This window comes from Pteronotus mesoamericanus, unplaced genomic scaffold, assembly GCF_021234165.1.
Source record: "Pteronotus mesoamericanus isolate MK-2021 breed Mesoamerican mustached bat unplaced genomic scaffold, CSHL_Meso_final scaffold_118, whole genome shotgun sequence".
In the NCBI taxonomy this organism is placed as follows: Eukaryota; Metazoa; Chordata; class Mammalia; order Chiroptera; family Mormoopidae; genus Pteronotus; species Pteronotus mesoamericanus.
In genome coordinates this window covers 11,744,533-12,032,890 of record NW_026555301.1, presented here as the reverse complement: position 1 = coordinate 12,032,890, position 288,358 = coordinate 11,744,533, and the positions used below count along the sequence as shown (strand labels likewise).

The following is a 288,358-nucleotide window of genomic DNA, read 5'->3' as shown; positions in this document are numbered from 1 at the left end:
GTCACACTCCATGACACATGGAAAACTTTCCTAAAACTCCCATTTTGGCATAACTTTTCCCCCAAAGTCCCACTTCCTGCTTCAGCTACTCAAATTTACCTCCAATATCTCCAGTCTCTCCAAACCCTCCCCCACTCAGACTTCCTCACACTGAACTAGAAACTTCTCTCACTTTCCTCTCCCTTCTCTTGCTATCCTTTTATTATACAAATCTCTCATTGGAACTACCGCTTCCTTCCCCCACTCCAAGAAAGATCTGCTATATCCAAACAAAAGATCACTTCTCCATAAGAGAGAGGACAGAAGGCTTTTTGACAAGAATCACGATTCAGGTAGAAATCATTTAACACTATTCTTACTTTTGTTATTATCCATCTGCACCTCCTTACCCCATTTTACCTTGAGACCAATGACATGTGTTCGAAAGAGGGCCGGCAAGGTCTAGTGGGACAGTCTGCAGCCTTGAGACAGTGTACACCCAGCTAACACACACACTGAGTGGCAGGCCCCGTGCGCCCAGCAGCCAGCCCCCGGAGCCCAAGGGGCCCTGTTCAGCGGTAACTCTTTCCCAGCTACTGTCCTTCTCGGCCCAGGTCTCATCACCTGTACAGAGCGATGTCTGGTTTCCTCTGCACCCATCTCACAGGGTCACCTATACCTCAGAGAGGTAGGAAGTGACTAGAGCACCCAATGCAATGGACATGAGGCACACTTCCTGCTCAGATGACAGATATAGCCGGAAGCCCCAGTCACTATGAGCTGGCTATGACTCAGCCAGGCCAGCAGGGCCCCTTGTGAAGCGCTTGAAGGCTGACCCTGGCTTGACTTGTTACTCAGCATAGGATGTGCCTTGCTCGTTATCTGCCGAAAACAGGCAGTCTCCTGTTAGACTGCTTCTCTTAAACAATAAGCAATCTTTTTCCTCCTCAAAGCCCAGCTTCCCTCTGACACAATGAAAGATAAAAACATAACGTGCTCCTGCTCAGGGAAGGAGGTGGGAGCTGCCTCTGGGGTGTCAGGCATGTCTCCATGAAAGGACCAGCCACAAAGAGAAAAACTTCCAAATCACATGTGGCCAGAACAGCTGCACTGCTCTATGAAGTTGGCACTCTGAGTTTTTCCCCGACTGCCTTCTCTCTCTCAGTTTCCCTCAGAAATGAGCTGTGAGCCTCTGAACTGGACACATTACAGTGCAATCCTGAGCACGTGGCCTTGGTAGATGGTCCTCAGTGGACGTTTTTTCTTCTGGGCTTGGTGAGTCAGGGCTGGCTCAAGCTCAAACACCACACAGCAGCCCCAGGGGCTAAAGTGCTTCAAGGGACATGAGGAACCATCCCCTCCCCTCCTGTCTCAGTGGGGCCCACAGTTCCTAAAAGCTGAGCCAGTGAAGGTCATTTCACAGTGAGAGAGAAAGCTTTAAATACAAACTGTCTGGCAAAGGTGAGTGCACAGGCAAAGACCAAGGCCTGATTACATATCGTCATAAAATCCATGAGACCAAAAGCAAACGTCCTCACACAGAAAGAGGCAAGGTGGCTGGCTCACACCAAACACCCAGGCTGGACCAGAACTACCCCTTTAGTCTCATTGCTTCTCACCATTCCTTAGCGAGAATGAACTGAAGTTAGATTTTGGAACTTGTTGTATAGTGCACTGCCTGTAAGTAAGCTACTCATGTAATTCTGATTCTGTAGAATTGATTCAGCCATTTTAGAAAAAGTATGCTTTTATTTCCAGAAAGTTTGCAGTTTACAATAGGTATCCCTAGCTAGGAGTACCCAAAACTCAACAGGCTCTACCTTTTAAATAGTTATTATTTAATATTTAAATATTTAATATTATTTTGAATAGATAATCCATTCAGTAATCATAGATATCAAATCCATATAAATTATCTACATTAAGAATTCTAGCCTCTACCCTGTTCACATTCCCCACTAACCCCAAAGGTAACCATTTTTGTTACTTTCTTATACATACATTCTTTTGGTGTTTCTTTATACAAATACAAACAAAAATTAATATATTTATGTGGTAGGCTGAGTTATGCGCCACCAACGAAGTTCATGTACTAATCCTTAGAACCTGTTACTATGCTACCTTACACAACAAAAGGAGCTTTGCAGGTGTAATTAAGTGAAGGATCTTGAGATGGGTAGGTTAGCCTAGGTTATCCAGGTGAGCTCAATCTAATCACAAGGGTCCTTACTGGAGGGAGGAAAGAGGGTCAAAGTCAGAAAAGAGAGAGATTGAAGGATACTACGTTGCTGGTTTTGAAGATGGAGCATGGGCCTACAAGCCACGGAATGCAGACAGCATCCAGAATCTGGAAAAGGTAAAGAAATGGATTCTTTACTACAGCCTCCAGAAGGAACACAGCACGCTGATCCATTTTAGACTTCTGACCTTCGGAACTAGCAGAAAAGAAATCCGTATTGTTTTATACAACTAAGTTTGTGGTAATTCAGTAGAGAAAAAACTGGAAACTAACATGACTTATTTTTACCCTTTTCTTAAACAAAAGTTAGCACACTCTGCATAGGATGTCCCAAAAGTCTTGGTACAAATTTAGGATTTAAGTCTCAGAACTATAAATGCTACTAACTTACAAACAACATCATTTGATAGTTTTATTATTTGAATCTCTTTTACATTTATTTAGTTATGTAAATTTTAACTAATACCTTTTCCTTTAACTTTGTTTCAGTATTTCTGGTTGAAGATAAATGCCAAATGAATCAAAAGCATTAAAGTAAAATTTATTATTCAAAATTCTTCAGTCTAAATAAGTGAATACGAGATGGACACAATTATGTTTTCAAATAATTTTTTTTAGGTCTATAATATTTCTACTTCTGACATTACTACAATTTAAAATAGCACTAAGACATTTGGGACATGGTGCACATTTTTAGCACTTTGATTTTTGTCCATCAACAATATATTCTAGAGATATTTCTGTGTCAATACATAAGAGCTTCCTAATTCTTCTTTTACCTGCATCCTGTCCTGTCATGTTGGTGTACCAGTCTCCAACTAATGGATATCATTATTGGGTTGTTTCTAATCCTTAGGAGTGCTGTAGTGGATAACCAGAGCAGCTGGATCTGCGAGGCACATTATCAGAAGTGGGGATATAGGGTCAAGCCTTACTTTTAAGCAACAATAGTAGGCTGTGGAGACTGTTGGCAAAGGTGATCAAGAGACTTCCTCCCACCTCTGTGTGCACATTCTTTTTCAATGTGTATGTAACAAAAGGCAACTGATGCCTCAGGGAAGTAGTTTCTCTTAACAAGACTTATTTTATAAAATGTTAGCCACAGCAAGACAAAAACTAACTTTTAGAGCAGTTTGTGGCCTCTCTAAAGTTTTCTAAGCAAGTCCAGTTTGGCTAGTCTCATGGTTAGTGGTAGGTGTTGTAACTATTCAGATACACTTCAACCCTGAGCATGCCAAAAAATTGGCTGGACCACCAAACTAGCTCATGTTCAGAAAGAGACAACAGAAGGTTATGCATGTGTCAGAGTAGTGGCTAGATTAGGACAATTTTCTCCAGGAGGCATTACATTTCACTGTTGGGCAATTTCCATAGTTAAAGGGAAAAACTCTGCTATGTCATCCTTTCTGGCACATACGAAGGCTCTTCTCAGTTAATGAAAGGAAAATAAGGAGTCCAAGTGTGCCCTGGTTAGCTTAATCTGGCTCAAGGAAAGAGTACATTTGATTTCAATTTGTGAACTAACACACCAATGTTTTTCAAGGTCAAGAAAGTCAATTTAATGTGTTGGAAATAGCATTTTTTAAAAATGATACTTACACACCCTGTCCACAGCAGCATTATCCTCAATAACGAAAAGGTGGAAGCAACCCAAGTGTCCAAGTTGATAAGCAAAATTTGGTAAATACACACAGTGGAATATTATTCAGCCTTAAAAAAGAAGGAAATTCTGACACATGCTGTGACATGGATAAACCAAAGAGAAATTATGCCAAATGAAATAAACCAGAAACAAAGGACAAATACTGTATGATTCCACTTATATGAGGTGTCTAGAGCAGTCAAATTCATAGAGACAGAAAGTAGAATGGTGGTTGCCAGAAGCTAGGGGAAAAGGGGGATGGGAGGTTATTGTTTAAGAGGTACAGAAGGTCAGTTGGGGATGATGGAAAAAGTTCTAGAGATGGATGGATGGTGGTGATGGTTACACAACAATGAGAATGTAGTTAATGCCACAGAATTGTATGCTTAAAAACAGATAAAATTATAAATTTTATATCTATTTTACCACAATAAAACATAATTATAATAAGATTAAATAAAATAGAATTAAATGTGTTCACTATGCAAAAATACATCAGGCTCTACATTTACAATCATGTGTTTTTCTATGTATTTGCTGTACTTAAATAAAAGAATTAGTTATTAAAAATTAGAATAAGAAATGTTAGAGTACATTACCCATAATAAGGGTAAGTGTTGTTTTGTGAAACTTTACTTACAGTTAAGTGTGCATGTGTGTGTATATTGAATCATAGTGTAAAATGCATTTCTGATTGTGGTTTTAAAAAATTGAAAAAAACATATGCCAGTGACTAGTGTCCATTTCTCATTGCTGTGGCTCCTTCTTTTTTAAATTTGGTACACTTTTCTTAGTAGAGGTAATTTAATTTTGACATTCATTTATTCAAGCAGAAAAAATCCTTTCCCTAAGGTCTTCTCTTCATTATAACCATTTTTCTCCACCTGACTGCTCATGGTTACTAGATTTCATATGCTAGATTAGCCAGTAAATTCATGTACAAGCATTTGATCATCATGCTCCATGAACTATTAACAAAAACATTAGCATATATTGTGATGAGAGATTATGACATAGGCTTTATACTTCAATCAAGAAACACTCAAGTTCCTTTCAGTCATACAGTGTTTGAATTTTAAAAATCCTTGGTGATTATGGCTTCTAAACCTCTTCTGCTCATAGACATCTTCACTATAACATCCAAAATCAGGGGATTGTTCATCTTGTGCCTGAACATTCCCAATGACAATTAAGCACCCCAACACATTGTTGAGTAGCTTTCATTGTAGGAAGTGTGTAAGAGAGTAGTTTCATGGCAGAATTGGGTGGCAAGTCACTCTGGGATCTGTAGAGACATCTTCTGTTATCCAACAAACAGGTTCTTGAACATTTCATTACACACATTTCAAAGGCACCCTTCATGGGGAATATATATTGGCTTATAAGGGTGCACTTTATTCTTTTCCATGTGGCTGTCCACTTTTCCCAAAATCATTTATTAAAGCAACTGTCCTTTCCCCAGTTGTATATTCTTCACCCCATTGAATTAGTTGACCATATATGCATGGGTTTATTCTTGGTTCTCTATGCTGTTCCATTATCTGTGTCTGTTTATGTTCTAGTACTATACTGTCTTAATTATTATAGCTTTGTAATAATTATAAAAATTATAGTCAGTTCAATTCCCAGTCATCCATTTTCTTTGGGATTCTCTGTGCTTCCTGGACTTGGATGTCTATTTCCCTCACCAAATTAGGAAAGTTTTCTTTCATTATTTTTTCAAATAGACTTCCAATTTCTTGCTCTTTGTCATCTCTTTCTGGCACCCCTATGATACGAATGTTGGAATGCTTGAAGTTGTGCCACAGGCTCCTTACACTATTACATTTCTTTTTAAATTTTTTTTGCATTCTTTTTTCTTCTTCTTCTGATCAGTTGTTGTTTGCTTCCTTGTGTTCCAAACCACTGACTTGAGTCTAGGCTTCATCCACTCTACTGTTGTTTTCCTGTAAATTGTTCTTTATTTCAATTGTGTATCCTTCATTTCTGACTGGATCTTTTTTATGTTGGTGAGGTCCTCACAAAGTTCCTTGAGCATCCTTACAACCAGTGTTTTGAACTCTGCATCTGATAGATTGCTTATCTCCATTTTATTTAGTTGTTTATTTGGAGTTTTGATCTGTTCTTTCATTTGGGTCATGTTTCTTTGTTTCCTCATTTTGGCAGCCTCCTTGTGTTTGCTTCTATGTCTTAGGTAGACCTGCTATGACTCCCTGTCTTGGTAGCATGGCCTAATGTAGTAGGTATCCTGCATGGTCCAGTGGCACAGCCTCCCCTATCACCCAAGCTGGGTACTTCAGGTGCACCATTCATGTGGGCTGAGTACACTCTCCTCTTGTGGTTGAGCCTTGATTGCTGTTGGCAGGTCAATGGGAGGAATTAACCCAGGCCAGTCAGCTGTAAGGACTGGCTGTGACCACTGACCTTCAACATCCATCTTCCATGGAGGATCAGCTGTGCAGGGGCAGGGGGGTAGTATTCTGACACGGTCTGTAGCTGTCTACTGGGTACACAGGCTCTGGGGTTTCTCAGATGGTGCAGGCCAAGGTCAGCCCCCAACTGTGTTCATTCCAGGGCCACTCTCCATGAGCTACAAAGCAATCTGCAGGTGGCTGCTACTTTTGCTATGTTTGGAGGTTCCCAGGTGAAGCTGAACTGTGAGCCTAGGCTGGCAGCTGCTTGTGCTGGGCCTGGGGCCACTTAGTAAGAGGTACGTGGCTGTGGGCTCACTGAGGCTGGCTGTTCCTTATTTGAGAGGATTGAGGAAGTTGTGAAGCACGAGCCAAGACCAGCCATTCATATGAAAAAACCCACTGCTAACAGCTTGGGTGGGCCTGTAAGTTGGGTGGGATGGAGCCTCAGGGGATCTCCAGGGCAGGGAAAACAGTGGGTTAGCCAGGTTGATGGAGTCTCAGATATGGCACCTGCCAGCTGGCTCTGGGGCTCTGTGGTGGAGGGTTCAGCAAAGGAGCAATGGCCTCTGCCCGCCTTTCTGCTTGGGAGAAAACTGTCCCCCAGCTCTCCCCTTGTTGCCAGACACTTCGGTTCCTCTCTGTATGCAACTGGTGCCTCTCAAGCTGCTACCTCAGTGCTGGAGCCCACAGAGAGTGAGTGAGAGTGAATCTGAGTAAGTCTGTGTGTGGGTTCTTTAAGAGGAACTGGTTGAGATTCTAGAAGTTTCTTCCATTGACTCAATCCCCGCTGGTTTTTTCAAACAAAATTTTGGGAACTTATCTTCCTGGCACTGGAACCCCAGGCTAGGGGTGTCTGGTGTGAGGCTGGGACCCCTTGCTTCCGAGATTCCCTCCTGAATTTTTTCTGCCACAGGTGGGTATGCAACCAGCCTGTTCAGTATCTCCACCCTTCTAACCCATCTGGATGGATGCAGTTTCTTTAATTCTGTAGTTGTTGGACTTCCATTGAACTCGATTTCTGATGGTTCTGAGTGATGGTTGTTCTATAGTTTAGTTGTAATTTTGATATGTTGTGCAAGGATGTGAGTCATGTTTACTTACACCTACATGGAGTTATCTGCTTTTTATACTAATTAGAAAAACTATTTAAAGCTTAATTTATTACATATATTAAAATACATTTTGTTTTCATATTCCATAAGTTAAAATGCATTTGCACTTTTTTATCCTTAGCTGAGGATGTTTATTGATTTGAGAGAGAGATGGATAAACAGAGAAGAAACATCAATTGTGAGAGAGAAGCACCAATTGTTTGGTTCCTAGACACACCCTGACCATGATCGGGATCACACCCACAACCTAGGTATGTGCCCTGACTGAGGATTGAACGTGCAACCTTTTTGGTGTATAGGACAATGCTCTAACCAACTGAGACACCTGGCAGGGCTGTATTTTCTTTTTAAATTAAGATCATTTATAGCAGAGAAGCACAGCAGGGGACAAAGGTAAGGCAAGGGAAATGAAAGAAGCAAGGATTCACACACTTCTGTCAAGGAAAGTACAAGGATCACACATACAGAAAAGAGACCCAGAAAACAATAGGGAGTTTAGATTTTCAGGGAACAATAGCCTTTCCCCCCTCATCTGGATATTTTCCCCAAGAATTTATTAAATCGTTGTTTCACTTACTACAGACCTCAGCATAAATATCAATATCACCAGAATCCAAAAAAACTTGAGTGTGAACATGAGCCTGTTTACTGGAGCTATGAAATTTCAACCTATAAAACTGCTCACTCACTCACCAGAGTTTTAAACTATCTTTAAAATTAATTTTTCAAGATTTGGTAAATCAATAAATCTAAAAGCAGCCAAGACTCCAAATCAAGTCCTGGGCAAAATTAAGGGAGTCAAGGAAAGTCTCCGGGGCTTTCCTCTTTACTTTGGACATGTAGCCTAGGAGGGATAGAGGTACAGCCCCAGTGCCCTAAAAGATAGTATGCCTAGAGGGTAAGATCAGAACTCTTAACCTCCTCAACGTAGATGGGAGAGAAAATAAGCTCCACAATTTAGTCAGTGACTTTTAGAAACAGCTTCAGCTATAAAGGGGGTTGTGGGGGAGGTAATAATAATAGCACTGTGCTTACTGAGATTTGTTGCATTAAAAGAAATAAACTTGCCCTGGCTGGTGTGGCTCAGTGGACTGAGCACCAGACTGCAAAGCAAAGGGTTGCTGGTTTGTTATCCAGTCAGGGCACATGCCTGTGTTGTGGGCCAGGCCTCCAGTAGGTGGCGCATAAGAGGCAACCACACATTGATGTTTCTCTCCTCTTTCTCCCTCCCTTCCCCCACTAAAAATAAATAAATAAAATCTTTAAAAAGTTTTGCTAAAAGAAATAAACTATAATGCTTAGCACAATTCTTGACATTGAATAAGCACTCATTAGATATTAGCTGTTACCTTAACTAAGCCTACCTTCCTTTTTTGTGGCATTCATTCTTGTCCCAGAAATAGTCCTGGTCCATGTTGTCTAGACAACAGAACTAGAGTTATAAGGAAACACCATTTCAGCTCAAATAAATGTCCAAGGCCTGTAAAGGGGAAGCATGTCTTTGTGAAAAATGTCACATGGAGAGAATCTGGATGAGCTGGTCCCTAAGGTTGCCTGCAACTGAATACCTATAAGACTCTTTGAAATTTAAGATCCTTAGTAAGAGACGTGGAGAAGCAGCCATCTGTACCCTCATGTAATCATATCTATCTCTACTCTCCTACACTTTTTTGCTTCCCCCTGCCTCTAGCACATATCTGGGCTCAAAGAAAACATTTAATAAATATCATTGACTTGCTTATCAAGTCAAACAAATATGGGTGAGAGTCTATTGTGGTTCCTTTTTTGAAGGATATAGAATTAAATCCTCAGTTTCCAGTTCTGCATGGAAGGAGCTTGGAAGTCAACACTCCATCTTAACAAGTAAAAAAGGAGAACAAACTGAAAAAAAAAAAAACACCAAACTTTTCTCAGATCCATACAAGAGAAGGGCAGAATACGAACCACTGCCTGGAAGACTGGAGACATGGACAGGCAAATACAGAGAATCACAACTAGTGGAGCAGAGACTCATGATCAGTAACCACCATGAAAACCAGCATCTGGGTAGGACAACCTGAACTGTAATTGACGGTTGCTGGAGGCTTAGTGTGGACAACTCAGAGTTAAAAACTTCAGGGGACCCAATCATAGGAGAGCCCCAAAACATTGTGAGATTTGCTTCCAAGAACTCAAACAGGTTCACACAGTGAATATCAGACAAATCCCCTCATGCTTCCACCAGGAGGAAGGAAAAAGGAACCATTTTGAAATATGCCAGAGTGCCTCAGTCTTCTTAACAAGGCCCACCAGCAGGAGAAACTAATTAACCAAAGCCTAACCTGCAAAGGTGTTCCCAACTCCTGCCAGCACTAACCATCCTGTCCTGTCTAATGTGGGGAGAAAACTTGAGAAACACTTGTAAAGTTAACAACCGGAAGTCACAGGCTCCCTAAAAAACTGAGACTTGATCGTAGGACTATAGTACACTTTACCCACCCACCCCCACAACACGTCACACCACTGCATTACTAGAGGCCTCAGAGCAGTACCTTTACTCAGTACGTGATGTCCAGTTAACAGCAACAAAAATGACAAGGCATCCTAAGAGGCAAAAAATAATATAAAGAGACAGAGCTAGCATCAAAACTAGACAGAGCAGGGATGTTGGAATTATTAGACCAGAAATTTAAAATAACTGTGATTAATATACTAAGGGCTATAATAGATAAAATAGAGAGCATGCAAGAACAAATAGACAATGTAATCAGAGAGACAGAAATCCTAAAAAAGAGCCAAAAATAAATGCTAGAAATTAAAATCACAGTAACAGAAATGAAAAATGCCTTTAATGAATTTATAGCAGACTGGACATGGTTGAGGAAAAATTCTCTGAGCTATAGGCTGTCTCACTGGAACTTCCAAAACTGAAATGAAAAAAAAAAATTAAAAAACCCCAGAACATCCAACTACAGAAGATGTAACATATGCACACTGGGAATACCAGAAAGAAAGGAAAAAGTGAACAGAACAGAAAAAACATTTGAAACACTATTGGCCTAATGACCAAGATTTTCTCCATATTCATATCAGACATCAAATCAAAGTCCAAGAGGATCAGAGAACACCAAGCAAATTTAAAAAATAATAACAATTTTAAAACTAACATTGAGGTATATCATTTTCTAACTAAGAAAATTAAAGATAAAGAAAAAAATCCTAAAAGAAACCAAAGGAAAAAAAACAGCTAAACTATAGAGAAGCAAAGATAAGAAACCACACAAGCAAGAAGGAAAAGGAGTAAAATTTAGTGTTGAGAGAGAAAACATCCCAACAACCTAGAATTTAATACCCTGAAAAAAAATTTCTGTCAGAAATGAAGGGGAGCCAAAGACTTTCTCAGACACAGAAAAATTGAGGGAGTTTGTTGCCAGTGGACCTGTCTTGTAAAAAAATGTCGAAGGAATTTTTTTAGAAATAAAGAAAATGCTATAGGGCAGAAACTCAGATCTGCACAAAGAAAGGAAGACCATTGAAGAAAGAATAGTGAAGGTAAAATAAAAACTTAATTTTTCTCATTCTTAATTGGTCTAACAGATCACAGTTTGTTCAAAATAATAATAACAATACATAAGTATAGTCAACTGATCTTTGATAAATGAGAAAAGGCAGTACAATGTAGCAAAGATAGTCTTTTCAATAAATGGTGCCAGAACAACTAGATATCTACATGCAAAAAAAAAAAAAAATGCAGCTAGACACAGACTTTACATCCCTCTCAAAAATTAACTCAAAATGGATCACAGACCTAAATGTAAAATATAAACTATTAAACTTCTAGATGATAACAGAAGGAAACTTATGACGTTGGATATGGTGATGACTTTTTAGCTACAACACTAAAGGTGTGGTCCATCAAAGAAATAATTGATAAGCTGGACAAGGTCAAGAGAATGAGAAGAAAAGGCACAGAGTGGTAGAAAAATATTTGCAGAATATGATCTTTTCAAAGGCTGTTATCCAAAATATGCAAACAACTCTTAAATTTCAGCAATAAGTAAACAAACAACCTAACTTAAAAGTGGGACAAAGACCTTAACAGACATCTCACCAAAGATGACACACAGATGGCAAATAAGCATATGAAAAATATTCCACATCATATGTTATTAGGGAAATACAAATTAAAACAGCAATGAATTACCATGGCCCACCTATTAGAGTGCCCCAAATCCAGGATAGGGACAACATCAAATGCTGACAATGATGTGAAGTAACAGGAACTCTTACTTATTAGTGGTGGGAATGAAAAATAGTACAGCCACTTTAGAGGACAGTTTGGCAGTTCCTTACAAAAGTAAACATACTCTTACCATATAATCCAGCAGTTGTGCTCCTTGGTACTTACCCAAATGAGTTACAAACATATGACTGCACAGAAACCTGTGCACAGATGACTATTTTTTTAAACTGTGAAATAATTGGCATAAAAAGACAATGAGGCAAAAAAATAAGTCAAAGATATGACTGATACAAACTTTACATTATATCATCTAATGCATTTTTAAAAATGGGCATACACATTTACATCTAATTTCTATAGGCAGAAAAAAGAAAATATTATGATTAATTACTAAATTTACCATATTACAGAGGGGACATCCAGCCTTGTTTGGCTTTGGATAAGCTTCCAACTCTTGAACTAGAACTCACTGTTTTTCAGTATGGAAAGGAGACCAAGGCATTGTCTTTGGATGGAGTACCTGGATGTGATTTCAAGTTGCTAGTCCATTGAGAAAGGGATGAACATGTTTTCACTAAACACAAGAAAGTGTACACTGTCAGGAAAGAGCATCCTTGGAGGTGTTCAGTAAAGGTGTTGTATGACCTAGAAGGTCAAAGGTAGAATATGCACTGGACAAGAAGCCTCAAAAAAATCATGCATACAAGGTTATATGTGTGCAGAGATGTTTAGAGAAGTTTTATTCACAATTGCTCAAACTTAGAAGCAACCAAGATGTCCTTCAGTGAGTGAATGGATAAACTATAGTACACATTCAGCATTATAAAGAAATGAGGTATCAAGCTACCAAGAGACATGGAGGAATCTTAAAAGCATACTACTAAGAGAAAGAAGCGAATGTGAAAAGGCTACTTTCCACATTGTATGATTCCAACTATATGACATTCTAGAAGGCAAAATGGTGGAGACAGTAAAGAGATCAGTGGTTAACAAAGGCTGGAGGCAGCTGGGGTAGGTAGAGGAAATGAATAAGAGGAGCACAGAATTATTTAGGAAAGTGAAAATACTCTGTGTAATACTATAATGATGGTTACATGTAATTATATACTTGTTCAAAACCACAGAATGTGCAATGCCAAGAGTGAACCCTAATGTACACTATGGACTTTGGATGACAGTGATGTGCTCTGGGATGGGAGGACTCCCTATTGTATAGAAGGGTGCCTGGGAAAGCAGATCTTAAGAGGTATACTGGTTATGTCTATTTTTAGAGGTTGTGTTAGTCTGACTGGGCTACCTTAACATAATGTCACAGACTGGGTGGCTTAAGCTCAGTCTGTGGTATTGTGTTAATGGAAATTTATTTTCTCACGGTTTTGGAGGCGTAAAGCCCAAGATCAAGGCACTATCAGTGTTGGTTTTGGGTGAGGCTCTCTCCTTAGCTTACAGAAGGCACCTTGTCTCTGGATCCTCACACAATCTTTTCTTTGTCCACACACAAGAGGAAGACTGAGTTCTAGCATCTCTTCCTCTGCCTCTTAGGACACCAGTCCTCTCAGATCAGGGCTTTCCCATACGACCTCATTTTACCTTAAATACCTCTTTAAAATGCTCTATCTCTGAATACAGTCACAATGGGGATAAGGGCTTCAATATATGAATTTTAGGGACAAGTCAGTCCATAAAAGACTAAAAGACTCACTCTGCAGAAAATTTTTATTACTGTATTGAGGGTGGGAGGTTGGGGTGGGTGGGACAGGGGAAAGGAGTAGGAAAATGGAGACAAATGTATTTGAACAATAAAAAAAAAAAAAAAAAAAAAAAGCCCTGGCTGGTGTGGCTCAGTGGATTGAGTGCCGGACTGCAAAGCAAAGAGTCACTGGTTCGATTTCCAGGCAGGGCATATGCCTGGGTTGTAGGCCAGGTCCCAAGTAGGGGGTGCGCAAGAGGCAACCATACATTGATGTTTCTATCACTCTCTTCCTCCCTTCCCCTCTCTCTAAAAATAAGATAAATAAAATCTTTTTTAAAAACTTTAAAAAATAATAAATTAAAAAATAAAGTTTTTATTCAAGAAAAAGAAAAGAAAATTTTTATTCTTATAGATAGAATCACTATAAGGTGTATTCTTATAGATAGAAAACACCGTCTTTTGCATTAAACTAACTTGTTTCCAAAGTTGGTCATTGAGGAGGCATTAGTAAATTTGCATAGAAACCATGGTGTCTTCTAAGAAAAAAGATTAACACTTTCCCTTTTGAGATTCAATGTTAGAACAAGTCTAATATGTTGAAGGATTCCAAATAGTTAACGCTAGCAAGTAAGAACACTAAGGACCCTAATGCGAAACTCAACCTGAGAGAGTGGGTAATCTAGACAGGTTTCCTAGGCTTAGGTGAGGAGGCTGGCTCCATCAAGACACAGAAGCAGAAGTTGGAATGCCTTTCTGATCAGCTACACTCAGACAGGGGGTCATATTTGTGGAATGATTGTGGCATGTGTGAATTAAAAGAGCAGTAACATTGGGACTCTGCCAAAGAATTCTCTTGATCAAGCTGGACCATAGGAATGTCACTGTGAGGAAGTATAAGAATACTTCAAACTCACATAGTGAATGGAACTCAAACCAGCCAAAACAATCTTGAAAAAGAACAAAGTTGGAGGATTTGCACTTCCTTGTTTCAAAACTTACTACAGAGCAATTGCAGCCATGAAAGTGTGGTATTGGCATAAAGATAGACTTATAGACAATGAGATAGAATTGAGATTCCAGAAATAAACTCAAACATTTATAGTTAATTGATTTTTGACAAGAGTGCCCTTATATTGTCAACAAATGATCATGAGACAACTGGATGACCAGAAGCAAATGAATGAAGTTGGACACTTATTTCACACTATATACAAGAATTAATTCAAGATGTATCAAGTTACTAAACATAAGGGCTAAAACTATACAATTCTTAGAAGATAATGGGAAGAGTTTCATGATATGGGGTTTGACATAGATTTGGATATGACACAAAAGCACAGGCAACAAAAGAAAAAATAGATAAATTGGATTACATTAATTGCAAACTTTAGTGCATCAAAGAACACAATCAATGGAATGAAAAAGCAACCCAAATATCCAATTATAGAAATATGGGTAAACAAAATATGCCATACTCATATTATTAGACCATAAAAAGAAATGAAATAACGATACAACCTACAACATGAACAAAACCTTGAAAACATCGTGCTAAGTGAAGGAAACCAGTCATAAAAGACTACATATTATATAATCCCATGTATATGAAATGCCCAAAGCAGGCAAATCTATAAAGACACAAAGTAGATATATGGTTGCTTCCAGTTGGGGGTAGATAGATTGTCAGGAGGGTGATAGGTAATAGGTATTAGAATTCTTTTTGGAGTGATAAAACTGTTCTAAAATTGACTGTGGTGAATATATTAAAAGTCATTTGATTGTATACTTTATATGGATGAATTGTATGGCTTGTGAATTATAGCTCAATAAAGGTGCTTAAAAAAAAATAAACAGGCCTTTGAAGACCAGAGCAGGGTACTTAAAGCACCATCTCAAGGTTGTATTGTATCACTATGCCTGTCAGCATTGTGGGTGCTGAATAAGTGTCTGCTGAATCACATTCACTTCCATTTCAAAGAAACAAGCATCTGGCACACCTATATTTAAAGAAAAATCAGGAGACAGCAGCCAGGTCAGAGAGGACACATGGCAAGGCAGCAGCTGGTAGACCTGGCAGTCCCATATCTGCATGTGGATAAATCAGAGGAACAGCTGGAGAGCGAGGCAGACCATGCAATACTGTGTTCCAGTGCAGGAAAAGAAAGCCTCAAAACCTCTGGCTCTAAAAATCTGTGGGGATTGTGGTGGCAGGAGAAGCTCCCAGCCTCACAGGAGAGTCTGTTGGAGAGACCCATGGGGTACTAGAACATACACAAACCCACCCACCCAAGAATCAGCTCCAGAGGGCCCAATTTGCTTGTGGGTAGCGGGTAAAGGAACTGAAAGCCTGCCTAGAGCCCAGAAAGCAACCTTGCTCCCTCTTGGACCCCTCCCCCACACACAGTGTCACAACTCAGCAACCTGGGTTGCCCCACCCTGGCCAATACCTAAGGTTCTTCCCCTTACAACGTAACAGGCGCACTGAGACAAAGAAATATGGCCCAAATGAAAGAACAGATCAAAGCTCCAAAAGTAGAACTAAGCAATGAACAGATAGCCAACCTATCAGATGCACAGTTCAAAACACTGGTAACCTGGATGCTCACTGAATTGGTTGAGTATGGTCACAAAATGGAGGAAAAAGTAAAGGCTGTGCAAAGTAAAATAAAGAAAAATATACAAGAAACCAACAGTAAAGGGAAGGAAACCGGGACTCAAATCAACAATTGGGAGCAGAAGGAAGAGATAAACATTCAACCAGAACAGAATGAAGAAACAAGAATTCAAAAAAATGAGGAGAGGCTTAGGAACCTCTGAGACAACTTCAAATGTTCCAACATTTGAACCATAGAGGTGCCAGAAGGAGAAGAGGAAGAGCAAGAAATTGAAAACTTATTTGAAAAAATATTGAAGGAGCCAATCTCACCAAGGAAGTAGAATTCCAGGAGATCCAGGAAACTCAGAGAGTCCCAAAGAAGTTGGATCCAAAGAAGCACACACCAAGACACATCATGATTACATTACCCAAGATTAACTATCAGCTGATTTCTCAAAAGAAACCTTGCAGGCAAGAAGGGACTGGCAAGTTTTCAAAGTCATGAAAAGGAAGGCCCTACAGCAAAGATTACTCTATCCAGCAAAGCTATCATTTAGAATGGAAGAGCAGATAAAGTGCTTCCCAGGTAAGGTCAAGTTAAAGGTGTTCATCATCACCAAGACCTTATTATATGAAATGCTAAAGGGACTTTTCTAAAAAAAAAAAAAAGAAGTTAAAAAATTATGAACAGTGAAATGGAGGGGGAAAGGGAAGAATGAGGGAAAAGGTACAGACAATAAGCAGCATAAATAGTAGGTACAAAATAGGTAGGGGAAGGTTAAGAATAGTATAGGAAATGGAGAAACCAAAGAACTTCTATGTACAACCTGTGGACATGAACTAATGGGGGGTAGGGAATGCTGAGGGGTGGGGTGGTGCAGGGTGGAGGGGAATAAGTGGGAGGAAAAAAATTGGACAACTATAATAGCGTAATCAATAAACATATATATATATAAATAAAAAATAAAAATCATCAATCTGAATCCTAAACACATTCTCCCTCTTCACAGATCTGGTGCTTAAAAATGTCAAACCTTTGTAGTTTATTTTCTCACCAGAGAAGCTGAGCCCAAAGGTATAGCGTTGATAGTAAACTGGGTAGACACTGTATTACATAAACACTTTAGTCACCCCACCAAAGGTGTCTTATCTGCCAAACTTACATCTGTAAAATGCCAATTTAACACCTGTCTGATAAAAATGTAAATAAAATTATGTATGAAAGTGCTTAGCAAAGTACCTGAAACAGAGTAAGTCCTCCATAAATGGTAATTATAACTAGTATTATCCTCTACAAGAAAACTCTTAAAAGAATCTTTATTTACGGATCTGCCTATCCAAACAAGAACCAGATATCAAACTGTATTGATGTATACTCATTTCAATTCCTTCCACTTTCTGATTTTAAATGAATTATTTAAGCAAAATATTTAATAAGAAATCAATTATCTAGACAGCTAAGCAGCTGTTTAATATTTGTGACACAGTCACATTCACCTAATTGTTTGGCCACAACTATGTAAAACCCTCTTTTTAAAATTCTACACAAATTGCAAGTATTAAAGTATTGATTTTCTATATGTAGGAGGGATAAAAGAAGGAAAAGGCATTCCTTTACTGCATACCAAACGAAGGCTACCAGCCCAAATATTTTAGTTCAAAAGCACATTTCAAAATACAAGGGGAGAAAAAAGAATGAAATTCAGAGAAGCGCTTTTTATTTAGGGTCTGCAGTGGAGCACAACTACTGCTGCATAGCAACCAGGTCACTAGATGGCTTTTCAAAGGAAGCACCGCTCCAGATCCTTCCTAGTGTTAAGGACAGCAAATACATTGTTATTCTGCTCCCATTTGCATCTCCCTAGTCAAGTTGCTTCCAAAGTGTTTCTAGAACAATGATCTCAATTTCATGAAACTTCAGTTATGACCTCCTCTCTGTTCCTGTCTATGCCACAACCAACTTCCTTGTTCAAGAAAGTTCAAAACTTAGTTCTCCTCCCCACCCAGCCTATGTAGAAAATGGTGATGCATCGTGTGATGAACCAAAGACAGCCAATAGACCTAGAGTCAGCCCTTTGTATCGTAAAATATAATATTGGGCAGAGACCCACCTGAGGTTTTAGTTTTGAAGCACTGCTCCCAATTATTGAAACTAAAACCAGTACTTGAAAAATGGAAATAGTGAAAATAGTGATTCGGGATCTAGACACAACAGTTACATACAACAAACATCACGGGTCAAGTTCTTCCTGTTCCATCTCTCCCTTAAACCCCTCTCCCTGAAAAAACAAACAAACAAACAAAAAACCCACCCTGAAGCAGGGATTTTATGCAGAAGTCTATTGGGAACTATCACCAGTAAGAGGAAAAGATAAGCAGGATTGGACAGAAGGAGACGTTCAATCGAAATTCATTTTCAATAGAGGCCTCTGCTGGTTCATCAAGGGGGAGCAATGGAGCTGTCACAGCCCTTTAAAGTGGGCTTAACTTTGCCTCTCTTTGCCAGGTATTCGAATTGGTAAAATCAATGCATCAAGAGATTGGCTTCTCAAAGAGGTGATTAGGATTGTAGGTCCTCTGAGGTGCCACACATTTCATAGCAGGTGCTAGGAAACAAACTTTTACCTGGCAGATAGATAGATACAGGTAGAACGGGATTATGTGCTGACACTCAAAACAGTCATTCTCAAATGAGGTCTACTTGTTCAATATCTTCAACGAGGACACCTGCCCACCTTGCTAGTAGCTCCAGAAATAATCCCAGACTTTTGTCAAGAATTTAAGAGCCTGATGCTAAAGTCTTAAAAAATATTTAAAGGTGTTCTTCCAGAGGGTGAACCCCTAAAGCCTGGATCTCCCCATGCCTACTTCATGATTGGGAATTCACTTAATAATTTATATAGATGTGATTTTTGTGTGCCATACACATTAGTCTTTTTAACAGTGCTTTGAGTTTACTGAAGTAGATGTATTGAGATTTTTTTTTTTCAGAAATGGTTATAAATTTTCCTAAGTACAAGTATGTGACAACCAGACAAATTGCTTATATACTGACTCATTATTCTATATAAAAATGCTGTTTAAAAATACCACAAAATTATCTTACTACCTTAGTTCTTTTTTTATTTGAAACATTAAGCCAAGTTCTTTATGAAGACCATAGCAGTGAAAACCGGGCACTTAAAAAAAATCACTGAATATAAAATGTTTGAGAAATTTAATTTTCTTTCACATTATGCAGACAGAAAGTTTGGGGGTATTCAACAATCAAAAATAATTTTTATGGATGCTCATTACATTTATTTACATTGTTTCTACATGGGTATTATACAAAAGAAAAATGTTTCATATATTAATTAATTTATAAGTAGGTGCCAGTGTTTTACAACTTTTTAAAAGATTTTATTTATTTACTTTTAGAGAGAGGAGAAGGGAGAAAGAAAGAGAGGGAGAGAAACATCAATGTGTGGTTGTCCCTCCCACAGCCCCTACTGGGGACCTGGCTTATAACCCAGGCATGTGCCCTGACTCGGAATCAAACCAGCAACCCTTTGGTTTGCAGGCCAGCACTCAATCCACTGAGCCACACCAACCAGGGCTATAATTTTTATTTTAAAAATTAATTTTATATAATGACATTTCTTTTTTAAAAAGTTGCTGGAACCCTGGCTGGTGTGGCTCAACAGATTGAGTCTGGGCCTGCGACTCAATCTGGCCAGGTCCCCAGTAGGGGGCACAAAAGAGGCAACCACACACTGATATTTCTCTCCCTCTCTTTTTCCTTCCTTTCCCCTCTCTCTAAAAATAAATAAATTAAAAAAAATTTTTTTAATTTGCTGGAAAGTTTCTAATGCAGTAAGTCAGCTTGGACCCTTTGCAGAATGCTAATTTGTGGGTTAGTTTTCTATTGCTGGAGAACAAATAACCACAAATTTAGTGGCTTAAAATAGTACCCATTTATTAGCTCATTGTTCTGTAGAGCAGAAGGTTCGCTGAGCTTAACTAGGTTCTCTGCTTAGGGTTTGTTTCACATGGCTAAAATCAAGGTGAGAGCGAGCCTAGGCTCTCATCTGGAGTTTGTTTAGTAGTATGACTGATGTCCCCATTCCTTCACTGGCTATTGGCTGGGGGTCATTCTCAGTTTTAGAAGCCAGTCTCCAATTGTTGTATGTTTCCTTCTCCATCTTCATGGCCAGCAAATGGCATCAAATTCTTCTGCTTCTGCTGTTTCTGGCTTCCTCTTCTGCTACCAGCTGATGAAATCTCAATGCTTTAGTAAGGCCTCATTTTAGGTTATGTCCTCCTGGATAATTACCCTATATTAAGTTCAATAGATTAATAACCTTAATTACATCTGAGAAATATCTCTTGCCATGTAACATAATATCATCATGAGACTAAAACCAGGGGCAGGAGATCACGAGGTTCTCTTAGAACTCTGACTACCACTGCCCACTTAAAGGACCAAGCAGAGTGCCAAAGTGAGATATACTATCTCCAACAGACTAGCCTTCTTTTTGGTGCCTTACGCGCCAAATAGACAATAATTTTTCCTTGATCAATAGAGGGATTGATCATTGTGAATCCATAGTCTCAAGAAATTTTTCTTGGTGAGTAGAACCTAAATTTTGCTGGGATTTATCAGACACTCCTGCAGATTTAGGGGTGATAACATGGCAGTCAGGGCCATTGAGACTGAGTCTTCCAACTTGTCAACCAACAAGACATTTATTTATTTAGTGAACACTTTGGATATCAGAGGGTAGAAGCACTTGTACTAAATCTTGATTCACTCATTGGTGCCAAATCATGGGGATGGGAGTGCGGGGGGGTGGAATTTGCCTTACCACCACTTCTTCCCAATGGCTCATCTAGATCAGGAGGATCCCTCATGATATTTATGGGATGGGTAAGTACAAGCATGTAACACATAGATTCTCCCTATATATTCAAATGTAGATGTGACAGTGGAAGAGTGACTTCGCCTAAAGGTACTACCCACAAGTTCATGCTAGTTTCCTTTTCCTGGTGAGATCCTTGTCCAAACCCCATGAGTTGAATCGTGCCCTTTTCCCTAAAGGACCAGGTATGATGATCAATTGCGTACCTGTATTCAACAGAGCCATTAAAATTTGAGGCACTGACCTGGCCGGCGTAGCTCAGTTGATTGGAGCATCATCCTATAACTGAAAGGTTGTAGGTTCAATTCCCAGTCAGGGCACATACGTAGGTTACAAATACCTGGCGGGCGTGGATGAACTCCAGTCTGACAACCAATCAATTCTTCTCTCGCACATCAATGTTTCTCTTTCTCTTTCTCTCTCTCTAAAAGTGACGGGGAAAAAATGTCCTCAAGTGAGGATTAAAAAAAAAGTTTGAGGCACTCCCCACCCTGCCACCAAGTTCCCCAGAATACTTACATGGGTGTATATGACCTCTGTCCACCTCTGCTCTCCTTAAGGACATGGGGACCTTGGCGCTACCTCTAAAATTTTTTTCCTTAAAGCAGCCAAGAGCCAAGGAGAGGGAGATGGGGAGATCAGAGGGACACAAAAGGAGAGAGCTGATCAATGACAGTAAGCAAGGCACATTTATTTTCAGTTTCAACTGGCTGCCTTCTCAGGCTTACCCAAGCAACTTTTGATTTTTGCCCACCAAAACTCTATGTTCTTATTGATGACACCATTTATTTTAGCATTGGAAACCCTTTGGCTCAGCACCCAACTCACATTACCTTACCTATTGGCTGGGATTATAGGGCACAATAACATCTTTCTCCTTCTGCCTGGAGGAGAGGAAGAAATAACCAAAGCACCATTGGTAAGGCCTGTTTCAGTTCTTGCTACTAAGCCTCCAAACATTAAGAGCTAGGGCAGTGGGAGACTCTTACTCTAGTCCCCACCCAGCATCATTTGGGCAAAAGCATTCACTACCAAACCCCAGGAGGTCATCTTATTTTGTAACCCAGCTGATGGGATGATGGGATTTTTCCATTCTTATTCTAGAAAACCATAGCTATCAAAATCCTATCTTTACCACCAAAATGTAAACACAGAGCCAGCTCAAAATGGTATTATTCCAATTAACAAAATACTGAGTTGCTTTTCAGAGAAAACAGACCAAAACCACAAGTCATGCAGCTGAAGCATGCAGAGAGGAACTTTGACCTCCAGCTGCACCCAGGACCGAAATCCCCCCATCAACTTACACACAGACACACAACCAAAAGACTGGGACGTAACCAGAACTTGAACACTGGAACCCTTTAAGAAGCAAAGGGTCCATTGTCCAAGAAGACCTGGTGCTGACCACCTTGCCATAAATGGCCAAGCTTCAAGGTCTTCCAGTTAAAACTTGCCCTGCCAGCACATTCACATATCTTTTCCCCCCTAACCCCTTAACAACCTGCCCCAATCTTGCATCAGGGAATTTGGGTGTTTGAACTATAGCTTTCCTGTTCTCCCTGCTTAGTGCTCTGCAGACAAAGTGACTTGAATTTCTCCACTGTGGTTCCCACTGTTTAGTGTCTGGCTCTGCTAGCACCATGTGAACAAACTCTTACTGTTCAGTAACAAAAACTGTCAAGAACTGGGAAGAATCTGAAATTTTACCCTGATTATAAGCCAGAATGTTATCCTGTTACTGTGTCATGGACGTTGGCAAAAAACACAAAACTCCTGAGTCACAGACAAAGGACTTCATTACTCACGGTACAGCAGGCAGCTAGAGCTTTGTGTCTGAGTCAGTTATCCTTTCCCACCAAGTCCCACAGAGGCGATGTGAAGAGACTCAAGTGGAGGCTACACAGGCGAGTAGGTTTGCATCACAGATGAAGAACTCAGAGCTACAAACAAACCTACCTGACCTTTGCCACAGAGTGAGACATTATCTTTATTAGACTGGATTGCAGACAAACCTGCCCTCTGCTCTGGCTTTCAAAAGCTGTCAGTGCTTGTGCTCACAAGACATTCAGAAGTGTGACAAGGGGATTTATCTCCCCATCAGGACAACCACTCTACCTCTAGGTAGGAAAATGGGAAGTTTCTGGAATAGTACCTGTGATGGAAAATATTGTTCCAGTCATTTCTGAAAAATACAAGTTGCTACAGCGATGTTGGGCAATTAATCTTTCAGTGACTTCTTTCCCCTATCCTTAAAATTGAGGATTTAATAATATGTACCACTTAGGGTTGTTGGAAAGATTCTTTAATGTAAAGAATTTGAATAGTGTATTCCATGTCGTAAGGGCTAAGTAAATACCGCTGGTTTTATGATTAATTACATATAGCTAATATGTGCATCTTAGTATTTGTAAAGGAGAGTTTCTATGAAGTGAGAATACTTAGTCATGGGATATATGTGTGTTCAGTTTCTGATTAGATAATGCTAACTTACCCTCCTAAATTGTAGTTGTAGTCTACATTCCCATCAACAGCAAACAAAAATGCAGGTCTTTTAAAAAGAATCTTGGATAAAGTTGGCCAAAGTTTTGTAAATTTATACAGCATAGCATGTAAGAATCAAAACATATGGATTTGTGTTCAAAATCCACAGATTATGAGTGACTTTGTTCTATGTGCTTTACTTCCCCAAACTTTAATTTCTTTATCTATAAAATGGAGACAAAGCTGCCTATATCTACCTTATGAGACCACAGTGAGATTCAAGTGAGTAAATATATATGATGGCATGTTATAAACAGTAAAGATATTATTCATAAGTAGGTCTACATCTTCATATAGCCATATGAACATTTAGACCTATTAGAAAAACATTAGTAGGTATTTAAGTACTTACATGGCAGCTTCAAGTAGCTATTGCAAATTTCACAATTCTTGTCTCTGTTGGCTCTAAAACCACCCAGCCACCCATTGTGAGAAAAAAGAAAAAACAATTCTAGAACAAGGGTAACAAGATTTTCAAAGTGGTCTACCAACTTCTTAAGCATAAAAACAGTGTGGAAAAACTTAGAAAATAATTCATTACATTGGACTAAACATTTTTCAATTTTACAAAATATTAAAAGTCAAATGACAGGGTGGCAGTTTACAATGAAATCAGGATTCTAGCAAGCACTGTGGAAAGCGCTGGGAGGGAGGTCTCCAACAGGAGGAACTCAGGGGGAAGGCACAGCAGCGAAGAGATGGGGCAACAAAGGGAATGAAAGATGAGGAAAATCAGCATTTTGGACAACAGTGACAGACCATGATGAGACATAGTATGCTGCATCCCCCCAAAGTTGGTAATAAAACTGGTAGAGCAATGACCTGTGGCCATGAAAACTAGAACCCCAAGTAATGTTTTAGGCCTAAGCAATCTTGGAAGTCTACAGCCTTTCCTAGTTTTAACTCAGAGTTAGAAATAAAATGTTGAACGGGGTTATTATCTCATACCTGAAAAGTTGGTTCCTTGGCTGGACGGCAGGAAGATACTCATTTGCCATGAAGATTGCCACCTTTTGGTGGAAATAATAACTGCTCACAGAAAAATGGGGCATTGAGGCTTTTGAAGAATTCTAAATGCCTTACAAGATCTCAATGAACAAAGATATGTATCTAAAGTCACTCACAGTCTCAGGATGGGTGATCTCCCAATACTGGAATTCTCAACATGTCTGACATAATTTTTGGCTGCCCTCACCATTTTTAAACATGCTCTTGTTTGCCCACTCCCCCTTTTTCTCTACTAGGTCAATGTCTCAACAATCAAGTTCATATCATGGCTCTTCCTAAACATATTCTCCTTAGGAAATAACTTTGTGTTTCTCTCTGAGCCTAGAGGTTTCTATGAGAAGAACTAGCACTATTGCTGAATTTTATTTTTATTCAATATTTTCTTATCATGTTTAGGCATGAACTACCATTCATTGAAACCTACCAATTCTCTGTCATTTGGAATGAATTATGGAGAGTTTTTGAAGGCACTGTTTTAAATGTTCAGAAATAGAAGTGACCATCCAGTTTTAGAAAAGTAAATCAAGCCAAGAAAAGTCTTGTATTCTTTGCTATAAAAGTATCTGTATCAAATTACCAATGTACTAAAGAAGTTTAGGACATATTTTATTTATTTGCCTATGTAACTTTTACTCCTTATTTTCATTTTGTGGTGAGTAAAGGACAAATAGAATAAGAACAAGATGACCTTTCCATTTTGTCCTAAAAGAGAAAACAGGAAGAGTGAGTACTGCCATCTTTTGGTTGCACAATATAATAATTTTATACTGTTAAACTGAATAGCCGGAAGAATGCTGTTAGTCATCAAGTGAACACAAACATTTATCTGGCATGAGTCAATTCTTTAAAGTATTTTCTCATATCTTTCCTCTCTAAAGTAATCAGAGATTTCAAAATCTAATTTTTCTTTTAATAGTAGACATAGAGAGAAAGAGCTGGTGGCTTGTTCAGATTCATTTAAAGACTACTAATAGTTCTAATTATATTTATTAATTCTAAAGGATTCTGAGTGGGAAAAGAGGAGAAATGGAGCTTTTTTGTTTGGTCCTTAAAGCCTGTTTCACAATAGCAGGGGCCGAGAACTTGAGCGAAAGGCTGGACTTCCTAAGACAAGGAAATGTTATGGCAGAAGCTGCCGGATGGATACTCATTACAGAGTTTCATCTGCACCAAGCATGGGAAAAAGTATAGGAAGTCTGGGTGCAGAATAGGCACATTCCAGGAATGTCCTATTTTTTAAGGAAACACTGTACTACCGTAGAAGAAGACTCTTAGTTTACCAGAGCGCACTATCTGGGGCCAGCCGTTTGGTTAGCTGTGTTAGCTTCAGGGAAGCCATAGACACTGTTGCTACGTGACACATTTTACTACCAGGAGTCCTGAAGAAAAAGCTTGGAGTAAGTAGGTAGAGAGTATATATTTTTAAGAGGAAACTTGTAAATTTGAAGAAGAGAGAATTCTGGATAGGAAATAAAATGCCCTTAACTTGCGTGTATGAATCCAAAAAGGAAGATATCAAAATGAGCTTTTTAAAAGGCTCATCATGGCATAAAATAGAATATAAAATCCAAATGAGGGTTTTAGGGATAAAAGGGGAAATATGGAAATGTCATAGCAGTTGAGTGAAGGAAGTGAACTGAACTTGAAATTTATTTGAATATCCTCAAGCCTATCCTGATATTCTCTTTTTGCTGTAGAGACACATGTCACTTTTCCACATATACTGACATGTAGTCTTTCCACATATACTGGCATGCAGTTTTTGGCGACAGAAGAGTGAAATTTACTTTTTGTTATATAAAACATACATGTGCACACACACTGCCATAGTGTACCAGAGAGCAGACTGGGTAGGCTGGACCCAGTTTCCAGTCATACATCTCCACCAACTAGCCAGGTGCCCTGAAGTCAAGTAGTCCCCCTGAGCCTTGCCTTCCCTAATCTGCAAAACAAGTTTGTTGGATTCTCACACTGGGGTCTGGGGCCATCTTGCATCTATGGATCATTTTCAAAAGTCCCTAAGTTCTCTAGTTTGAGAAATATCTGGCTAGATTATTTCTAATGGCCTTGCTAGTTCTCAAATTCTAAGACAAAAGATTTTTTCTTCACTAAATCCTTCCAGACCTAGAGGAGGAAAAAAGTGAACATGCTTGGTTTTTTCCTCTATTCTTCTTTCTTTCTGACATGCAGTTATTCCATTGTTCTGAATTTCTAGAGCAGTGCTTTCCAGTAGATATATATTTAATTTAAAATTTTCTCATGGCCACATTTTAAAAAAATAAAACAAAACACGTGAAGTGAATTTTAATAACATATTTTATTTAACCCAATATATCCCAAATATTATTTCAACATGTCATCATTGTAAATATCAATGAGATAGTTTATAGTCTTATTTAGTACGAAAGTCTTTGAACATCCAGTGTATTTTACACTTACTATACATTTCAATTCTAACTACCCACATTGAGAATGCTCAATAGTTACACACGGCTAATTTCTGAAGAACCCATGTCCAGGAGTGGACAGGGCACAAATAGAGCCCCATTGACGAGAGCTGACTCTCTGCCGTCCAGGTTCCCTGAACAATAGCCCCGTTGAGTAAGCCAATCCCAGAGAAGGTATAGAACCCACAGAAAAGGTTCAGAACCTGAAGGAAAATCTCTCTACTCCAAACTCCCCTGTGCAGATGTTTCCTTTCTCAAGCCAGCAGTCCATCCCTTATCAGAACATTTTGTAAAAATACAATTGAAAAGTGGTATTTCTCTCCTTTCTTATCCTAATGCTGCTTCTCTACAACACACCTAATAGTATTTTTCTCAACAAACAATTCCCTGGGGAAGAATGTAATTATCTTCCTGTCTTTAGATTCAGACAGATAGTGATTACCCACAAAATCCCTGCTACAGAAACAAAAACATCTGTATTAGTGTTCTTCATTTTGTAAACAATGGTAATTCCATTCATTCACCAATTCTATTGCAGGAGACCTGATTCAAAGACTGTTTGCAATTAATGTTTTTGGGGTTTTTTTGTTTGTTTGTTCATCTGTTTGTTTGTTTTGCTGTTATTGTATGTCATGATGGCAAAAAGAACATGGAATAATTAAAATCTAGTTTGGACAGCAGTAATCTAGATTTCACTTTGAGATGTTATGCCTGTCCTTTTATTTAAATACCTGAAACAGTGAGTAACTGAAGTAGATAAGAAATTTTGCAAATTGAAATGAGGTAGACTATTTCACATGGGAGAAGATAAAATTTTTTTAATTCAGTCAACACATATAAAACAAAAGTGCTAAGTTTAGAGAGGTGAAGAGAAGCCCTGGATTCAAGTATTTCCTACTTTCTTAGGGACAAAAACATGATCATAGACTATCTAGATCAACGCCAGCTAGTTTAGAACAGTTTATTACAGCGTGCCTCTCCAACTCTTTCCTTCATCCCTCTAAGCATGGGCTTCAGCCAACCAAAAGGGCCGTAGAAGCCGGGGGATGGAGGAGGGTGGGGGCGGGACTTCAGCATCAGATAAACCACCAAGGAAATTATTGGTGAGAAAATGAAATCTCATTATACCTCAATCAAACCCATTGCTGTGATATTTATTAATCTATGTACTCATGATGTTGATGGTTCCACAGAAGCAACATCATGCTTTCCCTCCTTTTGTCATCATCGATATCAATTTAAAAAGATGAGTTCCAATAAAAGGAAGAGAGATTACAGTGCACATAAAGACTGGATTTGAAATACTGCATGAATTCATGCAGTAGATTAGTACTGTGCATTTTTGAAAGGTTGACACTTGCTGAAATGATGTCTCATTTTGCTATTTCCTCAGACAGTTAGTAACTCTCCTTGGCCTTTGAACTTTTCCCAACAATTGCCATGGGTGCCTGGACATCACTTCAACAGAGGAGGGAGGTGAACTCTGCAATAATGAATATGAATGGGGAAGGTTAAGCAGTCCAGTGGCCTAGCCAGTCTTAAATTTCTTAAAAATAAATGCAAATGGATTCTCTTTGTAAGAATAAACATCCTGCATTTTTTTTGTGGCCTGACTGTCTATCTCGAGGCAAAAAGTGGACTAGGATTTTCTTCATTTCAGCAGTCATTATCTTCTACCTTTACATGAAAATGACCTTTCCTCCTATCACCATTCTTTACTCAATCCTAAAGAATTATAGAAAGGACTCACATTTACTACTATATGGTGAGTAAAGGAGTATAAACAATCTGAAAATTAGCTTAAGCCCTTCAGATTCATATAATCGGTTTTCTTTATTTTTGCCCCATCAAGCACTTCATTCAGAAATAAAGTCCCCAAGAAGAAATAGAGACCTTCCTCTCTGGTCTTCGGCATCTGACCTGAACCCCTTTACATTCCACACAACTACTTCTCTATCCCAGAATGGGGGTTTAGACAACTCCTGTGAGAGAGATGAGGTCTGTCAAGAAATGTGGATGGTCTGAAATTTTACCTCACGTATACTCTAACAAGTTATCCATTACTGTTGTGTGGATGCTGGCAGAAGACACAAGACTCCAAGGTCAGAGACAAAAAACTTTGTTACTAACAACGCAACCAACAACATCAGCACATTTGCGTCAGTTTCCCTGGCCTGCACATAGCACAGTGTTGATGTGTTGGTCGGAGGTGACACCTGCACATATAGTAGGTTGCCTTACAGGACAGGAACCCAAGGTCAAGGGCCTGCACTTAAGCAGGCATCAAAGAAGCCTCTTCCCCTCCACTGTGACCTACTTAATAACCTATGTGACTAACTAGAGAAACTGCTCTGTATGAGAAGATAGATCAAGCTTAACATGCGCAGGCTCCCAGCAAGAACATACTGGGACACTCAGGGCCCATGGTGGACTGCCTCTCCCAACAGGGCTTGCATACACTTTATAATTCAAAGTTCCCATTCCAAATTACCTTAATCCAAAATCCCACAACACCAAGTGCTGATAGCCCTGGGCTGGCTGTTGAAGGTGCATTGCGTTGTATTCATTGCTGAAGGAAAATGAGATTGTAAGATATAAATCTGTCTCCCTATGTTTGAACAAAAACATTCAAACATACCCCCCAATCCTTCCACACTTTCAGTTCCTGCCAGACTGTTATATAAACTTTCAGTTCCTATTAGATTGTGATACTGAACAAGAAATATCACCTACTCTCCAGTTTGGATGGAGAATTCAACATAAAAAAATATGTATGTCCCATTAGCAACTCAAACGTCATTAAGTTCAAAACCAAGCTTCTGTTCTTCCCCATACTTCACACCTGCTCTCCCTGTTGTCGCCTGCACAGAAGAGAGCAATTCCATCCTCCTGGAAGCTCAAGCCAACTGTTTAGAGTCATGCTTGCCATTATCTATCATCTCTCTCTCTCTCTCTCTCTCTCTCTCTCTCTCTCTTTCTCTACCTATCTATTCATCCATCCATCTATCTATCTCTCATTTCACAGCCTGCTCAGTGAATCCAGACCCTAACCCATGTGCTCCCTCCATGGTAAATCCACCATAATTCCTTGCCTGGATTATTAAAATTGCCTGCAAGCTATTTTGCAACTTAAGTCTTTGCTTTCTTCTGTTAATTCTAAATCCAGCACCCAAAGTGATCCTTTCAACATGAAAAACCAGATCATATCATTCCTCTGCTCAAAACCTTCCATTGACTCCCAACTCATTCAGAATTTCAAAAAGTCCTAACAGTGACCTGCCAGATTCTATACAATCTGTAATGCCTGCTTACTTCTCTGATCTGATACCAGACTATGCTCCTAACTTCCCCGCTCCAATCACTCTCGCGTCCTGCCTGCCCCCAGCACACACCAAGTGCACCCCAGCTGGGGCACTTGCACTGCTATCCCCTCTGCCCTGATCCTCCCCTAAATGCCCATAGGTGTCTGCTCACCCCCTACCCAACACCCCCCACACCTCTCCTCTACTTATATCCATGACACTTACCACCATTTGACACACTACAGATGTTTATTTTCTTGTTATTATCTGTTTCCTTCCATTAGAATGAAAGCTCTGTGAAGTCAGGGACTCTTTCTCCACTATGCTCATTGCTATATCCTCAATGCCTAGAACAGTCCCCGCCAAACTGGGCATCCAATAAATGATTGTTGATTTCATTAATTCAACAAGTATTTATCATCTGCCTTTTCAGTTTGCAGTCCAAGAGCAAGAGAAAGTCAAATTAACAGGATATTAAAATACAGTGGGCTTAGGGCCACATTGAGAGAAGTGTAAAGTATTCCACAGTTATAAAGAAGAACTAGATTGAGGAGAGCCAGAAGGGAATCATTTTAAAAATAAGGATTATCAGAGAAGTCCCTCTAATACCCTGCATGTCCTGGTTTGGTATACCCAGCGTCCTGTCCCACCCAAGGGGTTCTGGTGGTTTTGTTTTAGTTGTGATTATAAATGTGTCAGTCATTACCTTTATAGGGAATAGCAAAATGAAGGAACACTTATTTATCAAAAGTGATAGCCCGGGAGTCAACTAAAACAATGCTAAATCAATGAAAACTATTCTTAAATAATTTTAAATTAACTCATAGTGCTTTGTATACTTTTTACGTTGAATTTAAGTATCTTTAAAACTTTACTGAACAATATTTCAATTATGCCAAATTATTTTTTCATTATTATTAATATGGGTATACGTTTCACACAATTATAATTGTATGGACCTATATGTTTTTTAAAAATCTGTACCTTTCATGGAATGTCACTTCATTTGCACATATACTCCATTGCATGGTCTGTGTGGCTTTCTCACACCCCTTCAGTTGCCCTATTTTTCAGCTTTTTTAGGTGATTCATCCTTCTTTAATCAACATGGCCTCAAATAAGCCATCAAATGGAAGCTTTCTCTATAGGCCGAGGGTTACAAAATCAACTTTTTTATCATTTTCTTTTTGTCTTACATTCCTAGAGGTTAGTGTGTTTTGTTGGTTTTTGTTGAGTATTTTGGTGGGGGGGGGCGGTGTCTTTACTTTTTTTGCAGGAGAATATAGGTGGCACAGGAAATACCATTTCTTTTCCCACAGGCCCAGGAGCTTTGCCTGTGTGCCTCTCCCACTGACCCTACACACTTTTTGGCCTGACTTTCTCTTCTCCCGACCCCATGGGAAACAGGAATCCCCCCCTCCACTAAAAAATCCCCTTCAGATTATAAAACTCTACAGTGAACAGTTAATATGTGGTAAGTACTGTCAATGTGCCAAACACTCTGTACACACTCTGCCACTGATCCTCACAGCACAGCCACGAAGGCAGCACAAACGTGAAGCTCAGGCTCAGGCAGGGCAAGCACCTTGTCTGAGATGACCTGAGTATTGTGTGGTGGAACACATTTTCTTTTTCTTTTAAGGGTAAAAATTTTATTTTTGAGGAACTTCATACTGCACATTTTCAAAGAGAGTCCTGTGATAAAGAAAAAGTCATCTTCCCCTCAACCTAGAAATAAACAAGAAGGACATAAAATTTCTTTTTAAATTACAACACTTAGAAGTCTAGTGTCAGCATCTAAATGAACAAAAATGGAGGGAAAAATTCATTTTGTATATATTTTAGATTTCTTTGGTTGGGGTTCCATCTATGTGGTATTGATATTTCTTCTTTTAATTCATATAACCAGAACAGTAAAAAAACAGGGGAAAAAAATAAACCTAGTGGTTGCTGAAACCAAAGAGGTTGCTCTCTGGTTGCCTGTGCTGGCATTTCCAGGATCTTTGCTGGCTAGAAAAATTTGCTGACATTTTACCTTTGTAATTGTTTGTTTTGTAAGAATAACAGTAAACATTCTAATGTCCACATATTGGTTAGGCTTCTACTTTATTGCTTCAGTGCTTCTTTGGTTTTGATCAGGCCATGATCTGATTTTTGCTTTGTTTTTTGTTGCTGTTGTTTTTTGAATGGACATCAATTCTTTAGGTCACCTGGTGATTATAAAGGTGACTAGGGAGGCTGGTGTTACTAAACCAATCAACATTGGATTGGGAAGCTGACAAGGAGTAACAAAGCAGTGAGCAAAATTGCAGCTGTCACAAGAAATCATTAGGAATTGTTGACTTGTAGAACACTGGCAATATTTTATCCTCACCTTTGAGGAAAGGTAATAGGGTTGCTTTTTAGAAAGCCTCCATGCCTAGTTCTGGTTTTGCTCCAGAGTGAGGACCACCTAATTTGGTTTGAGTAGAATGGTGGAATCCTCAGATTTAGGTCCAAGGATAATTCAAGTTGACATCGCTAATGAGCACAATAATGAGATTCTCAGCAACTTGCAGGACCTAGCTTCTCATGCCTACTCCCTTCCCACCCTGCCATCTTTCTAATCAAGGACCAAGTTTTATTTTGTGTCTTGAAGACAGCAAATCCTGCAGGACCCTGCCCTGGTATCCGGGTTTTCTAAGAAAATACCCTCTATATTTGGCTCAGAAGGTTCCTCTCATCAAATTCAAACTAGCTTTGGTCTGAATTGATTGGTATGTGTTCCCCTTCCCCTATAACAACCCCAGCCTGGAAGTTGCTATGGCTCTGGCTCCTAGAAAACCAGAAACGGCTCTTGCTTTTTTTTCTATCCTTTTCAATTATCCAAAATATTCACCACCAAACCTTTATGGCTGGTTTACCTTTAAAAAAGTCTTGGCCCCTCTTTATTATACTGTTCAGATGGCATCTGGGGCCATGGATCCTGGTGACCACAGTGGCAGGTGCAACTACTGGGGAAACCATCTGCCTTGCACAGGATCTTCCAATAGCAGCTGCAGCTTCCTGTTTGAAAGCTCAAGCCCCAACAGACCCACCCCTAAGTCAGAGTTTCCAGCCTGGGGGACTTTTCTATTCTTTAGCTCATTTGCACAACAGAGATGACACTGAACCCAGGGGCTCCCCTGTCCCTCCCAACCCAGGTGACCAGCTCTTGCCAACCCACTCTCTTCCCTTGGCTCTCTCTGATTATTCATATGTGAATTACACATCTTCCCCATCGAGAGGACTGTCCTCCAGTCTAGTCTCTACTACGACATTCTCAGTATTGAACAGTACTGAACAGTATTTTTCACACTGCAATCTTCCATATAATGTAGACACAGTTTTTGTCACGGTTGAGTACCACTTAGAGCATTCATTGTTTTTCTTTGAATCAGCTCAGCTTTTAACTTTAAACTTAATTTACTCTCATGTGGTCCTAAAAATATCATTTTCAAGATTAGTAGTTTGAGGTGCTACTGATATATTTTTAAGTACACATTAACTAAACACATAATTATGAGAATTGAGCCCATCTGTGTCAACATGATACAACTGTTTGTTTCAGGAAATTCTTACCAAGAAGATAAGATCATACACCAATAAATAACTTCACTGTTTGTTTCAGGAAATTTCTGCAAATGACTTTATTCAGTTTGCTTAGCTGAGCCAATTGTTATTAGATAGCTGTTTACCTCCCCCCACCCCCAGAACGTCACCTTGCTGTGTCCTCCAGTCCCGAACCATTGTATCATAAACTGTGCCCAACCCCAATCCATTCTCTGCCTTGAAAGACCCACCCTCAAGCATTTGAGTCCAAACCTCAAAACCCTATAAATGTTCTTCCTTGAACTTTCTTCCTGAGGCACAACTAACTAAAACTGTTAAAACAATGATCACTTTTTGCAGTAAGTCTAATAAACAGCTTTGCTTCCTCTATGGGTTTTTCTGATGGTCTTTGGGAGCTGACAGTCAGCAACTATGAAATTTTAAAATGTTCGACTGTGTACCAGCTAAAATTACCTCATACACTATGGATGGCACGCATAGTACAGGTAGACAAACATTCCTTTAAAAACAAACACTAAGAGGAAAGTGGCTCTCGAGCACTCTGTTCTCTCCCGCTCCCTGCTCTTTTCCTCCTCTCCCCTGTTTTCTTCTCCTCCCCCGTCCTCACCACCAGGCCCCTTTTTTGCACCTAATCTCTCCCTGCCTTCTATGACTCTGAAGGCAGCTACAAAATAAGGGGGAAAGGTGATTACTGGCAGTCAAACAGATAATATTATCTTGAGAGTTAGAAATATAATAACCAACCCCTGTGATCTGAAACGATTGTTAACCTAAAAAAGAAAAATGGACCATGGAGCCACTCTCATTACATCCACTATGCTGCAGCCAAATTTCAAGTAAATGTGAAAATTTAGCACTCTGCTACCGAACAGTAGCAAGCCCAGGTATGATTTGAGAGCATTGAGAAGGTTCCTCTGTCCCAAATTCCTTGCTTTTCTCCCATTTCCTCCACAATGCACAGATTTCATAGGATATGAAATTTTAACTTTAACTTAAGGAAAACATTAACTTTAACTTAAGAACTCCCTTTCTTGTACTTTGAAGACACAAAATTTGGTAATAACCCTTGTTACTTATTGATGACTGTCTTAGTTTGAGCATTGATTGGGTGGCTTAAACAACAAATATTGATTCTTGCAGTTCTGGAGGCTTAAAGTTCAAAATCAAGGTGCTGGCAGATCTGTGTTTAGTGAGGACCCCCTTTCTGGTTTGCAGATGGCTGTCTTCTCGCTGTGCCCTCCCATTGCAGAGAAAAAGAGAACAATCTCATGTCTCTTCTTATAAGGTCACTAATCCCCATTCATAAGGGCTCCACCCTTATGATTTACCTCCCAAAGGCCCGACCTCCAAATACAATCACATTGGGCTTCAATATATGAATTTTGGGGGACAGAAACATTCAGCTCATAGCAATCATTAACTACTGCTAGGATCTGTTTAAAGGTATCTACGTGCATGGTGTGTGTAGATTCTTAAAGAACCCTGTGAACAGAAGATACTATTTTCCCCACTTTAGAGATGAGGACACTGAGACTTCTAAATGTTCGATAACTTGAGCAAGTTCACACAGCTGGTACGAGGCAGATCCAGGCAGTCTCATCACATTATTGCTTCCCTAACACTATGGGGAATGGATTAATAATATTAAAACAACATCTGACATTGGTACGATCCTCATTGTTCTTACAGCTAGCTTATACATTTATTTTTTTTTTTATTTCCTCACCGGGACAGCCCCTTGAGGAGGAAAAACTTGCTACCTTTAGCAATAGTTTGTCAGTTCAGTTTCCTCTTTCCTCTGGGATATGGCTGCAGCAGGCTGGGGAAGGAAGAAGGAAGAAGCCAAAGGGACTGAGGAGAGACCAAACCAAAGGGAAAGGGTACAAAATGGAGTTGACACAGATACAGAGAACAGATTGATGGTTGCCAGAGGCCGGGGTTGGAAGGTGAAACAGGTGAAGGGGTTCAAAAGTTACAAACTCCCAGTTATAAAATAAAAAAGTTCTGGGGATATAAGGTACAACATGATCACTATAGCCAATAATACTATATTGCATGTTTGAAAGTTTCTAAGAAAGTAGATCTTTAAAGTTCTCATCACAAATAAAAATTGTAACTGTGTGGTGATGGATTTGAACTAGATTTATTGTGGTGATCATTAGCAATATATAAAAACATCAAACCATTATGTTATACACCTGAAACTAATACAATGTTATATGTCAATTTATATGTCACTCTTTTCCTGGGACTTGCTCTGCTCACACAAAATACTGTTATGTTTTGGCAGTAGTCCCCTAGGACAGTGCCCTCCCTTGAGAAGGAAAAACCATAAGAGATCCAGGTTCTCTGAAATATAGAACGCATTACAGAAGCAAGGAACACACTTCCACTGAGATTTACCATAAATGAAACAGTCATAAGCAGAATAACTGAGTGTAGAGTTAAGGCTCTCACTGTGCTGCCCTGAAAAAGAAAAAATCCTTATTGGGGTTCAAGCTAGTTCATAGGTTTTAAGTTGTTTTAGCAATACTTGCAATTCCAAGAATGAGAAATCTAGGGCAATGCAGGAAGACAAGGCCTATTTAAAATGATATTAGTGAACTGGTGACTCTTGCTGTTTCTAATAGCTACTTAGATTGTGCACCTTAGATGTGATGGGCACCTCATCTACTTACCCATTTGTTTCTGACAACAACTCCAGGCAGTAAGAATCATTAGCTTCATTTTCAGTTTAGGATGCTGAGGCTCAGAAAGACAAATGTACAGCTAAAAGTTTCTGTGTCGAGATTCAAAACCAGGACTGTCCTGCTCCAAAGCTGTGCCTTCTCTGATAAAGCTTCTGGAACAGTCCTACTTTATCCTCACATTAAATAGAAATGAATAGACTTGCCTGGCAAACAGAGAGATCCCACTTATGTACCTCTAATGCTGTCCCATTTACTCCTTCAGGGCATCTTAAATGGCCTTTTATAAAGAAGCATGTTTACATACAAGGAAACCTAATTCATTTGAAATACAACATAGATTTTTAGCTTCCATTTAATTTTTTAAGAACAATAGAGTGTTTTTAATTTTTTTTTAACTTGACTCACAGAATGAAAAGCCCTTACATCATGTCCTAGTACACACAAATACAGACATGTGTAACAGAAGTTTCACAGAACAATGCCCACTCCACGCTTGAGAGCACTTGGACATTTTAGATTCTAGTCTGGTCTTTTCTGTTGTTCATCCTCTTCTTTAAAAATAAGGACAATGATCCTTTATTTTTATTATTGTGGTAAGAATACTTAACATGAGATCTACCCTCTTAACAAAATTTTAAGTGTACAATACAGTGTTGTTAACTATAGGCACAATGTGGTTCAGCGGACCTCTAGAGCTTATTCATCTTGTGTAACTGAAACCTTACACCCACTGAACATCTCCCTATTTCTCCCTCCCCTCAGGTTCTAGCAACCAGCAGGAGCTTTTGTGTATCTGACTATTTTTATATCTCCTATAAATGGTATTCTGCAGTGAAAAACAGTATAAAGACTCCTCAAAAAAATGCAAAAAATATCTTTTCTTACAGTCACGACCCTGCATGTATTTGAAATACATTCATTGCAAATGAACTTTGTTTTTTGTTGGTTTTTTTTGTTTGTTTTTTTTGCTCTAAATTACACAATACAGTAAAGGCGGTATTGAAGACATGTGAAGTAGGTAGGAAGAGGCTGAGGGGGGACAAAAACAGAGATTTTCAAAATTAATTATTGACAGCTACTCAGTGAAAACATTAACAACCTTATGCATTTTTAATTCTTAAAAAGAGGAAGAGATGCTACTTACAAGTGCTATTTACTTTTTCCTGCAGGTTGATTAAAGATAATGAAATACCAGATTTGCACTCTGACAGGCTGGGCATCATCCGGCAAAGCAAAAGGCTGCGGGTTCAATTCCCAGTCAGGGCACATGCTTGGGTTGAGGATTCTCTCCCTGGTTAGGTCAATGTGTAGGGGAGGCAACAGATCGGTGTTTCTCTCCCATCGGTGTTTCTCTCCCTCTCTTTCTCTTCTCCCTAAAAATAAGTAAAGTATTTTTTAAAAAGAAATACCAGATTTTCTACACTAAATAGACATTTTAAAGCACAAATGAAACTAAAACTCAAAGATTAGTTCATCTTCCGAGTCTCAAATAATATTCATCAGCTCACTTGCTACTAACTAGTGCCGTCTCTCTAAAGCAAATGCACCAACGCGGATAGATATCATTGTCCACTAGATGGCAATACAGAACAGAAGTAGCCCTGTCCTTATCCATGTTTACAGACAGGTTTATCTGTGCTGCAGAAGAATTTAGAAAGCCAGGGTTACCCCGTGGTTCACATGAATTTAGCCTGAAAATTTACTCAACGCTTCTGGCATGTTTCTACCTTTTCTTAGACCATCCCAGAATTTTCAGCTTTATTCTTGTTGACTGGTTGACATTTAAAAATAGTAATATTCTTGGCTATTTCCTTGTGGCAGTACAGATGAACTGATGCAGTATAAAGTCGAAGCCATCATAATGTCTATATTTATTAATAATCAGAAAATTTAGCATATGCCATTAAGCTTTTATTTCTTGCCTCTTCCATGTAATATTTAAGAAATACCATGGGTCCTTTTGTTATTTCTCATTGCTAACAATTTTTATCTTTCTTAGTTGTTCTACATATTGTAAAGTTGCTGGAAATTTTTAATGGACATTTTAGTTCTTATTGTTTAACTGAAAAAAAAAACCCAGTTTTCTCAAATATACATTGGCAAGCCATTTCCCCTGAAAGACCCAATAGCTGATAGTTGGAAATGTATCATAAACAAAAATGTATGCTTTTTGCAATATGGAGACAGTCTTTTGAAATAATCCTATGTGTGAGATATTTTTAAAATTCTCATCAAGTGCTCTGGCTGGTGTGGTTCAGTGGACTGATCACTGGCCTGCAGACCAAAGAGGTGCCAGTTTGATTCCAGGTCAGGGTGCATGCCTGGGTTGTGAGCCAGATTCCCCTTTAGGGGCATATAAGAAACAACCTATCAATGTATCTTTTGCACATTGGTGTTTCTCTCCCCCACATCTCTCTCCCTCCTCTCTAAAAATAAATAAAAAAATATATTAAAAAATTCTCACCAAGCGATACCTGTTCGTAAGACTTACTTATATTTATCAATACTTGCAAGTCTTACTTATTTTTTAATGTAGGTAAAGAGAAGATATTTATGAATGATTGTTGTTTGCTAATTATTATAATTATATATCATTTGAATTTTTATGAGTAAATACTTTTACAAACATGATAATAAAAATATTTTGTTATAAAATAATATGTAATTATGACGGAAAATGTGGATTTAGTACAGCATAATCTAGAAAGTTATTACAGGTCAGTTGAATGCTCACACTATTTAAATGCTGCATAGGTTAATTTTACCTATGAATTGCTGATTTAGGAAATAATATTTCTTAACTTAAGTAGTTTCTACTGCGTTCTTATCTATTAATGACTATTCTTCTTAAAGTGGAAAGAGTATCAAGCTGTTCATTATTCTTATTGTAAAACAATTAGACAACTGGCAGTAGCACCTTTATTTGTTAAAAACAGCAAAATTGATATATATCTAATATTTTACTATTCTTGTAGCTGCACAGTAATCCACATTCATGTGGTGGTCTGTAGGTTTAAAGTATAAGAATCACTTTCACTTACATTAGCTCATTTTATACTTTTAGTAGGTATATGACACAAGAGGGGCATAGCAAGGTTCTAAGAGAAAATTTTCTCCTTAAGGTCATACATCTTGTTACAGAACCAGGGAAGGACAAACCATGTGATTCTGACTCCAGGCTATTTGCCTTTCATTTTTGGTGCTTGAAGACTGTGCCCACGGATGTTCCCTGCAGGTAAATGAAGAAAAGGAAGTCTTTTTAGCAGACATTTAAAATATTGGGTACTCCTTCTTTTTTTCTTTTTTTTTTCTTTTTTTCCCACTTACATGTGGAAGGTGAGCCAGAGAAGGTACAGGGATGATTCCTAATAGGCTGCGTGTGCCCGTGATGCTCACACCCAATGCTGATTGGCTCTTCCTGATCTCTGTGGGGTAGATTACACAGGTCTTAATGATGTTCAATCTTGATGCCATATTGATTTGTGACACTGTCCATTACCTTTCAAACTGCAACTCCCTGAGGCAAAGCCATGTGTTCATTCAACTGATAGGTGTGTATTGACCACCCCTGAAGTGCCAGGGACTTGTTTCAGGTGCTGCATATGCAGAGGTGAGCACAGCAGACAGGATCCTGGCCCACATGGAGTTTGAAGTCTAGCAGGGTAGACAGATACTGACAAAATAAGCACACAGATAGATATGTAATCACTAATTCCAGTGTGAGACAGGTGTAAAGACTATATAACAGTCAACAACAGAGGGAAATGTAATTTAGAGGGAAAGGTGTGCCAGGAAGTTTCTCTCAAGAAGCATTATTTGAGTGAGTAGGAATTTACCAGGAAGGATTATAGGAATGTTCCAAGAAGGACTGTGCTATACAAAGACTCTGAGGTAGGAAAAAGTTTTGCCTCACTTGTTGGAGAAACTGAAGCTCCCCCATAGAGTGAGCAAAGAGAGGTGATAGGAGATAGGACAGAGAGGCAAGCAGGGGCCCCAGAACTGGACCTTGTTGTCCATACTAAGAATTGTGTCTTTTATCCTAACAACAGTGGTAAGCCATTGATGAAGTTTAAGTAAAGACTATATGGAATCTTTATGTTTTTAAAAGATGACATCAGCAGTTTTGATTGGTTAGAGTGGAGTAAGAGTCCCAGGGAGACACTTGTTCAGAGGTGCCTACTGTAACCTGGGAACAGAGGGCCACTGCAATAGGGTGGTGGCAGAGAGGTGAAGGGAAAAAGAAACATCCAACTTCGGGTTGAATAGCATATAAGGAGTGAGTGGAAAGGACACAAGGCTGTCATGTACTGAAATTTGGAAAAGGAGAGAAGCAGGCCTGGTGCCTGGAGGGGGTGTGCTCAGGAAGTCTGGTGTGGGCTTAGTAGGGAAGAGAAGCATGGGAGACATTCAAGTGGAGATGCAGAGAAAGCATTTGGATTTAAGAGTTCATTGTTGAAAAAAGAGGATTAGGCTGGAGCCACAGCTTTGGGAAAGGTCATCGCAGAAATGGAAATAAAATCCAACGAAACCGATGAGACTACCTCAGGAGAATGGAAAAGAAAAAAGAAAAGAAAAGAAAAACAGAACACAACCCAAAGGAACTTCAACATTTAAAAGTAGGTAAATGAGAAGGAAACAGTAAAAAAAGCTTGAGAAGGAAGCACCGAAAAGGTAGGAGGCAAACCGGGAGAGTTTGGTGTCTCATCAGGCACAGAAGAGAAGCTTCCTGAGGAGGAAGTGGCCAAGAATGCAAATGCTGCTAAGAGGTCAGTAAGGCAAGGACCATACCCTGTGTTTTAGAAAAGCACTTGGCAGTAGTTCAAAGAGGAGAGCACAACATACTACAAATGCAACTTCAACTAGAAGCAGGTGGCATCCTTATTTATTTTCAAGTAGGAACTTTTACCCTCATAGCTGTAAAACTGGCCTTACTGGAACACTGGATTTTGGAGCACTCAAATACGGGCTTTCTTTCACAGCCGGATTAACAGAAGCCCATTATATCACTTTTTCTCGTAATACCTGATTACGAAAAATTTCAAATATACAGAAATGTTGAAAGAATTATATGATGAATACTGTGTATCTATATCTAGATTCTACAGTTAACATCGTGCTATACCTATTTCACCACATAGCAATCCATCTAATCATTCCTCTATTCCACCAATCCATTTTGGTTTTTGGATGCATTTCAAAATAAGTTTAGACATAAGAATATTTTACAACTAAACACTCTAGCATTTATATCATTAACAGGAGTTCAGTATCTGTGGTTCTTTTTGTTTCGGGGTAAAAGTTAAAAAGAATGAAATGCCTGATCTTCAGTATACCAATTCATGCCTTTTGACAAATGCATAACCTTTTACAACCATCCTATTAAGTTATAGAACACTACATCACCCCAGAAATTTTGTCATTTCTGTTTTAACTTTAAGCAAGTGCAGATAAGGTAGGTAAGAAGTCCTAGTGCTGGACTCATGGTGAGAACACAGCAAGTATTAATTCCTTTCTCCTTCTGCCAACGGACTCTACCACCACTCTTACAGATTCACCCACATTTTCACCGAGATAGAAATAGACATTGAACTCTTCCTAAAAGTGCTATTGTAAACATTTTACAATAAACCCTTTGTAGAGGAGGACAATGGTGTTCAGTGAACCAACCCCAACTCGGGAAATATAATTCCTCAAGCAGAATTCCGCTCTGCTAGTGCTGAGCAAGCTTATGTCAAAGTCCTCTTATTTGTAAAACCAGAACAATAACCATCCTTATCATAGAAGTACAAAATTAACTGTTTTTTTAAATATATTAAATAATATAGCCCTGGGCAAAGAAGGTAAAAAGATATTAATATTGGGTTGTGAATATTTCAATTAACCTGATGTATTTTCAGTTTGCCTCTTTGATGTTCTATCCTCCCACATTGTTACAGAGAGGGCTGGAGGGCACAGGCCTGAACCAGGGACGTTCTGTGCACCTGCTCAGATTTGGCACCAGAATCAGGACTAAAGTTTCTAATGTGCTCTCCCAGTTCAAATGTCTTATTAACTCTGGGATTCAAGAAGATCATACACAAGAGTGAGTTATTGGATTGAAAAGAGGGTTTCTCTATCACTCACCCTAAGCTTGGCTTTAAGGAACCCAGAGACATAACTTGAGATAGCAGGACATTTTAAGATTTAATTAAAATTTGCTTAAGCCTTTTTCCAATCTCTGTGAAAAGTCTAATGATCTCACCAGATTTACTTATTAATCTTGAAATTTTAAAGACTCGTATTTCCTTCTAGTTCCAAAACTCTGTTCTTGCTGAACTCATGTCTCTCTTGGGGTCCATTTCCACTGTTGTTGTCTTTCTTTTGGGCTAACCCAGACAGGGAATTCAGCCTCTTTTTCTTTGATTTCTCCCAAAACAACTTTCCCAAGCAAAGTGTTATGGAATTCCTTTTTTTTGAATTTTCTTTTAATTTATTTTTTCAAATACATTTGTCTCTGCCTACCCCCCACCACTTTCCCTTGCCCTCTCCCTTCTTCCCTCCCTCAGCTCTTCCCCTTTGGTTTTGTCCATGAGTCCTTGCTATATGTTCCTTGACTTTCCCCTTCCCTTCCCTTGCCCTGCTCCCCCCGCCCTCCTTCCCTCTTGTCTCTGCTGATTTCTTTTCCTTTCAGTGTTGCTGGTCTTATTTTCCTTGCATCTTTGTATTGTTGGTTAGGTTCCGCTTATAGATGAGATCATATGGTATTTGTCTTTTGCCCCTTGGCTTATTTCGCTTAGCATGATGCTCTCCAGTTCCATCCATGCTGTTGCAAAGTAGAGTACTTCTTTTTTTCTTTCTGCTGCGTAGTACTCCATTGTGTATATGTACCATTATTTTTTGATCCAATCATCTACTGATGGTTTTTGCTTCCAAGACTTGGCTATTGTCAATTGTGCAGCTATGAACATTGGGGTGCATAGGTTCTTTTGGATTGGCGTTTTGGTGTTCTTAGGGTATAGTCCCAGCAGGGGAATCGCTGGATCAAAAGGCAGTTCCATTTTCAGCTTTTTGAGGAAATTCCACACTGCTTTCCATAGTGGCTGCACCAGTATGCATTCCCACCAACAGTGGACTAGGGTTCCCTTTTCTCCACAGCCTCGCCAGCACCTGTTGTTTGTGGATCTGTTTATGATGGCCATTCTGACCGGTGTGAGGTGGTACCTCATGGTGGTTTTGATCTGCATTTCTCTGATGGCTAGTGATGCTGAGCATCCTTTCAAATGCCTCTGGGCCCTCTGTATCTCCTCCTTAGAAAATCATCTGCCCAGGTCCTTTGCCCATTTTTTGATTGGATCGTTTGTTGTCTTCAAGTGGATTCGAGTGAGTTGTTTATATATCTTGGAGATCAAGCCTCTATCTCATGTATCATTAGCGAATATATTTTCCCATATGGTTGGCTCCCTTTTCATTTTGCTGATGTTTTCTTTTGCCATGCAGAAGCTTCTTATTTTGATGAGGTCCCACTTGTTTATTCTTTCCTTTATGTCCCTTGCATTAGGAGACATATCAGTGAAAAAATTGCTGCGTGGGATATCTGAGAGTTTCCTGCCAATGTTCTCCTCTAGGACTTTGATGGTGTTGCGACTTATATTTAAGTCTTTTATCCATCTTGAGTTTATTTTTGTGTATGGTGTCAGCTGACAATCCAATTTCAATTTTTTGCATATAGCCGTCCAGCTCTCCCAACACCATTTGTTGAAGAGGCTATTATTGCTCCATTTTATACTTCTGCCCCCTTTGTCAAATATTAGATGCCCCTAGAGACCTGGGCTTATTTCTGGGCTTTCTATTCTGTTCCACTGGTCGATGGGTCTGTTCTTGTGCCAGTACCAGATTGTTTTGACTATAGTGGCTTTGTAGTAGTGTTTGATGTCCAGTATTGTGAACCCTCCTACTTTGTGTTTCTTTCTCAAAATTGCTGCAGCTATTCGGGGTTGTTTATGGTTCCATATAAATTTTTGAAATGTCTGTTCTATTTCTGTGAAATACGTCATTGGTATCTTAATAGGGATTGCGTTGAATCTATAAATTGCTTTGGGTAGTATGGACATTTTGATGATATTAATTCTTCCAATCCATGAGCACGGTATATGCTTCCATTTATTTGTGTCTTCCTTAATTTCTTTTTTCAATGTTGTATAGTTTTGTGCATACAGGTCTTTTATGTCTTTGGTTAAATTTATGCCTAGATACTTTATTTTTCTTCTTGCTATATCGAATGGTATTTTTTCTCTGATTTCTTCTTCTTCTATTGCATTGCTGGTGTACAAAAATGCCTTTGATTTCTGAATGTTGACTTTGTATCCTGCTGTTTTGCCAAATTCACTTATTAGGTTGAGGAGTTTTTGATAGAGTCTACAGGGTTTTCTATGTACACTATCATGTCATCTGCAAACAATGATAGTTTTACTTCCTCCTTTCCTATTTGGATGCCTTTTATCTCTTTCTCTTGTCTGACCGCTGTGGCTAGGACTTCCAATACGATGTTGAAAAGAAGCGGTGAAAGTGGACATCCTTGTCGTGTTCCCGATCTTAGTGGGAAAGCTTTCAGTTTTTGCCCGTTGAGTATGATGTTGGCTGTAGGTTTTTCATATATGGCCTTTATTACGTTGAGGAATGCCCCATTTATTCCCTTTTTGCTGAGTGTTTTGATCATAAATGGGTGCTGTACCTTATCGAATGCTTTTTCTGCATCTATCAAGATGATCATGTAGTTTTTGTCTTTTCTTTTATTTATGTGATGTATCACGTTTACTGATTTGCATATATTGAACCATCCCTGCATGCCTGGGATGAATCCCACTTGATCGTGGTGGATAATCTTTTTAATGTATTGCTGGATGCAGTGGAATTCCATTTACCTCTTTTTAATCTCTCTCCCTTCGACTCTCTTGACTTGTGTAACCCTAGTCTCAAATTTCTGTTGATGTTCATATTCACATTGGTTTAGCTATGACTTTACTTCCTTGTATTTCCCATCCATGGCCCATGGCCTTACTTTCCATCCACAATGGATAATCAAGGTATTTTTCTAAACAAAGATAGTTCCCTTAACAGTAATTTTGTCCCTGGCTTGTGTGGCTCAGTGGCTTGAGCACCAGCCTGCAAACCAAAAGGTTGCCAGTTCAATTCCCAGTCAGGGCACATGCTTGAGTTGTGGGCCAGGTCCCCAGGTGGGGACAGGCAATAGGCAACTAAGCAATGTTTCTCTCCCTCTTTCTCCCTCTCCTCACCTCTCTCCAAAAATAAATAAGTAAATATTTAAAAAAGGTAACTTTGCTGCAAACTAAAATAAATATATATGTACACACATATAGAAACACAGAAACATACATATATGCATATATGTATTATATAGTACATTGAAATATATAATTACATAAATATGTATATAACATATATACATATTATCTATACATACACACACACCTACATATATATCCTACTACATACATTCATCTACATAACCTAAACCACTATAGGACTGTGACCTCCAGCTCCTGCCTCATTTTGGGGGGTTCTAATTCTCATCTTTTTAATTGTGCATTGCTGCAGATTCTCCTCTGTGATTGAAATGGATCCCATCCAATTTTCATTGTTTAGTTTGGAAAACTGGAGATTGGAAATATTTGTTCAGTCATTCATTTATTCAACCACACATTTACTCAACATACAGTAATCGAGCACCTACAATAGACTGCCATATTGAATCCTATGGAAAAGAAAAAAATGGATAAAGGAGGCAGGGGTTCATATCTTTAGAAACTTAAAAATCCAGCTGGATGTACACTTAACATGTGAAACAAAGCATCCTCAAGTGCACAATTCTCATCAGAAGAATAGCAAGTTAGAGCAGAAAGCTAAAGCCTTTCAGTGTACACCAATGCTGCTGTTTCAGCAGATTGAGCAGGAGGAAAAAAACCACTGTGGTCAAAAGAAACTGCTGGCTTATGGATTTTTTTAAAATTACAATTTGCATGCTTTTCTAACAGTGTTAGTTCTGCTTAGACGGCAGAGTGGCTTTCATGAAAATATGAGCTCAGCCTTGTCTTATGCCTGTTTGTAAAAAGAGGTCATGTAAAATGACTGTAGTAACTACACCAGGCTAGTTGAAAACCACAGTGTCTTTCAGATGAGACAAAAAAAACCACACATTGGAAATTTTTTGCCTGTTAAAAACCCCTTGAAGTTGTCTCAGAAACATATGTATAGGCAATTTCCTCTTTTCTCTTTAGGAGTGTCCTCAAGGGAAACAGTTCTACAAATCTGGGGTGTTAGACCAGTGGAATAGTTTAGGAGCCTGGGTTAATTTCAAATTGAGCAGCAAATGCTCCTGGAGTATTAAAGTAGCATGGTCAGGAAGAACCTGGGCTTGTCAGTGTCTGGCTAAATTGCACATGTCTTGAACAGAAGTTGTTCTGATTCACATGGGTCTACACAAACTCCTAAGCCATGAACACTAAGAATCCCATCCCACTAACACACAAACTATGCTTTGGGTTGTTGCTTTCTGCCAATTTGGTTTTAGATTGTGGCAAAAAAGAGAAGAAGCAGAACTGAGACAAGACAAAGTAATAAGAGACTTTTTAAACTCTCTAACGTGGTTGTATTTGGGATCAGGGACTTAATGCTTACACAGCTCTTCCAAGTCTCTTCATAGAGAGCTGTAATTTATAACTGAAATCTACACTGAATATTCTAATCATTTAAAACATTTTAAACCACTTTAGAACAGAAATTAGTAATGACTGAATAACCCACTTGTAAAAACCCATGCCACATATATTATTAGAATGTCTACATAAAAGCTGAGAACTTCATCAGTGTTCATTTGACATCAGGTAAGAACAGAAAACAGAAAGGCTCTTTCTATCCTATAGGTTGATAAACATGCCCTATATGTGGTATTAATGATTTTTTAATCCATAAATCAAAGGTATATTTAGTATACCCAGGAGGAATTTATATATGAATTTCATGAAGAATAGCAAGTATTAAGATAATGATGGGATAATATCGGTGTCTGTAAAGGAGAGACATAATCACCTGTTTCTTGGAGGCAGTAAAACATGATAAATGACTTTTTTCCATAAAATCTTAAAAATACAGTGGTGCAGGTACAGTAGTCCCCAGTTACTCACAGAGGATATGTTCCAAACCCCCTGTGGATGCCTGAAACTTTAGATAGTACTGAACCCAGTATATATAGTTCTTTCCTAAACATACATACCTATGATAAAGTTTAATTTATAAATTAGGCATAGGAAGAAATTAACAATAATAATAAAATAGAACAATTATAACAATACTATAAGAAAAGTTATGTGAATGTTGCCTTGTCTCTCAAAATATTTTATTGTACTCTAGTCACCCTTCCACTTAAAGGAAGCACTTATAGCTTCTTGTTAGTATATCCGAATTGCCTGCATCATTACTCTTGCTCTTTGGGCCATTTTTAAGATAAAATAAGGGTTACCTGGACACAAGCTCTATGATATAGTGACAGTTGGTCTGATAACCAAGATGGCTACTAAGTGAATAATGGCAAGGAGTGTACACAATGCAGAGACAAAAGACGTGGGAATCAAGTCACGATCTGGCCTGTGTGAATGACACTTGCTGATTTCATCACCATACTCAGAATGGCACATAATTGAAAACTTATGACTTGTTTATTTCTGGAATTTTCCATTTATTTTCAAATGTAGTTGACTGTTTTTCTTTGCATACTTCTGTGACAAAATTAAAGATAAGTTATTTGTTAGAGGAAATGCTAATTGCTTTAATTTGAAAACATTTAGCAAGATGAACCTGGCATGCTGGATGTGATCCTAAGAGAACTATGCCTGTTTCATAAGTTTGTAGCACTTAGTTCTCATACTTCCCAAACTGTAAAAGAACTGGTCATTTCTGGGAGGTCCTGACTTCTCACATAATGCTCTATTTTATTATTTTACTTATATACACTGCTTAATGAAATCAGGCAAACACATGATGTACTCTAACTTGAAAATCCTTTAAGTTGATACTTTAAATTCTATTAATTATAACCAGATTTTATATTCTCTAAGTTGCGTGAATGCTAGAAAAGTACTCTCCTTGTATTAAAGAGGTGATACTATAAACAGTGGGAAAAAGGCAGGCTATCAACAAATGATGTTCCAAGTATCAGAGGTACCTATCTCAGGGCCATAGGATTTCGGGTGACATTTAATGTATTTCTTTTTGTTTGTTTTTTGCTTTTACTTTATTTTTTTATTTTTAAATCATGTTTATTCTATTACAGTTGTCTCAATTTTCCCCCTTTACCACCCTCCACCCATCCCACCCCCACCCCCTGCTCCCACAGTCAATTCCCACTCTGTTGTCCATGTCTTTGGGTCATTCATACATGTTCTTTGTCTAGTCCCTTCTCCTTCTTTCCACCATTGTCCTCTTTCCCCATCCCCTCTGGTCCCTTTCAGTCTGCTCCATGTTTCCATGCCTGTGGTTTATTTTGTTTGTTAGTTTATTTTGTTGAATAGAGTCCACTTAAAGGTGAGATCTCGTGGTATTTGTCTTTCACTGACTGGCTTATTTCAATTAGCATAGTATTCTCCAGTTCCATCCATGTTGTCACAAAAGGTAGGAGTTTCTTCCTTTTTCTTTTTTTTTATTTTTAATGCAGATTGATTTTATTTAGTTAGTTATTTTAATTGTCAAAATCAATTATAAAATATTTAAAAATTTAAATCCATTATGAAGTCTCAGCAATTAAAACAACATGACACCAGCACAGAAATAATCAAGTAGATCAATGAAATAAAATGAGCATTCTAGAAACAAATGTATATATCTGTCTAACAATGTAATGTATGATTAAATTGATATTTCAAGTCAATGGGAAAATAAGGCTTATTCAACAAATAAAGTTCATGAACTACTATGACTTGAAATAAAACAAATATAGAGACCTATTTCAAACATTATACAAAAATTTTAACAATGACCATGAATTGTTTATATAAGAAAGTTATTTCCATTGTAAAACTTACGGTATTAAAAAAATTGGCACCTTATACATAAGTAAATAAAATGATATTCTTACCTAACATTATTCACAGATAAGTTATACAAAGAATAATGACCAAAATATGTAAAGCAAAACTTTTACACTATTAGAAGGAAATACACAGATTATCTTCATGACCTTGAGTTAAGCAGAATTTCTTAAAACAAAGCAGAAAAAGAATGAGCCATAAATGGCAAGATTTATAAATTTCCTTATAATTTTTAAGTGACACCAAAATTAAAGCCTAACTTGAAAATTTCATTAAAAAAACAAGTCACAGATGAGAAATACTTGTAATATGTATATCTAAAGTACACAAGAATTTACACTAATAAACAATAAAACAAAACCTCTAATTTTCAGAAGAGGGCAAAAATATGAACAGAAAAGGAAAACAAAATAGCTAAAATTCACAAAATTATGCTCTTTACTGTACTTAGAGAAATACAAATTAAATTAGATACCATTTTATATCTCTCTGATTATCTATAAAATGTTTAACCTGACAATATGCAATGTTGGAATAGATGGCAGAAACTAGGGACTGGCATAGAGTGAAAATAAATACAACTATTTTGATATCAAATTAACAATACAGTAAAACAAAAAATTTACATTCCCTGTGACCTAGAAAATCCTCTTCTAGAGAAACTTGTGAATATGTGCTCAGGAGACAGCTACAAAAAGTTGGGAATGCTCTAAAATCCATCAGAGGGGGAATGAAAAATATAGGATATTATATTCCCAAGGACATTAACATAGCAGTTTTCAAAACTGAGCTAGCTCTCTATGTATCTTAAATTATTAACATAGATCACACGCACACAAAAAAAGATATCATTGGGAGGAAAAAAATAGTTTACAAAAATATTTAAACTGTATGATACAAATTATTTTAAATATAAATATATATAAATATATATAAAAATATATATGATACCTATATACATAATAAATAGAATCATGTACTGGAGGATACTACCAAGGGTTGTCTCCTGGGAGAAAGGTAGAGGAAGGCAATTGAGGAGAGGAAGAAAATGAACCTGAATTTTATCTGAATATTATATTACTGTTATTGAAAATAATTATAAAGCATATTGCAAAATACAAAAGTAATGTACTGAGATTCTCATTCCCATTGGTCACAGACCTGGTCGGCTGGTTTGCTCGATCTGCAGGGGGAGGGCCTGCACACCCTTGGATGGGACTGCGGTTCCGCACTAATGGGATGAAGCTGTGCTCCAGCCTCAATTTCTATTTATAATCATGATGTGGATAAAACACTACTGGATGGTCACATGATTCTAGGTGATGTCACCCAAAGACTGCCCACCGCGACCCACTTCACCTATAAACACCACAAGATACTAAGATGTTCTGAAATAGAAACCCATAGCATTGGAGGAAAAAACAGCTCTGAGACTGATGAAAATTATACTGAGAAAAGAAATTGAAAGCATTTTGAAGAAAAACTCAGATTGGATATGGGATTGGTTAAGTCAGTCTGAAAATATCTCCCCTCCCCCTCAGCAAAAAAACACCTGCCCCTGAACATCTGTACACAGCCAAAAGTACGCAAGGTTCTCTCAACATGAGGAATACACATTATGAAGAAAAATGATATTGTCTTGAGGCATCTGCTCAGTCTGTTTCAGATGCTTCATCAGTGTATGTTGCTCTATTTAACCCTATCCTTTGTGTTGAACTTTTGGAGACTCTTAGAATATCAGCTTTAGCTAAGCAAATCTGTAGCTATGTTATAAAATTGGAAATAGAAAGAACTTTGCTAAATCCTTCAGAAATTACTATATTTGTATATGGTTTAAAATTAAACTTTATTAAAGCATTTTGATTAAACCAGAAAAAAATGTAGTTTATTTAAAAATAAACATTTGTACTTCCACCAATGGAGACCTTTCTGGCTGGTTTGGGTGATCAAAGCTGGACCCCGTTTCAGGAACGGGAGCCATTGTATTTTTGGCTTTTACCATGCAAGACCTGGAAGGACTTAGAAGGTCGAGAGGCTAAAGCAAGAGCGCAACCACCCGTCTGGGACCTTGCTGGGTTGCTTAGGCAGAGGTAGGGCTTGATGGGATGACGAGCCTTCCCCCCAGCTTTGCTGAAGGAAGCCAAGGTTTGTGTTGATTTATACCTGTTAGCAACTATTTTTATGTCAATATTCTAAAAAATTACTGGGAAGTCTGAATCATTAAAAAAATTATCAATCAACCCAAAGATAAGGCAAGCAGTTTTCTTTTGAGTAAAGTACAAACTCTTTCGAGTTTGATATTTTTCCCATACAGATGTCTAGGTCAGTATAAGGATAAACTGTTTGATGTTTGATACAAGCATTGCAAGTGTTGTGATTTAAATAGCTGCATTTCTCAGAAGACTCCTATTTTGTTTGTAACCTCCCCTCCTTTTCAACAGGCCTAATTAATACAAATTTAGTCTGATAAGTATGTCTTGACAATAGAACATTCCTCAAATTCTATGTATTAATTACTACCTGGGGCACTTATAGTATGCACTCAACACTACTATTAGACAGACCCTGGAGACGAGGCTGATAATCAGCAGGCACTGATGCCATTCTGGCACACTGGCCAGTGTCCATTTTAATTAGTTCGTACCTGAGCCTCGCCGAAAGTTCAACACTTGCCTATCACCCTGGCCCAGACGATCACTATGGCTCCAGATGCATGGCTTTTGGCAGATTAGGTATCTCAGAACTGAAATCTGGTCAAGCCCTTCCTGATGCATTGCTTTTCCAGTCTTCCAGTCCCCACTGCTGGAGCACAATCTGGACTTCATCACCACCCTCAACCTTGACCAGTTCCTAGGACCTTAGGCAGGAAGCAGCTGAACCTCTCTAATTCATCACCCTGGATTTAGTGCTGAGTCCCTTGTAGGGAATACATGGTCTGACACCCTGAAGGCCTCTACAGCTTTTCTTCTGTCCTTCCTTCTCTGCTCCCACCTCTACACACAAACACACACACACACAGTTGTTCTCAGGATGTGCCAGTCTGTTTAACAAACCCAGTCCTGACCTCAGTCAAGCTGCTTCCTCTTTTCTCTGCCTGGAATGCATCATTTTCAGCAAAAGTGGCTGGCTGATGTGACAGAGCTCCTTGATCACTCATGCTTCTTAGAACACCATTACCTTCTTTCTGTTTCAAAAGCAAGCTCTGGTTCCAGTGGAAAGCGTGGCCTCCCAGGGCTGCCCCTCGCTTCCTCAGTCACAGATATCATACACTTACCTTGTACTCCCACTTCACATGTTATCATTAAAATCCTTGCACAGCCTTTGTGAGGGAACAACCATTATCCCCCTTCTACTGATGAGAAAACCGAACTCAGAAAGGCTGAACAACTTCCCCAAAGTCACCATTCTGGAAAGTTAGGAAGTTGAGATTCAAACCAAAAATTCTTAGATTCCAAAGCCCATGCTTTTCATACTATTTCCATGGCCCAGCTTTAGACTCACTTCTTTTTTTGTTCCTGTTGCCTGAGTCCATGTGTTGTTTCATGGTCAGTACCAAATCCTCTAGGGCTGAGACCCTGCTTTTTTCTGGCAGCTCATCCTCCATGAATGGAAGGCTCCCTCTGACCCTCACTGGGCCCCAGCATCTAGCTCTGTGTTGACACTGTTCCCTTTCACTGCCTGGCTGCCTGGCTATCCAAACACAACCTGAACCTGCCATCACTAGGCTCCCTTCTCTGAGAGAATACCAGATTCCTGTGGGCCAGATCTCAGAAGGCAACTGCTGACAGAAACTGCAACCTGTTGTTCCACGCCCATTGCATCGTAACCTGGAACCTAATTTTCGTTCAGCATGAGCAGCTGGATCTGAGGCCCCATAGTTCACCCTGCCCCAGTGAACAAGTTTACCGACAAATCTTGCCCTTCCTCCCCAGCCTTCTCTATTGGATCCCATTTCAACAAGCTATATCTAGTTTTTTCCTGAGGCACCAAGCAGGACAGCTTCAGCAGAACTAATTCAACAAGGCTCTGACTTAAGCCTCCTTCTCATCTTTGGTTATTTGTTCACCAGCATCGTAAGTTGGGTTTCTCCAGAAACCAGCTTAGAGATAAAGATTAGAGTGCAAGAAGTTTATTTTGGGGGTGACCCAAGGAAATATTGAATGAGTTTCTTCTGTAAGCAGCTGGGGTTCAGTGTCACTGAGGAACTATGGATGACAGCATAGAACATGTCTGAGTCATCCCACTGAAGGAAGGAAAGGAAACTTGGGGATTTTTCCTCCCATTCTTATGGTCACTGGCTAAGGGCTGCACCCTGTACTTCGGGCTGAAGCCCTCAAGTGGAGAGTTGTAGCTGTTTACAATTGGTTGCTCTGGCATATACTGTCATGGTGAATGCCTAGGGGTTTTAGGCAGAGCACAGACAGCCTCGGATACAGAGAGTCAAAATAACACTTTAAGTTGTTATTTTAGTGATTCTGGAAAGCGTCCAGAGGATCTATGCAGTGTCACAGTGAATGTTGCCTGTCTTCCAAGTCTTCTTATGTTTGGCTCATGAATTATACATCAGAGCCCAAGTAGGACTGTTTAGAGCTCCCTCCCCACCCCATCTCCAGTACATGCACCAGAATTCTCAGGTCTTTCAGGAAACTCTGAGGTGTTTCCTGTGTATTTTGCTCTTTTACTGATTGTGAGAATATAGTTCATCGTTCATATTTAGTTCAGTCCTCTCCTCATATGAAAGGGCGTGAACTTGGGGCTCTGAAAGAGCACTAATGGAATACTCTTCTTACCCTTGAGGAAGATGCAATCTAGTTGTGCAATTACAATATGTATCATTATTCTTCTCTGAAGGAGGAATACAGGGCAAGAACTAAAGGGATGAGTTGCTTAAGAACCTTTCCAGCTGGGAAATCTATAAGGACAGGAATGAAGTTGGCTTGAGACTAGAATTAAAATGCCAGCATCACAGATTTGTGTCCCTTATTTAAACCTCTTCCAAGTTACTGAAGATGACACCACTTTTAATGCGAAGCTGTAGTTAGTATTCTGTCTGACTCCAGCTATACCGTTAACTCCTTAAGAAGAAGGATAATTTCCATATTAGTTATCTATTGCTATATAACAAATTACCTCAAAACTTAATAGCTTAAAACAAAATACTTTATTATCTCACCATTTCTGTGAGTCAGGAACTTTGGCACAGTTTAATTAGGTCCTCTCTCAGAGTCTTTTACAAGGAGGAAATCAAGATCTGGGCCAAGACTTGAACCTCTTCCGAAGGATATGCTTCCAAGCTCTCATGGTCATTGGCAGGATTAAGTTCCTCATGGACAGGTAAGCTAAGGGCCTCAGTTCCTAGACTGCTGTTGGCTAGAGGCCACCCTCCTGCTAGGTGGACCTCTACAACAGGGCAGTTTGCTTCACCAAAGCATGTAAGCCAAGAAGTCAACAGAGACAGAAGTCACAGTCTTTTCTAACCTACTGTATTTCGCGATGTATAATTTGCACTTTTTTGCCCAAATTTTTGAGGGAAAAATAAGGATGCACATTATACAATAATGATTACATGCCATGGGTATAATAATCCCATACATAATGGGCACAAAACCACAGGAGCACATTATGCATGGGAGTGTATTATATACGGCAAAATACTGTGATCACAGAGGCGACATCTCTTCACCTCTGCCATATTCTATTGGTTAGGGGCAAGTCACTAGGTCCAGCCCAAGCTTAGAAGGAGAAGACTACATAAGGCCATGAATACAAGGAAGCAGGGATCATTAAGCGCCATCTTACTAGTGTGCCTGCTACAATGTTCTTAACACCTGATTATAGTAGGTGCCAATAATGTTTGTTATTTTGAAGCTTAAATATTCCTAAGACAACAGAACAAGTTGCAAAACTGCATCACAACAAAAAGAACAATAGATTTCACAGGGGGAAGATCATATAATAAGAGAGTTTGAGGTTGTACATTCCATTCTTGTTTTTAGATGAATCCACCTAAGAACCCAGTCATGTACTAAGAGCTAGACTGTGAGTTCCCTGAGGACAGGACTGCATCCTTTATTGGACATTTCAACACTTGGTGCCCTATCCTGGATACACAAAAGGAACTTGGCAAGCGTTTAGTGGATTGAGGAATGGTTTAGTGAATGAAAAATTCTATCCCTTATAGGACTTTTTTCCTCTTAGCTTACACATTTAACAAAATATTATGCCAATTTAGAAAGTGGTCATGAAAAGGGAAAGTTTTGCTATTGCAGGAATATCAAACAAAAGTCTAAAAGGCTTTTGAAGACTTTTCTTAAGATTCCCATATTGGCTCTGTATCTTCATTTTTCAATACCTTTGAAAATGCTAACCTGAGAAAATGTGTAAATGGACAAAAGAAACTGTACCCAGTAAAGTCATTATTGTCAGGATGAATTGTATAGCACAGGCATTGCCAAGTAGAATTTAGAATGTAGATTTATCTAGAGAGGTTGACTAGCGAGGATTTAGGTGCTTCATATATTCTGGTAAGGGGCATCTCACAGAGATTTTGAGTCGAAGTTCAGCAGATAAGTGAATCTCTTTGAAAACTAGTGCAAATCCTTCTCTACGTAAGATTAGCTATAGATTTTTCTAAGCCCTTATAAGTCTAGGATTCAAGTAGGTTTTAAGAATGTGTCATTATCTCAGATTAAATGCTGGTTAGGAAAGAAATTTTTTTATTCAGAGAAATTAATCCTTGGTCTCAGAACTGAAATACATCCTCTTAGTTCTTCTCTCTTTACTCCCCACCCTCTTGCTCGCTCTCCCTCTCCTTTTCTTCCTCTCTCCATTTCCACTTCTATCATTTCCTCTATTTCAAGGAAGAGTGATTTCCTGATTCCACACACGTAAGATATTTGTAAGAGTCACAAATATTGCTGGCCAACTCAGTCGTTTTGTTCTGTTTTGGGTGATTTAATCATGCATATTAATACTGACATTTCGTAGTTGTTGATAGATGAGTAAGAATCAGATTGTGTACTTCGTAAGAACAACGGGGGGGTTCCCAGGAGCTACCAATTCTGCAAAAACAGATCTCTTAAGTAAATAATGGAAAAATGATAGTTTATTTTAAGTCCTTTGAAAACTTGAAAAATGATGCAAATGGAAAGAGCTCATCTGTTCTTAGTCAGCTTTTGACCTTTAACTATATAAACACAAGAAACACATGAGCTAGATAGAGCTAGGAAACAGTATTACTTCTCCACTATCCAGAATAATAAAATGTATCTTCCTATTGAGTTTTACAGACATATACTAGAGCACTATTACACAGAGTATTTAATTTAATAATGTATTATTAAAGAAGGCAGTTATTGAGATCTTGGTGATCTCAACTTTTAAAAAAAATCTGTTAAGTGAGTAAATTGGACCAGATCTTTAAAAATTTTTCTTGCTCTAAAACGTTGGTACCAGAACTTGTCTAATCAGACTACCTCAGAATTCTTACAATGATTCTTGTTCTTCTACCTTCCTAATACTACAGCCACTTCTAAGCTGGCTTAAAAATTCTATTACATGTCTTCTCAACCCAAACACACAACAGTTAACACACAATAGTGTGCAAGTTACTGCCAGAAGCTTTTTGTTTCTACAAAGGACAAGGAAGGCCCCAGCACCAATAACAAGTGCCCATGTTACTATGCACTGAAATTACCTGGTAGGAAGTGGGCCCCAGAGGAATGGGGAAAATGTCTTCTCTAACCATTTAAAAAACTTTTTATTTATTGATTTCAGAGAGAGAGCAAGAGTGAGTTGTTGTTTCACTTATACATTCACTGATTGTGTCTTGTGTGTGCACTGACCAGGGATTGAACCTGCAACCTTGGTGTATCAAGGTGATGTTCTAACCAACTGTGCTACCTGGCCAGGGCCTCTGACCTTTTATTTTAGAAGAATTAGTTTAGGAGGGATTTATTTTCCACCTCAACCTTTTAGTTGCTTTCTAACAGTACTTATCTTTCACTTCAGGTGAAAATTTATCTCCTAGAAACTCTATTTATGTAGCCTTCAAGTGGCTGCCTAACACTATGCTCCCAATAAGACTTTAGCTCCTTCCTCTAAGTTCCAATTTCACCTTGCATATAACATCTTGTATTATAATTGTTCCTTTGCAGCGTGTAAGGCCTTCCCAAGAAGCTGTTACTATCTCTTGGAGGCACTCTATTAAAGAACATGTCGTCGTTACAGGTAGTTGTATTTACCTGTAGCAAGAAAAGGAGACAGGCTCTTGTCTCTCTGAAGGGAGTCTTACTTATTGTTTATACACACTGTTTGGTCAGTTACATGGTGATTTCTTCTTTGCAAGAGGCTACATTTATCCTATTGAGTTCCCGTCAAGGTCATCCTGTTTATAAGTGGTCTACAGAACACTCTGCATTTTAACATTTAGCAAGAATAACATTTAATAATAACAGAACTGCCCAGACCTTGAGATCCTTGTCCTAACAAAGGCACTTCTCCCTTTGTCTCTCCAGTGCCCTATTGCCTAGCACATAATAGGGGCTGGAAATATATTTGTACAGTATATGAAGGAATGAAAGTCTTTTCTGACCAATTTCACCCTGCTCTGATCATTCTTTCGTAATACAGTGTGGGCTATTTATACCATACCACACAAGTATATGAAGCAAATGAGCTACTGAGATGCAATGTAATTTTCTTAGTCAAGGAATATTTTATATAAGAAAGGAGAATTGTCTATTTAAAGAAATTCTACATGAGTCTTTTATAATTGGTAAGGGAAGACATGAATTCAGATATGCACAGAAATTTTAGGAGCAACTTTGTGACAGGGAGTCCTGAGCTGTTTCTTCTGCCTAGAATTAAAACTGCCCAAAATGCCTAAGAACTGGCCCACTTCCCTCCTCCCAGCCCACACTCACTGATGTCCTAAATTAAAACTCAAAATGAAAATCAATAGCAGTGAAAGGAAGTACACTCTGAAGAGGTTTTAATCTACTAAAAATAAGTCAGTTTAGAAGAGAATTACATATTAATTTCTCACTTTTATTTTTCCTTTGTTAGACTATTCCTCAAAATAAACACAGCTTTTTTTTCCTTGTAATAAAAATAACACAAGTCAATTGAAATAAATTCAGACAATACAAAAGAGGTGGAGAAAGAAAACAAAAATTACCTTTGATCCCATCATCCGGAAAGAACTCTTATTAACATTTTGATGTGTACCTTCCCATATTTTTTTCTATGCACACACAAAAAGTGTGGTCATATTATACATGCTATTTTGTAAAATTTTTTAAATTAAATTTAACATATCATGGGCATTTTTCCTTTATGATAAATACCAGTCTTCATGACTATTAAATCTGCAGAGCAGCATCCCATTGTATGGCTATACTGTAATTCATTTAATCATTTCTCTATGGATGATGATCATATACAGGGTTTCCAGGATTTCAGGATGAATAACATAACACTGCAATGAACACATTCATACACACAACTTTGAATTTTTCCAGTTATTTCCTTGGGATAAACTCACAGAAGTAAAACTGTTGGGTAAAATGGCATGCCTTATTACCAAACTGAATACATACTGCTAAATTAACCTCTGGAGCGGTAAATCTTACTTACATTACTATGATCACCAATATTAGCGCAATTAGAAATATTAAAATGTTGCCAACCTGGTAGGCAAAAATTATATTCATTGTTGTTTAATTACTTTGGTTACTTGATAGGAAAGCGTTGATCAAATTGTGAGAGAAAAGTTCACTTGAGCCATGGCAGCCACTAGAACTTAGGTCCACAGTAGTTAAGTCACAAGTGACCTGAATCTGATAATGGCTTATCAGATTCTGCTTATCACTTTTTTAAAGTTTGTTCTCAAAGTCTGTGCAGTTAAATTACTGGCCTTTTGATTTTCATTTCCCCTTTTTATTCCACATAGCCAAGATGAACTTGAGAAGAATTTGGAAGGATTATGAAGTTATTCACTATCCTTATATCGCCCCTCATTTCAGTGTGAAATAACATGAAACAGATCTAATACTTCAGTGTGCCATTATCACTCTTCTTTGCATCTTGTTTGAAGTATTTCTCCCCCCTCAAAAAAACTTTCTCTTACTCATCCAGCAGTAACCTTATCCCTTTTACTCCTTACTTTGAGTTTTGATTTTATAACTACTGGCTCTTAGTTCCTTTTATTCCCTCAAAGCATGCGTTTCATGCTGCTGATTAGAAAACTCGGCAATGCAGGCCAGTCAGTATTGTTAGGACAAGCATAGAAGAGACAGAACACACCGTGATCCACCTGAGGCTGCTTTCATAAGTAGGATGTGGCCTAGGACATAATTATAATTAAGAATAAGTGATTAAAATGTTCCATAGATGAAGCAGGTCACCTTGTTAGATGCTGGAAATAACTGTGTAGGAACCATGCTAATCATTTCCCATAAATTAAATGATTTAATGTTTTAATTGTACTTTCAGAAATTGAGGACCAAACTTCACAGAACCTAGCAAGTAATGAGGTCAGAATTCAAATCCAACTCCCTCTTACCATAAACCTCATGGTTTTCATTATACCATGTTCTCAATAGTGCCTATTTGTGATGCTTTAAATGGAAAAGAAATGAGGCATAGCAGAGCCAAAATTCCCACATTAGGTCATTATTCTAGCTCCTGTAGCTCCCAGTCCTCACCCCGCCCACCCCAATACACACATTGTTATAATTAAGGCTGATTTCTCTGGGCTTATGTTAGCGGCACTCATTTAGAACAGTGAAATGTACCTATCAGGCAGCCATAATGTTCATTACATGTATAGAATCAAGCAAATTTCAATCAAGCCTCTAGGGTGAATGGAATCACTGATATCCATGTTGGTCTGTGCCTAGAAACAATGGATTTGAGAGTGGGAGCAAGAACAGGAATTTTCCAACAGTCCCCACAATTCTATCCTAAGGACTCTGGGAAGAATAGCTGATTGTGCATTATGTTATTTATAAGTGGGGTACTTCTAGAAATGAACTCATATTACTGGGTGTGAGAGAGATTTATTCTGATATTTTCACTTGAAATAATTATTAGGTAAGCCAAAGTCATGGTAGACATTATTAAATCTTTTGGACCTATAAAGAGAGTGGTGTCACAATTACTGGCAGTTGAATGACTGTTGAACTAAAAGCATTTTATTACATTGGCGAAAAAGTCTGTTTAGTTTTATGTATGAAGTAGAAGGCACATTTTTCATTTTCATCAGTAACTTGCTTCATTTGGATATTTTGAGTGTGTCAGCTATCTCCTGCTATTGGCTTCTAGTGGGTAGAGGCCAGGGGTGCTGTTAAACATCTTTCAATGCATAAGACAGCCCCACAGCAAAGAATTATTTGGCCAAAATGTCAATAGTACCAAGAAACTTTTGGTACTTGCAAACCACTTTTGACATAGTCAATCAGTAACAGCACCTTCTCCATACACTGCACAATCTTCTTTTTTTTTTAAGTTTCACTTGCATTTTCACCTTTCTTGAAAAAATAAAACATAATATGCAAAAAATGTTGCATATTTTCTTTCACCTTCAATATTAAAATGGCCGCACAAAAATTCACCGATTTCAATTTTTTTAAAATGCATGCTAATATGACAGCTGTCACAATTCAATCTAACAAAATAGTTTTGAATGAAGTTCAAGACAACTAAGCATTTCTAGAGCCATCATATGGAAAAAACTAACTGAACTTTTTGGCCAACCCAATACTTCCTGTATCATATTCAAAAAAGTATAAATGGGCTATTTAGACATTACTCTTTGCACCCTATGTTTCTGCTCCTAGGTAATAGAAATTGGGGACACCTGGGAAGTTCGTTTTTTTCTTTGGGCATTGAGATATGTACCTTGTTTATGTACTGAGAACTTAATGTTAGTCTACTGTGGAAGACTCCAAGCTAATGTTTACTGACCACTGACTTTGCTACGTGCTTTTAAAAGAACTTTACAGGTGTTAACTCATTTCATTCCCATAATAAAGCTATGCAGAGGGTATGTACTATTAGTAAACAGAAGCCCAGAAAAACTAACTTGCCTAAAGTCACATAGGTAGAAAGCAGGAGAGCTAGAATCTGAACCAGCAGTCTGATTCTAGAGCTTCTTCTCTTAACTATCATGATAGAGATGCCAGTAAGACAAAGAAATCTGCTGAAGGAACATCTGGAACCCCTGAGAAGTAGTAATTTCTTTTCTTCTTGGAAAGTTGTCATCTACATATAATACTTGGAACGGCTGCTATCTTGTGAGTCACAGCTGAGAGCGGTAGAGTAGAAAGATGGAAGGCGCTCAGGTTTTTGAGAACATCCTTGAGCAACTGAATTATCTAATCCTGGAACTGCTCTACCTCTGGAATTCTTTTCATGTGAGGTAATGAATCCAATACTGTTTAATCTACTTTAGTTAGGTCTCCTGTTACTTGCACCAAAAAGCATTCATTGATACACATACATATAAGCATAAATGCAACCTAAGACTCATGACCCCTTTAGAGATGCTAAATACTTGCACCATGTACAAGTTTTTGATTCAGTCAATAAATATTGAGTGCCTTCCATATGCAAGGTACATTGCAAATTTTGAACTGAACAGGTTGGGAAGCGCAGGTTTCTACATCTCTGGAGGTTATAATCATGAGGTAAATGTGGTAATGAAAGTTGGGGCAGGCATATTTAGGGAAGCTGTCATGAAGACTACTCTAGACTAGGAGGTTAGCTAAGGCTGTAATAAAATAAAACAGGAACATGCATACCAGATTAAAAGAATTTATGCCACATCAGTTAGAATCACCCACTTTGTAGGTTTGTATGTATTTAATTGGTGATATGTTTTGGTTTTTGTCATATAAGAACTGTAAATACAGTGTTGTATCTATAATAGTGGTTTATATATATTTAGGTAACTTCATAATAAAATAATTTAAATCAATATTGAATATCAGAATATTTTTCCTTTTAAAAGGAAATACTGCAGCCAATTTTGGAGAAGCAAACTAATATAAAAAATAAAGCAAACGAAAGGAAACCAAGGTATTTGATGCCTATTTCTAGCTGTTTGGCAGCCCTCTGTGACAGGAATTCCATAATTTGTAAAATATGATTCATAAGGAGTTGCAATGGAATATTTGAGTGTTTAAATTAACGAGGAATAAATTTTAAGAATCCCCGTAATGCTGTAAAAGTTCCAGAAATTATTCACAAGTTTTCTATAACAAAGAAAATGGGCAAAATAGAGGGGGTGGTTACAGGACAAGCCACACAAGAAAAGAAAGCTGAGAAGGAAAAAAATCAAGAGGCAGTAAGTGCCTAGCAAATTCTCCGCAGCAGGAAACATTGCTGTGCATATTACAGCTGTTACTGAGTAAGTACTTGCTGAAATTTCCAGAGATGACCAAACATCCAGAAGGAATACAATTTTTTTTATTATGGTAAATTTCTAACATGTACAAAAGTACTGAGAATAGTACGGAGAACTATCGCACGGTCTCAACAGTCGACCACTCTTGGTCAATACTGTTTCATTGATAGCTCTCACTCTTCATTATTCTGAAGCAAACTCCAGATACATTATTTCACCCCTATATAAGTCGGCACATATTTTTAAAGCCAAATAACGGGAACCAAAGCATTCTGGGGTCTATGCATAGCTCAGTCGGTGGCAGCCTTCCGTATCTTCAATTCCATAATCTGTAAAATATGATTTATAAGGGGTTGAAATAAAGTATTTTTTAGAGTAATCACAATAAAAAAGGAAATGATTAAATCCTTACAAGGCTCTCTAGAAGGGAACCTCACCCCATAAATCCAGGTCCGTGTGTCAATCCCCAAGAGCCGAAGACGCAGCTCAAGGCCGCTTCCTTTCAAGGCTGCGACCCCAGCGAAACCCTCAAGACCTGACCTTTTTAGGGCCCCAGTTCGTCCTCACTCCTCCCCTCTCCCGGGAAATATCCGCCCCCTGGGCCCCAGCATCCTTCGCGCGCCCTCGCGCGCCCCCGCTGCCTCTGCGTAGGGAGCGGCTTGCGGCTCCTGAGGCGTCAGGCCTGGCTCGGGGGCGCGCACGCTGTGCGTCCCGGACTCCGGGGATCCTCGCCAGGCGCTGCTGGGAACACCACAGTTTTGCCCGCCATGTTCTTCTCCGCAGCTCTCCGGGCCCGGGCGGCTGGCCTCACCGCCCAGTGGGTAAGGAGGCTCGGAATGAGCCCCGGCATTGCCGTCCCCTTTCTCCCTCTTTCCTTGCCTCCTTTCATTGTGAGCACACGAGAGTCCCAGGCTTTGGCACAGGCTTGCAGACGGCGACAAGGACACTGCGGCCTTCGTCCTCTTCCCCAGAGAGATTGCTGCAGCTCCACCGCCAGCTAGGAGCTCCGAGGGAGGGTCCGTGGCCTCACGCACAGGGCTGGGAAGTTTGCACCTGATTTTGCAAAGCAGAGGCTGAAGAAGGGGCTGCTCGGTCTTCTGTTTTATCCTGTTTCACTCTAGCGCCTGGGTCGGCCAGATCTCTTTCCAAAAGCCCCGCTCCCGAAAGAGGCAACTTTCCTGTCAAGCCCAGTGACCTTGTTGCAGTCTGGTTGCAGCGTTTTGGAGAGAACTCTGGAATTGTGGGTTCTGGCTTGATTGTTTTATGAGCGTTTCCTTAGGCCAAGGAAAGGGTGACTACAGTGTTTCATTTACTGCATTTGTACCTTGCATATCGGAAAAGTTCGGTAAATAATCGTAACGAACGGGGCAAGAGAAGAGCACTACAACAACTGCACAGCAGGATTTTAGCGCTTGAATGGCTTTTTTGAGATCCAGGTACATCTCATACTAGGCAAGGAAGTTGAATCTCAGGCTGAAACACTCAAGTTGACTTCAAAATGCAGATTCCAGAAATTATTATAACAGGGCATTTACTGGAAAGAAAGCCTTTTTGTCCTTGCAGTAAAATAGGGTGAGGCAGTTCTCAGGAGAAAGGGATAGAAATAGTTCCTAGTAGTATAGAATAAGTTCAGGCCTTCAGAGTTACACCTGAGTGTGGATGGAACTTCACTGCCTTTTCTCTCTTTGTGACCAGCTATTCTTCTCACTTGAATGTTCTCAGTTGTAAAAAGGAAACATTTCCATTTTGCACAAGTCAGTCTTCTAATAAACGTTTGAGGTCATATTGTGGGTCGTGCACATGTTATCCACATAACAATGTGGATAATAACTACAGGTAACCTTTGGTGACTGTATGCCAAGCACTAGGTTAAATATTTAAATTCTAAATCTCGTTTATGAGATTGGTACTTTTATTTCCTTATATTATTACATAATCAGACTTAGACCATCCCTGTTCCTGTGGAGTTGATAGTTTCAGAGGAATTTTGGATTAAGGTCAATATACAGTATAAAAGTACAGTGTTAGGGCGTGAATAAGGTCATTAAATTTGGTCTGAAGGTGGTGTAAGATTTTTTCATGCAGGCGATAGTAACAGATTGGGGAATGGGGTCAGATGGATGGAGGGTATTCTAGGTCGGAAAAATAACGTAAGAGACTTAATAAATAGTTCGCGAGAAAAAGCTTGATGGTGTGAGAAGCCACAGTGTTCCTCCACTCCATTGTCGGAGATAAAGAGTTCCAAGATGAAGTGAGAGAGGTGGGCTGGGCCCAGATCTTAGAACTCTGTTGCGTGCCATACCAAAAAATTTAAATTTATTTTAGAGGCAGTGGTGAGTCAGTGAAAGATTTTAGAGGAACGGAGGGATATGGTCAGGTTTCTGTTTGGGGTAGATCACAGGATGGAACTGAAGGTGGAATAGTTTGATAGGAGACAGAGGCAGGGAGACTAAATAGATGAGAGGCTCTTGCAGAGCCCCAGGTGAGGGCTGAGGAGGATCAGGCCTTGTCTACCAGTAGAAATGGTAGAATTAGAGTGCAAATAGATTTTAGTTTCTAATGTTTCTGAGGGAAAAGAGGGTATAAATTGAAAGGCAGTGTTAACAGTGAAAAAGAACAGTAATAGATAGCAGAAGAACATTTTTACAAGTTTATGCAACTTTCTTTTTCCTTTTAACAATCATCACCTGGTATGTAGTATATGCCCAATAAGTATTTGTTGAGTTGACGAATACATTTAATTTTTTATTTATTTTTTCCAATTTTTTTGAGAAATATTGGACATCACTGTAGAATTTTAAGTCGTACAACATAATGGTTTGATTTGTAAGTTTTTCCACAAATAATGCATTGTAGGAAAAACACAATGTTAAGAATGACAAATAAAATAAGCTCAAAAAATGAAAATCACCCTTAGTCTCATTAACTTGGAAATTACCAAAATGTTTAACATTTTGAAGTGCAATTAATAGACCTTACAGAGTTTTTTAAAATCCGATGATATTTTTCACACTGTTTTGTAACCTGTTTTTTTCCCATAGTACATTTTGATCAGCTTTCCTTATCAGTAAACATTTCTACAGTCATTTTCAATGCTGCATAACATTCCATTGTATGTTCTGTTACTTCTTTAACTGGGCCCTTCTAACTTTTACAAATGGGGTGTCAGACCTAGGAAAAATCAGGAAAAGTGTGAATAAAGAGGTCCCTGATAAAATTGCTTTCCTAAATGAGAAACCTGTAAAGGAACCATTTACATTTTCAAAGAAATTGCTTATTTTCTTGTAATTTCTGCTTTATTAGCTAGCTGCAGTTGGCATTTCAGCTCACCATTGCTTAAAAATTATCAAGAACTTAGTACTGTATCTAGAAGTGCTTAGAAAACACTAGTTGTGACCTCGAACATATTTCTTAATCTCTTTGATCCCCATTTTTCTTTCTGTAAAGTGCAATAATACTTTATTGATTGTCAAGAATTGCCTAAAAATTGTGAATTATGGATCAGTAGATACTCAGAATGGACTTACTTTCTCCTTTCCTTCATTAACTGCCTATGACTTTCTGTAATGTTGACATCACTGTACAGCTAGTCACTGCCTCTCTCCTAAGCCACTGCTTAGTGTAGTAGGCATGAGAGGGTTGTGGTGGCATTTTCAAGGATTGTGTTTTCAGTTTTAAAATTTTTATGTTTCATTTTTATATTTTCTTTTTATCATTTCAGTCATTGATATTTTCCTTTATGTCCTTAAGCATGGTTGTAGCAGCTTTGAAATTGTTTGGCAATTTCTATTGATTGTCCTTTTTCTTGGAAATGGGTTGTTTTTCTTTGTTTTTGTTTTCTTTTCTGTGTGTTGAGTAATTTTGGATTATATCCTGGATGTTGTGAATAGTATGTCATAGAGGCTTGAGATTTTGTTAATTCTTTCGAAGGGTTGTTGTAGGCAGTTAACATAATTGAACTCAAGCTGCAATCCGGCTCCCTTGTGGGTAGCAACTCAAATATTGGTTTAGTTCTTTGAGCAGAGCTGCGTGGAGTCTGCATCATGTGCATGCATGATTTGGGGCCATCCACAACATTTGGGGCTTCTCCTCGCTTGCTCTTCCTTTTCTGGGATTTCCCACTTTCCCATGCCTGCGATTGTATCAAACTCATCTATGGTTCTTCAGGCCATTAAGGTTGCAGGTTTTCTCTTAGGGTTTTAACTGCCTAGCACCCGATTGACTGGGGTCTGCCTTCAGGCTAAAAGATGTAAGGAACCTCTGCGGGGCCCCCCCCCCCCCCCCCCGCTGCAAAAACACTTTGTTGCCTGCTTCAAAGTATAGGCTCCTCTCCTGTGCCTGCATGCACTTGGTTTTTCTCCAGTGCCTTCAGAAATTTTTTTGTTCTTTTATTTATTAAAGTATTTTTTCCAGAGTTTATAGTTGTTACTCAGTGGTTTGGATGGATAATATCTACTCAAGTCAGCTACACCAGAAGTAGAAACTTCTTTTGTAGAATGAAATGTTTTCTCATTCCATTAGAGATTTTTAAACCTGATTTTGCAATGTCCCAGGATATCTACATTTTGCCTTAAAGACTCTAAAGGAGTTCTTAAAATTAAAAAAAAAGAAAAAGGCATTTTTATTAGTTTTCTATTGCTATAACAAATTACCACAAGTTCGGTGACATGACACAACACACATTTACTGTCTTATGATTCTGTAGGTTAAAAGTCTGGCATGGGTCCAGCTGGTCTAAAATTAAGGTGTTGACAAAGCTACATTTCTCTCTGGAGGCTGTAGGGGAGAATCTGTTTCTTGGCTTTTCCAGCTTCTAGAAGCTGTCCTTATCTGGTGGGTCATGGCCTCCTTCTTTTCTCTTCAAAGCCAGAAAGGGCCAGTCAGGCTCTCACAGCACATCACACGGCGTCATGTCACGTCACGTTACTCTGACCCTGCTTCCATCTGCTGGCACACATCCTTCTCTGACTGTGCTCCCTCTTCCACAGTTTAAGGGTCTTGAGATTACTTTGGGCTCTGATAATGCAGAGTAATCTCACTATTTTAAATTCTACTGATTAGCAACCTTAATTTCACCCGCAGCTATACTTCTCTTTGGTTGTCTATACTAACATTTTCACAGCTTCCCAGAATTAGGACATGGGTATCTTTGGGGCATCATTATTCTGCCTGCAACAGCCTTAAACAGTTTAGTAAAAAGAGACAATGAACAAATTTTTAAGTCTATTCAGTGAGTGTTGGCAGGCCATCAGCACATTACAAATTCAGATCTTTATATTGGAGGTGTGAACTCAGTCCCCATTTCAAAGATACAAACAGTAGAACTTCCCTTCTCTTTGGGCACTATTTAGTACTAGGACAATACATTGTATAATAAATTATAGGTTCATTGACAATGTCAGTCTGGTTTTCCATTGTGAAACTTTGATTTACTATTTTTGGAGTCAGGTCAGGAAGCATGTTACACATCAGTGGTAGGAAATTTCTTTCATTCAATAAATATTAAGGACCGTGTTTACACACTCCAATCCCTATTCCCTCCACCAATCCCCCCATTAGTTCATGTCCATGGGTTATACATAAACGTTCTTTAGCTACTCCATTTCCTATACTATTAACATCCCCCAGTCTATTTTGTAACTACCAATTTGTACTTCTTAATCCCTGCACTTTTTCCGCCCATCCTCCCTCTTCCCCTTCCCAGTTGATAACCCTCCAAATGATCTCCATGTGTATGATTCTGTTTCTGTTCTGCTAGTTTGCTTAGTTTATTTTTTAGATTCAGTTGTTGATAGTTCTGAATTTATTGCCATTTTAATGTTCATTGTTTTGATCTTCTTTTTCTTATATAATTCCCTTTAACATTTCATATAATAATGGTTTGGTGATGCTGAACTCCTTTAGTTTCACGTTGTCTGGGAAGCGCTTTATCTGCCCTTCCATTTTAGATGATAACTTTGCTGGAAAGAATAATCTCGGTAATAGGTCCCTGCTTTTCATGACTTTGAATACTTCTTGCCAGTCCCTTCTAGCCCGCCAAGTTTTTTGAGAAATCAGTTGACAGCCTTATGAGAATAGCGTTTTAATTATGATGTGTCTTGGTGTGTTCCTCTTTTTGTCCATCTTGTTTGTGCTTCCTGGACTTGTAAGTCTATTTCCTTCACTGAATTAGGGAAGTTTTCTTTCATTATTTGTTCAGATAAGTTTTCAGTTTCTTGCTCTTCCTTTTTTCCTTCTGGAACTCCTATGATTCAGATGTTGGTACATTTGAAGATGTCCCAGAGACTCGACTCTATCTTCATTTTTTTAAATTCTTTTTTCTTCCTGCTGTTCTAATTGAATGCTTCTTTCTTCCTTATGTTTGAAATCGTTGATTTGATTCTCTGCTTTATCCCCTCCACTGTTGGTTCCTTATAGGTTTTTCTTTATTTCACCTACTGTAACCTTTATTTCTGCCTGGGTCTTTTTTGTGCTGTTGAAGTACCCAATGATTTCCTTGAGCATGCTGATAACAGTGTTTTGAACTCTGCATCTGATAGGTTGCTTATCTCCATTTTATTTAGTTCTTTTTCTGGGGTTTGTTCTGTTCTTTAATTTGGGTCATATTTCTTTGTCTACTCATTTTGGCAGCCTCCCTGTGGTTTGTTTCTGTGTATTGGGTAGAGCTGCTTTGACTCCTTAGTCATGTGGCCTATTGTAGAAAAGTGCACCTGTAAGTTAGAGAGGGCAGAGCCTTAGGTAATTGCCAGGGCAGGCAACCTATGTCACTGCTCTGTGGCTCTGTGTGGGGGAGGGCTCTGAGAGGCAACAGTGTTGCTGCCTGGCCCGGGGAGTTTTGCCAGAGAGGAAGCTGTCTCCAAGTACTTACCCTGCTGTCAGTCACTTCAATTTTCCATATATGCCACTGGTGCCCTCCGTGCTGTTGCCCTGGTGCTGAATTCCAGAGGGGATGGATCTGTTTAAGTCCTAAGTCTGTTGTGAACCCTTTAAGAGGAGTCTCCTGAGAATCCCTCAGTGTCTTCTGCCGCCCCAACCCCGACTGGTTTTTATAGACAGAGGGTATGGGAACCTACCTTCCTGGAGAACCCTCCACTGGATGGGCTGGGTGAGCTGGGTGGTCTCGAGGGCCTGGATCCCTCGCTCTGAGATATCCCTCCCAATTTTTATCTACCACACAGGGATGTGGGACTGCCCTTTCTGTGTCCCTACGCCTATCCATGCCACTCTACCTCTCTGGGCATCTCTGCCCCTGCTATCCTTCTAGATGAATGTGGTTCTTTAAATCCTTGGTTATTGGACTTCCATACAACTTGATTTTTTGACAGTTCTGGGTAATACTTGTTTTGTATTCTAGTTGTAATTTTTGCAGTAGTTGTGCAAGGAGGAGAGGCATCTTTACCTATGCTTCTATCTTGACCGGAAGTGTGATATTTTATTTCTTTATTGAAAGTGTCTGACATCGATATTATAATGAATGTAAAGTAGGTGAAGTTCCTAAAAATAACCCAAAACAAGGGAACTTTGAAATGGTCATGTGCTAACTTCATAAAAATGAGGGCTAATATTTATCAGTTGACCCTCATTTTGATTGCTTCCTTTGTTATACAGTGTCTGGCACAAATAACAGCCCTTTTGTATTATAAAATCATAAAAATGTTATTCTGTAACATAACAGTATCACAGTCAAGCACACTATATCACATTTTCAGTGAAATGTTCAAATTAAAACTATAAATTATTACACCCATATTATTACCCTACCAACCACACTGAAGCAGGCTTTATTTCTGCTGGCTTGTGTATAAGCAAAATTTTTTAGCCCTTTTTCTATTATTTTGAAGAAGTCAACTTCAGTCATTGAAATTCAGTTGCTCAAATGCTGTACAATTTCCTAGATTTAGATTTTCTATAGGAACAGAAGAGTGGCATTTACTGTATAGTTTTTAAAAAACAGTAAATAGCTTGATTTATATAGAGCATATACATGCATCCTTCTCTGTCTAAGTAGAACATAGAGAGCCAAAGGAGTCAGGCATTTTCATTTCTAACCTGTTTGCTTATATATGCGTGCCTGGTTTTCTTCATTAAACTCCTTGGTTTCCTAGATCTACTCTGTCCTTCTAAAGCAGTGATTTTTAACCGTTTTCATCTTGTGGCACACATAAACTAATTACTAAAATACTGTGGCACACCAAAAAATACATTTTTTGTTTATCTGACAAAAATAGGTATACATTTTATTGATTTACAAAAAATAATAGTAATTATCTACCATTTTTGCTCCAAAGTGACTTTTTAAAAAAACCAAGCGCCTATACTTGTATTAAAGGATTTCTGGTGCCAAAATTAACCAATCAGACACAACCTTATTTTGCAGTGTGACCAATAAGATACAACTCTATTTTGACCTACACATTTATGTCTCAAGACAGGGCATTTACTCTGGATGGCTATTGTTATTGTGTTGGCTATTGTCCTTTTTTTTTATTTTTTTATTTTTTTAATTTGACAGTCTTAGGGGAAAGAGGTCAGTGCCCTTGACTAAATAGGTATTGCATGTTTTAAAAATTATGGCAGCACACTAGTTGAAAATCACTGTTCTAAAACTCTAGTAACTTCAAATAATTACATTCAAGTGGCTAATAATAAGGTCATGACCTTTGTTGTCGTTAGTACAACAGATCTAATGTGACTTCTGCCATTAATTAGTGATGTGACCTTTGTTAAGTGTTCAGAACCTGTTTAAATGTATTTTTTGGATATAATACATTTTATGAAAGTTATAAGGATTAAATAGTATCTACAGAGCTTAGTGTCTGACGCATAGTACTTCTAATAGTAAATAATAGGTAACAGTAATATAGTACGTACTATTTGCCAGGTAGCACTGTTAAGCACTTTACATGGATTCTCTCTTTTAATCCTCACAACAGTCCTGTGAAGTATGTACTGTTATTTTTCCAGTTTCACAAATGAGGAAAGTGGCTCTGGAGCTGGGCTTTTAACTTCTTTGCTGAATTGTCTCTATGCACATAGGGTATTTATGGAATCTTAGATACGTGATACATACCAATTTCCGAGGTATTAGAATGTGAAAATGTGGTTTTCAGAAACAGTGAAATTGACTGTTCTATTTGGTATTGGTCCTTTTCAACATCATATGCACCATCAATAGGATGGTATTTTAAAGGTTAGTTTGGTGACATTAGGGTGATTTGGATTGGGGAAGGGTCAACTAGAAAACTTTTAGAATAATGCACAGACCTGAAATAATGTCTGAAATACAGTGATGATAGTAAGAGAGGAAGAGGATCAAGGACTTTTCGTTTTTAAAAGTTGAAATGTGATACACATACATGGCAAATAATTCCAACAGTATGCAAGGATATATATTATAGTAAATATAAAATATATGCTATACATTAGGAGTAAAGGATAAAGATAAAGGCAAATTTATTAATATATGTTGCATATATTATGAGTAAATTTCTCTCCAACTCCAGATCCTTCGTCCCCCTCTCTAGAGATAGCTACTGTTAATTGTTTTCTTTTATAATATCTCTATATTCATATTATTTATTCCTTTATTCTTTATATACTATTCTCTGTATTATAATACTTTCTATATTTTGAAAAATCAGTACAACATGGAGACTGGGGTATTTGTAGATTTGACCTTCTTGTCAAGAACTGTGAAGGCTCTGAGAATGTACTCTACTTGTAAGCAAACAAGTTAACTAGCCTCATCTTCATGGATGCTGGCTGAGACTCTTGGGTCAGAGACAGAGGACTTTATTACTTGGAGCACAGCAGACGTCATGAGCTTCATGTTCATGTTGGTTCCCCTTGACCTTCAGAGCCCATGGGAGTGACATGGAGCAGCCCAGGTGAACACTGTACATCACCACAGAGGAGTCCAACCACAGCTGCAAGAATATCTGCCCAACTTTTGCCCCAGAGGGATACATTCTCTACAAAAATCCTTGATGAGATAGTCTGAAACAAAAACTTTTAGTTTTTAGTACCTCTGATCAGAAGATGTGCAGAAACCTGAGACCCTTGGGAAATTGTCTATCAGCATTACTTCCTCCTTTCCCACTTTAAGTAAAAAGAGAAATTTATATGTTAATTTCAGTAGGGAGGAAGGAGATGGCATTTTTCAACTATTTAAAATACACTTTCATGAGAAAAATCAGCTGTCTTATGTGGATATAAATAAAAAATAAAAATAATGTGCATCGTTCTTCTCTCTTTTGCGAGAGTAGGACGGAGGAGTGCTGAGTGGTAAAAGGAAAAAAAATGAGGTGCAAAAGCAAGAAACTCAGTAATCTCTTCCTTTTTGTGTCAGTGGAGAGTGACTCATTGTTAGAGTTAACTAACAAAGCCTGGTATTTTTTAGTGGGGGGCTTATAAATAAATACAGTTTATTCTTTTTTAACTTTTATTTATTTATTTTTTTACTGTTATTCTATTAAAGTTGTCCCAGTTTTCCCCGTTTGCCCTCCTCCACCTATCCCTCCCCACCCCCCTCTCCCACAGTCAATCCCCACACTGTTGTCCATGTCCATGGGTCATTCATACACGTTCTTGACTAGTCCCTTCCCCTTTTTTTCACTTACTAGTTTATTTTATTCATTAGATTCCTCTTATAAGTGAAATCATGTGGTATTTGTCTTTAAGCAACTGGCGTATTTCACTATTTAACTTAATAAGTGAATTTGGCAAAGTAGTGGAATATAAATTCAGAAATTGATGGCATTTTTGTACACCAACAATGAACTATCAGAAAGAGAAACTAGGGGGGAAAATCCCACTTACTATAGCAACAAGAAAAATGTGTACATACACACAAAATGAAGTACCTAGGAATAAATTTAACGAAGGAGGTAAAAGACCTGTACTAGGAAAACTGTAGAACACTGAAGAAAAAAATGGAAGATGATGCAAATAAATGGAAGTATATACCATGTCCATGGATTAGAAGAAATAGCATCATTAAAATTACCATACTTCCCAAAGCAATCTATAGATTCAATGCAATCCCTATTAAAATACCAATGGCATATTTTACTGATCTAGAACAAAGTGTAATTTTAAATTGTTTAATTCTTTAAAATGCAGTTGTTTAAATCTTCCACTTTTCATTTTTTAAATACTTTATCCACATGTCAGCTAAGCAGATAGGGTAATGTTTTAACAGGTTATATAGTACTTTCAGGGAGACTTCATTATTTAAACCTCAAAACACTCCAATAAATAAATATCCCTGTTTTATAGGTGCAGAAATTGAGGCTTAAAAAGTTACGACTTGTGCAGGGTTATATGTTAGTAAGTGGCATAATGATGGGCTACATACAGATCTCAAAAAAGAAATCTGAAACTCTGTTGTTTTTTATTTTTCTATAACTTAGATGCTTTTTTCTAACTGTTCGCAAACAGTAATAGTCTGTCTTCAGTGGTTTGGACTTTAAAACACTTTATTTTAGATAGAAGTGTCTCTGTGTATGTAAGTTCACGTACATGTACTAAATTACAGTTTGGCCAGAAAGTGCCTCAATAGATTTTCCAATATGTAGCTACGTAGCCCTGAAGATCAATTTTCAAAACTGTCTTTTTTTCTTTTAATTTTAAATAAAGGTATGTGACAGAATAGGAAGGAAAGGATCAAATATTGAAGTTGTTTTAACTTTGAGATTGGTGGTATTTTATTTCATGTAAAGGCAAATTGGAAGGAAAAATAGGATTAACGGTAGAGGTGATAATTTTTGTAACTGAATAATTATTTTATGTCATTATTTTTAGGAAATAGGATTTTTTTGTTGAAATTATTAATACTTAAAACCTCCCTATGTTGGGCTTTTTAGTTGCTTGTTTTTTGCTATAACAAATTAGAGAAGACATTTTTATGTAAATCATTATACTCATTTTCTACTATTCTTTTTTTTAAAGATTTTATTTATTTATTCCTAAAGGGATTAGGGAGGAGAAATGGAGAGAATCATTGATCAGTCACCTCTTTCATGCTCCCAACTGGGACCTGGCCTGCAACCCAGGCATGTGCCCTGACCAGGAATCTAATGGTTCGTTGCCCGATCGCTTTGCAGAATGATGCCCAACTGAGCCATAATAGTCAGGGCTTTTTTTCTACTACTCTTTAGGATAAATTTCTAAAAGTTAAATTAAGTTAAAAGGTGGAAACTTTCTTTGATGTGTCCATACATGATGCCCATTTACTTTGTTAAAAGTCTATCAATTTTTACCTAATACACAAACATGCCCATCTCTCCATACACACAACAGAATTAAATGTTATCTTTTAAAATAACTCTTTGCTAATTTGATCCTGGAAATGTTAACTCATTTAAAGTTGCATGTTCTTAATTACTGGTACGTTTATTTGAATTTTGTGACATTTTTGTTCATATTTACTCATTTTTCTCATTGATTTATATGCATTCATAACCTCAAGCTGTTAACTTTTTGTCATCAAACGTGTATAAGATTCTAGAGTCATCAGCATAGAGTTAATAGATGAAAACAGGTAAGTTCTCAGTGGCAAAAGGTCTGTAAAGAACATAGAGCAGAACTGAGCTGTGAAGACACCTACCCTGAGGGAGTGGATAAAAAGCCAGCAAAGTACGCAGAAAATGTTGGGTTCAGAAGTTAAGAAAAGAGTGGGTTGGATACTTTCCCTACTTGTAAATTAATCCTTCCTTCCTTTATTATGAAATCTTGTTTTCTCTTAGAATTTAGTTGAGTAACTCACTGTTATTCAGTAAAAATTGTTCTTTGATTTAAAATATGTATGTATATATGTCTTCTCAGATAAGGTAGTTGTAAGTACTGTCTTCTAAATGGTAGTTTTAATTTTTCAAAGCTTTATGCTGATGTTATTATAATGTTATTTGGGCATTATCGCCTTCGTTTTATGTTTATTTCAGTCCAGGTTCTGGACAGGCAAATCAGGGATATAGGCATAACCGTATATTTAATTCACAGATTAACCCTGCAGCGATTTGAGAGAAACTGAATAAAAATACAAGAACATAAAATGTCTTCTCAATATGTTGCATTTTTTTTAATTGTCATATATTTCAGACACAAAAAAATATAATAAACACTTTGTATCCACTTGCTGCCTAAGAGAGAAACAAAACCTAGATAGCTGAATTCCCCTTGTGTACCACTGGTCAACTGAATTCTCTTCCTGATTATCCTAACACTGTTGCTTATTAATCTCGTGTTTTATACCTATATCTCCCATTCTGTATCTGGGGTCTTGTCTTGTTAATTAGAGCAAATGCTCTATGTAAACTTAATTCTTTAACTGAAGTATTATTTGGACCTAGAGAACAGGAAAATACGATTGTATTATATCACTGCCTTTACTTCTCTGTTATGTTTGCCTTCTTTGAATTGACTAATTCTTTACCAGTTCCATGTTTGGTTTAATCCAGTGTTGTACCGTCTGTGATTAGTATAACTCTGGAATCCATATTTATGAACAATAGTTGGATTGCTTTTCGGGGGAATAGAGGATGGAGAAAGTAGAAATGATGGAAGGAGCAACAGAGCAGAGAGAAATGAAATGCATTGAAGAAGGAAGTCAGTTGTTTCTTCCAAAACAATTGAGTATGATCAGCCTACATAGCATCCATCATAAGCAGTTTTCTGAAACTACTTGTATAGCAGAAGTTTCTAAACTAATTAAATAAAGAATTAAAAAGGAAGATATAGTAGACTCATCTGTACAGCGTATATGACTCATTTGTACAAAATGAGAATATGTTTATGAATGCACTAAATGAAAGCTGACATCCACCTTGATTCAGACAAAAGTGAAAAGGCAGTAAGTTAATGGTATATATATTAACTCTTCCAAATGTATGTCAACAGTATTGTAGAATGGATACACAACTCAAGATCTGAGTTTGGTACTGGTTCTTCCACTAACTCATATATGACCTTAGGCAAGTTAGTAACCTTACCTTTGGATCTCCATTTTTTTATACCTCCCCTAAAATAAAATGGGTGGGGTGTAGGGTGGTAGACCATATCTCTTAAAATCTTTTACTTTTGTAAGTTGATTCTGTTGTTTTTAGTTATGGATCTTAAAGTATTGCCATGTGAATATGAAAAATTTCTTAAGGATTGTGATTTACTAAATCTTCCTAAAATTTTAGGGAAGACATATAAGGAATTTGCATAAGACAGCTGTGCAAAATGGAGCCGGAGGAGCCTTATTTGTGGTAAGTTACTAGATTTCTTCACAATGAAAAGACCCGAAAATTTGGGTAAATCCATTGTAATAATCCAAAATATCTTAAATAGCCATGTCTTTGGTATGTCCTGGCCACTGTGGGAATTTAAATGCAGCTAATTAAATTCACTACTTTTCAAAAGATGTGTGGTTCCAGCTGAACCCCTCTCCAGTTTAAGTTGGTATTAGGGCAACTCTGAGAATAAGAATTTAGATTCTTATTTGGTGAAATTACTATGAGTGATCCCTAACTCAGTTTCACACTTTGAGTTCTTAAAACTCGGTCATTGGCTTGCTGAAGATTCTGAGGCCGCAACTTGGGGAATTCCAAAATGGCCCTATTGATTTTAGTAATAGGGTGAATACATTGGCAGTTGGCCTTTGTATTTTTGGTTTCCAGGGTTTAACTACAGGTAAAGGTCAATGACCTCCCTACCTTAGTTGCACAATTCAGAAAGGATAAGATAATTTATTCCCCATCTCTGATAAAGGTATGGTTTTCAGGTATTAGTCTGGTATTGTTTAAAAGCAATTTACTGGACTTACATGATTTAGAGTTAGTGATACAGTTTTATAAACTGAGTTATTTCCAGGGTGAATCTTAATGTTAGTCGGCATACTATTGATAAATAGATTCCTGCTTTATATTTTATCATCTTTGTCTAAAAACATTATGTATGACACATGTTTGAGATCATTGTCCAGAGTTTTGATTTTTCCTCTTTTATATCCTTAAAAGAAGAACCAAGAGTTAACATATTAAGAGATTCAGTTCTATGTTCATCTTACATACAAAACAGTAATCAGTGTAAGTGATCATCTCATTGTGACTCATAAGATTTCCTGTTGGCATGCCATTTCTTGTCCGTTTTTAAAGAGGGCTTGCTCTTTTATGGAGAAAAAATAAAGCTGCTTGCTGTTGTCTAGTTTCTGTTACAGAAAACTAGCTGTTGACTAGTTTCTATTATGGGAGAAGATGCTGCTTTTGCACCTTCCCTAAAGTAGTGAGTCCCTTTGACAATTTGACACACTCTCTTTGGAAAAATGCATGTATGTTCACATTCAAAATTCCACCTTCGTAAGGCTCCCAGTAATTAGTAATGTTTTGGTAATTACATAAGAAGATCTTATCCTCTAATTAAGTTGGGTAACCCTTTGGTTTTTTGGTCCTAAAGCTACTTCTCTTAAACATTAAACGGTGATTTCTAAAATTTTCTAAAATTTTGAATTCTGCTAACATTACTTTGGGAATCATACTCATCACATGTGTATTTAATAATTGGTTTAGCCATTCTTTTTGATGTGGGGATAGATTGATTTGTATCTGTTGAAAATAAATTGAAGAGATTAAATGATCAACAATAATGTACAAAGTTACTCATACTTTTGAGGAATTTTGATCATTTTGGAATATATTTTTTCCTTTTGCATAGCACAGAGATACTCCTGAGAATAACCCAGATACTCCATTTGATTTCACACCAGAAAACTATAAGGTATGATGAAATTAACATTATAATTAATGTACAAAATATTTAGTATCTTCCAGGTGTATAAAAACAGGTGCTTTTTCTTTGATACAGAGAATAGAAGCAATTGTAAAAAACTATCCAGAAGGGCATAAAGCAGCAGCTGTGCTTCCAGTCCTGGATTTAGCCCAAAGACAGAATGGATGGCTTCCCATCTCTGCTATGAACAAGGTACTGAATTTATTTTGGCTTAGCTCAGAAAGAGGTGAGATTGTGTATGATAACTCCCTTATGTAGAATTTTCTCTGACAGTCACTGATGTCAAAATATAAGAGTTTGAAGACCTTTAGTCATTTATATGTTTCTTCAAATTATGTTTGTGTTTTTGTTGGTTCCCTTAGTAATGCATAGAACTGAAAAGGTAGGGTTTTCATTTTTATTTTTTTATTGTTTATGCTATTACAGATGTCCCATTTTTTTCCCCCTTCACCTACCCCAATCCAGCCCGCTCCTACTTCCATAGTCAATCCCCACACCATTGTCCATGTCCATGGGTCCTTCATGTATGTTTTTTGACTAATCCCTTCATTTCTTTCAACCAGTCCCCACCTTCCCCCTCCTCTCTTAGAGCTATCAGTCTGTTCCATGAATCCATGCCTCTTGTTCTATTTTGCTCATTAGTTTATTTTATTCATTAGATTCCTCTTATAAGTTAGATCATATGATACTTGTCTTATACCGACTGATTTATTTCACTTAGCATAATAGTCTCCAGTTCCATCCATGCTGTTGCTAAAGGCAGAAATTCCTTTCTTCTGCTGTGTCGTATTCCACTGTGTAAATGTACCACAGTTTTTTGATCCAATCATCTACTGATGGGCACTTAGGCTGTTTCCAAAATCTTGGCTATTGTAAATAGTGCTACTATGAACATAGGGATGTATAAATTCTTTTGAATTGGTGTTTTGGGATTCTTAGGGTATATTCCCAGCAGTGAAATTGCTGAGTCAAAAGGCAATTCCATTTTTAATTGTTTGAGGAAACTTCATAGTGTTTTTCACAGTGGCTGCACCAGTCTGCATTCCCTCCATTAGTGCACCAGGGTCCCTTTTCTATACATCCTCGCTGTCACTTGTTTTTTGTTGATTTATTAATGGTGGCCATTCTCACAGGTGTGAGGTGATATCTCATTGTTTTAATTTGCATCTCTGATGGCTAGTGGTGTTGAGCATGTTTTAGTATGTCTGTGAGGCATCTGTATGTCCACCTTGGAGAAATGTCTGTTCAGGTCCTTTGCCCATTTTTTAATTGGATTGTTTCTTCCTGGTGTTGAGTTGTATGAGTTTTTTATATATTTTGGAGATTAAACCCTAGTCTGGTGTACAGTTGGCAAATACGTTCTCTCATATAGTCATTCCTTTTAATTTTGTTTATGGTCTCTGTAGCCAAGCAGAAGCTTTTTAATTGTGATTTAATCTCATTTGTTTATTTTTTTTCCTTTATTTCCCTTGCCCTAGGAGATATTTAGCAAAAATATTGATAGATGAGGTATCTGAAATTTTACTGCCAGTGTTTTCCACTAGGATTTTTATGGTATCTTGATTTATATTTAAGTCTTTTATCCATTTTTAGTTTATTCTGGTGTACGGTGTAAGTTGGTGGTCTAGTTTCATTTTTTTTTTGCATGCACTAGTACAGTTCTCCTGACACCATTTGTTGAAGAGACTCTCCTTACTCTGTTGTATGTTTGTGCTCACTTTGTCAAATTGAACATAAAGACATGGGTTTATTCCTGGGCTCTATTCTCTTCCATTGATCTATGTTGAAAAGGTAGAGTTTTTTTAATAATCATTTCCAGAAGTAGGAAAAGGCACTGTAGTGAGGTTTTCTTTTTTCCCCCCTTTTGAGAGAAATGGCCACAATAAAGAGAAAAGATTCCAAATGTGTGTACAGTCATACCTCAGTACTCGTCAGCTTCAGATCTCGTCAAACCTTGTACTCATTGCAGTTTGATGAGAAAAAAATGTTTCAGTACTTGGCGCTTGCTTGGAACTTGTTACACTTGCTAGAATTTGTATGAGTCACGGCGCCGCCCCTAAGAGAAAATATTTCAGTATTCGGTACTAGTTGGTTTCGGCACTCACCAGTTTGAGAACGAATAACAATGAGTACCGAGGCACCACTGTAATTTGCTGTCACAATATTCTGAAAATTAATGTACTATTTAAATACTAGAATTACAGAAAAAAAGAGTCTGCTCATAGCAAATCATGAATCTTTTAAATATTTTTTTATCTTTGGCAACAGGCTTTAACAAAAATTAATATATAAAACATAGTATATGACTTAATTGTGGCACCTTGGAATCAACAACCTACAGAAATGCTATGGATGACCAATTTAAGTAAAGTTAGTCTATTCATATATAAAATTCATTTTTTTACAAATTGTATTTCCAACATTAAATCCAATATCAAGTTTATTCATGTTCTATTACTATAACTACGTTTGTATGGTATTATTGTACAGTGTATAGTTTACAAAGTGGTATACAAAACTGTATATTATTTGATTCTTATGAGAATCACAAAACTAATAAACCAATGTGATATAATGGAAAATATATTTGACTTTGAGCTAAGAAGTCTTGATTTTCCTCTGGACATACTTCCTTATCTGAAGTGAAGATCTTTTCCAAATGTTACATTATGATTTCTAAGTGATAAGAACTTGGGAACTATTTTCAATTCAATGTGTTTTCTACTTCACTGACTCTTGCAGAGATTGTGCTCTACTTCATTCTTCTTTTTCACTTTCTACATTTTATTTGGTCTATTAGGCTGGACTGTTACCATCTTTCTTGGAGAATAGGAATGTCTTCATTTATCTAATGGAATCTCAAACGCAGATTTTAGATTTAGTTCCTTGATCTCTTACTTGCTTTGTACAGTACCCGAATACTGTTGTGGACTGCGAATGAATATATATGTCTTTTTTTTTTCTTTTTTGACTATGGAAAAATGTTAAAAAGCAAGCTTGGTTGATTCTGTACTCAGTAAACATAGACAGGTGGGTTGTTTATTTTTTTTCAATAAATAGCATTTCTTTGGGGTTACAGATTGTTTTCCATATTATAATAGCCAACTTTAAATAATTATTGAGGTATGTTTTTAAATTATTGATACTTTTTGCAAAAATTTATGTTTTTAATAATGACAGGCTTATTGGAAGTCTTGCTGAGTGGCAAGTTTAGCAGAGCAAAATAATATAAATGAGAAACTAATAAGAAAACATTTCAAAAATATTATCCTGTTCTATTTTGAATTGGACGTTTATGTGTGAAAAGCAGGTAAATAGCATATAGGGAGTAGAATCAAGATTCTTTCTGCTTTACAAGAGTGTTACTGTTTCTCTCCAACCCCAGAGAAAAGCCCAACCCTACAACAAAAACAAATCTTGAAACTCATGCCTTAGTTCCTTAACCATTACTGTGGTTCATAACAGCAGCCCTAGGGAAGCATTTTCAAATTAGACATCAAGGCCTTCCAGTGGTAGGGTTCCAGTATGTGTATTTTCAGGCTCCAGCAGACATATTTTGAGAGAGCTTCCCAGATTTAGAGAAGTACATACTTCGTTTAGTATCACCAAATTAATTACCGGTGAGCTGTGATTAAACGTCTTTTGAGAATACTTTCCCTTTAGAATCCTTGATATGAGAAAGCTCAACATATAATCTGAAATGTAATTTAATGAGCTCTTCTTTCATGTAAAAATGGGGATATGACATAATTTTTAAGAATGCCAGATATCAGCCCTGGCTGGTATGGCTCAGTGGATTGAGCACTGGCCTGCAAACCAAACAGTTGCTGGTTCAGTTTCCTGTCAGGGGACATGCCTAGATTGCGGGCCGGCCCCCAGTTGGGTGTGTGCAAGAGGCAACTGATTGATGTTTCTTTCCCTCTCTTTCTCCCTTCCCCTCTCTCTAAAAATAAATAAGTAAACAAATAAATAATATATATATATATATATATGAATACCAGATAGCAAATCTTAAGACTTAATAGATTAATAATATTAGATCACCAAGAAAAGTGTAGCCAGGATTAGTCGTAATAGACTGTGTGTGTGGACCAGCCCTCGCAAACAGCTAAAAAAAAATCCCTTGTCTTCCCTAACAGATTTGCCCTGACCAAGACAGTTGTTTGCAGATAGTGAGTTCCTTTGTCCTGAACACCCTGCACCCCCTTGCTCCACAGGCATATACCCCCAGCGCAATATGTCAAAACAAGTATTTTCTGTAAATACCTTGATGTGAAAGGTTGAGAAGTACTAGTTTGTAAGATCCATAGGAAATAGTAATGTGTGGACTGTACTGGAGAGGCATGTATGTGTGTAAATATGTAAACCAATACGGGCTAGTAGGTAAGCTTTGCTTCTCAACTGTTTTTCTGTCCTCATACCCATTTGCATGCACTGTACATCTCCAGTAACATCAAGGCTTTTTGAAAAACTGGTGAAAGGTTGAAAGAAGTATAATACATTAGAATTTGGCCACCAAATTTTTACCATTTAGAAATTTTTAATTACAAAATAATGTGTTGAAATGAGCGAAGTAGAAATTCTTAATAATGAAAGACAAAGATTTAGAGGAAAATGATGCTTTTGTGGGGACAGGGATTTATTAGCCTTTGGGCTCTGTGTAGTTTAAGTGTACGATGTGTGCAAAAATCAAAGGATTTAGACCTTGCAAATATCAAATACAGGTATATTTTCTGCTTTTGAAGAACTTTTCTATTTTTACCAAATTTAAACTATTAAAATGTGCTTTTTACTACATACCTAAAGCTCAATTATAAACCTTACAATTATATTATTTAAAAATGTCCTAATATTTTTTAGGTTGCAGAAGTTTTACAAGTACCTCCAATGAGAGTCTATGAAGTAGCAACTTTTTATACAATGTATAATCGAAAGCCAGTTGGGAAGTACCACATTCAGGTCTGCACTACTACACCTTGCATGCTTCGAAACTCCGACAGCATACTGGAGGCCATTCAGAAAAAGCTTGGTATGGGACACATTATATTTATAAACTTTTATGAAAATTAGCATTTTCTTTCTAGAGTTGACCTGTTTCTACATGACCTTTCCAACTTTTGTTATCTTACTGGATCTGTACTTTATGAGTAAATTTTTGTCATCCTGTTTATCTACCTTTATATCTTCATATTTTGTCCTATTGGCTTTTAGCCTCGAAGCTGAATTTTCACCTTTTCTTTTGTAATCATTAAGTATGTTGGAAAAACTAGGAATTTTAAAGTTCTCATTGTTTAGAAAATTAAGTTTTATTGTGATAGCATGTGGTATGCAAAAAAGTGACTACATTGTCCTTGTGTTCTTTCAAACTAGCCTTGGGACAAATAAAAAAACGAGAATAGTAAGAATGCTTCAGGAAGGGAAGTCTGAAATGGGATTTTATTTTTTTCTACATAAAATGTCCATTGCTGCATTTAGTTATACATATCAAATAAAGTAAAAGATGTTTTTAGAAAAAAGGTGTTACTAAATATACTCTAAAGTACTTGTGTGTTGTAAATACAGTTGGGCAGTGTTGAAGTATATAAAACAGAAAGCTGAAACCTATTCATAATCCCACCCCCACCTTTAAGATACAAATTTTGATAAAAGTTGAGTTTTAGGTTTTATATTGTTTAAATTGTTTTTCGTCATTAAATATATAAATGTAGTATGTCTGAATTTGCTTTTTCATTTTGACTACAGCATAATATGTCTCTCATTTTTCTATTATAACAAGTTATTCTGCAATTTTATGTATACTCATCTTTGAATACTTATCCTATTGTATACTGAGATTGTTTATAGGAAGTAGAATAGTTGTGTCAGATTACTATATTTTGCCAAAATGCCTTCCCTTAAGATACCAGAGTAATTATTTCCTTCACATTCTTAATGATGTTTGACATTAGCAGTGTTCTGAGTCTTAGCCAATATATTATAAATGACTTAGTAGGGTAATTGTTAATTATTACAGTCAAAATGAAAATTGTGCAGTCTGATGGACTGCTTTTTGACAACATATCCTGGAGAGGAGTCCCCTGAAATTTAATTGTTTTTAAAGGAATAAGGTCACTTAAGAAATCCTTGAATGTTCTAGTATAATTATACAGATTTGTTTTCTTTAAGAAATTTAGTGCTCATAAGTTGTTGGTTTGTTTTATTTTTCCTTTCTTAAATCATATTTGTATTAAAATATAATCTGGTCCTTACAGTGATCGTTTATATTTTTAGGAATAAAGGTTGGGGAGACTACACCTGACAAACTTTTCACTGTTATAGAGGTGGAATGTTTAGGGGCCTGTGTAAATGCACCAATGGTTCAAATAAATGACAACTACTATGTGAGTATTTCACTTAGTATTAATTAAAGTTGTATGATGTCATATTTAAAATACTTGTTTTCCCATCCTTTAAATGTTGGTTTCTGAATTACTCATTTAGAAGAAATTGTTGATATAAATACCCCAAAGTTTTTCTTTTTCTTTTTGTTTCTTGGTATTCTTTGATTTTCAAAAATCAAAGCATACAAAACCTTTCATAAAAATATTCCAATTTTAAAGCTTTTATTTATTTATTTTTATAGAGAGGGGAAGGGAGGGAGAAAAAGAGAGCAAGCTACATTGACGTGCAAGAGAAACATTGATTCGTTGTCTCTCTCACACCCTCAACCAGGGACCTGACCTGCAACCCCGGCATGTGCCCTGACTGGGAATCTAACCTGTGACCTTTCTGTTCACAGGCTGTCTGTGGTACCAGCCTGGAGAAAATATGCCAATTTTAGCTTCTACAGAATTGTCCACCAGATGGTTTTTAAAAATGTATTTTAAAAAATTTTTGCATTTAACTCTAAGGGATAATGATGTTTGTAAAACTTTTTAAATTATGAAAAAATTTAGTAATTTACATTTGTTGGATTGGTCAGAAAGTCCATACAGCTTTTTCTGTAAAATAAGGCACATTCTTCATTTTCACCAATAACTTTACTCATTTGGATATTTTGAGTATGTTGGCTGTCTCCACATGTATAGTGTTGATTGTTCTTAATTAATGTATTGATTTGATAGCTATCAACTTCAGCTGGTTTGCCCTGCTGTGGAGCAATGTCCAGCAAGAAATCTCCAGCGTGAAACTTTGCAAACCACTTTCAACAGCGTTTTTTGACAGCACCTTCTCCATGTGCTGCACAAATCTTTTCTTGCATTCCAGTTGCGTTTTTACCTTTCTTGAAATAATAAAGCATAATGTGCTGAAAATGTTGCGTATTTTCTCTCATCTTCAACATTAAAATGGCTACACAAAAATTCACTGATTATGGTAAGTTTTTTTTAAATTCATGCTGGTATGACAGGTGTCACAATACAATCTAACAAAATTGTTTGGGATTAAGTACAAGGCAACTAAGTGCTAATTAACTAAAGCCATCGTACAGAAAAAAAAAATGTTCTTTTTTGGCCAATCCAATAAATAAATAGAGAAAGTAACCACCCAGAGTTAATAGATAATAACATTTTCCGCACTTCAGTAAATTATTTTTATCCATATAATTATTTGTAGAGAGAGAAGCTGTAGATGCAGGTAAACCATTCTCATTTCTACCCAAAATCCTATTGCTTTCCATTCATTCCCAGAGGTAAACACTATCATATATTTAGTGTGTATTCTTCCTTAACATGTTTTTCAACTTTTTAAATATATGTACCAGCCATACTAATATGCAATGTTATATTGCTTTTTCTAACAAAATTTACAGAGATGATATCATACCTCTCTCAGTTTTCTCTCTCAGTACTGTTTTAGCAGGTATCATAGTTTCTTTTTCTTTTTTAATTTTAAAATTTTTACAAAATCCTCACCTGAGGGTATGTTTACTGATTTTAGAGAGACAGACAGAGACAGAGATAGAGAAACGGCAGTTGGTTGTTTCCCATACATGCCCTGATCAGGGATCAAACCTCAACCTACGTGTGTGCCCCAACCGGGAATTTAACCCACAACCTTTTGGTGTTTGGGATGGTGCTCCAACCAACTGAGCTCCTGGCCAGGGAGTTATAATTTTGATTCATTCACAGTGGACAGCTGCTGTATTGGCTTTTGTCATTTTTTTATTTGACAACCTAAGGGAAAAGAGATCAGTGTCCCTGACTAAATAGTCTCTTTTTGCATGTTTTAAAAATCCTTTCAACACACCAGTTGAAAATCGCTGCTCTAGGCTATGAATCCCTAAAGCCAAGTTTGCTTGGTGTTCCACTTCTCTAGTTGGATTTTCTTTGAGTTTTTGGTTCCTGGGTATTTTCTTTTTTGCCAGTGTATTGATGAAATTTAAAAGCATTTGTAATTGTTACAACAGGAAGTTGAATCAGGATAGTTATTGTGCCATAATGTATGAAATGGGTATCTATAACTTTTTTTAATGGTGAAATTTGATTTCTTTGGCTTTTTAGATTTCTAAGGAGTTTTCATTCCCTATAGTGATTTTCTTTATTTTAATGATCGGTGGTTAAAATTTCTTATCTGTTTCCCAGATAAGAAAAAAAGGCCCTTTAAAAATATGGCAACAACATTCCTTTTTCTTACACTTCTGCAATGTATTCATAATAATGAGGATCTTGAGTTAAGAAGAAATTAGACAGTCTTATATTAAGTATTCTAAGGCTAAATATGGTAGCCCATAGACTTATCCAACAGATAAAGATTCTTCCAGTTAGTAATAGCATGGTCTTTGGCAGGCAGTTAACTTTTAAGTATTTCAGTTGATCAGTAGATAAAATGTAGTAGTCACATAAACTTTCACTGGATCCTACTTAGGCAAAAAAGTTACATTTTGAGGATGGTTATGAATTTGAGTATGGACTTGACATTTGATTTTATTAAGGAATTATTGTTAGTTAATTAGGTGTGGTAATGGCATTATGTTATTTAAGGAAATTTTTTTATTCTTAGGAGATGGCCTGCTGAAGTATTAGGGGTGCAGTGTTATGATGTCTACAACTTGATTTCAAATGGTACAGCCCCAAAAAGGACATATGTGTACACAATGCAAATATGGCAATTTAAAAGTTGTTCTGTCTAGGTAGGAATATGAGTATTTATGTTAGTTTTCAAGTTCTTGTAATAAAAGTTCGTGGGAAGGAATAAAATTATTAGGTGAGTTTAAAGATATATTCTAGCTATGAAGTTCTGAACATTAAACCCTAAGTTTCAGAGGAGCTTTTTATTTTCATAAATGCTTAATTCAACCAGTATTACAGCTCTTTTATGTGACTAGGCACTGGAGATACAGTATTGAATCATGATTTCTCTAGCATAGTATAGGATACTACAAAATATTTTGTTAAATACTTAATGGTTTTGAAGGGGGGAGGGAATATAATGTAGTTTGGGCACTTTTCTCTTAGTTAATCTTGCCATTCTGTTTTGACTGTCTTTTGATTAAATCTAGGTTGTAGCAGCTAGGCACACAAGTGCATGTGTTCATGTGTTTTAATTATATTTGTTATTTAAAAGAACAGAATCCTTTCTTGAGTTAACATTTATATACAGGTGCATTGTGTAGACTGTTTCTAGTTGAAATGGAATGTGGAGGATCAGGATCATTAAAATAAATGTGTCAAAAATAAGATTTTTTTTAACTTTCCCTTCAAAAATTAAATAAATTTTGAAACCGTGAATTTCACCTGGGAAAGAAAGAAGATATCTTTGGAATAGTAGATCTTTAGATCATCTACTTATAAATTATTGCGCCTGCTGGTTCTAATTACTATTTGCCACCTCAGTGTTTCTTCAGGGGCATAGCATTCGTTGAGCATTTGCTGTGGCACTGTTCTATTTTATATATTTTCTCATTGAATTCTTAAGTAGGTTTACAAATGAAGAAGGACTTAGGGAGGCTAAATAACTTGTCTAAGATTATGAGCTAGTAAATGATAGAGTGAAGACTTAGATGCCGAACTATTACACTTCAGAGCACTAGGTTGTATTGCCTCTTCAGCTGCAGCTCTTACTGCATATTGCATTTAGTAGTGTGTACTGTATGAGTTTATAGAAGTTATTCAGTTGCTGCTACCTTGGTAACTAATTTGTAAGTTGAGAGAGACAAATAAACTAAGTGATATTGGGGATTTACAAAGATTTCAATAGTAGAAAATAATTTTAATATTCTTTTGTAGGAGGATCTAACACCTAAGGATATTGAAGAAATTATTGATGAGCTCAAGGCTGGCAAAACTCCAAAACCTGGGCCACGGTATGCTTTTATTTTTATATAATAAATTTTAAAACTTTAATCTAAATTAGTCTTTGATGTAAACTTAATTTTTAAAACTTTATACCCCCACCCTTATTGGTGTGGCTCGGGTGGCTGGGCTTCATCCTGCAAAGTCAAAGATTGCCAGTTCCATTCCTGGTCCGGGCATGTGCCTGGTTGCAGGTTCACTACCCAGTCAGGGCACATACGAGAGGCAACTGATTGGTGTTTCTCGCCCTCTCTTCCCCTCTCTCTAAAAATAAATAAATTAAGGCATAAGAAAACCCACAAAACTTCATACTCCAAGTTCACAGAAGTTGTTAGGAGCCTTGGATAGTATCTATACCATCCTGTCATCTAAAGCAAAAATTTTTTTCCTCCTCTAAAACACTATCAGATAATGCTGTAGTATCTACTTCAATGTTTATAGAGAAGGGAAATTTACTACAAAGAAATCTAGTCTATTATTTAAAAGTTCACACTGTCAGAAGATTGACTCAAAGCCTGTCTGTCTCCATTGGATTTTTGACTAAAGGTCCTATACTGCCTTTTGAACCAACAGAAGGTAATTTTTATACGTCTTCCACAATACGGATAGCTCTTCAGTCACTTAAAATAGCTATCTTGTCTTCCCCATATCTTTTTCTCAGGTTTTATACCCACAGTTGTCCCATTATTTTTCCTTGTACTACAGAGCGTAGTCTCTCTCCTCTTAGGTGTTTTTAGTTGGCTAGTGACTTTCTTAATGTGATACTTAAAGTAATCACACTATCTGAGATATATTTATCTAGTAAGCAGTGTGCAGAGCATTGTGGGACCGTCTTCTTTGTTCCAGACATTATACCTGTAATAATGAAACCTAATTATATCAATTCTCGCTTCAGATACATTATACCATTAATTACATACATAGTCAGTTATGCATAGATGTTTTTCAACTTAAGCACTATTTATCTAGTTTGCTCCCATCCTGCACTTGTGTTATGCTAATTACTGGTACTTTTCTTTCAATTATGAACCTGAGCCTTTGCTGCTAAACAAACTTCTGTTCCATATCTATGTGTTCACATCACTTTTTTAATACTGGCAAATGTTAGCATGGCTAATACAGCTGTAATCTTTTTGTAAGTATTTTTGCTTTTTTATAAAATTTCTTTCAACATATTCTTAGGTTTTAATGCCCTAATAGTAGTCTAATGTAGTAAAAGAACTGTGATGTGTGTTAAGATTTTATATATTTATTTTTAGAGAAGGGGGAAGGCGTGGGGAGAGGGGGAGAGAAGCATTGATGTGGGAGAGAAACATCAGTTAGTTGCTTCTCATATGCCCTAAACTGGGGACCTGGCCACAACCCAAGCATGTGCCCTGACTGGGAATCAAACCAGCAACCTTTCGGTCCACAGGTGGGCACTCAGTCCACTGAGCCACACCAGCCAGGGGTGATATGTTCTTTATTCCTGTTTTAAAATGTATCTTCCTACTTTTTGTTACAAATAACAATAACCCTGAAGTTGGTGCTAAATCAGAGGGAATGAGTGGTTCTATAATCTGTACTCTAGAAGTACTCAATCCTGGCAGACTAATAACCCTACCTGATAAGAAAAAGAGGTCAGTTCAGGATAACTTAAGTTTAGTAAAGGCAGGCTTTGCCCCTATTGACTATTAAATTCTATTCTAAGAAATATATACTTCTTTTAACACTCAAATTGAATTTGCATATATTGGTTTGGAATTTTCTTCCTAGTTCTTCACTTTCTTGGGCTACACTTAATGTTTTTGGGGGTAAAACATTTCTATGTGAAGAATGGTTCTCCTTTTTGGAGTCTACCTAAGAGAAGCCTTTTGTCGTTTAACATTAAAGTATCTTTCTTAGCCACTGGTCCTGTCACACTCTTCCTTCAAAAGCAGCTGTCTTGCCCTCCCTCCTAAACCCTCAGAAAAGTCCATATTTTCCACAGACTTCAGCTTGTGTTGCTAGGGTTGTATTTATACTCAAACCCATGATTTCTTTCACCTTTTGGGGTTTTTTTTTTGTTTGTTTGTTTTTTTTTTGATCAATTGGTGTTTTTAGAGAGAGAATGGGAGAGAGAGAAAAACATTGATTTCTTGTTCCACTTACACACTCATTGGTTGATTCTTGTATTTGCCCTGACCAGGGTTCAAACCTGCAACCCTGGCATATAGGATGATGGTCTAACCAATTCAGCTACACAGCCAGGACTGGGCACTTTGTTTTAAAATGTTAAGTGCAGATTTCCTCATAAAATCTACTTGGTTTCTTTCTTTGTTTATTTGTTTTAATTCTTGGTTTTACCTTTTTTTTTAATTGTTCAAATACGTTTGTCTCCATTTTCCTGCCACCACTTTCCCCTGCCCCACCCACTCCCAACCCCACCCTCAATCCTTCCCCACTTTGGCTTTGTCCATGGGTCCTTTATACCTGTTCCTTCATTTGACTCTTCCACTTCTTTTCCCCGTTACCCCCCACCCTCCTTCCCTCTCATTACTCTGTTTTTTTCTTTCAATGTTGCTGGTTATATTTTTCTTACTAGGTCATCTTATTGATTAGGTTCCACTTATAGGTGAGATCATATGGTATTTATCTTTCACCCCCTGGCTTATTTTGCTTAATATAATGCTCTCCAGTTCCATCTATGCTGTCGCAAAGGGTAGTAGCTCTTTCTTTGTGCTGCATAGTATTCTATTGTGTAATTGTACCATAGTTTTTTGATCCACTTATTTATTGATGGGCATTTAGGTTGTGTCTAGTACTTGCCTGTTGTAAATTGTGCTGCTACGAACATTGGGGTGCATGGGTTCTTTTGAAAGATATTTTGGAATTTCTAGGGTATAATCCCAGCAGTGGAATCACTGGATCAAAAGGCATTTCCATTTTTAGCTTTTTGAGGAAATTCCCAACTGTTTTTCACAGTGGCTCCACCAGTCTACATTCCCACCAACAAACAGTGTATTAGGGTTCCCTTTTCTCCACAACCTCACCAGCACTTGTTTGTTGATTTGTTTATGATGGCCATTCTGATCAGTTCGAAGTGGTGTCTCCTTGTGGTTTTGTGCATTTCTCTGAAGGCTAGTGATGCTGAGCATCATTTCATATGTCTCTGTGTATGTCCTCCTTGGAGAAGTGTCTGTTGAGGTCCTTTGCCCATTTTTTAATTGGATTGTTTGTCGTGCGAGTTCTTTATGTATTTTGGTGCTCAAACCCTTGTCCAAGGTTTCATTAGCACATACATTTTCCCATATGGTTTGTTCCATTTTCATTTTGCTGATGTTTTCTTTAGCCGTGCAGAAGCTTCTTGTTTTGATGAAGTCTCATTTGTTTATTCTTTCCTTTATGTGCCTTGCTCTAGGGGATGTATCGGTGAAAAAATTGCTGCTTGGGATATCTGAGAGTTTCCTGCCTATGTTCTCTAGGACTTTTATGGTGTCATGACTTGTATTTAAGTCTTTTATCCATTTGAATTTATTTATGTGTATGGTGTAAGCTGGTGGTTGAATTTCAATATTTTGCATGCAGCTGGTCAGCTCTCCCTATACCCTTTGTTGAAGAGGCTATTTTTACTCCATTTTATACTTTTCTAGATATCACCTTTTCTTGGTGTTTATAATTCCATAGTCATATACTTGCCACTTAGAACCTCCTTCCCTTCTATCAATTACAATATTAATACAACATTAGTATCTTGCCACACAGATAGAAAGATAGTTGCATTGTCTACTTTATTGCATTCCCTCACCATTCATTATTTCACAAATATTTCTGGGTGCATGCTCTGTGCCAGACACTATTTTAGGTTTTGCATGCAATTATAAACAAGGTAAAATGGTCAGATATTTTATATTCTAGTGATGGAGATAGACAACTAATATGAGTAATTAATGCTAAGACAAAGCAGAGTTAGGAGATCAACAATGATTGGGGGTAAATTTAGTCAGGAGGGGCCTCTCTGAGGTGGTGACATTTGAGCCATGACCTAAATGATAAGCCCAAAGAAACCATGTAAAGAACTGGAGGAACAATGTCCCAGGAAGTGGGGAGAGGCTCTAATAAGGCCCTGGAAGAAACAGGAGATGACATTATGGTTTGCAGTGAAGTAGTAAGAAAGTGGTGGAAAGGGTCAGTGAGGTAGATAGGTGTCCAGATAAGTAATTTGAGTTGAATCCTAAATATAATAAAAAGCTGTTGTTGGGATCTTTCTAGTAAGAATTGATAGAGTGGTCTTGTTAAAATTATTGTCCTAGTTGAATGGAGAATATTTTAAGATTTAGTAGATATTGTGGAGCAAAGGAATTATGAGTGATTTCTAGCTTTTTGGTCTGAGCACATAAGTGATTCCTTTAACTAAAATGGAGAATATTTGGGTAGAGCAAGTCTGGGGAAGAAAAGTCACTTTGTTTTGTACATTTTAAGTTTGTGATGCCTACTAGACATCCACGGTAGAATGCTTAAAGGTAGATAATGAGCCTGAAATTTAGGGAATAGATTAGAGTTGGTAATATGAGTTAGGGATTCATAAGTTGTTATAGATGGTATTTAAAGCCGTAAGTCTACATGAGATTACCAGCGGTGAAATTACTTTGTTGTGTTTAATATAGGAGGTGTTATAACATTATTGTATTTTAACATTAATAAGCAGGAACTTAGTACCACAGTTAAGCATTTTCAACAACTAATTATAATTGGAATGTTGCTAATCAGTAATTGAGTAAAAATCACTGAGATTTTTTTGACAGTGTTCTAGGTCTAAGCCAGAGACTTTATTTAGAGTTATTGGTTTCTGAACCTCTTTATTTTCAACTTATCAGCTTTTGTTTAACAAGTAGATATAAGCCTTATTTTTCAATAATTGCAAAAGTTCTACCAACGGTATATATAAAGATTGTATTTTTTCAACTTGTTGACACTATTATAGATGTTTCTCTTCCCCTCCCCCTTTGCTTATCTTGACCTAGCCCCACCCCCCTTCCCCTCTGGCCAATACCACACTGTTGTCTGTGTCTGTGGGTTATGCATATGCATTCTTTGGCTAATCCCTTCACTTTTTTTCATCCAGTTCTCATCATTCCCCCCTGACAGCTGTAAGTCTGTTTTATGTATCCATGCCTGTTTCTATTTTGTTTGTCACTTTATTTTTTCATTAGATTCCATATATAAGTGTGATCACATGGTATTTGTCTTTATGTGACTGTTTTATTTCACTTAGCATAAGAGCCTCTAGGTTCATCCATGCTATTGTAAAATTGAGATTTCCTTTTTTACAGCCTTATAAGTATTCCATTGTGTAAATGTACCACAGCCTTTTTTTGTCTAGTCATGTATTGATGGGCACTTGTATTATAAACAATGCTGCTAGAAACATAAAGGGGTGCATATATTCTTTTGAACTGGCGATTTTGGATTATTAGGATATATTCACAGGAATGGGATCGCTGGGTCAAAAGGAAGTTCCATTTTTAATTTCTTAAGGAAACTTTATACTGTTTTTCACAGTGGCTTGCACCGGTCTGCATTCCCACCAACAGTGCACTAGGGTTCACTTTTCTCCACAGCCTCACCATCACTGTTTGTCCATTTATTGATGGTAGCCATTCCGGCAGTTGTGAGGTAGTATCTCATTGTGGTTTTAATTTGCATCTCTGATTTTTTCATGTCTTCTGGCCCTCTGTATGTCCTTTGGAGAAGTGTCTGTTCAGGTCCTTTGCTCATTTTTTAAATGAATTATCTTCCTGGTGTTGAGTTATTCAAGCTTTTTATATATTTTGTAAATTAACCCCTTATCAGACTCATTATTGGCAAATATGTTTTCCCATACAGTGAGTTCCCTTTTCATTTTGTTTGTGGTTTCCTTTGCTGTGCAGAAGCTTTTTAGTTTGATGTAGTCCCATTTGTTTAGTTTTTTCCTTTATTTCCCTTGTCCTAGGAGATATTTCAGCAAAAATATGGTAGTGAGAGATGTCTGAGATTTTACTTACTATGTTTTCTTCTAAGATTTTTATGGTTTTGAAACTTAAATATTTAAGTTTTAATATTTAAGTCTTTCATCAATTTTTAGGTTATTCTGGTGTGGAGTGAAATTGGTGGTCTAGTTTCATTTTTTTGCATGTACCTGCTCAGCTTTCCCAACAACCATTTCTTGGTTCTGTTCCATTGATTTATATGCCTGTTTTTATGCTATTACCAGGCTGTTTGGTTTACAGTGCCCTTGCAGTATAGTTTGATACCAGTAATTTGATCCCTCCAACTTTGTTCTTTTTTCTTAAGATAGCTGAGGCTAATAATAAACTAACAGAAGGGGAAATTAAGAAAGCAATCCTATTCTTTTGTTGCAATCTACAAAAAGAATAAAATACTTAGAAATAAACCTAGCCAACAATGTAAAAAAACTTTACCTAGAAAATTATAAGATCCTGAAGGAAGAAATTGAAGAAGGTATAAACAAATGGAAGCACATACTGTGTTCATGGATAGGAATAATTAATATCATTAAAATGTCCATGGTACCCAAAGCAATCTATAGAGTCAATGCAATTTCTATCAAGATTCCGATGACATATTTCACAGAACTAGAACAAATATTTCAAAAATTTATATGGAAACACTAAAGGCCCCGCATAGCAACAGTGATCCTGAGAAAGAAGAACAATATTGGAAGATTCAAGCTACCTAATGTCAAACTATACCACAAAGCCATAGTAATCAAAACAGCCTAGTACTGGCATAAAAACTGACACGTAGATCAATGGAACAGAATAGAGAGCCCAGAAATAAATCCATACCTTTATTATAGTCAGTTAGTGTTTGACAGAGGAAGCAAGCACATCCTGAGCTAAAGATAGTTTTTTCAATCAATGGTGTTGGGAAAATTGGACAGATACATGCAGAAAAATGAAACTAGACCACTTTCTTACACAGCACACAAGAATAAATTCAAAATGGATCAAAGACTTAAATGCTAGACTTGAAACCATAAAGATCCTAGGAGAAAACATAGGCAGCAAAATCTTGGACATTGCTTATAGAAATACTTTATCAGACATATCTCCCCAGGCAAGGGAAACAAAAGAAAAAATAAACAAATGGGACTACATCAAACTAAAAGGTTTTTGCACAGCAAAGGAAATCATCAACAAAATAAAAAGACAACCTACAGAATGGTGGCACATATTTGCTGATACATCTGATAAGGAGTTAATATCCAAAATTTATAAAGTTCTTAAAAAAAAATCACAAAAACAAACAGCCCAGTTAAAAAATGGGCAAAGGATCTGAAGAGACACTTCTCCAAAGAGGACATACAGATGGCCAATATAAACAAGAAAAAATGCTCAACATCACTAATCATCAGAGAAATGCAAATTAAAACCACAATGAGATACCATCATGTATCCGTCAGAAATGGTGGCTATCATCAACAAACAACAAGTGCTGTCAAGGATGAGGAGAAAGGTTCCGTTTTGCACTGTTGGTGGGAATGCACGTTTGATGTAGCCTCCATGGAAAGTAATATGGAGATACCTCAAAAAATTAAAAATGGATCTGCCTTTTAACCCAGTGGTCCCACTTCTGGGAATATATCTGAAGGAACCGAAAACATTAAAAGAACATAAACACCCCTATGTTTATTGTAGCATTATTTACAGTTGCCAAGGTATGGAAGCAGCCCAAGTATCCATCCGTGAATGAGTGGATAAAAGAACGTGGGACATTCACACAATAGAATTCTACTCAGCTGTAAAATAGAAGAAAATTTTACCCTTTGCAACAGTATAGATGGACTTGGAGAACATTATGTTAAATGAAATAAGCCAGTCAGAGAAAGATGAATACCGTATGATTTCATTCATATGTGGAATCTAATGAACAAACTGAACTAACAACCAAAAGAGTGACAGACCCATAGATGAAGATCAGTTGACAGCTAGTGGGAGTGGGACAGGTTATGAGGTGGAGGGATTGAGCAAAAAGGAAAAGGACTCATGAACATGGAGAGCATTGTAGTGATGGCTGGAGGTAGAGCGGTGTAAGGGAACTAATAGTAATGGGAGAAATACAATAAAGATAAACTTAAAGATTGCTGAGGCTGTTTGGGGTTTTTTTTTTTGGTTCCATATAAATTTTTGGAATATTTGTTCTAGATCTGTGAAATATGCCATTGGTATTTTAAATAAGGATTGCATTGAATCTATAGATCGCTTTGGGTAGTACAGACATTTTAATGATGTTAATTCTTCCAATTTATAAACACAGTATATGTTTCCACTTATTTGTATCTTCTTCAGTTTCTTTCTTCAGTGTCCTGTAGTTTTCCAAGTATAGGTTTTTTACTTCCTTGGTTAAATTTATTCCAAGATATCTTATTTAGTTATTTTTTGTTGCAATAATAAGTGAGATTGTGTTCTTAGTTTCGCTGATAGTTCAAAAATGCCACAAATTTCTGAAATATATTTGTATCTTGCTACCTTATTGAATTCATTTATTAGCTCAAGTTGCTTTTTGGTGGACTCTTTAGGGTCTTCTTTGTACAATATTATGCCATCTGCTAATAAGGACAACTTTACTCCCTCCTTTCCAATTCAAATGCCTTTTATGTCTTGTCTGATTGTTGTCGCTAGAACTTCTAGTACTCTGTTGAATGGGAGGTGACCACAGACATCCCTGTCTTATTTATGATTTTAAAGGAAACACTTGTTTTTGCCCATTTAGTATGATGTTGGCTATGGAAGATTGTATTTGGACATGGTAATTCTAGAATGTCTTCCCAACAAAAGAAAACAAGACTTTCCCCTCTTTTTCCCAAAGTTAATGTCTTGGATATATAGGATAATGAGAGATACTGTGATGATAGTAATACCCAAATTACAATTATAAGTATTTTTATACTAAACCTTTCTGCTTACCTGTTTGAAAGAGGTGCTCATTGTGAGCTTTTGAGTAATGGTTCAGTAGTCTGATTTCTGAGTAACACTATGAGGTCTACCCTGGCAAAAATTAGTACTAAGAGTGATGCCTCTGTGCAGTTCAAAACTGCATTTTAATCTTTAGGAAATCATGGCTAGAAGAAAGAAAATAGTAAACTGAAAATACTCTTTATTTTGACGTTAATAAATGCTGATTGTTCTTATTTTCAGTTAAAGTACTGAAAATAACTCTTAAACTCATTTTCAAATTATTAACTAACATCGAAGTTTTTCAGTATCGATTAGCTAAAAGTAATTTTGAATCCAATTTGAATTCTCATGTTTAGTTCTATAAAGACATCTTAAATTTTGCAGAATTTTGTGGGGTACATAATTGTAAAAAAAAATACATGGGCTAAAAAAGTATATATGAAGATATATGGGTAGTGGCCAATGGATGACTCTAGACAATAAAGTCACTTTTGGTTTTTTTATACTAAAAGTAGAGATGGTGGTGTGTATATCTCAACAATATTTTTAAATATAAACACTTAATTTTATTAAGTAGGTTGTTTTTTAAAAGAACTTTTTGTAATCCATAAAAACTATATAAGGTGTCTTCCTCTATGGAGCACCCCCACACCTTTACCCAGTCCCTTACCCCAGGTACGTTTTCCTTACCTCTTTCTCCTAAGCTCCAAGCACCCCCCCCCCCCATTTATTTTTTGTCTGTTACTTACCTCCTGAGCACATTTCTTCTATGGTTCATTTCTTCTACCTTTGTGACTTTTCTAAATAAACTTTCTCTTATTAAAGAAAAAATTTAAAAAATATACTGTATGTACAGCCAAGTTTTCTAGACTGCAAATGAGTTAAAATGATAAATGTACAAATAGCGTTGGAATGGCTAAAAAACCGGCTTTACCTTTTGAATTGTGGTGAGTAGAACAGGTGATTAATAGATGGCATTGTAATCATAAATTGTCAGGGAAATCATTTTTTGTCTTTCATTATGTGAAAACCCTAGTAGTGTAAATTGCAGCTGTCAGGTGAATGAATAGGGCTGTATCACTGCTGTGTTTATTTGTGTTGTGAAGCATGTTTACAGATAAATGAGGGGGAAAATTACACGACCAGTAAATTAAAGTTTGTAGGCTTTACTGGAAGACTTTACGGCCTTTATAATATTTTAATGTGCATTTTGTGAATGGTGGGGAAAGGAGAAAGTTTGCAGGCAGACATAGTGGACGCTGGAACTCCTATTTCCCCTAGGGTATGTCATGGGACGTCATTTCATGGAACAAACTTTAGGAAACTGGACCAGGTTATTCTTAAAATAACTTTCTTACATAAAATTCTATAATCCTGTGAAGAGCTCAGTCAATGTACAGTTATTTCTCCCATTTATTGTTCCAGAAACTTTGGTTTTCATAACCTTAAATTGGCCCTTTGTGTTGGGTAAAGAGGGTAGCTGAGCTTAAGCCATAAGAGGGAACCTATAAAAAAGAAGAAAGGTTCTTCACAATGAATTCATTTCATTATTTCATTGGCAGTCAAAGAACAGCAGGTATGCCTTTGTTATTACTTATAAAAAAAATTACAAAGCCAAGTATTGTTTTTTATTGAAGTTAAATGTGATTTTGCCACTTACACTACAACAGTTTCAGGCTCTGACACATAGTACACAGGGTCTTTTTTTAATCTGGTTTTCATTATGACCTACAATGCAAAAATATTAACTAATTTCTGACTTTTCAGGCATTCTTTGCTACTCTACTGTGTAACAGTACTCTGCTTAGTTACTTGCATTATGTAATTTAATAGCTAGAAATATCTAATAAATGATTATGTGGATCACTTTCCTCTCCCCTCAACCAAAAACATTTTCTAGGACTCTAAAAAGAGATTTACAGGATTGATGACAGTATGTGAAGGGCAAAGCCAGAAGGAGTAAAAAGATGTAAATTGAACTAATTCTTCAGCTAAAATCTGTAGGAGTAACAAAGTAAATTAACAAAGCTAGGGAATAGGAAGGATGAAATCGGAATAGGTGCTGAACTAGGTTCTAGTAAGAGAGGGTGAGCAATTACCTGGGAAAGTATGTATGGGGGTGAAACAGAAAAGACAGGTTCTACCTCTGTGTAACTTCTCTTCATAGATTCCTACATAAGGACCTATTCTTGTTTCCTTTGTGGCTGTTAGAAACCTTGATTTGGATCCTGTGTTAGTACACCCCTGGCTGGTGTGGTTCAGTGGATTGAGCACCACCCTGAGAACCAAAGTGTTGCTGGTTCATTTCCCAATCAGGGCACATGCCTAGGTTGCAGGCCTGACACCCAGTACAGGGCACGTGAGAGGCAACCACACACTGATGTTTCTCTCTTTTTTCTCCTCCCTTCCCCTCTAAAAATAAAGTCTTTAAAAAAGTAAAATAAAAACCTAAGTACAAATAGATTTGTCTTTACTACTTCTAAGGGACATCCTCCCAAATCTTCCATTTCCTGTTTACTTTCAAATACAGAAGTATGTGTTCCCTTCTGTTCACTGTGACAAATCTCAATCTAAATAAAATTCAAATATAAGAAAGTATGATTTTAAAAAATGTCCTCTGGGTTGGGTTATTTTCCTGTAGTTAAGTTCTGATTCTCAGGCAGTTGCTGATTCCCCCGAGACTTTGCTTTCTCTATCTGTAAAATAAAGCCAGTATCACTTGTCTCATGGCATTGTTGAGATTAAATGAACTAATAAGGTATATACACTGATCAATAAATGGGAACTAGTATTAGTGTTATAATTATAGTGAGTTATTTTTATAATTATAAGATACTCGATTAGTCAGTTTTCGTGTTTAAGAAGAGAAAATCTTGTAGCAGTTGAAATGTTTGGATTAAATAATCTATGCTAGATCTTGGGGGAGAAATAGTTATTTAACTGGGCTGTTGTGAGGTAATAATTACAAATTTTTAAGTAAAAATTTATAAATGGTAATCATTAATAGTCACTTTAATTTTACTTGTTTTTCTCTTCAGGAGTGGACGCTTCTCTTGTGAGCCAGCTGGAGGTCTCACCTCTTTGACTGAACCACCCAAAGGACCCGGCTTTGGTGTGCAAGCAGGCCTTTGATTTATATTTAATTGTAACTATGTCACTGGAGAAATAAAATATGAATCTCCTACACATAAATTTTTAATATTATTTGTTCATTTCAACCTGTATACACCTTGGTGGTAACCTAGCAACATGCACCTCTGTAAGTACCATGTCAAAATGTCAGAGCTCCATTTAAAAATTTTCTGCTATCTATGGCTAACTGTGAAGACATTATTCCATAATCTAGTTAATAGTAACTCCAGTCCCCTATTTTGAACTGCCAGGTCATTTTTATCAATAATACTAGATTATTGTGAAATAAAAATTCAAATTTCAAATACATTTTGTTTTTCCATCTTTAGCCACAGGCAAGTCTTAAGTGAACATGATCTTTCTGTAAACTTCGTATATGTCATTGTACCGTTTAAACATTTTTGTATTTACAGCACACAGTTTTACTGTATATCCAACGGTATACCCAATTGGTAACTGATACTTCAAGCAGGTATAAGGACAGAGTAGTTGTCTCTTGATCATTTGAGTCTTTTTAAATTTTTTTGCCTGTTTTTCTTGAAAATTCTATAATATTTACCATTAAAACACTGCTTTTAATGTTTTTCAGAATAGCCTTTAAAAACACCTGGCAGGTAAAATTTCATTATAATAATCCATGATGGTTCCAAAATGTATGTGAACACAATGATTAAAATTTCCTTATCAATTTACAGTAGCAGGAGATGACAACTATGTCCTGGCCTATGTGTTTAGCACCACTCACCCCTCATTCTTCTTAGTTCTTAACTGTGCTGTTTTTTAAAAAGGTGTATTTGGAGAAGAAATTTACTTATTGCTGTTTAATGGCAAGAGTAAACTAACATTTCAACTTTTCATCCTTCCTGTGGGCAAAGAATCTAATAACTATTTGGTGGTGGTTTTGTTTTTGAGCCAGTACTGAAAGATACTAGGGGAGAAGCTACTGAATTTGCAGAATTACTTGCTGTAACTGGAAGGTGCCATTGCTACAGACAATTCTTATGTTCTGATATTATATTTTTAATTTATTACATTCACCTTCCTGAAATGTTTTTTTCAAATGATCTGATTTAACTGGACTTACTGTAGTAAAACACGAGTCGTTGATTCTAAGGGTGTGAAGGTCTAAGTAAGATGGTGAGTAAATTTTGCCAAATGGATTCTAGCTCAGATATCAAATACATCCATTTTTGGTGCCTTCTAATAATATCCCTAGATAAATGTGATGAAATTTAACTTGGGCTAAGAGTGATGATGTTTAATGCTTAGGGTCCTTGACCTTTCTGGTAATGTTAGGAAGACAGACATTTTACCCACTTGCTGAAGATGGGTTCTAGGACTTGAACTAACAGAAGACCAGGCTATGCAAAACTTGCTTGAGGATTTAGACTAATTTTCTTCAGGCTGCTTTTGAGACTTCTATCTGTAATATCTCTAATAAGAATTCTCTAGTAAGGTTTTACATTGAAAAGGAAGATTGGCTCCTCTTGCCTTCATACGTTTCTTTTGGATCTTTTAAATAACAAATAATTGCTGATTTATAATCTTAAGGTGAGCTTCATTAAGGATTTTTTTGCAACTTGATTGAGCATAGTCAGTCAATACAGTCCCTTGCATCATGGTTGCCTCTGAGTCTTCCCTGTATTCAGTGATTTTAATAACGTTGAACATATATCTGTTGCCATAAAAATAGTATATTCATTTTAGCAAATTCAAGATTAGCTACCTTTCAATTTTAGAGTTAGGTACTTAGTGCTATAGAAGTAGGTATTGCCATTGCCATCAATAGTAGTCAACGTCTGTGACAGTGACTTAAATGAGAACCAATTTAATGAAATAAGCAATGTCAGAGTTAAATTTCTAGTAGACTTGTTTTGTCTTTGTATTTCATGCCATGAATATCCAAATTTAGTAGTTTTCCACCTGTAGCCACAAGGTGTTCTCAATATTATTATTGGACCTATGATTCAGAGTAGGAAAATAGGGAACTAGGAAACAAAAAAATACTGTTATTTAATGCAGGTTTATGCTTTATGTAGTAACTTGTTGGGATTTAGCTTTCTGTCAAGTTTGAGATGTTACATCATCTGCGATTAGTGACAAATTTGTAACTGTACTCATTAAGTCACAAATGGGTTGTAGCATAGACGCCATTACTAATGATGAAGGAGGTTTCATTCCAGTTATAATCCCTTTGGTGGTTAAAATCAAGGATTAACCTCGATGTAAATAGTATCCGGAAAGGTCAGAATAAAATGGTTTCCCTCCGATTATGTAACCCCTTTGGTGTTAAAGGAAAGCATGTACAAATTGTAGTAAATTAACCTCAATGTAAATAAAATGTGTCCAGAAGGAAGTCAGTACCCGTTGCTGGGGACGGAAAATTTTCCGCACGCACTCTTCTCTGGTACTCGCTAAATTTCTTCTGAAATACCAACTTGGATGTGGAAAAATGCACGTAAATTTCTTTAAAAATGTCATTAGAAGATGTGAATGGGAGAGAGCGTATTATGGAGTCTGTGCTGTCTCCGTTGCAAGTGCAAGTTCCTGTCCTTTCCAGACGGCAGTGCAGACCCACCTGGCACAGGTAAAAGTGAGCATGCAGCCGCCCCGCTGAGCTGCTGAGCTGCGCGTCGGGTCCTCAAGGACTCAAGCAGAGGTGCTGCCGCGCAGGCGCACTGTGACTCGGGCTAGGGCTATGTTGACGTTCTCCCTTTGCCCAGACGCACCGGAGTCTAGGAGTCAGCAGTCCGTAGCCACGAATATAGCCGTAGACAACCCTCCTTTGCCTCAAGCCGAGGTGGCTGCATCGAGAACACAAACTCGTCCACCCGCCCCTGCAAAGATAACGTGAATACCCTATGCAGATATTTTTCTTCGATGCCGCCGCCATTTCCAGAAGTTTGCACTACTACCCATTGACCTGGTCGCCACAAAAAGCTGCTACTGGTCGAGCAGCGTCAGCGACGCCTGCTCTGCTTCCTGGCTTACTTTTTGAATCCTTCCTTCTAGGGCCGGAGGGAAAGCAGTGACAACTGGGTGGGGTAGGGGACAGCGACAAGCAAGCAGGCAGCAGTTCCGGACTGCACCTCCCCCACCTCCTCCCACTTGGTACGTTCTGACTTCCCCGCCCCAAGGCTGGCATAGAGCTGAAAGAGAGGCGGGGCAGTGGGGAGGGGCTGACGGAAGGGGCGGGGTGGTCTCACCGAGAGTCCCGTGCCCGCGGAGTCACATGGGCGCACCGTAGCCAATCGCGGGGCGACGCTGCCGTGCGAGCGAGGAGGCTGTGGTGAGAGACAGACCGAGACCGGAGATGTTTTTAAGCCCGGCGTCGGTGGTGTTAGTGGCGGTTGCAGCGGCGACGAAGACAACGACAGCAACGGCAACACCTAAGCACTCGTTCAGGGGCTAAAGCTTCCTGCGTCCACTGTGCCTCGGGTCCGTGAGGGTGAGGGGGGCGTGGCGACAGGCTAGGAGGAAGAAGGGGCGCGGTTTCGAGCCCAGTCCCTGGCGCCCGGGAGGAGACCCCCTCAGTTCTGCGCAGCTCCCGGTCCTCCCTCCCCAAACAAGGTAAGGGACGCGCCTTGCCCACCTCGTTCCTTTCCGCACCTCCCGTCCTGGCGCGGCCTGTGGAGCCGCAGGGCTGACGGTGACAGGCCGTTAGTGGCCTGGGCGCGGGTCCGCCCCGCCCGCCGCCGCCCCTCCAGGAGTGCCGAGAAGCCGCCGTGCAGCTGGCAGCTGCCAGCAGGGTTAGGGGCACCACGAGGGGCGAGATCTCAGTTGGGTGTCCCCAGCCACCACTCCTCGTTCTCGGGGCTGAGCTGCCGTCGCCGCCTCTCGGAACATGGCGGGGCCGGGAGGAGCGTGTGCGTGCGAGTGTGCGCGGCCCGACAGGGCGCCGCCGGCTTGCCGCGGCCGGACCCAGCGGGGCGGGTCGAGTCTAGGCGGGGGTGGGGACGCGCCCAGACCGCTGCGCGCGCCTGCCAGCCGGAGACCGCCGCGGTCCCTGCCGGAGGGAACATCGGAGGTACTGGGGGTCGGGAAGAGGTGGATGAAGAGGGAAGGAAGATTGTCACTCTAATAATCTCACGGGGAAGGAGAGCGGCAGCGCTGCAGTCGTGTCTTAAACGCCAGTGTCATCTGTCCTTGCCGCATTGGTCATTCGGTTCTCTTCATCGTTCTGTGAGTGCTTATTCGAATGGTGTTCTTAGACGTTTAGAGCACATCGGGTTCTTAGATCTTATTTTGAGGTGTAATATGGAGAGACGTATCCTGGCGGATCTCAAAGCGTTGAATAAACGGTTGTACAAAGAGGTTACCGAAGCCCCGTTGACAGCTGTTGTAATAACAGTAAGAAAGAGAAACCGATTAGGATGGGAAGTTAACACTATTGCACCAGTTGAAACCGTAGGAAACATTTTAAGCAGTGTAGTCATCGAGGTTGTCATTTCCACTGGACATCCGCGGGTGAAATGGGTTGCAGGTCCAGTGATATGTGACGCTTTGGAATTACTATCTCTAGTCCTGGAGTTGGAATGGAACTGTGTTCTCAGTCATCTATATATTTTTTTATTTTAAAAATGGTTTATGTGAATTATAAAGGAAGACGAACTAATAAAGTAGCTATTTTTTAAAAAAATATTTATTAAAAACATATGCTCAAAAAAGCTGTTATAAATCTTGGGCACTGATCTGCTTCAGTTTCTTCAATCATTATACAAAAGCTTTCCTGGAGATTAGCTAAGAACTGGCGGAATGTTCTTACTTTTCAATGTTCTATTGGTGCCAAGTGGCTTAAAAACAAAATGAGAGAATGTCCACTGTGTAAGATCAAGTCGGTATGTTAACTAATTATGCTGTTGGGAATCGTCTTTAATTTGGGCTAAACGCAAAAACATTTAAAGATTTGAAATGTTTCTCCAGATTTTAGGCAAGAGGAGAAACGTTTTACTAGTTAAAGATATTTTATAGTTGACAAAAGCACTAACTACAATCTAAAGGTCTGCATATAGTTTGACTAAGGTCAGGCTTAACTACTCAGGGTATGCGTTCTATTTTAGGGACAGACAAGGTGTTAAAATGAAGTATAAACTAAGTTAAGTGGTATTCATGGAAGGAAAAGTTTGAAAAAAATAAAGCAGAATGCTCTTAATGTTCTTAACCTTCATGGTTTTCATTGTTGTTGCTAGAATGGTTTTATGAACAGTGGAGCTGGGAAAGTGAAAATCTCAGGGTGTGTATTCCATGAAGAATATTTGAAGAAGAGTAGAGAGAACGTACTCCGATAAGGAAGGAACTTAGGTGAATATATGTTGTGCAGTCAAGCTTGATCCCTCCTTCCCTCCTTCCGTTTGTTGAGATGAGTGCCCAACCAGTGGAATGAATTCAAAAGGAAGACATTTTTTAAGATACTTCTATATTACTTTTTTTCCTATAGAATTGGTTGAAAATGTGACAGATTATTCTGAGATAGGTTGGAGAAATGGTAGTTAGTAGGGATATTTGGAAAACACTTCATTGAAAAAGAGGCCTTTATTCTAAAGAAGAATAATAGTAAACAATATTAAATTTCTTGGTGTTAGTTGATAGCAGTTAAATTTTCTTTAAACCATTCTTATGTTTTAAGAGCATCATTTCAGTCTAAAAAGAGGATGGTTAGTGGGATTAATTATTTCTGTCATCGTTCATAAGAGGGTTAGGCTGCTTTCTGTATATAAACTTGATAATACCGAAGAAACATCTATGACAGGCATGAAGAATTTGTCCAGTAATTGTAGTAGGTTGCTTAAGAGCTGTTGACAGTACTTTCTGACTTGGAACTTGTTGCTAAAACTAACATCAACATGTATTTGTAAAATGCCTTAGAATACAGTCTTCAAGATTTATCCTTAGCACTGGCAGGGACCTCAAGTTTTCTAATCCGTTTCCCTTATTTTACATATGAGAAATTAAAGGCCTAGTAAGGTGGGATGACTTAATGATGTCAGCACAATTAGTTAAAACACTGTGGTTTGGGGCTAGAGATTTCTTGCTATGAAGATGCTAATTTGCCTCTTTCTTTAAGAAGTAGTGGAAAGAATATTAAAATGTAAGTGGAAGGCCTGGGTTTAAATTCTTGATTTGTCACTTCCTAACTGTGGTTTTAACAAATCACTTTAACTTTCAGGACCTTGCCTTCTTAATAAAAAAAAAAAAAAAATTATTATCCTACATAATTTACAGGATTTGGAAGAAACAAATGTGATTTCATATAGACAGCTCATTGTATACTGTATAAAAAGTAGTGATGTTATTATTATTTTTAATCCTTACCCAAGGATATGTTTTTTGATTTTAGAGAAAGCGGTGGTGGGGGTGTGGGGGTTGTTGGAGAGAAACATCAACCTGAGCGAGAAACGTCAATTTGTTTCCTCCCATACACTACCCCACCAGGGATCGAACCTGCAACATTTTGGTGTACAGATGCTCCAACAAACTGAGCCATCCAGCCAGGGCAAGTGTAATATTGTTTTTAAAATAAATACAGTTCTTACTGTGTAACAAGATGTCAAGATCCCTTGGTTTTTGATTAGCCGTAGCTTTGTTTTCAGCACCTGCTGTTTTACAGATAACTCCCTGTAGATAACATTTTCTGATCCTCACTTAGTTCTAATCTTAGTAAGGCCTCTTATGGAACCTTTAAAAAATGCAGTTGTTAGAGCCTGACTTCCTCTGGAGAGAATAAGAAATTTCTTCATATAGCATTTGAAAACATTCTCCTATACACTCATGCATGCATAATCCGTTTAACAGTGGTTTTCTAAAAAGTAATAGTGAAAGTATCTTAGTTGCAGTGTTATTTTATCACTAGTTTCCAGATACAGCAATAATAGAAGATCATTTTCCTTTATAAACTCAGCTTTGAATAGTTCATGTTAAGGTTATCTTGTTGATCTAAAATACATAGAAATATTAAGACAGTTTTTATTTATTGGTTTATGTTATTAAGTTTAAAGACCTTTCCTTCTAGTGCTTTGAATCACTAATACTGGAAACCATATGTCAGTATTTTAGTATTACACAGATTATTTGTAAACTTGAAGATAAAGTTTATGATAAACATATGTTGAGCATTTAGAAGATCTGAAGTGTATCTGTTCAAAGTTTGTGAAATATTTCAGATAATTTTTATAACAACCTTGTAAAACAGATACTATGGTTGTTTTAACATATGGCTAAGGAAAATGAGGCTTTGAACATACTTATGTGATGCATAAGATACTCACAGTCCTAAAAACGTGACAGGTTCTGTTCTCCATTCTTATTCAATTCTCTGTGTTCTGCCTCTAAGAGTGAGATGATTTTGAAAACTCTAAGGCACTGTTCCTTAAATTTTGGAGTTCATGGGGATTGGCTATTCTACTTTCTACTTTCTTGGTCAAGAAATCAAAAAGAAAAGAAAAATAAATACCCTCTTAGAATTGTGGAAAATAGACCAGCAAGCCTATGAAATCCTGGTATGGTTGTTGGGTGATTTTTTTTTTTATGTGAATTGTCAGAAGCAAATTATTCTCAACATCTACTGAAGGAATACAGTTAACATTACAAGAGACTGTTCTAACAAACTTCATTTTGATAATTATTGTTCTAAAGAAACATATTAATCACAGTGACTGAAGAGAAAGATAACTCATGAAACTCATTTAGGACTTTGGTAAAGGAATAGATACAGCAGCAATAAATTTGGCTTTGTCCAGATTAGAAAGTAGCATCTAAGACTACATTTTTTAATTAATGTGACCTTCCAAAATTTTAAGAAATTCAATCTTAAGTTTTTAGAAAATTAAGTTAAACACAGACATGCTTCCAAATTGACATGAGTAAAAGAGGTAAATTATGAAGCCACAAGTTACAGGGTAAAAATCATTTATTTTTCTTTGGCATTTAAAAATTTTGTCATCTTGGCCAGTCTCTTTAACATTTATTTATTATACTAAAATTGTTTCAAAACACATGGTTACTTTTCTGATTATCAGTTTGTATTTGGTCCATAATTGGGGAAAATATCACAGATATTAGTGATAAATATAGCCTTATTGCTTGAAAGAGTTGTGAGAGCTTTGTAGCTTCTCAGATTTCAGTTTATTCTTCCTCCTACATCGGAGTTTTGTCGGCATTCTAACTTCTAATAGAAAACAAAAACTATGCATATGTGGCTCTTTTCCTAGAATTAGCTATATTGACTCAGGATAAGATAAGATAGTCAGGATATTAACCCTGTCTGGTGTGGCTCACTGGATTGAGTGCTGGCCTGCAAACAGAAGGTTGCTGGTTCAATTCCCAGTCAAGGCACATTCCTGGGTTGCAGGCCAGGTCCCCAGTTGGGGGGCTGGTGAGAGGCAATCAATCAATGTCTCTCTTGCACATCGATGTTTTTCTCCTTTTTCTCCCTCCTATCCCCCCTCTCTAAAAATAAATAAGTAAAACCTTTTAAAAAGTTTATAACAAAAAAAGATAGTATATTTAAAATGATAGTGCTTTGTAGTTCATGAATACTTCTTACGTCTTTTGAATTTCTCAGTTAATGTGAGATCAGTAAATCTGATAATGAACCATGGATAGGATAGGAAGCAAGTTAAAATTCTCTGGAGTAATGCTAGACTTTTGAAATTCATTCTTGAAAGAAGCATTAGCAAACCTAAAAGAAGAGAAAAGAAACATGTACTTTTATTTTCTGTTCCACTAAAGTCACATAGCACACTGTTTTCTTTTTACTCTATTCTACTTCTGAAACTTAAGCAGCGTAGAAGTAAACACTAAAAACATTCTTTACATGATTTTATTAATTGGTGAAGATTAATGATGTTAAAGACAGAGGGAAAATTAAAATTTTACAGAATGCTTTATACCATGATTTGCACAAAAATATTAACAATGAGGAATGAAGCCTTAGTTTGTGTTTTGAAGTTCTAGTCTAAAGTCTTGCAACCTCTGAGTTAAAGTAAGTCCTGATTACCAAAATTTAATTTTGACTATTTGGAAGTTACTTGGTGAGCAAAGGAAAGGACTTTTATTGAGCTTCTTTATTCTAGGTACTGTTAAATACTTTTATATATGTTATTTTAATATGACTAGATATTACATATCTAGTTATGAAAGTATATCAAAAAGTTGTCACTGTTGTATCTCCAGTATAGATATGATTACATAGGAACTAACTTGAAATTTTTAAGTGTTACAGAAATGTAAATCTATTATTTTGAGAGAAATTTTTTCTTAAGATCAACCCAATTTATTAATAAATTTATAGTTCAGTTGATCACCCAATAGTTGCTACTCAACCCTCAGAAATTATCTCTGTCTTCCCAGGATTCATTAAAACGTCCCAAGAATGAAGATGAGTATTCTCTTTAAGATGCTATTGAACAGGAAAATAATACTTTATCAAGTTTCTGTTTATCCTCATGTTATTGAAAGTAAACAAGAATATTTAATAGCAAACTGGCTTACTCATTCTTCCTTTTCTTTGTTTTTACCCCTTTGTGACTCTTTCTTCCTCTCTAGGTGCTTAGAGCTCTCTAGCTTGGCAAACACCCAGTGAAAATAAATCCATACCTATTTGTTGTTGGTTAACAATTTAAATTTGTGTTATTAAATTTAAATTGTATTACTTTTATTTTACATTTTAAGGCTTTTATCTTTACTTTTGGTATGAATGTGGGTCATTAGCTAATAACATGGGGGAAGTAATCATTTGCACTTTCTCTTCTGTGAATTGACACTTGATATCCTTTGGCCATTTTTTCGGTCTTAGTTTCTTACTCAAAATTTCTAGAACTGGCAATCAAGAAGGTAAACAATTTTTAAAACATTTTTATTAGGGTTTTTAGATTATAAAGTTAATATATGTTTACTGTTAAAATTATATAATAAAAGGGTTCTCCTTCCTCCTACTATAACTCATTATATATAAATACATACTTATATATTTATAATTTATTATATTTAAAATTATATAATGAAAGTGTTCTCTTTTACCTCCTGTTTTGGATTTTTTTTTTTCTGTGGGACAGGAAAAGTGGGTTTTATGGAAAGTAACTGCCCAGGGTGACTTTGAGGTTTATTTTATTTCCATTTTACAAATGAGATTTAATTTAAATCAATGACTGTATTGCTAATTTACAGAACTGTGCCTTCAAAGAAGTTGATGATGTTAATAGAAAAAGACAGGGTAAAATGATAGATTGCTTTTGAACCTTTGAGGGGAAAATAATTTTTGTATTACGGAGTTTACAAGGAGTGAAAACTCTTGAATGGTCCATTCTGACAATGTGATAGATTATCTCTGGATGTTGAATTTGAAAGTAACCAGAATTTTTATCTTTTTACTTCTGAATTTTCAAGTTTTACCACAGCAGATAAGTATTATGGCTACAATAAAGAAGATCTTAAACATTGCATACTCAGTTAATAAATTTTAAATAAATGCTTCTATGAACAGCACTCCATCCAGCATTTTTCAGGCAGGTGTTTGGGAAAATACAAGCAAAGACAGTGTTAGAGACTACGTGTTTTTAGGGGTTTCCATTCAGTGAACAAAACATAGACATGTGAAATAAGACAACAGTAGTATTTAATTATTCAAATTTCTAGTTTGTTTAGAAAGGAACATGGTAAGCCCTGTGAGGATGTGGATCATCTCTGTGTTGTTCACTGTTGCACCCCAGTTCTATCACACTGTAAAAGGTCTGCATACATTTATTGAATGACTGAGAATGTCAGTGACAGGAGAATGGTCAGACTGACATAAAAGGATGAACTGGGAGTAAGGGAGAAAAGATGGGTAACTGATGAGAAAGGCTATGATTGTTAGGATAAGGGTCTTAGTAAATATGAATTTCCAAAATGGGGAATGCTGTAATAACATTTTTAAAGAAAATAATTCTAGAAGCATGGAATTCAATTAGGAGGCAAGGAGATCATTGAAATATATATGTGATTATATATTAGGACATGTTTTATCTTAAAAGTAAAACCAAATAATGCATGTATTCTTTCCCATTGGGGTTGGAGTTTTCACAGTATCACCCGTTTCTTGTTACTTTCTCACAACTATTAGAATACAGTGAATTAACTTTGTGCTGGTCACTTATTACCATATTGCTTTTTATTCTCAGCATACTTTGGCAAGAAACAGTTTATAATTCTAAATTGTACTGTCCAAAAGAGCTACTGATAATACATATTGCTACCCTCAGCCAGTTTACAGCATGTTTTCTTTTAAACGCCCTGATATATGCAGTTACCCTGAATTCTTGTGTGTACTATATAGTAAGTAGGTTTATGTTGGGAAGTGAGTGGGATTCTGAAAAAAAATGAGGTAGCAGATCAGGACTTAAATAAAGTCCAAACAATTCAATCCTGGTGTGAAGTCATATGGAAGCTACAATTTGAGCTATAGTCGAAGCAGTGTTATAACCTACACTATTGTTGGGCCTGGGTAGGAATAGTATGGCATGGTATGGTAGGCAGATTAGAAATAATACATTGGCATTGCTGTGTCATAGGAGAATGATTTCAGCTATCTATAACTTATTTAAGAGTTTGGGCATAAATAATGGTTTTCAGGAACATGGACTTATATTACTAAAGCAGTGATAATGATAAACTATTCTGGTATTTTTATGTTTTGACCTTTATCCCAAATCTTATATTTACATGTGCCAGTATTAAAACAACACCCAATTATGTAAGCAATTAAAAGTCCTTTCCTTTCACTTAAGGCTAAAGTATGTGCTGATCATTTTTTAATGAAAGCAGTAAAAGTGAGATAGGGCATTATTTGTCATTAAATTGTGAGTAGTACTTAGAATGGCACCTGAGGTATGATATGTTGAAAAGATCAGCTGCTTGTCTTTTGAGCACAAGAGAGGAGGCAAAGTTACAATATCAAAAACTTTTTTTATTTTGAAATATTTCAGATAATGTAAAAGATATGGGTAATAGCAAAATGAGCATCTGGCTACTTATCACCAGTTAAGAATTAAACATTACAAATTCAGCCCTAGGTGAGGTGGCTTAGTTAGTTAGTTGGAGTGTCATCCCATGGACCGAAAAGTTTGCAGGATTGATGCCGGGTCAGGACACATACCCAGGTTGTGTGTTCCATCCCAGGTCTGAACATGTATGACAGCTGATGTGTCTGTCTCTTTCTCAGTGAAAAAATGTCCTCTGGTGAAGATTTAAAGACATTACAGATTCAACTGAAACCCCCCCTACACCTTTCCTTGATCTGTTTCCTAACTCCCCCAGGGGAATTCCTATCTCCCTCTCTTTGTGTAAACTTTTTCCCAGCAGTGGCTTTTCCCTTTCTCTAGACCTGTGTAAGTTTGTTTGTTTCTTCAGAGTTCACCTCAATGACCTTTTCATTTTAACTGTATATATTGTATATCACAGTTAAGAGTAGTCTGACTTAGGGGAAGTTGAAAATAAGATTGTATACATGGGGAAGAAATCTACCTCAATACCTAGGGAAGGGAACATCAGACTTAAACAGTACATAGAGCAGAACAGAACTGATATAGATGTAAGAATAATCTAATGAAATAATTATTTTAGAAAGATTAGTCTGGTAGCAGAATTGTGTGGAGCAGTGGGTCTGAAAGGAAGTGGAGAGATGCATTTTCTCTGAGCTTTTGCAGCCCTCTACTGGTCTCTGAAAGAGGCACAGTGTAGAACTTGGTAGTCAAACTAGGAGATCAGTAAACTTAGCAACTTATTTTTAGAATCTTAGAACCTTAGAAGACATTTATGCCAAGTGTCCCAATTGCAGTTGAATATTTTATATATCCATCTTAACAATTCTGGAAATAAATGTAGATATAGGTATATATTAAATACCCAGAGCAAATAGGTTGCTGTAAACATAATTGCCTATATTAAGTTCTTTTAAAATTCCAAATGTATTGTTAGAATGTGGTTCTTTATGGTCTAGTTGTTTGACAATGTCAAAAAATCTTTTTACCTCTAATTTCTCTTGTTAGCATTATCTAAAGTAATGAGAATTTTATTTTTTAAAAATTTGAGGTATTGTGTAGTTATTACTTTTAGAAGGTAAATACAATTAAATGCTAATTGCTTCTTTTAAATTATTTTCAAAGCATTTTTCTTCTTGTTGCTGGAGTCAGAAACTTGGGTGTTACCCTAGCCTCCTTGCTTATTTGCCATTTTTCTCTACCTCACACTCTGATCATTATACTTGAAGTGGTCTCCTCTTTAATCTATTGGTAATTCCTCTTTAGTCTGCTTTTCAAAGTCTTAGTAAGGGCATCTTTCTATTTGAATTGTGTTACTACTTCTTTAAAAAAGCCTTAATTTGCTTTTTATCATAAAGGTCAAACAACACAATGACAAGGTGCTCCATAATGTCCACCCCTGCTACTTTTGTTAGCCTTATTTTCTACTGCACTGTTTTTCAGTTTTTGCAATCCCTTCAATGTGGCCTGCTTTCTTGTGGGGTTTGTGTCTTCACACCTGTGCTCATGCTTTTTCCTCTGCAGCCCCATCTATACATAGATACAGATATAGATAAAGATAACAGATATCTATCTGTCTAGATATAGATATAGATAATCTGTTCCATCTGCATCTACCTGCCTCATAGTTACCCCTAAGACTCTTCCACTATTAATCTCTGTATTGAAATTCCCCAGCTGTACCTCCTATATATAGCACCCAAGTTGGGTGATCCCTTTGGGCTAGTACTATAATATCTGTAGTATTTATTATTTCATATAGCATACTCGTGTTTTGCCCCTTAAAAACTGTAAATTCCCTTTAGGCTAGAATTGTGTCTTGTCTTTAGTTCTAAGATTTATCTTAGTAAATATTAAATGGTTTAATGAGCAATAATTACATGAGCAAACTGGGGTATGATAGCTAAAGGAAATACCCATAATTAAATAATGTAACTCTGAATTCATTTTTTTTTTTTGAAGTCAGGAGACTTAGTTCTTCTAGATCAATACTTATTTGACAATATATTTATATTGTAGAAAGAGAGGAAGAAAATAAAGAATTGTGAATTTTAGAACTGGAATGGACCTCATTTTAAAATGAAGAAACTGAAACCTAAAGAGTTTCTTACAGTTACAAGAACCCAGGTGTTCTAGTTCATTTTTTACTTTGCCGAATTCCTCCTAATATATTTTGCCTTAGACTTGGCTAGGATTACTAGATACCGGTTGTTTTTATTTCAAGCGATTGGGCTATTTAACTGTTACTCTATTTTATATCATAGCTTTACCTTTATGAAATTTTGAAGGTGATAGGCTCATAAAGCCAAACCAAGTTGACAATTTATAATACATTTACTTCGCATAGTCTTCTGAATTATCTGCTGTGCTCAGATTCGTTAAAGATACATTTAGCAACACCAACCCAAAGTGCAGCCTATCTTTACTGGCTTGAGTTTCTGTCTGGAATATTTGCTTCCTTTTCTATTGTGGTAGCTGGATTTAAAAACATAAGACACCTTTTTATCTCTTTTGCTTTACCTCCATCTGAAGCAGTTTCTCACCTGCTGTCTTATTATTCTTTCCCCTTGGGTTCTACCCAGAGAATTGTAGTCCTCCAGAGCAAATCAAGTGTAAGTCAACTTACTATTATTTTTTAACTTTTTATTTCAAGATTACACACTACATGTTCATTATAAAAGTTAATATAGGATTGTATAAAATAAACTTTAAGCGTTCCTTAAGGATGTTTAAGGACATTGTTGAGGACAGTTTATTTTAAAGGATGTGGATATTTGCCTTCATCTCTGGCACGGTGTTGGTTAAATTTGTGGTTTTATGGTACTATTGGGTTGGCCAAAAAGTTCGTTTGTTTTTTCTGTAAGATGACTCTAGTAGCATTTAGTTGTCTTTAATTTCATTTAAAACAATTTTATTAGATTGTATTGTAACAGCTGTCATATCACTTTGCATTAAAAATAACTTAGTAAATGGGTGAATTTTTGTGCAGCCATTTTAATATCGAAGATGGAAGAAAATACGCAACATTTTTGGCACATTATTCTCAATTATTTCAAGGCAGGGAAAAACACAACTGAAATGCAAAAGTAAAGATTTGTGCAATGTATGGAGAAGGTGCTGTGATTGATCAGGTGTGTCAAAAATGTTTTGTGAAGTTTCATGCTGGCACTTTCTCACTGGATGATGCTCTATGGTCAGGTAAAACAGTTAAAGTTGGTAGCGATCAAGTTGAGTAATCAGTTGAGAACAATCAGTATTATTCCATGTGAGAGATAGCCAGCATCCTCAAAACATCCAGCTCAAAGTTACTGGTGAAAACGAAAAGTGTGCCTTTTATTTTACAGAAGAAATGAAGCAGACTTTTTGGCCAACCGACTAATTCTTTGGTCTGGAATTACAACCATCTTATTCTTATGGGAAAATGTTATGGAAGAGCTGCCAGAAAACATTGTGGTGAAATCAGCCATTGGTTACTTGGGAAGGTATAAATAAAGAAAGCATGATCCTTTTTCATAGTCTGAATTCTCACTTGAATGGTTTAAGTAGTTAGTATCCCAGAAGCATGACCATTTATTTTGAGGCCTTTTCCATATTATTGTTATATTGATTTGAGAGAGAAACATCAATTGTGTTGCTTCATGCATTTATGCATTCATTGTCTGAGTCCTGTATGTGCCCTCACTTGGTATCGAACCTACAACCCTGGCATATTGGATGATGCTCGAAGCAACTGAGTTAACTCACCAGGGCCTCTCCATTATTTTCTAAAACTGCTTTAAAATATGGGGAACCCTGCCCAAGTATTCCAGTTGTTTAGAACACTGTGCTGTGCCCCAAAAGGTTGCAGGTTCAGTTACCGATTGGGGCATGTATGGGAGGCAGCTGATCAGTATTTGTCTCTCATATCAATGTCTCTCTCTCGCTCTTCCTCTTTCTCTAAAATCAGCAAAAGCCTCCTTGGGTGAAAATTGAAAAATAAAATGAAATAATACATGAGGATATTAAGCTGTTTGGTCTTTTCTTAACTAGGAAATACTTAATACTTATTTTGATTTATTTTTTATTCTAATGGTTTATTTATTTTTTTGCCAAGGGGAAACAGTAATAAGGATGTGATAATTGTTTAATAATTTAAAATATCATTTCTATTTTTGTTCAAATTTTTGCTTTTTTTAAAAAAAGGTTTTGCTTGTTCTGAGAGAGAGAAACAGTGATGTGCGAGAGATAACATAGATTGGTTGCCTCTCGCATGCCCCCACCTGGGGACCTGGCCTGCACCTAAGGCATATGCCCTAACTGGGAATCAGACCGATGACTTTTCAGTTCACAGGCCGGTACTCAGTCCACCAGGGCTAAGCTATCATTTTTGCATTCATAGAATGAAAGAATTTGGAGTGAAATTTTTATAAACCTTTTATTCTGGAATCAGAATCAGGAGGATAAGAAATCTTCCCTTCCACTGCAGTTGCCATTAAGGAATAGCAGCCATGGCCCTCCGCTACCCCATGGCCATGGGCCTCAACAAAGGCCACAAAGTGACAAAGAACGTGAGCAAGCCGAGGCACAGCCGCTGCCGCGGGCGCCTCACCAAGCACACCAAGTTCGTGCGGGACATGATCCGAGAGGTGTGTGGCTTTGCCCGCTATGAACGGCGCGCCATGGAGCTGCTCAAAGTCTCTAAGGACAAAAGAGCCCTGAAATTCATCAAGAAAAGGGTGGGGGGACACATCTGTGCCAAGAGGGAGAGAGAAGAGCTGAGCAATGTCCTTGCAGCCATGAGGAAGGCAGCAGCCAAGAAGGACTGAGCCCTATCCCCTCTGTGTAATAAAACCTGTTCAGAAAAAAAAAAAGAAAGAAAGAAAGAAAGAAAGAAAGAAAGAAAGAAAGAAAGAAAGAAAGAAAGAGGAGAGAGGAGGGGGGAGAAAGAAAGAAAGAAAGAAAGAAAGAAAGAAAGAAAGAAAGAAAGAAAGAAAGAAAGAAAGAAAGAAATCTTCAATGTCATCTAGCCTAACTTTACTTTTAAGAGGAAATGGAAGTACTGAGAAGTGATGAAGGTCAACCAAAAAATCAGTGATACATGTCAGAATAGAATGGTGCACTTCAGGTCCCCAGCTCAAATAACAGAGAAGGTAATGATCACTTTCCGAACTGAATGACTCATAAGGATCATTGAATTTTTTGCCGTAACTTGATCCGTTACTAGTTGCCTGTATTCTCAGCAACTTTGGAGGAAGCATTTTTACTCCCACAGCCTCTGCAGCCAAGTGAAAACTAGAACCGGAAAGGTGTTAGGAATTCCCATTCCCTCCTTACGGTTGAGCCTTTATTTTATTTTTATTTTTTAAGTATTTATTTTATAGATTATGCTATTACAGTTGTCCCATTTTTCCTCCCCTTTATCCTTCTCTACCCTGCACCCCCTCTCCACTAGCATTCCCTCCCCCACCCCCAGTTTATGTCTGTGGGTCGTACATGTAAGTTCTTTCGCTTTTCCATTTCCTATACAGTTCCTAACCTCCTGCTGTCTACTTTGTACCTGCCAATTATGCTTCTTATTCCCTGTACCTTTTCCTCCATTCTCTCCCCTCCCCTTCTCCACCAAACACCCTCCATGTGTTCCCTATATCTGATTCTGTTCCTGTCCTAGTTGTTTGCTTAGTTTGTTTTTGTGGGTTTTTTAGGTTCAGTTGTTGATAGCTGTGAGTTTGTTGTCATTTTACTGTTCATAGTTTCAGATCTTCTTGTTTTTCTTAGATAAGTCCCTTTAACATTTCATATAGTAAGGTCTTGGTCATGATGAGCTCCTTTAACTTGACCTTATCTGGGAAGCACTTTCTCTGCCCTTCCATTCTAAATGATAGCTTTGCTGGATAGAGTAATCGTGGATGTAGGTCCTTGCCTTTCAAGACTTGGAATATTTCTCGTCAGCCCCTTCTTGCCTTGAAGGTTTCTTTAGAGAAATCAGCTGATAGTCTTATGGGAACTCCTTTGTAGGTAGCTGTCTTCTTTTCTCTTGTTGCTTTTAAGATTCTCTCCTTATCCTTAATCTTGGGTAATGTAATTATTATGTACTTTAGTGTGTACTTCCTTGGGTCCAACTTCTGTGGGACTCTCAGAGCTTCCTGGATCTCCTCGAAGTCTTATTTCCTTGGTCAGATTGTGGAAGTTCTCCTTCATTATTTGTTCAGATAAGTTTTTGATTTATTGCTCTTCCTTTTCTCCTTCTGGCACCTCTGTGATTCACATGTTGGAACGTTTAAAGTTGTCCCAGAGGTTCCTAAACCTCTCCTCATTTTTTTGAATTCTTGTTTCTTCCTTCTGTTCCAGTTGAATGTTTAATTTCTTCCTTATATTCCAAATCGTGGATTTGAGTCCTGGTTTCCTTCCCTTCACTGTTGGTTCCTTGTATATTTTTTTTTTTAAACTTCACTTTGCATAGCCTTCATTTCTTCCTCTATTTTTTGTCCATACTTAGTCATTTCTGTGAGCATCCTAATTAGCAGCGTTTTGAACTCTGCCGTCTGATAGGTTGACTGTCTTCTCATCACTTAGTTCTTTTTTCTGGAGTTTTGATATGTTCTATCATTTGGGCCATATTTCTTTGTCTTGGTTTGCCTGTTGCTATGTAAGGGGCAGAGCCTTAGGTATTCACCAGTGCAGGGCAACTCACCTCGCTGTGTTGTGATGCTATATGTGGGGGAGGGATCAGAGAGGGGACAATGCAGCTTGCTCAGCTCTTGCCCCGCTTTCAGTCACTTCTCCTGCCACCCACAAGCAAATTGGGTCCTCCTGGTGTTGATTCCCAGGTAGGTGGGCTTGTGTACATTCTAGGACCCCTTGGGTCTCTCCAACGAACTCTCCTGTGATAGTCTTTACTTTAAGTAGAATGTAAAATTTATAAGTTTATAGGGCAGCATTTGAATTTCTTTATTATATGCATCAAGAGCTGCTAAGACATCATTTTAGTTCTCATAGCCTTAACACTTGAGCTTTATTTATCATTTCATAACAGATGAAGAAATTAACTTGGACTTTGTTTTCAGTTGTATTTAATCTAAAGTGCATTTTCTGGGGACTTCTGGACAGAATGGTAGACTGGGTGAGCTCCTTTTTTCAAATAGTGGAAATGCTAGATAAAAATAAAACATTTTTAGAATACACAGCTGAGCTTCAAAGCAAGAAAGATGAATCTGTGGGTGCCATTTTAGGTAAGAAGAACTAAGTCATAATGGAAGACAAATTGAAACCCTGTCCTGAAAGGAAAATAGAGATACTCCTTAATGTGTGAGCTTTAATGGGGTATTGGAATCCACAGGCTCAGGGATGTTAGGGAGCTGAGCTCAGATCAGGAAGAATCTGAATTATTCATGATAGGGCCTTAAAAAAAGAGTAGTACATCTTCCAACCTGTTTTTATATTTCCTGATATAACTTCTTAACCTTTTATTATCTTACTGTGTTCTCTTTTACAGAATACGTTGCTGAATTTTATTTTTATCCAGCCTTAGAGACTTATATTTTGATTAATGATTTCAGTCTATTTTCATTTATTGTAATAACATATATTGAAAGTTATTGATGTTCTCTTTACTATCCTATTTATTTTCCATAGTCAGCTTCTTAATTTTAAATATATATGTGTGTATAAACATATTTATGTGTACATGTGTGCATATACATACTGGGTTTGTCCAGAAAGTACCCAGCCATGCACTATGAAAAATAAGGCATTTATTGAAGAAAATACAAGATACATTGTACCTAGGACAATGATGCCTCAGTTCCTTTCCAGGTAGGCGCCTTGGGACCTCACACAGTTCTCCCAATTACTATCAGCTACCCTGTTGTATTTTCCTGAATCTCATTGATGGTCTGAAATCTCTCCTTTCAAAGGTGATTTTAGTTTTGGGAAATGCTAGAAATTACAGGCTGCCAAATCTGGGCTGCAGGGGGAGCGGAGTCACCTGGGTGATTCGACATTTCACAAAAAAACTCTGCAAGAGATGTGATGGATGAGCAGGTGCATTGTCTTGATGAAGCTGCCAATCACCAGTTGCCCATAGCTGCAGTTGTTTTTGTCATATTTCATCTCTCAACCTATGAAGAACATTGAGATAGTACTGTATATTAAGAGTTTGGCCTGGAGGGGCGTACTTACGATGGACAGCACCTTACCAGTCAAAAAACACAGTTAACATGGCCTTTATCTTGCTGCAACTTTGCTGCACTTTCTTTGGGCATGGAGAACCAGGTGATTTCCATTGGGAAAATGATTGGGCCTTCATCTCTGGATCATAGCCGTAGGCCCACGATTCATCTCCAGTTACGACCTTCTTGAGGAAATCTGGTTCATTGGTAGTGGTTTGAATCTCATTAGCAGCAGCAGCACGATGTTCCTTCTGCTCTGTTAGCAAAAGCCGTGGAACAAATTTTGCCACAACACATTTCATGACAAGATCCTGCATCAAAATCTCGGACGTAGTAGTTTTTGGAATCCCTAGATCAGTTTCTAGTTCTTGCACTATCAGTTGCTGATCTTTGTTCACTGCAGTGCATATGTGTTCAACATTCTCAGGTGTTCTCCTTGTTGGAGGCCTTCCAGAATGTTGATAACTTTCAACAGTTTCTCAGCCATCTTTGAAGCATTTGTGCCACACTATTATTTAAGGTGCACTCATTGCATCATCCCTGAAAGCCGTCTGACTCATTGCATCATCCCTGAAAGCCGTCTGAATCATCTGAATAGTTGCTGCAGAGGAATGCCCAGGCTGAATGCAAAATTTAGTGCAGATTAATTATTCTACTTGCAACATGCTCATTCAACAGCATCTACCATCCCTGCTGGCTAGTCCAGTGAAGTTGTCATTGTTCACGCATGTGCATTCCAGTCTACTCTCCTTGGCTGCTAGTTTAACATCAGTGTCGTGAAAACCATTCTTGTGTATTAACAGTGTTTGGCCTTTTTCCGGACAGACCTTGAATATGTGTATATATGTGCATGCATATGCATGTGTGTGTGTGTATTCCTCCAAAGAAAGGAAGTACCTTAATCACTTTCTCATTTATCTTTAGTCTCCTTCACCCCATACCATAACCCTTCAGTTTCCCAGCAGATATGTTGATATTCTGTAGAATGTTAGTTCTGGATTGTTAGGGGTATTTTTGAAGCATCTGTCTTTTTTTATGAAATATATTTTATTAGGTTAATCATTCACTCTTACTCCCCTACATCAAGTACTGTCTTCATAAATTTGTTTTTCTTTTTGCTTTTTCTCTCTTTATTTTTAAATTACACTTGCCATACAGTATTATATTAACTTAAAAAGTGATGATCCTGATAAACCTAGAACCCATCTGACACCATATGAAGTTATTGCAGTATTATTGACTGTATTCCCTATGCTATGCTTTACATCCCCATGACTATTCTGTAACTATAAATTTGTACTTCTAAACCCCTTCACCTTTCCATCCAACACCCAAACCCTGTCTAATATGGCAGCAGTTAAAATGTTCTCTGTATCTATGAATCTGTTCCTGTTCTTATTTGTTTATTAGATTCCACATGTAAGTGAAATCATCTGGCATTTGTTTTTCTCAGACTTACTTCATTTAGCACAGGACCTCCTAGGTTTATCCATTCTGTTGCAGATGGCAAGATTTCATTTTTTTAGTAGTTGAATCATATTCCATTTATGTAAACATTGCTCCTTATTTACCCATTCATCTATTGATGTATACTTAGGTTGCCTCCATATCTTTGCTATTGTAATGCTGCAGAAAACATTTTTGATTTAGTGTTTTGGGTTTCTTTGGATGTATACCCTGCCCATAAGTTGAATTGCTTGATCCTCCTTTGTCTCTTGTTACAGTTTTTTTTTTTTTTCAAAGTCTGTTATAAGTATTACTGCTCCAACTTTTGTTTTTTCTCCATTTTCATAAAATCTTTTTTCCATCCTTTTTACTTTCAACCTGTATGTGTTTTTTGATATGAAATCTCTTGTAGACAGCATATCTAAGGTCTTGTTTTATTATCCACTTAGTCACTGTACATTTTTTGGTTAGAGCATTTAACCCATCTGCCTTTAAAGTAATTGTTGGCCTTGGCTGGGTAGCTCAGTTGGTTAGAGGATCATCCTGATGTGCCAAGGTTGCAGGTTTGATCGCTGGTCAGGGCACACACAAGAATCAACCAGTGAATGCATCAATAAGTGGAACAACAAAAACCATTTTTCCCTCTCCTTCCCTCCCTCCTTCCTCTCTTCCTCTCTAAAAATCAATAAAACCCTAAAAATTTTCAAAAGTAATCAATGATAGATATGTAGTTATTGCCATTTTATTCGTATTTTTATCTTCTTGAAGAAGTACTTTTAACATTTCCTGTAATACTCATTTGGTGGTGATAAACTTCTTCAGCTTTTTCTTGCCTGGGAAGCTTTTTGTCAATCTTTCAATTCTAAATGATAGCTTTGCTGGGTAGAGTAATCTTGTTTGTAGGTCCTTGCCTCTCATCACTTTGAATATTACTTGCCAATCTCTTCTGGCCAACAGAGTTTCTGTCGAGAAGTCAGCTGTCAGTCTTTCCTGAGTTCTCTTGTAGGTAACTAACTGCTTTTCTCTTGCTGCTTTTAAGATGTGTCTTGGTCTTTAATTTTGGCATTTTAATTATGATGTGTCTTTGTGTGGGCCTCTTTGGATTTATCTTGTTGAGGACTCTCTGCTTCCTGGACGTGTATGTCTTACTTCTGTCAGCAAGTTAGGAAAAGTTTTCTCTCATGTTTTCAAATTCTTGCCGATTACATGTTTTCTGCTTTCTTATCATTCGGGTTGTTGATTTGGTGCTTTGCTTCATTTACTCTGCTGTTTATTCCCTGTAATTTATTCGTGTCACCGGTTCTTTTTTTTTAATGTTTTCTATGGCTTTTTTAAAGCTGTTTTACTTCTCACTAAGTTTCTTGAGCATCTTTACAGCATTGTTTGAACTCTGTATCTAGTAGATTGTGTGCATCCATTTCATTTAGCTCTTCTCCTGAAGTTTTGTACTGTTCTTTCATTTGGGGCATGTTTCTTTGTCTCCTCATTTTGGCTGCTTCTGTGTGTTTCTTTCTGTGTGTTATGTAGAGCTGATGTGTCTCCTGGACTTGGTAGAGTAACCTTATATAATAGGTGTCCTGTAGGGGCTCAGTGAGACAGCCTCTCTGGTCACCTAGCTGGTAGCTTCAAGTGCACGCCCTGTGTGGGCTCTGTGCACTGTCCTGTTGTAGTTGAGCCTTTATTACTGTTGGCATGCCGCTGAGAGGGACTAACCCCCAGGCAGATAGGCTGTGACTACAGCAGAAGAGCTGTTCTGCAGGGGCCCCTGGAGCAAGACTCAATTCAGTGGTGCTCAGATGCCCACTGAGTCTGCCTCTTGAGTGTGTTGCTCATAGAGGTGGTCGGTTGAGTTAAAATCCCATGAGGTCTAAAGCTGTCTAACTGGTACATTAGCACTGTGGCCCTCTAGGAGGTGCAAGGTTAACCACTGCCTATGTCCTGTCCCAGGGCCATTTAGAATGAGCTACAGAGCCGTCTGCAGATAGCTGCTACTCTTGCTGGGTTTGGAGGTGTCTAGGAGAGACCAAGCTGCAAATGGAGGCTGGCTACTGCTAGTGCCAGGCCTGTGGCCACTTAGCAAAAGGTATGGGGTATGCAGAGGCCAGATACTGCTTGTTTGAGTGATTTTAGTCCGCGACTTGACCCAAGATAAGCCTTTTATGGAAAAGCCACTGGAAACAGCTTGGGTGGACTCACACTTGGGCTGGCAGGGTCTTAGGGAATCACCAGCGTGGGGTGAACAGTGTTAGCCAGATTGATGAAGTCTCAGGTATGGCACTTGCCATCAGGCTCTGTTCGGGGAGGGCTCAACAAAGGGACAGTGGCCTCTACCTGCACTCATGTATCAGAGAAAGCTGCCTCTCCAGCTCTCATCCTGCAGCCAGACAATTCACTTCCTCCCCACATGTTCCTAGTGCCTTTAGAGCTGCTGCCCCAGCATTGGAGCTCAGAGCAGGTGAGTCTGAGTAAATCAGTGCTCACACCCTGTAAGAGCGCCTGGGTGTCTAGGAGCCCTTTGTCTCATTCAGCCACAGTCTGCTGATTTTTACAGCCAAAAGTTATAGGAAGTTCTCTTCCTGGGACTGGAACCCTTAGCTGGGGGTTCTGAGGTGGGGCTGGGACATGAGTGCAGGCAGAAGCCACTGTCTTCCTTAGTAGGACCTCTGCAGCCAAGGTATGGGACCAGCTTGTTCTGCATCTCTGCCCCCTCCTACCATCTTGATGTGGCTTCTTTATATCCTTTGTTATAGGACTTCTGTTCAGCTAGATTTCAGGAGTTTTGAATGATCATGGTTCTATAATTCACTTGTAATTTTGATGTGGTTGTGGGAGCCTTCAAGTACTGTGTTTACCTATATCATTACCTTGATTGAAACGATTTCAGTTCTTGAGTATCTATATAAAAGCAATTTTCTAACAGGGTGTTTATATGTAAACATTATAAAGCTTTTCTTATGCCTGAAATTATCATTAGTTAACCTTCGCTTTTAAATGATAGTTTATTTTTATTAAAGATTTTTGGGTTCGAATTGTTTTCCTTACACATTTTGAAAATATGCTACATTGTTTTCTTGCCTCATGTTGCCTTTCAAAAGATCTGATGTCAGTTTGATTTTGAGAGAGAGAGAGAGAGAGAGAGAGAGAGAGAGAGAGAGAGAGAGAATCCTACAGTTTCTCTCCAGAAGATTTTGAAATTTTTACTTGCTTTTTACAGTTTATAATGTATCTGGGTATAGTTCCCATTTTGTCACATTTGGCACTTGAAATCATAATTACTCCAACAAATATTTACTGAAAGTTTGTGGTTTGCCAAGATTTATTCTAGACAGTTTAATTTGACATCTCTGTTTGGAAAATTATTGGTTATTCTTTCAAATTTTTTTTTCCATTTTTTTTCTTTCTGGGAATTATATGGATTCTGTCACATCTAACTTCTCCTTCCTTCTTAACTTCAATATTTTCCTTTTTTGTATCCCTTTCTAATGCCTTCCACAACTATCCTTTACATAATCTATGTCACTAATTTGTTCTTTCACCTTTCCATTCCATTATCTAATCTGAAGAGTTCTTTATTTCAATCATTATGATTTCATACTCGATTTTCTCTTGGTTTTGTTTAGTTCTATTGCATATTATCTTCTCTTATCGCTTGACTATTTAAATGCTCTAAGAAACTCTTCATATGTATATTCCATTAATTCTGCTTTATATAGATGGTTTAGTTTGAGTTTAGTTTGAGATTATTCAAGTTCTTTGAGAAACCAATAAGAAATTAAGTAAGTCAGCAATATCATCTGTTTGGTGTTTTTAAAATTTATTTAGTTGAAGAGTATCACCTGATATTTAGGGTTTTTTTAATCCTCACCCAAAGATATGTTTATTGATGTGAGAGAGAGACACACACACACACACACACACACACACAACCACCACCACCACCACCACCCCCCCCCCCCGCCCCGCAACGTGAGAAACATTGATAGGTTGCCTCCCGTACATTCCCTGACCAGGGATCAAAGCTGCAACCTAGGTATGTGCCCTGACCAGGAATTGAGTGGTCCAGCCAATTGAGCCACCTGGTCAGGGCTGATTTTTTAGTTTTAAAAGCTCATTCTGACTGCTCTCTATAGAAGATACGTAGGAGGAAAGGTTTAAGGGAGTAGGAGGGAGGGAGGAGTTGGATAAGAACAGTAGCGGGAAGATTGTGTGTGTGTGTGTGTGTGTGTGTGTGTGTGTGTGCACGCGCACGTGCGCACAGTAGCCTATTCAAGTGATAATGGTGGTTTGAGATGGGTAGCAATTGAGATGGAAAGACATGAATTTAATTTGGGATATGTTTCAGAGATGGAGTCAACATTTCTGAATTTTTGGCTTAAGTGATAATGAATATTGGTGACATTTATTGAAATGGAGAGGATGGAGCAGTGGGTGTGGAGAAGGAAGTTTGACAGGAAGAATCAAGGATTTTATTTGGTCTTTTTTTGGTTTATATACCTAGTAGACATTCCTGTGAAATGTCAAATAAGCAAGTGGATGTACAAATACAGTGTTCTAGATAAGGACTAGAAATACAGATTTAGAAGTCAGTGTCACTTCAGTGGTGTTTAAAGCCATGGCACTAATTAGGTCATTTACAGAGTATGTTAGAGAATAGAAGGGGTTCTAGGGTTAAGTCCTGAAGAACTCCCAACATTTATAAATTCTGCAGAAGAGAAGAGGTTAAGAAAAATGGTTCATCTTTTAAAGGCTTATTTTGTCATTTGTATAATTTTCAGCATAATAATTTACTATATCTTTTTAGCCACATTTTTATAAGTGAATATTTGGATGTGTCCCCCCCCCCCCGCCCCAGCCCCAGTGTTTTGGGCATACAAGTAACATTTTAGTGGACGTATTTGAGTATTATCTTTTTTTTTTCTTTTTTAAATATTAGAGGAAGGGAGAGATAGAGAAACATAGATTTGTTGTTTCACTTATCGATGCATCCATTGGTTGATTCGTATATTGCCCTGACTGGGGATCAAACCCACAACCTTGGCATATTTGGACGACACTCTAAGCAGCTGAGCTACCTGAACAGGGCTGTTCATTTATATTTTAATAGCTTTGCTGAATTTCTCTCCAAAGAGGTTATCCTAATTTTATTGCCATCCGCAATGTATGAATACTCTGGTTTTACCAACACAGACTTGATTTTTGTCAACCTTTTAAGTGAAAAGTCACTCTGCTTTATAGTTTTAAAATTAGGACTGAAATTGAATAGGTTTATTCAACATTGTTATTACTCATTCTTTGAACTGCTTCTTCATGTCTTGTACTTTCTTTGTGTGATAAGTTGTCTTTTTTTTTTATTTGTTACAACTCTGATTATTCTCTTTAATGTGTGTTACAAATATTCTCACTTGTCCTCTGATTTCTGTTTATCATATTTGCATTTCTACTTTAAAATTTTATTTAGAACTTGTATAAATGACTTTTAGCTTTAATATCATGTTTTAGAAAGATTTTCCCTATTATAAAGATTTTTTCTAGTACTTCAGTGGTAAATTTTTATGTCTATTTTTTAGACCCAGATGCCAACATTTTAACTTGTGAGAATTTTTCTAAAATTTATTTGCTGAGAATTGGCAAGTTAATTTTGAAAAATAATGATGAGGCACTGAAGTTTATTGTAAAGCTATACTAAAAGTATGAAAATAAAATATTCAAGTTCAAAAAACCATAAAAAGAAGTATACTGTTTGTACAAAAATGGAAAGACAATAATAAACTGAAAAGCCCAGAAACAGATTTGGGTATATAAAGGAATGAGATTGTTACAAAATTGGCATTAAAAGTAGATAGGAAAGCCTAAAAGGCAAAGATATTAAAGGAAATAAAAAAATTATTTTCTGATCTTGAAATAGAGACAGTTTAAGCCTAAAAGAATTGTAGGGATTCATAAAAAAATAGAGACATAAAAATGTGTTTTTGATTGTATAGTCCAGTGTACGCCCATCATATTAATAGCATTATTAACAATAGTCAAAAGATGAGAATAAATCAAACATCCATCAATGGGTAAATAATGGATGGAATATTAGCCTTTAAAAGGAATGAAATTTTGGCACTTGCTACAACATGGGTGAACTTTGAAGACAAGCTAAGTGAAATAAGCTAGTCATATAAAGATAAATATTATATAATTCCACTTAACTCCCACATAATCTAGAAGTTCTACTTATAGGTATTTATCTGAAAAAACTGGAAACACTAACGTACAAAGATATATGCACCTCCATGTCCATTGCAGCATTATTTATGGTAGCTAAAATAGGGAAATATCCTAAGTGTCCATTGATGAATAAATGATAAAGAAGTTGTGGTATACATATGCAGTGGAATATTGTTTACCTATAAAAAATGAAATCTTGGGCATATGTGTTCAGGTCCACATGGTATAGAAAGTAAATCTGGTATTCATGTTATTCGATGCCTGTGTGCATCAAAGCCCGATCAAATGTGAACAGGAGATTACAGCCAGGAAAGTTAGGATTTATTAGTTGAAGGAATGGTGCCAAACCTAGACACACAGGTAAGCTAGTCCTCAAAGACCTGGCCTCCCCATGGCTTGCAGGGCAGGGGTTATATAGGGGGAAGTCATTAATCATGGTGGCTAAAAGTGTTGGAGTTGGGGGGTCCACTCATTGGTTGGGGCAAGGGTAGGAAGTAGTTGATCATTGTATCAGGTTCTAAGGTCAGTCATGGCATTGTTCTGTCTGGTTATACAACTGAAGTGAAGATGGTATTTTTCAGTTTACCAAAACTATTTCTGCAGTCAACAGACCTGAGGTTTTGTTCTGAAGACAATTTGATGCTGACCATAATCTGACATCCTAAGGGCTTAATGTTTAAGCAAGGGAGTGGACAAAAACGAGAAAGGGTCATGCTAAAGAAGTGGAGTTTCTGCATGGTTACACTAGCCTCGTTCCAAGACCACTTCAAAATTACCACTGACCTACAGAGCAACTGTCATTCAGAACCACCTAAAGTCCAGCTGAACAGAGTGCTGTAACTAAGGATATACAGAAGAAGTGCAATGTTGAGAGTGATAGGAGGGACAGAAATATGAAACAGGCATGTCCCATACTCAAGTGTGGTGGTTAAAGAGATATTTCAGCTGCAGATGTCCCCCCTGAGGAGCGAGGGGTCCCAGCATTACATTAGGCTCCCCAGACCAGTGTCCCAGTATTGGGAAGAGAAGCACCTATAATTTTTGGCTGCAAAAACTATCCAGGATTGTGGCTGACTGAGACGGAGGGTTGCTGGAATCTAAAGCATTCCTTTTAAAGGGCCCACATGGACTTACTTGCTCTGAGATCTTGCACTGGGGCAGCAGCTTGAAAAGTGCCAGGGCCATACAGGAAGAAACTGAGTTGTCTGACTTCAGGGCAAGGGCTGGAGAGGTAGCTTTCTGCCAGAGAGAAGTGCTGGCAGAAGCCATTGTTCTTTACTGAACTGTCATTCTACAGGAGCTGGTTGGCACCATAACTGAGTTTCCGTCAGCCTGGCTAACACTGCGTGCCTGCTCACAGCGATTCCCTGAGATGCTGTCCCACCCACTGTGCTGGCCTGCCTAAATTGTTTTTAGTGCATTTTTCATGCAAATGTCCTATCTGGGCTCATGCTGCAGACTTTCCTAAACTGTCTCAAAAGATCACAAACCCCAAACAAGCAGCATCTGGTCTAGCCATGCCCCTTATTTCTTGCTAAGCAGCCCCAACTTCAGCACTAGTGGCAGCAGGCCTCACTTTGCAGATTAATCTTTCCCAGGCACCTCCAAACCCGTGCCAGGTGGCAGCTATCTAAAGATCACTTTATACCTCATACCAGCTGGCCCTGGATGGGTTACAGGCAGCATCTAATCTTGGCTTCACCTTCTGGGAGACCCCAGAACATACCTGGTGGCCAGCTTCAGCCCACACAAGAGCATCACCCAACCACCTCCACAAACAACACAATCAAAGAACAGTCTCAGTAGGCACAGGAGCCCCACTAAAGCCAGTTGTGCTACATAGGGTTAGCCCCAAAACAATAGCTCCACCAGTGTTGTCACAGGCAGCCCTTAGACCAGTCAGCCTAGGGGTAGATACCAGTCCCTCCAAACAGTGATAAAGGCTCAAGTACAACAGGAGGGCACACTAAGCCCACACAAGGGACATATCTGAAATACCCAGCTCAGGTGATCAGGGAGATTGTGCCACTGGGGTCCATAGAACACATACTATATAAGGCCAGTCTACCAAGACTGGAAGATGTAACAGCTCTACCTAATACATAGAAACAAAGACAGGGAAACAGTGAAAATGAGGAGACAGAGAAACATATCTCAAAGAAATAAGAGGGTAAATCTCCAGAAAAAGAACTAACTAAAATGGAAGCAAACAATCTTCCAGATAGAGAGTTCAAAATAATGGTTATAAGGATGCTCAAAGAATTAGTGAGAACTTCAACAGAATAAAAAGAGACATAGAAACCATGAAAAAGAACCAGTGAGACATGAAGGATACACTAACTGAAGTGAATAAATTATAGGGAATGAACAGTAGATTGGATAAGGCATGAGTCAAGTCAATCAGTGATTTGGAAGGTACAGTAGCAGAAAACACCCAATCAGAACAGCAAAAGGAAAAAATAATTAAAAAAAAAAATGAAGGTAATTTAAGGAGCTTCTGGGACAACATTGAACTTACCAACATTCACATCATGAGAGTACCAGAAGATGAGAAAGAGCAAGGAATTGAAAACATGTTTGAAGCAATAATTACAGGAAACTTCCCTAACCTGGAAAAGGAAATAGACGTTCACACCTAAGGAGTGCAGAGTCCCAAACAAGAGGAATCCAGAGGCCTGCACTAAGACACCTCAAAGTTAAAATGCCAAAGGTTAAAGACAAACAGAGAATCTTAAAAGCAGCAAGGGAAAAAAAATAGTTAAATTACCTACAAGGGAGCTCCCATACGACTGTCAGCTGATTTCTCAACAGAAACTTTGCAGGCCGGAAAGGTTTGGCAAGAAATATTCAAAGTAATAGAATGCAAAGAACCTACAACCAAGATTACTCTACCCAGCAAAGTTATCAGTTAAAATGGAAGGATAGATAAAGAGCCTCCCTGGCAAGAAAAAGCTAAAGGAGTTCATCACCATCAAACCAGTATTACAAAAAATAAAAAAAAAAATGTTAAAGTGTCTTTTTTAAGAAGGAAAAGAAAAAATAAAATATATGAACAATAAAATGGCAATAACTACATATCTATCAACAATTACTTTAAATGTAAATTGATTAAATGCTGCAGTGAAAACACCTACAGTGGCTGAATGGATAACAGGTCAAGACCCCTACATATGCTGGAGACTGACTTCAGATCAAAATACACATGGACTTTCAGAAAGTAAAAGGATGAAAATAAAGATTTCATGAAAATGGAAACAAAAATAAAAGCCAGGATATGACAAAATAGACTTTAAAATGAAAGCTATATATGCAAGACATGAAAAAGGACCCAGTAATTTCACTTTCATGTATTTTTTTTCATTTTTAAATACATGCTTTATTTTACAAAGGACTGAGGTTTATAGAAAAATGTCTTTGATAGTACAAAGAATTCCTATATAGCCCACAGTTTCCCCTGTTATTAACATCTTATATTTGCTAGTTGTGTGATATATTTGCCACAATTAATGAACCAACACTGTTACATTATTATTAAGTCCATACTTTATTCCGAGTTTCTTAGTTTTTACCTACTTTCCTTTTTCTGTTGCAGGATCTCATCCATGATCCCACATTACATTCATTATCATTTTCCCCTAGGTAGCTATATATAGGCTGTGAAGTTTCTCAGACTTCTCTTGGTTTTGACAGTTTTAAGGGATACTGGTCAGGTGTTTTGTAGATTGTTCCTCTGTTGGAACTCGTATGGTATTTTTCTTATGATTACACTGCGGTCCTGTGTTTTTGGAAGGAAGACCGCAGAGGTAATGTGCATTTCTCATTTTATCCAAGGTATATTCTGTCAGAATGGCTTATTACTGTTGATGTTGACCTTGGTCATCTGGCTGAGGTAGTGTTTCTCAGGTTTCTCCACTATAAAGTTTCCCCAAAGGGATTAGTTGTATTTACTGTATTGAGGTATAATTTATTTATTATAAAGTGAATGCACCCATTTCAAGTGTACAGTTTGATGAGAATTGATGAACCACAAGAGTGATTCCCAACCAAGGGTGATTTTGTCACCTGGGAGACATTTGACGATGTCTGGAGACACTTTGGGTTGTCATATCTGACATAAGGGGAAGTGTTAACTGTCACCTAGAGGCTGAAGACCAGGGACATTGCCACATCCTATAATACATAAGATAGCCTTCATCAAGAAAGAATTATCCTGCCCCAAATGTCAGTAGCAACAAGGTTGAGAAACCTTGATAATACATTTTTGTAAAGACTGCTTCCCAATCAAGTCATAGCAGCACTCCAAAAAGCAGCACTACTTTCTTTGTAGTCCCACACGACCCATCCCTTGAAACCACTATTCTGATGTTTTTCTTTTTTAACTTATATATTTTATTAGTTGTGCTGTTAGAGTTGTCCCAGTTGTTTCTCCCCTTTATTCCCCTCTGCCCTGCACTGCCCCCCACCCACCAGTATTCCCCATCCCCCTTATTTGATGTCCATGGGTCACACATATAATTTCTTTGGCTTCTTCATTTCCTATACTATTCTTAACCTCCCCTTGTCTACCTTGTACCTACCATTTATGCTGCTTCTTCCCTGTACCTTTCTCCCCTGTACCTTTCTCCCCATTCTCTCCCCTTCCTCTCCCCCACTGTCTATTCTCTTCCTGTTCTAGTTGTTTGCTTCATTTGTTTTTGTTTTAGATTCATTTGTTGATAGTTGTGAGTCTGTTGTCATTTTACTGTTCATAGTTTCAGATCTTTTTCTTAGATAAGTCCCTTTAACATTTCATATAGTAAGGGCTTGGTGATGATGAGCTCCTTTAACTTGACCTTATCTGGGAAGCACTTTCTCTGCCCTTCCATTCTAAATGATAGCTTTTCTGGTTAGAGTAATCTTGGATGCAAGTCCTTGCCTTTCATGACTTGGAATACTTCTTGCCAGCCCCTCCTTGCCTGCAAGATTTCTTTAGAAAAATCAGCTGATAGTCTTATGGGAAGTCCTTTGTAGGTAACTCTCCTTTTCTCTTGCTGCTTTTAAGATTCTCTCCTTATCTTTAATCTTGGGTAATGTAATTACGATGTGCCTTGGTGTGTGCTTCCTTGGGTCCAACTTCTTAGGGACTCTCTTAGCTTCCTGGACTTCCTGGAAGTCTTACTTCCTTCATGAGATTGGAGAAGTTCTCCTTCATTATTTTTTCGGATAAGTTTTCAGTTTCTTGCTCTTCCTCTTCTCATTTTGGCACCCCTATGATTTGGATGTTGGGACATTTAAAGTTGTCCCAGGTGTTCCTAAGCCTCTCCTCATTTATTTGAATTCTTGTTTCTCCATTCTGTTCTAGTTGAATGTTTACCTCTACCTCTGCTCCCAGACATTGATTTGAGTCATGGTTTCTTTCCCTTTACTGTGGGTTCTTGTATATTTTCCTTTATTTCACTTTGCATAGCCTTCACCTTTTCCTCTGTTTTGCAACCACACTCAACCATTTCTGTCCACATCTTGATTACCAGTGTTTTGAACTCTGCCATCTGATAGGTTGGCTCTCTGTTCATTGCTTAGTTTTTGGAGCTTTTTTGGAGCTTTGATCTGTTCTTTCATTTGGGCCATATTTCTTTGTCTCCATGCACCTGTTACGTTGTAAGGGGCGGAGCCTTAGGTATTCTCCTGGGCGGTGCAACCCAGGTCGCTGAGTTGTGACACTGTGTTTGGAGGAGGGGTCTGAGAGGGAACAGTGGCACTTGCTCGGCTCTCGGCCATCTTTCAGTCATTTCCCCCGCTACCTGCAAGCAAATAGGGCCCTTCTGGTGCTGAGTCCTGCGCGGGGGTGCAGTGGTGTTTGTATACGTTTTAAGACCCCATGGATTTCTCTAATGGACTCCCCTGTGAGGCTGGGAGTTTCTCCTGCTGCCACAACCCCCACAGGTTTTTACCTCCAGAGGTTTTGAGCCTCTCTTTTCCCACACTGGAACCCTGGATTGCACAGTCTGTCTTGCTCCCCAGCTGTTCCTCCGGTTTATTCGCAGGCAGATGTGGGACTGCCCAGTTTGCCAGCTGTAGCCCTGCTGCATGTTGTCTCTGCCCCTCCTCCCAGTCTGGATGAATGTTTCTTCTTCAACTCCTTTGTTGTCAGACTTCCATACAGTTCAGTTTTCTGGCAGTTCTGGTTATTTTTTATTTTTAAATTTATTGTTGTTGTTCTTTTGTTTGTGCGAGAAGGCAAAATAAATCTACCTATGCCTCCATCTTGGCTGGAAGTCCTCGGTTAACTTTTTAATCTGTGTAGTGTATATTCATCCATTACTAAATTTTGGTGTCTGTACTTTGCTGTTTGTCTTCTCTTGAGTATGTTTTTCCTGTTTTTTAAAAATGTCTGCTTATTTTAGCCCAATCGGAGGAAAGCTACCCATCTTCCTGCCTCTATTAACCTTAGCAAAAGTGCACTTGTGAAGAATGAGTACTAATTGTCAAGTAGCCATGGAGCTGTAATAAAGCTAAGTATATCTGATAATGTAGTTGGGAAAGATTTGCTGACACTGAGTTTGCTCCCTTCTTGTTTTGTAGATGGAAACTAAAAGCAAATGCTAGTGTTTTGTGATATCCCAATGAAGAATTTTTACGTCAAACTTACAGTTGGAAGATGGAGGGACTAGAGCAAACAGAATAAAATAGTGTTTAAAGCATTGATTCTGAGGGTCCAGGGCTCGCTAAATGCTGAAAAACTATAAAGTGATGTCAAAATACAGACATTTATTTAATTGTTAGAACAACACTTAAATAGATTTCAGTTTTACAGGTGTAATCTCCATGCCCATACCATACAGCTTCACAAAAGCCATTACCTGTTTGTTTTCCACAGTTCTGCTCTAGCCATACTGGGAACTACGAATGTGTTTTTGTTTTTGTTTTTCCTGTCTTGCACATAGTCTACCAGGAGTCTTCGCTCTTTAGATTTTTTTCCCCTTAACCCTTTCTCCTTTTGTCATGTTGGGTAGTTTTTCCCCACATACAAGATCCAGTCAGTTCCTTCTTGAGCAGCTTTTCAAATCAGTTTGGCTTCTTTCTATGGGCAGTTTTGTACTCTTGGCTTAGAAGATAAAATTTTCTCCAAATTATTAGGCTTAGAATGTAGGATAAAAAAGAGCAACTTACTAATGTTTTCCTGGAGAGTCAGTTCAGTTATTATACTATTATACAATTATACAAGTTAGTTATTACACTGCTACTTGTTAAATTTGTTACACTGTTTGGTTAAACTTTAATTGTGCGTAGTGATGTACATTTTTATTAACAGTTTCTGGCAAATTTGCAATAACTGGACTCATTAGGCATGCATGCATTATGTTCCCAAAAATGAATTGTGTCTTGTGTCTCAAAAATGAGTTGGTTTTACTCTTATTGCTAAATCAAATGTATATGTAATCCAAGAAAGTGCTTTAGAATGATTTTTATTCCTACTGGAAAGAAGTCTTGGGTAAGGCAGATGGAGGGATCTTTTTAACCACCTTACATAGGTTAAGGGATTTGAGATATAGTAGTTTCCTTTCAGTTGTGTGAGTACCCACCCCCAGCATCAAAAGCAGTTTCTAGAAATCCCAGTCAAGGAGGCTTTGGAAAATACTCTTTAGAATCGTATTTAAATGTAAAAAAATTAAATAAAACAAATCATTTTCTACTTATAATCTAAAGGAAGGGATTGTGAATAGTAGTCTGCAAGCTTCTGCTGAGACTATTTTAAATTTAAAAATCTACAGAGGGTAGTAAAAGAAAACAAATTTTCTATCTAGAGTAGAAGAGAAAATAGTCTTCCATAGAAGCCAGTGTTAAAGATTTATAATTAAGAGGGAGTTAAAGGAAACGACAGGAAACGAATAATTGCTCCAGTACTTCTGAGAGGAAATAGATCAATCTAAAAGCTAATGAGCATTTATGGAGTAACAGTCAGTAGAGGAGCAAACTAAATACGGTGCCAATGTCTAAATGCTCTTCAGCTTCAGTCTTTTTGTAAACTAAAATGCTTTCCCTAAGAGTTACCGTCCTGTGAAAAAAGGAAATGACAGTAAATTTTTTTGTACTGAGATTCTCATGGTATCTGATGTGATAATTTTAAAGTAAGATTATATCCCATACATCCATATGTGTGTATGTTGTGTATGCATATGGTTTAATATGGTAGAGAAATCCCCTATTTTAAATTATCCTGAATGAATCTTTTTCTAATGAGATCTTTCATAACATAAAATAGTCCCTAATTTAACTTGTTTTTCAAACTTCCCTAATAACCAGTGGGATACTTATTAAAAGTGCAAATTATTGGCTTCATTTTAAACCTATTATATCTAAATCTATTTTAACATGGGTTCCAGGAAACTTTTTTCACCCACGACTTCTGGGAACACTATCATTTATTTGCGTAACAAATTTGTTACAGATTAAATTTTCTGTACTAATGGTCAAATAATGTGAATTAACTGGTATTAAATACAGATTCTGTGACCATAAAAGAGCTGTGAAAATCCTAAGTGTGTTCTTGAGAGGAAAGAGGAGTAGTGAGAGAAAAGACTGAATACATAGAATGTTTGAAGATAATATTAGCTAACCAGAGATATTTACTCATTTGTTACTCCTTACTATGATAGAAATTTTTAAGTTTTTAGTGTAATTTTGACTGAGTTAAGAAACACTTTTATTCTTAAAGTGTTTATATTGATAATAAAAATAAATGGCATATATACAACTTCTTCACCCAAATGATGTTTATTTTACACTAGAGGTTTTTATTTACTTGTATTATACTAACTTGGTACCTCTGAACAGAAACTAGAATGCTTTGCCTTCTATCAAGTAATGTGAACCCATGCATTTGTTGCTGTTGTTTTTTTTCCTAGATCCTAAGCATTTTCATATACATTCTAAAACAAGTTTGTCATTTTCTATAAAAAGGCATCTTGGTATTTTGACTAGGATTGCATTGAATTTATGGATCAACTTGGGAGAATTGACATCTTAATCAGTATTGAATCTTCTTTAGTATATTTCTCTGTTTATTTAGGTCTTCTTTAATTGTTTTCAGCAGTGTCTTGTATTTGTTACTACTTGGCCTTATACATACTTTGTTTTATTTATCCCTAACAATTTAATCTTTTTGATGCTGTTGTAAGCCATATTTTTAATTTCAATTGTTTGTTGAAAATATAGGAATAAAATTAGTTTTCCTGTATTGACTGTGTATCCAGTGTGCTTCCTGTGCTTACTTGTAAGTTCTTGTAGCTTCCTTGTAGATACCTTGCTTTTGCGTGCACAATCATGTCATCTAGAATAAAGCCTCTTTTACTTCTTCCTTTCCAAGCTATAGACCTTTTATTTCTTTTTCTTGCCTTATAGAACCTGTTTGGGCCACCACTAAGCACAATTCTGAATAGAAGTGGTGAGATCATCTTACTAGATGCAGAAAAAACATTTAACAAAATTCAACATCCTTTAATTATAAAGACAATTAACAAATTAGGTAGAGAAGGAATGTTATCGTAACATAATAAAGGTCATATATAGGAAGCTCACAGGAGACATCATATACAAGTTCCTTTCTTGTAGATGGAAATTAAAAACAAATGCTAGTGTTTTTAGTTTCCTAAAAGCTAAAAACTTTATAATGTTTTTAGTTTCCAGAAAGCTAAAAACTTTTTAGTGTATTTAGTTTACAAAAAGCTAAAATCTTTAGCTTTCTGTCTAAGATGAGGAACAAGGTAAGGCTGCTCACTCTCACCACTTCTTTTTTAATATAGTACAGCCATGTATTGCATAATGACATTTTGGTCAATGATGGACTTATATATACAACGGTGGTTCCATAAAATTACAATGGAGCTGAATTTCTTCTAAGAAATGGAAGGATCTGTGGTTTAGGAGGATCTCTCCTCCCCCTCCCCCCCTTTTTCTTTTTTGCTCTAATGGGAGCGGTGTCTGTGGGGCTTGGCAACAGATTCCCTCTTACTCATATCACCTCATTTTTGTATGCTTAGTTTACATCCCAGTCTGTCAGCCATTGACCTGTTTCAGCACAGCCTGTCCCCAGTGTTACATATTCAGAGGGTGCTATTGACCTTTCAGATCTAGCTTGGTGGCCCTCAGAAATAGTCATGGGGATGTAAAGTACAGCATAAGGACTATAGTTAATAATATTATAATAACTATGTATGGTGCCAGGTAGGTACTTGAAATACCTGGGGAATCACTTTGTAAAGTATATGAATGACTAACTGTTACTGAACAAAATGGAGATTCAGCTGCGTGCCACCACAAAAACCAAACTTGTGAGGCAGGTGCGGGTGCAAAAAGAAAGGTTTATTTATGTGCCACACAACCTGGGAGAATGGTGGACTCCTCTCTCAAAGACCCTCTATCTCATCTTTCTGCTCAAGCCCACAGTTCTTACAAGGATAGGGAGGGGATGGTTTATTTTTTCCTAATGCAATTATCTTACTAGCTTTTGGCCCCATCCTGTCATCTTTCTAGTTTTTGCAGACTTGGGACCTAGCCATTCATCTTTCTAACTTTTGGCACACTCAGACCCTATCCATTCATATTTCTAGCTTTTGGCACACTTGGTGTAAGAACCGCCCCCTACCGTTATAGTGGCCAATGGACAGAGACTCTCCTGGCACTCCGACTGACCGTTTAATAACCACTATGCTACCCATGTGAAACTAATACAAAATAATGTTAAATGTAAACTGTAATTGCAAAAAAAATTTTTAAGAATACATTGCTAAAAATAATTTGTTGAGGAACTTAGATATCCTGTACAAGGACACAGGTTCACAGGAGCTACTATAACAAGTATGAAGTGTCACTGCCTCTTTAGTACAAGCTTTCTGTGGTAGTGTGGAGCCAGTCTGTCCTTGTACTTCAGAAATATTTTCAGGCTGTAATAATATAAAGGATAGATTTTTATTTCTTCCATCAATTGAGTGCCAGTCAGGGTCAGTGGAACCAAAAACAAATTTCTGGAATCAAAATATTGAGTCCTCAGTTCTACATCCTCTCCATGTTATACACTGCCTTTTTAAAATAAATACCACAAGTTCCTTAATCTGACCACTGTTCCAACTACAGTACCCAAAACCATGTTGCCATGACAACCCCTGTGTTCCTTCATCTTTCCATCCTGTTCTTAGACCCTCAGGTTATTTTTCACTCCCTTCTGACAAATCACTATTATGCTGTTACATGTGCTTTATAACCATCAAGTTTCTCCTTGATAATTTCCAGTCAGTCCAACCTCCATATTTATTTTCTTGGAATAGCATTGACAACTTTGATGTTCTGTTTCTGACTCTGTCAGAAGGAAGCAGGAAAAGCTTGGGGAACAGTGTTTATAAAGTCTAATTAGTGTGCAGTAATGTACTAGCTCTTTACATTCACTCACCAATCACTTACTAGAGCAACTTCCAGGCCGGCAGGCTACAGTCATAAGTGTATACCATTTTTTATATTTTATACCATATTTTACTGTACTTTTTCTATGTTTCGATATATAAAAACCATTGTGTTCAATTGCTTACAGTATTCAGTAATGTGCTGTATAGGTTCATAGCCTGGGAGTAATAGGCTGTCATACCATACAATCTAGATGTGTAGTATGCTATACTATTTAAGTTTGTGTAAGTGCACTCTGATCATGACATGGTGATAAAATTGCAGTTAGGTTAGAAAAGAAAAGATATCTAAATCAGAAAGGAAGAAGTTAAATAGTCTGTTTGCAGGTGACATGATCTTATATATTAAAAGAATCGTAAAGACCACAAAAAAAAAACTGTTAGAAATAATAAATGAATTCAGTAAAGTTTCCAGATACTAAATCAACATACAGAAAGCAGTTGCATTTCTATACAATAACAATAAACTATCTGAAAAAATAAATTAAGAAAAAAATTCCATTTAAAATAGCATCAAAAAGAATCAGATACTTAAGAAATAAACTTCAGCAACGAGGTGAAAGATCTGTACACTGAAAAATGTAATACATTGAAGACACAAATACATGGAAAGATATCCTTGTTCTTAGATGGGGAAGACTTAATAATAAAATGTCTATACTACCCAAAGCAATAGACAGATTCAGTGCAATCTCTATCAAAATTATGGCATTTTTCACAGAAATAGAAAAACAATCTTAAAATTCACATAAAACCACAAAGACCTCAAATAGCCAAAGCAGTCTTGAGGAAAAAGGAACAAAGCTGGACCAATTACGCTTCCAGATCAATTATATTACAAAGCTGTGGCTATAATCAGTATGTCACTAACAAAAATAGACAGAAGGACCAGTGGAACAGAGAGCCCAGAAATAAATCCATGCATTTAGAGTCAACTAATCTTTGACAGAGGCACTAGAAACACAAACTGGGAAAAGGATAGTCTTTTCAGTATATGGCATTGGGAAAGCTGCATATGCTCATTAAAACATTGAAATTGGAACCTTACACCATACACAAACATTAACTCAAAATGGATTAAAGGCTTAAATGTAAAACTTGAAACCATAAAATTTTACATGAAAACATAGGGGAAAAGCTTTTTGACATTGGTCTTCACAGTAATTTAATGGGTATGACACCAAAAAGCATAGGCCACAAAAGCAATAAGCAATAAGTGAGACTATATCAAATTAAAAATCTGCACAGCAAAGGAAACAACAAATTGAAAAGGCAACCTATGGAGAAAATATTTGCAGGCTATTATCTGATAATGGGTTAATATCCAAAATAATGGGTTGGCTTAAAAGTCCATTCAGTTTTTTTTCTGTGGAATAAAAGGCACATTTTTCATTTCCACCAATAACTTTATTGATTTGGATATTTTGAGTATATCGGCTATCTTCTGCTGTTGGCTTCTAGTGGGTAGAATCCAGGGGTGGTGCTAAATACCTTCCAATGCATAGGACAGTCTCACAGCAAAGAATTATTTGGCCAAAATAGCAGTAGTACCAAGAAACTTTGCAAACCACTTTTGACATATTTGATTAGTCACAGCACCTTCTGCATACACTGCACAAATCTCTTTGTGTTTCAGATGCATTTTTACCTTTCTTGAAATAATAAAGCATAATACACCAAAAATGTTGTATATCTCTTTCCATCTTCAATATTAAAATGGCTGCACAAAAAAATTACCAATTTTGATGTTTTTTTAAATACACACTGATATGATGGTGGTCACAATACAATCTAACAAAGTTGTTTTGAATGAAGTTAAAGACAAGTAAGCTGTTAGAACCATTCTACAGAAAAAACATGATGGACTTTTTGGCCAGCCCAGTATATAAGGAAATTATACAGCTGAGTAGCAAAAAATAAATAACCTGATTTAAAAAATGGGCAAAGGGTTCAGCCGTGGATAAGAATCACGAGAGTAACAAGTTGACTGGTCCAGGACTTCTGGCCAAGATAGAGGTGTAAGTAGACATGCTTCGCCTCCCCTCACAGCCATAAGAGGGATCTCAAATAACCTCAAAACAAAACACAGCCAGAACCACCAGAAAATTGAACTGTAGGGTAGTCCAACAACCAGGGATTTAAATAAGAAATACTCATCCAAGTGGGTAGGGGGAGTGGAGATGGGGAGCTTGGGCAGGGAAGACACAGTGTGATGGTGGCAGCTGGTGGAACAGGTAGTCACACATTCACATTTAGCAGAAAAAATCAGGAGGGACACCTGAGGAGCGAGCTATCCCAGCTCCAGGCCAGACTGTGCAGCCTTAGGTTCTAGTGCCAGGAAAATAAAGCCTCATAACTTCTCGTGGTAAAAACCAGTGAGGGTTGAGCAGCTGAAGAAACTGCCAGTCTCTCAGGAGAGTTTGTTTAAAGGACCCACATGGCCCTAGAACATGTGCAAACCCAGCCTTTCTGGGATTCAGCACCAGGACAGCAGCTAGAAGGGTACCAGTTACATATAGGAAGGGAGGGAAGTGACTAGAAAGGTGCAAGCGCCAAACAAGTGGCATTGTTCCCTCTCTGACCCCTCCACCCCCAAAGAACCACAAAACGGTAAATAGGTTGCCCCACCCTGGTGAATGCCTAAGACTCTGTCCTTTACAATGTAATAGATGTTCCAAGACATGGAGTCAAAGCAGCTTTACCTAATACACAGAAACATAGGGAGGTGCCAAATTGAGGAGACAAAGAAATATGGCCCAAGTAAAAGAAATGATCAAAACTCCAGAAAAAGAACTAAACAAAACAAATAGCCAGTCTGTCAGATTCAGAGTTCAAAACACTGGTGATAAGGATGCTCAGAGAACTCATTGAGTACAGCAAATGCATAAAGGAGGAAGTGAAGGCTACGCTAAGTGATATAAAGAAAAATTCACAGGTAACCAGCAGTGAGGGGAAAGAAGCCAGGGTTCAAATCAGCAATTTGGAACATAAGGAAGAAATAAACAGCCAGCACAGAATGAAGAAATAACAATTCAAAAAAATGAGAGAATAAGATGATTCTGGGACATCTCCAAAAGTGCCAACATCTGAATCATAGGGATGCCCAGAGGAGGAGAGGAAGAGCAAAAAATTGAAAACTGATTTGAAAAAATAACGAAAGAAAACTTCCATAATTTGGCAAAGGAAATAGACATACAAGTCCAGGAAAGACAGAGAATCCCAAACAAGTTGGACCCAAAGAGGACCACACCAAGACATAGCATAATTAAAATGCCAAAGGTTAAAGATAAACAGAGAATCTTAAAAGCAGCAAGAGAAAAACAGTTACCTGCAATGGAGTTCCCATAAGAATATCAGATGATTTCTCAAAAGGACCTTTGCAGACAAGAAGAGACTGGCAAGAGAAACATTCAAAGTAATGAAAAGCAAGGACCTTACAACCAAGATGACTATCCAGCAAAGCTATGATTTAGAATGGAAGGGCAGGAAAAGTCCTTCTCAGGCAAGGTTATTATATTCTCTGATTATATGAAATGTTAAAGAGAACTTATTTAAGAAAAGAATATCAAAACTATGAACAGTACAATGACAACAAACTCAAAACTATCAACAACTGAATGTTAAAAAATGAAAACAAAAACAAACTAAGCAAACAACTAGAACAGGAACAGAATCATAGAAATGAAGATCACATGGAGGGTTATCAGCAGGAAGGGGGAGAATGGAGGAAAAGATGCAGGGACTAAGAAGTACAAATAGGTAGGTACAAAATAGAGGGATGTTAAGAACAGCACAGGATATGGGTAAGTCAGAACTTACATGTGTGACCCATGGACATGAACTAAGAGGGAGAGAATGCTGGAAGGGAGGGGGACAAATAGGAAAAAATTGGGAATTGGGACAACTGAATAGCATAATCAGTAAAATGTTCTTAAAAAAAAAAGAAAGAAAGAACAGCCTGGGACTCCAGAAGCCCTCCATCTCACTCAGTGGTGATCCTTCCTGGTTTTTACAGCCAGCAATTATGGAGACTTCTCTCCCGGCCCTGAACCCCGGGCTTCGGGACATGTGGAGTTGGGACTCCTTGCTCCTCAGGGAGGAATTGCTGCAGTTGAGATATCCCTGATTTTTAACCGCCACATGTGGATGTGGGATCATCCTGTTCTGCATTTCCACCTCTCCTATCAGTTGATGTGGCTTCTTTTTATGTCCTTAGTTACAGGCCTTTTAAAAAAAAAGTTTACTGATTTTAAAGAGAGAGAGGAGGAGGGAGAGAGAAACTTCAGTTTGTTTTTCCACCTATTTACACATTCATTGGTTGCTTCTTGTATGAGCCCCGATTGGAGATTGAACCCACAACCTTGGCTTATTAGGAAGATGCTCTAACCAACTGAGCTCCCTGGCCAGGGCCTTTAGTTATAGGACTGCTGTTTAGCTGGATTTCATGTGGTTCTGAATGATGGCTGTTCTTTAGTTTGGTTGTGGTTTTGATGTAGTTGTGGGAGGATGACAGCACTGTATTTACCTATGCCACCATCTTGAGCATAATTCACTGTCTTTAGTTTAAATATGACTCCCACTACCTAAAGCATGTTGTATGGTTCTCTTTTCCTTTCAGGAAAACTAAATTTTTGTATTTCTGAAATATTTCAACTGAGGCAGTTTCACAAGTAGTTTAATAAAGTATTTTGAAATGGCTCGTTAAAAATAGGTTACAATAACATTTTATAGCAAACACTGCCTATATTAAGAATGTTCAAAATGATACCATTCTTTACCACTAATCCTTTTTCACTAAAACCTAAATGCCTGGATATTCATACATTCTTAAATTCCTGTGGAGGTTTATAATGACCAAAAAGTATCATGCATATGGGGACACTGCTTTTCTTCCCTAGGCCCTTTCTTTGGCTCTAAATGTATCATCCCAGGATGTCAAATGTAAAAATCTTGGTTCTAACTTTTTATCTTTTTTTTTTTTTTTTAAACCTTCACCAAGGACATGCTAACTGATGTCAGAGAGATGAAAGGGGAGACAGGGAGAGAAACATTGATGTGAGGAACATCGATCAGTTGCCTCTTTCACCTGCCCTGACGGGGGGCCCAACATGCAACCCATGCATGTGCCCTGACCAGGAATCGAACCAGTGGCCTTTTGGTTTACATGGAGATCACATGGAGATTTATCAGCGGGGAGGGAGATGGAGGAGAATGGGGAAAAAGGTACAGGGATTAAAAAGCATACCTGGTAGGTACAAAATAGGGGAAGATTAAGAATGCTATAGGAAATGGAGAAGCCAAAGAATTTACATACATGACCCATGGACATAAACTAAGAGTGGGGATTGCTGGAGGGAACAGGGCTACCCAATGGAGCGGGGCGAAGAGGAAAAAATTGGGACAACTGTAATAGCATAATCAGTAAAATACACTTTTTGAAAAATGGGCAAAGGACCTGAACATTTTCCCAAAGAAGATATACAGTGGCCAACTATAAGAAAGATGCTCAACATCACTTATCAGGGAAATTCTAGTCAAAACCACAGTGAAATATCACCTCCTGCCAGTTAGTATGACTATTATCAAAAAGATAAATGATAGCAAGTGTTGGTGAGGGTGTGGCAAAAAGGTTTCAGTGTATACTGAATTCTGGAAATGTAAATTGGTGTGGCTGATACGGAATACAGTTCGGAGGTTTCTCAAAAAATTAAAAATAAAACTTCCATTTGATCTAGCATGGCCACTTTTGGGTGTCTGTTGATGGATGAGTAGATAAAGAAAATATGAGATGGATATATATCTATATCTAGATACCTGGATATAGATATATCTAGAGCTGCATATCTATCAGTAGAGCTGTGGGTGAGAGAAGTGATGGGAGCGGAAATCCTTGCCTCCTTATTGATCTCGAGAGAGAAAGAAGATATTTAAGTTCTGTTCTATTATTAATTTCCTGAGAGTTGTCATTAATGGGTATTAAAATTTTATCAAATGCTTTTTCTATATCTGTTAAGATGATCTTTTGTTGTTGTTGTTTTTAGCCTGTTAATACAGTGAATTTACTTACATTGATTTTCAAACATAAAGCTAATCTTGAGTTCCTGGGATAAATCCCATTTGGTCATGATGTACTTACCATCCTTTTTATGTAATATTTTGTGGAGGATTTTTGTATGATCATGAGGTATATTATTTTGTAGTTTTCTCATTAAAGACTCACTCTGATTTTGACATTGATGGCCTCAAAATATTTCTGCCTCTTTCCTATTCCAGGAGAGTTTGTGTAGAGTTATTATTTCTTCCTTTCATGTTTTGTAGGATTGACCCTTGAAGTCATCTGGGCCTGGAGTTTTTTGTTTTTAAATACGAAATCATTGTCTTTAATAAATACCTAGCTATTGAGATTGCTTTTTTCAGTAAGCTTTGGTAGTGTGTGCCTTTTAAGGAGTTTAATTTGTTAGCTATATTTGTATAAAATTGTTCATAATATTATCTTGTTACCCTTTATGTGTTTATAGGATCTGTAATAATGTGTCCTCTTTGATTGTTGATTTTGGTTATGTAGATCTTCTCTCTTTTATTTCTAATAGGTCTGGCTAGGGATATGTAAATTTAATTGATCTTTTAAGAACTGGTTTTTCAGTTTCATTGATTTTTCGATATTTTTTTAAATTTGGATACACTACATGTATTCCTGTTCCCTTTCTATAATTAGTTCTGGTTTAACTTTTTATTGTTTGAGAACAAACTTTGTATTTTAATTTTAATTGTTTTAAGTTTATTGCATTTGTTTATAATCCATGATGTGGCCTATATTATTGTATATTCTGTGTGCCCTTGAAAAGAATGAGTATTTAACTCTTGTTGGGCAGATGTTTCTATCAATGTCAAGTAGATCTGTCAATTTGAATGAATGGCATTTTTTCAGTTTTTATACCCTTGTTGATTTCCTATTTCAATTGAAAAAGTAGTTGAAACCTCCAGCTGTAATTATGAATTTGTCTGTTTCTCCCGTCAGTTTTGTCATTTTTTTGCTTCCTGTATTTTGAAGCTCTGTTGCTAGTTGCATACACAGTTGGTAAACTGACCCTTTTAGCAGTATGTAATATGTAATGTCCTCTTTTTTCTGAGATCTGTTTTTGTTTATATTAATATAGTTATTCCAGCTTTCCTTTCATTAGTTTTTTATGGCATATCTTTTTTATTCTTTTACTTTTGACCACCTATATTCTTATATTTGAAGTGAATTTCTTAATAGTAGCATATAGTTTTCATCAGTTTTTTCCCTCCTAAAAATGTCTTTTAATTGGCATATTTAAACTGTTTGCATTCTATATAATTGATATTTTTAGATTATGCCTATTACTTTCTTATTGTTTTGTTTGTTTCTGCTGTTTTTTATTCCAGTTTTTCTTTTCCTGCCTTCTCTTGGGTTATTTGTGCATTTAAAAATATTTCAATATACTTGACATGATGTTTATTATTCCTTTGTATAGTTTGTATAGTGGTTGTTCTGGTGATTATAGTAGATATTGTAGAACCTGACAATGTATTGAAATGCTTACTATTTGTTGATTGAAGTAATATTTTTGGAATCTAATTTTGATTTTTGTTAGTGCGAAATTTTCTAAATAAAGTCATTGAAAAATAATATAAGCCTTTTCTCTAACATACAGTCTGCTAAAGTATTGCCATGTATAATTTTCTCAGTGTTCATGTCACTCCTTTGTTCATCAGTAACTTTGCTTCACCTATAAAGGAGGCATTGCTTTATTGTTGGTCTCATCTAGGCTAATGCCTATTGATGTGTAGCTCAATTTTGCTTCTGAGTCATAATTTTTCTGTTTATATGATTAGTAACTCTGTAAGATTTACACAGAGCTACTAGCTTTGAGGACAGTGGTATGTTTAAATGATTCTGTTTATATGGTAGTAGTTCAAACAGTTGAATGACCTGAAGGTAAATTCTGTCTCTTGTGTATAGTGTCAAAACAGTTTATTTCTTAAAGTTTCTTTCCTCCTCTATAAAAATCAAGTATTTGAACTAGTTGAGCTCCGGCAGATTTTTGTGTTGGAATATAATCTTGCTATATCCAGATTAATTTAATCTAGTTTAGATAATTTACAAATTCAGTTTAAGAATTCGGTTTTATTTCTATTAAAAATCAAACAAATTTTAAAGTAGCAGGAAAACAATTTGAAGAACACAGAAAATTTTACTTAGACTTACACATCCATTTATAGGAAACTTGTAGCATACCAGTCATTCTGCTTGTTTTGGCCCAATTCATGGTCCCATTGGCCAGCAGCCTCAGTCTAGTTCAGTGTTGAGCAATGGAACTTTCTGCGATAATAGAAACATTATATGTCTGCACTCCATAGTATGTAGCTACTTAATTTAATTTTAATTACTTTACCTTTCAACCATCACCTGTGGCTAATAGGGCATCATATAGCAACACAGGTGTAACCTCATGACTTTCCCTTTTATATGTAAAATGCCTTTTTGAAATTTTTTCTGGTTCTCTCAAGCTTATACATAAGCATAGGCTCTAAGAGGGTCTTTGTCTTACTAAATCAGCTTGCAGAGCAGGAGACAGAAGGCTGAAAAAATTGGAAAGATAATGATACATAAAGTGATAATTATAGTACAGTACAGAATGATGATGACTAAATCAATGAATAGGTTGATAAAGTGACTGAATGCCTGGTGATGTCTGGGAGTTCGGTGAAGGAAAATAAACCACTCTGAGGATTTTAGGAAAGAAGAGTTTAATTAAGTTAAATTAATTTAAAGTAAAATTAGATGTTATAAAACTAACCAATCAAACCTATCATGCTCTTAGTTGGACCTTCAGAAATAACTGCCAGACCAGTACAGAACTCCCAGACAATCTATCAGGAGTTTCTACCTCTGGAGCCATGCTAGAATGACAAAACCGTTGCCACTGCTTCCATTCAACTGATTCTGGTTATCAAGAACACTAGAGATTGAATATTAATCTAGAGAAGGTGGGAAGAAATATGAAAGTAGTTCTCTCTTTTCCTCATCAATGACAAGCTGAGTGGACTTGAACAAGATACCTTTAATTAGAAGCTCACATTCTTCAGTGAAAACTTACTTTAGGCTAAGACAGCCTCTCTGAGAAATTATCTTAATGGAGACACAGAGAAAATCAACTTGAACTCTTGTAAATTACACTAAATTGCATAAACCTTAAATAGGTTTTATTGCGGAGGTATGCAAGTAATCCTTATATATCCATTCTTTACAGATCCAGGATGAGAAGACTGATAAAAGAAGAAGCTAGCTGAAGAGCTATAAGATGCCCAAATCTGGGTTCACAAAACCAGTTCAGAGTGAAAATTCTGACAGTGACAGCAATATGGTAGAAAAGCCATATGGAAGAAAGGTATATGGTTATATTTAAGATTTGTTGACGTCTTGGAACTGGGAAAAAGAGTTGTGCAGCTATCATCACAATCCAGTTTAGACCATTACAATCATTGCTAAAAGATTCTCATGCTCATTTACAGTGAGTTCATTCCCACCCCAACTCTCAGACAACTCTAAATCTGCTTTCAAAATCAGAAATTCTAAGTTTTTAACTTTCTTTTCAAAAATTGTTTTCGCTATGCAGGATCCTTTGCATTTTCATATAAATGTTAAGGTTAGCTTCTAAGATTCTGCACATAAAAAAAAGCCTGCTGGGATTTTAATAGGGATATTAGTGAATCTGTGCATTGAATCTGTAGATCACTTGAATAATATTACCATCTTCCAATCCATCCCCACAGAATTCATATTTTATTCTTTTGGATGCTATTATAGATAATTTCATTTGGATTCTTCATGGCAAGTATATAGAAATACAATTGATTTTTATATAGTGACCTTATATTCAGTGACTTTACTGAATTAATTTATTGGTTCTAAAACTTTGTTGATTGCTTAGGACTTTCTACATGTGGGATGATGTCATCTGTATATAAAGATAATTTTACTTTTCAAGTGTGGATACTTTTATTTCTTTTTCTTACTGATTGCACTGGCAATCTCTGCCTTTTGATTGTAGTGTTTAATCTACTCACATTTAGTGTAATTATTCATAAGGTTGGACTTACATCTGTTTTTGCTCTTTGTTTTCATTCCACTTTTTGTTTCTCAACTATGCTGCCTTTTTAAAAATATTTTTCAGTGTATTATTTACATTTCTGTGGTGTTTTTAAAAGACTTTTTTGAATTATAATCTTAAAATGTCTATCTAGGGGTTATAATGTGCATTCTATTACTATAGGTTAATATTGACGTAATTCCAGTAAAAATAGCAGCTTTGCTCCAATATAGCTCCATTTCCTCCGCTATGTAATATAGATTACATCTACATTTGTTAATTAAAACGACAGCAGCATGTTGTAAGTATTGTTTTATACAATCTTTTAAAGAAATAGGAGAAGAAAAGAAATACATATTTTGTGAGGGTCTTTGTTTTTACCTACAAACTTGACCACTTTTGGCACTCTTACTTTCTCCTTCTGGATTCAAGTTACTGTCTGGTGTCATTTGCTTACAGTCATGAGAATTTTCCTTAGTATTTACTGTAAGACAGATCTTCATCCATGATTTCTTTCAATCTTCGTTGATCTAGGAATATCTTTATTTTGCCACTTAAAAATAGTTTTATTGAACGCTAATTCATATACCATACAATTAATCATTCAAAGTGTACAATTTATTAGTTTTTAGTTTATTTACAGAGTTGTGCAGCCATCACTACTATCAGTTTTAGGATATTTTCACCCGAAAAACACTGTACCCATTAGCAGTCACTCATTCTGTATCCAAAGTTTACAGCTGTAGGCAGCCACCAATCTACTTTCTGTATATATACACTTGCATATTCTGGGTATTTCATATAAATGAAGTTATGCAGCGGGTACTCTTTCTTGAATATTTGCATTTATTTTCAAAGGATAGTTTTGTTAGATACTAAAACTCTTAGTTGACGTTTTTCTTTTATTAGATTGAATACATCATCCCACTTCTTTTTTGCTTTTAACTGTTACTGATGAGAAGTTGCCTGTTAATTAAATTGTGCCCTTGTCCTAAGAAATTGTAGTTTTATTGCTGCTCTTTCTTTTGTCTTTAAACAGTTTGACTGTGATGTGTTTAGATTTTATGTGGGGATTGTTGAGCTTCCTGGATTTATCCCTTAATGGTCTTTTCCATGTACTTTGAGATGTTTAATTTATCTGTTTTTCTATTTTTTGTTTTGTTTTTTGTTTTTGGTCACCCCACATCTGCTGTTGAACATACCTAACACATTTTCAGTTACTATTTTCAAATCCAGTATTTTCATTTGGCTGTTTTTGTAATTTTAAAAAAATTGATCTTTGATGTCATTGTTGTCATATTTAATTCATTAAAAATTGTTTTCTTCTAGTCTTCCCAATCTGATATCTGGGCTCACTCAGAGAAGTTTCTATTGAATATATACTTGCTTTTTTTGTATGTCTCAATTTTTATTGAAAACTGGGCAATTTAGGTCATATATTGTGTCAGCTATGTTAATTCTCGTTAATTCCCACCTGAAAGTTGTAATTGTTGATAGGGTTTTTGTTTTGATTTATTTTTAGTAAAATGTTAGGAGCATACTTGTGGTATTTGTCATGACACAGGTGTCCATTTTTAAGTCTCTCTGTTTTAGTCTTCCTTCCTAGGGATTGTCCCTGTGTCTGCATAGATAAGACAGCAGCCATTGATTGGTCAGAGGTTGTACTTAAACATCATGAGCAAGTAAGAATTTCTTTCACCTTCCTTTTTATTATAATTTATTTTTTAGCTTTCAGCTATGGTTAACATACAATATTATATTAGTTTAAAGTGTACACACCTGTGATTAGACATATAACTTACTAAATGATCATCCTGCTAAATCTCATACCCATCTGACACCATACATACTTACCATATTTTGCCGTGTATAATGCATTTCCATGTAAAATGCACACCCACGTTTTTGGCCCAAACTCTTAGGAAAAAAATATTTTTAATTCAGTTTTTAATTTATTTATATTTAGACACTTGTTTTTTGTATTATAAAGGAATTTTAACATTTATTTTTGAACATATGGATATTGTTACTGCTTTCTAGAGTTACACTTTTAACATATAAGCATAAATAAAAGAATCAAAAACATTTCTATAGATATGGCATTAGTACTACCCGTGGATAGTGTGCATCCTTATTTTTCCCTCAAAAATTTGGGCAAAAAATGTACATTATACACAGCAAAAGAAGGTATCAGTATTATTACATGTATTCCCTGTGCTGTACTTTACATCCCCATGACTGTTCTGTAACGGTGAATTTATACTTCTTGAATCCTTCTTGTATCCTTCTTTTTCACGCACCACTGCAACCCCTATCCCATCTAGCAACTGTGAAAACGTACTCTGTATCTGAGTGTGTCTCTCTTCTTCTTGTTCATTTATTTTCTTTTTTAGCTTCAGTTATTAGTAATATGTATGTATTACCATTTCACTATTCATGTATTTTGTCTTTTTTTCTTCGCCTTAAGCAGACTCTTTAACGTTTCACATAATACTGGTTTGGTGGTGATGAAGTCCTTCAGTTTTTTCTTGTCTGGGAAGCCATTTATACGTGTAAGTCCTTCAATTCTAAATGATAGCTTTGCTAGGTAGAGTAATCTTGGTTATAAGTCCTTGCTTTGTATTATTTTGAATATTTCTTGCCAGTCCCTTCTGACCTGCAAAGTTTCTGTAGAGAAATCATCTCATAGTCTTGTGGGAGCTCCTTTATAGGTAACTAACTTCTTTTCTTTTCCTGCTTTTTAAGATCTCTGTTTGTTTTTAACCTTTGGCATTTTAATTATGATGTGTCTTGGTATGGGCCTCTTTGAATTCATCTTGTTTGTGACTCTGCGCTTCCTGGACTTGTACGCCTGTTTCCTTCACCAGGTTAGGGAGTTTTCCATCATTATGTTTTAAAATAGATTTTTTAATTTCTTGTTCTCTCCCTTCTCCTGGTACCCCATGATGCAAATATTGGTATGCTTAACATATCCCAGAGGCTCCTTACACTATCCTCTCTCTTTTTTTTTTTTTTTGGATTCTTTTTTTTTTTTCCTGTTCTGATTGGGTGTTTTTTGTTTCCTTGTATTCGAAGCCACTGATTTGGTTCTCTGTTGCAACTAGTCTTTGATTCTCTGTAAATTATTCTTCATTTCAGTTAGTGTATCCTTCATTTCTGGAAGGTTATTTTTTTAAAGTTTCCATGCCTTTTTTACATTTTTGAAAGTCTCACTCAGTTTACCTACTCTTCCCTTAATTTCATTGAGTGTTTTTATAACAAGTGTTTGAACTCTGCATCTAATAGATTGCCATCTGCATTGTGTTTAGTTCTTTTTCTGGATATTTGTTCTGTGTTTTCATTTAGGGCATTTTCTTTGTCTCATTTTGCTAGCCTTCCAGTTTTGTTTCTGTGTGTTAGCTAGAGCTGCTATACCTCCCAGGCTTGGTAGAGTGGACCTGCAGGGTCCAGTGGCACATCCTCCCCGTTCACCCAAACTGGGACTCTAGGTGTGCTTCCCCTCCTGTGTGGGCTCTGTACACCTCTAGTTGTAGTTGCACCTTTATTCCTATTGGCATATCATTGGGAGTGATGTGCCTAGGACTTTTGGCTATAAGGACTGACCGCAACCACTGAGGAGGATCAGCTGTGCAGGGTCCAACCCTACAGAATAAAACTTAGTTCAGTGGGCCTCTAGTGCCACCTGAGTTTACCCCTTGATTGTGTCCTTTGTGGAGGTTGTTGGGCGGTGCTTCAACGTGGTCCGAAGCTGTCCACGGGATATGCTGGCGCTGGGACCTTCTAGGGTGCAGGCCAAGGTCATCCTCCACCTGTATGTATTCTGCCCAGGTCTATTCAACATGAGCTACAAAGTGATCTGCTGGTGGCTGCTACTTGTTCTGTGCTTGGAAGAGCTCATGAGGAACCAAGCTGCAAACCAAGGCTGGCTGCTGCTAGTGCCAGGGCTAGGGTCACTTAGCAAGAGATTCTAGGCTCCCCAAGGCCAGATGCTGCTTGTTTGAGAGATCTGGGGAAAGTCTGAAGCATGAGCCAAGACAGGCCATTTGTGTAGAAAAGCCACTTGAAACAGCTTGGGTGGACCTGTAAGTTGGGTGGGGCAGTGTCTCAGCTAATTACCATGGTGGGGTAAACAGTGTGAACCAGTTCAATGGCATCTCAGATATGGTGCCCTCCAGGAGCCAGTTCAGTGGGGGAAGTCTCAGAAAAGGAACAGTGGCTTCTACCAGCACTTTTGTGTGGGAGAAAGCTGCCCTTCCAGCTCTCAGCCTGATGCCAGACAATTCAGTTTCTCCCCACATGTCCCTGGTGCCTTCTGAGTTTCTGCTCCAGTGCTGGAGCTCAGAGGGAGTGAGTCCAAGTATGTCCATGCACAGGCCTTTGAAGAGGAACTGCCTGGGATTCTAGGAGCCTTTCGTCTCACTCATCCACAATCTCTGCTGGTTTTTATAGCCAAAAGTTATTCTTTCTGGCACTGGGGATCCTAATGTGGTCTGGGACCCCTAACTCCTTGGATGACCTCCGCAGCCAAGAGATCCCTTTTGATTTTTATATGTCATAGGCTCTACCATTTCTACCAATCTGGATAAGGGCTTTTTTTTTTTTTTTTGGTATCCTGAGTTATAGGAATTTTGTTCAGCTAGATTTCAGGCAGTTCTGAATGATGGTTGTTCTGTACTTTAGTTGTAATTTTGATGTAGTTGTGAGAGGACATGAGTACCACATTTGACACTGCTTTCTTAAACAAATAACTTTCTTTTACCTTCTGCTGAGAGGCTTGTATATGTGTTAGGGAGTACATTTAATGTTCAGGCATTTTAAAATATGCCCTGGCATTTTCTTTCTCTTCAGCTAACCCAGATCTTGCCTTTGCTTATATATAGCATCCCTCAGATCTTACCTTTGTTTGTGTATAGCTTCCTACTCAACGAAGGATGTTTTAGCTCTCTCCCAGTCAGTGAGGGACATATAGAGAGCTTATCCCTTTTTAACTCTTTTCTGCACATTTATATAGCTTCCCTGTCAGCCAGGCATATAGAGCAATATTTTTACCGCCTTGTACATTTCTTGTTTCTGCTATCTTCCTGTTAAATTTCTGGCTTATCCACCACCCTGCAATGGGACCACAACCTTAGTGTACTAGATCTATGTTTTTAACCCCTTCCATTTTTTTTTCCTACCCTGTTTTCTATCTTTTTCAGTTATGTGGTTGGGTGTAGGGTTTTGGACCTCCACGCCAATTCAGATCAGCACTCTGGCAGCAAAGATGCTGGTTTTCACCACCACACCCACCCTGATATCACTTCATGTAAACTGAGTACTGGCCAGTGAGTAAGAGTCACCCAGACAGAATGCCAAAGATACTCACTGTTCTTTTACATAGTTCAGTAGATTTTCTTGACTCAGAAAATGCTTTTCAATTTGTTTACTTTTATTCAATTTCTAGAATCTTAAAATGGTTATTTTGACAGTTCTGTCCAGATTTACAGTTGTTTCTTAGGGAAGTGGCCAGTATCTTCATTTCACCATAAAAGTTTCTCCAAATTTATTTTAATCTGGAAAATCTTAAGGGAGTGATTTCTTTAATCCAATTTATTGGGTTTATTAATCCAATAAATTAAATCCAATTTATTTATTTTACCCAACAAACCTTACATGGGATTCCTGTTGTGTCATGTGCCTCTCCTATAACCCTTGAAATAGAACAAGGAGTGATTAGGGCATGATCTAAACTATATGAAGACTTAACTGATTGCCAGTGTGTCTACAATGTTTTGTTCTTAGGGCACCTTGATTCTCTTCAATATAATTGAGGATCCCAAAGAACTTTTTTTGCGTGTGGATATATCTGTTGGTATTTATAAAATTAGAAATTGAAACTGTGAAAAAAATTTAAATGTTTTTTTCATGAATTAATAACTAATTTATTAATTTTTTGACACATCTTTTTACTTTACCATTTTTAAACATAGAATTTGGAAGAATTAGAAAAATAAACACTTTTATTTCCTCCATCTAGTTTCAACAATTATCAGCATATTGCCACATTAAAAATTTTTTCGATTTATATATGCACATATTTACATTTTCTTGCTAAAACATTTATGCTCATTGGGTGACATCATGACATTCTAATAATTCTTCAACAAATATTAAAACATTTAAAGAATGCTTCCTATATAACCATAATACTATTGTTTTTATTTTAAAAATAGTAAAACTATTACATATTAACACATGTTAATATATTTTTCTGAAAACAGCTCTTCTCAGTTAAACCTCAGAGCTACTTTGGGTTCATCCAGACCACTGCAGTAAAGCAAATTTCAGAGTAAAACAAATCATTCAAATTTTTTGGTATCTCAGTGTATTTAAAAGTTATGTTTACATTATGCTATAGTCTATTAAGTGTACATAGCATTACATCCAAAAAAACAACAACAAAAAATATACATACCATAATTAAAAACTACTTTGTTGCTAAAAAATGCTGACCATCAGCAGAGCCTTCAGTGAGACATGTTTTTTTGCTGGTGGAGGGCCTTGCCTCTAGGTAGATGAAAAAACCCCTATCTGCAAAGTGCAATAAAATGAAGTACGCTTGATCAGCCAACTGACCAGTATAGCTCAGTTGGTCAGGCATCGTCCCACAAAGCGAAAGGTTACTGGTTTGATTCCTGGTCAGGGCACATGCCTAGGTTGCAGGTTTGTTCCCCTGTTGAAGTACATATTGAGAGGCAACCAATCAATGTTTCTCTCCCCCTTGTTCTTTTCCCCTTTCTCTAAAAATCAATAAATAAAACCTTTTTTAAAAAAAATGAGGTATGCCTGTATTCCAAGACAAAAAATATTAGTGAGCAAGATGTAATTGGTTTTTCAAAGAGCTTTTAATGTCTGGTTCCACCGAAGATAGCCAGGTTCTCATCTGGTACTATATTTAGTATGTTTGGCTGTCACTTGTCATGTAGTCCCTAGAAACCTCAAGTATACATTCTTAAGAGAATAGGAGAGGAAGATACAACATCTTAGGTTTACTGTGAGCATGTTTCTGACCTCAAATGGTCTCAGGAACCATACTTTGAGAATTTGTATACTGTTGTAAGAAGCACGCTAATGAAAGTATTTGCTACCATACCAAGTTAACTAGTTATTAATAAAGAGAGCAAAGGGAATTAGACATTGATTTGAATAAACTGGTGAGCATAGGCCTGATTGCTTAACCAGGAAACTATAGCATATATAGACTCATTCACAAACTCCAAGGGGCTTCCACTGACTTCAGAGCATAGGGAATCTCCCCAGGAGCACCATCAGCCCTCCAATAACTGGATTGTTGGAGTATGCAGAGGCAGGTGCTTGACTGTAGAAGCTTGTCAGTTTAACAGAGGAGTGGACTTATCCAAAGCCCGCGAAAGGATGGAAAGTTGATTGGTTAATTTGAAAAAGCTGAATAAAACCCAGGGGAAACAAAGAGCTCTGTCTCTCTCTTAATCATGACCCACACTCACCCCATGCACTTGTGTGTTTTCTCTATATAGCTCTGTGGCCTTAGCAGCCTCATGGCCAGTGGCTGTGCAGACACATACAAGCTTCAGGCAAGAGCCTGAATATCTCAGCACAGCAGTGATTGCAGCCTAGAATACAAGCTAAAGTAGCTGGGTGCTACACTTGACTAAGCTTTAATGTGAAACAAACTCTGGACATTGGCCTTTGTTTTAACCTTGCTGAAGACACAGTCAGACTTTTTCCATGGGAAGCAGAGGTAGATGAGACGTGGGAAACCCAGGGCCAGATTTCTACTCCAGTAAACTTTGCCACATGACAGTCTCCCTTGTGTGTGTCTTTATAATGCTTTCTCATGATCCCATGGAAGAGCCTGATTTTCACCAACAACGTACTGAGTATAAAAAAAAGGTGGGAGAAAAAGGAAAGAAGCAATCAATTCTAGGAGGTTCTGGGATCATCTTATAGTAGAAAATACATTTAATCTGGATTCTGAAGGATGAAAAAGTATGTGACCAGCAGGAAAGTGGAATCAAAGGGTAGTCCGTGGAGAAGGTGTAAAAAAGACATGAATCTCTACAGTAATGCAAATAAAGATAGGATGTAAGCACTTTATAAAGGATGGAGGATAGGAGATGAGTATTAGACAGGGGCCAGCTAATTATGGTCTTGTGTGCCTTGCCAAGGATCTTAGACTTTGTTCTGTAGCCGGTGAGGCAGAAGGGAAGGGACATAATACAGACCAGCTGTGTGTTGTTTAAAAATATAAGCAAAAGGCAGTGTGAGCAGTGTGGGTACAGAGAGAAGTTGGCAGATCTAAAATACATTGAATGAATTAAACTTACTTATGATGCAGAAAAAGTTTGGTTCCACCCTGAAGTTAATTGGACTACTATTTCCTGAGGAGGAATTCAAGAAAGGAACTGGTTGTTTTGAGAAGAGTATTTGGTTTGTGCTTGCTGCATTGAGTAGCTCATCAGAACATCCAAAAAGAAGTATTAGTCAACATTGAAAAATTAATCTGGTACTCGAAAGCTATAGTGAAATAAGCATGAAAGGATTTGTGGAAGAGTAACCTATAGGGACGGAGAGGTCACCCAAAGAAAGTGGGGCAAGAATAGAGGAGAGTATACTCTGAATAATTCAAATATTTTAGAAGTCAAGAGATGGGGAGTTGAGGATGGTAGAGGGAGAACCAGGGGAGCTTAGAAAAAGAAGAGTGGCCAAGGGAATCTGTAAAAGCCAAGTGCCACAGAGATTAATAGGAGAGATCAGGCCATCAGTTGAGACACCTTAAAATGACATTGGTAAAAGTAATCTCAGTAGAGTTGTAGAGACAGAATATAGTATTAGATTTGAAGAAAAAACATTTCTAAATGTTTTAATATAGTGAAGTTTGCATCTGTGAAATTATACCTGGGCTGCTTAATGATACTTCTGGGGTTTAAATTTATAAGGCCAAACTTGTTGAAGCTTTTATTCTTGTTAGGTACTTGGTATGTATTTTTTTAAAGATGTTACTTTATGTACAGTGCTTATTAATTATTAATAATGGCTTATTGCCATTATAAAGGTGTGATTTCTTAAAAGTGAAAAAGAACTTTTCATTAACATATTTCTATTAAAAACATGGTTTAGGTAAATTAACAAGACTTATTAATCACTAGACTTACAAAATGAATAGGAAGAATATAAACTATTAAGATTCCTCATTTGTTAGCTTTTGCCTTACCTAGAGGGATTTATTTAACTGGTCTCAGCCTCTATTTAATGATCTAATATTTGTTCAGGATCACATGTTTGTTTGGATATGGGTAACAGCTCTTCTGAGGCAATAGGCATGGTGCTTACTGCCATGTTTTGTGATTTTTCAAGCAGCTTGAAATTTTCTTCAATTTTAAATAGGTATTTGACTACTTATTTGGACCTTAAACGAGGAAGGGCCATAATTTCCATTCCAAATTTCCTGCATATAGACTGTTATTGCTGCTTCTTAAAAAATGAAGTTAGAAGGGAGGTTAGGCGAGAAGAAGACATGACCATATTATTCACCTGCACATTTACAAAACTTACACTCATGATTGTCTTTTCTTAGCAGTTGACCTTGAAGCCAAGCTCTAGGTTCTGTTATATATTTTCTTCCATAAACTTTTTAGGAATGAATATGTAATTGTTCTGTTATCTAAAAGAGACTAATTTATACTTTAATGTGGCACAGACTTGCTGTTCTGAGATCCTAAATTAATAAAATAACCTGAACCAAAATTTAATTTTTAAATGCATTTAAATAGAGCATAATTTTAAATACTATTCACATTCTATAGCAGTGTACTTTTTACATGCAGTGCTTTCATTACCTCATTATATATTTTAGTACGTAGATGTTCATGAAAAATATCTACTCAAAAAAAGAAAAAATTCAATAAATTTTTTTAAAAAATTGCAATTCCTCAAGTATTTTACCCTTTCACTGCTAATCTGTGAGATTTTTTTTCCCCAATTGGTTTTACTTAGAAATTTTTTCACTGCAGTTCTTTAGCAATAAATTAGTATTTACAATTTGCCAAACAAAGTCTTTTGTAAAACCTCCTATGGTAATTTAAAACCTGGGTTACATTCATAAAGTGAAAGAATCTATGTTAATCATTTAACCGTCAAAGTAGCTCTATTCTTCATTATCTCCTATCTAAGTGGTAATTGGGACGTTTTTTATTCTTCACATATAATAACGTTCGTTGTAGAAAATTAGAAAATATTTGTAAGAATAATGAAAATAGAAATTGTCTTGTCAAAAACCATGAAGGATTTGAGATTTTACTTTACTTGCAATCTCATCAATTTCATGGATTCTGGCAGAAAACATGAGACTCCTGGAACTGATAGAAAGGCAAGTTTATTTCTCATAGCAATAGCAATAGCAACAGCTGTATATCAACATTTGTACTTGTTCCCTGAGCTCCATTATTTGTAGAGATACAAAGAGGATCAGGTAACAACTACATATACAGTGGGTTGTGTTATAGGAGAGGAACCCCAATACTTTTACAGTGGGCAATGAATCTACCTGACCTTTTCCCCTAAGGGAGAAATTACTTATTTTACTGAATAGTAAATAGATCCTCCCTTTGCTCCCAAGAGAGACATTGTATCTTCCAAGGCTATACTCTGTACACAAATCCTTGAAAAGATAGTCCAGTACAAAGAGTTAGTGCCTCTCCTTCCAAGATGTTCAGAAATGCAAGAGAGCCATGGAGAATTGTCTCCCAACATACCTGAAATGCTATTACCTCCAGCTAACCATTAACACTTGGGTTTACATTCTTCAGCAGTTTTCTGTTTACATGTACATATTTTTTTCTCTTTTTTTCCTAGGTAAGTTTGTACCTTTTTGCTATCTTGCTGAGTTGGTAAAGGCTACCACATTGTTTATTTATTTATTTTTTTTAAAGATTATTATTTTTTTATTTATTTTTCAAATAACATTTGTCTCTGCCTCCCCCCACCACTTTCCCTTGCCCTATCCCTCCTTCCCTCCCTCAGCTCTTCCCCTTTGGTTTTGTCCATGAGTCCTTGCTATATGTTCCTTGACTTTCCCCTTCCCTTCCCTTTCCCTGCTCCCCCCTCCCTCCTTCCCTCTTGTCTCTGTTGATTTCTTTTCCTTTCAGTGTTGCTGGTCTTATTTTCCTTGCATGTTTGTATTGTTGGTTAGGTTCCGCTTATAGGTGAGATCATATGGTATTTGTCTTTCGCCCCCTGGCTTATTTTGCTTAGCATAATGCTCTCCAGTTCCATCCATGCTGTTGCGAAGTTTAGTACTTCTTTTTTTCTTTCTGCTGCGTAGTATTCCATTGTGTATATGTACCATAATTTTTTGATCCAATCATCTACTGATGGGCATTTAGGTTGCTTCCAACACTTGGCTATTGTCAATTGTGCTGCTATGAACATTGGGGTGCATAGGTTCTTTTGGATTGGCGTTTTGGTGTTCTTAGGGTATAGTCCCAGCAGGGGAATCACTGGATCAAAAGGCAGTTCCATGTTCAGCTTTTTGAGGAAATTCCACACTGCTTTCCATAGTGGCTGCACCAGTCTGCATTCCCACCAACAGTGGACTAGGGTTCCCTTTTCTCCATAGCCTCGCCAGCACCTGTTGTTTGTTGATCTGTTTATGATGGCCATTCTGACCGGTGTGAGGTGGTACCTCATGGTGGTTTTGATCTGCGTTTCTCTGATGGCTAGTGATGCTGAGCATCCTTTCAAATGCCTCTGGGCCCTCTGTATCTCCTCCTTAGAAAATCATCTGCCCAGGTCCTTTGCCCATTTTTTGATTGGATTGTTTGTCTTCTTGGAGTCAAGTCGAGTGAGTTCTTTGTATACCTTGGAGATCAAACCTCTATCTGATGTATCATTAGTGAATATATTTTCCCATATGGTTGGCTCCCTTTTCATTTTGCTGATGTTTTCTTTTGCCGTACCACATTGTTTATTAATAGCAGTGATAAAAGGTCATTCTGGTGTTGCCATTCTTTACGGTATATGAATGCTTTTGTAGGTTATTTAAAAAATAATACTAGCCCTGACTAATGTGACACAATGGGTTGGGCATCGTCCCACAAACTAAAAGGTCGCCTGTTCAGTTCTCGGTTAAGGCACATGCCTGGGTTGTGGGCCTGGCCTCCAGTTCCAGGTGTGTGAGAGGCAACTGATCAGTGTTTCTCTTGCACAACGTTTCCCTCTCTCTCTTCCACCTTTCCCCTCTCTCTGAAAATAAATAAATCAAAATTTTAAAAAGAATGACAATAAATAAGACAAAATAGGAAGAATGCACCACTGAGTCTCTCTTAAATTGATGAGAGTATTTGTACCATTTGATAATAGAGGAATTTCAAGACAATCAGAAGTAACTATTTTTTAAAGTTTCTGTCCACAGACTTGAAAATAATTTTTAAAATATTAATAATCTCACAAAACCCTTAGTTTAAATAATGCTTCCAAAGACAGTTTTATTTTACAGAGAACAGGACAGGTTGGTGGCAGTTATGAATATTAGTGCTAATCACCATGTTACACAGGAGAACATGATCAGTATATTCTTGTGAACGTTTTCCATTTAACGTGTTACCAGATTGGTTTCTTTTAACTTGTTTTCTGAACAGGATCTTTACTGCAAGGGAGAAGGGGCACCTTGTTTTTATCAAGTTCTTTTATAAATAACAAAGATTCGTATTTCTAAAGCAAGTCTCTAGAATTTTGTTGGTATTAATCATGCCTTTTTATTTCTAATGTTTTGAAATCAGAGGCCTTGCTGATTTTGGGGAGACTGCCCTTCCCAGGGCTAGTCAACCTAGAGGTAGGAAACAGTTCGTTTGTGACTATGCTTTTCATGTGTAAACCAGCCAATCCAGACTCCATCCCCAACCACACACTATTCCGTTCTCACACCCTGGGCCACTATTCCCCTGCCTTAATTATCACGCCAGATCTAGGCACCAGGTAACCAGAGAAACTGTACAGCACCTTCATAGCCTGCTGTGAAACTACAATAAAAGTTTTTCTCCAAATTTCCCACCTCTCCTTACCACCTTCATGCTTCCCATGTGGCCCTTCCCCATTATTATGGCCTATGCTCCATTTGGGAACTGAGGAACAAACTTTCTCTCAGTGACGGTGGTCTCCTGATCTGTTGGCCTTATCATAGCTGAATAATAAACATATATTTTATAGCAATCTTATGAACAAATTGCATGTGTATGAAACTCCATTTCATTGGCAGAAGTGAATAAAAAGCAGGGTAAGAGGATATTACTTTATAACTGGAAGTGAATACTATGAGGCTCTTATTCATTAATCTTTACTAATTAAGACATAAGGGAATCATAGTCTAATCTGCTGATATGTTTATCAAGAATTAATATAGTCTGTTCATATGATATTGTCACCTGTTATGATCATATGTCTTTACTATTTTGATAGAGTGAATTGTAAGATTTTCTAATAGTAAACTGCTCTTACATTCTTGAGATGAATCCTGCTTGACCATGATATATTCTCTTTATAAGACACTAAGTTTGATTTCACACTTTATTTAGGACAGTTTATGTTTACATTTATTTCATGATCAGTTTAGAGTGTAATTTCTGTTTTGAACTCTTCTTATGTATCACTTTTATTTTAGACTTAAAAAATGAAGAATTGAGTAGCTTCTTATCTTTTATGCTATGGCATTGTTTCCATGAAATGGAAAATATGTGTTTCTTGAATTTTTCTTTTATATACTAGAAATACATGTTTTCTTTTAAAAGTTCATTTTTCAGGACCTAAATTTCAGTGGTATAAAAATGAGTGCAGTAGTTTGAATCTCTGGAATTGTATTTAGATCTCAATTCCAATTTTTATTTTTCTCTTCTCATTTCTATGATTAGAATCACTAAAAGTTTTATTCTGTTGCTCTTTTAGGATCTTTTGGTATTATTGATAAATTCCACTTTTAAAAAAATTCAGTATTTTAAAAAAATTTTTAAATCATGTTTCTTCTATTACAGTTGTCTCAGTTTTTCCCCCCTTGCCCCCTTCCAACCATCCAACCCCACCCACCGCTCCCACAGTCAATTCCCACTCTGTTGTCCATGTCCACGGGTCATTCAGACATGTTCTTTGTCTAGTCCCTTCTTCTTTCCACCATTGTCCTCTTTCCCCCTCCACTCTGGTCACTTTCAGTCTGCTCCATGTTTCCATGCCTGTGGTTTATTTTGTTGAATAGAGTCCACTATTAGGTGAGATCATATGGTATTTGTCTTTCATCAACTGGCTTATTTCACTTGCTTAATGTTCTCCAGTTCCATCTATGTAGTTGCAAAAGGTAGGAGTTCCATCTCCCCTCTCTCTCTCTCTCTCTCTCTCTCTCTCTTTCTTAAATGCAGAGTGATTTTATTTATTTTTTTAAATGTCAAAGTCAATTATAAAATATTAAAAAATTTAAAACTATTATAAAGTCTCAGCAATTAAAACAACATGACACCAGCACAGAAATAATCAAGTAGATGAATGAAATATAATGAGCATTCTAGAGTCAAACATATGTATCTGTCTAATAATGTAATATATGATTAAGCTGATATTTCAAATGAATGGGGAAAATAAGGCTTATTCAACAAATAAGGTGCACGGACCATTATTATTTGAAATAAAACAGATATAGAGCCCGATTTCACACATTATATAAGAAATATTCAGGTGAGTTTAAAAATCAATACGTAGAATCTAAGGAGATTTAGGAGAAAATATGAACTAATATTTTTCTTACCTATAAGGTAAAGAAAAATATTAAGCTATAAGGTAAAATATTGACAATATGACTATATTAAACATTTAAGACTGTACAGTAATATACATATTTAAAAAGTTAAGGACAAGTAATAGACTAGGAAAGTATTTGCAACACATCTACAAAAGGGTTAATGGTTTGTTTTTTTCTTTTTTTTTTTAAGGAAGAAAATTTCTACAAACATTTAATCAAAAAATGGATAAAGAATACCAGTCATTTAAAGCTTTTTAAAAATGATACAAATAGTCAAGAAATATACAAAAACAGGTTTAGTTTCAACAAATAATAAAGGAACAATTAAAATAACACATTGTCACAGTCAGATTAATACATATTTAAAAATATTGGTAATATCAAGCATTGGCAACTCTGAAAGGAACTGGGTATTCATAGATTCTTTTTCTTCATCTTAAAGCAGTCCCTGTAGCATATTTTGCAGTGCTGATTTGGTGGAGGTTTATTCTTCTGGCCATCTTTTGTCTGGGAGATTCCTTATTTTGCCTTCCATTTTAATTGAGAGCCTTACTGGGCAGAGGAGTCTTGGTTGTGGGCCTTTGCTTTTCATGATTTGGAATATTTCTCGCCACTCCCTTCTGGTTTTGCAGTGTTTCTGTTGAGAAGTCAGCTGCTAGCCATATCGGGGCTCCCTTGTGTGTTATTTCCTTTTTCTCCCTTGCTGCCTTTAGGATTCTCTGTTTGTCTTTGGTATTTGCCATGTTAATGATGATGTGTATTGGAGTGGGCCTCATTGGGTTCTTCTTGAATGGGACCCTCTGTGCTTCCTGGACTTGTGTGACTTTTTCTCTCCTCCAGTTAGGGAAGTTTTCCAACATTACTTTTTCAAACAGATTCTGTATCCCTTCCTCATCCTCTTTTCCTTCTGGTATCCCTATTATATGGATATTATTACGTTTCTGGTTGTCCTGTATTTCCCTCAATGCCTCTTCATTTTTTTTTAGTCTTTTTTCATTTTCTTGCTCTTTCTGGTAGCTTTTTTCTAGCTTGTGCTCTAGCTCAGATTTGATCCTCTGCTTCATGTAGCCTGCTTTTGATTCTTTCTCCTATGTTCTTCAATTCAGAAATTGTATTCTTTGTTTTCTCTTGTCTCTTAGTGATAGCTTCTATGTTCTTTTTCATGCTGATGTAGTTTGCAGTAAGTTCCTAGCAGTCTTCCTGTAGTTTTTTTGTAATTCTCTCTGAGCTCACAGAGCTCATTGAGCTTCCTTAGAACCATTGTTTGGAACTCAGTGTCTGATAGATTACTTGCCTTTATTTCATTCTTTCTGGAGATTCCTCCTTTCCCTTTGACTGGAGGGCATTTCTTTGTCTTCCCATTATTTGTGAGATTTCTTTTTTGCTTCTGCTTCTTAAGTTGATCTGTCTTGATTTCCTGACTTTGTGGTGTGAACTTCTGTGGTAGGAGACCACTGTTTTTACTTTGTGGATCTGCCTTTGATGATGTCAGATGTCATCCTTGTCTGACCTTAGGCAGTCTGTTCGAGACTTCCAGGATCTACTCTGTATGGCTGTCTCCATCAGCTGTTAATGTAGTCACTCTGCATTCAGCAGTCAGGCTTAGACACCACATGGTGGGGCAGAGCCCCTCCTGGGGGCAGGGCTATTGGGTCCTCTCATGCTACTGCCATTCAGAGGAGTGGTCTGCCTCAGCTGCCACGCTGTACTCAGCAGTCAGGCTTTAGCATTAACAGGCCAGAGCCAAGTCTCTCCTGGGGGCGGGGTTATTGTGTCCTCTTGTGCTGCTGCTGTTCAGGGGAGTGGCCTACCTGAGCCAGATGGCTGCTGTGGTATGGGGGATTTGTCAGCACCGGTTCCACTGGCTACTCTCTCAGTTCTCTCCCCAAAACCTTCTTCCCCAGTTGTTCCTCAGGCATCTCTAGCCCACTCTCCCACCACCTTTGCTGGAGATCAGAGTATGTGGCTGCAAATAAACATTTATGTGTTGGCTCTTTAAACGTCCCCTTGTGTCTCCAGCCACCTGTCTGGCAGAGAGCAGCCCTGCCGCTTTTCACTACTGGTTGTTGTCTCTGTACTTTTTGGGCTCTTGTGCTGTAGGCTGAATATCCTCGCTTATGATTTAAATCCCACTCTTGTCAGGGGGATCCAAGTGGCTGTTTCAGTATCTTTCTGCTGTTGCCACCCATGGGCGTCCCGCCCACCTTTTCAAGTCTCTACTGCACTCCTTACCAGTTAGGTTTTGCTAAAGCTGATTCTTTTTTTTCCCCAAGGTTATAAGACTCCTCTCTCTCGCTATTGTTCAGTTATTTCTTCCAGGTGATGTCTCCAAAATTTAGTTGTAATTCCAGATTGGTCCTGGGAAGAGGTCAGTGTCACTTCCACTCACTCCTCTGCCATCTTGATTCTTCTTTATTCTTTTTTCTTCTTGTACTGATTGAATGTCTTTGTCTTCTTTTTGTTTCAAATCATTTATTTGATTCTCGGCTTCATGCACTCTGCTGTTGATTCCCTGTAAACTGTTCATTATTTTAATTAATGTATCCTTCATTTTCGACTGGTGGGTTTTTTTTTTTATGCTTTTGAGGTCCTCACTGAGTTCCTCGAGCATTCTTATAACCAGAGTTTTGAACGCCGCATCTCATAACATTATTTATCTCCATTTTGTTTAGTTTCTTTTCTGGAGTTTTCATCTGTTCTTTCCTTTGGGACATGTTTCTTTGTCTCCTCATTTGTCAGGATCCATGTGTTTGTGTCTATGTATTAGGTAGGGCTACTATGACTCCGTGTATTGGTAGTGTGGTCTAATGTACTAGGTATCCTGTAGGGTCCAGTGGCACAGCCTCCCTGATCCCCCAAGCTGAGTAGTCGAGTTGTGCCCTCTCTGTGGGCCGAGTACTCCCTCCTCTTGCAGATGAGTCTTGATGGCTGTCAATAGGTCAGTGGGAGGGATTTACCCCATCCAGGCAGCTGGTAGGAGTAGCTGCAACCTCTGGCCAACAACCACCTTTTTCTGTGGCTTTTGGAGGTGGTTAAGTGGTACTCTGACAAGGTCTGTAACTGTCTGCTGGGTGCACAGGCTATGATGTTTCCCGAGTGGTGCAGGCCTAGGTCAGCCTCCACCTGTGTCTGTCTGGGTCCTCTTGTAGTGAGCTATAAAGTGATCTGCAGATGGCTGCTGCTAGTGCCACACCTGGGGCCACCCCGTGAGAAGTACAGGGGTGAGCTCAGCAGTTGCTTGTTTGAGCAGATTTAAGAAGGCCCGAAGCCTGCACCTAGCCCAGCCCTTTATATGGAAAAGCCACTGCTCCCAGTTTGGGTGGGCCTGTAAGTTGGATGAGGTGGACCTTTAGGTAATTGTCAGGGCAGGGCTTACCGTTTGAACCAGGTTGACAGAGACTCAGATACACTGCTGCCACACTGCGGGTCTGTGTGGGGCAGTGCTCAGAAAAGGTACAGTGGCCACTGTCTGCAGTTCTGTCTGGGAAGAAGCTGTCCCCCACCTCTTACCCTGATGCCATACACTTCAATTCCTCCCTGTGTGCCACTGGTGCCTTTCAAAGTGCTGCCCCAGTACTAGATCTCAGAGAGAGTGAGTCAAAGCCCATGTGTGGGGCCCTGCAGAATGAGACACCTGAGAGTCCCTCAGTTTCTTCCCCTGAACCAACCCCCACTGGTTTTACAGCCAGAAGTTAATGGGACTTACCTTCCCAGCACTGGAACCCTGAACTGGATGTTCTGGTGTGGGGCTGGGATAGCTCACTCCTGAGATATCCCTCTATTTTATATCCACCATATGTGGGATTCAGACCAGCTTGTTTTGCATCTCTGCCCCTCCATCCTTCCTACCTGTCTGGATAAATGTGATTTCTTTAATTCCTTAGTTGTTAAACTTCCATACAGCTCAATTTTCTGATAGTTCTGAGTGATATATCTTCTGTAGTTGAGCTGTAATTTTTCTGTGGTTGTGTGAGGAAATGAGCTGCATTTATCTACACCTCCATCTTGACTGGAAGTCCTCTGCTTAGCTAATATTGTTATAATTTTATTCATATTTGATTTTTTACTAGAGTAAAGACAAGATTGCATCCTATAGCAGAACTCCAAAAATTGATCGAAGTGATGTGGGCAAGGAGATGAAAGAGAAATCATCCATGAAACGTAAACTTCCTTTTACCATTAGCCCATCAAGAAATGAAGAACGAGATTCAGACACAGGTAGAATAATTTGGTTTTTTCCTGTATAATCTTAATCATCTTTTACTATGGCTTTCCTCATATCATTCCTCTTTCACCCAGTAGTGAAATTTTTGTATGTCAATATTTCAGATTTACCATTTTGGGGCAGAAATTCATGTAGTTTACACCAGACATGATTTCTTAATCAAAGATTAAAAACAATTTGCTTTTTTTTTCTTACTCTCTCAATGTTTATTATAAATCTGTTATCACTTTCAGACTTAATTTTTTGAGGAGCATTTTATAATGAAATAGGAAGCATAGGATATGGTAGATTTGAGAAAGAGTTGTTGAGATTTTTTGTAACACACTATTGAACCAACCAGAGAAAAAAGTTTAGGCATTTTTAGATTTAGAAATGAATCAGAAATATGTACCCCCCCCCCCCAGAAAAAAGGGGGACATTATTGAGGCTCACTGCCTAATTCATAATACTTTTTTTCTTCAAAACTCTTACATATCAGAAATGATCCTCGACATCAATCTCAGTTATTCATAATAGGTTAGAACCTTATTACCTTAATAGATTAAAACCTAATTACCATTAATAAATTACTATATTGTGTTTTAGCCCTGAACTAATTATTTTTTGAAACTATTACAAACTTGAATGTTACGTATTTATCATAATTGTTTTATCCCGTGCATGAAATACTAAAAATGAAGTATTCTTAAGAGTGTTTTAGCTTTACTCACAGAAAATTAATGTTTCATTCTAAGTGTAGTACAGAGATTACAGCTATAGCTTATAGCTCTGTCACCACCTTAAGTCATCAATATGTAAATAATCTTGATTCTGAAATCTGACATAGCTTTAGAAAATATTTTATTTTTAGTGTGCACTTTTAAAAGTAGGTAGATCTCTTAGCTTGAACTAGAAATTGTTCTTAAACACTTACTGATACTTTAAATCTTGAACATTACTTCTTTTTGGAGTAATTAAGAACTTACATGATTTGTCTGTTTTTAGTTACACCAGGTTTTTCTAGAGATTCAGAATTTTTTTTTAATATTACTAGGTCACTTACCTCAGAAGGGGCTTATGTATTTTTAGATTTACTTATCCCGTATTTCCTCCCTGGAGGTCCTTTTGCTAATCATTTTTAAAGTATTTACAAAATCAGGTTTTGTTTTTCAGTGACAGGAATAGTTCTACTAGTAGTTTGAAGAAGGAAGTTAGATAAATTCAAACACTGTTAACATATTTTTAGAAATAAATAAGATTTCAAAATGATAAACTTCCCATGAGAACCTTTTTTAATAAATCAGGTAGCTCATTTCACCTTTATTTAGAATAAAATAAAGGAGAAAATGTTACTTAGGAAGATACGGACTTTTAGGCACTGAATAAACATAATTGAATTCATATATTATTAATTGGATTATATATTTTTCCCCCACTACAATTTTTTCATTTATTGAATTTTAGAGGGAGGTTCAGCTCTCTCTGTTTAAGACTGTTTCATAACAAGCTCTTATTTTTCTTTAGGAAAGGTTACATGCTAATGCTCAACAAGATGTTGATGGATTTAAACATTTTTTTAATAGGCTGAATTTATAAATTTTAGAAAAAATAAATGAAAGCTTTAGTTTTGCCCACATATGCATGTGTGCGCACGCACACGCAGCATTAAGAATTTCCCCAGGCCCAAAGCAAAATGTCTTATTTATAACCCAGCTGTCTTATTTTTATTATTTAAAAAAATAATAATGTAGAATGCAGAGGACCAGTAAGTGATAATCTTCATACAAAATATAATTTATAGCATTAAATTCCATATTTGACATTTTATGCAGTGTACTATATCTTAAATAATTAACTAAAATTGCAAAGATAATGATACAGAAGGAGAAATATTTACAACATATGTAACAACCCTTGTCACAATATATTTGGTATTTAAAAACCTCTTAAATGTGAAGAGAAAAACACAGAAATGGGAAAATAGACAAAAGGTACAAGCAAGTAGTTGAGAACAACAAAATTACAGTTGGCAAAGAAATATACGAAAACAATCAGTAGGTAATCAAGGAAATACAATTTATAATGATTGACAAAATATTTGTTGGCCTAAATCATACCAGTGGTTCCTGGTTGGAAATAGGAACTTGTTTTATTTAGTCAGTTTAAATTATATGAGTACGTTGTTGGAGGTAAATATGACAACATATATCAAAAAACTAAAATTTGTTAACTTTTGACTTATTCTTTGGCATTTGGCCTATATATATGTAACTATTGATGAAAGTTAAAATTATCTTTTAAGTATATTTAACTAAGCATTGTTTCTAATAGCAAAAACAAAGACCAGGAAATTACTGTCAAGTAATACAAGATTTGTTAAATAATGGTAAATCTGATGAAGAAACATTTTATCCTTAAAAATATTGTAGAACAATATGCAGTATGGAAAGATGTTCCTAGTATATAAACTGAAAAATAGGTTACGGGATAATAAGTACATTTGGTTATGTTAGATTTATTCTCTATGTTTATATTTATGTATATGTGCATACCGAACAGATAATAACACACATAATGAAAGAAGATAGTTCTACAATGAAACAGTCTTTTAAACAAAGCCTAAACCTAGTGGGTGTGTTTTGGGTCTCATACCAAAGGATTCACTGATACTGTCCAAAACTGAAATACATAGGGTTTTTTAAAATAAGTGCTTTAAATTTCTAACGTTTTTATTCTTTTATATGTGTGATTATATGTGTGTGTTTATATTTTAGTATATGATATAGAAAAGTAGCAATCCTTTAGTTTTTTTTCCTTTTTATTTTGGATTAAAATAAAATTAATCTTACAGCTTTTTATTTTTAAATACTGCATGTATGTATTTTCCAATTCTTACATAAATTTCTTTCTTCCTCTCTCTCTTCTCCCCTCCCCAACTCCTTTGACTTTATATATATGTAAAGGGATACTTGGAATGATACTCACCAGATATTTACATTTTATTTCCAGGATTTGGGGTGATATGTTCCTTCCTTTGTATACTTTTGTATGGCCTGAATTTTTAAAATAATTAACATAGTTTTATAAAAACAGTCATTACTGTTTTTTAAAAAGATACTCATATTGTCTATGGAAGGCTCACTGGTCCCAAAATCAGCAGCAATGCCGTCAGTGAGATGAGCCATTCATAGTCTTTATTTTGAGATACCCTAGTGTGAACTTCTATGCCTATAAAGTTCAATAATGCCATCAGGGATGGGCTCTTTCCATCTTCTGCTCTGTCACTCTTTGTTCATATATAGGCTTTGTTTTTAGCCTTTTGCCTTAGAGTCACAAGAAATTGTCTGTTTCTTCCTGGGCAGAAAATAGGAGAACAAGGACCAAGAGCAAAAGTATTTTTCTCCTAGTGAGACTTTGCCTTTTTTACTGACAAAACAACTTTTCTAAGAACTTTCTCATTGGTTAGGCTACCCTAGTTGCTGGGAGGTCTGAAAAGTCAAATACATTTTTAGCTGGGCAGATCATCATCCTAATTAAAATTGGAGTATTTCTGGTAAGAAGGAGAGAATGAATATTGAAGAGGCACCTTATGATGCTGGCACTCTAGAGTTTTTAGCACACTAATAACTGATGTTTGTACCAAAGCAATTTTTTTCCTGCACAACCAGTCATAAAATCATATTTATTTTCCTTCCTTCCTAGTTTAATGGCATGCAAGGAAAGCCACTACTCCTTGACATGAAAGTACTGAACAGCTATCTTGAGGCTACACATGAGAGAATCTCTTCTTGGCTTCCAAACTAAACTTGCAGTTATTTTGTTATGAGTAATACCATCAAAAGCATTTTTGCACATTGTATTTTTATTATACCCTGAATTATTTTTTTCTATTAATTCCTGAGAGAAGGGTTGCAGGGTTAAAGAATTAAACATTTCTATGATGTTTCTCCAAAATAATTATAGTTACAAAGCCTCCAGCAGTATATGAATATTCTTTAATCTTAAATAACATTGGGATGCATGTTTTTCTTTAGTTTTTGATTTTTGATAGACCTGTGTGCTCCAGAGGTAAACAAGTAGTATTGACTTCATTACTTTAGTTTGTATATTTAAATAAGTAAAAAAAAAAAATCTTCACTTTTTAAATTATTTGTTTCCTCTTAGAAAACATAAGTTATTTCCTTATTAATTTATATTTGTCATATCTAGATAATGTAGTATGAGAAAATCCAAAGAGCTAAACAGTATCTGTTCCCAAAGTCCATGGTGGCAGTTGTAGAGCATGTTCGAATGTTCTAAACTAAATCTTCTCTGCCTGCCAGCCTTAGTAGTTTTATTTTCCTTAAGCTATAGATGCCATTAAAGGATTTGTTCTATTTAATGTGATTAAAGCAAATTTGGAGAGAGGGACTTTTTTAAATAACAGATTTAATTTTTTTTGATAACTGTATTAAAGTAGCAAATTAATCAATGCTGCTCTTAATCACCTTTTCATGATTTTCTTGGAGGTTATTTATTACAGATTTAATCCCGTCCCTCCCCATGATTCTTTATTATAAAATTTTTCAGACATACAGTGAAAACCTTTGAAATCATTCTTAGTATTTTTTTCTTATTCTCCTACAACCCAAAACAGCATATTGACTTAAAAAGATGGCTTTTAAAATAGAAGTAATGCTTGTTTCAACTTGCTATAAAGAACATATACGGAAGAGATAGTTGCTGTGTTTAGCACTTTTAAGTTTTACAAAAACCTCAGTAGGTAGCAATAGTCTCATTATACTCTAGTCACAGTATAGCATAAAAGGAAGTGGCCTGAGTAAATGATCAGGATATAGAAGTTTTAATTTTCCAGCTCCTCAAATTTTTATAGAATACACATTTAGATCCCCCATATATGAATGTACCTATTTAAATAAAAATTAAGGGATGTGCGGAGTGAGGGTGGATTGACTACTTCCAAAGGAAGCGTTGAATAAACTGTTACACTACTTTCTATATTAATGAATGTTCAGTTTATTCACTATGCTTTAATTTGTCACAGTAATATGATCTACTTTTAATAATCCATTTAACTCTGTTTGTTGGCACAACGTCCTGGTTGTCACCTTTTTTCCTTTATAATCTGTGGAGTCCATTTTATATTTTTGCTTGTTTTTAAATAAAATTTTAAATATTCTTCATGGAATTTTTTAGTTGCAAATTTAATGTGTTCAGTTTTGAAATATAAGTGTTCATTTAAAGGTTTGTCATTTAATCTATGTATACCCACTTGCTTTAGAATTGGTTTAAAAGTTACTTTAGTAATGATTTCACTTTCAATTGAGTGAACCTTCTCATCCATAAACTTTTAGGCTTATTAAATTTTCACATGCTATGTTTAAAGTTTACTTGTTCTCTAAAAGGTTTTTTTTTAAACGCTTTTGTTTTCTTGTACGTAACTGAACTCATATATAATGTCCATAATAATGATAACTGGAAAAACAATATATGGCATTAAGTTGAGAATATGAGTATCAGAATAATATTATTGTGAATTAAATTAGCAAATTGTTTGTAAGTAAAAATATTTGCTCTAGCCATATTGCCAAAAGTCAATATTCTCCATATTCTATTTGTCTCTCATGAATTGTTAGGCAGAATTCCATATTCTTACCTTAGCTGGTAAACATTTTAATTAGGCTTCTCTTTCTAAGAGATCTTTAGCAGTGGTCAGTGTAGCATTGTATACTATTTGAAATGTGTATAATTTATAGAAAGTTCTGTAATCTAGAATGATACTGTAGTTCAAGGTGTTCTTTTCAGTAGTGTTGGCCCTCTTAAAACAAAAGGCATGATTAAAGTCCATTATTCAAGTTTTCTAAAGACAAATTCTAAACAGAAAAACAGTGATAGAGTACTGCATCTTTTTATCATAAATCACAGTTTGAAAAACTATATAACCTCAAAGGCCATGATACGTTTTAATAAACAGCATCAGTAATATTTATAGAAAACTGCATGGTTGACTTTCTTAATTTTAATATTCTAGTTGAAGAAACTGAAATCTTAGGTATGGCCAAACCTGGTTTTACATGTACTTTTGGCTTTACCCTAAATATAATCTTTTGGAAAAACAATGCATTATCATTGACTAACTAACTAGTGGTCTTTTGCAAAATGTTGGTTTGTTGAATTCTGCATTTCCCTTCGTGTGCTTTTTTCTTTTTCCTGTCTCTTCTCATTCTGTAGATTCAGATCCAGGACATACAAGTGAAAATTGGGGGGAGAGACTTATATCTTCTTACAGGACATACTCAGGTAAATTAGATTATCAGGGGCTCCTGTTTAGCCAGTGGTTTCTGTCACATATGCAATTAATTATGGTACTATAGGTAACTTCTTTTCAACCCAGTATATAGATATCTTTGGTTGAAAAAGTGAATTACATGATGATAACCAAATTTTCCAGCTTCTGTTTGAGATATCAGTGCATCATGTCCAACACATGCTATGTGTGAACATTATAAGCAGAACTACTGTATAAATGCCACACAGATGTTGTACAGTACAACATCAGGGCACCATTCATGTAGAAAATAATGTGCAAGTCAACCTCTTGTAGCAACCCCTGTGGAAATAGACCCAAGGTGCCTAGTCTCTTACGCTGTATACCCTTTACATGGTATTCCAAGTGTATTGATTTTGATAGATGGTGCCATCTGACCCTTTAATTAATTATGCAGGTTTGTTTTTTTTTTTAACACATTTTAGAAATTTTTCAAGTTGAACTGTCTAGTCTATTGACTTTGCTGCCTATGTTGAAATTAAGCTGGTGGGTTAAAATATTAGATTTCCTGGAGAAATACCATTACCATTAACTGTGTTGGAACCCCTCTATTTGGCTGTGATACCAGGTATTATACTTCATAATTGCTCCAGCTAGAAGAATACAAGAGAAAATACACTATTTCGCCATGTATAATGTGCTCCCACAGTTTTTTTTGCATGTTATACATGAGATTATTACATGCATGATATGTGCTCATACCCATGTATAATTTGCATCCTTATTTTTCCCTCAAAAATGTGGGCTACAGAGCGCATGTTATACATGGCAAAATATGATAAATAGTAATATTTTAAAATAAAAATTAAATGTATTTTCTAGTATGTGACAACTATTTAGTGAAATGTGTTTTTAATGGATTTACATTCTTATTTTTGAATTTTTTTTAATGTAAAATATTACTTGGTTCCTATGTATCTAAGTGTCCGCTTCTTAGCATATGACATTTAGCTATAAAATCCTAAATAAACCTTCTGTTTCTGATATACTTCACTTTATAAATTTGTAGGGGTGGGATAAAACCAAGTAATTAACCTTAAAATTATCCTGAGCACTGTTAATTGAGCTGATAAGACAGTAGTACTTGGTTAGCAAATTTCGAGGCTGGGGTCATGTCTATAATCAGCATTAAGTTAAAAATGGAACTCCTAAGTGCCAAGGTGTACCTGAAAGAGCTATGTGTGATGAAGCCATTCATGATCTGAGTGTCTTGACTGGAAATCAAAATTTACAACAGGCACCCAACTGTTAGAAATGTATGAAGATACTTTAAAACCGAAGAGCAATGGCAACATTTTTTTTCTCAGAATTGAAGTATATACATTTGAAACATGATTGATTTAATTATGTTCATCTGTATTTGAGGTGTTGACTTACACAGTGACTGCTTTGTAGGAAAATGTCATATTCTTTAGTTTTTGAGACACTGATAAATTTATAAAACAGTTCCCAAAGAAAAATAATTTTGTCTCTCCTCTTTAATACACTCTACATGTAATTGTGATGTGACAGTGTTGAGCTTTCTGTTTATTCTGACAAGGCCTGAAAAGAAAGCATTACTTTCAAGATTGTAAGACCAAGACATTTCTGTATTTCTAAAGATTCTCTGAACCTTTAAATAAAGAACATTGGATTGTTGAAAAGTCCATTTCTCTGTTTTTCTTTAGTTATAAGTGAATTACTTGAAGTTAAAAAAAATCTGCAGGGTGGGTAAGTGCAATTTCAGGTCTATAATAGACTGTGCTTTAAATGGGTACATGTGTCAGTGTTCCTGTGTTTAAGTTTTAAAATGCTGACCAGTTATTCAAGCCTATAAATACATATTTTAGTTACTAAAACTTGAAAAGTACTGAACTCTTTCACATATGTAGTACGTGATCACTTTTTAACTTATGACAGGTCACAGGAAACAAATTCTTCTCAAGATAGATCCAAAATAGCTGAAGCTTTATTGAATCCTTTAAACTTGAAAAAGCACACTTTGGGACATGTTAATCTGTCACTTATAATTTTGGAGAATAGTATCTAATTATCTCTATCCTAACTGTCTTACACGCCCTGCTGTTTACTAACCTTCTTTTCTTATCTCATGTAAAACATGAAATCATAGAATAACTAAAGTCACTCAAGGAAAAAATTGAATTTGGATTGGATGCTATTATCTAATTCAAATTTTTGCTTGAATATTTAGAGTATATCCAGTTTGTTTATTCTTTTTCAAAATGTAATAATTATATTTTTGATTATTTGTCAGCATGGAATTCTAATAATGAATTTATAAGTGTCTCACTTACTCTGTTAACTGAGCATATATCACTTTAGAGCATATTCTTTTTAAAACACTATATTGAAATGCAATTAAAACCAGAAACCTAAATTGTTTTGCAAATAAGAAAACAAAAGACAAATTTTCCCAATATTTTAGAAATTATTAAGAATAGATACTATGTATTTTTTATTTATTTTGTTTCCTCCAATTGCTAGATTTTACTTATTTTCCTTAATACATCTTTTGTATTTTCTATAAATTTCCACACTGTTAAATATTTTATTTTTAGCTGAAAAGTACATTCATTATATTTAAAGATTTGTTACTCAGATGGAAAACCATTAAAACAACAGCAGTTTGGGTTCCTCATTAAATACAAGAGAACCAAGTGAACAGAACATTATTAGGAAAAAGTATATGTTTCAGAAAAATACAACCTTCAGAAAACCTGTTTAGGGCTTTATGAGAAATTTATCACATTAGATGAAACCTTGCTGAAACTGGATTTATACTAAATTGGAGCATTAATGATAAATGAAGAAAGTGAAGATAATAATATATTAAAACTCTACTAAAGACTGACTTAAATCTTGAATTTTTTTTTTTGTTATGTAAAATCAAATATCAACCAAAGGGACAATTCAGGAGCTATTGAATTTTGAGTGATTTGTGGGCAGAGGGGTTTAAATATTAGGAATTCTAATTTTTCTAGGCCATTAGGATGCCATTAAATTCTGATTAAGTAGTACATTAAAAGATTACTACTTTGTTCTTATGATGTAAATAATATTTAATGATGTTTAAATAATATCAAACTTTTATTGTTTTCTTCAAACTCGTTTGATTAATGAATGGTTATCTCCTAGAGTAGACATAGCTGTTGGCCATATCTGTGGTGCAAAAACACAATATCTACAACTAAGCTTTTTCTTCTTCCACTCATTCTTTCTATTTTACATTTATTTTTAAATTGTACATTATTTATTTATTTATTTATTGTAGACCCTCTTTGCAGGACCCTCAAACCTGGATTAGTAAATCCCAGGTGTTTATATAGGGTTTCCCAAGAAATACATGCCTTGATAGTAAATAGGCTGACCTTCTGCATTAGCTTTTATAGGGCCACCTAAATTAACTCCCAGAGAAGTCCTAAAGAAAAAAGAGACATCTGTATCTCTTTGATCTGTGGAATCCAGTTCCATCTTAATTTCCTCACACTTAATGGGGAATGCTGGTTGCATTGCCAAAGTATTTCCCAAATAGCAAAGTCCGAGAGGTGACTTAGGACACACCAAATCATTGTGAAAAATCTTTAGACATTTGGGAATTTTTGCAAGATCTCTGTTAACCACAACACGCAAATCTTTAATGTGTTCATTTTTTAGCTTCAATTAATATTTCTTGTTCAACTTTTCTACAACTAGAATAAAGTGATTGGTGCTCTTTATCAATAGTTACTCTGTGTGTGGAAACTTGTCTTAAATACTTACCATCTCAGAAGATTGCATAAACCATTAGTGGAATTAGGAAAATAATTTGAAGGAATATTGCTATATGGGCATAGTATTAAAAAGAATAAGATTATAATGAATGAAAGATAAGTTAAGTTAACCATTAGTGGAATTAGGAAAATAATTTGAAGGAATATTGCTATATGGGCATAGTATTAAAAAGAATAAGATTATAATGAATGAAAGATAAGTTTCAAAGATGTAACACTAAGGGATATTTGAAATGCGGTTGATGAAGTAAATTTTAATAGAAAAATTACTAAAATACAAATTTTATTGGGAGTAAATTTCTAAATGTTATTCATTTCTGAAAACAGAATTAATTCTTTTGAACACATTCAGGATGAAAATTGTGTAATAAAAGTCTAGTGCTCTTTTGTCTGACTACTGCTGGTTCATATACATGTATAACATCTATTTTTAAAAAGTCATGTTTTGCTTTTGAGTGCTCACATTTGTTTGAAATTCTTACATACTTAATAATTTCAGAGAAAGAAGGTCCAGAAAAGAAGAAAACAAAAAAGGAAACTGGAAATAAGAAGTCCACACCAGTTAGCATTCTTTTTGGTTACCCACTCTCAGAGCGAAAGCAGATGGCACTTCTTATGCAGATGACAGCAAGAGACAACAGTCCAGGTGATATTTACCATCACTGAGTTCATGTTTACTCTTAGTTTTCCTCAGACTCCAGCTTTGTCTTAACAGTTATTTTTAACTACTTTAAATTTTTAATCTTCCTTGATTTACAGTAGTCAGAATTTCTTCTAACATAAGTTTGTAACTTTATATTTTTTTGTGTTACAATTGTTTATTGTCTAGATCCTCCACTAGATGTGAAACTATAAGAGCAGAGATCTTTGCATTTAGTGGACATTCAGTAAATATTTGTCAGCTAAAATGAGCAATTTAGATAACTGGTTTGTCAGCTTGAGAAATCTGTTGCCAAACTGTGTGCTTTTACCTCACCAAAGGATTTTTTTTTACCCCAGTTTCTATAAAGCTTCTTCTAGGTTTATAGTTTACTTTTCACTTTACTAGCACCCTGCTGATAAATTGATAAGCTTATCATATTATTACTTTTAGAAGCAAGAGTTTTATTGTTATTTTATTATTGTTTAAAATCTACTAGATCTAAAAGGAAAAATGTCTGCATTATATTAACATAAATTTATCTCATATTTCATTTCACACTTCCAATTAAGGAAGCATGTATATGTATGTGTTTTTTCTCATACTGTGCCTTTCAAAAATAATTGAAAGTGGCTTCCCAGCAGGACCAAAACAAAACAGGGAACAAACCAACCAACCTGCTAATTTATTTAAAGGAGCAAAAAAGGTAGATAAAAGGCAGACATAGTTATTACTATTTTTTAAGACCTTATTTATTTATTTAGAGAGAAGGTAAGGGAGGGAGAAAGAGGGAGAGAAACATCAAATGTGCGAGAGAAACATGAAACAGTTGTCGGTTGCCTCTGACACACCCCGAACAGGGGACCTGGCCCACAACCCAGGCATGTGCCCTGACCAGGAATCAAACCAGTTACTTTTCAGTTTGCCAGACAGTGCCCAACCCACTGAGCTACACCAGTCAGGGCAGTTATTACTATTGAGCATTAAATTTTGCTATACATTCTGGTAGTTAACAATACAAAAGAAAAATTTAAGTTGTATAATTCTCATTGAATGATACAAGAAAGTAAATCCCTTTTGTCTAGAGAAAAAAATTCTTTTGGCTCTGAATTCAAGACATCTTAGTATGTCTTTGAGTAACATAACACCCTGTTGAAGTGCATTGAAAAGGACACGGTTTTTCCGTGAACTTCTGCTGTATTGGCTCTTTTTTAAAACACTGGGAGAGCATGATAAAATTTCTAGACTTTGTGTGTATCATAGTTTCCATCAACACATGAGTGTACCCAATATCTTTCACTAATAAAAATGTTAGGGCTTCCTGCTTTTTTAAGTAGAGCATGTTTTGGTTATTCTCTTACCTTTACATCCCCACCTTGGGAAAGAATGTGGCTACATTACATATATTTTACAGTGTTAAAACTTTAAGCCTTTCTGTCAGATGTTGACTTTGAGTCAGATTTAATAGTTAGGTGGGGAAACTTAATTTTTTAAAACTGATTTTTTAATACCATGAACCTCTATCATTAGTATAAATTAAAGAATTAATACAGTAAGACAAAAAGGTAAAATCCTCCCTTATCTTTAATAACCTCTCCTCGTGAGAGACAACAATTAGTAAGTTTCTTCTAGAAATTATCTAGCCATAAACATGTAAATATATTGCATCTTCTGTGATTTTTTTAAAAAGGTTCATTTATTTTTAGAGAAAGGAGGGAAAGAAGGGAGAAAGAGAGGGAGAGAAACAGCAGTGTGTACAAGAAACATTGATCAGTTACCTCTTGCACCACCCCCATCTGGAGACCTGGCCTGCCACCCAGGCATGTGCCCTTACTGGGAATTGAACACGGTGTTCTGTTCACTGAATCACACCAGCCAGTGCTGTTGTGGTTTGTTTTTAAATATAAATAAGATTTTTATAGTATTGTTCTGCAGTTGTTCTTTTTATTTAAGGGTACATCTTAGTCAACTTTATTAATGTATATAGAATGAGAGTGGAAAGTCTTTGAAATACCAAACTGTTTGCCAGCATAGAAATATACTTGGAGTTTAGGGTTCATTGTTTTATCCATTTCATAATTAATTTCCCATGTTTTTGTTATGTTTAACCTGATTGCCATTATGGATAGTATTGCTTTTAATTTTGTGTGTGTGGATATTGTTTTGGTATAGCTAAGAAAATGTTGTGTGAATTCCTTGCACATTGTGTGAATTTAAAAGTATGTTATTTTGTTTTTAAGAAGTTCAACAGCTAATAATTCTTAAGTAATTTGGCTATAAAGATTATAATAAAATTCATTTATTCATTAAACAAATATTGCATGAGTACCACTATGTATCAAGAAGTCTTCTAAGACATCAAAATAATATGATGAAATAAGATAGACAAGGTGCTTGCTCTTATGGAGTACACATTATAGAAAGTCATAGATAGGAAATGGGTAATGACACAATATACTTTAAAATTCAAAAGGTAAACCTTAAAATTTTTTCTTATTGAGAAAAGGATGATACTTATCACTTTAGTGCTCTAATTACACTGGAAAATTATTTTCCATAGACTTTTTTTCCTCTTAGAACAGTTCTTTTAAATAGGTGTAGATTTCAGAATAAATTATTAACATGTACATGTGTCTTGAATCCTTAACTGATGAGAAACCAGGTTTTTTATTTTGTTTTTCTCTAGTAGTTACGAAGTGGGGACAAGAGGATGTTGGACATCATCTAGTTACCCTTCTTGTTTTTGATACAGAAAAGCAAAAATCAAAAGATGGGAACCGTAGCAAAGTACATTTTATCCTCTATCACCCAGTTTTTAAAGGCCTTTTTCCAGACTTTCTATATTTCTTGTAGTTCTTAAATTTCATTTTCATACCAAATTCATTCACGACCTTAGTTTTCACTTAATAAAGGATACAACTCCAATACTTTGAGTCAGCAATGTGACACTACAGTGTCATTTCATCTAGGTCTCAGAATAGTAGCCATGAAGAATAACTTTTTTTTTTTTTTTGTAATTTATCAAATTATTTATTGAGCAAACACTTTTAGGGTGCATAGCTGATACTTTATTAATCATTTTAAGCCAGTTTTATGAATAAACAATAAAACATTTTTTTCTAAACTGGCTTATGTAATATTTGATAAGCGTAAAGGAAAATCTATTCCATGTATTTGGGTCAAGTTTTAAATTGTTAGAGTAAGAAGATACTCCTCCTGTTTCAGGAAATTAGCACATTACCTATAAAAAGCCTTTAAATGAATATACAAAATATTTAGCCTAGAATTTTGTTAACTTTCTTTTTTCTTATAGATTCCACACCGAATCATTCATCACAAACAACACCAGCCCAAAAGAAAACTCCTAGTTCCTCATCTCGACAAAAAGATAAAGTTAATAAACGAAATGAACGTGGCGAAACTCCTTTACACATGGCAGCTATTCGAGGAGATGTGAAACAAGTCAAAGAATTAATAAGTTTAGGGGCAAATGTGAATGTGAAAGATTTTGCAGGTAAGAATAGTAATTAAATATTAAAACTAAGGAACTAAAATTTAAAATTGATCTAAACATATTTTGGTTACAATTTAATCTACATTTTTTAATTCTTTTTGCTGAAACAAAAAAATCCTAAAACTGTACTTTATTAGAAAACTATTTTGGATTGTATACATAAAACCCTTATCTCTGCTAAAATTCCACATCAGTAATTACTCTGATTTTTAAATATTAAAATCTTTAGACCTTAGTAAAATCTAAGATCTTCCAAAAAATCTTTTGTCAATGTACTCTACCATCAGGAGTACTTATATGAAAGAGCTTTTTTCTCACATCTTCACTAAAACTGAATGTTATCATTTTAATTATTACCAAAGTGACCGTTGAAAAAAAGATTTTTAATTTGGATTGTCTTAATGATGACAGTGACTATATCTTCTTGTGCATATTATAAATATATATGTATTCTGTGACTTGCCAGGTCCAGTTCTTTGCCCATGTTTCTTATGGTTTCATTGTGTTATTAATGTGTAAGAGCTCTTCATTTTATGTAAATTTTAATTATCAAATATGTAAAGATTTTTATTATCTTTGGATATGTTTGAATTTTTATTACAGTATTGTATAAAATTCTTAATACAATCATATCAGTTATTGTTTTTATTTATGGATTCTTAGGTATTTTATTTAACGCAACCTTTTCTGCTCCTGTATCATAAAACTGTACCCCTGCATTTTTTTGTTTCCAAATACTGTTTTTGTTTCACTTTTACACATAGCCCTACTAGAATATACCTGGAATTCATTTCTCTGTTAGGTATGAATTGGGGAAAGGGTGATATGCAGGGGTCCCCAACCTGCATAGTTTCCAGTACTGGTCTGGGCCTGTTAGGAATCAGGCTGTACAGCAGGAGAGATGAGCTTGAACATAATGCATTTGAATCATCCTGAAACCATCCCCTACCCCTCTGCTGCCTGGTCAGTGGAAAAATTGTTTTCCACAAAACGGGTCCCTGGTGGCAAAAAGGTTGGGGATCGCTGATACAGGATCAGCATTAAAGAATGAGACTTAACCTTGATATTATCTATCAGAAAGCAAAAAACTTTTCCTTTGATCTAACAATCCACTTCTAAGCATTTCTTTTAAATGTTTAATCATGAATAGGCATAAAGATTTAAATACAAGGATATTTGTTACCACACAGTTTCTAATATTTAAAAATTATAAATAATTTAAATGCCCAGTAATGAGTTTATTTAAATAAATTATGAGATATTCAGTCAGTGTAATACTATGTTCTAGGAAAGTGTAATGACGGGGATTATTTTCATTGTAGTATGTAAAAGAAGCAAGTTAAACAACCTTCCCAGTTTTATTCTAAAATTATAAACATGAGAGGGAGGTAATCTAGTAGGATTTATGCAAAATTATTTAAATTACTATATATAGGTGTTGGAATTATGGCTAATACTTATTTCCTGCTGCGTATTTTTAATGTTTTCTAATTTTTATTTCATGAACATACAACATTTTATTACAAAAGTAACTCAAATGATAAATTTATTCCAGTTAAAATAATAAATATTAAATTCAGAAAAGATTGTGTGGCATGAACAGATGAAAGCCCTTAAAACAAAGGGGATTTTGTTTACTGAATGAAAGACCCTTACAAGCTTATTAATATTTTGCCTCCTTTTTCTATTCTTTTTCCATAGTTGACATGAATATAAAGCATAGCAACTTCATATTTATTGAGTAGGCTTAAATGTTTAATATTTTTGTCAAATAATTTAGCCTTAATGGAAATAAAATATTATCACAAATGAACCATCTGTAAAATTAGTGGTGTTCCTTAGGTATTTATTTCTTGTTCGCCATTTCTTTTTCTTTCTGTACAGTACGCATTTAGAATCAATGTGTTATATATGGTTTAGAATATAAAAAGCATATATATATATTGAATTAGCTCAAGTGGACTTTATAGTTAAATTAGTATTCTAACTTTAGGTTGGACACCATTGCATGAAGCTTGTAATGTTGGATATTATGATGTCGCTAAGATACTTATAGCAGCTGGAGCAGATGTTAACACACAAGGATTAGATGATGATACTCCACTCCATGATTCTGCTAGTAGTGGACATAGAGATGTAAGTATGATAGAAAAAGCAATAATACGGAATTTCAAAATACAAATTCAGCCCAGACTAATTCAGTTTGCTTCTTAGTCGTACTATCTCCTGTCATATTTCACTCTGCCCAATCAGCTCATCTGTATTTTATTTTCCTTTTACCTGCCTCGGAACTACTAATTCCTATCATAGTCAGATTTGGTAATATCTTTACATAAAATTTATTTAGTCTGATAATTTAAGTTGGCAAAATTTTTATTCCCAGGCCATGCTGTCAGTTAACTAGATATACTGGTTAAAGTAGATTTTACTTAAAATAAAAATGTTGCAGTGTTGTGTTATCTTCTCTTGAGCTTGTTAATATTTAATGATCCCTGTATACATAACATTTATTCCTGCATTTTAGCTGACATTATTTACTTAATATATTGAATAGTCTATGTGTATAGTAATAAAAACATAATATTATAATCAAGCATGATTATATATGCTTATAAATGGTATCTATAATATTATGAACCATGTGGGTTTTAAATTCCATTATCACTTTAAATCTCTGGCATGTTAATATCAAAGCTAAACTATTCTTAGTTGTAATGAAGCTCATGTTTTAAGAGTGTTTAATGCTTAATTTCATTGCTATGATCTGCTTACAGCCAGAGAGATCAACCTGGAACGCTCTTAGCAATTGTTCTAAATCGAGATTTTGTTTTTCAAATAAGTAGATTTCCTCTTTTACTTAATTTTTACTTTTAATAAAGAATATTTGCATATAGTTTAGAAAGTTGAAAAGTGCTACTCAGCTTATACAGGTAACAGCAATGCTTCCTTTTATGCCTACCCACTTTCCAGTACCTTTAGCCAAAAGCAGCTGGTGTGTAGGTGTTTCTTCTTGTAATTACCTCTGTATTTCTTACAAGATGCAAGCTACGTTGCTTTCTAATTTTTAGTCGTCATTTATTTATTTATGTCATGCAAAGTATTTCATTAAATATTGCTGCTCAGAGACTCACAGAGTATACCATAAGTGTATTTCTTTTTTGGATCTTTCTTATCTCGGTTAATATACTGCCTTGTTCTATTTTTATTTAATTTTCTATGCATTTATTTTTGTTCTTTTTTTTTTCATGTCTTTTTTTTTTATTTTTTTTTATTTTTTTTTAATTAATTTATTTACTTTTTAAATACATTTGTCTCTGCCTTCCCCCCACCTCTTTCCCTTGCCCCCTCCCACCTTCCCTCCCTCAGCTCTTCCCCTTTGGTTTTGTCCATGAGTCCTTGCTATATGTTCCTTGACTTTCCCCTTCCCTTCCCTTTCCCTGCCCCGCCCTTCCCTCTTGTCTCTGTTGATTTCTTTTCCTTTCAGTGTTGCTGGTCATATTTGCCTTGCTTCTTTGCATTGTTGGTTAGGTTCCGCTTATAGGTGAGATCATATGGTATTTGTCTTTCGCCCCCTGGCTTATTTCGCTTAGCATGATGCTCTCCAGTTCCATCCATGCTGTTGCGAAGTTTAGTACTTCTTTTTTCTTTCTGCTGCGTAGTATTCCATTGTGTATATGTACCATAATTTTTTGATCCAATCATCTACTGATGGGCATTTAGGTTGCTTCCAACACTTGGCTATTGTAAATTGTGCTGCTATGAACATTGGGGTGCATAGGTTCCTTTGTATTGGCGTTTTGGTGTTCTCAGGGTATAGTCCCAGCAGGGGAATCGCTGGATCAAAAGGCAGTTCCATTTTCAGCTTTCTGAGGAAATTCCACACTGCTTTCCATAGTGGCTGCACCAGTCTGCATTCCCACCAACAGTGGACTAGAGTTCCCTTTTCTCCACAGCCTCGCCAGCACCTGTTGTTTGTGGATCTGTTTATGATGGCCATTCTGACCGGTGTGAGGTGGTACCTCATGGTGGTTTTGATCTGCATTTCTCTGATGGCTAGTGATGCAGAGCATCCTTTCAAATGCCTCTGGGCCCTCTGTATCTCCTCCTTAAAAAAGCATCTGCCCAGGTCCTTTGCCCATTTTTTGATTGGATCGTTTGTCTTCTTGGAGTCAAGTCCAGTGAGTTCTTTGTATACCTTGGAGATCAAACCTCTATCTGATGTATCATTAGCAAATATATTTTCCCATACGGTTGGCTCCCTTTTCATTTTGCTGATGTTTTCTTTTGCCGTGCAGAAGCTTCTTATTTTGATGAGGTCCCACTTGTTTATTCTTTCCTTTATGTCCCTTGCTTTAGGAGACATATCAGTGAAAAAATTGCTGCGTGGGATATCTGAGAGTTTCCTGCCAATGTTTTCCTCTAGGACTTTGATGGTGTTGCGACTTATATTTAAGTCTTTTATCCATCTTGAGTTTATTTTTGTGTATGGTGTCAGCTGATGATCCAATTTCAATTTTTTGCATGTAGCCATCCAGCTCTCCCAACACCATTTGTTGAAGAGGCTGTTACTGCTCCATTTTATGCTTCTGCCCCCTTTGTCAAATATTAGATGTCCATAGAGACCTGGGCTTATTTCTGGGCTTTCTATTCTGTTCCACTGGTCTATGGGTCTGTTCTTGTGCCAGTACCAGATTGTTTTGAGTATAGTGGCTTTGTAGTAGAGTTTGATATCCGGTATTGTGATCCCTCCTACTTTGTGTTTCTTTCTCAAAATTGCTGCAGCTATTCGAGGTCGTTTATGGTTCCATATAAATTTTTGAAATGTCTGTTCTATTTCTGTGAAATACGTCATTGGTATCTTAATAGGGATTGCGTTGAATCTATAAATTGCTTTTGGTAGTATGGACATTTTGAGGATATTAATTCTTCCAATCCATGTGCACGGTATATGCTTCCATTTATTTGTGTCTTCCTTAATTTCTTTTTTCAATGTTGTATAGTTTTCTGCATACAGGTCTTTTGTGTCTTTGGTTAAATTTATCCCTAGGTACTTTATCTTTTTTCGTGCTATATCGAATGGTATATTTTTCCTGATTTCTTCTTCTTCTATTGCATTGCTGGTGTACAAAAACGCCTTTGATTTCTGAATGTTGACTTTGTATCCTGCTGTTTTGCCAAATTCACTTATTAGGTTGAGGAGTTTTTTGGTAGAGTCTACAGGGTTCTCTATGTACACTATCATGTCATCTGCAAACAATGATAGTTTGACTTCCTCCTTTCCTATTTGGATGCCTTTTATCTCTTTCTCTTGTCTGACCGCTGTGGCTAGGACTTCCAATACGATGTTGAAAAGAAGCGGTGAGAGCGGACATCCTTGTCGTGTTCCCGATCTTAGTGGGAAAGCTTTCAGTTTTTGCCCATTGAGTATGATATTGGCTGTAGGTTTTTCATATATGGCCTTTATTACGTTGAGGAATGCCCCATTGATTCCCATTTTGCTGAGTGTTTTGATCATAATTGGGTGCTGTACCTAATCTAATGCTTTCTCTGCATCGAGATGATCATGTGGTTTTGTCTTTTCTTTTATTTATGTGATGTATCACGTTTACTGATTTGCGTATATTGAACCATCCCTGCATGCCTGGGATGAATCCCACTTGATCGTGGTGGATAATCTTTTCAATGTATTGCTGGATGCAGTTTGCCAATATTTTGTTGAGGATTTTAGCATCTATGTTCATCAGCGAAATTGGCCTGTAGTTTTCTTTCTTTGTAGGGTCTTTATCTGGTTTTGGGATCAGGGTGATGCTGGCCTCATAGAAGGAGTCTGGCAGTCTTCCCTCCTCTTGGATTTTTTGGAATAGTCTGAGAAGGACAGGGGTTAGCTCTTCCTTAAATGTTTTGTAAAATTCTCCTGGGAAACCGTCTGGCCCTGGACTTTTGTGTGCTGGGAGTTTCTTGATTACTGCTTCAATTTCCCCAACTGTTATCGGTCTGTTCAAGCTTTCTGTTTCTTCCTCCTTCAGTGTTGGAAGATTATACTTTTCTAAAAATTTGTCCATTTCCTCAAGATTTTCAAATTTCTTGGCATGTAATTGTTCATAATAGTTTCTGATGATCATTTGTATTTCTGTGGTATCAGTTGTTATTTCTCCTCTTTCATTTCTGATATTATTAATTTGGGTCCTCTCCCTTTTTTTCTTGATGAGTCTGCTTAAAGGTTTGTCCACTTTATGAATCTTTTCAAAGAACCAGCTTCTGGATTGGTTGATCCTCTGAATTGTTCTTTTTGTCTCTATGTCATTCAGTTCTGCTCTAATCTTGACTATTTCCTTCCTTCTACTTGCTCTGGGATTTATTTGTTGTTGTTTCTCCAGTTCTTCAAGTTGTAGTGTTAGGTCTTTTATTTGAAATGTTTCTATCTTTTTAAGGTAAGCCTGTATTGCTATGAACTTCCCTCTCAGGACCGCCTTTGCTGTGTCCCATAGGTTTTGGACAGTTGTCTGTTCATTTTCATTTGTTTCCAGAAATTTTTTTATTTCTTCTCTTATCTCATTATTGACCCATTCATTGTTTTCTCGGCTTTAGCGGCTGTAGTTTAGGGGTTCCTGTTTATGATTCAGACCCCGTTCTTCTCGGGGGGACGCTAACTGGCCGTTTCAATGTCCCTCTGGTGCCAGTGCCCGTGCGCACCCGGCCCACCCTCTCGAGCCTCCACCGCAATTCTCACCCGTTGGGATGTGTGAGAGTCGAATCCGCTGTCCGCGGCACCAAGGCTCCTCTCCCACTATCGCTCCACTGCTTTCCAGGTGATTACTCCATTATTTAGTTGCAATTCCAGTTTGGTTTTGGGAGGAGGTCAGCGTGACTCCCTTTCACTCCTCCGCCATCTTTTTCCTCTCCTATTTTTGTTCTTAATCTCTCTGATGTAACTCTAAAATGCTTCTCAATCATACACTGATCAGTGTGTTTGATCTTATTGATCAGTTTACTATTTTGGGGAAATATCTTTGTGATTTCTCTTTTTTTAAGTATATTTTAATGATTATGCAACTATAGTTGTGCCAATTTTTTTCTCCCTTTTCTCCCCCTCCTCCCTGCACCTCCCCTCACCCTACAACACCCTCCCCCTTAGTTGGTGTCTGTGGGTTACACATACAAGTTCTTGGGCTTCTCCATTTCCTATACTGTTCTTAACCTCCCCCTGTCTATTTTGTGCCTCCCTATTGTGCTTCTTAACCCTATACCTTTTCCTCCATTAACCCCCTCCACCTTCCCTCTGTGTGATCTCCATTTTTGTGATTCTGTTCCTGTTATAGTTGTTTGCTTAGTTTTTATTTCTGGTTTTTAGGTTCAGTTGTTGATAGTTGTGAGTTTGTTGTCATATTACTGTTCATAGTTTTGACCTTCTATTTCTTAGATAAGTCCATTTATCATTTCATATAATAAGGGCTTGGTGATGATGAACTCCTTTATCTTGACCTTATCTGGGAAGCACTTTATCTGCCCTTCCATTCTAAATGATAGCTTTGCTGGAAAAAGTAATCTCGGATGTAGGTCCTTGCCTTTCATGACTTCAAATACTTCTTTCCAACCCCTTCTTGCCTCTAAGGTTTCTTTTGAGAAATCATATGATAGTTTTATGGGAACTCCTTTGTAGGTAACTATCTCCTGTCCTCTTGCTGTTTTTAAGGTTCTCTGTCTTTAATTTTGGGTAACTAAATTGTGATGTGTCTTAGTGTGTTCCTCCTTGGGTCCAATTTCTTTGGGACTCTTTGGGCTTCTTGGACTTCCTGGAAGTCTGTTTCCTTCACCAGTTTGGGAGTGTTTTCTTTCATTATTTGTTCAAATAAGTTTTCAATTTCTTGCTCTTCCTCTTCTCCTTCTGGCACCCCTATGATTTGGATGGTGAAGAGTTTAAAGTTGTCCCAGAGGTTCCTAAGCCTCTCCTTATTTTTTTTGAATTCTTGTTTCTTCATTTTATTTCAGTTGGATGTTTATTTCTTCCTTCTGCCCCAAATAGTTGATTTGAGTCCTGGTTTCCTTCCCTTCACTGTTAGTTCCCTTTATATTTTCCTTTATTTCACTTTGTATAGACTTCATTTTTTCCTTCATTTTGCAGCTGAGCTCAACCATTTTTGTGAGCATCCTGATTACCAGTGTTTTGAATTCTGCATCAGATAGATTGCCTATCTCCTTGTCCCTTAGTTGTTTTTCTGGAGTTTTGATCTGTTCTTTCATTTGGGCCATATTTCTTTGTCTCCACACACCTGTTATGGTGTAAGGGGCGGAGCTTTAGGTATTTGCAGGGGCAGGGAAACCCACCTAGCTGTGTTGTGGTGCTGTCTGTGGAGAAGGGGTCAGAGAGGGAACAGTGTCGCTTGCTTGGCTCGCTGCACTTCCCGTCATTTCCCTCACTTCCCACAAGCAGATTGTGCCCTTTCGGGTGCTGATTTGCAGGTGGGTGGGTTTGTGTACATTCTAGGACCGTGTGGGCCTCTCCAAGGGACTCTCCTGTGAGACTGGGAGTTTCTCCCGCTGCTGAACCCCCCATAGATTTTTACAGCCAGAGGATTTTGAGTCTTTAGTTTCCTGCACTGAAACCCTGGGTTTCACAGTCTGTCTCACTCCCCAGTTTATTGTTCCTCCCAGCTTATCCACACTCAAATGTGGGATCCCCGGGGCGGTCCGCTGCTTTGCTTCCCTGCCTGTCCTCTGGGGGTGGGGCCCTCTCCATCCCTCCTACCAGTCTGGATGAATGTTTCTTTAACTCCTTGGTTGTTGGACTTCCATGAAGTTTGATTTTCTGGCAGTCTGGTTGTGTTTTGTTTTTAAATTGGTTGTTATCCTTCTAAAGGCTGTGCAAGGAAGTAAAGCATTTCTGCCTACCCCCCTGTCTTGGCCGGAACTCTAATTTTTCATATCCTTTTGTACAAGATATCTTGCATTCTGCTCTCATCAGGACTATTTGCCCTCTAGATCTGTAGGGTAGCTGCTGTCCTGGGATATCTCTACCATTGATCCCATATGGAATTGTCAGTCTCTCCATGAGATTTTCAGTTTTCTGGTGCCCATCTTAAAACTCTGGGGATATTAATTAAATCGTTTGTTCTACTTCCTGCATGGTCATGGATTTCTCCAAAATCCTTTATATTACTGCTCTGGTTTGGTTTATTTTCAAATTGAGATCTTCTGCTAACTTCTGTTAATTCATATTTGAATTTGGTTCTGAAACCCTGATTGACAAGATTGTGTTTTACGCAGCTTTTTGACTGGTGGGTTTCTCTCTGGTATGTCTGGACGAGATAACTGAAAAATCCCTTTTCTTCTCTCTCTAATAACAAACATTCTCTGCCTTATTGGGGAAAAAATGGAATTTGGAGTGAAGGTAGATAGGAATTCAATCCTAGCCTGGCCAGACTGTGTGATCTTGCACAAAATACTTTTCTTTTTTGAACCTTTATTTCATCTTTAACTTATGTAATAAATAATACCTATCTATAGGGGATATTTTGAAGAAAAAGAAGGTACTGTGCATGTAAACACCTTGAAATATAAATTTTTAAAGACATGTCAGAGGTAAAAGATTAAAAGGCTACATTTATATTGCTCTTTTTCAAATATACTTAAATATTTTGGACCCTAAAATTGCTGTTTTTGTCATTTACATTTTTCTGTGTTATTTTTCATGGTTCTCAAAGTTCTAATTTTGAAGAAAAATAGCCTATAAATGTTACTTTCCCTAAACTGGTCCTTGCTTACCACTAGACTAGTCTTTTCTGCTCCTTTGGCAGTTCATACATATCTAAATTATAGCACTTACTACATTATTTATTATTGATATATTTGTCTGTTCCCTGCACTGCTCTGTGAGTACGATGCATACAAGCTTTTTGTATTGTTCTCTGTTAGTGACCCCTGGAACTGTTTGTCACATAAGAAGCATTTACTCAGTTCTACTGAATGCATGTGTAGGTACATTAATGGGTGGATGAATAGATAACTGACTGAGGATAGACAGAATGTCAAAGTCTTAATACACAAGGCCTGTCAATACATAGGGCACATTTCCTTTTCCACTGAATTTATCAGAAACTGATACATTTTCTGGCTGTGATATTTTAAATACACCTCCCCTTATCATCATTATTGATATTTTATCAAAGGTGAATAGATTTATTTTAAATGTGATAGGTAAAGATTTCCTGATTTCTAAAAGTAATGTTGAAGAATTCTGCTTTGTGAGTAAGAAGATCTGTTTCTATGAATACAAGTTTTTAAATATGCACATATTTGCGAAATATTTCCAAAAGACGACCTTTGAGCTCATATACTTACGGGGACTTAAACACTATTTCCAGTGACTTTTTGGAGGGAGACTGGTATGCTATTTTCAAGAGACTTTTGTTTGTCCTCCTGCCAGCCATCCTAGGAGAGTAGGAGTCCAATTCGGAGCTTTTGAGGCTACTTTTTTCTTTTTTCTTTTCACGTACCTAAGGAGGAGGAAAAATGAGAACCACCAAACTCTCATTTGTAATTATATAGTATATTGTGAGTTTCACTCAAGAGTACTCATACGACTTCAGCTATTCATAAAACATTTCTAAGGTGGGAGAAGCAGAAAGAGAGCAGTTCTGTAACCTATCTAAATTATTTAGAGTAAGAAAGGATTAACGTAGCTTACTAAGAACCTAATCTTTGTCCCATCTTTTACAAGTGCATAGTACTTCATAATAAACGTTTTTATAATGGCTTTATTCTTAGTTCTGTTTTAGACACCTGTCTTTATTTTCTGGTCTCATCATTTTTATCTACTTCTAAGTTTATTGCCTGCTATGTTTTGAGCAACTTTAAATTACTTTAAATTCTTATTAGAATTTAGAATAAATAATCTATTTGAATGAACCAGTTGTCCCTGAATGATCATAGGCATATAATAAATATTTGTTGATTATTTCCTCATGGGTATAGGAAGCTTTCAGCATATTAAGGTCCTTTATTCTTTTTTCTCATTCTAGATCTCTAGCTAAAGGAAATAAGCCTAAAAATGGAAAATTTTTAACATACAAAGATGCCTACTACAGTATTATTTATAATAACTAATTTTTTTACCTCAGTTGTCTTCTCGAGTCCCTAAAATAACGGGAAATTTTTAAGGGACATAGACCCAAAGGACTAAGAAAAGAAGAAACAAGAAAATCAATATTTTGGGGGATGGAAATTAGAGGAGTGAGTGGCTACTGACCTAGAATAGGGTTTAGCACAACCTTTATGCTGAGGACCAGATAGTAAATATTTTAAACTTTGCAGGCCACATGCCACCTCCAGCTCCTCCTCCTTCTCTATTTCTCTTTCCTCTATACCTCTTTTATCAGCCCTATTTAAAGTATTTTAAAAGAATATAAAAACTATTTTTAGTTGGCAAGCAAGATTTGGCCTGTAAACCAAATTTGCCAACTCCTAATTTAGAAAACCCAGGGAAATTAAAACCAAAGCCATTCCATCATAGAATCATAGAAAAACTAAAGCCTTGGAATTGATGATACTAGGTACTTCTGGAAGTGCCTGTTCGGGGGTGTGGGTTGGAGGGGTGTTAGGGGATGGAGGGATTGAGCAAAAATGAAAAAGGACTTAAGGACATGGACAACAGTGTGGTGATTGCAGAGGGGAGAGGGGTATTAGGGGACTAATGGGAAAAAGGATCTGAGTCCTTTTGACCCTCATATCCCCTTCCTAACCTTGCAAAGCCAGGTGATTTCACCTCTCCCATCCTGGCAGATGATTGAAGGTTTATTTCCTGGCAAATAAGAATCATATATTCTGGACTGATACACCACAGCAGCTGAGAGTAAGGATTAAGTGTATGTTAATTAGGTAAGAGCCAGCCTTCTTTCAGCAACCAGAATGCTGACAGTAAAGCTTATTGTTTTAGACATGAGTTGAAATATTGCTCCACAGGAAATTGAACTAGACAAAAGGGGGTGGGTGGAAGTCTGTTGAAATGGTACAGTCATATCACACTGGCATGAAATCCATCTCTCAACAAATTCTGCCCATGTCTGTAAACCTTCCAGTATGCCTTTTATTGCCTTACTTTTAAATGTGAACAGCCAGTGATCATCTGACATTTAAGAGAAGTCTAATAAGGAAGGAAAAGACAAAAACAAGCAGAATAGTAGGAATTTGTAAGGCATAATACAAGGTGGAACTTACAAAATAAACAAACAACCAGTTAACTTCCCCAAAGAGGTAAGAAAGTTTACTATAGCCATGAAACAAGAACCATCTTTTCTTAAATATTGTTACATATATCAGATGCATAGGTTCAAGGTTATGACTAACTGCACATTTTTATGTGACTAATGTTAAGCCATAGCTTAAAGCCATCAGTTTGGTACGTAATGGTTTGTAATATTCGATAGTAAGTTGTATCTAACAGATACTGCAAACTCTGAAGTCAGCGTTGGTATAGTTTTATCTTTTGTTTTTTAAAAGATTTTATTTATTTATTTTTAGAGAGAGAGGAAGGGAGGGAAAAAGAGTGAGAAACATCAGTGTGAGAAACATCAGCCTCTTACATACACCCAAGCAGGGGCCCAGCCCACAACCAAGGAATGTGCCCTGATTGGGAATCAAACCAGCAAACCCTTGTTTCACAGGCTGGCACTCAAGCCACTGAGCCATACAAGCCAGGGCAGTATAGTAGTAGTAGTAGTTGTTGTTGTTTGTCTTTACTAACATTGAAGTCAGTGTTGTGTGGTTTTTTTGTTTTGTTTTCTTTTCATTTACTGTTGAAATGGCTCCCTCAACAAGCAGAAAAAGATGTGTAAGGTGGTAGGCATCCAAAACTAGTTGCTTCTCAAAATGTTTTTCCAAGTGTTGTGAAAAGTACTTATGCCTTGAGCATATTAATACTGTTTACAATGACTATTACAAACATTTTGCAAAGCCAGCTATTGAAGACTGATTAATTGATGTAAAGGACATTTTTTGGTTATATTTTTTGCAATATCCATGTTTCTGTTATTTGAAAAGAAAAATTTTTATTCTATCTGTTTTTATATTTCTTTGTTTAATAATTTCTAGGTTGTTAACTGAAAATAAATGTAAAAATTGTGTATTTTATTATATAAATATAATAAATGCAAATTTGTAGTGTTTTTAATTTTTTTCACATTTCAGGATATACTAGTAATGAATGCATCTCTCGAACACACGTGACCTACACTGTAATGTTTTTGACCACAACCTCTGTGGGTTTAAACAAGAACAGTGAATTCTTTTTTCATAAAGCTCTTAAAAATTAATATATGATAGCAGAAATTAAAAATGGAGTATTGAGAATTAAACGTAAAATTGATGAACTCTCTCAGAAACTAAAAAATAAAAAGACAAAGATGGAGGAGGGGAAATGAGGAAAAAGAAAATAAATTCAGGAGATTGTTTTTTCTTAGAAGACAGAACAGTGAAAACATAGAGAGGGCATTATCAAATAAAACCAGAAACTTTTCCAGAAGAGAAGGAACAAGGGTCCTCAGCACAATGGATGCAAAAAGACCAAGACCAAGATATATTTGTTGGAATTTCAGAGCAATGGGGGCAAATACTCTCCTCAGCTTACAAAGAGAAAAGGTAAATTGCACATGAAGATAACAAATTATAATGGCATCAGATTTTCAGTAACACTATAAGCTGGAAGATAGTGGATTGATGCCTTTAAAATTGCAGGGAAAATTGTTCTGTATTCAGACTAAGTACTAATCAGGTGAAGTTAGAATAAATATATTTTGTGGCAGGTAAAAATCTCAAAATATGTACTCTCTAAGGAATCTCCTGGAGTTTGTGATTTCACCAAAATGGGAGAGTGAACCAAGAAAGAAGATAGGATCTAAAGAATCCAATACATAATTGAGGGAAGTGTGTTTCTGGGATGATAGGATAAAGGAAGATGCCAATATGACAACTGGGGAACAAATCTAGAGAGCAACCACTCCACTTTACTGCAAGTTAGGAGGCTTAGATAAGAAAGGAGTCTCTAACACAAAGTCATAGTATGTATATTGAATTGAAGAGATCTATACTTGTAGCTGAATATAGGATGAATTAAAGGTGATTATGCAGAAAACAGAACAAATAAAAAATCAAGATATTTAACTCTAGGTGAAAATAAAGTTGTGTAAGAATGGAAATTTAGTCCATAGTGTACTACTTGGCTCAACAGTTATATTAGTCATAAACACACAAAATTATTGTAACTTCCAGTATAAAATATTGGAAAGGGAGAAGGAAGGGAAGTATATTTGTATAGGAGAGGAGAGGATGGGAATTAATGAAAGAGATTGGAATTCACATCTTCCATTGTAAGACAATAGACAGTGCCTAAAAACTGAAAAGGAAGTAGCAAGCTGTTAACTGGCATAAAAAAAAACCTTCCAGACATATAGAAAATTATTTTAAGAGTTTATTTGAGTCAGATAGAATACACCTGAGAGCAAGATCTCAACAGACTAATAAAAATATTTTTGAGAATAACAGTTTGCAGTTGCTTTTATATATTTGAAGTTAAGGAAGGAAGGAAGATTGGATTATGGGATAGGTAAGATTATGTGTTTTCTTTAGAAGGAGCAGTCCAGAAGGGGGTTATTTCAAAGGTGTGTTGACCTAGTTGCACAGAAACAATGGACCTGTGCTTGCTTAAGGCAGAGATAAGCCTTTTAGTGAATGTTATATGCCCAGGATGTGACTACCCGCCATGATCTGCCCTGTTAGGAATTTATGATCATATCACTCTCTGAGGTTACTTTCCATAGAACCCCCCTTTTTTTGTCCACAGTATGTTAATTAAGTATATGAAGATAAGTATCTTTTGTAGCTTCCTCACCTCTCAGCCTTCAAGAACTGAATAGATTTAGGGCCCTTCTCTGAATTAGGTTTTGGCTTAAGGAAATGTAGTGGCTAGTTTGATTGCCTATTCAGACCACTGAAGTCTTCTTCATGTCAGTAATGATGCTGTTTCACTTTCTTATCATTTGTGTATTCACTGGGGTAGCATTTTGATTTCCTTCAAGAACTTTTTCTTTTTTGTGTGTTCACAACTTGGCTAACCATTTGACCCAAGAGGGGTAGCTTGCTTGCTTCTGGGTTTTCTACATGCCTTCCTCACTAAACTTGATTTCTAGCTTTCAATTTAACGTGAAAGATGTGCAACTCTTAATTTGAACGCTTAGAGGATTGTAGGAATATTAATTAGCCTAATTTCAATATTATTGTGTCTCAAGGAATAGGGAGGTCTGAGGAGAGGGAGAGAAAGCAGTCAGAACACATACAACATTTATCAGTTAAGTTCACTATCTTATTGGGCATGGTTTGTGGCTCCCCAAAATGATTAATCATAACATCAAAAAGCACTGGTCACAGATCATTATAACAAATATAATAATGATGAGAAAGTTTGAAATATTGTGAGAATTACCAAAATGTAACACAGACACAAAGTGAGCAAATGTTTTTGAAAAAATAGCACCAATAGACTTGCTTGAGTCAGGGTTGCCACGGTCCTTCAATTTCTAAAAAAAAAAACAACTATCAGCGAAGCAGGATAAAGCAACATGTAATAAAAGAAGGTATGCTGTATTTTCTAAGTACTAGAAAACACCACAGTTATTTGTTGGGAATGCAGAGACAAAGACTTGATCCAGCATGAAGTTTATGGTCTAGAATAGGGTGATAAATATGTTAATATTACTATAATATAGATTTACATATAGTGTGATAGAACACAGTAATGTCAATGGAAAACAAGAAGAGATGGTAAGGGAGTGTAAATAACAACACTTGACCACTTATGAGTGAAAAATAAGAGGCAATGATGACTCTCAGCTTTCTGGCTTCAGTTACAGGTGCCTATCACTGAGAATGGAAATTGATGAGAGATAGAGGGTGCAAGTTTAGTGAACTCTGGGACCTATTGGCTTCAGATACTGTATTGAAATACAATTATATTCAGTTGAATGTATCCAATGAGCATTTGGATATTTGGGTTTGCCTCTCAGAAAGAGTGTTGAGAGAGAGCAAGAGAATGAAAATTAATGAACAGATTGTGTAACTGTTACCACATTCAAACAGAGTGGGTGAGATTATCAAAGAGCATGACTGTAAAGGAAATAAAGAGGATGAGAATTTAGGTTTGAACAGTTGTTTTTGTTTTATCTGTGTTTCCTTTATTGCCATTTTTTTAAGGTGAAATAAACATGAACTGGAAATATTGGCTTCTAGAAGGGAACCCATCAAAAAGAGGTTGAAAATATATAAAGGAAGAGGCTAAAGAGTAACACACAAAAGAAATGATGACTAACTGGGCAGATTCTGGTTTTATGGAGCCCAAAGCTTACATAATTTGGTGGGAGGGGAGAGGATATCTTCAGAACAATTTCAAAGTAATGAATACAAAGTTAGATATAAGGCCTTGTAAGGGGATTATGAAAATGAGGGGCCTTGAAATTTAAGTTACATTAGTTCTAAGTAAATCCATGTCAGTTTATGATAGTTTAAATTCCTGAGAGATGGGGAAAAGAAAAGAGCATTGATAATACTATCACCCTGAGGCAGAAGGGAAATACTTCTTTTGACATGCCCTCTAGAATAGAGTTGAACCTTGAATAACATGGGTTTGATCTACCAGTGTCACCTAGCACACACACAGATTTTTAAAAAATAATATAGTAAGTGGCATTATCCTTACGATTTTCTTTTTTTCTTAATCATTGCTTATTTTTCTATTACAATTGACTTTCAATTTTCTGTTTGTTTCAGGTGTACACCCCAGTGATTAGATACATAACTTACTATGTGATCATCCTAATAAATCTTGTACCCATCTGAAGTCATACGTAGTTATTAAAATATTACAGACAATATTCCATGCTGTATTTTACATCCCCATGACTATTCTGTAACTACTAGTTTGTTCTTAATCCCTTCACCTTTTCCACCCATCCCACCAGTCCCCCTCCCATCTGGCAACTGACAAAGTGTTCTCTATCTATGAGTCTGTTTCTGTTATGCTTGCTCATTTATTTTGTTTTTAGATTCAGTTGTTGATAAATATATATTTATTGCCATTTTATTCTTTTTTTCCCTTCTTAAGGAAGACCCTTTAATATCTTATGTAATACTGGTTTAGTGGTGATGAACTCCTTTAGCTTTTTCTTGTCTTGAAGGCACTTTATATGTCTTTCTATTGTAATCCATATCTTTGCTGTGTAATGTAGAGTAATATGATTGCAGGTTCTTGCTGTACATCACTTTGAATATTTCTTGTCAGTCCTTTGGCTTTCATAGTTTCTGTTGAGAAATCAGCTGCCACTCTTACATGAGCTCCCTTGTAGGTAACCAAATGCCTTTCTTTTCCTGCTTTTAAGATTCTGTTTGTCTTTAACTTCTGGCCTTGGTGTCAGCCTCTTTTGCTTCATCTTGTTTGAGACTCTCTGCATTTCCTCTACTTGTATGTCTGTTTCTTTCATCATGTAGGGAAGTTTTCCATCATTATTTTTTCAAATAGGTTTTCAGTTTCTTACTCTCCCTCTCCTTTCCGGTACCCCCCACCCCGCAGTGTGAATGTGATGTGTTTGAAGTTATCCCAGAAGCTCCTTACACTATCTTCATTTTTGTGGATTCTTTTTCTTTTTGTTGTTCTGAACTGGGTGTTTTTTGTTTCCTATTACAAATCTTTGGTTTGATTCTTGGTTTCAACTACTCTACTTTTGATTCTCTGTAAATTCATTATTTCAGTTAGTGTATGCCTCATTTCTGACTCTTTCTTTTTTATGGTTTTCATGTCCTTTTTTATACTGTTGAAGTTCTCACTGACTTCCTTTACTCTTACATTAAGTTCACTGAGCAGACTTATAACCAATGTTTTGAACTTTGCATCTAGTAGATTGCTGTCTTCATTGTGCCTAGTTTTTTTTCTGGACATGGACATTTGTTCTGTTTTTTCATTTGGACCTTTTTTTTTTTTTTTTGGTCTTCTCATTTGACATAGTAGCTAAAGCTGCTACATCTCACAAGTTTGGTAGTGTAGGCTAATGTAGTAGCTATCCTGTAGGGTTCAGTGGCACAGCCTCCCCCCATTCACCTGAAATGTCACTCCAGGTCTGCCCCCTTGCCACCATGTGGACTGTGTATGCCATCCTTATGTAATTGAGCCTTGTTGATTTGGCATGTCCAAGGTCAGCTGCCTGACCAGGAATTGGACCCTCAACCTTTTGATTCACAGGATAACACTCAACCAACTTGAGGCACACTAGCTAGGGCCCTTGAGTATATCTCTTATAGGGGTGGTTGGGTGGTGTTTTGACATGGTTTGAAGCTGTCCACCAGGTATACTGGCTCTGGGGCCTCCCTGGAGGAGCAAGCCAAGGTCAATTGCTGCTGTGTATGTTCTGCCCAAGGCCATTTTGCATGAGCTACAAAGAGATCTGCAGATGGCTGGTGCTTGTCCTGACCTTGGGGAGCCTGGGAGAGGCCAAGCTGCAAATCAAGCTAGCTACTGCTAGTGCTGAGCCTGAGGTCACTCAGAAATACAGGGTTCCCTGAGGGCAGATGCTGCTTGTTTGAGAGATTTTAAGAAAGTCTGAAGCATGAGCCAAGACAGGTCATTGGTATGGCAAAGCCACTTGTAACAGCATGGGTAGGCCCACAAATATGGTGGGGGGGCAAGGTCTCAAGGTATCACTAGGACAAGGTGAACAGTGATCCAGGTTGATTGAGACTCAGATATGGCACCCGCCTGCCAGCTCTCATGGGGGAGTCTCAGAAAAGGAACAATGGCTCTGCCAATACTTCTGTCGGGGAGAAAGCTGCCCCTTCTCCAGCATCTCACCATGATGCCAGACAATTTAGTTCTTCCCCATATGTCCCTGGTGTCTTTTGAGCTGCTGCCCCATCACTGGAGCTATGAGAGAGTAAGTCCGAGTAAAAATCAGTCCCTGTGTGGGCCCTTTAAGACAAAATGCCTGGGTTCCTGTAGCCCTCTGTCTCACTCAGTCACAATATTCACTGGTTTTTACTGCCAGCACTTATGGGGACTTCTCTTTCTGGCACTGGAACCCTGAGCTGGGGAGCCTGGTATGGGACTTTTAAGTGGAGACCTCCACAGCCCTGATATTTCTCCAGTTTTAATCTGCCACATGTGGGTGTAGTACCAGTCCATTCTGCGTCTCTGCCTCTTCTACGAGTCTCAGTGTGATGGCTTTTTTAAGTCCTTAGTTGTAGGACTTGTTCCATTCAGCTAGATTTTAGACAGTTCTGAATGATGGTGGTTCTGTAGTTTGGTTGTGATTTTGATGTGGTTGTGGGAGGATGAAAGTACTGCATTTACCTGTGCTGCCATCTTGACTGATCCTTAATGATTTTCTTATTAAAAGTTTTTTTCTCTAGCTTACTTTATTGTATAGAGTATATAATATACAAAGTATGTGTTAATTGACTGTTAACGATAAGGTCAACAGTAGATGATTAGTAGTCAAGTTTTGAGGGAGTCTGAATTTATACATGGATTGTCAGCTGCTCAAGGGGTTCGCACTCCTAACTTTTACATTGTTCAACAGTCAACTGTATACATTTTACGAGTCCAGGGAACTTGTTATTCTTCTTCATTGATTTGCAGAACTTGGAGCAGTGCTTGTTAATAGGTTCTCAATAAATTGTTAGAATGTATGATGAAAAGGGAAGAAACTGATGAGATTTAGTGATAAAATAACCTATCTTAAATTTCAAGGAGGAAATTCCTTTGAAAGTAGGTAAGATTATCAGGTGGATGAGGACAATGAAAATGGAACTTGAAGGCAGTAATCATGACTTAGAAGAGATACCATAAAGAATGGTGGCAGAGTATAGATGAAGCAGGAGGATGTTTGTTATCAAGAGAATGGTTGAAATGGTACAGTTTCTCAAGGGCCTAAATCTTCCTACTGTTTAATGTTGCAGATAGTGAAACTGTTACTTCGTCATGGTGGAAATCCATTTCAAGCTAATAAACACGGAGAGCGTCCAGTGGATGTAGCAGAAACAGAGGAGTTGGAATTACTGCTAAAAAGAGAGGTGCCTTTATCTGATGATGATGAAAGTTACACAGGTTTGTTTCAGATCATTTATATTCAGCTGTTTGTTTGACATGTTTAGTAGAACATTCTACTTCTACTTCATGATACATAAAATGTTTGAGTACCTTAGAATAATGCTAGCTATCTAGTAAGAATGGTGAATTTAGTAACCATATCCTCTGTATAAATGGAGTCATGATGCCATTGCCCTATTTTCATGATTTTTTTTTTCCCTATAAATTGCTGTTACATTCAAGCCCCATTGCAGAACTTGTCCCCATTAATAGCTACCACTACTGTTATTCTGACTTACTTTCATTCATTTATAAAACCTTCCTGTCTTTTCCTGGCATTAATGAATCATCTTTGCATTTTTATTTTTATCATTTAGGTATCATTGAACTCTGGTAATTGTTGCAAGGTAGGGGCACAACGTTACAAACACAATTTTTAAAAGGAAGGCACCAAAAGAATATTTCAGAAAACCTTTGGCATAGTCAGAATTAGGGAGGGAGGGAAGGAGGGAGAGGGGCAGAGAGAGAGAGAGAGAGAGAACGAACATTTACAGTTTGACTTAGAAAAACTTCCTTGTATTGAAGAAAATCTTTTGTGTATAGATTAGGATTCACCATGTTTAAGGTAAAAATCAATGAAAAGAATTTAGTAAATCTTACAATGGACCATATCTCAAAAAAATCTTAAACAATTCCTAGAAACAAATAATATTAATATTATATTGTTATATGTAAGGGAATGAAAATCAAACTATAACTCATTTAATCTCAGTCATTGCCAGAAGGCAGTAGAACAGCATCTATAGTTTAGAGGCAAAAAAGTTTTATAGTCTAGAACATCTGTACTCTTTTTTTCTTAATTGAGGTACAGTTGACATACAAGATTATTAGCCTCAGATATACAGCATAATGATTCTATATTTGTATACGTTGTGAAATGATCACCACAATGAGTCTAGTTAACATCCATCATTATGTATAGGTCTTATGATGAAGACTTTTAAGATCTATTCTCTCAGTAACCTTTAAATATGCAATACAGTATTAACTGTATTAACCATGCTGTAGATTACTTTCCCATAACATTTTATATCTAAGTTTATACCTTTGATACCCTTCACCTGTTTTGCCCACTCCCACCACTTTCAGCTCTAGCAATCACCAGTCTGTTCCCTTTAACTGTAAGCTTGGTTTTTGTTTTTAGATTTCACATATAAGTTAGATTATACAGTATTTGTGTTTCTCTGTCTGATTTATTTCACTTAGCATAATATCCTCTAGGTCCATCCATGCTTTTGCAGATGGCAAAATTTTACCTTTTTTTTGGCTAAGTAATGTTCTGTTGTGTATATATACTACATCATCTTTATCCATTCATTCATCGATGGATACTTAGGTTGTACTGAGCATGGGGGCAGGGGCTATATCTTTTTTAATTAGTTTTGTTTTCAGATAAATATCCAAAAGTAGAATTGCTGAATCATATGATAGTTTTGTTTTTATTTTTTATTTTGAGGAACCCTTATACTGTTTTCCTTAGTGGCAGGTCACATTCCAACCCAGTGCTTAAGGTTTCTTTTTTTTCCCACGTTCTTGCCAACATTTGTTATTTCTAGTCCTTTTGATAATAACCATTCTAACAAGTGTGAGATGATATCTGATTGTAGTTTTGATTTGCATTTCCCTGATGATTAATTATGTATAGAGTATCTTTTCATGTACCTTTATGGCCATCTGTATGTCCTCTTTGGAAAAATATCTCACTGAGATTCTCTGCCTCTCAATCATTGAAATCCTCTGCCCATTTTTCATTTGAATTGTTTGCTGTCGCGTTGTTTGAATTCTTTATATATTTTAGATATTAATCCCTTTGAATATGTATGATTTGCAGATATTTTCTCCCATTCAGTAGATTGTCTTTTTATTTTGCTGATGATGTCCTTTGTTGCATAAGCATTAAAATCCAGTGTTTTATTATGACAGTTCAAGCATACTGCAAAGTTCAAAGAACTGTACAGTGAACACCCTGTACCCACCAACATTATACAGTTGTTAACTTTTTGCCCTATTTCTTTAATTATGTCTCTCTGCCCACCAATTTGTCATATTTTTTGATGCATTTCAAAATAATTTACAGACTTCTCTAAGTACTTGAGCATGAATTTCATTAACTAGATTCAATTTTTGTGTATGACCTTTTTAGGTAATATTTATACTTGTGAAATTAACAGTTATGTATTTAATAAAACATTCTGTGAGTTTTGGGAAGTTTATAGACCTACATAATTCAGCCTCATCCTTACCAAGATATAGACTATCTCTTTTGCTCCAGAAAATTTCTTATGCTTCCCCTTCTTGGTCAGTTCTTGACCCTACCTGATCATTTATACCCTTTGTGGTAAATAAAGGCTATCACTAATAGCTGGTAAGTCTAGGGGGAATTTTTTTGATGACGAATAGGATATTTACATTGCCTTTGCACATTACAAAAGAGGAAAGGATAAAAACCAGAGGTTTTTATAATAGAGAAATTCAGCAGCTCCTGAACTGTGATCAAAATTAACATCAAAGGAGAGACAAATACACATCATGTGCCTTCAGATCTAATATCATGAAAAGAATACATCACTTTTTTAGCATTCTGTCTGAGAACGCGTAATCATGAAGAATGCTCTTTTCTTTTTCTTTCTAAAAACTGTGAAAGATTAAGAAATGCCAGTGTTGTGAAAAACTAATAAAGGCAGTAGAAATGTTCCAGACTATCTAAAGAGATAATAAATTAAAGGCAATACCTGCTCTTAGACTGGTTCCTATACTGGAGGGGGAAAATGATTGTAAATAACAAGGAATAATAATAAATGATGGTAAATTAGTGTTGTATCATTGTAAATTTTGAAGACGACAGTTGTACTGTGGTGAAAAGAGAATATCCTTATCTCTTAGGAAATACTCACTGAAGTATATAAAGAGCCATGATGATGTAATTTACCCTCATATAGTTCAGAAAGAAAATAAATGCACATGTATATAGAGAGAGAAAAGCAAATTATAAAGCAAGAACCTAAATCGTTAACAATAGATGAACTGGATAAAGGATATATAATTTTAGTAGTTTTAATTCTAATTTTTATGAGTTTAAAATTACTTTCAAATGAAATTTAAAATATATACAAGTAAATAAAATTGCCTTGCTTTGTCTTTTGAAAGATCTGAAAGCAGTGACCAAAACAGTAGCAGTAATCATTCCTAGTACCCAGATTATAATCTCGATATATTTTCTACTAAAAGAAAACCAAGGCTTCTTAGAAAAAATGCTGATTCTAAGTCTGGGACAGAAAATATATAAGATGAGCCTAGAACACCTTGTCACTGTGGATTTCAACGAAGCTATCAAAGACTAATTTTTGTCAAAAGGCCTTAAGAGACAGCTTAGACCCATTTCCCACTAGCCAAAGATAGCATAGTTTGAGCTTCAGTAAGGCTATTAATTACAAAGATTTGAAACCCATTAAATATGTTTAAACTCTTGGGTCAGTGGTGATAATTTGTCAATGGTGATAATTTTTTTAATTAAGCTATCAGAGAATCAATTTATCTTAAAAAATTAGACAGAAAAAGAAAAAAAATCATTTATCTTACTTTCCTTACACGAATTCTACAACAGGGTAACCTCATTATATGTGAGAGGTGTTTTTTTAATAAGATTAATGCAGGTAAAAAAGTGAAAAAAACAATTGACCATTTTGCAATCCCATTAGTTAGTAAGCATTCAGCATCAATAGTTGCTAACATTAACTTTCAAAAAGAGAGAAGGAAAAAAAGCATTGCGTGCTTCCTAATGAAGAATATACTACCACTCTTTAGTCCTTAGGATCCAGCTGGCATTTTTAGGAAATACCAAGGTCAGAGGAACATGCTGAACCAAAACAAGCAAAATCTAGACTGTAGGAAACCCAAATGGCTTTGGGTTTTTCAAGAGATAAACTGTATGGAAATGGAAAAAGAAGAACCTGTAGAAAAAAAATTAAAATACATTAAGAGTCATCTCAAACTTTTAAAAATAGGCAAAACTAAAAAAATTAAGTATATACTTAATAGGTAACTTATACTTCTGGGGGACTACTTCAAAAATTACAGTCTTTTTAAAAAACAATATGACAACAAACATCTAGCCAAATACAAGAGCTCTTATCTTTTGAAGATACATAATAAAATATTTCTTGATTAAAAAATATGAATGGGATGTACTTCGAAATGATTCAGGAGTAGGATGAATAGAGAGTGTGGCTTGACCAGAGATTGGTGGCTCTTGGAGCTGAGTAATGGATACATGGGGGTTCAGTATAACATTCTGTCTACATATGTGTAAGTTCAAAGTTTATTATAAAAACATTTTTGAAGATACCTTGATCTAGCAGTCACACTTCTGGGAATATGCAGTGTTTATTATAGCGCTGTTTTGAGTGGTAAAAGCATAACTATATGGTCACATAGGGGATTGGTTACATAATTAAGGTATGTAGCCACACCATGTACTGTTGTACAGCTATGAAAAAAATATCTTAATGCTGTACCAGTTTCTTGGAAAGATTTTCATAAGATACTGTTGAGTTAGAAGATCAAGATGAATAATCATAGAATGTCATTTTTATAAAATGAACAGTATTTTAAAAACCAGTATGTATGTTCATATAAATACATGTATTTGTGTAAAATTTTATAAGCATAGATAAAATCTGGAAGCATGTATACCAAGCTCCTAATAAGACATATATAGGGCTGGGGGTGATGAGCAGAGAAGGGGATGATTTGAGTGGAGGGAAGGGAGTTGGACACAGTCATGTGATAATATTTTTGTGCACATAAATATATAAGACTCAGAATCTTCTCTTTCCTTTTTCATTCCTGTGTATTTAGTCCCATATGCCCTTCCCTTCACAACTAACCTTAAAGTGCATTATAATGCACTTAAAGTGCACTCTATGGAATCTGTGTTTACAAACATTATTATATCTAATGTGATCTGTTACCCTCCAGATCCCTTAATTGTCTTTTCAGTCTGTGTAGCATTTGACCGTGTTGACCACTTTCTTCCTAAAATTCTTTCTGATTCTTTCTTCCTAAAAAATTCTTCTGTCTCTGTTCCTGGGACATAATTCTCTAGTTTTTATTTAGCTTCCCAGGCTGTTTCTTCTCAGTTCCCTTCTAGAATCTCATCTTCATTTCTTCCTCATTCCTTTCCCATATTCCTCGGTGTTGGTTTTTCCGAAGATTTCACTTTCTGGACCCTCTTTTCATACCACATATTCTTCCAACTAAAGTCCATCCACACCTACAGTTCTATCTGCCATCTACATGGTGAAGCCTTCCAAATATCTCTTTATTCCATACCTTCCTCTTAAGCTTTAAACCTATATATTTAGCTGTTCTATGGCTATTAGCATTTATAATTCCCACAGAAATCAGTGTACTTGAGTGGAACTTCTTTTTTCTCCATTTAAATTCCTCTTGTTTTTTCTTTCTCAATTAATGGTAACATCAATAACTACATATATATCATGTGCTTGGTTGTCATCCTAGATTCCTCTTCTTTTTTCCTTCAGTTCAATTATCTAGCAACTATTTTTGAGCACCTAGTATGTGTTAGGCATTATTTATGCACTGGGGATACAGCCCATTAAGAAAATGAAGGTATTAACATAATCATCTACAAACCCCTGTCATTTCTGTTTTCAAAGTGCTTATAAATCCATCTACCAGTTATAAGCTGGAAGTCATTTGAATGTCTTTGTGCTATGTGAAATCAGGATTATAATAGCTGAAATTACATTGGATTCCATAGGAAAACAAGATAATAAGATTTGGGGAAAAAATTTGTATGATATGTTAATTTCCCATTTATTATGGCTACAAATCTGTGATTCTGGTCTCTTCAGAAAACAGCAGCTGTGAAAAGCAGCTTTGTTTTAAAATCGTATTTTAGAAGTGCTGCAGCAGATTTTTCCAATGGAAGGAAGGTATCTTTGAATTTACATGTTTAATTAGAGTGGAACACATCTTCTAGAACCTTTTTTGATTTTCATTGATTTTGATTGTTTCATGTGTTCATCAGCTATGTATTGATTTTTCAGAATATTTATTTTCTACATGGTGAAAGTGCCTGAATTATTGCTTGATCAAAGTCCTTCAAGGAATGATGCAAAAATCATCAGTAAGTATCATACAAAGATTTCGGAGTTGCTAAAAAGACTGATGAAAATACCCAAATTTATTGCTTAATTTACATGAGGTCCTTGTTAGACTTAACTTTATCAAACACCATACAATCTAAATTCAGAACATGTTAAAAAATTTAATAAAGAATTAACTGCCCATAGATGTTTGTATGTGTAAAGCCTGATAGCATTGTTACCCATCTGGTATATCATGTCATCCATGTGACAGATACACTTTAAGTGTTGGAAAATTAGAGAATATAACCAATGCTATGAATTTGAGAACTTAATACATTTGGAATAAATAAAAGGCTGTTATTTATGTAGCATTTAAACATGGTTTATTCCATTAGGCATTGTGCTTTCTGACAGTGCTACTCAGAGCAGCTGTTCCACAAACTATTGCTGGTTCTCAAGATAAGGAGCTTGTGCTAGAATGTAAATGTACTGCTTCCTTCATCAAAAAGGTGTAACTGCTATGAGAAAAACATCAGCTGAACTCAGTGTGCTAGTGACATTGATTCCCATTTCTGGTACAAGCTCCTTATTTCATCACAGATTAGTAATAAATATTTTGCAGACTGGCCTCAGTTTATGGATCACACTGAACAGCAATTTTACGTTATGCACATCGGACATTATGATACTGTTGCAGGAATACATGTTCTGGTTAGTACAGCTTATTTGTATACAGATGGTGTGGCACTTTGAAATTTGCATATTTCTTAGTCTTTCCCCCTCCTAACTTCTGCCCTTTTCCCATGTTTTATTCCATATTACTTTCCTATGTAGAAATTCCATCTAATAATAGTGTTTGCTGCAAATAATTGCTTCTTGCTATTTTGCTGAGAACTCAAAGAGCTAGATCATGATCATAAAGTATAATCATGGTAGTAGAGATGTGGATAACTGTGTACTTAGTTTCCCCCCTCCACACACACACTTCAGACATTCATTAATTGCCAGAGTAGAGATTCTGTTACAAGTTTACAGACACTGATTTTATACTTAAACAGAGTTCCCAGTGGACAGAATTGAAAATGCCAGTCATTATCAGAATTACTCATATTTTCCTAATCTTAACTTTGACTAACAATCTGGCTTTGTGTATTAAGCAACTGATATAAACTTTCCTCACTTGCATACTGAGACTTAAGCAAGGAACCGTTCATATGCTCTATTGTAATAAATAGACAAGCTGCTTTTAGAGTCCATTGTCAAATAGACTAGGAAACTTTTAAAAAGACAGTGATATATTATTATCCTCTGGTGTTTACTGAGTGCAGTTCTGTGTCATAAAATACACAAAATGACCACTATTTTGAAGCTTATTTTCTTAATATTAAAACAGTAAATTGTAACTATTCTAAATATATTGTTATGAAATTCATTTCCTCAGTTTTATATTCCAGAAGTTACAAAATATGACCATTGATGCATGCATATATGGAATTATAGCAGTTAATAAATCAAGAGATTAAAAAAACCCAATTATTTAAACCAAAATATACCAGAAATTTTTATTAAATGGGTTATGTGGTGTGAACAATTTAACCATAAGGAGTAAGAAGCATCATTACCTTATGAAGTTTTAGAGCAAATCATTTAATCTTAGAAGTATAAAAACTACAGGAATAAGTTACATAGGATGTTTTTAGAGTGTTAAAATCTGTATCATATTTGATCATTAGAAATTTAGACTTTATAGAACATTTTATAGGGAAAGGAGTTTGTATATTAGTATATACCTATAATTAAAGATTACTCCATTTAACATGTAAAGAATATTTTACCTTCATGCTTTCCAAATGGCATTTCTAAATCATTTCCAGTATGTATGTCAGGTAACAGGTTAGGCCTAGTATGGAAAATCATAATTCATTTACTACCCAAGAACGCTATTTTATTTAACCAGGGCTGTTATCAACCTGTTTGATTAAATCTATTTCTGAACTTGTTGAGTAGCAGCAAGCACCATCTTTGGTGTTTAGCACTTTCTATTTTTCACCTGTCCCTGTAGTATCATCGCTTAAAAAAAAAATGAAAAGGCACTTAGGTATCCAGCATGTGCAGAGAGCTGAGCATACAGCATGGATAGGCAGTGAGATCTGTTCTTTTATTTAATGACCAGTTAAAAGAAATTCCATTATAGTGTTGCATGCTCTGCTTTTTCTCCTCTGCTTTGTGTCATAAGCACTTTACACGGAGTTAAATGAATTTTATTTTTTCAAACTGTTTTCTAAATATCAGCAGCTACTTTTACCTGAATCTTAAATGAACAAAAAACCTCTGCAGTTTACTTTACTTGAAAGTATTTCTAAATTAGATTTTATCGTGTGTTTTATGTGAATTAGTTACATCCACCTAGTTTTAAAGCTTAAGAATTTTTAATTCCTGGTGGAATGTTTTATAAAGAAAAATATCTATGTCAGATTTTGTTAAGTGAAGAAGGGAAAGAAGTTATGAATATCTGAATTACTATATATTATAAGCATTCACCCTTTAGCAGATCTATAAAAATTACATAGTTCTACATTTTTTACTTGCTTATATATCAGAAAAATAAATGGAAATTGTGGTTGCAGCAGAGATGTTCTTTGGATATCTGCAAATTAAGATACTGTAAGTCTTTAAATTTTATGTTAAATAAAATAGTAGCCTGCTAAATATCTGTCTTTAAAATTTCTGTAAATATAGTAGTCAAGAAATTTCAAGTGTATTTGCCCAAAATATGTATTGCAAATACAAAAACTAATAGGTTTTTTGTTTAACTATGTCAGCTTGATGATTTTCCTTAAAAAATTAATTTCTACCAGTGTCTAACAACTTAAAGTGAGTCTGTCACATACCTATAGTAGTTGAGATATTGCTGAATATTTAAGACTAAAACTCTATGAAGGGTATATTTGGGCAGAACCCTTTAAAAAAAGACCTTTGAATTAAAAATATTAATTATATATGCATACATATAAATGAGTTCGGCCTTAGCTATATCATCCTGTCTCCAAAAAAGTGTTTTATATAGTCATGGTTAAAAGGACCTCCATGTAATATATATATTTATGATGGAATAGCTAAGACTGGGTGATTTTGTCAGTTTCCTTTAGTGACATCAAAATTTTTGTAGTGATACCAGTATTTTCAGAGGGGGGAAATATCTTGATTAATTTATACTTTATAGAACCAGTTTCTGTATTATTGACATTTCAGTAAAAAGGCAGTGTAATAACTAATTGAGGGAGTATATGGAGTGCTGTGGTACTTGATTCTACTTTTTATGTAGATTTTGCTTTTAGACTTCATATTTTCAACGTATTATATTCTGTTCCCTCCCCAGCTCACTCCTAAATTAACTGTAATTCTCTTACCTATAACAAGTAATACAGAAATAGTGAAAATATGTTTGTATATGGCATACTTACTTCTGAATAGATGTATAACCACTCTTCTCTTATATAAAGTAGAATTAAAATACCTAACCTTTACTTAGAAAAATTGAAGTATAGAAATGGAAATTTAGATGAGACTATATAAAATTATCTAATATTATATTTCCCTGTCAGCTGTATTTCTCAATCTATTTAGAGATATGAAAGCTGTAATAATGTGTTTTCTAAAATGCAGGTGTATTTCTCTAACATTACTTCTTTGGCTAGGTAACACAAATGTTATATTTATATAATTCTTAAATATATTAGCTGTGGTTAGTGAATTATTGCAATGCAAAGAAACAACCTAAAATAGAAGAGAAGCCTTAAACAGTTGTGAAATATTCATCCCAATGAAACCCAGAGACTCTCTGAAACTAAGACTCAGCTTCTTTAGGGAACAGTCTCCCACAAAATGCTGAGGTTAGAGAGAACTACAGATCAGTGTGAACAGGCCCCTCACACAAGAGTGAAGCCTGTTGTACAGATTCTTCACAAAATACTGAAGAAAAAAGTTTTTCCTTTAATGAATATGAAAAGAAATCTGGAGGTTTGAGGAGAATGAGCTGAATGAAATGAGAAGGGGGTCAAAAAGAACAAACAGAACCATTGATCCTGGAGAATGTAAATAATGTAGGAAGCAGAAGGGTAAGTTATTCTCAGTATTCTTGGAGATTCTTGGCAGGCAAGCAGTCCACTAACCATAACAACAAAAAACTACTGTGAAAAATTATACCAGGAAAGTCCTCAGAATTAATATTTATTACTACTGAAAGTAAATATTCTATACAAATCTAAAGAATACACTAGGCATTGCCGAAGATCTGAGAGGTCTAAGAGAAGGTCAAAATATAAAACATTTTTTAAAAGATACTGGAAATATGAGAAAAATGATTTTAAAAAACAAAACATACCCAGGATACATAGTATTCATCTTACAAAAAGAGTAAATGTTGGGAAGAAAATATTTTTAGTTGAAGAAAGTGTGCTTTAACTGAAGAAAGACTTGTGTTTATAGATCAAAGGGGAATGTTAAAAATAAAAAGGGGAAAAAAAACTCACATCTAGGTACATCACAACTTCAAAGCTAAAGGTTTTTAAACATCCTACAAGCTCCCAGAATCAGAAGGTGACATGTTATACCTCCAAAGGAAAGAGACTGACATCAGATTTCTCATTCTTAAATATGTTGTTAGAAGACCAGTGGAACTGTAATTACAATATTTTACAAAAAATTATTTTGAACGTAGAATGCCATTTCCAACCATTATTCAAGTGTAAGGGCTAAACAAAAACATCCTTGGACATCTTGGATATACTTTCTCTTCTGTTAAAAAAAAATATTCAACTAGTATGTTTTTCATGACACAAAATGTATAGAGAGGAAGAGATGAAGGTTAACTTAGGATTTTGATGAAAAATTCCAGAGTAATGGCAATGAGCTGTTGGCATATTTCAGAACAAAATGTCAGAGAGCTTTGTGAAAAATGTTACTGAAAAGAGTAGATAACAGTAGACATTATACGAATTAGATTCTGAGAGTTCATTGTGTCATGGTATTGATGATATGAAGGCATATTGTGTAATGTAGGTAAGAGGAAACACAAAAACTCTAGGGGAAATTATATGAACAAGCCACAGGTTAAACACATAGGGTGGGGCAAAAGTAGGTTTACAGTTGTTCATATGGAAAATAATAAAGTAATTAATAAATAACAAGAGTAAACTGTTCTGCATACTCACAACTATAAACCTGTTTTTCTTGCACCACCCTGTATAAAGCAAGCCAAAACGTGACGTGATTTTGGGCTACTCGTGGAGTATAAGCATACTTTCTGAGGTGACCATAGTAAGATTCCCTTGGAAGAGCCAAGAGCACAGATCTGAGGTTCAGAAATTCTATTCACTTTCTAATTTTTAACTTAGTTAAATTTAAACAAAATCAAATGTAATACTTTTACCAATAATGATTCTCATGGGTGGTGGGATTATTTTATGAGAGGGTTTTTTTCTTTACCCATCTCCGTATTTTCCTGGTTTTCTAATGTGAACTGTTTTATTTTTTTAAAATGCTGTTTGAAAATAAATGAAACAAAAACAATTTTAATAAATAAAGATCACAAAAGAAGTATAGCTTAGAACTTTTTTATGCACTAGCCCTTTTCTGAATGACAGTGGCATATAATATAAACATCATTCCAACTGATTTTTACAAGTAGTATTCAATATTTCTAGTTTTAAAAGGATACTTATACCTGGTTGAGTACTTTACACACAGAAAGCTTTCAGTATTGTCGATATTTGGAAATGGAAATCAAATCATAAATTATTTTTTCCACCCTAATGTTTGGAATAGCTATCTTATTCATAAGAGCTCAAATGTTAGTACTCCTATACTTTCTGGGTTTGAACCCTGAATCTCCTTGGATAAGTTAGTTAACCTGTATGTGCTTACATTCCACATCTTTAAAATAGGGATTGCAGTACATACCTCATGGAAGTGTAGTAAATAAAAACTAAATGAGTTAATATATGGATGCACATAGACTACGTGCTGGCATAGAATAAGCACTTGGTAAATATTAGCTTTAAAAATGTTGGAAATCTGAAATAGGGTTATCATGGTACACATGTCCAATTATTTAAGATGAAATGTTCAGAACCATGATTTATATGACATTGCAGCCTTATAATCTTTAAATTAAAAAATGTCAAATGGTAATGGAAAACAATACTATAAAGATTAAATTTTTTAAAATGTCATTTGTACTTACCATTCTGAAGTTGGAAAATCTAATCAAGTTTACTGGTTTATAATCATTTAAAGTATTCAAAGCATGGCTTTTTTTCCCTTTTTTTCCCCCTAGCCTTAAAGCATAATTAACATACAATATTCTATAAGTTTAAAGTGTACAATGTAAAGGTTTAATGTATGTGTGTGTGTGTGTATAAGGTTAGTTGACACATCTGTCACCTCACATAGTAATTGTGTGTGTGTGTGTGTGTGTGTTGAGAACTTTAAGAATTTACTGGTAGCAACTTCAAAATATACAATACAGTATTGTTAATTATAGTCACAGGGCTGTGCATTACATCCTCAGAATTCTCTTTTTCATCTTATCACTGGAAATTTGTACCTTTTGACCACACTTAACCTATTTTCCCCTCCCCAGACTTTTTGTTTGTTTTTTATAAATAGCATTACTTAATCATCATAAATGAGGTATTTTTAATCTACCTTATTTCATGTATTTATGGAATATAAAAATCGAGATACTGTATATGTAAGATATGACTATGTCAAGATCAAGCAAAGAACAAAATAGCAAGTTTATATTTGAAATTCAACTTGAACCGCAGGTGGGTATGTTTAAAGGATTATGTTATTGCTTTTTCTTTTTTATTCAAAAAAATTTTACATGTAAATTAACAGTAAACCTCATTTAATATCATACTTTATTTTAGATCCTTGGTTTTGTGGCCAAGGTGTTTTCTCATTATACTCAATCATGAAATAAATATAGAAATAGAGGGTATTCATTGAATGCTTATGGAATGATCGCAAATTATAGCTTCATTGTGTTGTGTGTAGTTCATCTTGATTATATTCAGTGCCTTTTATGTATTCAGAAGTAATATAGAATGATGGTTACGAGTACCAATTTTGGAGTCACATAAATTTGGTCTTGAAGACCCCGCTCTGCCGCTTATTAACTGTGTAGTCATGGACACATTTTTTTTATTATTACCATTATTACATAGTAGTATTTTGGGCATATAATATGGCTACGAAGATGACTAAGACAATGTATAGACTTGCATAAATATGGAATTCATTTTAAGTTTTCATTGAGGATAGTTTTCTTTAAGTTGAAGAAACTTTTTTTAAACCATTATATAATGGCATTAAATCGCAATTAACAAATGAAGTAGAGTTTATGTAATTGTGTCCCCACTTGCATTTTCCCTCTCTCTTCTTTGAGGAGTACTAAAAAATATTTTATATAAGTGGTTGTCAGTTATGACTTTTTACTTATACAACTATAAATTCTACCAGACACTAATATAAAAAAATTGTTTCTTGTTTCATTCTATTTCTTCTTTCCCCTCACTGCCCTCCCTAATCCCCTCCATGAAAAGTCTATATCTGCATATGTTCTTTTTTACCAGAAAGACTGGTGGTTTTCACTGCCCATGCATGGTATGTGCCAAGATATGCTAGGAACATTACGTTAATTAATTCATTAATCCTCACAATAGTCCTATAAATTAATCCTCATAACCGATTACTGACCTGTTACGTAGCAGAGCAAAGATTTGAACCTAGGCTTAATGGCAGAACCTGTGTACTTTTCCATTATACCATACTGATAGTTACTGAGTTTGAAAAGTTCAGAGTCAGAGGATCCTAATGTCAGCATTAATAATTGCAGTATAAATTTAATGTATGTTTATTTGACTTAATGATACCTGTTATGAAGTGTGGCACAACTATACTGTCTTCTTTATATTTGAGTATAGCACCTTCTGCTGGGTGAAAAGGTTCTGAAAATAAAAGAAAATAGCTGGTATTTTTGTTTTTTTCTATAGAGCCTACCATTAACTAATTAAAAATCTTTGATGAAAGGATATGTTTATTCATAATGTATTCTTGAAAATACATTTACATGTTACCTAATTTTGTTCAGAAAATCACTGTTTTTTAATCCTCACCAGAGAACATTTGTTCATTTCTTTTCGAGAAAGAGAGGAAGGGGGAGAAATATCAGTGAAAGAGGGAAGCATGTATGGGTTGCCTCCCAAATGTGCCTGAGTGGGTTATCATACACACCCAGACTGGAGATTATATGTGCCTGGACTGGGACTGGGGATTCTACGCATACTGCGGATTGAACCCACAACCTTTTAGTTACCAGAGAACACTCCAACAAACTGAGCCACAGCAGCCAGGGCAAAATTATTTTCAAAACTAAATAAAATATATAAGTATAAGGTTTTGATTTGTTTTTTTCTGTACATTGCAGAATGTATTCATTATTTAAAACATTTTAAAATAGATTAAAAATTAATTGTAAGTAAATTAATGTTTTTACTTTTATTATACAATCCTTGTAATAGATGCAAAAGTAGAAATAATAGTATTATGAGCTGATATATATTTATTACTCTGTTTTAATAATTACCATCTTATGGCCAGTTTTCTTTTTCCCTCACAATTCTACATAAATTTTTCTGCATTATTAAATGTCTTTGATATTAAATAATTGGAAGCAACCTGAATGTCCCCTTAGTAGAAGAATAAGGTAAATGATTACATATTAACTCAATGTAACACTCAGCCTTTTAAAATAGTAATGAAGAACCGTGGCCAGTGTGGCTCAGTTGGTTTGGAGTGTTATCCCGTAACCACAATTGCAGGTTCAATTCCCAATGGTCAGGACACTTACTTAGGGTGCAAGTTCTATCCCTGGTCCATGCATGTATGAGAGGCAACTAGTCGCTGCTTCTCTCTCACATTGATGTTTCTCTGTACCTTTCTCCTCTCTCTCTCTCTCTCTAAGCAATGGGGAAAAAATGCCCTCAGGTGAGGACAAAAATAGTAATGAATAAAATGTAACTTCAGGGGAAAAAAGTCTATGGCTTGTTAAATGAAAAGAAAAATATATGAAATGGTACACATGCTATGATTTGATCTGCTTGATTATATAAGAGTTTCATGCCCTTAAATCTTACATGAAATTTCTATATATCCTTCATGCCTTAGTCTCATTGCTACTTCTTTGAGAATCCTGCTTTCCTTCTCCAGTTCTCCCAAACAGACCACCCCAAGTGCACCCTTTGGACCTAGTATCTACTGCCATTTTAGCAATTGGCAGTTTATATAACTGGTAAGACACAGGACTGGTTTTTTTTTTCATCTTGTCACCCCTCTCTCCCAGCACTATGTACCTGGTGGAGCACCATAAATATTCAAGAGTGATGCTAAATGTAGAACTAAATTTATGGAAAATACAAAGGAAAAAATTATTCCCATTTTCCAGTAAAACTAATCATTTGATGAGAAACAAAAAATAAATAGAAGAGTTATTTATAAACAAAGAATTAAATCCTTGAAGACATCAAGTGGAAATGTCCTTAAGAACAAATCATAAATAAGATGTTAACAGAGAAAATAACACCTGTTGTGTAAGTTCATATTATTGTATTTGTTTAATCAAGGACCAAAATAAATACTCCCCAAGTAGGTCCTTTTTTGCAACATAAAGTTGTGTAGTTTGGTATTATGTATTTCATAATTGGGAATGGCGAGTTAAATTTTTTACAAGCAGTTATAATTTGAAAAATGTTCTTGTTTTTTACCACGTGTCAGTATAACTGTATCACTCGTTGTAATTTAGTAATAATATTGTCTTAAGGTACTACCACATCTTCAAAAACAAGATCGTGATCTCTCTAGAGCTCTGCAGTGCCCAGTACCTTATAGACACTCCAACATACTTCTGGAATTTGAATTTTCATGTGAAGAGACTATTTGAGCGCTAGATCACTTTAGAGGAAATTTAACGTATTAAAATAAATTTATAATTTTAAAATTAAGTACTTAGCAAATGAAGTAGTATCATATTTGTAATGATTTTTGGTTTCAGAGGCCTTAGTTTTCCTTTAGCTAGAGGCCTGGGTTTCCTTTTCAATTAGAAGTCCATGCATGCAAAATACATTTTAGCTAAGAAAGGGTGCCCACCTAGGGGGAAAAAAAACCTTTTTCTTAAAATTGACTTCATGTGCCCTGGCTTGTGTAGGTCAGTTGGTTGGAGTGTCACGGGTTCCATTCCTGGTCAGGGCACATGCCTAGGTTATCATTGCAGTCCCTAGTTGGGACACATACAAGAAGCAACAGATCAGTGTTTCTCCCTCACATCAGTGTTTCCTTCCCTCTCTCTTAAATCGATAGGCATATCCTCAGGCAAATATTAAAAAATAAATACTTTAAAATGATACCATGAAATAGAATCTAGCGGTTCTTTGGCTATATTCATGCAATAGTCTGGATGCAGTTAAATTTTGACATACTTGAATTTTCATGTATTTAAAAATATATAGGAGTTGAGCCTATTATGTCCTGTATTGCACTAAAATATATATTAGGATCAAGTCTACATTACTATAGATAAGAAAACTAAGGAAATAGGGTAACTTTTATCAAATTTGCGTATGTGTTCATCTGTTATAATCTTGATTATGTAATTATAGAATGTATTTCTTTTTTGTTGTTTTTGACACTATTACAAATGCCCCTCTTTTCTGCCCTCCCCCCTCCGGCCTTTACCACATTGTTGTCTGTGTCCATGAGCTGTGCATATATGTTCTTTGGCTAATCTCTTCCAGCTCCCCCACCCCCTTCCACATATGGAATACTACATGGCCGTAAAAAGAAAAAGAATGCACTCTTTCTTACCCTTTGCAACAGCATGGATGGACCTGGAAATTATGATGCTAAGTGAAATAATACAGTCAGAGAAAGACAAGTGATCTCACTGATATATGAACTCTAATGAACAAAATACAAAGAAAAACAAAATAAAACAAGAGACATGAATACATGGCACAGAATGACAGATCATAAAGGGGGATATATTTTGATTTTTCTGATTTTTTTTAACTAGGTAGTCATTTCTTGGTACAGTCAAAACCATTCACCTTTAGTTAAGTTACTGTCCCCTGGGAATCACTTGATTCCTTATGATTTTATTAATTAAAAATCTGAAGCATAAAACAATCTATGATATTTACATAATTAAATCTCTTAGTGTTTCTTAATCTTTTTGCATCAAAGAATCTTAAATATCCTCTCCAGAGCAAAAAAGTACCAATATGTAAAATTTTACATAGAATGAGTAGCCATTGTTTACCCCTGAAACTCAGTCCCCTGAGTAATGAACTTCTGTTTTATAGTATGCATATTTATATTATATATTTCTGATACATGTGTTGTAAATTCAGTGTATTGTGTGTTATTAAAGATGTCAGGGAATCCTGTCCTGGAGCAGATTCTCTATAAAGCTTTTTCCATGACACCATAGCAGAGTTCTTACATATTTTTGTTGCATTATTCACCTGTAAATCTGAAATATTTTTCTGAATTTGAAATATTAACTGTATATTCTATGTTTTTCTCAGTCTTATTTTTCTGACAGTTGTCTTTCAACTAACAATGGATTTTCTTTTTCTTTTTTTTTTTCTAGATTCTGAAGAGGCTCAGTCTGTAAATCCTTCCAGTGTTGATGAAAATATTGACTCTGAGACAGAGAAGGACTCTCTTGTCTGTGAAAGTAAACAGGCAATTCCCAAAGCACCTCTTCCATCTGCCCTTGATGAGTATGAATTCAAAGATGATGATGATGAAGAAATAAATAAAATGATTGATGATAGGCATATTCTTAGGAAAGAGCTAAGAAAAGAGAATGAATCTGAAATAGAAAAGAATAGCTTATTTGCAAAACAGGATAAAGCTTTTTATCCTAAATCATTTAAAAGTAAAAAACAGAAGCCATCTAGGGTTCTGTATTCAAGTTCTGAAAGTTCAGATGAAGAAATTCTTCAGAACAAGAAGGCATCTACTCCATGCTCTGTCCCTGAAACATCAAATTCCGATACACAAACCAGAAAGGAATATGGAGTTTCAAATGAACACAAACAGAAAGGCAAAGTTAAAAGAAAATTAAAGAACCAGAACAAAAATAAAGAGAACCAAGAGCTGAAGCAAGAAAAAGAGGGGAAAGAAAATACCAGAGTAACAAACTTGACAGTTAATACAACAGTAGATTGTTCAGAAAAGGCCAGAGAGGAAGGGAATTTTAGGAAATCTTTTAGCCCTAAAGATGATACTTCATTACATTTATTTCATATTTCCAGTGGTAAATCTCCCAAAAATTCTTGTGGACTAAGTGAAAAGCAGTCAACACCACTAAAACAAGAACACACCAAAACATGTTTATCACCAGGAAGCTCTGAAATGTCATTACAGCCTGATCTTGTTCGATATGATAATACAGAATCAGAATTCTTGCCAGAAAGCTCAAGTGTAAAATCTTGTAAGCATAAGGAAAAGAACAAGCATCAGAAAGAATTCCACTTAGAATTTGGTGAAAAGTCAAATGCTAAAATAAAGGATGAAGATCATAGTTCAACATTTGAAAATTCAGATTGTACACTGAAAAAAATGGATAAAGAAGGTAAAACATTAAAAAAGCATAAATTGAAACATAAAGACAGGGAAAAAGAAAAGCATAAAAAGGAAATTGAAGGTGAAAAGGAAAAATACAAAAATAGGGATGGTACTAAGGAGCTGCAGCGGAGTGTAGAATTTGATAGAGAATTTTGGAAAGAGAATTTTTTTAAAAGTGATGAAACTGAAGATATTTTTTTGAATATGGAACATGACTCCCTAACATTAGGAAAAAAGTCAAAGTTGGAAAAAAACATAAAAGATGATAAGTCAACCAAGGAAAAGCATGTCTCAAAAGAGAGGAACTTTAAAGAAGAACGAGAAAAGATTAAAAAGGAAAGTGAGAAATCCTTTAGGGAAGAAAAAGTAAAAGATTTAAAAGAAGAAAGAGAGAATGTACCTGTAGATAAAGAAACAGATTTCACTTCTTTAGGTGTAAGTGCCAGTGAGGAAGCTGTAGGGTTACATTCAATGGAAAAGGAAATAGAAATTGAGAAACAAGAAAAGCACATAAAAGAGACTAAAGAAAAATCTGACAAACGATTTCAAAGTAAAGAAAAGGATGTTGAGAAAGCTGAAAGAAAAAATTCTGAAAAAGAGAAAAAGATAAAACATGAGCATAAGTCGGAGAAAGACAAATTAGATCTTAGTGAATGTGTTGACAGAATAAAAGAAAAAGACAAGCTATATTCACATCATACAGAGAAATGTCATAAAGAAAGTGAGAAGATAAAAAATACTACTATTAAAAAAATTGATGACAGAGAGAAAAGTAGAGAAAAGATGGATAGAAAACATGACAAAGAAAAACCTGAAAAAGAGAAGCATTTAGCAGAAAGCAAAGAAAAGCACTTCATGGAAAAAAAAACCAAACAGTCAGATAATAGTGACTACACTAAATCAGAAAAAGGCAAAAATAAAGACAGAGAGATAGATAAAAAGGAAAAATCTAGAGATAAAGAAAGTGTGAATATAGCTAACTCTAAACACTTCCAGGAAGAAAAGAAATCAAGTATAGCAGATAGTAGTAGTAAAGCACAATATGAAAAAACTTTATCCCTTAAAGAAAAAACAAAAGATGAACCTTTGAAAACTCCTGATGGAAAAGAGAAAGATAAGAAAGATAAAGATATAGACAGATACAAAGAACGAGATAAACATAAGGATAAAATTCAGCTAAATAGTTTATTCAAACTAAAATCTGAAGCAGATAAGCCCAAACCTAAGTCATCACCAGCATCAAAAGATACTCGACCTAAGGAAAAGAGGTTAGTGAATGATGATTTGATGCAGACAAGTTTTGAACGAATGCTAAGCCTTAAAGACTTAGAAATAGAGCAGTGGCACAAAAAACATAAGGAAAAAATAAAGCAAAAAGAAAAGGAACGGTTGAGAAACCGTAATTGTTTAGAACTTAAAGTAAAAGATAAAGAAAAAACAAAGCACGCACTAGTTGAGTCCAAAAATAAAGAACTTACTAGATCAAAGAGTTCAGAGTTGACTGATGCTTATACTAAGGAGAAACAATCAAAAGATGCTGTAAGTAACAGATCACAATCTGTTGACACCAAAAATGTAATGAATTTAGGGAAGTCATCTTTTGTCTCAGAGAATAGCTTAAACAGATCTCCCAGATCAGAAAGTGAAAAACCAGGTCTCAGCTCCAGATCTGTATCCATGATTTCTGTTGCTAGCTCAGAAGATTCCTGTCATACTACAGTGACTACTCCAAGGCCTCCAGTTGAGTATGACTCTGACTTTATGTTAGAGGGTTCAGATTCCCAAATGTCCTTTTCCCAGTCACCTTTTCTGCCAATTGCCAAATCTCCTGCACTTCATGAAAAGGACTTGGATAGCCTGGCTGATCTGCCAGAGCGGATTAAACCACCATATACGAACAGACTTACAACAACCCATCTCCGATCATCTTCTGTGGAAGATGTTAAACTAGTTATAAATGAGGGGAGACCAACTGTAGAAGTTCGAAGATGTAGCATGCCATCTGTCATTTGTGAACATACAAAACCATTACAAATGACATCAGAAGAAAGCAATCAAGGTGGCTTAGTTGTGCCAAGAGATACTTGTCTTTCTCCCAAACCTGAAGTATCTTCAAATGTGCCTGAGAGAGAACTTTCAAATGTGTCTAACATACATTCCAGTTTTGCAGCCTCTCCAACTAGATCTGTAAACAGCAAATATATTTTAACTGATATAAATGTTATCAAGAGTACTGCTCCAATGGGCACTTTAATGGACAGTCCTGTTCATTTAGAGCCATCTAATCAGGTTGGTGTGATCCAAAATAAGTCATGGGAGATACCTGTTGATAGACTGGAATCAGTAAGCACCAGTGACTTTATTGGCCCAAATTCTACTATATCGGATCAAGATTCTTCTGTTCAGGTTTTTTGTAATTCTGAAAACAAAATTTTGAAAGAGCAGAATACTGATTTATTATCTCTGCACCAAACTGAACTGCCAGTAAACACTTGTGCTCAGGATGCAGCATCCTTTCTGCCTTCACAACAACCTGTCTCTTTCTATAGCCAATCACTTTCAGATGCTGAATCTATTTCTAAACATATGTCTTTGTCATATGTTGCCAATCAAGAGCCAGGTATTTTACAACAGAAAAACACAGTTCAAATTATCAATTCTGTTTTAGATACTGATAATGAGTCTACAAAAGATACAGAGAATACTTTCATCTTAACAGATGTTCAAAAGACAGATGCCTTTGTTCCAGTGTACTCTGAAAGCACTGTTCGAGAATCATCACCAAATTTTGAGAAGGCAAATGCTTTGCCTGTATTACCGTTAGAAAAGGACTTTACTGGGAGTGAGTCTTCTCAGCTAAATATACATTATTCATTTAGCAAACTAATGTATAAGTCTTCCAATAGCCACGAGGTTGAAAATAGCACTTCTGATACTCAGGTTATTTCACATGAAAAAGAAAGCAAAGTGGAGAGTTTGGTTTTAGCTCATTTGAATGATAAGTGTGATTCTGATTTATGTGAAATGAATGCAGGAGTGCCAAAAGGAAACCTAAATGACCAAGATAATCCAAAATTTTGTCCTGAAAATGAAAAGTGTTTGCTTTCCCTCGAAGATGAAGAATCACAACAAAGCACTTTATCGAGTTTAGAAAACCATTCACAACAACCAGCTCAACCAGAAATGCATAAATATGCTCAATTAGTTAAAGTAGAATTAGAAGAAAATGTTGATGATGATAAAACTGAAAACCAAATCCCTCAGAGGATGACTAGAAACAAAGCAAATACAATGGCAAATCAAAGCAAACAGATTCTTACTAGCTGTACACTATTACCAGAAAAAGACAGTGAATCTTCATCTCCTAGAGGGAGAATAAGATTAACTGAAGAAGATGATCCTCAAATTCACCACCCACGGAAAAGGAAAGTGTCACGTGTGCCTCAGCCTGTGCAAGTAAGTCCCTCCTTATTACAAGCAAAAGAGAAAACTCAGCAGACACTGGCAGCCATTGTAGATTCTCTGAAACTAGATGAGATTCAGCCATACAGTTCGGAGAGAGCAAATCCATATTTTGAATTCTTGCACATAAGAAAAAAAATTGAAGAAAAGCGCAAATTGTTATGTAGTGTTATTCCTCAAGCACCTCAGTATTATGATGAATACGTGACATTTAATGGATCTTATCTCCTGGATGGAAACCCCTTAAGCAAGATTTGCATTCCCACAGTAAGTAACATCACTTGATAGTACATATTCATTGCTGTCCAATAAATATGTAATGCAAGTCGTATATGGAGTTTTAAATTTTCTAGTAGCCACATTTTAAAAAGTAAAAATAAGCAGGTAAATTTATTTTAATATTTAACAAAATATATCCATAATACTATTTTGAAATATAATCAATATAGAAAAATTATTGAAACCATCTATATTCTTTTCTTTTGTACTTAGTATTTCAAATCTAGTGTGCTTACAGTATATATCAATTAAACTAGCTACGTTTCAGTAAGTGCCCAGTAAGCATATGTGGTTAGTGGCTACCTTACTGAACAATACTGGTCTGCAGTATTCTGTTTTTCCTTGGCTGCTTTTCCTTTGGGCCTAAAGGAGGTATGTTTTTGTTTCTTTAAAGAGTAATTCTTTTGAATGTGCTTTTGATCCCATTCTGTCCAGTCTTTTCTGGAACTTTCCTCTATTAAAACACTTCCTTTCAGTATATTTTTTCAATTTTCCCTTTCCATTGGCCTTTATTCCCCCACATTGAACATATTTGAGTCTCCCTCTTCCTGAGGAGAAAAAGGTACCCCCCTACTATGTGAGTTCATCAAACTCATCCTCTCTCTTTCACTGCTGTACTCTTGGAGTCTGTGCCTCATGTTTCCTCTTTATGACTTCTATTCTTGCCTTGACTTATGCATTGGCAGTGGTCTAGAGTGAGCTTGTAATTGCCAGATTCATTGGCCTCTTTATTTCTCTTTGCACTTGATCTCAATTACATTTGGTAATTACGGCCATCTTGTTCTTAATAAAATTCTCTTTCCCCACTCCCACCCTGGTCTTTCTTGATGGCACTCTTTTCTAATTCCCTAGCCTCATTGACTAATCCTTTCTCTCTTTTAGTGACTTTTTTACCCACCCTTTAAATATCAGAGTTCTCTAGGAATGAATGAATTCAATCTGCTTTTTGTCAATGTGGTCTTATCTTCTGTTATGGTTTCAGCATTTTTCATGTGCCAGCTAGTCCCAAATATTTCTTACCTAGCTATGTATCATCTCTGTTGACCTCCAGAAACAAATATAGGTGCCTCCTGGGCATCCCTCACCTAAATGACTTTCAGATACCTGTCATACATAGGTTTGGTTCCCCAGGAAGCTAACTCTGGCATTGTGTACAAAAGGTTTATTGGTAAGTGCTATCAGGGACTATACCTTTGTGTGAGGCAAGCATAATTGGGCAGATCAGAAGGTTGAAGTGAAATGTAATTGCAACTGTGACCTCAGCTGAACCCACAGGAGCTCTGGAGTGGGATGGCTTTTCTGATAAATAGCCTGCACTCAGAGAGGAAACATGACCTTGGTCACTCCACCTTGCTTCCCTGAAAGGTAATTCTTAGAGAGGAACTTCAATGAAACCTGTCAGCCAACACTTCAAGGAGCTGGGGGATGAGTGCCTCATTCCTGAATCAGGAGATAGGGAAGGATTTAACCATGCACTGTGGCATTCACTCTGACCTCAGACTCCCCACAGACTACAAGGAATGATTTCTCTCTCACTCCCGTGAAAACAAATCTTTACTCATTAGTGGTACCAAAGTAGAAACCTATTAGTGACTAAATTCTAACCATTCTACCTTAGAACCTTCTCCAGAATCTGTCAGAATCTCAGGGCCTTAAACCACTGCCTTGGTTTAGGGCTGTCATCATCATCTCCCATTTAGACCATTACAGAAACTTGTTCACTTCTTTTTTCTCCTCATCTCTCTCTGCTGGAGCATTCTCTTTTGTTGTTGAATTTATATCCCTTTAAAACCAATACAAAGCTATTTCCTTATTTAAAGATCTCAGCTGTGATTCCTTGTTAACTGTTTTTGGTACTTTGACAGTGTTGTTCTCCCTACCTGAAATGTTGCTCTTGCCAGGCCCCCATTTTTATCCTCTTTTCATGCCTTTGTTCCGGCTGTGATGTCACCTCTGCAATCTTGTCAAAGCAGAATTGCTTGTGTCTTCCTTATACCTCACCTATAATACTGTAGTTAACTTGTTTATGTGTCTGCCTCTGCCTCTCAGCTATAATCTAAGGGCTAAGGCACTGTCTGTTGTGGAATGAGTCCCATTTATCTTCAGCCATGAATACACTACTGGTTTCCGTAACTGTTTCTAGCTGCTTCTGAATATCTACTGAATGTCCCACAGTGTCTTTAAAATCACTGTCTAATACCAAACTAATTTACCTTAAGTGCATTTTTGCCCTCTCTGCTTTAGTTAGTATCATTATCTGCCAATTTCCCAGTCTGAGAACACAAAATTGAACCTTCACCTCTTCCCTGTGTCTAATACCAAACTGATTTATCTTATCTCAGATGTGCATTTTTACCCTCTCTGCTTCAGTTAGTATCATTATCTGCTAATGTCCCAGGCTGGAACCCAAAATTGAAGCTTCACCTCTTCCCCTGTGCCCTGCCATCACATCAGTCACCACGTTGTATTGATTCACCTCACTTCCATTCCTCTTTTCTTTCCTACCACTGCCTCTTGAGGACCTCATTAACTCCTTAAACTGTGTACTCACATGTTTGAATATTGCATAATCAAATACTCTACATATTACATGTACAAATAACTTACAGCTATATGCCAGTAGGGTATCAGAAATAAGCAAAACAGACATTCTGAACAGCTGCCATGGGTTCTAGTCTAGTCTCATCTGTCAAGCTAGCCTTCTTATTGTCTGGGTTCCTTATAAAACACTCAGATCTGACTTCATGACCACCCAGCTAAGCATCTACAGAGACTCCCAATTTTCTACAGACTGAAGTCCCCATTGTTGCATATGAGGACCTCCCATGCATTTCTAGGTTTAGCTGTAGTTACTCCCCTAGTGTGTATATATTCATGATGGTCCAAGACTATTATATGCCATTTCATATCATGCCTTTGCACATGTTGCTTCTTTAAAGCCCAGTTCAGAGAAGATCAAAAAGTTTGAAGAAGGATGGTTTTTTAGTCTCACATCCACAGAATATACTTGTGTCTTTTAAATCTTAAAAGACAGCTTTTTATATTACCCTACTAGTAATAAGTAGTGGTGGTAGAGTTAAAACAATAGAATTGTAAGTAAATCTGTCACTCATTCAGCAGAATAATTTGTTAATGATTCAAAGAATATATGCTAATTTTCTTGTTTTCCTTATTACCCCTTAAAGGGTAAGGAATTTTAACTGAAATATATTGTATCACAGGCTGGAAACAGATAACACTATAAAATACACATTTAAGCCCTGACCAAAGTGGCTCAGTTGGTTGGCCATAGTCCTACAAAGGAAAGGATCACCAGTTTGATTCCCAGTCAGGGTACATCTGCTGAACTGCGAGTTCGGTCCCTGGTCAGGGCTTATCTGAGAGGCAACCAGTGGATCTTTCTCTGTCACATTGTTTCTCTCCCCCCTGTCTCCCTTTGCCCTCTCTAAAACTAAATAAATAAAGTGTTTTTTAAAAACACATTTAAATTAGAACTTTGTACAAATTATTTCACTAAAAACAATTTTTAATGAACCATATTAGGTTGTCTTTTAGCACTGTATGCCTATTGATATATATATATCAATATGTATATCTATATATACAGTGTGACACACATATTGTGTATGTTTTGTGTGCCTTTGTTTACTGTCACCTTTTCTTATTCCTGCAAAGATGATGTAACACAAGTTTAACTCCCTTGGAGCAATTCTGGGTATATATAACTTTGATTAAATTAGGGTTTAGTTCTATCAAGTATCATTTCAGAAAGAGGTGAAAGCAGAGCTAAGTACTATTTTTGGATGTAGTGGGAAATGTTTTGTTTGTTTTTAATGAGAATTACTGAACTAGAGAAACACACGGCTGCTTAAAGGAGGCCTGTATGACTGCAAAACTACAATAAGAGCCCTGGCTGGTGTGGCTCAGTTGGTTGGAGCATCATCCCGTATCCAAAAGTTTGTAGGTTCGATTCTGGGTTAGGGCACATACCTAGGTTGCAAGTTCAATCCTTGGTCTGTGCGCGCAGGAGGCTATCATTAAAAAAAAGAAAAAATGGAAAAAAAAGAAAAAACAATAGCACCAAACTCTGCTCTTACTCTTCTTATTACATTTAAAGAGATTTACAGGACACAGAAATCAAGCACATGTATCATTGCAGTTAGAGGTGAGCTCACTGAAAAATGATCAGCCCCATCAAGTTATTTGTCTTGTACTTTCTACATTGATTTGACTAATTGAATCCTTATGATGTTACTTAACATGTTTTTCAGTTTCCCATAATTCCTGTAAGTTGTTTATTGATTTTAAATATAGAGTCTTGATTAGATGCTGGTTTAATTCTTTGGCAAAGAGCTTTTCATATATGATATACAATTCCTGTTGCACAGCGTCATGAAGTACATTGTATCTGTTTCTTCCACCTTCAGGAGAGTCAGCTAAGTTACCCTACTGCGCCAAACGTACTGAGCTATCTTACTTTGTCCAAGTCATGCTGACAATAATTATTAGCTAAGATTGGGTTTGTGGGGAGAAAGTAGGTAGTTCATGGGCTGGAAGGAGAATATTCAGCATTTCAAACAGTTGAAATTGACTGGAAAGTTAACAATTGAATAATTTTTACTATATTATTTAAATCAGAGCACATCAGGATTTATATCTTCATTTTAAATTATGCATTGAAAGGGTTTACTTTTATAATGTCCATTATTATAAATAAAACTTAATAACTTTTAATTATATATATTTTAAACTAGATTACACCACCACCTTCACTGTCAGATCCACTCAAAGAGCTGTTTCGGCAACAGGAAGTTGTAAGGATGAAATTACGTCTGCAACACAGCATTGAAAGGGTAAGAAATGTTTACATTTACATTTGTGCTAAAAATAACAATAGGTTACAATGGCCGACAGTTTTTTATTAGCGAATTTTTCTAATTTAGAACCATTTTGGGATAAACTGGTTTGTTACCTTGTGCTTATGTGATTACATGGAGAATTTTTTAACCTGTTTTAGGATAGCTGCTCCCATGTTACAATTTATGTTCAGCATATTTTCGATATGTAAAAATCTCTAATACTTTCTGACCATTTGTTGAATTTGCAGAACTCTTAACAGTGAATTCCTAGTTGGACATTAGGATTTCCACATTTTGGAATTGTTGGTTGATGTCAGCTACTTAAATACAAAATATTCAGAAAGGTTGTATTTACTGGTCCTTAATTTAGTCTTCCAGTTTCCAGTGGTTAGTCTTGGCATGAAGTGAGAGGAAGGAAACCTACCTAATTTATAAAAATCATAAAAGTTATTTCTTTTGGATTGACAAAACTACAACACCTTCTTTATCTTTTGGGAGGGTCAGAGACTTCTGAAAATGTGATATACTCATATACAAACAAAACCTTGTCTACCATTTATTTGATTCATACATGATTAATTCCCTAGGGCAGAGGTTCTTAATCTTTTCTGTGCCATAGACCCTTATAACAATCTGATAAATATAAAACCTTTTCTCAGAACAATGTTTTTAAATGAATAAAATGATTTATAGCTTTACAATGAGAACAACAAATAAGTGAAAGAAGCACTGGTACAGAACTTACAATGCTGTGCATGAGCCATGTCATTGAGCAATTTGTTAAGAATAGTTAGGTCATATAACGTATCACTAGCTGTTTTTAACCATCAAGCATGGATGGGAACCATCTTACAGACAGTTAAGAATTGTCATTTGAAAAAGCAACAAACGAAGCTGAAAATGAGTAGAAGGAAGGTCAGAGCAGAAATAAACAAAATAGATCAGAGCGGAAATAAACAAAATAGAGTCTGAGAAAACCAACACAAAATAGCAATGAAACCAAGAGCTAGACAAGATTGACAAACCTTTAACCAGACTCATCAAGAAAAAAAGAGAGAGGACCCTAATGAATACAGAAGTAACAACTGACACCAAAGAAATACAAAGGATTACAAGAAAATATTATGAATAACTCTATATGCCAATTAATTGAACAATCTGGAAGAAATAAATAAATTCCTAGAAACATCACAGTCTTCCAAAACTCAATCAGGAAGAACCAGAGAATCTGAAAGACAGATTACAACTAATGAAATCATGACAATAATCAGAGAACTCCAAACAAATAAAAGTCCTAGACTGGATGGCCTAACAGGAGAACTTAACCACACATTCAAAGAAGAACTAACACCTATTCTCAAACTATTCAAAAAAATTCAAGGGAAACCTACAAACCTCATTTTACAAGGCCAATATTATTCTAATTCCAAAACCAGGTAAAGACACTACAACGAAAGAAAATTATAGGCCAAAGATGTCAAAATCCTCAACAAAATATTAGCAAACCAGAGTAAGCAATACATTAAAAAAAATCATACACCATGATCCAGTGGGATTAGTTCCAGGAATGCAAGATTGGTACAATATCTGCAAATAGATAAACATGATACACCACATAAATAAAACCACATGATCCTATCATAGGATGCAGAAAAATCATTTGGAAAAAATGCAGCACCCATTTATGATAAAAACTCTCAGCAAAGTAGGAATAGAGGGAACATACCTTAACACGATAAAGGCCATATATGACAAGCCCACTGCCAACCATAATATTCAGTGGGCAAAAACTACAAGTATTTCCCTAAAGTTCAGGAACAAAACACGGATGTCTGCTTTCACCCCTCTTATTCAGCATAGTACTGGGAATCCTAGCCACAGCAATCAGACAAGAAGAAATAAAAGGCATCCAAATTAGAAAGGGAAAAGTAAAGCTCATTATTCACAGATGACATGATACTGTATATAAAAAACCTTAAAGACTCCACCAAAAAGCTACTACAGCTAAATTAATTTGGCAAAGTAGCAGGATACAAAATTAATATTAAGAAATTGGTGGCATTTCTAGACAGCAATAATGAAATACCAGAAAGAGAAACTAAGACAACAATCCCATTTACTAGTGCAACAACAACAAAAAGATACCTAGGAATAAATTGAATCTATATTTGAAAAATGATAGGACACTGAAGAAAGAAATTGAGGCAGGTACAAATAAGTGGGGGCATATACTATGTTAATGGTTTGGAAGAACTAACACCATTAAAATGTCCATAGTACCCAAAGCAATCTGTAGATCAGTGCAATTCCTATTTAAATACCAATGGCATATTTCACAGATTTAGAACAGATACTCCAAAAATTTATATGGAACCAAAAAAAGATCCCAAATAGCCTCAAAAATCTTGAAGAATAAAGTTGGAGGTATCACAATACCTGATGTCAAACTGTCCTACAAGCCTTTGTAATAAAAGCATCCTGGTAATGGCATAAGAACAGGCATGTAGATCAGTGGAACAGAACAAAGAGCCCAGAAATCAACCCATACCTTTAGAATCAGTGTTTGACAAAGGAAGCAAGAGCTTTCAATCAAGTAAAGACAGTCTCTTCAATACATGATGTTGGGAAAATTGAACAGGTACATGCAAAAAGTGAAAGGAGACCACCAACTTAATACCATACATGAGAATAAACTCAAAATATGTAAAAGACTTAGATGTAAGTCACAAAACCATACAAATCCTAGCATAAAGCATAGGCAATAAAATCTCAAGAATCTCTCATAGCAATATTTTTGCCAATATATCTTCTAGGGCAAGGGAAATAAAGGAAAAAAAAAACAAATGGGACTACATCAGTCTAAAAAGTTTCTGCACAGCAAAAGAACCCATCAAAATGAAAAACCCATTGCATTGGATGAAAGAAGGTGACGGGGTTAGCTAAAGGATATGTATGCATAACCCAAAGACACAGACAACAGGGCAAGGTGATGCCCTGAGGAAGGAGGGTAGAGGCTGGGTGGAGGTGGGCAAAGGGAGAGGAAATGGGGACACCCCTAAGAGTGTCAACAGTAAAAATAAAAAAGGAATTGTCATTTGAACTGTGCAATTTGCAGAACCTCAATAAATAGCAAAAATGACTCATCTGTGTATTGACCAACAAGCAATTCAGAATTGCAAAATACTACAAAGCAACCTAAAAGTCTGACTAATGTGAAAACAAACAGCTTTATTATTTGTTGTCTAAATAAACTACTAGCTGCAAAATTGCTTGACAGTGGCCAGCTGTGTTGCACAATTTACACAGAAAACTGCCATCATGCATCATGAAGTAGCACATCTGATTAACTATTAAAATTTCAAAGAAGAAATTAGTATGGAAATATGGGGCAATATCTGCAAAAACTAATATGCATTGAAAATATTTGTGATTTCTATGGATGACAAAGTTACAGATATTTGATATTACTGTGGTTTATGGCCTACATGCATAATTGGAAAAAATGCTAATTGGAGGTTAATGCAAATAAAGACATACTTTTTTCCACTCCCAAGTTAACAGATGACCTTCCCCCTATTTTGTCCATAAACTTCTAGGAGTGTGAGGAACCCCAGTTTAAGAACTGCTGTTTTAGGATTATTTTTCCCCTAGAAAATGATAACATTTGAATGCTGTAATAAGTAAGTGAACACACCATTACTGCAACTATCCCCTGCCCCATTCTGCCTCTCAAAGAACTAAATGGGGACACACATAACCCATTCTCAGAAAATATTGTTTGACAGACTCTGCTCTAGAAGTTCAAAAGTACAATGTTAAGAAAGATGATCTCAAGTATAATGTTGTATTTCGGATAGCATCTAAACAGTATATCTCAATTATTTCAGGGCAGGGATGGCTTGCCTTGAAACATTTATTTCTCATGGTATTAAGGGATTTTGGGGTATTGCTCTTAATGTCTACAGGGCTTCAACCAACTTCTCAGAAAGGCTTCCAGCTATTCTTTTCTTAGCATCTTATCAAGTTTTGAGATATTTATCACTTAAAGTTCTACCTTAAACTTGTACTTAAATTTAAAAATCGTAAGAGTTAGACTGACTTCTCTTCTGAGTATCATTTGTCACATAAGAATTTACAAGAGATTAAATAGAACCTCTTTGTCTTTTTACTAAATTATAAATAACAGTAAAACTCTACAACAATACATATTTGGAAATAACGTGGCTACATTCTCCAGTGAAGGATGGATAAAGTTCGTGTCAGTTAAGGGGAGAATCGGGAACAGGATGGGGAGAAGACCAGCCACATCCTTAGTATTCTCCCAGACCAGCCTTCCAGACACAGCCAGCAATATGAATGTCATAGAACAGGGTTTCCTGGAGCCACCAACTCTGGTCTTGAAGTTCTAACCAGCCACAGGTCCCAAAGTTGTCCTTATTGATGTTTAAGCCAAAAAAGGACAGTTACTACCAGATAACTCGAAAGTCTGTAACCAGGATCATTATGGCTTGGAAACTGCAAATGGACCCTGGAATTTCCAGTCTGCTAAAGGCAGAAGATTGCCAGGATAATATCAATAACCTTAGGATGGGGTGCCTCTGCATATTACATAATTAGAAGTTTCAGACCCCCACTTAACACATTAAGGAAGGAATGTACTGTCATTGCCAGAGGTTTACAAACAGCATCAGATACAGTATGCTTATTTATGAAAATATTTACTGTAAAAAAGAAGCTAACACTACAATGACATACTACTTCACACCCATTAGAATGGCTGTAATTTATTTATTATTTTTTTTTATTAATTTATTTACTTTTTAAATACATTTGTCTCTGCCTTCCCCCCACCTCTTTCCCTTGCCCCCTCCCACCTTCCCTCCCTCAGCTCTTCCCCTTTGGTTTTGTCCATGAGTCCTTGCTATATGTTCCTTGACTTTCCCCTTCCCTTCCCTTTCCCTGCCCCCACTTCCCTCTTGTCTCTGTTGATTTCTTTTCCTTTCAGTGTTGCTGGTCATATTTTCCTTGCTTCTTTGCATAGAATGGCTGTAATTTAAAAAGACATAATAAGTGTTGGCAAATGTGTGAAAAAAAATGGAACTTTCATACATTGCTGGTGGGAATATAAAATGATACAACTGCTATTAAAAACAGTTTGGTGGTTCTTTAACAAGTTAAACATAGAATTACCATGTAACCTAGTACTTTTCATTATTTACTTAAAAGAAATAAAAAACATACATCCAAACAAAAACCTGAATATGAATATTCATAGCAGCATTATTCATGATAGCCCAAAGTTGGAAACCGTCCAAAAGACCAACAACTGATCAATGGATAAATAATACGTGGTATACTCATACAATGGAATATTATTCAGCCATAAGAAGGAATGATGTACTCATATGCTACGTGCTGCAACACAGATGAACTTCGAAAACGTGACATGAAAGAAGCCAGTTGCTAAAGACTACATATTATATGATTCCATTTATATGAAATGTTGAGAATAGGTAAAATTCATAGAAACAAAGAATAGAGTAGTAGTTAGCAGGGGGAAAAAAAAAAGAAATACGGAGTGGCTCTGCTAATGGATATGGGGTTTCCTTTTAGAGTGATGGAAATGGTCTGGAATTAATGGTGGTGATTGAATATCTTCATAAATATGCTAAAAGTCACCACTGTGCACTTGAAAAGAATTTTAAAAAGAGACTGATGGTTTTGGAAAGAGAAAATTTACTTACACTTTAGAACACTAGGAGTTCTCAAAATTCTCAGGCTTACTATGAAGAAAAAAGTACTCTGAGATTCAGGTTCTGTAGCACATTTAAAGTGTTTTTACAATTTTATTTGATAACAAGTAGTTGAAGAATTGATGTTTTTTAAATTCTTTGTTGTCTAGGAAAAACTCATTGTATCCAATGAACAGGAAGTTCTACGAGTTCATTACAGAGCTGCAAGAACATTGGCAAATCAAACACTGCCATTTAGTGCATGCACTGTTTTACTGGATGCAGAAGTCTACAGTGTGCCGCTGGATGCTCAGGTACAATGCCTACTGATACAGTCAGAATATTCTTAATACACCTTGGGGTTCTTTATAATCTGTTTCCATTGAAGAAACTTGAATTCAACAATCAGTAAAGCTCAAAAGAGAAAAACAGCCCTCTGAGACCAAAGTACTCCCAAAACACCTGATCCTCCATTTTCTAAAGTCCTCTAATAATAAGGTCTAATAATAATGTTTATAATATAAAAGTTTATATTATATTATATAACATATACAGGGACGTGGGCAGTATTAGGTTTGCAGTTCAAATGGAAAACTATATAAGAATAAATTCTGTGTTTTGCATACTCACAACTGTAAACCTCCTTATGCCCACCTCATGTATAAATACCTATATGTACCTTTATGTCATAAAAGCAGGTAATTACAAAACATGTATGTGTTTAGGATAGTGGCCCTATAGATAACTTGTAATTTTCTAAAGTGGATGTTTACAGATTCAGTTCTGGCCTTGAAGCAACTGGAAGGGTACTGTAAGCTGCAAAACAGTACAGGCAGACTGAACCTCTAGGTTGTGATGAGGCTGCAATAGGGCCATGCCTTTGTTTTGATCTTGGATGTCATTGTAAAAAATTAATACATAGTCAGTCCTCATTTAACGTAGTTGAGAGGTTCTACAATTTTAAGCAAAACAGTATGTAACGAAACTAGTGTTATCATACACTTATTGATATAAACAAGAATTAAAGTTCCTGTGGCATTTCCTCAGCATTATAATGAAACAAACAATGTAACATAAAATATTGGTCAAGGACCTACTGAAATTGAAAAACTGTAGTTGTATCTTGAACAAAGTTTACTGTCACATATAAATTACATGAATTCAGAATTAGACATACCAGTTGTCAGAACCTTTTTTTTTTTTATTCATAAACCAGGATGAAATTATTGGTCATAAGAGAATATAATGATTAAAATAAAAAGTATAGACACTGACAATGAAGAAAAAGAAAAAAAGTAGGAAATACTGTTTTAAATTAGACAAACTAGAAACACAAGGTATATAAAGTATTGGGTTGGCCAGAAAGTTCATTTAGTTTTTTCCATATGATGGCAGTGGTGCTTAGTTGTCATTAACTTCATTCAGAACAATTCTCTTAGATTGTATTGTGACAGCTGTCATATCAGTGTGCGTTTTTAAAAACCTTAGCAAAATTGGTCAGTTTTTGTGCAGCCATTTTAATATTGAAAATGGAAGAGGATATGTAACATGTTCGGTGTATTATGCTTTAGTATTTCAAGAAAGGTAAAAATGCAAGTGAAATGCAAAAAAAGATTTGTGCAGTGTATGGAGAAGGTACTGTGACTGATCGAATGCGTCAAAAATGGTTTGCAAAGTTTCTTGGTACTATTGACATTTTGGCCAAATAATTCTTTGCTGTGGGACTGTCTTATGTATTGGAAGATGTTGAGCAGCACCCCTGGCCTCTACCCACTAGAAGCCAATAGCAGGAGATAGCCGGCATACTCAAAATATCCAAATCAGTAAAGTTATCAGTGAAAATGAAAAATGTGTCATTTTACTTTACGGAATAAATTAAACAGACTTTTGGGCCAACCCAATATATTACAGAGAAAGTTATAAGTTCTCTCTAGGTTTTATTTTTCTTATCTGTTACGGGTTAAAAAAAAAAAAAGGGTGATCAGCTCTGGCTGGGTGGCTCAGTTGGTCGGAGCATCCTCTTTTATACCAAAAGGTTGCAGGTTTAGTTCCCAGTCAGGCCACATACCTAGGATACAGGTTGCATCCCCGACTGGGTGCATGTATAGGAAGCAACAGATTGATGTTTCTCTCATGTGTCAGTGTTTCTCTTTCTCTCTTCTCTCCCTCTAAAATCAATAAACATATTCTCCAGTAAGGATCAGTAGATTTCAAACTTTCTTCAGCAACCAACAGTTTCATTCAAATGAAAGCATTCAGAGATCATGGAAACAGCTGTTAAAATGAATAAGTAGATCTTAAGAGAGAGCTATTTGATTAAGAAAATAGACAATGGAAAAGACTTTACAATATCTCCAACTTTCAAGATTTTAAAGGGAAGAATGAATGGTTTTTTAATAACTGAAATGAGCAGTTAACTTTCTTGATAAAGGATAGACTAGACCTTGTGATATCTTGTGGTCTTTTTGTAAGTTTCCTGCAATTACAGCATAATGAATCATATTTAGAACAATATAAATCAAGCTACAAGGAAAATCTCTTAAAGATTTCTAGGTCAGAATGGTTGAGTAAACATAACTGTTTATTTTTTTTCTTCCTCCCAAAACTCATTGAAATGACAAAAGACACGTAAAAATAAAAACAAATCCATAGGAGAGCCGGAAATAGAGATGGAAAGCCACTGGACCAGAACATTAAGACATTTCTGCTGAAAGACACACGAAAACATATTGATAATGAACAAAATGCAGCAGAATTGAGAAATCTAGAGGTCCAGATGGATTATATTTAAAGAGAATTTCAAAAATAAGTGAATTTTCCCAGTAAACCCTCAGAATAATTCTAAAATCAATGGAAAAAGAGGATCAGTCCTAATAATTAAATAAATTAAAATAGCCCTGGCTGGTGTGGCTCTGTGGACTGAGTGCCCGCTTGCGAACCAAAGGGTCGCTGGTTTGATTTCCAGTCAGAGTATATGCCTGGGTTGCGGGCCAGGTCCCCATTAGGGGTACTTGAGAGGCAATGACACATTGATGTTTCTCTCCCTCTTTCTCCCCTTCCCTTCTCTAAAAATTAAATATAATTTTTTAAAAATAGTAATAAATTCTTATTCTCTTGAGGAAAACTATGGAACTGTTACCCATTCTTTTACCACCGCCTTTAGAGAAGAAGGTCTCTCTACTGAGTAGTGGGCTTGTTTCATATGAGAATGACTTGTAAGGAACTAAGGGGGAAAAAATAAATCTGTCTTTCCTGGATAAGGGCTTGGGTTATTATTAGCTTATTCTCTTATCATACTTCTTTATTTTCAAAATAAACTTGTAATATTAAGAAATATTCAACAATAAAATTTAAAGTAGTCAAAACTTGTTACTTGAGGACCAAGGAATAAGTGATAATGGCTGAAAATGTTGAGTGTGGTGCTACCTGATGCCTGGACGTCACTTTGGTAATACTGGTAGTAATACTAGTAGTAATAGTTAGAGCAATATTTACTAGATTTAGTGCTTCCTGTATGCCCAATCATTAAGAGATTCTTAAATTCTCAAAACAAGATTAAAAGAGGTATTTTTATCCCATTTTACAGAATTAAAAATTGAGAGTACATAATTAGTTCAAGATTATACAGTAAGATACAAAGCTGACAGTTGAACCTAACCTATTTTAATTCCAAAACTAATACTTTTTTTATTCTTGTTTATTCTATTACAGTTTTCCCAATTTCCCCCCTTTGCCCCACCCCAACCCCAACTCCCACAGTCCATCCCCACCCCTTTGTCCATGTCCGTGGGTCATTCATACATGTTCTTTGACTACTCCATTCCCCTCCTTTCTACCATTTCCCCCTAGCCCCTTTCCTCTGGCAGTTGCTTCTGTGTCTGATCCTGTTTTGTTCATTAGAATCCTCTTAAAAGTGATATCATGTGGAATTTGTCTTTCACTGCCTGGCTTATTTCACTTAGCATAATAGTATCCAGTTCCATCCATGTTGTCGCAAAGGGTAGGGATTCCTTCTTTCTTTCTGCTGCATAATATTCCATTGTGTAGATGAACCACAGTTTTTCAATCCATTCATCCACTGATGGGCACTTAGGCCGTTTCCAGCACTTGGCTATTGTAAATAGCACTGCTATGAACATCGGAGTGCAAAAGTATTCTTAAGAGTTGATATAAAATTTTATTATGAGCACTCCAGAATATTGGTCCTCCAAAATATTGGTCCTGGAAAAAATGCCTGCTTCAAAGGACTGTGTACTTAACACTTTTCCTATCTTCATTAATGTTAATGGTAAATTTTAACATTAAATTAAATATGAAATAAATTATACTTTAAAAAGAATGTCATAGGCATAATACTTGATATGGCATGTCTTTTTGAGAAACATCTTTGACCCACAGAGCAGTAGGATTCTTGTTAATTAATAACTAAACCCAGCATCCTGACAGTTCTAATAACCTATTTAGTATGGCAATAAATGCTTTATCAGTTTTTTTAAATATTCAGATTATATTTTATCCTTTTTCAAAATTTATTTCCATAATTCCTTAAAAATGGAATATAGCATAAAAAGATAGGATGGCATATAGGTTTTAAAGTAGGTTATTATTGTGTTTTATTATATTCAACTATTTTTAATCTCTTTCAGTCTGATGACAGTAAAACTTCTGTGAGGGATCGCTTTAATGCAAGACAGTTCATGTCCTGGTTACAAGATGTGGATGATAAATTTGACAAATTAAAGGTATGTATGTTGAGAAATTCAGTTTAAATGGATGCTTGACCCTTCATAAACAGATACTACAGCTATATTAGAGAGGAATGATTAGGAAAGAAAATACTGATTAATTATGAATCTTCACACCAAGCCACAATTGGAAGATAAAGGAAAATAAAAATCACAAGTCATATTTTTCAGGACCAGTATAGAAAAAGAAGTTTCTAATGGGGATCTTCATGTTTATTGTCCAATATACAAGTCTGGTTATAGTTCTAACAAATGAAAGAATGGGAAAACAGTAAGAGAAAGAATATATCTTGCAAATAATCTATAAAGAAAATTATTGGTTTTAGAATTCCAATACTTTAAAATCACTATTCCTTAGATTTTCTTGATTCTTTTGTTAATTTTAAATCTCATTATTTGAACCAACAGTTTTAAATTAAAGATAAGATGAGGGTGAAGTTGCAGACCCAGAAATAGTTGACATATGGATACTGGCAGGGTAAAACAAACGAATGTGGAACGCAAAAACTTTTTATACTCCTAATACACTAATCTTAATTCCTAAAGAAACTATGGATAAAATTGATTTTTAAACAAAGCAAAATTAATAGAATGACTGATTAACTTTTCTTTTAATTAGACCTGTCTTTTAATGAGGCAACAACATGAAGCTGCAGCTTTAAATGCCGTTCAGAGATTAGAATGGCAGCTCAAACTCCAGGAACTTGATCCTGCCACCTATAAATCTATCAGCATTTATGAAATCCAGGAGTTTTATGTTCCCCTTGTTGATGTTAATGATGACTTTGAATTGACTCCTATATAGCAGCCATTACTTCATGGTGTGTCATCTTAAACCGATGAGGCTCAAGAGTGTTATACTGTGGAATGCTGCCTTTTGACAAAAATACTGATATTATGCCTTTACAATTGTTGGTAAAGTTCAACTAAAGTTGGTTATGTAGTAAACACTGTCATTTTATTAAGAAAGAAAAGAATTATTTTGGATCTTAGGTCCAAACAGTTTCTAATTGAAAACTATTATTTATTATTGGTGAAAGGGAACGATTGCATTGGAGCTATGTTGGCAGGCTGTGGTAGATATTTAAAAAGTTGAAAATCTGCTAATAGCGCTGGAAGTTGTTAGCACTCTGAGTAACAAGATAACCACTAGTATGCAAATCTCTTTCAAGTTTTATTAAAATATATCAGTAAACTTAAAAGGTTCAGTTCCTACCAAATAGTTTCTAATGTGGAAGAAAAACTTGGCACAAAATTTCTTCAGTTTATTATATCTGTAAATTAATTGTACAGTTTTCTTTTCAAAAGTTTAATATTGTCTTCCTTTTTAATAACTTATTTTATACATATTGTGCAGATGTAAATCTTGTAATTAATGGTCACAATGTATACAAAGGGATTGATAGTTAAAACATGTACAAAGAAATAATTGTAAAACTGTTTTGTCTAATGTTTTATTGGACCAAAGTCGTAGTTTGTATGGAGTGTAGCAGTAGTGTATTCAGGTAGAAAACTTTTAAATACAGCATGCATGTGTTTGAGTTAGCTTGTTTTCATCACCATAACTGTAAAGGTTGTGACTTAGTTGTATTGCATGCTTCCTATAATTTAATTCTCTCCATATGTGATGCCTAAAGTAGTGTAAGGTATTTCATACTAGCCTCTTGATATAGTACCTATGACTTACTATGTTGGACATATTATTTAGAATTAGTCATACAAAGAAACAGCTCTTTTTTTTCATCTCACAGTAGAGTCTGTTTTCTCCTCCCACCTCCCAAATGCCTTTGAATGAAAATTCTGAAATTGTAAATGTCTATTTTAATACTCAAGTATGAATCTGTTAATATATGTAAAATATGTTTAATAAATTTTATTGGTCATGTTAAATCATTGTAAAACTTTTTTACATTGTTAAAGTATAATGTTTTAAGCTTAATAACCTTTGCACTTGTAAAATAAAAACTAAGTACCTAATGAGAAAAGAGATGTTTGGTAGTCAGAATAAGTCAAAAGAAATAGGCATATTCTGATTGAGCTCTACAATGTTCATGAAAAATTCATTAATATACTGTATTCTTTTCCTTGTATCAAGATGTAAAACCTAATTTTTGGAATTTTATAATTAATATTTGGTATGCTGTTTTTAATAAAATAATTAGCAATACAGTTAGAAAAAGTTCAATTTCTCCGATAACATGATACAGATTAAATATTCAGGAATACTTCTGATCTGAAACCTGCCGCTAAACTTAAACATTTTGAAAGGAAAATTAGGTTATATGTAAAATTGATTATAAGTATATGAGATAAAATTTACAGATCTGTCCACAATACTTTCTTGAATTATAAAATAATGCTGAATATTCTTTATTCTAATAGAGAAAAGTAAAAAGAATATATGAGGAATAAAGTGTTTTAAATCCAGCTTGCAAGTTGGAAATTCCAGCTGATGGGAGAGAATGTAAAAATTAAAATTTTTGAGTGCAAAGGTACGTTTTAAGCTTAGGTATTTTTTAATTTTCACGTCAGTTTATATTTAAATTCATATTGTACTTGGCATGCGCAATAAAGAAGCACGTGTAAAATAATACACAGTGCAAGGATTTTAATATAAAGGTTGTATGTAGTAGTGTTTAGAAATTTAGATGGGAGAGTTTGGCCTTTTTTTATTGGATAAATGGGGCCAAGAAAGGCAGGGTAGATTTTGAAGCACTGGTTTTGTTGAAGTTAAGTTTATTAAGGCTGGAAACATTAAAAGCTAATTTATAAAAGCAATACTTTTTAATATGAAAAACTTACGGCAAATTTTGTTTATACTTTTGTCTAAAAATAAAAAACCAGTTTTTGAGCAGTGAAGTCATAGAAAATATGAGAAGGGTATGTTTATACAGCATTTTGTGCTAATGGTCCAACCTGATAAGGAGGTTGGGGGAAATCAGTTTAGTCAAACAGAACAAGTGCAAAGGAGAAAAAGCAAGCAAGCAGGAATCAGGCATATTTTAGTCCTCTTAGCTTTTTCTAATATTAACCACAGTTTGCACCCTCTTCAGTGGTACCTCAAGTTGCTGGAGCCTCTCTGCCATGATTCTGCTTCTGCATATTTCCTTTGTAAAATGACTCAAAGATGATCAGGATAGCTTAAAAGAAAAGTGAATGCCTTTTCAGTGGGAATTTATCCTTAAGTAAGTAGTTAAGGGCTTTTGATATTGAAGATATTCTGAAGCTCTGAAATGCTAGAAAAAACTTGGAATGGAGTATATGCCTAAAAATTTTAGGATTCTGAAAGAGAAATAAGGATGGTTAGTTTAATCAGTGATTTTTTTTTAACTCTTCAAATATCATGAACAAGATACTAAATTGTACCTAAGGATTTGTATTTCTTTAAATCTTGTTCTAAATCATATCTGTTTAATAAATGACTAGTTGATATTTGTGCATGTTATTTAATAAAGAGTTATATTTTTATAGAAAAAATACGAGTGAAATGTGTGCTAATTTTTTTTTCCATTCCTGTACTACTCTACACTAAACACTAATATTTACTTGGCCAGCTAGCAGAATTGCAGAAACACTCATGTTGGGGAAACAAACAGCATCTAAAGAATTTGACTTTCAAATTGAAGTCCAATTAGTAACAAAGTCTAAAAAATGAATTTTAAATTTTAGACCTGTTGGAAACTTTGTAACTGCACAAATCTCAAGCAAAAACCCCGTGAAGCTCATTTTAATGGACTTAATTAGGAATTATAGTTATTCTAGAAATTAGGTGCAGCGCTAAATATCTATTTTTCTTAGTTATCTAACACATGAGCAATATTTTTAATTCTCTTTGATACCCTGACACATGAAGCCCCAAAATTTTATATAGAGGAAATTCCCTATTTGAAACTCATAAGGTATTTTTATCTTCTTATATTTTAAAGAAAGCATTTTCATAATTTGTTTAAAATCTTTTAAACATTCAAAGCAGAAAGATTGTTAACAAGAGATACTAATCTTTGGAAAAGCTTGTGTGAAGTTCAGTTGGTTAAAATATCTTGCAATTCATTTTCTTAGTGGCTTCTTGGAACCGTAGTCGTGTTTGTACCTAAAATGGAGATACAAAGTCTCCCCAGAAGTACTTATCAAAAAAACAAAAATATAGAAATAAACATTACAAGTAAACTACAGACTAACATTCTTCTTGAACATACTCATGTCTTAGTGACATTAGTTAAGCAACAATTCCTTAATTAGGATAGAAAAAGTACAAACCCATAAAAGAAAAATACTTGATAAATTGGACTTCGTCATAATTTAAAACTTTTGTCTTCACAAGACAATTAAAATGAAAATGTAATTTTCTCATACTCACACAGTATGAGAAAAGATTGGTTCAAAACATCTGAAAAAATACTTGATTCCAGAATACATACAATAAATTTTTCAGTTCTAACACAAAACAATTTTAACATTTTTGCTGTATAAGATACATAAATAGCAAAAAACACATAAAAAGATGCTCAATATTGTTAGTCTCTAGGGAAATGGACATTAAAACCACAATGTTATACCAGTATATACCAACTGGAATAGCTAAGATTAAGACTTAAAATACCAAGTATTGGCAAGAGTAATGAGCAACTAGAACTCTTCCATTACGTTAAGGGTGTCACTGTCATTTTGGATATCCATTTGGTGGTTTCTTGTAATGTATAAAAATATCAGCAAATTCCACTCAGGTATTTACATAAAACAAAGGAAAACTGTTAACCTAAGAATTTGCTGTCAGAGTTCATAGCAACTTTATTCATAGTGGCTCATAACTACAGTGAACCCAAAAGTCCATCAGTTGATGAATAAATAAACAAACTGGTATATTCATACAATGGAATACCACTCAGTAATAAAAATGAACTACCAATACATGAAACAACATGGATGAATCTCAAAATCATAGATGATAACCTAAGAAATCAAACACAGAAGACTAATGCATAATTCGCTTATATACTCTAAAAAAATCAACATTATAGTGATAGCAGATAATTAAGTAGTTGACAGGGACCAGAGATTAGGGAGAGGAACATAAGGAAACTGGGATGGTGGAAATATGATTGTGAAAATATGAAATGCGATTGTGGTTAAACCACTGTATACATTTGTCAAAATCCATCAAATCGTACACTCATCAAGTTAAATATATCTGGTATAAATTATACCCTAGTAAAACTCAAAAAGTAGCAATCCTTTTTTGATTATCAGCATTTCCTTTTGATGTTAATTCTCTTTATCAGTTTTTAATTAGTGTATTTATAATCCATCTGGATAAAAAATTTGCAAAGATCATTTTTTATACATTTTTATTAGTCATGGCTTCATAGCTTTGTCATTATCAGAATGGGAAACCCAATCTTTGGCACAACCAGTTGGCAGTGGTAAGGCCTGGGGATAAGGGTTAAATAGACTGCTATTATAGTTTTGTTTTTTTAAGATTCTATTTATTTACAGAGAGAGGAGGGGAAGAAACATCAATGTGTGGAGAATCCATCGACAGAATGCATCGATAGGTTGCCTCGCACACACCCCCAACTGGGGACCTGGCCCACAACCCAGGCCTGTGCTCTGACTGGGAATCGAACTACAGCCTTTCTGTTCGCAGGCCAACACTTAATCCACTGAGCCACACCAGCCAGGGCAAGGCTGCTATTACAGTTTTAGAATCATCACTGTGGAGTACTGTTGAATGCCAGTTTTGTACTAAGGGAACTGGGTCATTCTATAGGTTAGAATGATTTATTTGATATAGCTGTAATTTCTGTTTTCAGTTAAGCATCTGCATGAGAAATAATGCAATTCCTCATTAGTCATGAATTGCTTGTGAATTCCACAGTTCTATGTAATGTTGAGTGGTAAGTCAATCATTTATGCTTATTTCTCTCTAGATACTAAGCTATGCATCAGGGGAACAGGATGCCATTAAAGAAATCACAGATATTCCATTGTTGGGCCTCCTGGACATCAAGGCCTGTTAAGCCTCACAAAGAGGCATTATGCACAGTTTAAGGCCATAAGAATGGCCTTATAAAAAGAATCAAGCTGTCATCTGCTTCCCAAGTCCTGGAATTCTACACATAGCCAGGTGTTTCTTTGGCTTAAGTTTTTCTACATTAGGTGAAAGCAAATATACTTGAAGGTGAAACACATTGGACATTGCATAGCTTGGCATAAATGAATTTACAGAATTCTTTCCAGGAAGTGAATTTAGATAGGGAGGCTGGCGAAAGGCCATGTGTCCTGAGTTACCTGCAGAAGAGAAAAATCATGACAGTGAAGGAAATAGAATGGAGAACAACAATAATTCTAAAATGAACAAGAAGAATGGTTATGTTGACTGTGCCAATCATGATATCACTCATATATGCTGCATTAGCCCAACTAATCCTGACAAAAAGGAAGGGCTGGGGTTTTTTTCCCTCTTCTTTCATGTGTGAGGAGTTGGGCTTGGAAAAGATCCTTGAGTTACCCACAATTACACAGCTAGGAGGAGAAAGACACTGGGACCAGTCTGCCTGACACCAGCTGGCATGTCTTTATATAAGGACTGCCAGAGCCCCTGAAACTTACTTCACCTAAAGCTGGCCCTCCACCTTATTACCTACCCTGACTTGCCCACCAGTCCTTGTTCCAAGCATTCTGAATGTTGGCCACCCCAGTGAGAGGGATCAGGCTCAGAATATGGTATTAGCAGTTCGGAGCAGTATCTAGAGTGGTGACTAAGGCCCAGAGCCAGGATAGAGAACAAGCACACATTCAAGGAGATAGAACCATGCAGCTAAAATACACACCAGTTCCAGACGGCGTTTCTTTGAACTTACTGTTTCAACATGCACCTCCATCTATTTTATTGTAAACTTTTACATGTATCAGGATCATAGTAGGTATTCAATAAATGTTTATCTAGTTAATGAAAGAATTGTATAATGAAAGAACCTAAGTAAAGGATTGATGAGAGAAGGAGCATCTTGATTTCTGCAAATAGAGACAGAATCAGTAAAAAGAAAAACCATCAGCACTCATTGGGTTGGCCCCCCAACCCAATCATTTAATTTTTTCCGTAAAATACACATTTTTTTATTTTCACTGATATTGACTTGGATATTTTGAGTATGCCGGCTATCTCCCACTATTGGCTTCTAATGGGTAGAGGCCAGGGGTGCTGCTCAACATCTTCCAATACATAAGACAGTCCCACAGCAAAGAATTATTTGGCCAAAATGTCAATAGTACCAAGAAACTTTGCAAACCATTTTTGACGCATTCGATCAGTCACAGTACCTTCTCCATACACTGCACAAATCTTTTTTTGCATTTCACTTGCATTTTTACCTTTCTTGAAATACTAAAGCATAATACACCGAACATGTTACATATCCTCTTCCATTTTCAATATTAAAATGGCTGCACAAAAACCAATTTTGCTAAGTTTTTAAAAAATGCAAGCTGATATGACAGCTGCCAAAGTAACAAAATTATTTCAAATAAAGACAACTAAGCACTACTAGAGCCATAGTATGAAAAAATATAAACAACCTTCCTGGCCAACCCAACATTCGACATTAAGTATCCTCATGTACTGTATGTCCTCAAAACCTGAGAATTTATAGAAAGAAATACTCTTAGGCATAGCTTAACTTTGCTAAAAGGACTTAGTGAACACCAATGCAAACGTATTTAAAAAGTTGGAGCCTGCGCTAGCCAAAGTGGCTCAGTTGGAGCATCGTGCTGTAAACCAAAAGGTTGCCGGTTCGATTTCCTGGTCAGGGCACGTGCCTGGGTTGCATGTTGGGCCCCCATCAGGGCAGGTGAAGGAGGGAACTGATTGATGTTCCTCACATCAATGTTTCTCTGTCTCCCTTCCCCTTTCTTTGGCATCAGTGAGCATGTCCTTGAGTGAAGATTAAAAAAAAAAACCAAGATTTTTACATTTAGTGACATCCTGGGGTCATATATTTAAGAGCCAGAGAAAGAGCCTGGGGAAGAAATGCAGTGCCCCCGTATGCATACTTTTTGGTCATTATAAACCTCCACAGGAATTTAAGAATGTATGAATATCCATGCGTTTAGGTTTTAGTGAAAAAGGAGTAGGGGTGAAGAATTGTATCATTTTTGAACATTCTTAGTATAGGCAGTGTTTGCTATATAATGTTACTGTAACCTATTTTTAACCAACCATCTCAAAATACTTTATTAAACTACTTGTGAAACTGCCCCAATTGAAATATGTCAGAAATACAAAAATTTAGTCTTCCTGAAAGGAAAAGAGAATCACACAACATGCTTTGGGTAGTGGGAGTTGTATATAAACTAAAGAGGTTCAAGTTTTGCTCAAGATGGTGGCATAGGTAAACGCAGTGCTGTCATCCCTCAACTACATCAAGATTACAACTAAGCGACAAAACAGCCACCATTCAGAACCACATGAAATCTAGTTGAACAGAAGTCCTGTAACTAAGGCCCTGGCCAGGGAGCTCAGTAGGTTAGAGCATCCTTCCAATAAGCGAAGGTTGTGGGTTCGACCTCCAATCAGGGCACATAGAAGAAGCATACAAGGATTGAGGGAGGGAGAGGGGGGTGGGGGGCGGGGGGCGGGGGGCGGGGGGCGAGGGGCGGGGGGCAGGGGAAAGTGGTAGGGGGAAGGCAGAGACAAATGTATTTGGAAAAATTAATTAAAAAGTAAAAATATTAAAAAAACACAAATTGAAGTTTCTCCCTTCCCCTCTCTTTAAAGTCAATTAAAAAGATTTTAAAGGCATATAACTAAGGATATAAAGAATAAGACTGATATAGGGAATATAAAGAAGAAGAAGAAGAAGAAGCCACATCAAGACTGATAGGAGGGGTGGAGATGCAGAACAGGCTGGTCCCACATCCACATGTGGAGGTTAAAAATCGGGAGGGATATCTCAACGGCAGCAATTCCTCCCTGAAGAGCAAAGAGTCCCAACTCCACAACAGGTCCCAAAGCCGAGGGTTTCAAGACTGGGAGAGTAGTCTCCATAATTGCTGGCTGTAAAAACCAGGAAGAATCACCACTGAGTGAGATGGAGGGCTTCTGGAGTCCCAGGGGGTTCCTGTTTTTGTGGGGGGGTTTTTAAGTATATTTTACTGATTATGCTATTCAGTTGTCCCAGTTTTTCCCCCTTTGCCCCCTTCTGCCTGGTACCCTCCTTAACTCTAGCATTCCACCACCCCTTAGTTCATGTCCATGGGTTGTGCATATAAGTTCTTTAGCTTCTCCATATCCTGTGCTGTTCTTAGCATCCCCCTGTCTATTTTGTTCCTACCAATTTGTACTTACTCCTGCATCTTTCCTCCATCCTCCCCCTTCCCCCTTCCTGCTGGTAACCTTCCGTGTGATCTCCTTTTCTATGATTCTGTTCCTGTTCTAGTTGGCTTAGTTTGTTTTTGTTTTCATTTTTTATATTCAGTTGTTAATAGTTACAAGTTTTTTCTAATTTTACTACTCATAGTTTTGATCTTTTTCAGTCCCTTTAACATTTCATATAATAAGGCTTGGTGATGATGAACTCCTTTAGCTTTACCTTGTCTGGGAAGCACTTTATCTTCCCTTCAATTCTAAATTATAGCTCTGCTGGATAGAGTCATCTTGTTTGTAGGTCCTTGCTTTTTATCACTTCGAATACTTCTTGCCAGTCCCTTCTTGCCCCCAAAGTTTCTTTTGAGAAACCAACTGATAGTCTTATGCAAACTCCTTTGTAGGTAATTGTCTCCTTTTTTCTTTCTGCTTTCAAGGTTCTTTATCTTTAACCTTTGGAATTTTAATTATGATGTGCCTTGGTGTGGTCCTCTTTGGGTCCAGTTTGTTTGGGACTCTGTGCTTCCTGGATTTGTACGTCTGTTTCCTTCACCAAATTATGGAAGTTTTCTTTCATTATTTTTTCAGTAAGTTTTCAATTTCTTGCTCTTTCCTCTTCTCCTTCTTGTGTCCGTATGATTTGGATGTTGGCACATTTGGAGATGTCCCAGAATCATCTTAGTTTATCCTCATTTTTTTGAATTCTTTTTTTCTTCATTCTGTACTGGCTGACTGTTTATTTCTTCCTTATGTTCCAAGTCATTGATTTGAATCCCGACTTCCTTCCCTTCACTGTTGGTTACCTGTGGATTTTCCTTTATTTCACTTAGTGTAGCCTTCATTTCTTCCCTTGTTTTTGCCATACTCAGTGATTTCTCTGAGCATCCTTACCAACAATGTTTTGAACACTGCATCTGATAAGTTGGTTATCTCCATTTTGTTTAGCTCTTTTTCTGGGGTTTTGTTCTGTTCTTTCGTTTGGGCCATATTTCTTTGTCACCCCAACTTGGCAGCTTCCCAGTGTTTGTTTCAGTGTATTAGGTAGAACTGCTTTGACTCCCTGTCTTAACCCACCTGTTAAGTCATGAGGGGCAGAGCCTTAAGCATTTTCCAGGATGGGACAACCCGCTTGATCACTTTGTGGCACTGTGTCACAGGGAGGGGTTGGAGAGGGAACAATGCCACTTGCTTGGTTCTCACCCCATTTCTAGTCCCTTCCCTTATGTCCCATATGTGACTGGTGCCCTTCTTGCTGCTGCCCTGGGGCTGAATCCCAGAGTGGGTGGGTTTGTGCGTGTTCTAGGGCCACATGGGTCCTTTAAACAGACTCTCCTGAGAGACCAGCAGTGTCTTCTGCCACCCCAACCCTCACTTGTTTTTACAGTCAGAAGTTATATAAGACTTTATTTTCCTGGCACAGGAACCCTGGGCTGCTCAGTCTGGCCTGGGGCTGGGATTGCTTACTCCCCAGCTGTCCCTTGCAGTTTTTATTCACCATATGTGAATGTGGGACTGTCTGTTCTGCTGGCCGCTGCCACCACGGCCTCACCGCCATTGCCACCTGGCTGCCGCCTCACTGCATCCTCTCTGCTCCAGTTCCCCGTCTCCACCCCTCCTATCCATTTGGAAGAATATTTCTTCTTTAAATCCTTGGTTGTAGGACTTCCATACAGTTCGATTTTTGTCAGTTCTGGTAGTTTTTAATTTTGAAGTTAGCTGTGATACTTATGGTAGTGCAAGGAGGAGAAGCATGTCTACCTACACCTCCATCTTTGCAGAAGTCTAGGCAGTTCCTCTTAAAGGGCCCATGCACTCCCTCAGAATCACTCAGTCTGAGCTCCAGCACTGGGGCAGCAGCTCAAGGTGCCAAAGATAAACAGGGAGCAACTGAAGTGTGTGGCTTTGGGGTGATAGCTAGAGGCAGCTGTCTCACAGACAGAGTGCTGGCAGAAGCCATTGTTCCTTTGGGAAGTGTTCCCCATGAAGGGTGTCTTATCTGAGTCTCCATCAACCAGGCTAACACCATTTGATTTGCCCTGGTGATTGCCTGAGACCCCCACCCCACCCAACCTTTGGGATGACCTAAGCCACTTCTAGTGGCTTTTCCATACAAAAAGGTCTTGGCTGTTCTGTGGACTTTCCTAAATTCTCTCAAAGGTTCACAAACCCCAAACAGGCAGCATCTGACCTTTGTGTGCTCTGTACGTCTTGTTAAATAGTCTGAGGCCCAGCAGCAGCAGACGCTGGACTCAGTTTACAGCTTGACCTCTCCTGGGCACCTCCACACCCAACACAAGTAGCAGCCATCTGCAGATCACCTTGTAGCTCATGCCAGCTGGCACTGGGCAGGGCATAGCCTGGGCTGAACTTGACCTGCACCTCCCAGGAAGCCCCAGAGTGAGCACAACCAGTAGACAGCTTCAGACATCACCCTACCAGCTCCACAAGCAACACACTTAAGGGGCAAACTGAGCAGGTACCAGTGCCCTGCCAAAGTAAGTTATGCTCCATGAGATTGACCCTGGACAACAACTCCTATGCTGTGGTCACAGAGAGTCATCCTAGCCTATTGGCCTCAGGATCAATCCCTCCCATTGAGATACCAAAAGCAACCAAGGCTCAACCACAATAGGAGGGAGCACATTATTTAGAGTGACTATGGGGACTGCATCACTGGGCCCTACAGGACACCTACTACATAAGACCACCTTACCAAGAATGGGAGACATAGCAGATATACCTAATACTTAGAAACAAACACAGAGAGGCAGCCAAAATAGGGATACAAAAAATATGTCCTAAATGAAAGAGAAATCTTCAGAAAAATAATGAAATGAAGGCAAGAAAACTATCAGATACAGAGTTCAAAACACTGGTTAAAAGGATGCTCAAGGAACTTAGTGAGAACTTCAACAGCATTTAAAAAAACACAACATAGAAACCATAAAAAAGAACCAGACAGAAATGAAGAATACATAATTGAAATAAAGAATACACTGGAAAAAATCAACACCAGATTAGATAAAGCACAGGTTCAGATCAGAAATTTGGAAGACAGGGTAGCAGAAAACACCCAATTGGAGCAACAAAAAGAAGAAAGAATTATTTTAAAATGAGGATAGTTGAAGGGAACTCGGGGACAGTATCATATGTAACAATATTTGCATCACAAGCATACCAGAAGGAGAAGAAAGAGAAAGAGTGATTGAGAACCTATTTGAAGAACTAATGACTGAAAACTTTCCTAACCTTGTGAGGGAAAAAGACACACAAGTTCAGAAAGCTCAGAGTCCCAAACAAGATTAACCTAGGAGATCCAAGATGGTGGTGGAGCAGATGAAAGCTACACTCACCTCCTACCCAGACCAAACTGGAATTACAACAAAGTTACAAAACAATTATCCTGAATAACCAAATGAAAACGAACTGAAGAGAAGTCCTTTAACCAAGGATTTTCAGAAAAAGCCACATCAAGACTGGTAACAAGGGCTGGCTCTGCTCCTACGAGTGGCAGCTGAAGTTCTGAAGGGATTTCTCAGCCATGGGGATGGGGTACCCCCTGAGAGCTATGGGGTCTAAACCCCAAACCAGAATCTCCAGCCAAGAGCACCAGAGCCAGGAAGAGGCACCTATGTGGCTGTGAAAAGCAGCAGAGTCTCTGTCCACCAGGGAGAGACAGGTGTCTGCTAGTTACAGCCACCCTCGTAAAGAGCCAACACAAAATTTTGTTCACAGCCACTTATTTTGGCCTCCTGCAGAGGGAGGGTGGAGCAGGCTGGAATTCATGACTCTGGGGTTTGTGGCTCTGGGTAGTGAACTGAAGGGACAGCTGTGAGGACCCCTGTGCTGAGTCATTCTCACATACTGCAGACACCATCTTTCTTGGGAAGCACTCCACTTGGGTGTGGCATCAGCCTGGGGGAAAGCAATATCCCCACCCTCTGATACCTCTCTCACCCTTAGCTGCGGAGCTTACATCCTGTTAAGGAGTACACCCACTGGCTATTTCAGTGACTGAGCTTAACAAGCAACCAGCAGGCAGGATCTTGAAACTTTTGCTAACCTGCCTCTTGGGCCCATGCTGATAAAAACCAGCCTTAGTGCACAGCTTGATCCATCCTGCATGCACCCAGGCCCTGTGGAGTCAGCCACAAACTGTGGATCATTTGTAGATCCAAACAGGTTGCCAAGCACCAGTCACCCACAATGTCTTACCTTGGCATGCTACAGAATTCCTCCCAAGAGACCCAGAACCACCACACCCAGTAGCCAGCTTCAGATAACATCAGAGCAGGATCTAATAATCTTCACAAGCAGTATATCCAGAGAAAGAACTTGGCAGGCACTGAACGCTGCTGAGGTGAATTCTGCTTTGTTTAGTCAGCACCTGTACCTCAGCTTGCATGCCATGGCCAGCATTCAGCCTCACACACAGCTAGCCTGAGGGTGGATCCCACATAAAAAAGGGCTAGTAACAATAAAGACTCAATTATAACAGGAAGATCCAGATAACCCACACAAGGGGACAACCCTGGAGTACCCAACTTAGGTGATCAAGGAGACTGTACCACTGGACCCCACAGGACACCTACTACATAAGGCCACCTCCCAAGGATGGGGAGTCACAGCAGATCTATCTAAAACATAGAAACAAATACAAAAAGACAGCCAAAAGGAGGAGATAAAGAAACAAGCTCCAAATGAAAGAACAGGAGAAATCTCAAAGAAAGATAAAAAAAAAGAGCTAAGGGAAATGGAGGCTTGCAATTTATCAGATACAGAATTATCAGATACAGATACAAAATAATGGTTATAAGGATACTCAACAGCATGAAAAAAGACATAGAAACCATACAAAAAGGACTGATCAAAAATTAAAACTACAATACCTGAAATGAAGAATACACTGGAAGGAATAAACAGTAGGTTAAATGAAGCAGAGGACTAAAGCAATGATTTGGAGGACAAGGTAGAAAAACACACCTAATCAGAATGTCAAAAAGAAAAAAGAATTTTTAAAAAGGAGGATAGTTTAAAGGACCTTTGGGGCAACATGAAACATAACATTCACATCTTAGGGGTATCAGAAGGAGAAGAGAGAAAGCAAGAGATCCAGAACCTATTTAAATAAATGATGACCAAAAACTTCCCTAATCTGGTGAAGGAAATAGACATACAAGTCAAGGAAGCACAGAGAGTCCCAAGAGTCCAAAACAAAATGGACCCAAAGAAGAACACAAACACACGTCATAATTAAAATGACAAAAGTTAAATAAAAATAAAAAATCTTAAAAGCCACAAGAGAAAGACAGTTAATAACCTACAAAGGAGTTCCCATAAGACTGTCAGATGATTTCCCAACAGAAACATTTCAGGTCAGAAGAGATTGGCATGAAATAATCCAAGTGATGGAAAGCAAAGATGTACAACCAAGACCACTTTACCCAGCAAGGCTATCACTTAAGATTGAATGGGAAATAAAGAGCTTCCCAGAAAAGAAAAACATAAAGAAGTTTGTTACCATAAACTCAGTATTAACAAGAAATGTTAAAGGCCTGCTAAATAAAAAAGGAGAAAGAAGAGGTGGAGAAGGAGAGAAAGAGGAGAAAAAGGAGGAGGAGAAGGAAAGGAAGAAGATGAGGAGGTGGAGAGGAACATAGTTAAAAGAATAAAATGACAATAGCCCTGGCTGTTGTGGCTTAGTGGGTTGAGCATCAGACTTCAAACCAAAAGGTTGCTGGGTTGATTCCCAGTCAGGGAACATGCCCAGGTTGCAGGCCAGGTCTGTGGTTGGGAAGTGTGCAGAAAGCTCCTGATCAATGTTTCTCTCACACATCATTGTTTCTCTTGCACATCAATGTTTCTCTCCCTCTTTTTCTTGTTCCCTTCCCCTCTCTCTAAAAAATAAAAATATTTTTAAAAGAATAAAATGACAATAAATACACACCTATCAATAATCACTTTAAAAGAAAATGTTAAATGCTTCAATCAAAAGACATAGAGTAGTGGGATAGATAAGAAAACAAGACCCATATACAGGGTGCGGGGGGGACCACCCAAAAAACAGGAATTATCTTCTGGAGGGCAGGCCCCTTGTAGTACAGTCTTCCCCCGCTAGGTGAGTGTTCGAGGAACCCATCTGTATCAGTGTACCAGCTGGCGTTGTAAGAGGCTACATTCGGCTTCAGTGAATTTTTTACAAAGACTCTTCAATGCCTTTGCCCATTTCATAATGGGCGATTTATAAGCACACTGCCCAAACAGTGCTGAATGATCAGCAGTTTTTGACCAAAAACAGCATGACACCCATTCCCCACACTCTCTCCCCACCCTATCTTGCCCAAGTGACATTTTGTCTGTTTCTCCATATGAAAAAAAACTCCGCAAAGGGAAAGTTTTGCTGATGTGGAAGAGTTGAAACAAAAAACAGCAGAGCACAAAAAAGGCATCAAAATTGAAGAGTTTAAAAAAACTGTTTTGAGCAATGGAAAAGATTCTTGATAGGTGTATTGCATCAAAAGGAGAGTACTTTGAAGGTTACTGAAGTTTAAACATGTAAGAATAAATACACAATTTTTTATTAAAAAATTCTAGGTTTTGGTAGGTCTCTCCTTGTATATGCTGTCTAAAAGAGACCCACCTCAGAAAGAAAGATTCACACAAAATAAAAGGATAGGAAAAGATACTTTATGCAAATAGAAAAGAAAATCTGGGGTAGCAATACATATACCTGACAAAATATACTTTAAAATATTGACTATTGTTAAAAGGAAAGGAAGGACAACATAATGATAAAAGGAGTAATAACCCTTGTAAACTTTTATGCACACAACACAGGAGCACCTAAATATGTGAAGAATATCTTGATGGACACAAAGTGAGAGATGGACAGTAATACAGTCATAATAGGGGTTATTAATATCCCACTGACTTCAGTAAATAAATCTTCCAGGAAGAAAATCAACAAGGAAATGGCCATCTTAAATGACACACTAGATCAGATGGATTTAATTCAAATCTTCAGAGAATTTCATCCCAAAGCAGCAGAATATACATTTTTTTCAAATGCATATAAAACATTTTCTAGGATAGACCACATGTTAAGACACAAAACAAGTCTAATAAATTTAAGAAGATTGAAAATATATCAAGAATCTTCTCATACCATAATGGTATGAAACTAGAAATTAATCACAAGAAAAAAACTAAAAAACACACAAAGACATGGAGGCTAAATAACATGTCACTAAACAATGAATGGGTTAACAATAAGATCAAGTAAAATCCAAAGATACCTAGAAACAAATGACAATGAGAATACAACTATCCAAAATCTGTGGAACACGGCAAAAGCAGCCCTAAAAGGGGACATTCATATCATTATAGGCCTATCTCAAGAAACAAGGAAAACTTCAAATAAACTAACTTTATACTTAAAGGAACTTTAAAAAGAACCATAAAATGCAGAGTGAGTAGAAAGAAGAAAATAATAAAGATTAGAGCAGAAATAAACAAAATAAAGTCTAAAAAACTATACTAAAGATCAAGGAAACCAAGTGATGGTTCTTTGAAAAAATAGACAAGATTGGCAAAACTTTGGCCAGACTCATCAAGAAAAAAAAGTAAGAGCACCCAAAAATATAATCAGAAATGAAAGAGAAGTCAAAACTGACAAGAAAAAAATATTATACAAATGATTGTAAGAAAATATTACAAAAATATTATATGCGATCAAGCTGGACAACCTGGAAGGTATGGATAAATTCCTAGAAACATACAATCTGCTAAAATGAATCAGGAAGAATCAGGGAATCTGAATAGACAGATTACAACCAGTGAAATTGAAGCGATAATAAAACTCCAAACAAATATTAGTCCTGAACAAGTTAGCTTCACAAGTAAATTTAACCAAACATTCACAGAAGAACTAACACTATCCTTCTACAACTATTCCCAAAATTGAAGAAGAGGACAATTCCAAAGCTCATTTTACAAGGTCAGTATTATTCTAATTCCAAAACCATGTAAAGACACTAAAAATAAAGAAAATTATATGCCAATATGCCTGCTGAACATAGAGGCTAAAATCCTCAAAAACATATTAGCAAACTGAATCCAGAAATACATTAAGAAGATCATAAACCACAATCAAGTTGAATTTATTTCAGTGATGTAATATTGATACAATATCCACAAATCAATAAATATGATATACCACATAAATAAAATGTAGGATAAAAACCACATGATTATATCAACAGATGTAGAAAAAGCATTTGATATAATCCACAATTTATGATTAAAAAACCCCTCAGCAAGTGGTAATGGAGGGAAAATACCTCAACATAATAAAGACCATATAGGACAAACCCACAGCCAACATCACATTTTATGCACAGAAATTACAAAAGTTTTCCTTAAGATCAGGAGCAAGACAAGGATGTCTGCTTTCACCACTCTTATTTAACATAGTATTGGAAGTCTTAGCCACTGCAATAAGACAAGAAGAAAAAATAAAAGGCATCCAAATCAGAAAATAAGTAAAACTGTCATTATTTACAAATGACATGATACTGTATATAAAGAACCCTAAAGATTCCACCAAAAAAAATTCTAAAATGGATAAATGAATTCATTAAAGTAGCAGGATACAAAATCAATATCCAGCTATCATTTACATTTGTATACAACTAATGAACTATCAGAAAGAGATACTAAGAAGACAATCTCATTTACAATTGCTTCAAAAAAGAATAAAATAGCTAGGAATAAATTTAACCATCGATGTAAAAGAACTGTACTCAGGAAATTAAAGATACTGAAGAAAGAATATGAGGAAGAAACAAGTGGGAGCATGTTCATTAATAGGAAGAATTAACATCATTAAAATGTCCATACTACCCAAAGCAATCTACAGAATCAATGCAATTCTTATCAAGATACCAGTGGCATATTTCAGAGAACTATGACAAATATTCCAAAAATTTACGTGGAACCACTAAAGGCCCCAAATAGCAACAGTAACCTTAAGAAGGCAGAACAAAGTTCGAGGAATCACACTTCCTGATTTTAAAAAAAATGTACTAAAAAGCCATAGTAATTAAAACAGCATGGTACTGGTATAAAAACAAACACGCAGATCAATGGAACAGAATAGGGAGCCCAGAAATAAACCCATGCCTTTATAGTCAATTAATATTTGACAAAACAGTCAAAAACATACAATGGGGTAAAAATAATATACTCCATAAAGTGTATTAAGAATATTAGATACATACATGAAAAAATGAAGCTAGACAACCTTCTTACAACAAACATAAGAATAAACTCAAAATGTAGTAAAGATTTAAATGTACACTCAAAACCATAAAAATTCTAGAAGAAAACATAGGCAATGAAATTTTGAACATTTGTTGTAGCAATATTTATTCTGATACTTCTCAGTCAAGGGAAACAAAAGAAAAAATAAACAAATGACACTACATCCAAATCAAAAGTATTTGCACAGCAAAGGAAACCATCAACAACATGAAAAGACAACCCACAGAATGGGAGAACATATTCACCAATGATGCATTTGATAAGGGGTTAATGTTCAAAATATATAAAGGACTTATCAACTAAACACTAAAAAAACAAACAATCCAAATAAAAAATGGGCAAAGGACCCGAATAGATACTTCTCCAAAGACATACAGATGGCCAATAGGCATATGAAAAAGTTCTCAACATCACTAATCATCAGAAAATGCAAACTAAAACTACAAGAGATATCACCTCACACGTGTTAGAGTGGCTATCATCAATAAATCAATAAACAACAAGTGTTGGCAAAGATGCAGAGAAAAGGGGACCCTTGTACCCTGTTGGTGAGAATGCAGATTTGTGCAGCCTCTGTGGAAAGCAGTATGAAGTTACCTCAAAAAATTAAAAATGGCCCTGACTGGTTTGGGTCAGTGGGTTGGGCATCATCTTGCAAACTGAAAGATCATTAGATCAATTCCTGATCAAGGCACATGCCTGGGTTGCATGCCAGGTTTTGTTGGGGGCATGTGAGAGGCAACCAATCGAAGTTTCTCTCACACACCAATGTTTCTTTCCCTCTCTTTCTCCCTCCCTTTCCCTCTCTTTAAAAATAAACAAAAATTTAAAAGTTAATACTGGAACTGTCTTATGACACCATGATTCCAGTTCTGGGAGTTTTATCCAAAGAAACCTGAAACACTAATTCAAAAGAATATGCTCCTCTAAGTTTGTGGCAGCATTATCTATAATAGCCATGATTTGGAAGCAGTCCAAGTGTCCATCAGTATATGAGTGGATAAAAATGCTGTCATATACTTACACAGTGGAATACTACTCAGCCATGAAAAAGGAAATCTTACCCTTTGCAACAGAATGAGTGTACATGGAGAGCATTATGCTAAGTGAAATAAGCCAGTCAACTGACAATTACCATATGATTTCACTCATATGTGGAATCTAATGAACAAAATGAACTAACAAAATATTGACAGTCTCATAGAGAGTTGGCTGACAGCTGTTGGAAAGAGTGACATGGGGGATAGAGGGACTGAGCAAAAAAAAGAAAAAAAGAGGAGAAAAAACTCATGGGAACCAATGACAGTAGGATGATTGCTTGGTGGGAGGGCAGAGCGAGGTGGAGGATGTTGTAGGGGGGAATAAATGATGGACAGAGACTTGACTTGGGGTGTTGAACACACAATATAGTGCACAGATGATGTGTTGTAGAAATGTGCACCTTAAACCTATATAATTTTCAAACTGTATCACACCAATAAATTTACAAAGAGGAGTGAATAAAAAAAATAAAAACAAAGATGAACTCAAAGAGGCCCACACTAAGACACATCATAGTTAAAATGCCAAAAGTTAAAGAGAAAGAAAGAATCTTAAAAGCAGCAAGAGAAAAGCAGTTAGTTACCTGTAAGCAAGATCCCATAAGACTCAGCTAATTTCTCAACAGAAACTTTGCAGGTCAAATGGGACTGGCATAAAATGTTAAATGTGATGCAAAGGACCTACAACTAAGATTACCCAGCAAAGCTATGATTTAGAATTAAAGGACAAATAAAGGGCTTCCCAGAGAAGAAAAAGATAAAGGAGTTCATTACTGCCAAACAAGTATTACAAGAAATGTTAAAGCATCTTCTTGAAGAAGAAGGGGGGAAGGGGGGACCGGGGGAAAGGGAGGAAAAGGGGGAGGAAGGGGAGGAGAAAAGATTGGAGATGGCAGTATAGGTAAATGCAGTTCTTAAATCCTGCCACAGCCACATCAGAATTACAACTAAACTTCATCATAAGACCCATCATTCAGAACTGCCTATAATGTAGCTGAAAAGAATTCCTACAACTAAAAATATAAAGAAGCCACCTCCAGACTGGTAGGAGAGGGTGGAGATGGAGAATGGGCTGATCTTACACATGTGTGGCATAAAAAAATCAGGAGGTAGATCTAGGCCATGGAGGTTCCCCCTGAGGAGTAAGGGGTCCCAGCCCCACAAAAGACCCCCCCCCCAATCCAGGTTCCAGTACCAGGAAGAGAAGGCCCCTTGACTCTGGCTGTAAAAACCAGTGGAGATTATTGCTGAGTGAGACAGAGTGTTGCTGGAGAGTTGGTGTTCCTCTTAAATAACTGGAGCATAGAATTATTTGGACTCACTCACTCTCAGTTCCAGCACTGGGGCTCCAGGGATATATTGGGAGGAACTGAGTTGTCTGGCATTGGGACAAGAGCTGGAGGGGCAGCTTTCCAGAAATGCTGGAAGGGACCATTGTTTCTTTTCTGAGACCTCTGCCCCTAGATATGCAGATGAGATCCATATCTGAGTCTTCATTAATGTGGCTAATGCTATTCAATCTGCCCGTGATTCCCTGAAACCCCACCCCACTCAACTTGTGGACCCACCCAACACATTGTTAGCAGCTTTTCCATTCAAAAGGACCTGTCTTGGCTCATGCTTCACACACTCTTAAACCCTCAAACAAGTAGCATCTGGCCTTGGCTTGCCCTGTATCTCTTTTTAAGTGTCTCCAGGTCTGGCACTAGCAGCATCTGGATTTAGATTGCAGCTTGGCCTCTCCTGGCACTTCCAAGCCCAGCACAAGTACCAACCATCTATAGATTACAGTTTAGCTCTGCTAAGTGACCCAGGTAAAATACAAATTGAGGCTGCAGCTAGCCTGCACCTCCAGAAATGCCCAGAGTTAGTGCACCCACTGGAAAGCATCAGACCACAACAAAGCACCACCCAACCACCTCCACAAGTGACACATGCAAGTTTTGGACTCAGTAGGTGCCAGTGCCCCGTTGAAGTAAGTTCTGCTCCATGAAACTGGGCCCCTGCACAGCTGATATTTCATGGTAATCGTAGGCAGTCCTTGCAGGTGAACTATTGAAGGTTAATCCCTATTATTTCCATGCCAATAGCAATGAAGGCACAACTACAACAAAAGGGCGCACAGAGCCCATGGCAGGGGTTACACTGTAGTGCCCACCTTAGGTGTTTGGGGAGGCTGTGCCACTGGACCCTACAGAACACCTACTACATAAAACCACTGTACCATGCCTGGAGACATAGCACTCGAATACATAGACACAAACACAAGAAGTCAGCCAAAATTGAACTTACAGGAAGAGTAGATGAACTTTGTAGGGAAATCAACAAAGATATTAGAAACATAAAAAGAAGAGTTAGAAAACATAAAAAAGAACCAGTCAGAAATGAAGAATACATTAACTGAAATGAAGAATACATTATAGGGAATAAATAGTGGAGTAGATGAAACAGATAATCAATCAAATATTTGTAAAACAAGGAAGCAAAAAATACCCAATCAGAACAGCAAAAAGAAAAGAAGTCTTCTGATCAAGATGGTTGTATAGATAAACATGTCTGGTCTACTCCCATAACCACAACAAAATTACAACGAAACTGTAAAACAACCATCACTCAGAACCATCAGAAATTGAGTTGAATGGAAGTCCAACAACTATGGAAATAAAGAGACCACATCCATCCAAACTGGTGGGAGGGGTGAAGAGGTGGGATGGGCTGGTCCTACATCCATGTGGGTGGATAAAAATTTGGTGGGATACCTCAGGAGTGAGGAATCCAGCCCCATACGAGGCCTCGCAGTCCAGGGTTCCAATGCCAGGAAGTAAACATCCAACATATGGCTGCAAAAACCAGTGGGGATTGAGTCAGTAGAAGAAACTTCTGTAATCCCAAGCAGTTCCACTTAAAGAACCCACACACAGACTTACTCAGACTCACTCCTGAGCTACAGCACCAAGGTAGCAGACTAAAAGGCTGTAGTGGTATACAAGGAGCAACTGAAGTGTCTGGAATCAAGGCAAGAGCTGGGAGACAGCTTTCTCTCAGACAGAAAGGTGGGCAGAGGCCAATTTCCCTTTTCTGAGGCCCAGAGCTGGCAGGTGGGTGCTATATCTCAGACTCCATCAACCTGGCTAACACTGTTAGCCCCACCCTGGAGATAACCTGAGTCCATCCCACCCAACTTACAGGCACACACAAGCTGTTAGCAGTGACTTTTCCATGTAAATGGCTGGCCTTAGTTCATGCTTCACAACTTCATAAATTGTGTCAAACAAGCAAGAGCTGGCCTCAGTAAGCTGCCAGGCCCAGCACTAGCAGCAGGCAACCTAGATTCACAGCTTGGATTTGCCTGGGAATCTCCAAGCCCAGCACAAGTAGAAGCCATCTTGGATTGCTTTATAGTTCAGCCAGAGTGGGCCCTGGGAAAAACATGGGTTGGGGCTGACCTTGGTCTGTACAATCTGAGAAACGCTAAAGCCCGATCACCCAGTGGACCTACAGACCACATTGGAGAACCACCACACTGCCCCTGCATGGAGGGTGGAGGTTGGTGTCCTGTGGTCACAACCAGTCCTTGCACTTGACTGACCTGGGTAAATCCCTCCCATTGACCAGCCAACAGCAACCAAGACTCAATTACAGGAAGAGGGTGTACTCAGTCCACACAGAGGGTGTAATTCAAGTACCCAGCTTGGGTGACAGGAGAGACTGGGCCACTGGATCCTACAGGACACCACTACATCAGACCACCCTATGAAGACAGGGAGTCATAGCATCGCTATTTAATACACAGAAATAATCACAAGGAGGTTGCCAAATTGAGGAGACAAGGAAATTTGTCTCAAATGAAAGAACAGAACAAAACTCAAAAAAAGAACTCAATGAAATGGATATAAGCAATCTATCAGATGCAGAGTTTAAAACACTCATTATAAGGATGCTTAGGGAACTTAGTGAGGACCTCAACAGCATAAAAAAGATCCAGCCAGAAACGAAGGATACCCTGATTGAAATAAAGAACAATTTACAGGGAAACAACAGTAGAATGGATGAAGCAAAAATCAAATCAATGATTTGGAACATAAAGAAGCAAAAAACAACCATGTAGAACAACAAGAAGAAAAAAAAATCAACAAAAATGATGACAGCAGCCTATGGGACAACTTTAAGCATTCCAACATTTGCATGATAGGGGTGTCAGAAGGAGAAAAGAAAGAGCAGTAAGTTGGAAATCTATTCAATATTTAAAAAAATAATGAAAGAAAACTTCCCTAATTTAGTGAGTGAAAGAAATAGACATGCAAGGTAAGGAAGCACAGATATTCCCAGACAAAATGGATGCAAAGGGGTCCACTCCAAGACACATCATAATTAAAATGCCCTCCAAATGATCTTTATATCTATGATTCTGTTCTTGTTCTGTTTGTTTGCTTAGTTTGTTTTTTAGATTCAACTGTGATGGGAATTTATTGCCATTTTAATGTCCATAGTTTTGATCTTTGTCTTTTCCTTATATAATTCCCTTTAACATTTCATATAATAATGGCTTCGTGATTATGAACTCCTTTAGTTTAAACTTGTCTTGGAAGCACTTTATCTGCCCTTCAGTTCTAAATAATAGCTTTGCTGGATAGGATAATCTATGCTGTATGTCCTTGCTTTTCATCCCTTTGAATATTTCTCGCCAGTCCCTTCTTGCCTACAAAGTTTCTTTTGAGAAATCAGATGACAGTCTTATAGGAACTACTTTGTAGGTAACTCTCCTCTTTTCTCTTGCTGCTTTTGAGATTTTCTCTTTATCTTTAACCTTTGGAATTTTAATTATGATGTGTCTTGGTGAGGTCCTCTTTGGGTCCATCTTGTTTGGGACTCTCTGTGCTTCCTGGACTTGTATGTCTATAAGCTTCACTAAATAAGGGAAGTTCTCCATCATTATGTTTTCAAATAAGTTTTCAATATCTTATTCTTCCTTTTCTCCTTCTGACACCACTATGATTCAGATGTTGGTATGTTTGGAGATGCCCGAGAGGCTCCTTAGTCTATCCTTGTTTTTTTGAAATTTTTTTCTTCTTGCTTTTCTGGTTGAATGCTTTTTTCTTCCTTATGCTCCAAATCATTGATTTGGTTCTTGGTTTCATCCCCTCCCCTGATGGTTCTCTTGAAGTTATCTTTGTTTCACTTAATGTAGCCTTCATTTCTGCCTGGGTCTTTTTTATGCTGTTGCAGTACACAATCAGTTCTTTGAGCATCCTTATAACCAGTGTTTTGAACTCTGCATCTGATAGGTTGCTTATATCTATTTTGTTTAGTTCTTTTTCTGGAGCTTTGTTCTATTCTTTCATTTGGGACAAATTTCTTTGTCTCTTCAATTTGGCAGCCTCCCTGTGATTATTTCTGTGTATTAGGTAGAGCTGCTTTGACACCCTGTCTTAGTAGCATGGCCTTTTGTAGAAAAGCACACTTGTAAGTTGTGTGGCGTATTGCATTAGTTAATTGCCTGAGCAGGGCCACCTGTGTCACTGCTCTGTGTGGGGGAGGCCTCAGAAAGGGAACAGTGCTGCTGCCTGGCCTCTGGAGTTTTGCCTGGGGGGAAGCTGTCTGCTGGCACTTACCTTGTTTCCAGTCAGTTCAATTTTCCCAATATGCCACTGGTGCCCTTCCAGCTGTTGTCCTGGTACTGAATCCCAGAAGCGATGGGTCTTTGTAAGTCCTAAGACCATTGTGGGCCCTTTAAAAGGAGTCTCCTGAGAATCCTGCAGTTTCTTCTGCCACTCCAACTCCCACTGGTTTTTACATCCAGAAGTTATGGGGACTTATCTTCCTTGTCCTGGAACCCTGGGCTGGGCACTGTGATCTGGGGCTGGGATCCCTGCTCTCCAAGTATCCCTCCTGATTTTTATCTACCACATGTGAATGTGGGACCACCCACTCCATATCTCTGCACCTCTCCCTGCCCCTCCACCTCTTTAAGCCTCTCTGCACATCTCTTCATCTCTGCCCCTCCTACCCATCTGGATGAATGTGGCTTCTTTAAAGCCTTGGTTTTTGGACTTCCATATAGCTTGATTTTCTGAAGAATCTTGGTAATATTTGTTTTGTGTCTAGTTGTAATTTTTGGTGTAGTTGTGTGGGGAGGCAAAGTGTGTTTACTTACACCCCCATCTTGGCCAGAAGTCTGGAACAAAGAGAACATTTTGAAGGTTGCCACATGGGAGGTGGTGGGGAGTAATGGGTGAAAAAGTTGAATGGATTAAGAACTACAAATTGGTAGTTATAAACAGTCACAGGGATGCAAAGTACAGCATAGGGAATATAACCAATTATTCCCTATGATTGTATGTGATTGAACATGATTGCAATAACTTTAGTGTCTGTTGGTACTATATTTATTGGGATGATCACTTAGTAAATTATACAATGTTTAATCACTGTGTTGTACACCTGATATAATATAAGATTGTATGTTAACATAATTTAAAAAAACTACTTAAAAAATAAAAATAGAAGTAAAACCAGAACATGGGAAATGAAAGGAACTGAAGCACATAAATAACAGCTAATGTAAGTTTGAAAATAAGAGATTTTGTAGATGGCCTGGGAATTCAAATTTGGAAAACATCTCTTTATGACTTATTTTGTATTATACACTTGAAAATTTGAAAAGAGAAAAAAGATAACTAATGTGAATAACAAAATGGCAATAACTATATATCTATTAAAATTACTTTTAATACACGTGGATTAAATGCTGTAATCAAAACCACATGAATAACAAAACAAGACCCTTACATATGCTGTCTACAAGAAACTCATTTGAGGACAAAAGACACACACAGACTGTAACTAAAGGGAGTGAAAAAGAGATTTTATGAAAATGGAAACAAAAATAAAAGCTGGGGTAGCGATACTCTTATCAAACAAAATAGACTCTAAAACAAAGGCTTTAATGAAGGACAATTAAGGATCCAGCAATTCCACTTCTGGTTATTTACCCAAAGAAACCACAAATAATAAATCAAAAAGACATATATGCACCCCTGTGTTCATTGCAGCATTATTTACAATAGCCAAGATATGGAAGCAACTTAAGCATCCATCAATAGATGAATGCATAAAGAAGACACAGTGCATATATACAATGAAATATTACTCAGCCATAAAGACAATGAACTGTTGCCATGTGCTACAATATGGATGGACCTAAGAGTATTGCACTGAGTGAAATTAGTCAGGTAAAAAAGATAAATACCAGATGATTTCTCTTGTAAATGAAATCTCAAAAAGAAAATAAACAAGCAGAATAGAAACAGACTTATAAATACAGAGAACATTTTGATGGTTGCCAGATAGGAAGGAGGCTAGAGAAATGGGTGAAAAAGTTGAAAGGATTAAGAAGTACAAATTGGTAGTTATGGAATAGTCAGCATGATGTAAAGTACAGCATAGGGATCGTAATCAATAATATTGTAATAATTATGTATGGTGTCTGATGTGTAGTAGTTTTATTGGGCTGATCACTCCTTAAGTTATATAAATGTCTAATCATTGGGTTGTACACTTGTAACTAATGTAATATTGTACATCAACTCTAATTGAAAAATACATTTTTAAAAAAATGAAAAATAAAAAGAGAAATATGGCATGCATATTTTATAAAGAGTAGAAAGAAAAATCTCAAGACTCATAAGTCTGACAGGCCAATGAAGACAAAAAATTAAAGTCATTTATTAAGGGCAAAAAATAGAAAGTTAGAACAGTTACAACCTAATTAGATATAGTTAAAATGAGAGCCATGTTTAAGTCACCTGATTTCCTAAATTAATGACACAGAGAGCTGGGGATAGTGAAAAAAGTAGTTTGTTCTACAGAAAGCATGAAAAACCTCTGGCTATCTGAAATAGGTTAGAATCAGTGGTAAAAGTTTAATGAGTGAGCATTCAGTAACAAAACTATCCTGTCAACATAGAAGTCCAAAGCGTGCACTGGCTAATCCACAGGGAGTTAACAGGTGAATGGTAGTAACCAGCCTGCCTTTATGTGATTTTTTAAAAAGATTTTATTTATTTATTTTTTAGAGTGAGGAAGGGAAGAAGAAAGAGGGTGAGAGGAACATCAATGTGTGGTTGCCTCTTGCACGCCCCCAACTGGGGACCTGGCCCACAACCCAGGCATATGCTCTGACTGGGAATCAAACTGGCAACCCTTTGGTTCTCAGGCTATCACTCAACACACTGAGCCACACTAGCCATTTCATTTCATTTACAAGTGGCAGCATAATTTTTTTTAAATTTGGTTTGTGGTTTTGTTGTGCTGAGCTCTCCCTAACTCAATCCTGAAATACTGCTTGCTAAAGAATTTCTCTTCTGTGTTGCAAAGATCTGTCTCCACATGGGACCACATATCAACACAGCTCTACCATATCCTGCCCCATCTTAGGTGGCCTGGAGTTCCTCAATGTATTTTAGAGTGGAAATAATGTTACCACCAACTGAGGATAGCTGCTCAAACATGTGAGTTCCCAGGCAGATCTGTTTTTTTACTCCTAGCCATAAATGCCTAGGTATCAGCACAGCAAGCCATTCCTGCATAGATCGTCTGAGGCCAGAACTGGGTTCAGCCCTATGGAGCCATTGGACACAAACCACTGAGGATCCAGGGAGCTTCAACCTGGTAAGGAGGAGAGTTTTGTGCACACAGAACTGAGTTGTTACAAGGTAGAATGTTGTCTGTGCAGAATGTCATAAAAAAGGGATGCGAAACGGATTACAGCATGCTGAGAAAGTGAGGCGACATTTGTCTGGGGTAGGGGGATAGATGAGAGACAGATTTAGGAGGAAGTGTGGCTTGAACTGAGGCTTGAATGATAGGCTGTGTTTCAAGACCTCTGAAGGAGACACAGAGCACTGGGATATAGAAATATACAGCGTGCGGTGGAAATAAGATGGGGGTCCAAACTGTGGACAGGAGGTGCTGTGCACACTTTGTGGAGGGGCTGGCAGTGGTGTGGAGCCTTCCAAATGAAGATAACAACAGAAATCAAGGTGAGGCGTGGGAGTGAGGTTAGCATATGAATGAATCGTAGGGTTTGGGCCTGGCAAAAGCAGAGGTCAGGGGGAAGTAAGGAGAGTGGCACTCAATTTCAGAAACCTTGAAAACAAGAAGAAAAGTGCAGAGGTTCTCGAACAAGTAACTAACGTACAAGGAACTTGAATTCTACTATAGGTAAGTTCCCTGAGAATAGAAACTTTGGTTTACACTGAATCTGCAGTTCCTAGAACAATTGCTGCACACTCATGAAGATACTTTTTAAAAAATTAATGTTAGTAGAAGAAAATAGAAAGCAATGTGGCAATGTAATTATGGAATATTTTGCATTTTTCCCTTTTTAAAGAAAGACTACATTAGGGTCCTTACAAATAAACTGTTAAAAGAGTTTTAAATTGGTGTATCTTTATTACTTAGTAAAAAAAAAACACAACACCTATTTAAATTTAGGGCCAGTGTACAAATTGACTAGTAACTGAGTTTCGGGATGAGAGAAAGAACTTTATACAGAGTGTTATTCATATTTGCTTGTTATTTCTCAGACAGTAAACTATGCAAGAATAGTTTCCCAGGTTTGTGGGTTCCTTGAGTTCCCATCACCAAATACAGTTGCTGGCATACAATGGGTGATGGATGATTAGTTTTTGACTGGCCTTCCAGATGGATTAGAATGTGAAGATTAGCTAGTTTCAGTGTTACCTAGCCAGGTGTTTCACCTGCATATTTGGGTTTAACTATAGGTACACATACCTGGCACACTAACCTTCTAATCTGAACACACAAAAATACTTGTTTTAGATTACAGTTGAGTCCACCTAAGCCTGTAAGAGTAATTCATGACCAGTTTTGCTTGGACTCAAGTTCTGTAACCACTCCATTGATGTTCAATACAGAAGAAGGTTTTAATCTGCTAAGATATACAATGTTCATTAACTTATTAAAGCCTCTGAAAAGTTCTACCACAAAGAAAACCATTCCATCCCTTCTTTGGCTAACTTTTTCAAGAAACATCTAGTAAGATCCCTTGAAATTATATTGAACAGAATAGTTTTGGGAACATGCTCATTTATTATTACCATAGGATCTAGCTGTCCCAGAGCAGACAACTCAAAAGCAAGTTTTGTTATCTCTAAGCTAAATTAAACAGAACGAAAACAAATACAAAAGGGACTGTTAAAATGTCACAGGGAGCGCCACATGGGACACTCCCGGATCTGGGGGTTACTGTCTGGAGCCAGCTGAGGAGAGAGTGGGGTTCTGAATCCTGCAGAGCCCATCCCAGGGGAATAAACGTGAGTTATTGCAAACACACCTCTGCGATGCACTTCCCTCTCATGGAGAAGGCCCCGAGCCCCCGTGTCCAAAGGCTTTTATTAAAAACCATGTGCATAAGGATATGGATGCAAAGCTCAGTAATCAATGTCAAAAGGCTATGTTTACAGAAAACAAATAGAGATCATATATAACAATTGAAGAAATGCAAGAGATCTGCCTCAGGTCAACATCTGTGAATAATGTAAATCTCCTTCCCAGCATGAACTGGTTATCATAGCTTTTGAGGGAAGAACAAAGCATACTTCTAGGTCTGATTTCCCCCTGGGAACTGCCCAATCCAGTTTAGGGCTGTAACTGCCTTTAGTATTGTTTCAAGCCTGAGCCAGGCAGGCGGGGCAGAGCCACCAAGAGATAAGGAGACTTCTTTCAGATAGAATGAGGACTCCAGCCATGACAAAGCTGAGGGGGAGGGTCTCCTGCCCCTCCTCCGTGTCCCCCAAGTCCTTCCCTGATGGCCCCTATGTGACTGTACCTGTCTTAGGTTGCCCCTGCCATCAAGGGGTCTTAACCTGTCATTGACTAACCAGCCATCTGCCATGACCAAGCACGGTGATGTGAAGGACAGGTTTTGTCTCCTCAGTGGCCTATTTTCCCAAGGCCTCCTTGCTCAGCTCCAGCCTTGGGGTCCTCTCTCCTGTTGGCAAAGCTACAGTCCCTGAAACCAGGCAGGACAGTTCCCAACATTTGGGGGCAGTTTTTTATGCAGCAATGGTAAGTAAAATACGAGACATACAAGCAAGGAAATCTTCTAAGGTGATTGTGTGAGGTAAAGAAAGACATAGCTAGATCCTACTTGGGCAGAGGGATATTTATACCTAGCTCAAATTAAAATTCTAAGAAGTTCTATATTGTTACCAAGGTTAGTTTTGAACTGGGAAGGGGGGGGTCTTAAATTATTTTCCAATTTGGGTAAGTTTCATGTGTCTATTTGCAGAGATATTAGTTGATTAAAATACTTGCACACCATTTTGTGCCAGGCACTGGGCTATATTATCTATGAATAATACATTCCTAGTATGGGATATAACATTTCCACATTTTTGTATGTATATAGTGGTCTATACAGTTATGTAAGCTTACAGATATAAAGAAAGATAGTCAGTAAATGTTGGAGAGCAGTAACTACCCTCAGGTTCAGCCCAAAGAGAAGATTATAATGGCATATTCTTGATTTGAAGTTAAAAAAAAAAAGCCAAGTACCATTGTGACTCTGATGGAAATTTTTAGATTTTAGAGTTAAAATTTGTGGGCCTCTTAGTTTCGATAGCACCACATTCCCACTTTTTTTGGAGACATTGTCACATTCTTAATTCTGTTATTTGTTAATAGCTGTTTTTTCATAGCTCTTGCTCTTTTTGGCCTTGTACTTCTTTCTATCTTTTGCTCCTCACCTGTATTAGATACACAGTTGGTGCTCCATGAATGTATGTTGAATGAATGCTCCGACACTGAGAGGCCTGATTCCCACACCTGTATTTGCCACAACATGCCCCAGCGTCCCTACCAACCCCAAGCCTCTCCTCCACAATGAGGAGGTTGAACCATGTGGTCTCTGAAAGACCCTTTCATTTCTCTCCATGATATTGTTGTATTGTTGTTTAGATTTTTTTGTGAGCACCTGCAACACTCCTCACACACCTATGAACTCCTGACCTGTCTCCCCAACCCTTCAGGCAATGCTGGTGTTTGTACTTTCACTGGAATCACTTCAAAGCCACTCCTTGTCATCCCCATTAAATTGAAGTTGCAACTATTGTTAGTGGGTGTACACTAGCATTGGATTGGAGCCAAGCACCTACATCTACTTTTCCTGAAGATGGAATGTTCAATATCATGTTGCTGTAGTCAAGAGCATAACTACAAGCCCACAATTCCCAGGCAAACATTCAGAAGGGCTCATCATCCATAGTTTCAGATCACCAGAGCCCTGGTCCATGCATAGAAATTAGGGCCACATTTGTAACACCCACAATAAGGCACAAGGAGGTAAGTACAGGCATCTGTCTCATAGCTTTGCTTCCAGTTCACATTCATTCCGTTGCCTTTTTCATTTTTTTCCCATGTAACCCTTGGATTTTAAAAATAATCGGCCTGGCTGGTGTGGCTCAGTGGACTGAGTGCTAACCAAAGGGTCACTAGTTTGACGCCCAGTCAGGGCACAGGCCTGGGTTGTGGGCCAGGATCCCAGTTGGGGGCATGTGAGAGACAACCACACATTGATGTGTCTCTCCCTCTCTTCTTCCCTTCCCTTCTCTAAAAAATAAATAAATAAAATCTTTAAAAAATAAAAGAAAAAGAAAATAACCTGAAATGAGCTAAGGAACTGAACTTTAGAAAGTAGACAGGCTTCCTCGCACAACCAAAGGAGGACAACAGCAAATTTAAAAACAAAAATAACCAGAACTGCCAGAAAACCAAACTGTAGGGAAGTCCGACAACCAAGGTGCTAAAGAAGAAACATTCATCTAGACCGGTAAGAGGGGTGGAGACAGGCAGCTGGGCAGAGAGGATATGAGGCAAGGCAGCGACTGGCAGACCAGGCAGTCCCACATTTGCATGTGGATAAACTAGAAGAACAGCTGGGTAGCAAGACATACTGTGCGATACAGGGTTCCAGTGCGGGAAAAGAAAGCCTCAAAACCTCTGGCTGTAAAAACCTGTGTGGGTTGCGGCAGCAGGAGAAACTTCCAGCCTCACAAGTTATAGAAACTTGGGGTCCTATAATGTATCGGACCTCTTTATGGGGTCCTATAATGTATACCAACTCACCTGCCTGGGAATCAGCACCAGAAGGGCCCTATTTGTTTGTGGATAGTGGGGGAAGTGACTGAAAGCCAGCAGAGAGCCGAGCAAGCGGCACTGTTCCCTCTCAGAGCCCTCTCCCACAGACAGCGTCACAACCCAGTGACCTGTGTTGCGCCACCCTGGCAAATATCTAAGGCTCTGCCCCTTCCAAAGTAACAGGTGCACTGGAACAAAGAAATATGGCCCAAATAAAAGAACAGATCAAAGCTCCAAAAGTAGAACTAAGCAATAAACAGATAGCCAGCCTATCAGATGCACAGTTCAAAACACTGGTAATCTGGATGCTCACTGAATTGGTTGAGTATGGTTGCAAAATGGAGGAAAAAGAGAAGGATATGCAAAGTGAAATAAAAATATACAGGGAACCAACAGTAAAGGGAAGGAAACCTGGACTCAAATCAATGACTGAGAGCAGAAGGAAGAGGTAAAGATTCAACCAGAAAAGAACGAAGAAACAAGAATTCAAAAAAAAATTAGAAGAGGCTTAGGAACCTCTGGGACAACTTTAAACGATCCAACATCTGAACCATAGGGGTGCCAGAAGGAGAAGAGAAAGAGCAAGAAATTGAAAACTTATTTGAAAAAATAATGAAGGAGAACTTCCCCAATCTGACCAAGGAAATAGACTTCCAGGAAATCCAGGAAGCTCTGAGAGTCCCAAACAAGTTGGACCCAAGGAAGCACACAACAAGGCACATCATAATTAAGTTACCCAAGATTAAAGATAAGGAGAGAATCTTAAAAGCAGCAAGAGAAAAGGAGGCAGTTACCTACAAAGGAGTTCCCATAAGACTATCAGCTGATTTCTCAAAAGATACCTTGCAAAAGAAGAGGCTGGCAAGAAGTATTCAAAGTCATGAAGGGCAAGGACCTACATCCAAGATTACTTTATCCAGCAAAGCTATCATTTAGAATGGAAGGGCAGAGAAAGTGCTTCCCAGATAAGGTAAAGTTAAAGGAGTTCATCATCACCAAGCCCTTATTATATGAAATGATAAATGTACTTATCTAAGAAAAAGAAGAAGATCAAAAACTATGAACAGTAAAACAGAGGGGAGGAGGAGGAAGAATGGGGGAAAGGTGCAGGGAATAAGCAACATAAATAGTAGGTACAAAATAGGCAGGGGAAGGTTAAAAATAGTATTGGTAATGGGGAAGCCAGAGAACTTATACGTACAATCCATGGATATGAACTAAGGGAGAGGGGAAGTTGCAGGGTGGGACGGTGCAGGGTGGAGGGGAATAAAGGGGGAAGAATAAAAAAAAAATGAAGAAAGAAAAACAAAGAACAAAAAACTTCAAGATGAAGGATCCAGCTCTTGCTCTCCATTCCAGGAGCATGCCTGCACCCTTCCCCCTCTTCTTTGCTGTCAGACATGCATCTCCTAAGCCCTAAGGGACCCCATGAGGCTTGCAGACAGGGGAGCAATGGGCAGCAGTAGCCTGTCCCAGGTTAACCCCCCGAACCTGTCCCCAAGGCCCCGTTTTCTCTGACTTTCCAAGTGAGCCAAAGTAGCCCTGCCTAGGCTCTCTTCTGTGGCTTCTTCTGATCTAAGCCCCTCCTTTGTTTCACTGTTCAAGCTTTTTTTTTTCTTTTTTCTTTTCATAAAGGGGGAAAGAAATATTGATGTCAGAGACATGGACTGGTTGCCTCTTGCATGCCTCCAACTGGGGACTGGCCTGCAACCCAGGCACATGCCCTGACAGGGAACTGAACCAACAACTGTTCTTTTCACATGCCAGTGCTCACTGCAGTGCCCACTGAGCCATGTCAGCCAGGGCTCACCGTTCCAGCTTTAATAAATGCAATTTCAAAAAAAAAAAAAAAAGGTAGACAAATGTAGAGAGTTGGATTATCTGGTCCACATCATTTTGAACTCATAAAAAGGCTATACCCCTGTGATGGTTATTTTATATGTAAACTGAACTGGGCTAAGAGATGCCCAAATAGCTGGTAAAACATAACTTCTGAGTATGTTAAGGTGTTTCTAGAAGAGATTAGCATTTGAATGAAGACTCAGTACAGAAAATACACACTTACAGATCTGTTGGGGGCCTGAATAGAACAAAAAGTCAGAGAAGGTGTGAATTTTCACTCTCTCTCTGTTTCTCTGTTCCTCTCTCTCTTCTTGAGCTGGATGTTAATCTCCTGCCCTCAGACATGAGTGCTTCTGTTTCTTGGGCCTTCAGACTCTGGGACTCACACCAGCATCCGTGCCCGTGGCCTGAGGTCTCCTGGTCCAGACTGAATTACACTAACTTTACTGCATTGTTAGTGCAGCAGTTTTACACTGAGAATCCTTATCAGGGCTTCCAAAGCCTGTACCATCTGGTACTTCTTGCCTGACTTTTTAACTGCATTTCCTCATTCTCATCTTAGAGATTCAACATACACTGTTCTCTCTACCTAGAATGCTCTTCCCTCTCTCTGCAAGTGATTGGCTCTGGCTTAAATTTCCCTCCACATAGAAATCCTCCTTACTACCTTATCTAAGTGAGGGTCTTCCTTTTATTCTCTCTCCCAACAGTTTTAATTTCCTTTAAAGAGTTTCCCAATTTTTTAAAAGTGTTTTTAATTCTAACCCATGGACTCTTTTTTTTCCCCCACTGCTTTTTAGAGAGAGAGGAAGGGAGAGAGAAACGAATGTGAGAGAGGAACATTGATTGGTTGCCTCCCACACACGCCTGGGGAACAACCAACTAAGCCACATCAGCCAGGGAAATCTTGTCCTATTTTGTAATTAATAGAGTTAATTGGTTTATTGTCTGTCTCCTTCCTCCCCCAACATTCATACTAATCAGTAAGCTCTTAAGGTCACGTAGCACCTTCCTCATTGGCATTATCTTCATCTTCATGATGGCGACAGCCAACATTTCTTAAAGTCTACTTTGTCCTCAGAACAATCAAATATATACCATTATTATCTCCTTTTTTACAGATGAGGAAAACAAAGAATGGAGACATTAGATTACTTATCCAGAATCACATATCTAGCTATAGCCAGAGCCTAACCGAATGCTTGGCACATAATATATCCTCAACCTATTTGTCAAATACATATGAGGTCTGCCCAGAAGGTATCCAACCATGTAATATGAAAAATAGAGACATTTATTGAAGAAGATAGAAAACACAAGAAACATCGTACATAGGACAATGACACCTCAGTCACCTTCAAAGTGGGCACCTTTGGACCTCACACAGTTCTCCCAGTCACCATCAGCTGCCCTGTTGTATTTTCCTGACCCTCATCAATGATCTGAAATCTCTTCCCTTTCAAGGTGATTTTATTTTTGGGAAAAGCCAGAAGTCACAGGGCACCAAATCTGGGCTGTAGGGGGGCTGAGCCACCTGGGTGATTTGATTCTTAATCAAAAAACTCTGCATGAAACATGATGCTTTAACAGGCACACTGTCATGATGAAGCTGCCAATCACCAGTTGCCCATAGCTGCGGCCTTCTGAATTATCCAAATAGTTTCCGTGGAGGAATGTTCAAGCTTAACACAAAATGTTATGCAGATTCCATGCTCTACTTGCTCAGTCATTTTGAATGTGAGGGCTACACAGTGCACATGCTCACTCAGTGGCACCTACCACCCCCACTGTCAGGTACAGTGAAGTTGTCATCATTCACACATGTGCATTCCAGTCCACTGTCTTTGGCTGCCAGCTTACGTTGATGTTGTGCAAGCTGTTATTATATTAGCAATGGCTGGACTTTTTCTGGACAGACCTCATATTTCTGTTGAATCATTCAATTTTTTTCATGGGAAGAGCTGGGGGAAATTTATCTTAGGCATTAGTATTACAGAAAGCCAGAAAGCAATACTTCTAGCTTGTTTTTATCCTCCAAATACTTTGGATGTTTTGGTGGATTGTGTTTTATTTCTTTTCCTTCAATGCTAAAATGCTTAAAATTAATTTGTTACCTTTGTCTTGTTGAGTTGTTTTGGTGCCACTCTGCACCCAGTGATCTTATTTTGCTGACTTTATTCTCCCACCTTTCAAATTCCCTAAGTGTTATTTTGACCCTTTCTGTATTGTTTGTGTATTTATAAGCTTCTTCCAATGCCTCATAAAAAAAGCAAGGCATGAAAATATGAATAAAAGTAAATAGGCATTACAGAAAAATAAATAGGTCAGGGCTCCCGGTCAAGATGAAGGCATAGGTAAATGTGGTACTTGGAACCTCCCATAATGGCATCAAAATTACAGCTGAACTACAGAACAACCATGATTCAGAACTACCTGAAATTCAGCTGAACAAAAGTCCTATAACTAAAGATATAAAGAATTCATGTAGAGACTTGTAGGAGGGACAGAGATAGAAACAAGCTGGTCCTACCACCACATGTGGTAATTAAAAATCAGGAGGGCTATCGAAGCTGCAGAGGTTCCTTCCTGAGGAGCAAGAAGTACTAGCCCTACACCAGGACACCCAGGCCCAGGTTCCAGTGCCAGGAAAGAAAGTCTCCATAATTTCTAGCTATAAAAACCAGTGAAGACTGTGGCTGAGTGAGGTGTTTCTCTTAAAGGTCCATGCAAGGACTTACTAGGACTCACTTGCTCTGAATTCCAGCCCTAGGGCTGCAGCTTGAAAGGTGCCAGGGACATACAGGGAGGAACTGAATTATCTGGCCTCAGGACAAGTGCTGGAAGCACAGCTTTTTTTCCAAACAGAAATACTGGCAGAGGCCATAGTTACTTTGCTGCACCCTCTGCTCACAGAGCTGGCTGAAGGGCACCATATCTGAGTTTCCATCAACTGGGTTCACAACATTCCACCCTGCCCTGGTGAGTCCCTGACACCCTGCCGCACCCATCTTGCTGACCCACCCAAGCCTTTTCCAGTGTGACTTTTCCATACGAGCAGCCTGTCTTGGCTCATGCTGCTGATTTTCCTAAAACCTCTCAAACCAGCAGCATCTGGCCTCAGCATGCCCAATACCTGTTGCTAAGAGGCCCCAGGCCAGACACTACTGGCAGCCAGAGTTGATTTACAGCTTGGCCTCTCCTGGGCACCTCCAACCCCAGCACAAGTAGCAGCCATCAGCAGATTGCTTTGTAGTTCATGCTAGATGGCCCTAGGCAGGAAGTAGTTGTCGGCTGACCTTGGCCTGTACCTTGCAAGATGTCAACACACCACCCAAGCACCTCCACAAGTGACCCACTCAAGGGGAGGACTTGGTGGGTACCTGAGCCCTGCAAAGTGAGCTCTGCTTTGTGGGGTCGGCCCCACAGCAGATCCTCCACAGTGATTGCAGCCAGTCCTCATAGCTGATCAGCTTGGGGGTTAGTCCCTCCCTTTAAGGCACCAAAAGCAATCAAGGCTCAACTACAATAAAAGGGTTCACACAGCCAACCCGGGGGATGGGGCTACACCTGGAGCATTTAGCTCAGGTGACTGGAGAGGCTATGCCAATGGGCGCTACAGGACACCTACTACATAAGGCCACTCTACCAAGACCCGGAGATGTAGCAGCTCTTCCTAATATCTATAAACAAACACAGAGAGGCTGCCAAAATGAGGAGACAAACAAACATGTCCCAAATGAAAGAACAAAAAAACAAAAACAAAAACAAAAAAACCCCTCCAGAAAAAGAACTAAACAAAAAGGAGATAAGCAACCTACCAGATGTAGAGTTTAAAATACTGGTTATAAAGATGCTCAATAAACTTAGGGGAAGTACAGATGAACTTAGAGAGAATTTCAACATAAAAAAAGTGCAAAAAACCATAAAAAGAACCAGTCAGAAATTAACAATACACTAACTGAAATGAAGAATGCATTACAAGGAAGCAACAATGGAGTAGGTGAAGCAGATAATTAAATCATAGATCTCGAATATAAGGAAGAAAAACACCCAATCAGAACAGCTAAAAGAAAAAAAAAATCCAAAACAAATGAGGATAATATAAGGAGCTTCTGGGACAACCTGAAACATACCAACATTTGCAACATTGGATGCCAGCAGGAAAAGGGAGAGAGCAGGAAATTGAAAATCTATTTGAAAAAATAATGACAAAAAACTTCCTTGAACTGGTAAAGGAAAGACATCAAGTCTAGGAAGTGCAGAGTCCAAAACAAGATTAAACCAAGAGGTCCACACCAAGACACACCATAATTAAAATGAGAAAGTTTGAAGACAAAGAGAGAATCTTAAACAAAGCAAGAGAAGGGTAGTTGGTTGCCTACAAGGGAGCTCGCATAAGACTGTCAGCTGATTTCTCAACAGAAACTTTCAGACCAGAAGGGACTGGCATGCAATACTCAAAGTGATTCAAAGCAAGGACCTACAACTAAGGTTATTGTACCCAACAAGGATATTATTTAGAATCAAATTTTAGATAAAGAGCTTTCCAGACAAGGAAAAGCTAAGGGAGTTCATCAGTACCAAACCAGTATTATAAAAAATGTTAAAGAGACTCCTTTAAATGAAGAAAATAAAAGATAAAAATATGAATAATAAAATGGCAATAGCTGCATATCTATCAACAATTAGTTTAAATGCAAGTGGATTTAATGCTCCAATCAAAAGACATAAAAATAACAAAACAAGACCCTTACTTATGCTGTCTACAAGAGACTCACTTTATACCGACAGACACACACAGACTGGAAGTAAGGGGATGGAAAAAATATTGCGTGAAAATAGAAAACAGAAAAAATAGAAGTCTAGGTAGCAATATTTATACTAGGCAAAATAGACTTTAAAACAAAAGTTATAACAAGAGAAGACAAAAGTTATAGCAAAAGAAGGACCCAGCAATTCTACTTATGAGCATTTTTCCAAAACACTATGTTGAAAAGGCCCATACATCCCTATGTTCATTGCAGCAGTACTTACAATAGCCAAGATATAAAAGCAACCTAAGTGTCCATTAATAAATGAATGGATAAAGAAGTGGTACATATATACAATGAAATGATTCATCCATGAAAAAGAATGAAATCTTGCCATCTAAAACAATATGAATGGGCCTAGAGGGTATTATGCTATGTGAAGTAAGTCAGACAGAGAAAGACAGATGTCAGGTGATTTCACTGATATGTGGAACATAAAATACAAAATAAATGAATAAGCAAAACAGAAACACACTCATAGATACAGAGAACACTTTGACAGTTGCCAGATGAGAGGCAGGTTGTGGGGATAGGTGAAAAAGGTGAAGGGATTTAGAAGTACAAATCTGTTGTTATAGTCACGGGGATATAAAGTAAAGCATAGGGGACATAGTAAATAATATTGAAATATCTATGTATGTAATCAGATGGGTGTTAGATTTATTGCGGTGATCAGTTTGTAAGTTATATAAATGTCTCAGCACAGGGCTATACAGCCTGTGATATATTATGCCATGAAATACTATTCAGCTACAAAAAGAAATGAAGTTTTGATAGATGCTATAAGAAAATGTCACATATTATATGAATCTATTTATATAAAACGTCCAAAATAGACAAACCCATAGAGACAGAAAATAGACTAGTGGCTGCCAAGCAGTAGGGGTGGGGGAAGTATGTGTTTAACTGTTTAATGGGTACTAGGTTTCTTTCAGGGTGATAAAAATGTCCTAGAACTTGACAGCAGTGATGGTTGCTAAACATCGTGACTGTCTTAATGCCATTGAATCGTACACTTTAAAATGGTTAGAATGGTATATTTAGAAGGATTTTACACACACACTGCATTAAGATCCTTGGGTACTTAGAGCACCTCTCTTGTCACATTATGGCTCCATCCCTCAGTGATTATGGTTGTCCTGGGTGGTCTGTGGCTGGGACACACTTTCTCTCAGCAGCCATTCGCCATCACTTACCCCTGTTCACCTCCACCCCGGTCTTCCTCTCCTCTGCCCTTCAAGTCTAACCTCCCCTTCGTACCATTCATAACTCTGTGGGAAGCCATTCCAATTATTCCAACTCCTCTGATTTCTATTTTCCTAGTCTCTTAAAGTAACTATTAAGCTCTTGACTCTCTGTAACCTTTTTGTTTTCACTAATTGAGTCACCTCTTCATTACTGTTGTCATCTTGGCCAGTACACTTAAGAGCAGGAGTTTTAATTTTCATGGATCTTATAAAAAGTCTAAGAATTCCTCCCCGAATACAATGAAATTATGCATTAATGAAACAATTCCATTTCCACAATGAGTTGAGGATACAAAACATATACACACTAATAGTGAAAATTAGTGCAAATACATGCTTTATGAGCTCAGAGTCAGTTGGGGACTTTAGTTGGGGAAGTCCTTCATTTAATCAATTTATTCAGTAAGCACTGAATACTCAGTTACCACATGTCAGATACTGCGTTGAGTCATGGAAGATGATATTTTATATTTAAATAGGGTTTACAGAGTAGTAACCAGAAATATAGTAAAAATTTAGCAAAAAGAATAATATGCAGATATGAAGGTTGAAAATAGACCAGTTTGGTTTATGGAGATTTGTGTAACATCAAAAAAAGATCCACATATACAGGCATGAGAAGATGTTCTAGATATGCTGATTGGAAAAAAACAAGTTGCAATAAAGTATTCTTAACATAATTCCATTTTTTGCAAACATATGTTAATATATGTGACTAAAAAAAGACAAAACGAATATACCAAGAACTAGGGGCAATCTCTAGTGGCTAAAATGAAAAGGGAGTCTCATTATAAAGTTCCATAATTAAAAACATTTTCCTAGCTACACATGTATTAGTACTGTATTCAGGGAGAAGAAAAAGCTAAAAAGATGAAAATAAATAAAATTATTTTAAATACATAAGCTGGGGAGTTTGGGCTTAATTTGGTAGGCAACGTGTAAATATCAGATTTTGATAAGCCTCAGAGAGTTTTAAGAACACCTCGTAAATAGCCTTTTAGCCCAGTGAAAATATCTTCTGCTAGACTAGCATTTTCTCCCTGTGGCGGGGGGCGGGGGGGGGGGAGCCGGGGGGGGGGGGGCGGGGGGCGGGGCTGTGTGGGTGTCTGCATACTTCCTCTGTGCTGATCTTCTGCAGCCCCTGTGCCCTGAGTCTGGGAATAGTGTTCCTCTGCCTGGTAGATTAACAACCCAGTTTATTGTAGAGGGAATTATAAGGGACTTTAGAACAAATAGGAAAAAACAAGAGACCTCTTCGGAAGTTATTCGTTTTCTTTTCCCATTATGTTGATGGTTTAGTGGTAATTCCCAAAACAAAGCAGAAAGGAAAGAAGGAAGAAGAAGGGAGTGAAGGAACAATGAGGTGTTTCCACAAACGGGCTTTCCCTCCTCAATAGATCTTCTCTCCCAGAGAACAGACTGAGGGGCTGATAACACTGGTTTGCTTTAGTTCAAATCTGTAAAATCAAATTAGCTAATTCCATTGAGTCTTCCTGTAACAGGGGACGCCCCCCTACCCACCCACCCCTCCTCCCTCCTCCCGAAATGGGGAAGGGTAGGTAAGTGCCTAGGAGCAGCAGCTGCAGTGTGGCTGCTGAGCCAGCCTACATGGCCCTGAGGACCAGGACAGCTGATGCAGCTATGTCCGGTGTGCAGGGAATTCTGGGAGCAGACTTTGTAAGTGGGGAGAGCTTGCCAAAATGCCTGCTCTTCGTTCTGTCCTTTCGTGACTACCAGGGGCTGGACTTCCTGGTCCTGGGACCCAGGGAACCATGTGGTCCAGGAACTTTCCCGGGGCCCCTCCCGGAGCACTCCAGGGCCTGCCTGGAGCACAGCGGACGCTAGGTCAGTAAGAGCGGAAGGGAGGAAGCTTGGGCCAGCAGGCCCTGGGAGCTGCACCTAGCAGCCCCCAAGGGAAGCTGGCAGGTGCCTGCCCACCACCCACACTCCCCTTCAGCTGGGGTTGTCAGCGGCTCTTGCCAGTGTAGCAGCTCCACCCCCTCCAGCCCAGGGCCTTGGATCCAGGCTCCAATATGCAGGACAGGGACTTAGCTGACCGATTGGTGCCGGTCCTGGAAGCTGCATAGTTAGGTGACGGAGCTGGGCATCCCTCCCCTGCACAGGAAGCTATAGTGCTGATGATTGGAACTGTGTTCTGGGGGTGGGGGAGGGGGCTCCTGCCTGTCCAGGCTCATGGAAGCACCAGAGGACAGTGGTCAGGGAAGAGGACAGTGGGTTGTGAATAGGACATCTTGATGTACATACTCTGAAAGATGGCTGAAGCTAGATAGTGGAAACCAGCTAAGCCTCCTACGTTTCTTAAAAGATGGTGACTTTGGGTGACAGAAGAGGTTACCTGTGCAATCTTAAACTGGGCTGGCAGTATGTGACAGTGATTTTGTTTTGGGAATCTTAGAGGAAATCAGATTTGAGGTAGAAACCGCCATTATTTCAAACTGTATATACTTCAAATAAAAGATTCCTTTTCCTTTCCATCAATCCCTGTCTCAAGAGTTTTTGCATATTGGCAGCAAGTGGTAGGACCCTACTGGTTGTTTACTTACAATCCAAGTGGTAAAAGACAAGAATGGGACCGTAGATTCCAAACCAGAATCCCCAGCCAGCTACAGTCAGCTGCTTCTTTTGGAGATACAGTAATTTTTCTGTCTCCGCTGGGCTGTAAGGTACACAAAATGAAAGCCTCCTTCAGCCAGGCCTGAGCTTCCTCCCCTTACGAGGCCTGATGCCCTGCCTCCTGCAGGCTAGGACTGGGACTCTGCCCACTCTCCATTAGAGAATCAGGAAGGTGGAAACCCAAGCCTCAGCCTCCCTTTTGCTTTTTTTCTGGGGTAGATTTCTGGGGTAACGGGGAAGTCCAGAGGTGAGAGTATATAACCCACCACCTACAAAAGTGAGTTCTAGGCCGCAAGTTCACAAACTACAATTGCTACTGGACTTGAAGATGGAGAAAGGGGCCAGCAGATGAGGAATACAGTTGGCTTTTAGTAGCTAGAAAGGCAACGCAATAGATTGTTCCCTAAAGCCTCCAGAGAACACAGCTCTTTTGATACCGATTTTAGGACTTCTGACCTCCACAACTGTAAGATAATAAATTTGTATTGTTTTACAGCAGTAAAGTTGCAGTAATTTGTTGCTGCAGCAGTAAAAAACTAACATACCCCCTTACTATGGTTGGCTGAGAGTGTTGTGGATGAAGAAAGGGTGTGGAAATAAATGTAAGTGAAAGTAACTTCATGGAGTGATCTGATCATAAATCCCTAAGGGGGCAGGTCATGGTGGGTAGTCACACAGCAGGCATATAACTTCCCTAGAAAAAGGTTATCTCTGTGCACCTAGGCTAACACACACTTTTGAAATGCCACAAGTTATCCTCTTTTCCAGGCCCCTGGCAGGTATAACCACCTTCAAAGGAGCATGTAATCTTGTTAACCTTGCTTTGTTCCACCTTAATGTAATGTATATATGTTCCTTCCTTAATTCCAAATGTAGAAAAGAAACTGCAAAACTGTCATTCCCTGGAGCATGTGAGATCTTGCTTCCTGGCAATGCCCTCAGTGTGGCTCAAATAAACTAAAAAATTCTTTGTAGGTTTGGAGATTCTTGCGTACAGAATCTCAACCATTGATTGAAGGTTAGATGAATCAGTGACATTTGACTTTTTCATCATCTTATTGAATTGATCATGAAGACCTCTGGTAAAATAAAATAGCCACTACAGTAAATCCTATATCTCTGATTTCCAAACTGCCAACCACAGATCCAGAACTACTTGATATCCACCTGTGGCTCAACCACCATATGTCTTTCTAGGATATATTAAAGAGGATCTTTAGTTTAAATTGAAGATAACTATTTTTTTCTTTTCACCAAAGTACTAGCAGCAAAGACATCAGAAAATGCAGAAAAAGGAAAAGAAAAAACAGAAACAACAGAAATTACTCATAATCTTATCAAGAGATAACCACTTCTAACACAGTCATTCCCTTTCCAGGACTTGAAATAACTGTACCATGCTCTGGCTGGTGTGGCTCAGTGGATTGAGTGTCAGCCTGGGAACTGAAAGGTCACCAGTTCCATTCTCTCTAAGGGCATATTCCTAGGTTGTAGGTCAGGTCTCCAGTTGGGGGCATTCAAGAGGCAACCGATTGACGTTTCTCTCACCTCAGTGTTTCTCCCCCTCCCTTCCTTCCTTCCCCTTTCCCTGAAAATAAATAAATGAAATCTTTTAGAAAAAGTTACACCGTATACACAATTTTGAATATTAATCATTCTGACTTCCGCCATCTTTCCAGCTCTCAGTCAGATGGGCTGGGAGATGCTTCTGGAAGTCATATCACCATAGCCAACCAAGGAGAATGCCAAGCTCAGTTCAAACTTGGTTGGTGATGGTGGGACTTGGAAAACTACATTTGTGAAACATCATCTGATGGGTGAATTTGAGAAGAAGGTTGTAGCTACCCAGGCACCCCTGGTGTTCCACACCAACAGAGGGCCCATCAAGCTCAAAATGTGGGACACGGTGGGCCAGGAGGTTTGGCGGGCTGAGAGATGGCTACTACATCCAAGCCCAGTGTTCCATTTTAATGTTTGATGTCACTTCAAGAGTTAGTTACAAGAATGTGCCTAACTGGCATAGAGATCTGGTACGAGTGTGTGAAAACATCCCCACTGTCTTGTGTGGCAACAAAGTGGATGGTAAGGACAGGAAAGGTAAGGCAAAATCAATTGTCTTCCACTGAAAGAAGAATCTTCAGTACTATGCCATTTCTGCCAAAAGTAACTACAACTTTGAAAAGCCTTCCTCTGGCTTGCTAGAAAACTAATTGGAGACCGTAACTTAGAGTTTGTCGCCATGCCTGCTCTTGCCTCACCTGAGGTGGTCACGGACTCAACGTCAGTAGCACAGTATGAGCACAACCTCCAGGTTGCTCAGAGAACTCTGAGCTGCTCTCCTGGCTTAGGATGATGACTTGTAAGAAAGGGAAGCTGGAGCCAACCTCAGAAGTCTAGTTTTATAGGCAACTGTTCTGTGATGTCAGTGGTGTGGCGTTATTTGCCACTTTATTACATGGCTAAGCAGAACGGTGCTTGATCTTTGGGCTACTTAAAGAGAGGAATGGACTTTGGGGTGAATGTGGAAGTTTAAAAATACCTTCATTTTTTTGACCTGCATATTGAGCTGTTTTGGAATTCAGTTCTTTCCTTATTGAGTTTCAACTCTAAGACTACTGCAGTCGCATCACGATATTCAGTGGTGAAACCTTGTTTGTTACTGTCATTCCCATTCCTTCTCACTTAGAATCAGAATAATGTTGTATTTCAAATATCTAAAAAAAAAAAATCATTCTAAAAATACAAAAAGGTGGGGGAAAGTAGGTTTATAGTTTTGAGTACACAGAACAGTTTATTCTTGTATTATTTATTCTTGTATTATTTGCTATTATCAGCCTACTTTTGCCATCCCTGAATATACAGTATTTGAAAATATTGATATATTATGAATATCTTTCTATGTCAATATGTATCTGCAACACTAGTTCTCAAAATATGATCTGGGGACCCTGGGAATCCCAAAGACTTTTGAGGGTGTTTATGAGCTCAAAACTATTTTCATTTTAGTTGCAATACATTATTTGCCTTTCTCATTCTTCTCTCACAAGTATGGAGTAGTTTCCTAGAAGCTACATAATATATGATACTGCAACAGTTTGAACGCAGAAGCAGGTATGAAAATCCAGCTGGCTTCTACAGAGTCCGGCACAAATAATGCTCTTTTTATTACAAAATCATAAGCATGTAATTTTGTAACATAATAATATTACACTCAAGCACACCATATGACATTTTAGGGGAACTGTTTAAAACTATAAATTATTACATCCATATTATTACCCCACCAACCACATTCAA

General features: G+C 37.0%; 3 protein-coding genes and 1 pseudogene across 6 annotated transcripts; all 4 read left to right on the top strand.

Annotated features, from left to right (window-relative positions):
* Positions 1-63,496: 63,496 nt before the first annotated feature.
* NDUFV2 (NADH:ubiquinone oxidoreductase core subunit V2) lies at positions 63,497-101,016 on the top strand. The gene is made up of 8 exons (XM_054587369.1): positions 63,497-63,688; positions 77,051-77,116; positions 78,561-78,623; positions 78,711-78,827; positions 83,496-83,664; positions 84,906-85,015; positions 88,841-88,917; positions 100,863-101,016. The coding sequence occupies exons 1-8, from the start codon at positions 63,635-63,637 to the stop codon at positions 100,954-100,956; spliced, it is 750 nt and encodes a 249-aa protein (XP_054443344.1). The 5' UTR covers positions 63,497-63,634; the 3' UTR covers positions 100,957-101,016.
* A 3,170-nt stretch (positions 101,017-104,186) lies between these two features.
* Positions 104,187-245,121, top strand: ANKRD12 (ankyrin repeat domain 12). 4 transcript variants are annotated; one of them, XM_054587366.1, is made up of 13 exons: positions 104,187-104,526; positions 149,487-149,624; positions 169,194-169,341; positions 175,559-175,627; positions 179,925-180,065; positions 183,379-183,579; positions 185,573-185,715; positions 203,569-203,716; positions 221,585-226,296; positions 231,063-231,161; positions 237,070-237,213; positions 241,546-241,641; positions 242,264-245,121. In XM_054587366.1, the coding sequence occupies exons 2-13, from the start codon at positions 149,538-149,540 to the stop codon at positions 242,447-242,449; spliced, it is 6,174 nt and encodes a 2,057-aa protein (XP_054443341.1). In that variant the 5' UTR covers positions 104,187-104,526; positions 149,487-149,537; the 3' UTR covers positions 242,450-245,121. The 4 variants fall into 4 exon arrangements, with proteins under 4 accessions (XP_054443341.1, XP_054443340.1, XP_054443343.1 ...); XM_054587365.1 differs by having other exon boundaries at positions 179,925-180,071; XM_054587368.1 differs by lacking the exon at positions 149,487-149,624 and having other exon boundaries at positions 179,925-180,071.
* On the top strand, positions 117,190-117,818 carry LOC129081682 (60S ribosomal protein L36-like). Its single transcript, XM_054587371.1, has one exon. It carries the CDS (start codon positions 117,458-117,460, stop codon positions 117,773-117,775), a length of 318 nt encoding a protein of 105 aa, XP_054443346.1. The 5' UTR covers positions 117,190-117,457; the 3' UTR covers positions 117,776-117,818.
* Positions 245,122-284,460: 39,339 nt separating the features above from the next.
* LOC129081732 (GTP-binding nuclear protein Ran-like) lies at positions 284,461-287,414 on the top strand (annotated as a pseudogene).
* Positions 287,415-288,358: the final 944 nt, after the last annotated feature.

Bases quoted from the DNA above. Each gene is read 5' to 3' on its own strand.
- NDUFV2 (XM_054587369.1), top strand. From the start codon at position 63,635: ATGTTCTTCTCCGCAGCTCTCCGGGCCCGGGCGGCTGGCCTCACCGCC. The intron at 78,624-78,710 runs GTATGATGAAAT...TCTTTGATACAG, and splicing joins TCACACCAGAAAACTATAAG to AGAATAGAAGCAATTGTAAA. The intron at 83,665-84,905 runs GTATGGGACACA...TTATATTTTTAG, and splicing joins GGCCATTCAGAAAAAGCTTG to GAATAAAGGTTGGGGAGACT.
- LOC129081682 (XM_054587371.1), top strand. From the start codon at position 117,458: ATGGCCCTCCGCTACCCCATGGCCATGGGCCTCAACAAAGGCCACAAA.
- ANKRD12 (XM_054587365.1), top strand. From the start codon at position 149,538: ATGCCCAAATCTGGGTTCACAAAACCAGTTCAGAGTGAAAATTCTGAC. The intron at 175,628-179,924 runs GTAAATTAGATT...TAATAATTTCAG, and splicing joins TTCTTACAGGACATACTCAG to AGAAAGAAGGTCCAGAAAAG. The intron at 241,642-242,263 runs GTATGTATGTTG...TCTTTTAATTAG, and splicing joins ATAAATTTGACAAATTAAAG to ACCTGTCTTTTAATGAGGCA.